This window comes from Myotis nattereri, assembly GCF_964212035.1.
Source record: "Myotis nattereri genome assembly, chromosome: 4".
NCBI lineage: Eukaryota > Metazoa > Chordata > Mammalia > Chiroptera > Vespertilionidae > Myotis > Myotis nattereri.
The window spans coordinates 3,299,875-3,575,800 of record NC_138079.1 but is presented as its reverse complement, the minus strand read 5'-3'; the positions used below and the strand labels follow the sequence as shown (position 1 = coordinate 3,575,800).

The window sequence follows — 275,926 nt, the reverse complement described above, 5'->3', positions numbered from 1 at the left end:
TTGGCTCAGTGGATAGAGCATCAGCCTGTGGACTAAAGGGTCCCAGGTTCAATTCCGGTCAAGGGCATGTACCTTGGTTGCGGGCACATCCCCAGTAGGGAGTGTGCAGGAGGCAGTTGATCGATGTTTCTCTCTCATCGATGTTTCTAACTCTCTATCCCTCTCCCTTCCTCTCTGTAAAAAATCAATAAAATATATTAAAAAAAATAAAATAAAATTCTCCTCTCTAATACTGTAGATGTTTGCACTTTATGGCAATTAAATAATTTTGACACAAATTTTCAAATTGTGCTTTTCCAAACTTAAAAAGGCACATTCCCTAAGTTCCCACCACACCGGTGCTCAGACAATTCTTCTGAGCATTTCAGCCAGTCCCTTCTGCCCTTTTCCTTACCTCTGCCCCGTAGAAAATCAACGTTTTAAAATGTTTGTTTCACAATAAGAAATGTGGGTTTCCTTTCAGTTACTACTAGAAATCACAGATGTTAATGGTGTCTAACAAAGATACACATAGGTGATTGCACATCTTTCATCGCCGATTTAACTCAACTTCCCTGATTTTATTCTGATCACCAAACCAATAGAACCTCCACAAATATTAAATAACAAAACATTATAAAGGCTACACAATATCCCCCCTCTTATCTATGGGATAGACATTCCAGGACCCCCCAACCCCCCCCCCCCCCCGTGGATGCCTGAAACCACAGATTACTGACCCTTGTATGTATATACTATGTTTTTCCTATACGTACATAACCATGATCACTTTTATTTACAGATCAGGCACAGTAAGAAATTAACAGCAACGCTAATAATAAAATAGAACAATTATAGCAATGTGCTGAAATAGAAGTGATGTGAATGTGATCTCTCAAATACCTCATTGTGCCAGCCTCACCTTTCTTCTTGTGCTGATGGAGATGATCCGAGGCCTACGTGACGAGAGGACGGGAGGTGAGTGACGTAGGCGCGCGACATAGCGTTCGGCTACTTGGCCACAAGCACTGAGACACTTGCCGGGCCATCGGGTAGCCCACTGCTCGGCGACGAGCAGGCGGGCAGCATACACAGTGGGCTGCACTGGACAGAGGGGTGCTCTCAGCACACAGCTCAGAACCCCGTGCCACTTAACACCTGCCCGTTGTTTATTTCTGGAATTTTCCATTTCATGGTTTTGGCCTGCAGGTAACTGAAGCTCTGGAAAGTGAAGCCACAGATAAGGGGGATTACCGTAAACTCCAAGTTGTTATTGTTTTCCTCTGCTCCTTTTCCATTTTCTTTTCTGTTCCCGAGTGCACATTTCGGGATCATTTGTCTACCAAACCTACACGTAATTATGCTTTCAAAGCGGTGAGATCCTACAGAGCCTGCATCTCTCAGGGTAATTCCAGCTTTTCCCTTTACATGTAACGAGATTCTTTGTCAATATAATGGGCCCACTCTTTGTCACCCCAATCTGAGTGTAGGCGCATTGGAGGTTGTTTTGCTTGGTCTCTCTACCCTTCTCTGGGCACGCGCTTTGCCCCTTCCCTGGGAGTGGGGAGCTGGCTGTATGTGATAGTTACCGTATGGGGCCCCTCCCATGCGACACTGCATTGTTCCGGGTCCAACGCCAGCGGCCCCAAACGGGTGCTCCCCGACAAATCCATCCTCTTCCTCACTAGCAGAGTCACCGCTGATATTTCTCTACATGTATTTATTCCTCAATCCATCCTCTCCCCGTGGGAGGGGGAGGGAGAAGATGAAGTGGGAATGTAGCTTGGTCAGGAGAGAGGGGGAGATGGAGGCTGGGAGAGGGGAGAGCAGGACAAAGCTGGGAATTCTCGGCCTCTTCTGGGCCTGCTCCCCACTGGGCGCGCCCCCTTTTCACAGGTTCTTAAGACTAAGGAAAGGGAAGACGGCAGCGGTTGTGTTTAGAAAAAGGTGCCTGAAGTATCGGTGCTGGTGTGATGAGGGGCTGCGCAGAGGGGATGAAGGGGGGCGGGGGGGGGGGCATGCTATTGGGGTCCTTCACCTTCTCCAGGGCTCCCCCTCCTCCACTCGACCCGTGGCCCAGCTCCCACTCCGGAACAGCCTGGCTGCGTTGCATGTCTCATTGGTGTTAGAATTTGTGTCCAGTCTTTTCATTTTCTCTCTTCCTTAGATGGAAACTCAAAACCAAAACTCCAAGAGTCTTATGCTGCATTTTCCTAGCTGTTAGCCCATGTCTTCGAGGCACAATTTGGAGTCACAGCCACCTAAACTCACAAGGCTTTTCTGTTAGATTGTTCAGTAAAGTCAGTTATCAACGGATACAGCTATTTCCAGAAGCTGTCACAGAAAGGGGGTGACACTGGCTCTGCAGATGGAAAGTCTGTCGGGAACCAAGTCCTGGAAATCAGCTTGGATCGTAAAGGAAGAGGCCGCCCTGCCGGGCAGCAGGCGGGGAGGACAGACCGGAGGAAGCCTCGTGCGGAGGTAACAGGAGGTTTTGTTCTTTCAAGGTCATGAGCAACTATAAAATGTCCTCGGGACCCCCTCTGCTTGGGTGACCGCCGCTCTGTTAGCAATGGCACCTCCAGACCTAGTTGCTGTCCCCACCCGCCTACCTCTGGGGCAGCAGTGGCGAACCTGCCCTCGCTCACGGGAGTCCCGCCCTCCTCTTCGTCCTGCTGCGGAACAGGCCCCAGCCCACAGCACAGACCCTCAGAGCTTCCAGCACCTTCCCCAGGAACCCCGACCCCACCAAAGACCGCACGGCCGCCCCCCCCCCCCCTCCTTGGAGAGGCCCATCCTGGCTCCTGTGGAGGGAGCCCCTGGATGGCAAGTCGATCAATATGTAGCCGAACCGCAGGCTGGAGTCTGGTTGACTTTGCTGGGTTGAACGTTAAAGGTAGAAGTTGGCGAGTTTGAATGGTTTTCTTAGACACTGGGAGTTTTTAAATGAGATTTCCCAAATGCTTGAAGTTTGTTTGGTTGTTTTGGGTGATCTATACATGATAAGAAAACAAGTCTTTAAAATAGCACAGTCCCTCGACACATAATGAAAGAAGTATCTGAGCCTTCATAGCTTCATCCAAAGCTGACAATTTTCAGTAATAAAAATTTCTTTCCATCCTGTTGCTTCCCATAACTTTTTAAAAGACAGGATTGTCTGGCTAAGAGTAAATACATGTCCCTTTGGTGTTTCATTTTGGGGCGAGTCGAATGAACTCTGGGGTTCCTCTTCTCTACCGGTCTCCTTGGCTAGTCCGCGATGGGATCCTGCGTTTGTCTTCCCTGCGAGCAGGCCCCACCCTGTGTGTGTTCAGGGTTCTTTTATTCTGATGGATGCTCCAGGCATGGTCTAGCCCCGCGGTCAGCAAACTGCGGCTCTCAAGCCACATGCGGCTCTTTGGCCCCTTGAGTGTGGCTCTTCCTAAGCCTTAGGAGCACCCTAATTAAGTTAATAACAGTGTACCTACCTATATAGTTTAAGTTTAAAAAACTTGGGTCTCAAAAGAAATTTCAATCGTTGTACTGTAGATATTTGGCTCTGTTGACTGATGAGTTTGCCGACCACTGGCCTAGCCTGACATATCTGGACTGCGTCGTAGTTTGTTTCTAGACACTTCTACTCCAGCTTTACGCATTGCAGCTTCAAAATACACCTTATATCTGACAGGAAGAGCCCCCTCTCACCTCCCCCTCCCCCCCTGCCGTTGTCCTCCTCTTTTTTCAAAATGGTCTAAATTGTTTAGACTGTTTACCTTACCAAGGGCATTTTGTTAAAACTTGGTTCACTTCCAAAATAAAGTTACATTAAAAATGGTCCTCATTGAAACTTTATAAAAAAGGACATTAAACTTCTAAATTAATTCTGAAATAATTGAATTTACTCTCTCAGAACTTAGTATGCTCCCCCCCCCCCAATATTGTTTTGTTTCTCTGTACAGTTTCTTTTAAAAAGACATGGACCTAATATTCTCACTGTTTTAAATACAACTTGAATTATTTTTCTTTAATAAAAATAATACTCATAATAGAAAAATTTGGAAAGTGCCAAAAATATGTATACCATCACACTCCTAATAGGTCATAGTATTGAAAATTTCCTATTTTTTAATTCACATATATTTTCACATTTATTTATTTATTATTTTAAAAATCTTTATTGTTGAGATTATTACAGATGTCCCTCTTTTTTCCCTCCATGGTCCGTCCCCCTCCACCTGGTTCCGCTCTGCCTCAGGCCTTCACCTGTGGGCCTTACCCTATTGTCTGTGTCCCTAGATGATGCACACATGCATGTAAGATCTTTGTTTAATCTCTTCCCGCCCCCTCTACCTCCCTTCCCTCTGAGAATTGTCAGTCCATTCCATTTCCATGCTTCTGACTCTATTTTATTCACTAGTTTATTCTGTTCATTAGGTTTCTTATTAGTTTATTTTGATTTTTAGATTCAATTGTTGATAGATATGTGTGTATTGCCATTTTGTTGTTCATATTTTTGATTTTTTTCTTCCTCTTCATAAAGAATACCCTTCAACATTTCATGTAATACTGTTTTGGTGGTGATGAACTTGTTTAGCTTTTTCTTGTCTGTGAAGCTCTTTATCTGACCTTCAATTCTAAATGATAGCTTTGCTGGGTAGTGTAATCTTGGTTGTAGATCCTTGCTATTCAACACTTTGAATATTTCTTGCCACTCCCTTCTGGCCTACATAGTTTCTGTTGAGAAATCAGCTGACAGTCATATGGACATGCCCTTGTAGGTAACAAACTGCTTTTCTCTTGCTGCTTTAAGATTCTCTCTTTGTCTTTAGCCCTTGGAATTTTAATTATGATGTGTCTTGGTGTGGTCCTCTTTGGGTTCCTATTATTTGGGGTTCTCTGTGCTTCCTGGACTTGTAAGTCTATTTCTTTCACCAGGTAGGGGAAGTTTTCTGTCATTATTTCTTCAAATAGGTTTTCAATATCTTGCTCTCTCTCTTCTTCTGGCACCCTCATAATGTGAATGTTGGTATGTTTAAAGTTGCCCCAGAGGCTCCTTATACTAGCTTTATATTTTTGGATTCTTATTTCTTTTTGCTCTTTTGGTTGGGGGTTTTTTGCTTTCTTGTATTTCAAATCATTGATTTAATTCTTGGAATCCTCTACTCTACTGTTGAATCTCTGTGTATTAGTCTTTTTTTCAGTCAGTGTATGCTCAAAAATGGTCCTTTTCATTTTTTTGGCATTCTCACTAAGATCATTGAAAGTCTCACCAAGTCCCTTGGAGGTTTCTAGAAGATTCTTGAATAACCTTACAACCGTGGTTTTGGAGTCTATATCCAGTAGTTTGCTTTCTTCCATTTCTTTCATTTGTGACATGTTTCTTTATCTCCACATTTTGGCTGCTCCCTTGTGTTTGTTTCTATGTATTGGGTGGAGCTGCTATGTCTTCTTGAGTTGGTAGAGTGGCCTTGTGTAGTAGGTGTCCTATAGGACCCAGTGACTCAACCTCCCAGTCACTTGAGCTGGGACTCTAGGTGCATCCCTTTGTAGGCTGTGAGCACAGTCTTGTTGTAGTTGAGACTTGATTTCTGTTTGTATCCCTGGGAGGAATTGACCTCCAGGCCAATTGGCTGTGAGGACCAGCTTGGAATACAGTGGGAGAGCTGCTATTCAGTTGACACCCTTATGGAGCAGGACTTACTTCAGCAGGGCTTTGGTGCTCACTGAGTCTTCCCCTTGAGTGTGTCACTTATGTGTAGAGTTGTAATCTGGTATGGCCTGACACTGACCACTGGGTACACCAGCTCTTGGGTCTCCAGGGAGGAGTAAAGGCAGCCACTGCCTGGGGCCACCCAGTAGGAGTTAGAGAGAGAGCTGCAGATTCCTCCTCTTTGTATCGGGTTTGGAAGTGCCCAAATGAGGTCCAGCTGTGAAGCAAGGCAGGCTGGTGCTGGTGCTGTGTCTTGGGCCTTTTGTTGATAGGTTTGGGCTCCCTGACCCACCTGCAGCTTGTTTGAGAGGTTTTAGCCTGAGCAAGGACAGGCCATTCATATGGAAAAGCTTCTGCATGCAGCTTGGGTGGGGTTATAAATTGGATGAGGCAGGGTCTCAGGGAATCACTGGGGTGGAGCAAACAGAAATGGCTGTCAGTCAGCCCTGCAACCGGGGAGGTCCCAGCATAGGAACAATGATCCCTGCGAGAACCTTCGTCTGGGAGAAAGCTACTGCCAAGTTCCTGCCCCAATGCCAGACAATCCAGTTCCTCCTCATATGTGTCTGCATTCCCCAGAGCCTTGCCCTGGTGCTGAAGCTCAGAGGAAATGGGACCTTGTAAGTTCAGTTCATGGTGCTGCCCTTTAAGAGGAACAGCTGGGTCTCCGGCAGCCTCTGTGTCACTGAGGCCCAATCCTCACTGGTTTTTACAGCCTATAGTTCTTATTGCCTGGAGAGACTTCTTTTGTCACTCTGGGAGCCTGGGATGGGGGTCTGGTGTGGGGCTGGGACCCCTTGCTCCTCTGTGCAGCCTCTGCAGGGATGATCTCCCTCTCGATTAGAAAAGCAGCCCACTTGGGTGCCTGACCAGCCCATTCCTGGCCCTGCACCTCCTACCGGTCTCAGTGTGCTTTCTTCTTTACTCCTCTAATTGTAGGACTTCCACTCAGCCAGCTTTCCCGCAGTTCTGGATGATGGTTGTTCTGTATTTTAGCTGTAATTTTGATGTGGTTGTGGGAGGCGGTGAGTACAGGCATTTACCTACGCCACCATCTTCTATTTTCACATTTTTATTGTTAACTTTGACAACTTGACTCAATTATTCATTTCATTACTATTTTCAAGTTTCCTTATATTTTCTAAGTGATCGCCTTATTATTTAAAAATATTAACAATTATATTTCTGCTTCTTAAAAAGTTTTACCTTATATTCCATGTTGTGATGGGCAGAATAATGATCCCCAAAGATGAACAAGTCCTACCGTCTTTTTTTTTTTTTTAATTAAATCTTTATTGTTCAGATTATTACATTTGTTCCTCTTTTTTTCCCCCCCATAACTCCCCTCCTCCCAGTTCCCGCCCCACCATCCGCCCTCACTCCCCACCCACTGTCCTCATCCATAGGTGCACGATTTTTGTCCAGTCTCTTCCCGCATCTCCCACACCCCTTTCCCCCCCAAGAATAGTCAGTCCATTCCCTTTCTATGTCCCTGATTCTATTATAATCAACAGTTCATTCTGTTCATCAGATTATTTATTCACTTGATTCTTAGATTCACTTGTTGATAGATGCATATTTGTTGTTCATAATTTGTATCTTTACCTTTTTCTTCCTCTTCCTCTTCTTAAAGGATACCTTTCAGCATTTCATATAATCCTGGTTTGGTGGTGATGAACTCCTTTAGCTTTTCCTTATCTGTGAAGCTCTTTATCTGACCTTCAATTCTGAATGATAGCTTTGCTGGATAAAGTAATCTTGGTTGTAGGTTCTTGGTGTTCATCACTTTGAATATTTCTTGCCACTCCCTTCTGGCCTGCAAAGTTTCTGTTGAGAAATCAGCTGACAGTCGTATGGGTATTCCCTTGTAGGTAACTGAGTTTCTTTCTCTTGCTGCTTTTAAGATTCTCTCTTTGTCTTTTGCTCTTGGCATTTTAATTATGATGTGTCTTGGTGTGGTCCTCTTTGGATTCCTTTTGTTTGGGGTTCTCCGCGCTTCTTGGACCTGTAAGTCCATTTCTTTCACCAGGTGGGGGAAGTTTTCTGTCATTATTTCTTCAAATAGGTTTTCAATATCTTGCTCTCTCTCATCTTCTGGCACCCCCATAATTCTGATGTTGGTACGCTTGAAGCTGTCCCAGAGGCTCCTTACACTATCCTCGCATTTTTGGATTCTTTTTTCATTTTGCTTTTCCAGTTGGGTGTTTTTTGCTTCCTCGCATTTCAAATCATTGACTTGATTCTTGCGCTCCTCTGGTCTGCTGTCGGGAGTCTGTATATTATCCTTTATTTCAGTCCGTGTATGCTTAATTTCTAGTTGGTTCCCCAATATAAGATCGAGGGTCTCATTAGTTTTCTTGTAGATCTCATTAAGTTTATCGGCGGCTTCTAAACAGTTCTTGAGAGACCTTAAAAGTGTGGTTCTGAACTCTATATCTTCCATTGACAATTTTGTCCTGTTTCTTTGTCTCCGCATTTTGTTATGCTTTCTTGGTGCACCCCCTAGTGGTCTTTGTTTGTGGTTTTATAGTTAAATCTTGATTGTTGTAGCTAATTCCAGGGAGGGTTTGACCTCCAGGCCAAGTGGCTATGAGAATCAGCTGTGTCAGCAGTGAGAGAACTTCTGTCCTCTAGGGAGGTGCTAATCTGGCGTTTGCCTGAGGCTATCCGGCAAATGCCTGTGTGCAGGGCTTGGGCGGAGCGGGTCACACAGGATCAACAGGGTGGGCCGGAGAGAGCAGTTATGGCGGCTCTCAGTCCTGTCCCCAGGGGCTCTGCCTCTCTGAGTCCCAGCACCCGCTGCAAATCTCAGAGAGAAAGCTGCACTCGCTCTGACGGAAGCCAGGCAGTCCCACTTCTCCCGTTTGCGTCTGGGTCCCTAAAGACTCGCCCGGATCTGGAGCTCAGAGTCTGCGACTCCCTCCCGATTGAAAACGCCAACCGCGCCCTCTGCCGCCAGCCCGCTCCGCGCACTCCGCACCTCAGAATTTGACTTCAGCACTGCGCCTCCTCTGAGTGTCCGTATGCGTTTCTCTTTCCTCCTAGTTGTAGGACTTCCACTCAGCCAGCGTTCCTGTGGTTCTGGGTGATGTCCCTTCCGTTTTTTGGTTTCACTTTTGAAGTAGTTGTTCAAAGCAGCAAACTCCGGCGTTAACCTATGCCGCCATCTTGGTTCTCCCTACCGTCTTTAAATGATCAATATGTTATGTTACGTGACGAAAGGAAACTTAGGTTACAAATGGAATTCAGGTTGCTAATCAGCTGATTTTAAAATAAGAAAACTATCCTGACTGCCCCAAGCTAATCTCGAGTCCTTAAACGCCTAGAAGCTTTCTGAGCCTCAGTCTGAGAAAGGTGTGTGATCACAGAAGGTCAGAGAGGTGAGATGTTAGAAGGATGGGACTAGGCATCGCTGGCCTTGAAAATGGAGGGGCCGGGGGAGCCAGGAGCCGAGGAGTGTGAGTGACCTCCAGGGCCAGGAGAGCCCCCAGGGGGGATGCCGCCTGCCAATGCCTCGGCTTTAGTCCAGTAGGATCCCCGTCAGACTTCTGATCTGCAGAATGATAGCACACAGGTGTGTTCTGTGCCGTTAAGTTTGTGGTCATTTGTTACTGCTGTGATCGAAAGCTAACACACATGTGGCCGTTGCCGGTTTGGCTCAGTAGATAGAGCATCAGCCTGCGAACCGAAGGGTCCCGGTTTAGATTCTGGTCAAGGGCATGTACTTCAGTTGCAGGCTCCTCCCTGGTCCAGCTCTTGTAGGAGGTAACCAATCAACCTGCTCCTCACATTGATATCTCTCTCTCTCTGTCTTTTCTTCTCTTTTCCACTCACTCTAAAAATTAATGGAAAAATATTCTCGGGTGAGGATTAAAAATAACAGAAAACTAACACACGTGTTCTTACCTTTACTTAGAAACATTGAATAATATTGTCGCATTTCGGATGGACAATAGGTTGACAAACCCAGGGAGGCTCTGCCATTTCTCAGCCACAAATGATAGGGATTCTTCTTTGCTTCATTAAATTTAATTAAATGCCTAGTTTTATTGATCTGATTTCTAGTGATACATTTTAATGGCTTCCTACTGCATTTTTCTAGTTGCTTCATTTATTTTTATTTAATTTCTGGAGGTACCGTTTGTAAGGTTCTTATCTGACGTATTGGTCCCTGCTGGTACGTTTGCTCTCATGTCTACGCTTGCTGTGACAAGCCTCAGGTCTGATGTACACACTCCTATTTTCATCCTCTAACTCTTCTCACATTTAAGCTACATTTCAAAGGACAGAGCCTATAAGCAGTAAACATAGCTAATGGCTTTGCCCCGGCTCCTCAATTTCTCCGCAGTCATGGGTGTGTGTGTGTGTATGTGTATGTGTGTGCGTGTGCATGTGTGTGCATATGCGTGTGTGCGTGCGCGCGCGTGTGTGTGAATGTCTTTCCAGGAGCTCTTCTTGTTCTCCTTGTTGTAACAGCACACGGCTCTTAGACTAAGTCACGGCAGCCTGGCCCTTCCTAACCGGCAGGCGGTAAACTAAGATGCTTTCTCTCCTGGGAACTGCATCTCGAACGGAATGCTCTGGTGCTCTTGAAGTTGAATTTTTAGCTGGCAGTACCTTCCTTTTAAAGATCGCTGTTTACCTAACTGAACCAGAGCCAGTTTCTAATGTTTCCAACCAACAGCCTTGGACCGATACACAGGAGACAGTGGTTAAGGTGATATGTAATACCATCTCCCATTTCTGTGGGTTATCACAACAGGGTTTCCTTGTATACTAGTTCAGTTCATGACTTTTTTGTTTTTAGTGTAAGACTGGGTATAACAGGAAAGAAAAACGTGTCCAATAATTATGAAGAGGCATTAGACTAAGAACAAATTCTAGCAGGATCTCCCCAGTGACTCCAGTGTTGCCCGATGTCCCTCCCAATTAATTCCTGCTTTCTCCTGGAGTAAGAGGCTGGACAATGGAGGTGAGGTGAATGAAGTGGGGAAACTTCTGGTACTAGTTTTGCCGGAAGGATGTCAGCAAACCTCCTTCCCAAGTCAATCCTATGTGACTCCCAAACCAAGTAAAAGGTCCAGCAGCCACACGTCCCTGGGGACTCACTCTTCTGCCCAATGGTGACTTATAAATGAGAGTGACTCCCATGTGACGTGGCTTAGTTGCCTATGTGGCAAACAAGGGCAAGACGTCCAATGCGAGTCAGTGAGTGACAACGAGGACAGTCCTTGGGGAAAAGCCAGCACGACATATTGGCACCAGATAGGCGAAATGATAGACACTAGGAAATAGGTAAGAGTTGGCAGTGGATCTGTTCATTTGAGCTCTTTTGGACAGAACCTTTCTCTGAGCCTTAGCGCACCCGCTAGCATGACCTGCTTCCAGAATAAACGTTTACAAATCGGAGCTGACCTATACTTTTACTGAAATGAATCTGTAGGAAAAAAGTTTCGGAGCCAAGACACCAATGTGTATACAACTCTATAGAACCCACAGGGAGAAGGAGAGGGTTTTCTGAGAAGTTACTGAGGCATCTCTGAGTAGCTAAAGAGAAGTCAGAATGCCTGGCCACAGGAATGTCTGAAACCAGGGTGGCTCACAGACACCGAGCAACTGTACTTTCTCCTGCACTTCTACCAGGAATTTGCTTAATTCACAAAACCAGGGAGTGAATGAAGTGAGAAATGGATGCGAAAGGTTTTGGACAACAATCACTAGTAAAATGTTGGGTGGCTAGAAGAAATGCTACCTCAGGTGTAACACTTTCTAGTTTCCATGGGGTGCTTCTTTACTTCCTTAATTCCTCCTCCCTCCTCGCCCCCCCCCCCCATGTGACATTTGAGAGAGAACCAGGGAAATTATATTAAGGAATAATTATTAATGTTTATGTGTGCTGATGGCATCGTGGTTGTATTTTTGAAAGTCTATCTGTGAGAGATGCACACGGAAGTATTCCCCGGTAAAATGTAATGAAGAGTGGAGTTGGATTGAAAATATTCCAACACCACTTGTCAAAACCTGTGTGTGTGGGGAGGGGTGGGGCAACAGCGGACAAGATTGACGGAATGTTGACAATTGCTGGACACGGGGTGATGGGCCCAAGGGGATTGATTAGGCTCTCCCTCTACCTGTGTGAATGTTTGAAAATTTCCATAGTAAATGTGGTGAGTTTATAGGTGATTTATCTTATCTTTTCTATTTATTTATTTATTTACTTATTTTGTTGTTAATCCTCACCCAAGGATATTTTTCCATTGATCTTTTAGAGAGAGTGGATGACAGACAGAAATATTGATGTGAGAGAAGCACATTGATTGGTTGCCTCCTGCACACAGCCCGACCCGGGCCCCGGCCAGGGAGGAGCCTGCAACCGAGGTACGTGCCCTTGACCAGAATCAAACCCAGGACCCTTTGGTCCACAGGCCAACACTCTATTCACTGAGCCAAACCGGGTAGGGCTATCTTTGCTTTTCAACATTTTATAAACTTTTACTATGATGAATAAGCACTAGTTTTTCAACATTTTGAAGATATATACTGTATTTCAAACACATTCCCATTTCTAATGGCATTCGTTCAACCTTACGTGCCTCTGCCCGCCTCCCAGGTTTTGACACATGAATGTTGATGTTGTCAGGAAAGGTGCCGCCTTCCATCACAAGGCAGTTTTGAAGTTCGGTTGAGATCACATTTCTGAAAGTAGCCATCACAGTATCATCCAAAGGCACTGCTGTGTGTTATTGACTTGCTTCTGGATTTTCTTTCCTTTCTGTCTTTTTGTTGTTCTAATCCAGATGTTAGTACATATATACAAATAAATGCCATATTTACCCTGCCATATTGATCACTGGGATTGGGCTTTTCCCTGAGATGCAACTAAAAATCTCCTTTGAATAACTGCTGCAGGCAGAGAAATGATCCCCAAATAACTCTCTTTCTCTTAAGAGTATGCCCATTAGAAAACCTCCTATGCTCCTCATTCTAATAGATAAATGTAAAATACCTCCGTGCATGGAAAATACTGAGGTGGTGATAATAATAATAATAATTATAATTATAATAAATTTCCTTTTCCCTGGACTCCCTTCAATTTCTCTCTTCCTGCTCCTTCCGTTTGTCTCGGGTCCTACTCTTCCTGCCCTGCTTCTAATCCGCTAGCTTTCCAGGCCTTGTGGCCCATCCGTGGGCTGCTGACCTCTCCCTGTGACCTGTTCCTCCTCTTCCTGCCTTCCCGCTGGGGGTTAGCTGAGCGTCTCTCCTAAGGAGGAGCTCGCTTCGGGCTGCTCCTTTGTCCGTGTTGTCTCACGTGCAGCCGCACTCTCCGGCTTCCTTCTCACACCTTGCTCCCAGGAGGCCGTGATGTGCTTCTGTTTTCTGTCTCCTTTCTGGAGCCTCTGCTCACGGCACTGCAGTCTCATGTGGCGCTTTGGTAACCGTCACCGGGCAGAGCCGCCCACTGATTTCAGTAATTCCCCCTTTATGAATTGGTTTGGAAGTGGCCCGATCGTGTCCCTCTCCATTTCGTTCAGCTACTGAAACCCCTGGGTCCCGCCTGATCCCTGGAGAGTGAAAATCCAGTTCCTCCTGTTAGTGGTGAGAAAGCAGAGCCGTGTCGCCTCTGTCTGGCCCAGGCCTGGGACCCCCTCATGGCGCCTCATTCATCCACTGTCATCGCCGTATTTTACTTCTGGACAAGGCTGCGCCTCCTGTGGGCTCTCCCTTCTTCCTTCTCATCCGCACGGAGTGTGGAAGCCGCTCCGGCCACTGACTGCTGGTCGGAGGCACTGCAGCCTCGGGCAGCCCGGCCCTGGGCCGCTCCCCCTGTTCGGGGCCTCGGGTGACAGCGCAGGACCCTGCCCCGTGTCCCCCAGTCCCTCCCGCGCTCGGGAACAGGCCTATGACTCCATGGTCACGGCAGTGTGCCCTGCAGTCCTGGTTGGAAGCAGTGACGTGTGCGTAACACACATCCTCCTAAATGCCATCTGAACGAACACCTCTGGGGTTTGCGGGGCCCAGGTGATAAAGGAAATGTACATTCTTCCCGAACAAAGCCACAGAGCTCGTCCTGAGAACTGCGACAGCAGCTGATGCGGGAGGCTCACCTCGAAAACGGAAGCAAACGAACCCAGATCCTCGTCCGCGGACGCCCACGTCACCCTGGGCAGCACGTCGGTGTCTCCAGGCCTTTCCCACACTCACCTCTTCCCCCTCTCGGGGCCCCATTCTGCCTGAACATCATTTCCCCACAGATTGGTTATGTCTTTTCTTCCAAACATGGAGCAATTTTTTTTGTGTGTGTGTTTATTTGTTGTTGTTTGAGGGTTTTTCTTTTTCTTTTTTCTTTTTCTGACAACATAAGTCAAACCGGCCTCTTCCATCGTCTCCTGCCTGCCCAATCAGCACCGGCCCTGCTCCTTCTCCCCAAACTCCCCCCCCCCCCTGTGGTCTCCACCCCCTGGCACAGCCCCTGCCTCGCTGCTGTGCAGGGCGTTGGTCAGAAAGAAAAGAAAGCCTGGGGGTCCCGCGACAGGCCCACGGGCCACCCTCCTGCTGCAGCCCAGTCCTCTAGGATGCTGCTCCCCCGGAAGTAACTGACCAGCTGCTGTGGACACAGTTGCCTTCATCTCGCCCAGCAGGGAGAGCCCCAAGGACAGCGGGGGACGTCACGGAGAAGTGGTTGGGCATCAAGCCAGTTGTTCAAAACACACCAGGGCTTGGTGACAAGTGCTGAACTAGACAGCCTGAGCCTGTGGCCGAGGGGCAGGGTTCCTGGCTCTCACACCAGGCGCCCCTGACAGCAGGCCAGCAGGGGACAGCACTTTCCCTGGCACGCTGTGGCCGTGGGGCGCACTGTGGGTGACGGGGCGCACTGTGGCCGTGGGGCGCACTGTGGGTGACGGGGCGCACTGTGGGTGACGGGGCGCACTGTGGCCGTCGGGGCGCACTGTGGGTGACGGGGCACACTGTGGGTGACGGGGCGCACTGTGGCCGTCGTCGGGGTGCACTGTGGGTGACGGGGCGCACTGTGGGTGACGGGGCGCACTGTGGGTGACGGGGCGCACTGTGGCCGTCGGGGTGCACTGTGGGTGACGGGGCGCACTGTGGCCGTCGGGGTGCACTGTGGGTGACGGGGCGCACTGTGGCCGTCGGGGTGCACTGTGGGTGACGGGGCGCACTGTGGCCGTCGGGGTGCACTGTGGGTGACGGGGCGCACTGTGGCCGTCGGGGTGCACTGTGGGTGACGGGGCGCACTGTGGGTGACGGGGCGCACTGTGGCCGTGGGGCGCACTGTGGGTGACGGGGCGCACTGTGGGTGACGGGGCGCACTGTGGGTGACGGGGCGCACTGTGGCCGTCGGGGTGCACTGTGGGTGACGGGGCGCACTGTGGCCGTCGGGGTGCACTGTGGGTGACGGGGCGCACTGTGGCCGTCGTCGGGCGCACTGTGGCCGTCGGGGTGCACTGTGGGTGACGGGGCGCACTGTGGCCGTCGTCGGGCGCACTGTGGCCGTCGGGGCGCACTGTGGGTGACGGGGCACACTGTGGCCGTGGGGCGCACTGTGGCCGTCGGGGTGCACTGTGGGTGACGGGGCCCTCTGTGGCCATCATCGGGGTGCACTGTGGGTGACGGGGCGCACTGTGGGTGACGGGGCACACTGTGGCCGTGGGGCGCACTGTGGGTGACGGGGTGCACTGTGGGTGACGGGGTGCACTGTGGGTGACGGGGCACACTGTGGCCGTCGTCGGGGTGCACTGTGGCTGTCGGGGTGCATTGTGGCCGTCGGGGCGCACTGTGGCTGTCGGGGTGCATTGTGGCCGTCGGGGCGCACTGTGGCCGTGGGGCACACTGTGGCCGTGGGGCGCACTGTGGCCGTGGGGCGCACCGTGGGCGACGGGTGCAGTTCCCGTGTCCGGCCCGCCTGGGCTTGTTTGTGTGCTCACTGTGCTTGGGCAGCAGACGGGGCACAGTTTCAAGCGGCTGCATGAATGAAGTCGTTCCCCTTGGCGCCCGCTTCTCCCTCCCTCTGTCGGCGGAGGCCTGATCATGGCTTACTCGCGCCTGTATCTTGACAGTGGGTGTTTTAGCCATTATCCAAATGAAGTATTGATTCTCACTTATGAGCCTCTAACCCTTCCCCAGCGGAATTCCGCGTACTTGATGCAATAGCTAAACCCGGAGGATTAAAAATGCTTTTCCAAGGCGTTTAAAAGTTGCTTACAAAACGACGGTTCATTTGCGGAAAACAAGCTGAGTCTGGAAGCGATGGCCATCGGCTTTCTCTACTGTGGACCCAGCTCCTTCCCCCTGGGACACACATCGGAAACCTTCTCTTAAAGTCCCTCACCATCCGGTGGGAAATACACCCAAATCACCGACCTCGTGCTGGACTCATGAGTCCTAGTGTCCGACTATGTGTATATTCTTTTGCAATTTAGTCCGTTGGCCTTCAGGCGTCCATGATATTGTATTTAACTAACCCCCAGCTAAGGACATGACGTGATTTCTGTTATTTATTATTCCCGGATTTTTTTCTTTTATTTGATGAAAACTCAGCTTCTTTTACACAGAATGCTCCTCGCCATCTACAAATGCCATTTCCCGTAGCAGGAGCATCAGGGAATCGCCCCCAGGCATGGGCAGGGGGAGGGCCGCTGGCTGGAGGGCCGGGCAGGCTGCAGCGGGCACTGTGCCAGGAGCTTGCTGGGAGGCGAGATCCAGGCTAGTTTGTCTTTGCCTGGGAGATACTGGCTTGTTGTCTCTGCTTGCGGCCCTTGTCGTTCCCGGTGGCCGGATTTACTGTTCTACTCGGTTGTACTCAGAGCGTTGACTGCACAACAAGCAGATCACTGCCTCTGGCCGAAGCCGCCGGCAGATGACAGGACTCATGCCCGGATTGCTCTGTCGCCCTCTCTCGCTTCTCCTGCCATCAGTCCATCTTGTTGGTGCTCTCTGGAGGTCATCAGAGGTCAATATAATATCAGTAAAGTGTTGTTTTCCTTTAATTTTTATTGACTGATTTTAGAGAGAAGGGAAAGAAAAAGAGAGAGAGAAGCATCGATTTGTTGTTCCACTTATTAATGCATTCATTGGCTGATTCTCATATGTGCCCTGACCAGGGATCGAACCCCCAACCTTGGGAACTAATGGCATATTAGGGGGACACTCTAACCGACTTGTGTATATCAGTCAGGTGTTAACTGAAGGATGGCCCCAGGTTCAGTGGCCTTCGGGCATGTTTATAACCGAGAAGCCACCCCTCCCCTTGAATGTACAAGAGTCACCTGGTCTGTCCCCCCCGCCCCCCAACAGTGCTCCTGTTTTGATACATCAGCCTTTGATTCCCGTAAGCCCACCTCCCGCACCCGGCGAGTCAAACACTGGATTATTTACGGGCTTTGTGAACGCCATCTCCTTGCCCGTCTTCCTGTTTCTGCTCACTGTCTCCCCGGGATGCCCATGGTGTCCACTTCGTTTCCCACCACATCCCTCCATCCTCCGTGCGCTCTGCAGACGCTCATCAGAGCTGATCTCGGCGGCCTGTCCATCAAGGAGCTTTCCCTGCACCCGGGCTGAAGTGAGGCTTTTCCCGGCTGCATTGCCAGTTGTCAGACAGTAGTGCCGGCTCCTCCAGCCGCTATGGAGGGGCCGACGGGGAGATGGAACTTCAAAAAGTCTGCTCTTTGGAGGCAGGTCCTGGGGGAACGGGCCTGGCTGGCGGTGATGTGCGGTCTAGAGTAGACAGTGTCTTCAGAATTTGAAAACGGCAAGAAGCAAACGCCAGTGTGAGCCCAGGCGGGCTGTCAGCGCAGAGCCTAGAATTAGGCACTTCAACACGGGACGAATCCACGTGCGGAATTGTGCTGGCAGATAGGAGGGGAGACAGACAGGCTGCGTGCAGTGCCGAGCTGCGGGTTGAGGGAAAGTGGCCGAGGGTAGCCGGGCTAACACGTGGCCTGGTTCCGAGTCCCCAGATCACTGCTCGGGCCCAACATAAACCGGAACATGGATTGGGTCAGGCGCGAAGCCAGCGCGAAAGGACAGTAAATCCTGAAACAATGAGCTGGAAGAAGAAACCCTTCTCTGAGGGGCATTTGTTGGTTCAGGGTGAATTCCAGGTCTTTTGTTAGCAAGGCTGGAGCGAAAATATTCTTTTCCACTGAACGTGGCCAGTGAAGCACAAAACCCCCAAACCAGCTGCAGGTTCTACTACCTGCTGGCGCGCGTGGGCACGGAGGGGGCTGAGACACAAAAGCAGGGAGGACAGTGGAAGCAGAGAAAGGGGAGGAAGTCAGACTTCAGAGAAGTGGCTTCAATGAAAAAGCTGTTTTGTTTTTGTTTTTGTAACAAACAGTGTTACGAAGACTGTCAGCTCTACATTCGCCCGTTTCTGAGGGGAAAGGCCGTGTTCTCGCTGTCACCAGATCCACAAAACCCAGGACATATCTCCGGACAGTCGCTTGGCAAACGTCCGCAATGAAGTCCTTTTTGCTCAGGAGTTAGCGACGCGCAGGGAAGACTCGAGGCTTCATGTGGAGGGCGAGCTGCCCAGAGCCGCCCTTCTCTGTTCACTCGCGCGGAGTGGACGGCGCGGTGGCTTCCCTGTTGCCCTCAGCGCTGGGACGTGACGTCGGGGCGGATGGAGGCAACGCCAGGTGTCACTTCTGCTCTTGCACTTCGTCTTGTGGTCACACTTCCACCCCCGTCATACGCATGCGTCTGCCTGTGTTTGCTTAACAATGTGCTCGGAGAGCCGTCTGGCTTTTGTGTTTTACTTTGACTCATCTTATTTGCATAGATGGAACAAGCAATGTTTAATATAAAATTAGCTCCTTGTACTTTTTTTAATGGAACAACGTGATACTAAGACTCAATAGTGTACGGCTGTCTATAGGTTGGTAAAACCTTAATAGTTTTAATTTATTCTTTTTTTAAAATTTTTTTATTGATTAAGTTATTACATATGTGTCCTTATCCCCACAATACCCCCCCCCCCCACTCATGCCCTTACCCCCCTGGTGTCTGTGTCCATTGGTTAGGCCTATATGCTAGCATACAAGCCCTTTGGTTGATCTCTCCCCCTCACCCCCACCCTCCCCTGCCTTCCCTCTGAGGTTTGACGGTCTGATCGATGCTTCTCTGTCTCTGGATCTGTTTTTGTTTATCAGTTTATGTTGTTCATTATATTCCACAAGTGAGTGAGATCATGTGGTATTTATCTTTCTCTGACTGGCTTATTTCACTTAGCATAACGCTCTCCAGTTCCATCCATGCTGTTGCAAATGGTAAGAACTCCTTCTTTTTTTTACCGCAGCATAGTATTCCATCGTGTAGATGTACCACTGTTTTTTAATCCACTCATCTGCTGATGGGCACTTAGGCTGTTTCCAAATCTTAGCTGTGGTGAATTGTGCTGCTATGAACAATAGGGGTGCATATGTCCTCTCTGGTGTTTCTAGTTTCTTGGGAGTTTTAATTTATTCTTATGTGTTTCCTAGTAGAGAGCAGAGTCAGTCATCCAATTCACCCCTACCTGATCTCGCCCCGGCACTTATACCTCCAAGGGCGTCCTTTTTCCAAAAGACACCCACATTTCTCAGGGTCCCTGCCCTGCCAAGAAGTGACATTTTCCCCCAGCTCCAGGGCCAAGATTATAAGGACCCGATGAGGCGCCTGAAGGATGCTGCAGGCATCATTTCTGCAGTCAAAGCATAAGACTTGTTTCTATGACTGGATGTGTGTTGTCTAATTAAATGAAATTTGTAGCATGGGCATGTTAAGATTTGGATTTTTTCAATCCTATTCAGGTAGGAAAGAGGACAGATTCTTGTTGAGCCAAAACAAATAACTACATTGTCGTGAAAAGTAAAGGTCTTTATTAAAAGTAATTTTGTATAACATTTAACCATTATAACATAATTTAACCATTATAATTTGGTGAGTCTTTTAATAGACAAAGCCAAATATTACATGTCACAATTTTTTACAAGATCATTATTTGTGTGATTTTCTTGCCCACTTAATAGTTTTGATTCTACACTAAGAATTTTTGTAAGGAATCTTTTTTCCTCAATGCTGAGGACTCAGGCTCGGAGTGCTCCATTTAGTTTTTATACATTTAATCTCTTAAATTGAGGGTTTAAGGCAGATTCAGGAGAAAGAAAAGGGGTTTCTCTCGTTCACTAAAGAGAAAATTAAATTAATCCCAATGAAGTGACTTTATGAAGTCTCTTTCGCCCTCTGCAAGGACTTCTTGTTTTGCTGGTGTTGTGCGGTCTACCTTCATGAAATCACCTGCTTCTACATCACAAGAGTCTTGGAAATCCTGACTCATTGGCTTGGTAGAGCTAGAATATTGTCTGTGGGGACAAGGCCAGCTCATTCGTGGGGGCCGACATCCGTGCGTCAATTTCCTGTGGTATCAAGAGTATCAGTGTCTGATGCATCTCTTTTTGAAGTTCTTTTGATATTTCTTTCAGATGACTCAACCTCTGATCGGCACTTTGTAGAAAGGACTTCAGGTATATCTAAAGGGAAAGGAGTGTTGCAGATAACAAGACTGGAAAGTCTGGTTTATTTTTTGTCATAGCAAACAACATCACAAGGGAGGTATAATGCACATTCATTCAATAAAGCTTTTATGAGTGAATAAAAGAAAGCTCTGCCCGGCTGGTGTTGCTCAGTGGTTGAGCATCGACCTATGATTCAGGAGGTCACGCTTCGATTCCTGGTCAGGGCCCATTCCTGGGTTGCCGGCTTGATCCCCAGTAGGGGGCGTGCAGGAGGCAGCTGATCAATGATTCTCTCTCATCACTGATGTTTCTATCTCTCTCTCCCTCTCACTTCCTCTCTGAAATCAATAAAAACTATTTTTTAAAAAAGAGCATATGAAAGACAAAAAGCATTCTGAGGGACCTCTGGGGTCTTTAATTTATCTAAAAAGTGTGTATTATTATTGCCGTCAATGGATGAGGCTATTTTTTTAAAAAAATCAATGGCTGGTAGTTATCATACCAATCTTCATGCATGAATATAAACATGTCTCAGTCCAACCTGAACAGCACACATGTTGCGGCATAGCCATACACAATTATTGCATTTAATTCATCTAGGACATTTTCACTTGTTAGTTTTTCTCCTCTTTGCAGATATAAAATGTAGTGAGTAAAGCTTAATTCCCTCAGCTATTCTACAATTCTTACACACCCAGAAATTTGTATTCTGAAGTTTAATTTTACAGTCTGGCACAGCCATAACCATTTTATTTTTAGAAAAAGTTACTTCCTTTTTGCCCCGATACTCAAACACACATTAGTTATCTGACGTGCACTTTCCCCACATTCACACCGACTTCGATAGACGCGCGCCCTGAAGGTGCTGAGGGGACGTGTTCATTCTGCTCATTCCCTGACAGCCACTGTCATGTACGAAAAGAAGGGACACGGATGTGCCAAAGGTTTTGCTTGAATATCCAAAGATTATTTATTAATTATTTCAACGCCATATGAGCCCATGATCTTAAAGGTAACTCGTAGATTAAATTCAGCTTAGGTTGCTGTGTTATAGAGAAACAAAGATTTATTTAAAATTCTGTCAGATATGGAATTTAAAAAGTTTTCCCCAAGCAGAGTAAGGGGGATTTTACCTAGGCAGTGTAATGATTGGCAGCCCCATCACAAGCTCCAGGAACCAAACTTTTAAAGAGTTATTAGTTATTGTAATTCAGTTTAGTTGAACCATAAAAGCAGCGTTGAACATTTAGAGAGTGCTGATTAATTGGGGTGTTTTATCAATTGGAAAAATATGCTAACACTAATTCTAACTTTGTGATATAATCAGGAGGAAAACACATAACTTATTTAAACCAATCTATCAAACCATATGCATTTGGCCAAGAATTTCCCACACGTAGAAATATTAGTGCGCTCCATTTTAATTAACGTTAATTAAATTTGAAGGAAAACCCTTCAAATTGTGCTTTAAAGTACCAAGGCCTTTAGCATTACGTGATTCCTCATACTCACCTGTCTTCCTCTCCCTCTTGTCCTACGTAGAACTAAGCCCATTAATTCAACTTAAACGTAAACCTCTCTATTTTTTTCTCTGAGCTACAGTTTAGCAAGTCACCTGTATTTAGACCGATAAGCCCAGGAAGCCAGGAGCTTCCTGAAATTTAAGAGGTTGTTTAACCTAATCCATGAATTTTCTCCTGCGATAGTAAGATATATAAGAAGTTGATCAGAAGATACTGACATCGTACAGCAGGGGGTCATTATCAGCTCCTGGGCCAGCCCTGCCTCTCTCCCTGGGTTCTGACGGGCTTTTCTGTGCTGGTTATTTACAGTCCTCAGCCAGTCGGCTTGCAGGCCAAGCTAAGGGCATAATTGTTGAAGTTCAGTAATAGCTCATTGTTGGCATACAGAACATTCCTCACATCTTATTTTTAATCCTTTTTATATTTCTGTGAGATTTTTTTGGTCTTCTTTTGAGAGAATGGAGAAACTTACGCATTTGAAACCCTTTGCAGTGGTTCTCAACCTTCCTAATGCCGCGACCCTTTAATACAGTTCCTCATGTTGGGGTGACCCCCAACCATAACATTATTTTCGTTGCTACTTCATAACTGGAATTTTGCTGCTGTTGTGAATCATCATGTAAATATCTGATCTGCAGGATGTAATTTCATTGTTACAAATTGAACATAATGAAAGCATAGTGATGAATCACAAAAACAATATGTAATTATATATGTGTTTTCCGATGGTCTTAGGCGGGTGACCCCTGTGAAAGGGTCGTTCGACCCCCAAAGGATTCTTGACCCACAGGTTGAGAACCGCTGTTCTAGAATGTTCACAAAAGGACCAGTTATTGCCAATTTCCTGAGAGAGAGGACAAATGAAGAGCAGTAGCACTTAAGAACAGACCGCTGTAAAGGTGAATTACCCTGAGTGGATCAGACTCAGGAGAATGTTTTATTGCATTTCACACCCTCCCGGCACTTTAGAATTTCATTTGCATGTGAGAAGGGAGCAGAGAACAGGAAATGTGACTGACCCAGATCTCAAAGGGAGGCTCTCCATCCCATCGAGCACAAACACTTTGAGCTTATCTGGTTGTGCAAAAAAAAAAAAAAATCAGCACAGAAGATGCCAGAAGGCATCAAAATCTTCAGTACAAATAGACACACAAAAAAGTATAAAAGACTATCTGCTCGATTCCCCAGCACGTCCACCCAAGAGAGAAGGGCTCCCTGACATAACAAAATCAGAGCTGTGGCCGCCAGCAAACTTCCAACAAGTGGACACAGGCTCAGCAGCAGCGCACCTGGGTCTGCAGGCTTCCCCGGGGGTGACCTGCCGCCCAGGCCGCGTGCTCCGGACCACCCAGCGTCTCCCATGTTTTATTTTGTTTTCTCTGTATTATTCAAAAATTCTTAAAACCTGGACTTTCCTTTATTTCTCCTAAGAAGATATAAACACATTAGTACAGTAAAATTTTAATTCCCTCTTCCTTGATATTTTATGAAGAATTCCAGAGTAAAAGAATTCATGCTCTTCCCAACCTTTTTTGTCCCCAGTGGAGACAGAGAAAAAGATGTTCATGAGTTCTTCATTGCCTCAACTCAGGCTGCGCGACGCGGTCACCATGCTTTGTTAATAATTTTTGAGGAATGTACATTTAAATTTTTACCCTTTATAAAAATCTGCAATAAACTTTATAAACATAACTTGACTTTGCCACTTCAACTCAAATTGATTTTCCTACTTATACAATATAAGCATCTCCACAGGTTCATAAGCAAAAGTGAAAACTGTCCCCTTACACAACCGCATAATTTTTGCATATAGATATAAATAACACGTAGGATGTCCCAAAAATATATACACACATTTTAAATAATTATAAAGGCATTGTTTAAGAAAACATATTTCATTTTCAAAATTGAGCTATCAGCTGTTAATGTGTGTCTGCATTGTTGGGGGACCCCCTGTATATATGTGTGCAAATATATACACACATATATGTACATGTAACTAAATTCTACAAGTTATCTAACCGTTCTCCTGTTGATGGAGGTCATCACGGCCCCATATATTTTGCTACTAAAAACAGAGCAGTAATAAACATTCTAACGTTCTGGAATATGTATTCCTTCACACTAGTGCTTTCATTTCCATCGGCTCTTGTCCCAGAAGTGGAATGCAGGCCAAAAGGTATTTTGTCTTAAAAACAACAACCCAAAGAACTATTGACATTACAAAAAGGTTCCAGTTCACATTTCCACCAACCATGTGTCATGTTGATGTCCCTGAATCCTCACTGTACTGGCGATGACTTCCCGTATTATTCCTGGTCATTGGTGGTTTTTTTCTATCTTTTCATCTCCCTTGTGCATTACTATATTGGATTTTTGGGGGCCTTTTTTGCTTTAAAGATTAGCAAAGATTAGGATGATTGGCTATAGAGAAGATGGAGATAAAGAAACTCATGTACTATGCAGTACAATATGTTGAAGGACAATTAGACACACTATTTTGAAATTTAAATTGATGTGTATCTTTGATCCAGAAATTCTCTCTGATAATTTTCCCACATAAATAAATATCTTTATAAAATTTATAATGTTTTTAATACATTGTTTGTAATCGGAAATTACGAGCAACCTAAATGCCCATGCAGTAAAAATTTTATGCAAAATTGTGTTATGTATGTTGTACGTTGCTGTTTAAAAGAATGGATTCATTTATACTGTCAAGTGAAGACATTTATTGCATAGACTAGTACATACAATTAGAAAAGCACAGGTTATTAACCACTAACATGCTCGGTATGTTCTTTTTTGTGAAAACGAATATTACCCATAGGAAACATGTTTGGATAGTTAATGTCAACATGTTAACAGTCATCGTCTCTGGGATGTAGGACTGCAGGTAATTTCCCCTCCCCCTTTTTCATTTAGACATTTTTGTACCTTTTTCAATGAAAAGCATATATTGCTTTTATAATTAGAAATAGTGAAGTCAATTCTGTTCTGCAAAATTAATTCCAATCATGTGTCATTGCATCTGATCCCACAGTGCCTTCTTATTCGCGGTGCTGGTGAAACCGGTGTGCGGGTGCTGCCCTGTGGTGAGGGGGGCGGAGAGGGCCCTGATGCCCACATCAGGGCTGGGAATCTGTATTTGGTGCATAAGAAGCATCCGTCCGCTTTAAGGGGAATTTTCCGGCCTCCTCGGCCCGTGTTCTCTACTTTTTATCACATTGTTTATTAGCACCAGGACGCTGGCTATGTGTGCCTGGAAGAATGAGAAGGAGAAAGATCAAGGAAAGTGCGAAGTAATGAAATGAGGCTCCGTTAATACTCTGCTTGTCCACAGCCTACATGAAAGATTTATCTAGTAAAGAAGTTGAACCCATTAGCTTAAACAGGGATTAACTCGCTGGCTGGAACAGAGCGTGGGTAATTAAGAGTTTATTGGGGATTAATTGACAATAATGCAGTGTTGTGAGAGGGGAGGAAGATGGTTTAAAGGAGAGTATGCTAGATGCTTTGGAATGGCCGAGGATAAACAAATGCAAACTACCATTTGATAATGGAAGGTTATTGTAAACTAGAGGCCTGGTGCATGAATTTGTGCATGGGTAGGGTCCCTAAGCCTGGCCGGCGATCAGGGCCGGCTGGGGCCTTCCTTCATTTTGTGGTGCCCCCTGGTGGTCAGCACACGTCATAGCGAGCAGTTGAACTCCCGGTTGGTCAAACTCCTGGTCAGTTGGACTCCCGAAGGGACAATGTGCATATTGGCCTTTTATTATATAGGATGATAAAATGCCGCAAAGTATAAGAATAGAAGGTTGGGGAAAATGAATTTACAGAGACAAGTAGCAAAGATATAAAAAGACTGGAAAGAGGAATAGTGAGCGAGTGGGTGGGTGAGCGGATGATCTGGATTCACGGCGGACACCTACTCATCAACGCAGACATTTCAGTCCTCACAGCCTGACCGTCTCACCTGCAGGAAAGTCAGGAACCTACTGTTAAGTTCATGTTCTCGTTTTGTTTGTGGTGTTTTTGCTTCATGTGGTTTGGTTTGGGTTTGGGTGCTGATGCTCTCACGTTATAATATTGTTTGCTTATCTAGCGTAAAGAGGGGGCCACTGCCCAGTGAAGGCGGTGGGCAGTTAGGTGTCTTTTGTTTTGCCAGCAAAATACGTTAAGAGATTTCAAATGTGAATCATTGAGGTCTTCAGGTTGAATCATCCTGCTCCTGTTCTGCAGCCCATCTCACTCAAGAGCCTAGAGAGAAAGGAAGTGAAGCACAACAGGAGGCGACATGCACCTAGCAACGCTAGTGATGCTGCGGCTCTCTGTGCCAGGCATCGTGTTCGCCGCTCCAGCAGACGCTGCTCCCTAACACGATCACAGCACCCCAAGAAGGAGCACAGTGGTTCCGCCCGGCTTAGATGTTGCAGAAACTGAAACGTAGACAGGCAAAGCCTCTTGCCCACATTGGCGAAGCTCGTGGCTGGAGGCGCTGGGGTTTCTGTGGGGCTTTCCAGCGGCACCGCCAGGCCTGTGTCCTCGGAGGAGTCTGCTGTTCCATCTCCCGGGATTCGTGGCTGCTAGACACCTGATATTTATTATAGTCGGCGTCAGTATTTGCATGCTGAAGGGATAATGTTGATGCCTGATCTGATTAATGATCAGAGAATGTCAGATTCAAGGAGCAGAAACTGTGGTGTTTTTTTTTTTTTTTAATTTCATCAGATTATGTTTTAAAATTCAGTGCCGAGTGAAGCTTTAAATAATGCAATCATGTTTACTATTCATGAGGGAGTCAGACTTGAACATGTCCATATGGTGTTGGTAGGAGTACACACTGGGGCCATGTTTGGGGAGCATATTTGGTCACAGCAACAAACACTGTGAAATTCGCGTACTCTGCAGCAATTTCATGATAGGAATTTATCACACCAATAATCTTGCAAAAGCATATAAACCAAGATATGTTATTAATGCTATTGGTAGCAGATTGTTTCGATAAAGTATGACATAGTCATACAATGCAGTGTTAAAAGTAAGAATATCTTGAAGATAAAACACTAAACAAAAACACAAAGTCTAAGCAATCATTTCACTATATATGTCTATCAGGTCATGACATCACACACCCTAAAGTCACATGATGTTATTTGCTAATTATGTCTCAATAAAGATGGGAGGGGGGACACACAACTCATAGGTTCTGAATATCCTTTCATTAATTCTAAAAGATAAAGTTATGTTTCCTGTAACTTGTTTAAGAGCTATATTTTCTACAGGAGGTTCTATATTAAATCACTAGAGGCCTGGTGAACGACATTTGTGCATTGGGTGTGTGTGTGTCCCTCAGCCCAGCCTGTGCCCTCTTGCAGTCCAGGACCCCTCGGGGGATGCCCACCTGCCGGCTTAGGCCCCTGCAGGGAGCAGGCCTAAGCCCACAGGTGGATATCCCCTGAGGGGTCCTTAGTGCTGCCGTGGAGGCAGGGGAGGCTCCCGCCACCACTGCTGCGCTCACCAGGCGTGAGTCCAACTTCTGGCTGGGCGGTGCTCCCCCTGTGGGAGCGCACTGACCACTATGGGGTAGCTCCTGCATTGTCTTCCCCCGGTGGTCAGTGCGCATCATAGCGACCAGTTTCTTCCACTGTTCAGTCGATTTGCATATTAGGGTTTTATTATATAGGATTGTTAGAAAGATAACCAAGAAACTGTTAACAGTGATTGCCTTCAGGGGAAATTCTAGATGTCTGGTGGTGGAAGACTGGAGGAGGAGAATTTTATATTTTATTTTTACTTCTATTTAATTCCTGGATTTTCATAACATGTGCATGGAATCTATTTTTGTCAGCATGAATAATCAGGTAAATGGAATTATAAGACACTTCTGTTTTCTCCCATGTATTTTTGTGTATAAATAAAGAAAAATAAGGCTTGTCTTGCTAAAATTTTATAATTCTGAGTCCGTGGTTTTTAGGAAAATCCTCTGCTGTCTACCTATTTCCTTTCACAAAGACTGTTTATGTTGTAAAATAATGATTCTCTCAAGACAAATGTCTTATCAGGTGGACACCAAAAATGGCATCCATCTTTCAGGTCAAACTAATTCCATGTTATGAACAAAACTGTGCAAGGTGATTTTTGAGACCTTTCTCTGATCTATCAATCTACCCAGTTAAGTAGCCAAAATCACTTCCAAAGCAAATCCTTCTGCAGACAGCAAAACGAAGCAATTACATGAATAAGTTTTTCCACTCGGCCTGGTTTTCTGCCCCTGGTTATTAATCAGCCTCACCGGCTACGTTTGCCATTTTCCATCCACTTTCAGGCACTATTCCAGGTGGCCAAACATGTCCCATTACGTAAATAAAATAAAACAAACCCTGGGCTGTTGAGCAAATGGCCGTGCTGCATATGTAACTCCTCCAGCTCCTCTCCAATCACTCAGAAAACACAGTGGTTTCCATACACGGACGCTCACCGTGTTCCTTCTGTCTGGCCAACTGAAATTTACTGATGTAAAATTGTACTCCCGCTAAGCCTCACATAATAACTGACTTACTTGGAGTCGACACCCTGTTACCTACCAGCTCTTTGAGGCTTTGGCTTGATTGTTGTTGTCTTTGCCTTGTCTGTTCTGAATTCAAAGTCTGGAGAGTGTTCCCTCTGAGCCATCTGTTTCCACATAACAATTCTTTCGTGCGCCGGTTCTTAGCCCGGACTGCACTCAGCAGCCACTGTTTCTTTAAACTTGTATCTGGACACAGTCAAATAGAGATTGGGGGTAACCGGGATAAAGTGGGGCCAGAGCATTTTTTTTTTTTTTAAGTTTCAAGCGTGATTCCATTGTGGCCATAGATCCTCGCCTTTGGGCAGGACCACACATTACTCTATGTTAATGATGCTTCTTTTAAATTTAATCCAAGTCCTGATAATCAATGCATTTCTATAGACTGGTCTGTTGTGAGTGAGAATGTGGCTGTAACAGATCTATGCACAACATCTGTGTTCTTTTTAGAACTTGCAGTATTGTAAGGTGCATGGTTCTTAGGTCTGAGAGCTTTAGAAATAAATCCTGATGCTTGCCCTCCTCCCAAAGGCAGCAGTGCGACATGGCATTGGGATGTCCTATTTTATTTTATTTTATTTTAACATGTTTTTAATTACAGTTGGCATACAACATGATATTAGTGATTGATATTTATAGAGCTTATGAAGTGGTCACCCCAATAAGTCTAGTACTCATCTGACAGCACTCACAGTTATTACAATATTATTGACTATATTCCCTGTGCTGTTCTTTACATCAGCATTGAAATAGTTTAACATGTTTCCAAGTGACACGAGTGAGTGGCCAAGGTTGAGAACCACCCTCTAGGGCCAAGATACTTAAGAAAATCCAGGTCCTGCCCTATCAAATACAATGTCCTCTTTCCCCAACGGGTCCCAGGGCACCTGAGCACGGGAGAATGACAGGCAGAGGAGGTAGGCACAGCCACTGTAAGTGCGCATGTTCTTCTGCGTGTGTGTTTTTAACGTTGGTTTGAAAAGATCCATGTTAGAGCTCATTTCTAGAACTCTGTCTCTAGAAGAGAGGTTTTCACTCTGCAACACAGGGCAAGTCCTGGGGAAAACGAGGTTAGGAAATGTTTTCCGTGGCCTCCTCTCACCTTCTTTTATCAACTTCCCTGTCTGCTCTACCCTGGAAACGGTCTATGCCACAGCCTCGGAAGGCTCACTCTCCGCCACGTAGCTAGACGCTAGCTTTCGGAAGTGCAAGGCATTTTCTCACAGGATGTGGGTGGTCTCTGTAGTCACTCGGGCAGGTATGGAAATTCAGTCCTCTTTCCAGGGATACTTCACCTCCTCCCCTGCTCTGTTCATCAGAGTAGTCAGGTCTCTAGACCGAGACAGAAATTCACAGTTAAAGACAAAGTCACTACGTGACTTTTCTCCAGTCTTGGTGTGTCTAGTGCTGTCTTAATTTTAGCAACAAAAGCTCCACACCCAGACAACTCCTCACCCTGGGCAAACAGGGAGACTGGGCACCCTCTTTCTACCTGAGTCTCACTCTACCATGATTGGCTGCTATGGACTGAATGTTTGTATCCCAGGCACCCCCCCACCCCGCCCAAATTCATATGTTTAAATCCAGACCCCCAAGGTGATGGTATAGAAAGGTGGGCACTGGGCCCTAGCCGGTTTGGCTTAGTGGATAGAGTGTTGGCCTGTGGACCGAAGGTCTGATTCTGGTCAAGGGCTCATGGCTGGGTTGCGGGCTCGGTCCAACGTGCAGGAGGCAGCCAATCAGTGATTCCCCCCCATCATTGATGTTTCTATCTCTCTTTTCCTCTCCCTTCTTCTCTGAAATAAATAATATATATAAAGGTGGGGCATTGGGAGGTGATTAGGTCATAAGAGTGGATCCCTCAGAAATGGGATCAGAGCCCTTAGGAAAGAAACCCCAGAGAGTATCCAGCAAAAAGACAGCAATGATGAAACGAGGAAGTGAGCTCTCACCAGACACCCCATCTACAGGCACCTTGATCTCGGGCTTCCCAGCCTCCAGACTGTGGGAAATGAACTTCTGTTTCTTATGAGCCACCCAGTCTGTGGCAATTTGCCTGAACAGTGTGAGACAATGGAGAAGGTCGCAGTTTTTAATTTTCAGTGTAAAAGAAGAATCCTTTAGAAATTATCCAACAATTGTTGTCTGGTCATTTAAAATCCAACTGCTACCAACTAAAAAATCAGAGATTCACTCCAGTGCACCAGCTGTCCTTCTAGACAGAATTGGACCAACAGAGAGCTCAATTCCATCTCAGCTTTCGTCTTACCGACTCCATGCAGATTAACCTGCTTCTGTTAAGACATCATTTCTTCAGAGAGAATAAATGTGGTTATTAACATATACTAGTAAGCTTTTTGCATTAAACTACAATCGGCTGTGCTTCCCAAAGTTGGTAGCAGCTGGATTGTAAGTGATCAGAGAACAGTTGTTGGCTAATTTCTAAAGGACTTTTCTTTTACAATTCGCTTCATCCTTTGTATACTCAATCCTTGTAATGTAACTATAAATTGATGGATAATAGTGAAGAATATTCACATTCTGTCTCGCCCAAAGTTCATGTGTATTTCCATATTTATGCATTTGAACACTGTATGTAAAAGTATATAAAACAATTATGGGGTTGTACTGTACATACAAATTTGTACACTGCTATTTTGAAAAGCACTTAAGTACTGAATATATATGAAATAATATTCATAAAAATATCTGAGATATGCACATTAGTAATAGTACAATAATATTTTCAATCCCAACTTTAAAACTAGGGTGTTTAAATACCTGTGGAGCCCACCTGCTCTGACCAACCAAGCCCTCTCTTCCCTGCTGTACTCATTTATTGGCTCCTAAACTGCTTTGTTCTCAGATCCCTTCCTGTCTCCGCTCTTATCCTATTGGCTGTTTCAGGAAGGTACATTCCCAAGCATCTCTGGCCTTCAATTTCCCTCAAGGCTAGCCATGGGAGGCACTGGGAGAAGCTAGGATACTTCGCCCTTTCTCCTCTGGTGTCTCCAGCAATCCTGTTTCTTTTCTGAGGGCCCAGCTCCTGAGAGATGGCCCTCCTTCCTTGAAGCCACTAGACAATGTTGACCTTGGTTCTAGCACCTGCCTGCTCTCTGGCCTCTGGACTCGAATAACAACACCTCCTACCACTGACCTTCTAGCCCTGGGGCATCACTGGTTTCCGCTCTGATGCAGCGGACTCACCATTCCTGGTTGGGTTTCCATCACCGGTGTCATCCGTCACCTCTATTAAATCTCCTCCGCTTGAAGACCAAGAGTGTCTGATTTATCAATGGACACTAAAAGCTCTTCTATCTCTAGTTTGGTAAAAAGATTTATCGAGCTTAATTATTTAATTTTATTGAATGCTTTTCCTCCTTGAACTTGTTAGTGTGATGAATCACATTTATAGATTTTTTTCTATTGTTAAAAATTCTTGTGTTCAAGGATGAAACCTAGTTTGCATACTCTGTCTTTTTATTTCAATAATTGCTAGACTTCATTTGCTAATTTCTAATTTAGAATTTTTGCTTTAGGTTCATGAGGGAGATTGGTTATAATTTTCCTTTATTATACATTTCTTTTTTATGGTACATAGAAGTTTAACTTCTGAAATGTTATTTTTCAATTCCAGTTTGAATTCAATATTATTTTATTTTATTTTTTTATTATTATTATTTAAAAAAATGTTTTATTGATTTTTTACAGAGAGGAAGGGAGAGGGATAGAGAGTTAGAAACATCAATGAGAGAGAAACATCAATCAGCTGCCTCCTGCACATCCCCTACTGGGGATGTGCCCACAACCAAGGTATATGCCCTTGACTGAAATCGAACCTGGGACCCTTCAGTCTGCAGGCCGACGCTCTATCCACTGAGCCAAACCGGTTAGGGCAATATTATTTTGTATTGGTTTCAGGTGTAAGCAGAGTAGTTAGACACACATGCACTTTACAAAGTGATCCTCCTGATGTCTCCAGTACCCACCGGACACCACACATAGTCATTACACTATTACTGACTGTATTCCCTGTGCTGTGCTTTACATCCCCATGACTATTCTGTAACTGCCAATCTGTGCTTCTCGATCCCTTCATCTTTTACACCCAGCCCCCCAAACCCCTCCCCTCTGGCAGACATCAGTTTCTTCTTTGCATTTATGAGTCAGTTTCTGTTTTGCTTGTTCATGTAGTTTGTTCTTTAGATTTCACATGTAAGTGAAAGCCTATGGTATTTGTCTTCCTCTGTCTGACACATTTCACTAAGCATAACACCCTCCAGGTCCATTTATGCTGTTGCAAATGTTAAGATTTCGTTCTTGTCTGTGGCCGAGTAATATTCCTTTGTCTGTATGTGCTGTTGGCACCAGAAAAGATGTTACCGGACGGCCCCCAGAGTTGGAGGAAGAGGGCTGTCCCCTCCTCAGTTTTTGTCAGTCTCGTAAGAAAAATTTCAAACAAGTGACAGATAGCAAGCAGCATTGTGGCAAAGCAGGCAAATTTATTAAGGAAGCAAGACAAGCAAATTTATTAAAAATACATTTGGCAGATAGCACAAGTGGGCCACCCAGGTATTCTGAGCACCCCTTCCTGTGGAGTTCAAGGGGTTTTATACCCTTCTCACTATAGCTTTCAAAGCTTCCCTGCCGGATGTCTTGGGCACAAACTAGATTTCAAGGTCCCTCTGTCACTTTGTTGTGGCTTTTCCCAGAATTTATGAGAATGTCTGGTGATTTTATGTTGGCAAGTCCTAATAAGACTGCTGATTTATTTGTTCAGAGGTGAGATAAAAAAACAAACACCCAAACCCTTTTCCCTTCCCCCTTCCCCTCTTCCTGCCTTAGCATCCCTCAAGTGACATTTATCCTTGGGTGTAACTCGGGTCTTTGTTTTTTATACTTTCCCAGGCCGGATGATGTAAGTTTGTATTCTCTGGTTGGAGAGGCAAGGTATTAAGTATTTGCTCTCAAGTGTCCTTGATTGGGGAAGATAAGGTCTAGATACAAACTGGCTGCAAGCTGTCCAAACTGTTTGGCCTTATTTAATTTCCTTGCTGCAGTTTCTCTATTTGCCCAGGAATTTCCCTCGCTTCTTGCTATCCTGCCACATATGCACCACAGCTATCTTTATCCACTTGTTAATTGATGGGCACTTGGGTTGCTTCATATCTTGGCTATTGTAAATAATGCTGTCGTGAAGATAGAGTTACATATATCTTTTCAAAGTAGTGTATTGAGTGTCTTCAGATATGTCGCCAGAAGTGGAATTGCTCGGCCATAAGGCAGTTCCATCTTTAATTTTGGGGACCTCCATACTGTTTTCCATGGCGCTGCACCGTCTGCATTCCCACCGACAGCCTGTGAGAGCGGGCTTTCTCCACGTCCTCGCCAGCACTTGTTTGTCTGTTGATGGTAGCCATTCTGACAGGTGTGAGGTGGCAGCTTGCTGTGGTTTTAATTTGCATTTCTCTGGTGATTAGTGATATTGAACATCTTTTCATATGTCTATAGGCCTTCCGTATGTCCTCTTTAAAGAAGGGTTCATTCAGCTCCTCAGCCCATTTTTTAATTGGATTGTTTGTTTCATAGAGATATTAATTCATTATATATGAGTTATGAACAGTTGTTCATACATAATGTCATCATGAGGAGATATTTCTTATACATCTAAATTTCATAAAAATTTCTTTAAATAGCTTTATTTGTTTATTTATTATTGGTTTTAAGAATTGCAGGTAAACCTCTTTCTTTCATTTCCTACTGTTTCTGGTCTGTTGCTCTCCCTCTCTCTCTCTCTCTCTTTTTTTTTTTTTCAGGAGATAAATGACAATTTTAGTCCTGGATTCTTGGATATATTACATCTTACTCCCAGCTTCCCACAACGTTTTAAAGATCAGAATTGACCTTTTCTGCCATTCTTATCTCACGTTACCCGGGAAATCTCATCAAGGGTTTAACAGTCCATACCCTGCTGCATATTCTTTATTTCCATTTGATCTTCCTTATTCTCATTCAATTCCATTTTTTTAGTAATGTAGCTTCTTCAATCTTTTTATTCTCTAATGCATTTCTCGACATAGCGGCTGTAACCTGTATCTGCCTTCAGTCAGCAAAATAAATAAATAAAAAAATAAAAAAATAAAAAAATAAATAAATAAAACCAAAACAAAACACTCTAAGCTTCTTGGAAGCAAATTCTTATACCATTTGAGAACGAGGAAACGGATGTACTGATAAATACATGAGGACCTTAAGGTCACGTCTGTCTCAAGGGGAGCTTAGCTGTGGATTCCTGGAACCGTCCTGAGTTTGATCTGAACAGGCTAAACACCTCCCTTTTTAAAAATGCAGCTTTCCTCGTTTCTCTAACATCGGTCGACATTGTCCATGTCCACACGTGTTTAATCTGTAATCCTCTAGCCTCGCTGCTCATCGCGGGTCTCGGGACCAGGGACGCCTGCTCCACTCGGGCTGTTAGGAAGGCAGGATTCAGGCCCCTCCCAGAGCCAGGAGCCCGGCTCTGCGGCTCATCAGGACCCCGGGGCCCGCAGGCAGCTCCGTTCGCAAGCACGGCCCTGGGAGAATGGGACTCCTCTACCGCCGCTATAAGTTGCAGGTGACATCATTAGTTAATCAAGTCGAATGATCACAGTTCTTAATTAGAAGGAGCAGACGCCGGCTATATTTTCAGTGGCAGGCAGGTTATGGAATCCCAATGAAAAGCAGAGACGGCAGCGGCCGAGAGCAAGAATTTTCATGTAAGACGCGCCTGTGGTGCGATCGCATCTGCTGGATGAGGCCGCTGAGACAACTGGAGGCAGGGCTGGTTTTTTTGTTTGTTTGTTTGTTTTTTTTCTTGGCTTTGAGGCAAAGGGAAGACACAGTGGGCTCGCAGAGGTCCAGGAGCTGGAAACCAGGGAGAGAACCATGCTGTCCCCTCCCTCCGTGTCCGTGTCGCTTTCTTGAAAACACTGTGCGCAGCCAGCTAGCATTCAACGAGCCAACTGTCCTCCTGCGGAAGCTGCAGACGCTGCAGTCCCGGTTCAGCCTTGTCCTATTGGCAGTGCTTTTCTGCTGCTTCCTGAGACTCTGGTCAGCGGTACCCCAAGACTTCCACTTCATCATCAGCCAGGAGCCTCTCTTCTGACCGGCGTGATCGTTTTTTTCCTATTGACTTTAGAAAATGATCTTCTGGAAAATATGTTTGAACTTTGTGATCCTGAGATTTTATATTTTCAAACGGGAGATACTAACCTCCCGCACCACAAAAAGTGCCTAAGATGGTTTAGATGACATTTACATGTTCGTGGCTGGAGCTCGCTTAGTGAATGGAGCCAGTTACTATACAAACCGGGTGTTGTTTCGTCCCAAATTAAATAAAGTGGAAGAAGATGACGATTCCATCCAGTGTGCCTGTTTCAGTATGGCTCAAATTCGGAACACACATGTTCTATTATATTCACAAGTTCCAGAGCTTCCCTTTCTGCTTAGAAGTAAAATAATTGATAAGTAAATAAATGGTGTGTGTGTGTGTGTGTGTGTGTGTGTGTGCGCGCGCAATGACACAAGGATAGAGCCAGAAACACAAATTGCCTGAGTAGCTAGCTGAGTGCTTTAAGCAATAAGCATTTTTATCTCAACAGTTTTGTGTTGAACGTCAGCGATACAGAAGCAGAGGAGGCAGAGCATGGTGAGTGCCTGAGGAGCCAGCCTGCCACTGCGCAGAAGCAGTACGCTGTGTCTTAGAGGTAAAAGTGACGCTTCTGGGACCGCGGGGTATATGGGAGGTGCTGGAGCAGCTGGAGAGAGCACAGCGGGAGAGTTAGTCTGTCCCCTGCCCGGACCCCCTCTACCCTGAGAGGGTTCCCTTCGCTTTGAGCCACTTCCACTTGCGTTTGGATGGGCCCCGTCCTCCTGGGCTTGGCGGGCTCTCCCTTTCTGTCCGGCCCACGTCGCTGAATACAAATCTATCCATGGGTTTGATATTTGCTAATCCCACCCTTTCCTATTTCTTCAACTCTTAATTTTACTTATTATTTCTTGTTTGTTTTTTCTATTTTGCAGTAAACACACGTAACGCATATGCCAGTAAGCAGAGTAAAAGGTGGAAAAAATGCCAAAGCGCTGTGTTTAACTTTGTTCTTTTCACAAACCAAACAACATAACACAGAAATTTTTTTTTTTAGGAATGTGTGCATGTTGAGTGGCCTTCAGTGCAATTACAAAGGTTATCCAAAGTTTGCAGGAATTAATATCTTTTGAAGATTCACCAGGTCTAAGATGGTTAATTTCATGCATCAACTTGACTGAACCGAGTGCCCAAAGACGTGGTCACACACTGCTCCGCTCTTTCCGTGAGGGTGACGTACATCAGTAGACTAAGTGAAGCCGATTGCTCTCCCTCATGCGAGTGGGCCACACCTCACAGTTGAAGGCCCGAACTTAAGCTGAAGCTCCCCCGAGTCAGGGAGGGTGCTTTGTGCCTGCCTGCTTTGGAACAGGGCTGTTGGTTTTTCTCTGACCTCAGACTTGATCTGAAACATTAGTTCTTCCTGGTTCTCGAGCCTGCAGGCCTTCAAACTACAGCTTAATCTTGAGGCTCACCCTGCGGCTCTTGGGACTTGCCGGCTTCCATCCTCCATCATCACGGAAGCCGATTCCCTCCTGGTTTCATTTCTCTGAAGAACCTTGGCCAAAGTCCTCCCATCACTTCAGGATAGTGACTGGGAAGTATATTTCTTCTGTGTTCCCTAACCTCCTCTTTCCTCTACCTGTGTGTGGCTATTGTCATAGGATCGGAGGTGAGTGGAGATGTTTGTCATGACCTTTTAACTTTTTCTTACATACTTGATTTCTGGACTGTGTATGGTATCCTTTGGCCAGTCTCTGTGATATTTGGGGACAAGTAACATATTAGCTCCTGGCGGCTATAGTATGGATGAGTTTATCTTCAACCAGTCCAATTTTTAGAAAAGACACTAGTGAAATTATTTCAGGTGATAGCATAGAATCATGAAATGGTTATAGAGCCAGAGAACAGAGGAGACCCTCTCCCGTTCTCAGATGGTTATAAACAATTTCGTATCCACAAAAAATATAATGGAGGCAGAATCTCTTGCTGTTTATCCAACAGCTATTTCCCGTTCTTCCTTCATAACAGATCTCTTATCGTTTTAAGACCTTGGCCTCCACTGATGAATCATGACGAAGTCCGAGTCAATAATGTAGCATCATGCCCCTCTGCGTGTGACTGGTTCTGAGGCAGGTGCGATCTCTTCTGACCTCTGAGATAAGAAGGAATGTGTGGGGGACTTCCGGGAAAGATCTCACCCCGAGTGAGAAAGGAAAAGTCCCTTTGCCCTGTTCATCAGCTGCCTACTTTGGAAACTTCTAAAAAGTCTGAGTTGTCTGGAGAGGAAGCAGCTATTTATAACGGGGGCGTGATGAGCCAGATGATAAAATTCAAACCCTAAAGAAGACAGAGTGAAAGGGTGGAAAGAAACTAGATTTTTAAGATGACATTGAGCCACCAAACCAATCCTGGAACCAACTGCCTTACGACTTCTTGTTAAGTAAAAGTCAAATATTGCTATGTGGATAAGGTTTTGTATTGCTTATAAGTGAGCACAACCAACTGTGATAATCGGAGATAAATAATTACCAATTGTAATGTATAAATTTGCCTTTATTTTTCCGTAGTTCATTCTTGTTACGTTAGCTTCATTCTGAGTAGCCTGTCTTTTCTTCCTTTATCATTGCACTATGTTAATTTTTATTATGAGTTTTTCTGTTGACACCCCCATGATTTAATGTCCTATAGTGGCCTTTGCTTACATCGTGTACGCTTCTAACATACTTTATTATAAATATAAATAACGTATTTTCTTTACACTAATGGTCTAGGGCAGTGGTCGGCAAACTCATTAGTCCACAGAGCCAAATATCAACAGTACAACGATTGAAATTTCTTTTGAGAGCCAAATTTTTTAAACTTAAACTATATAGGTAGGTACATGGTTATGAACTTAATTAGGGCACTCCTAAGGCTTAGGAAGAGCCACACTCAAGGGGCCAAAGAGCCGCCTGTGGCCCGTGAGCCGCAGTTTGCCGACCATGGGTCTTGGGTACCCCTCCAAAGTTCACATAATTTAGAGCAAATGCTTCTTTTTTGGTAAGGTGGCTTTTTTTTTTTTTTTTTGATTCTGGGCCATTGTAGAGAATGAAGTCCCATCAATGGCACAAACATGACAACATGAACTGCTTATGATGAAGTAAGTGCCACTCAGGTAACTAGTCTACTCCATCCGCAGGTAGAAATGATAGACCTATGGACTTGAGTCAAAACGGATCCTGAAGACCCAGGAAGCGGCAGGGGCTCACTCTGCACTGCTGCGCCTCCCCAGGCCGCACCCATGTCCTCACGGTAAGCTCCCTCCCGCCAGATGATCAAAGACAGGCACTGAGCCTGATTTATAGAAGTCGCTGCACAGCCTATCAGCACCATCCAAAAGGAGGTTGCCTGGGCATTGCAGCCACTCGGCAGTCTGAAAGAATTTTAGGCTACATTCTTGGCTGTGCACTCTTCCTGCAAGGAGAACTATCATTGATTTATGTGAGGTGATTCATGATTTGGCTAAATGATTAGGGGCTTGGAAGGCACAAGATTGGAGGACTGAGAACAGTGAATTTGGGGGAAGAAATATGTGGATGAAGCCCTGAGAATGGGCCAGAGGATGAGAACGCTTGTGTTAAATATGAGTGCTCAGCAAACTCCTGTCGAGAAGCTCATCAATCACGTGGGCAGGTGGGAGACAACCTAGAGGACAAGCAGCCGTGGTGGTGGCAGTAGAGCGCACCCATAGGCTCAACCGCATGCCGCCTCCCTCTCCAAAGCCAGCTCGTCTGCAGGACTATTCGCTGCCCAACACGCAGGCAGCGGGGCCCAAGGCTGAGCACCTGTCGCATATTTCGGGTGAAGAAGTGCTCACCTGTGGGCAGGCTGGTTGGTCACACTGGAGCCTCTCTCCGTGGCATCGGGGGGTTAATAATGGGAATAGATGTTATTCAGGGATTGCACTGTCTCTCTCGGCACCATGCTTCTCTGAGCACTGCCCTCCGGGGGCGTAGTGAACGCCTTCTATGTGGCTATAGTATCAGATTCTACATTGTTTGTATGCAAGGAATTCACTTCATAACAAAAGAGTCAATATCACTGGACTTGCCTGTCTTATCATTTACTCGATCACCCCAACATAACTTACTGCAGAATGGCAACTATTCTATTAGAGCAGTGGTTCTCAACCCTCTGGCCCTTTAAATACAGCTCCTCATGTTGTGACCCAACCATAAAATTATTTTCGTTGCTATTTCATAACTGTCATGTTGCTACTGTTATGAATCGTCATGTAAATATCTGATAGGCAGGATAGTCTTAGGCGACCCCTGTGAAAGGGTCATTCGACCGCCAAAGGGGTCGCGACCCACAGGTTGAGAACCGCTGTATTAGCATCTCGGCTCAGTGCCAGCTTAGAGCCAATGGCCTGCAGGTTGGGCTGATGCTGGAGGGGGTGGTGTGCGTTCTGAACGAGTGACCAAGGCTGCGCCTGTATGTGTCCCCCACGGAGCACACACGGGGATCCCTGACTGGGGTTATGGATGCCAGAGGGACACCTTTCACCGTGACCACTACTGGTCCTTTTCAAAGGTTTGTCTCCTGCCTCTGAGCCCCAGGCCCTGCTGACTGCGCACCCAAGGGGAGAGCCACAGCAATATTCCACGGGATGCGGCCTTTTCAGGCTTCTCGTGCCCTGAGAAACAATAAAATATTAAGAGTGGGCCCTTGGGTGGCTCAGTTACTAAACCTTGACTCTAAGTGGGGACTTGCAATTTCTGAGAAAAGTGGGAAGAACCCAGGGGATTTCCTTGCGTGGCTACTAATTCTGCCAAGTCCTATGGTAAAAATTAATGACGGCTAATTAACAAAACTTGGAAGCAACCAGGATACCTTCCGGTAGGTGGATGGGTAAACAAACAGTGATACATCCGCACAATGGGATGTTATTCAGTGATTTAAAAAAAGAGAGCTATGAAGCCACAAAAGACTTGGAGGCGGTTTACTACCTGACAGAAGCCAGCCTGGAGACGCTGTGTCCTGTAATATTTCACCGACATGACGTTCTGGGAACTACGGAGACAGCGCCACATCAGTGGCTGCCAGGACCTCAGGGGGAGAGAAAGGAGTAGGCCAGGGGCAGGGGGATTTCAGGCCAGCGAAGCTGTTCTTCCTCATGACTCCGCAACGGTGGAGTCAGGGCAGTGCATGTGGCCAAGTCCCTAGATCTGTCGTCACCAGGAGCGAACCCCGATGTAAACAACAGACTTCAGTTCATAACGAGGCAGTTTTAGGTCCTCAGTTTTAACAGGTGTCCCGCACCGATGCAAGATGCTTAAAACAGGGGAGCCTGAGCGGGGGGCGGAGGGGGGACAAAAAGGGGATGTGTGGGAACTCTGTATTTTCTACACAGTTTCTCTGTGAGCCTAAAGCTGCTCTACAGAATGAAGTCTACTGATTTTCTAATAAAATACGTTCAGGACGACCACAGGAAGCGTGTGTGCGCAGATCAGGAAGGACATTTCCGTCAGGAGTGAGGGTCTGACCTCTTTCACTGTGGAGCTGGGACTGGCAGCGTGCTCGCTGGGGGCACCGGGGCCCAAACAAGGGCCTTCCCTTCCCGCGTCTTCTTTCTTGCATCGTCTCGTATGTCCTTACATATCTTAACTGCCTTTCCCTCTTCTCTCCTCTCATTCCTCCTCTTTTCCATGTAGGATGTACTGGGGGAGTTAACTTCATGTTGAAGCCCTGCCTGGCAAAATACCAAGATAACAGGGCGAGGGGCTCAGGAAGGGGTGGCCATCCCTGGAGCTCTGGCCCTGCGAGGAGAGGATGCGTGCGGGTGATGGAGGAGATGCTGGGAGGCCCCTGGGGAAGAGAGAGCGGGTGAGTGTCCACCTGGAGAAGCAGCCGCATTCTGCTGGCGGGGAGTGCAGCCTTCTGTGTTTCCCGGAAAAGTGAACGTGTGCACCGATCCTGAGGCAGCCCGGGGGAGGACATGTGTCATCACGTCAAGTTTGTTCCCGTGTTTGAGGAAGGCCCCCGCCCGTCAGTGTCAGGGGAGCAAGGCACCCCTGTTGCTGGAGAAGCTGAAGGCCGATGGCCGGCTTTCTCAGCCTCCTTTGCAGCTAGGGCCTGAGCCTATGCTTTCCGTCCTGCTGATCTGGTGGCCTGGCGGGATTTGGACTGAGACGTTCACAGAGCAGGAAACAGCTTCTCTGCTCCTGGTGGAGGCAGGGCAGCGGCTGCTGGTGTCTGCGGTGCGGGCGGGGGCTGTGCAGCTGGCCGGGGCGGAGCAGCAGGTAGAGCTGCGGCTGCAGGGCGGGGAGCTGGGGGGCAGGTGGTTTCCTCTGCAGACTCCGCCGCTTTGTTTGGGGCGTGTTCCTGGCACTTAACTTTGAGTCTGAGGGACCTGCCCATCTTGTCAACAATTCCTCCAGCTCCCCGGTATTTCTGTGATACGTTTCTTCACCGTGAGAGTCAGACATGTGAGGTTTCTGTGGCTTTTATTTAAAAAAAATTCAGACAGACGAAGGGAACTGGCTCAGCAAACATTGTCTTTTTAAGTGAAGATATAATCAATGTCACACCAGGTAGAATGAACAAAATCCAACGCGTGGAATTGAGACAAAGACCACATGTATCTTAAGCCTGGTTGTTCTTAAAAATATAACTAGATAGACCCTATGTTTTTGATTCAACAGAAAACACTTTTAGATTTTTTTAAAAAAGTAATAAACTAACATTCTAGAGACTGGGGCGTTGGGTCCCAATGTCCTGACTGAAAATGCTGATTCTGATCTCGTGGGAAAGTGGAACATAAAACTATACCGAAAATCTGGAACAGTATTGCTGAATTCCAGGAAGTAGCTTTTTTACAGGTTTTCAATAGATATTGCATGAAAAAAGGGACATAGAGTTTATGAATATGAAAACTGTGGGTATAAAAGTTTTTACTTCTTGAAGTGTTTAATATTTTCTGTGCTTTGCAAATCTCTAAAAGTATAGAACATTAACCTCAGTATTTTCCAAACGCATTTAAACAGGGGCTGTTTCACTTAGCAAGAAGTTAGGACACAGGAATTCCCCTGAACACTTTGGCAAAGGCCAGTACAGATTACTTATGATACAACAGTTTACACTAATATATTCCCGTAATGTGGGCTGCAAGCAACACAAAAGCATAACTCAGCCTGGCTCCTGTCTGAGGGGAATTTAGACGGCAGTAAAGACCCCAGGGTGTTTCATGCAGGGGCCTCGCGACGACACAATTCAAATGCTCTGTCCCTCTCAGAATGTCTGCTCTGCCCCAGCTGGAATCCGTTTTGTTCCGTGGCAGTTTTGCTCTCAGTCATGGAATGAAACAGCTGTGCTTTCTTCTTCTTTGATTAGCACAGTGGTTCTCGACCTGTGGGTCGCGACCCTTTGGGGGTCGAACGACCCTTTCACAGGGGTCGCCTAAGACCATCGGAAAACACATCTATAATTACATATTGTTTTTGTGATTCATCACTATGCTTTAATTATGTTCAATTTTTAACAATGAAAACACATCCTGCATATCAGATATTTACATGACGATTCATAATGGTAGCAAAATGACAGTGATGAAGTAGCCACAAAAATAATGTTATGGTTGGGGGTCCCCACAACATGAGGAACCGTGGTAGGAGCTGCGTTAGGAAGGTTGAGAACCACTGGGTTAGCGGGTTTGATGAGCTCCCTCCCGCACCAATGACCATAACCAAGCCCTGGCTCGAGGGCCTCCCACTCAAACCTGTCGTGGCCGAGCCCATTGCCCTGTGAGGAGCATGTGTGAATGGGAGCTGCTCCATGCGCTTCCAATGTCCCCACATGCATTTCTGCTCCGGTTTCCTCTGCCACTGAGTTTCCTCTAGAACAAAAACCAGGGGGGCAGAGCCTGGAGGCCCCAAGTTCTACTGGCCTGACACAATGAGGTTGCCTTTGCATCGCACATGTGCCTGTATGTCCCAGTCCGAATTTATTCTGAACCATTTTCAGACCCATATGTTTAGGAAGTTTCATTTGTGCATACATGCATGTATTGCATATTTTATATGATATATATTATATATAAATAACATATGAGATACACATACAAACATACACATATGCACTCACAGATACACACATATGTGGGCACACACATATACATACATGCATATACATACATACAGCTATATACATATACACAAATACACACACATAAACACCCACATACACACATGTATACAAACATATATGCACACACATGCATGCCTACACGAGTACATGCACATGTACACAAACACATGTATACACACATATACATACACACATATACACAAATGCACACATACATACACACCACCACATATTGTTTGGAGACCTTCGCGCTAAACTATTTCCCTTAGAGACTAAAGGAAAAATGGATGCAGGAGTGAAAAGAAAACCTCTCACTTTATTTACATCTGTAGTATGTGCATCTAACTATTTTACATTATGGAGCTATTATATTTTCATAATTTAAACTCTACTTTAAAACGAGAGGATGGTTTCCCTTTAATCCTTTTGGCTCTCAGCTAGGAGATATCAGAGTATATTCCAGATGATTCTCAGCTCCCATGTAGACATGTCAGAGGCCTCCATTCCAGGATGGCCTGGCATGCAGGCCCTGGTCTCCAGCACCAGCCAGGTAGGATGGGTGCTGCAGAGACGTCTCTCCCGTGGGCACCAGCTCCCACGGATTTGCTCTGTGCAGGACCGTCTCATGTGACCGTACCGTCAGTTAGCTGCCGAGCTAATGTTCTTAGACCTACAGGGTCTTGTGTGAACCTGTCAATAATGAAAGATGCATTAGCTCCCCGGAGGGCCAGCGTGATGCCCCCCTCCCCCCGCCTGAGCAAGCCGCGATCCCAGGGACCTCATCCTGCAATTCCCCTGAGAAGCCTCACCCGGGGGCGAAGTCACATCACTCGGCGATGAGTGGGGTTCCTCACAGCAGTGTGTCCGGGGCTGTGTAGCACCAAGTTACAGAATGAAAGGCAGAGCAATGCTCAAGAACAATTGCTGGGGAGGAAACTAAGATGGCGGCATAGATAAACACCGGGAAATTGCCGCCTCCCACAACAATTGAAAAATACTGCAAAGGACAGAGCAGACATCATCCAGAACAACGGGAAGCCTGGCTGAGTGTAAATTCTACATCTAGAAGGAAAGAAAAGCTCGCTGAGAGCCAGAGGAGCTGCGGAGGTGAAGTGCAGAAATACGGCGGCGCGCGTGGAAAGGGGGTGGCACCTGAGGACGCGGCTGTTTTTTTTTGAATCACAAGCTCCCGACTGCTCTGAACTCTGGTTCCGGCAAGTCTCTGGGGACCCAGGACTCATACGGGGAGAAGCTGGTCTGTCGGACAGCGGGCGAACTTGAGTGCGGCTTTTCCTCAGAGGTGCTTGCAGCAATTATCGGGTCACTGAGACACGCGACTCCTTAGGGCTGGGCGGAGAATCAGCCATAGCTGCTTTCTCCACCCTTTGACTCCCTGAGACCCCGCCCCACCCAGGCTGCGGCAGAGGCTTTTGCATGTGAATGTACCTAACTGCAGCCGAGCCAGGCAGACCCGGAACTTCCAAGAGAAGGCCCAAGGCCCCGCAGCGGCTTGCATTGCTTCACAGCTGAGCCTCTTCGTGGCTCCTGCTGTGTGGCCTCAGGCAGGGGCTGAATTAGCACCTCCTTAGATCCAGGAGCCACTGTACCCAGTGGTCAGAGGGGGACCATCCAGATTGCAACTCCTCAGATCCATAAGGGACACACTCAGGGGGCAGACTCAGTGAGCACCAAAGCCCCACTGAAGCAAGTCTTGCCCCAGAAGGGTGTCTTCAGCACAGAAGTTCTCCCACTTCAGACACAGCTGCTTCCCACAGCCAATTGGCCTGGAGGTCAATTCCTCCCAGTGATCCTACAACAACCAAGGCACCAAGAGTGCACCAAGAGTGTCCACCCCAGGTAACTGGGGAGGCTGAGCCACTGGGCCCTACAGGACACCTGGCGCGCAGGGCCACTCTATCAACACAGGGAAGCAACCAAAATGCGGAGACAAAGAAACAGGTCACAAATGGCAGAAATGGAGGAAAGCAAACAACTGGATATAGAGTTCAAGGCCACGTTTATAAGGTTTTTCAAGAATTTTATGGAAACCGCTGATAAATTTAATGAATCCCTCAATAAGTATAGTGAGACCATGGAGGACATGAAAAAGGACCAACTAGAAATTAAGCATACACTGACTGAAATAAAGAATAATTTACAGAGATCCAACAGCAGACAAGAGGATCCCAAGAATCAAGTCAAAGATTTGAAATACAAAGAAACAAAAAATACCCAACCGAAAAAGAAAAAAGAAAAGAGATTCCAAAAATATGAAGATAGTGTAAGGAACCTCTGGGACAACTTCAAGCGTACCAACATCAGAATTATAGGGGTACCAGAAGGAGAGAGAGGGCAAGATATTGAAAACCTTTTTGAAGAAATAATGACAGAAAACTTCCCCTACCTGGTGAAAGAAATGGACTTACAAGTCCAGGAAGCGCAGAGAACCCCAAACAAAAGGAATCCAAAGAGGACCACACCAAGACACATCATAATTAAAATGCCAAGAGCAAAAGATAAAGAGAGAATCTTAAAAGCAGCAAGAGAAAGACAGTCAGTTACCTACAAGGGAGTACCCATACGACTGTCAGCTGATTTCTCAACAGAAACCATGCAGGCCAGAAGAGAGTGGCAAGAAATATTCAAAGTGATGAATAGCAAGAACCTGCAACCAAGATTACTTTATCCAGCAAAGCTATCATTCAGAATAGAAGGTCAGATAAAGAGCTTCACGGATAAGAAAAAGCTAAAGGAGTTCATCACCACCAAACCAGGATTATATGAAATGCTGAAAGGTATTCTTTAAGAAGAGGAAGAAGAAAAAGGAACTCTTACCATTTGCCACAGCATGGATGGAACTGGAGAGCGGATAAATACCACAGGATCTCACTCATTTGTGGAATATAATGAACAACATAAACTGATGAACAAGGACTGATCCAGAGACAGAGAGGCATTGATTGGACTGTCGGGCCTTGGAAGGAAGGTAGGGGAGGGTAGGGGTAAGGGGGAAAGATCAACCAAAGGACTTATATGCAAGCATATAGGCCTAACCAATGGACACGGACAATGGGGGGGGGGGTGAGGGCATGAGCGGGGGGGGGTGTGGTGGTGGTGGTAGAGGGTAACGTGGGAACAAGGACACATATGTAATATCTTAATCAATAAAAAATATAAAAAATATTTAAAAAAAAGAACAATTGCTGGGCTTGAGGAATGAATGGCCACACCAACTGTGGGAGTGTCTTAGCGTGACAGCCTCTATGATGGGGTTTTTGCAGGGTTTATATTTTTAATGCATCTCCTATTCACCTTTATGGAGTTTCTCTCTAGGACAAAACAAACCAGAGATTCATGTTTGATTATGAGCCAAAAAGCAAACAGCCAAAGAGCTGAGACGGACTTTGAAGAAAGCAGCCTATCAGGACCAGCCATTCTTTTTTTTTTTAATATATTTTATTGATTTTTTACAGAGAGAAAGGGAGAGAGATAGAGAGTTAGAAACATCGATGAGAGAGAAACATCGATCAGCTGCCTCCTGCACATCTCCCACTGGGGATGTGCCCGCAACCCAGGTACATGCCCTTGACCGGAATCGAACCTGGGACCTTTCAGTCCGCAGGCCGACACTCTATCCACTGAGCCAAACCGGCCTTGGCAGGACCAGCCATTCTAAGAGGAAAAGGTCTAATCAGGCGGGAAGAACCAGACGGGGTGCAAAAACCCTCCGAAATGCACTGGGAAAAAAAAGAGCAATTATTTTTAAGAGGAAGCGTTTAACCTTACAGAAAGAAGATAAGCAATCTGAGGCCTGAAACTGCTAATCCCTGCAGGAAAAGAACCAAATAAAATACCAAAGGGTTACTGAGAGTCTAGACTAGGCAGCTGTAAATGTTCTCAGAAAGAGCCGGTGCTGATGGTACAGGTTGGCTAACAGCTGTGGCAGATGAGGGTCCTGTAGTCCAATCTCAACACGATAACTGCTCACCCTTTAAGGTGTACTGTATTGATGTTTAATGTATATCCCAAGTACTTAAAATGTGTGCCAGTGTTTATTTAATTATTACTTTTATTATAAAAACAATGCACTCCATGGCATTCAATTTGAATAACTCATTGGGCTTAAAATGAAAAAATAAGTATCTTCTTTTCCCCTACCTATAGTCTTATTTCCCAGAGAACGGCGCTGTTAACAATTTCATGTTCACCTTTTGATGTGTCACACTAGAGGCCCGATGCACAAAATTCGTGCAAGAGTAGGCCTTCCTTCCCCGGCTGCTGGCGCCGGCTTTCCTCTGGCACCCTTGACGTGGGCAGCCCTGGCCGCTGGCAGGCACCTTGGACCTGGGCAGCCCTGGCTTTGTCAGGAAGGTCATCCGGAAGGATGTCCGCTCTAATTAGCATATTACACTTTTATTATTATAGACTCCCTTTTTTAAAAAGCAGGGTAGGTATAGGGTGAAAAGGGCATAGAGGGGATAAATGATGATGGGAAAATCTTAAATTGAAAAGAAACATAGCAGTGTGCCATGCTAGTGTATGGACTATTGTTATTTTCACGACCCTCAATTTTATCACTTACTAATGTGTCTTAAAACTCTTTTCATAACAGCAATGTCTCTATCCCATGCTTTCAGTTCCTGCCCAGCGCATCGCACAAATGTACCATTGTTTACCCGCCCAGTCCCCTGTTCCTGGGCATCTACCTTCTTTCCAGCTCGGCCTGGCAGACAGTAAGCAACACTGCAGTGAACATCCCTACACATTATTTTTTACAAACATCTCATGGGGTTTTCCCTGTCAAAGAGAATAGACACTGCTAGTTTTCATAGTGGCCGCTAAACTGTGCACCAAAAGATTTAATTCCTGTACACGTTCCTTAAGAGCGCTCGAGCAAAACCCTGTTCTCAAGCTGCCAACAATGCTAGGTTTTACAAATGTCAGTTTTGCCGTTCTATCAGTTGGAAAATGGTAGTCCAACGCTATTTGGCTTCGAACGCCTTGAACCATCAGTGAGATGGAGCGCCTTTTCACATATTCACTGTTAATGCGTTTCTCTTTCTCTGTGTTTCTCTTTTCTAAGGAGTGCTGTCTGTATCATCTACCCGTTTTCTATTGGGCTCGTCACTGTTTTCTTGATAATTTGTAAGTTTAAGAATCACCTCTCACACTAGGGGGTAGGGGCTGGGGGAATGTCAAGGGGTGGGGGCGCGGGGAAGGAGACCTATGTAATACTCTTTGTAATACTTCAAGAAATAACAATTATTAAAAAAAAAAAGAATCACCTCTCTATCTGCTGCATATGAATCTAATAATTTTTTCTCAATTTGTTTATCTGTTGACAATGATTGTAGAACTTCTTGCTATTTAGAAAGAGTTTTTAAAAATTGTACGTAAAAAAAGAGAAAAGTTTGCTCTTCGCCTTTCATACCTTTAGGCTCGGCATTTCCCAGGCCTCCTTGTAGACCACCGATGGGAAATTTTCTTCAGAGATAAACTGCTGTCTCCCCATTTGATTTTTGAGCAAAGACTAACATTGGCAATGCAAAGCACCGGGGAAATTTAATCAATGCCTAATCCCTTTTAATCGCATACCAGTCCTATGAGATAAGGACTATTTATCATTTCTGTTTTAAGGATGAGGAAACTGGGGTTTGAAGAGCTGAAGTAATTTTCCCAGAGTCCCGAAAGAAGCCAGTGGCGAGGCCAGAACTGAATCTCGGTGACTTGAGCCCGAGCCTGAGAACATTGCCTCTACAAATAGCTCTTTCCTGGGAGATTTATATCACAGTGTCTGCAACCTTTACAGCACATAGATTTTCACGTCTCCCTCCAAGCAGCCTGCTGTAGGGCAGGGAACGTATTACTCTCTGCGTTCCCTAGAGCACAGCATAGGCTGGAAATGAGAAAGTGATGGAAAATATTTTCTGAAAGATTTATGTTTCTGGGATAGTTATAAGCATCCACCTAATTGTGCATGGATACCAAAATTATAAAGGGTCAAAAGAAGTAGGACTTACAGACCTTTCCTCTGGGAACCTGGAGTTTACTTGGGAAGTTAGACTAGAGGCATACTTAGGAAAGACCGAGGGATATTGAGAAAAGAATTGTCCACTTAACCCCCAAGAGGCTGTCTTCGTATGAAAGCAAATCATGTTTGTTCATACACAACCGATGGGCAGAATGAATGAATGGGTTTCACTTTGCCTTGCCAGTTAATTTTTTCAACATTTATACCCGTGTCTTGCCCATTTTTTTTTAAAATATATTTTATTGATTCTTTACAGAGAGGAAGAGAGAGAGACAGAGAGTTAAAAACATCGATGAGAGAGAAACATCGACCAGCCGCCTCCCGCACATCCCCCACCGGGGATGTGCCCGCAACCCAGGTACATGCCCCTGACTGGAATCGAACCCGGGACCCTTCAGTCCGCAAGCCGACGCTCTATCCACTGAGACAAACCGGTTTCGGCTTGCCCGTTTTTTAAATGTTTCAAATTGACTTTCTAACCAAACATGATTAAAGATATTACCTGCTGAATATGGAGAGATTTAACTCACAGATGTCCCTGCAAATGTGATTGTTGGGATGTGGTAGATGGGCACTGTACAAGCTTTCTGGGAATTAGTTCCAAGCTCTTCAAAGCTCAGGCCACGCGGCCTCACTGAGCACATGGATCTTTGCACTTGATGTTGGAAGGGCCTTTGCTGCAAAGAAATTGCTGCAGCGTCACCACCCCAAGGGCGGGAACCTCTCCTCTGGTGCTAATCTTGCTCCTCCTGTGTCAGCATCTACATATGTGCACGATACAGGTGCTTCTCTCTCAGTCATTTCATTCCAGAAACTGTCTCTTTCAGAGTCCATGATATCCACACCAGCCATACAGAGCTGGGCTAAGGCACCCTGGTTAACTGTTATTTGGTTAACATTTCTTTTTTTAATATATATATTTTTTATTGATTTCAGAGAGGAAGGGAGAGGAGAGGGAGAGGGAGAGGGAGAGGGAGGGGGAGAGGGAGAGAGAGAGAGAATCATTGATCGGCTGCCTCCTGCACGCCCCACCCTGGGGATGGAGCCCACAACCTGGGCATGTGTCCTGACCAGGAGTTGAACCATGACCTCCTGGTTCTTAGGAATGGCTGGGCTAGCACATTTCTTTATAAAATATTTTATGCTTCAATGGAGAACTCGATAAGTTCAGCTCAGAAAACATTTTCCTTGGCAGTTTCTTGACACTTAGAGACTTTCCTGTTAACTTCTTCTTCATCAAAAAAACAAGCCCAAATAAAAGTATGCATAAATAGGATTATTTTGATCATTCTTTCAGATGGTACATGAGGTAGCCCATGACAAGCAAATAATATTCAGGAAAAACCCCACACTGTTATTTCTTAAAAAGTGGTGCTGAGAAAGAGATGTGTGGAGTGGAAAGAGGTATGCTAGGTAAGCGTGAGCCTACACTAATATCCTACGTTAAAATCCACACGAAGACTCCCAGTTGAATGATGGGAGGACATTGGAAGATACTCTTCCTCAAAGTGCTTGACTCCATTGCAATACATCACTAAGTCACAGCAGAAGTTGCCTGATGTAAAAAGACAGAACACGCCTGGCCAGTTTGCTCAGTGGTTGAGCGTCGACCTGGGAACCAGGAGGTCACAGTTTCATTCTGGTCAGGGGGCCTCAGATCCCCAGTGGGGGGCGTGCAGGAGGCAGTGGGTGGATGATTCTCTCTCATCAGTGATGTTTCCGTCTCTTTCTCCCTCTCCCTTCCTCTCTGAAATCAATAATAATAATAATAGTAATAATAATAATAATAATAATAACAAAAAGAACAAGTCAAAGCAACTGGCCGTGGAGATGGAGGCTGAGCCGTGTGACTCTGAGAGCGATAGGGAAGGGAGAGGCTTGGGGCTGGGAGTCCCTTGTGGGGTCTCCTCAGGACATTGCATGTCGGGTAGACAGGGCAGAAGGGCTCTCAGAGAGACACAGGAAGCAGAGGGGCTCCTTCATCAGAGGAGGGCCCAAGAGGCCACGGGAGAGTGGGTGGCGGGGCGGGGAGGTGCTCTGTGGGGTGTACGGAGTGTGTTGCCTCCCTGTCCCCACCATAGCCCATTCCAGCTGCATCCTGGCCCTCAGCTGAGGAAGCAGCAGCCTGGGGCGGGGAAGGTAGGCCTTTTGGCAAGAAGGAAGCGAAATGCTGCCTGTTAAAACCTAGCACAGAACTTACCCCTCCCCTTCTCCCTACCACTCATTTATTTCCTTTTCTGACTCTTCCCACCCAACCCTTTCAGGAGCTGTTTAGACCACTGGGGGCCTGATGCAGCTGCTCGGGGATGTCAACATGCAAAGTAGGGAGCAATGTGTTTCTGGCTTTGGCTGCCAAGGTCCTGGGCCTCAGGGAGACAGCCAGGGTGCCCTCTAGACCCAACAAGGCAGCTTGAGGCGGAGCAGAACCCCTGGCCCCACTTTCTTATTAAAATCAAAATCAAAACCCAATCCCAAATACTTGCGTTCAGATGAAAAGAGAGAAGGGAAGATAAGAAAAATGGAAGGAAGTATAAGACAGAGAGAGAGGGAGAGAGGGAGAGGAAGAGAGAGAGAGGGAGAGCCTGCTAAAGAGTCACCCCAGCAGGAATGAGGGGTGCTGTTGGGGCCTAGAATGCTGACCCAAAGGAGCTGATGCAGCCGTCACTTGTGTAAGCAGACTCTTGCCTAACCACTAACCATTAACCACGGGGCGATGCTCGCTGAACTTCCCCCCTGTGGCCCATGCACACTCCGCCTCCCTGCATTGTGCTGGAGATCACGTGACCCCTGTCAATGCCCAGAGGGGAGGTAATGCCATCCCTGAAGCACCAGCAGGTGAAAGGGCCTGGGATGGGGGTGGGGGGTTGACAGGGAAGAGGAAGTCCTGGGAAGACAGAGCCTGATACAGAGCCTCCCGCAGACACCCTGGGAACAATACGAAATGCCCCCCTAGAAACAGGGTCTTACAGAAGCTCATTTAAAAGTCTGATAGAGTTGAGAAAGACAGCAAAAGTAAAATAAATGCCGTACTTATCGAAGGGCAGCAATGTTAGCTTTTCCCTCTTTATTGCTCTTCTGAAATTCCCACAGGAAACAGATGACCACTTCAGAATCTGTCATTTGAAAAAATCAGGCTAAATTTGTTCTTCTAAAAATAAACTGAACTGTTTTTTAAATTATGCCAATAATCCATGTTATTATTGAAAATTTAAAATAAGGAGAAAGAAATGAAAATGTCCATAAGACCACCCCGGCTCAGAGATAAACACTCTCAACACTTTGGTGTGGATTCCAGGCACACTACCTCACATAACCGTTCAGGGGTAAATAATTCAACTTTAGAACACATTTAATTTCAGGATGTGCGTCCAGCTTAGAAGCGGGGGGCTGAGCCTGACAAACTGGGAGCCACCATGAAGGCGTGAAGGTGTCTTTGTAGGAATAAAGCCGGTGGTGGCTGTATAAGTTTTCTTGTCAAGAAGCTCATAGTTCTCTAGTTTGTACCAGCAATGGCCCGGTGAGCCGTGTGCATTGTTTTTATTGATTTCTATTGCCTTTACTGTTTGTATCAGTCACCAATGACCACGGTAGTGCTGAGTAACAAATTGGCTCCAGACTCCATGGCTTACACCAACACTCTTTTATTCTGACTCAGGTGTCCGCGCCTGATCTAGGCTGGGCTACACTGGGCTTGGCTCTAGCTGCAAGTTGAATCGGGGTCTGCCCTACGTGTCTCTCATCCTCTGAGCCAGCAGATTACCTAGGTTGTTTCTTCTCACGGTGATGGTACAAGTGCGTGAGACCAAGTCCAACCACACTGGCGCATTTCACGCTTCTGCTCGATCATACCTGCGAGCAACTGATTGGCCAAAACAAGTCATGGGCAAGTCCAAAGGCAGGGGCCACAGTGTGTACTCCACTTGGCAAGAGGCCAAAGTCACACATCCAAGGGGAATAAGGAGCGGACTCTGCCCATGCAGGCTGGCAGGCAGGAGGATTTTTCAAGGCAAACCCTGAGCATTATGAGTTTGCTCTGTTAATTCTTGAAGTCATTGCCTACTGTTCATGTCACTGGTACTTACATTTTGATTTATCAGACTTTGCCCTCTGACAACCTTTTCATGGATGATTCACTTTCAGAAGATGGGAGACGAAGAAGACGATTGTATTGAGTTTACCTGCACTGAGTTGTTCTGTAACCCCTTGTCCATGGCAGTAACACATGACAGCAATATTAATTCCATTTCCTGGCTCTGTTGTACGTTTTATTCTCAACTATACTAAGCTGAAACAGGTAGAGTGATCGTTTCCAACACAAAGTGTCCCCTGCACTGGGCGGTGGGAAGGCCAGGCCCCCCCGAGAGAAGAGAGACTCAGGCTCCGGGAACTCAGTCTGGGGCTGCTTCTAGGGGTCAGAACTAAGGAAAGGAAGATGGTCTTTGCTTGCTGTGCTGTCCAGAAGCCGGCGAGAGCCTGGCCACTGAGCACCTTCATGCTTCACAGAAGCAAAACCCTGAGTGGAAAACAGCAAAGTGGCTTTGGAAGCAGCACTTGATGCAGCTCATCCTTTCAGCCGAAGCTGTCATCCCAACAATGCTGGAAGGAACACTCCTTTCTTCCTTTCTTCCTCCCCTTTTTCCTCCCTTCCTCCTTCTTCCTCCTCTCCCATCTCTCCCTCTCTCTCTCTCTTAAATCAACTTCTCTCTCTCTCTCTCTCTCTCTCTCTCTCTCTCTCTCTCTCTCCTATCTAATAAAAGAGCAATATGCAAATTGACCATCACTCCAACACACAAGATGGCCACCCCTATGTGGACACAAGATGGCTGTAGGGGAGGGCGGTTGTGGGTGATCAGGCCAGCAGGGGAGGGTTGTTAGGGTGACTAGGCCTGCAGGAGAGGGCAGTTGGGGCAATTGGGCTTGCAGGGGAGTGATTAGGGGGTGATCAGGTTGGCAGACAGAAGTGGTTAGAGGCAATCAGGGAGGCAGGCAGATGAGCAGTTGGGAGCCAGCAGTCCTGGATTGTGAGAGGGATGTCCGACTGCCCTGATGGGATCGGGCCTAAACGGGCAGTCGGACATCCCTCGAGGGTCCCAGATTGGAGAGGGTGCAGGCTGGGCTGAGGGACAGCCCCCCGCCCCCATGCACAAATTTCGTGCACCGGGCCTCTAGTATATATATATATATATGTATATATATATTCATAAGAAAAGTGAAAACCCACTTAGTTCCTACCTCTGCTATTAGACAGGACCACACCTCAAATAACCTAGATGGAAGAGAGAAGATATGGCTGGAGTGGGCAAACTTATTGGAAGCCTGCTAACGTCACCATGTCTGTGGGCTGGCAGGCCGGGTGGCGGGAGGAGGTGGGCTTGTATTACAGGGGTAGATGAACGGTGGCATGGATTCAGGGTGGTGCTGCCAGGTGGCCACTCCTGGTCCTGACGGAACGGAGCTCAGGTTGGGCCTGGCCAAGTTCTGGGCCAAGCTGTGGCTGAGGCCGATTTGCTAGGACAGGCAGTAACTTCTAGAACGGCAAGCACTTAGTGGAGGGTGACTGTTGTCACCTTCTGCCAAGCTCGTCATGCAGAGCGACTGTTGAGCACCCGCAGGTAATGAGCCAGCCGCGTCCTGGGCTTTCTCTTTCCGAATCTCCCAGTGACTAAGCCGGTCACTCAGGCTCTCAGCCCTGCAGCTCAGCCTCTGAGGAAAGACAGACAGACAGACAGACAGTGTGTGTGTGTGTGTGTGTGTGTGTGTGTGTGTGTGTGTGTGCGTGACGTGCTGTTGCTGGGCTGAGCCCAGAGGAGGGGCTTGGACAGCAAGCCAGCCTGTCACTGTAGCTATTCCACCATGAAATGGAAACGAGAAGGAATGCAAACTGTGAGGAGTAAAACAATCTTTCTTGATATCATTCGCCCCCTCAAAAGATGCATGAGTCTCCCAGGTGCATTGTAGAGAAACGCAGTGAGCTGGGGTTGTACATGGCTTCTCAACCGGACCCGTAGGAGACCAGCTAGAGACTTTCCTTCCTCCTTCCCACCAGCTGCCCCGAACATGGAGTGGGAACTCGAACTGGGCCGAGCAGGTCACAGCACTTCACCTACTCAGCAGCCCGCCAGGTAGAGCCTGGCCCCAAGGAGGGCTGCTGGTCATGGTGTCTTTAGCCTGGGATTAGCACCGAGTTGCTGGGAAAAGTAGCTACCCTCAGGTCAGATCCGCACGGCTTCCTGCGGGGCACCCAACCAGGGAGCTTGCAAATACAACAGGAAGTCCCTGTGCAGAGCCTTACAACTTACTTGTAACATACGAATCCAGATGGCCAGATAGAAGACTACTGATTAATTAGGGAAATAAAGGTAGAATCCGTCAATTGTATCTATATATACAATGGGTGAGGAAAATTGTCTTTCAGTGGCTCCTCAATAATTTTTACTAAGCAAGTCTTATATTTCTCTTTGCATGTTCATCTCAGTTAACCCTTTTCTTCAGCCACTAAAGGGATGGGGGCCATTGTTCTCCCCACTCTTCAGCTGAGAAAACAGATCTCATGTATTAACAATGTACCTTGCTCAAGTTTAGGTTTCTACTATGTTGGAGAGTCAGAATTTGATCCTATCTTACTTGAAAGCCCAGTCATCACAGGCCCTTCTTGGGATGAGTATTAAAATTGTTTCATAATTGATACTAAAAAGAAGAAGAAAAATAATATCTCTTGGAAGTTTTTACCCAAATTAAAAAATACATATAATTGAAATTACACAGAACACAATTCACTGGCAAAAAAATAAAAAATCAGTCAATAAACAAAACCCTCAAATGTTCAGTCATATGGAACTTTCTGGAAATGCCACATGTCCTTCTTAGGCATAGTACAAGTTCAAATTAATGAGAGAGAAACCTATTTAACTTGATTTAATCTACTTCTCCCCAAATTGACTTAAATCTGGAAACTTTTGGGGGAACTCTTATCATTTAATTTTATCCCATGGAACACTTTCGGGGACATACTTCTCTTTTGTGAATAAAATGTATGAGGTCATCGCAAAATGAAATCCATTGATCAATGTGTCTTTACTGAGTACCCCCAGGATACTCATCACTGTGTCAACAGCTGTTTAAGGCCAGTGGACACAAAGAGTAAGTAGCAGGCAACCTAAATGTCAGGGGATTTAAAACAATAGCAGTAGAGGCCCTAAGACTTTACGTCAACCCCATAACTATCCACTTAGCGTCTGTGCGTTCTAGTAAAATAGTGTCTACTGTAAGCTCCGTGATGGTTACCAAGATGAGTAATACCAGTTCCTGCCTTCAAGGAACTTACAGTCTAGAAATGAGAAGTTCATGGTAGAGGGGATATTAGTAAGAAAGAAAACCTGGAAGGGTTGTTTGAAGAGGGCAGTATTTGGTCTCAAGGAGTTAACGTTTTTTGTTTTCATTATTTTTAATAACTAAAAATCTTAAACTTCTATGTAACTAAAAAGTATCTATAATGGAAAATGGACTTCTCTCCAGAATATATAAAGATCTTTTCTGAATATGTCATAGAAAGCCAGAAAAACCCAATAGGAAAATAGAGAGAGGATATGGCAGGCCATTATATTCATACTTGAATACTCAAAAGACTATACAAGTTGCCAATAAACACTTGAAAAAAATGCTCAACTTCAGTAATAATCAGGGAAAGAAATAAGATGAATTTTTTTTTGTATCCAACTTATTACCCAAATATTTAAAGGCTGGTGGTCGCTGTTGTTAGGAATGTTGCAGAGAACTGGGTTCTCTAAAAACACACTTGGAAGAGTAGAAAATGATCAGGTCACTTTGAGAGCAGTTTGCTTATACCCATCACATTTTTGAATTGCCAGCCCCTGGAGACCCGGTTACTCCACCCCTTAACCATCTACCCCAAAGAAACTGCTGAAACTGTGCAGAAAGATGTGTGTTTGCTGCAAATTGCTTGAATCACAAAGCATTTGAAAAACCCATTATGACTATAGAGATATGCTTAAAATATGTGATGGTTTATCTCTTCAATCAAATTCTCTGCAGTGGCTAAAAGGTCTGAGCTGGATGTCTTTGCATGGCCATAGAAAGTTCTCCAAGACAATGAAAAAATCAAGTTGCAAAACAACACGTATTATGTGGTTCCTTTTGAACTGTGTGTATAAATCTATGAACATATAGGGTGTCTCAAAAAATGTATACACTCATTGGCAGCTGATAGCTCAATTTAAAAAATGAAATATATTTTAAAAAAAAACACTGCCTTTATAATTATTCGAACTGTGTGCATACATTTTTGGGACACCCAATAAGTACATTTGTGTGAATATATGAATGCAAGAATGAGAGAATTCTCTCCTAACTATAAGTGCTAGTTACCTTTGGGGTGAGGAGCGGATTAGGGGTTAGGCTAGCTGGACATGTTACTGTCTGTACTCATGTATGTTTTAAACAGTTTCCCCAGAGAATATATTCTTGCAGTATTTATGCACTTTTAAAAATAAGGGAAAGCAAGTAGAATTACCGGGAGAACAAACTGAGAGGGATGTGTGTTTGCATGGGAAGGTAGGCGTCTACCGTAACTGGGGCTGATGAGGAATGGGATTAACCTGTAAGGAGAGACCCTGGGACTGAATGAAAGAGGGCCTGGCCAGCAGACAGAGCCGTTCAGGTTTCACGCTTTGGCTTTCGTATTGGTGAAGCTCAGTGAGGCTAGGAGAGGCCATAAAATCTCACAACGGCCACTGGGCTGGCCCGTTTGATCTCAGGTTAGGACCTGTGCCGTGTCAGCACAGCCAAGGGTTCGGTGAGCCTGAGGAGGGGCGGTGAAGGATTAAGGAAAAGACAGACAAAGAGAATATAGCTGGGGCTCGGTGTGTCTCCTGTGCCTGGATGAGGCCACAGAGAAGGATCCAGCCAGCAAGCTGAGCCTTCATTTTATAGTCAGAGGAAAACAAGGTAGTGGTCACCATAGTTACAATGTTCTTGTGCGTTTCACTTGTTTTGGCAGCACTTGCTGCACCTCCCACAGCCCATTTGCTACCCAGGAAGGATCTAGGGGGCGGCCATATGGTCAAGATTAATTATGCTAAGAGGGCTCTGCCCTCTAAGCTGGGACTTCTTTGTGGCTCTGCCACAGGTCAATCTGAGGCTTACCTCTAGAGCCGCTCCCTACAAGGACCAAATTGGAACACATTTCACATCGAACCACCTAAAATTCTCCTCCATTTTGCCGAGGTTATTCGGGTTGACTCTGGGTTGCTCACACATCAGTTGCTGGACCCACCCGAGGAGCTCAGGACACCCTGCAGGATTCGTTTCTCCGGAAGCAGAAGTACCAGCAGCTCAACAACGAGAGGGTTGCTCAAGTTCACGTTGTTTACAGAAGCCGCTGGGCTTGGCAGGCGTTCTGAGTTGTGTGGATGCCTTTCTGTTAGAGAACCATCGCAAGAAGAAGTTCTATTCACCTGATGATTGAGAAGAACTCTGCGGTCCCCTCCTCCACAATGGCTTCCCGTCTCTCTCACTAAAATCCCACTTCCTCACCCTGGGCGATCTCTTCCCATGCCAGCCGCCCTCTCCCTTTTCACTCTGAAGCTGTCAGAAAGGCCAGCTGTCATGTGATGTCTCCACAGCCCACGGAGGCTGCTGGGCCCTCCCATGGGCCTTTGCTACTGATCACCCCCCGAGCGTCTGGGAAAGGGGGCTGTCCCCTTTGCTAGCCCTGCTTCCTGCTTCCCATCCCTTTTCTTCATCCCCGGGGACTTGTTTGGGAAAGCAGTTCAGCCCAGGAAAGGGCAGTCGTGCCGGCCGCTAGGAGAGGCCAGGAGAGGGCATGGGTGGGCCCCTGGGGACCCTTTCTCCTTCTTCCTGCCTTCGCTCGGGGCCACTCTCCTCCCCGCTGAGACTTTGGAACATTTACTTTCCTTCCTGTTTCATTCAACTGCTGAAAGGTTTGGAGAGAGGAAAAGCCTGAGATGAGTTCATGAATCCCTCTGTGCCTCAGTTCCCTCATTTGTACAACGTGAAGAATCAGAGCAGCTGGCATATAGGGCGACCGAACATGTGAAATGAGTGGCTATCGGTAGAGCATTGGGGGCAGGAGCAGCCCACTCTCCTGGGTGCTGGAGAAGGGTGGGTCAATCCCCACCCCACCTTCAGGCCACATTTCCAATACCTTTCCTTCTGCAGAGGGTCTGCCAGCGCAGGTGAGGAATTCACAGTTTTCCTCTAACACAGTGGTTCTCAACCTTGGCCACACATTAGAATCACCTGGGAATCTTTTTAAAATCCTGACTTCTGGGCCTCATCCTCCGGAAATTCTGTTTCTTTGTGATGGGGTGGGGCCACAATATTAGTCACAAAGAAACAGAATTTCCAGAGGATGAGGCCCAGAAGTCAGGATTTTAAAAAGATTCCCAGGTGGTTCTAGTGTGCAGCCACGGTTGTGAACCACTGGGCTAACAGGTTCTACCAGCTGGCTTGGGACCACGTTCTCTACACTGGTGGGTCTTTTGACTGGGCTCAGCTGTCCTGCATACAGATGGTCTCCAGGGTACTCGGCATCCGACAGAGGTCTCTCGTGAGTGATGGGCTTTATTCCTTCAACAAACTTATCCAGGGCCTAACACCTGCTGCCTGTGTCCGTGTGTGTCTGCGTGTGTGTCCGTGTCCATGTGTGTGTGTGTGTGTGTGTGTGTGGTGTGCACATGCACAAACATGCGCATGAACACCCATGACTACTGAGGCAAGGATGTAGCCTCCTCATCTCAAAGGTGCCTATAGTTTTTTTTTTAAATATATTTTATTGATTTTTTACAGAGAGGAAGGGAGAGAGATAGAGAGTTAGAAACATTGATGAGAGAGAAACATCGATCAGCCGCCTCCTGCACATCTCCCACTGGTGTGCCCGCAACCCAGGTACATGCCCCTGACCGGAATCGAACCTGGGACCTTTCAGTCCGCAGGCCGACGCTCTATTCACTGAGCCAAACCGGTTTCGGCAAGGTGCCTATAGTTTTTAACAAGAGCACAAATAACCTAAATGTCTAACCAAGAACCTGAGAAGAGACGAGTCAGTGGGACCCTGGGTCTGGGCCAAATTTGAGAGAATCAAGCCGTAAGGACCCAGCGTGGAGCACTAGTACCTGTGTAGTTTTTATTGGAGAAACTTAGCTTGCAGAAATGTGTACTAGAGGGAAAGCTTGGTTTTCATTTTTAAAAAAATCTTATCCCTTAACATTTAAAAGTACTTAAATATATCACACCTTAAGGGCGCAAACAGAGGGAGGCTGGCTTTGTTGAACAAAAACAGGACGGTCTGCGAAGCTGGGGGAAAAATCAAAGGCAGCACCAATCACAAGGAGGCCTACTTTATGGAGGCGACCGGACAACAGCAGGCAACCTGGTCGCTTTAAAACGAGCCCAGATGTATTGGTAGGAAGGTTCTGCTTTGAGGACGCAGGCTTTGTGGAGAGGCAGCGGGAAGATAAACCCTCGTGACGGGATAGGTTTAGAGCTTTTTGGAGAAGTTAGAGCGGCAGGATGGAAGGAGGAAGTCAGTCCACGTGTGGAAGGGGAGAAAGTAGCCCAGCAGCACCCCAGGGGGGCCTTGACCCTGCCCTGCCCCGGGCCGGAAGCTCTGCAGGAGAGGCTGAGAGAGCTACTGCTGTCCCTGTGGCTGTGGCAGGTCAGAGCCCGCAGGCCCAGGAGCTGCCGCGGGGCCTCCTGCAGTGCAATCCCCACTCAGGGCGCTGCATTCGGGGCTGTGCGGCTGATAATGCCATGTTTTCCTTCCTGCGAGATGGAGGAACTGGAGCACGCCATCTCGCACGGCTTGTGTCTCTCTGGAATCTTACCAATCTGTCAGGGATGACAGTTGTTCCTAATTCCCCTACACATCGTGTTGCCACAGTCAGCACCTGAGCCGGACCCAGGAAGGGCCTGAACCTGCTTGACAGCTCAGGTGCTCATGCCCACAAGGAAGCTGATGGATACTGGGGCGCCTATAAAGATGAGAGGCTGCAAGGCACAGACATTCATGCAACCAGCCAGCATGCAGGTTCCCTCCCGTGTTCCAGACACTGCCCCAGGCCCTGGGAATGCAGAACAGGAGGAGACAGGGGCTGCCCAGAGGAGCCAGCCGGTCCAAGGGGAGGTGCCCTTGGGCCTGTGCTGGGCCTCCGGCCACACGTGTGGAGGCAGGGCCCGCACCAGCCCCGGAGGCTCAGAGCTGCGTCTCCTTTCTGAGCCGGACAAGGCGTGGAGGAGCCGTCCCTTGATGGACTGGCACAGGGCGGCCTTTAAAACAAGCCAAGCAGAGGCCCCCCTTTTAGGGAGCCCCTGGCCCATGCGGTTGAGCCAGCCACGTCCTTCTGAACAGAAATGCTCAGGAGGGAGGAAACGGTGAGGCTCCGGACGTGGAGGGAGTCCCCCAGAGGGGCCTTCGTCTCGGAGGGGCACCCCAATATTTCCATTTGGGAGAAAAAGACTCAGGCAGTAAGGGCCTAGGCGGTGCGCGTCTGGAGTGATCTCAGGCTTTTTCCATCACGCCTGACGGGGCACAAGGAGAGATTTGTTCCTTTTATTTATTTCCCATTTTAAAGGATTTTCCTTTCTCCCTCCCACCCCCTCTCCCGGCCACTCCGATTTGGGTTTTCCATCTGACTCATAATTCCTTCTGGAAGTGGAGTGGAATTCATAAAAGTGGGGGTGGGGGGGCGGGGAGCCCCACGGCGCCTTCACTACCCACCTCCCCGCTGAGCCCGGCCCGCGCCCGGGACGGCGGCGGCAATCGCAGCCCGGCGACCGGGTGACCGGGTGACTGGGCGGCGAGGGCGGCAGGGTCTGCGGCGGGCGGCGCTGCAGCGGCCTCGGCACCCCGGCCGCCCGCGGGCGCGAGTGTGCGCGGCGGTGCGGGCCGCGGGGGGCGTGTGCGCGGGAGGCGGAGCGGGGTGCGCCCCTCGCCGGCGCCCCGCCGCCGCTCGCCCTCCGCCCGCCGCCAGCGCCCGGCCCCCGCGGCCCCCGCTCCGGGCGCGGGAGGGAGAAAGCCAGGCCGGTGTCCGCGGCGCCCGGCGGCGGCAGCTGGGCGGCACATCTGGCGGCAGCGCCGGCCCCCGCCCCGCCCCGCCCCCCGCCCGCGCCGGGAGCGCCGCCGAGGCCGCTGCGCCTCCAGCCCCGCCGCGGCCAGAGGTTCCATTTCGAGCGGAGCGTTTCCGAGGCCGGAGCGAGCGGGGCGGGGCGGGCGCTCGCGGCTTCTCTCCCGGGGGCGGCTCCATGGGGATGTGTTCACGGCAGGAGCGGATCCAGAAGGACATCGACGTGGTGCTCCAGCGGTCCCGGGCCGACACGGACTGCCTGTTCGCAGGTGAGCGCCGCCCGACCCCGGCCCCGGCCCCGGCCCCGGTCCAGTCCCCCGGTCCCCGGCCCCCGGCCCCCGGCTCCCCGCCCGAGTGCGGACCGCGGCGCGCGGGCCGGGGCGCGCGTCCCCGATTCGGGGTTCGTTTGGCAACAGCTGCTGCGGCGGGAGCGGGCGCGGGAGCCCGCGGGGGAGGGGGCGAGGCCGGTCCCCCGCCCCCAGGTCAGGGGCAGCCCGCAGCTTTCGGGCAGGACCCGGGGGCTCGGCGTGGGGGGGGGGGGGCTTCGCTGTATTGTTGCCCCCGCCCCGTGCGCGCCCCGATTGTCCGAGCTCCTCGGGGTTTCGGCGGCAGCCGCGACCGACCGAGCGGGCGGCGGGACCGGCGGGTTTGCGCCGCGGGCTGAGCAGCCGGGAACCGAGGCCGCGGGGGCAGCGCCGGGCGACCTCGGGCTCCGCAGCTCCGCCCGGCGGTGCGCGGTCCGGGGAGAGGGGGGCCTGCGGAGAGGGGCCCGGGGGCCCGGCGTCCTCCCCGGCGGCCGCCCCGCGCCCACCTCGCTCCCGGGGGAGGGCTCGCTTTTGGCTTTCGCAGCCGGGAGATTGGCGAGGGCGCTTCCGGCTGCCCGACCCGGCGATTCCCAATTCGCGCTGTTGCCATGGCACCGGCACTTGTTGCGGGGGGTGGGGTGGGGGCTCCCACGGCGCCGGCCCCGGGCATCCCTCCCGCGTCCAGGGGGTCCCGGTGGCTGCCCAGCCTCGCCTCCCGGGGGGAAGGGGTGGGGGTCGGGCCTCTGGCTCCACCGCCTGGAACCCCACCCCCGACCCGGGTACACCCCGCCCCCCTCCCCGGGGCAGCTCCTAACAGGACTTTCTCGGTCAGATTTCAGGTACTCGGACTCCACCTTTACCTTCACGTACGTTGGCGGCCCCAAAAGGTATGTAAGCGTCTCCAGTTGCTTCATTTCCTGTTCACATGCCTGCGTTTCCTTTGTTCTCACTGTTCCGTGTCTGGGATTTTTTTTCTTTCTTTTTTTGCTCTTGTTGTCCTCTAACCACATCCCAAGTCTGAGGTCCTGGCTCTAAATGGCAAAGGGGAAGTGGACGTGTGATGCCCGCGCTGGAAGCGCAGGCCGCAGCGGAGCAGAACCCGCCGCCCGTCACGTTCCAGCGGCTCTGGCAGCGGCTGGCTCCCGGGGTGTCTGGGGGTTGATGCAGCCAACCGGGTGCAGCGCTGCGATCCGGGGTGGGAAGTGAAGGGGGGCCGAGACACGGGGTGGCACGCAGTAGTGGGGTCCCAGGCTGTGGTTTTCCTGGCGAGCTGCTTGCTGCTCCAGGTTCCCGTGTTGACTGCCGTGTACATCAGCACGCAGCCTGCCAGTTCTCCATACTCTCCTCTGTGTGTGTGTGTGTGTCTCTGTGTGTGTGTGTGTGTGTCTGTGTGTGTGTGTGTGTGTGTGTGTGTCTCTGTGTCTCTGTGTGTCTGTGTCTGTGCGTCTGGGCTTTGAGGAGTGGTGCTCTGGTTTCCACACTTGGCTGGAGGAAAGCGTTTGGCAGGCACATGGAGCTGGAGCGTATCATCACTTCTTCCTTGAGGGGGAGGATGGCACATGCATGTATGAACCCTGAATTGTTCACAGTGCGAAAGCCGGCAAAATCCAACTGTGTATTTCCGAGGTGGAGTTAGCATGAGAGGTCGCCGTGGGGACGGGCCTGGCGGTCCTCACTTGTTAAGTTGGGGTCTTCTCCCCGTAGCCCTGGGGGGACACGGTGGCTTCACAGAGCAGCGGCCGCCTAGGGAAGCTGTCAGAGATGCTGCCTGGCTCTGAGGCCTTGACATTCAGTAGCACCTGATCACGTTCCAAAATGTCTCTTAGCTGATGGCAACATATGAACGCATTCACTGCAGAAGAGGCTTTCTTCTGTACATGGAGCTTTTCAAAGCTGGGAATTAATGTGAATCTTGAAGGTGCTTGGGATCGGGGCTGCAGTCTACATCTCCAGAAAGCTGCAGTGAAACAGTGGTCAGGTCTCCCACAGCTTCAGGATTGTGTTTTGTCTTTTCATTTTATTTTTTTGGTCTCCCCCCCATTTTTAAATTGAATTCATTGAGGTGACGCTGGTTAATGAAATCACACAGATTCCAGGTGTACAGCTCTGTAATACAACATCTGCATATTGTATTGTGTTCAGCATCCCAAGTGTTGATTTGATTTACTAGGTGAAAATATAACATGTAGCATCGGGAGAGAATGAAATCATAGTGCTTCTTCATTTACCATCATCTTTGTAATTGTGAATAAAAAGAATAAATTAGAGAAGATTCAACTAAATTAACGCTGCTCCTACACTTACTAGCCAGAGATACGTTGGTGTATGACTAATATCTTCCTGGATATTTTTAAAGATATACTTTTATTGATTTCAGAGAGGAAGGGAGAAGGAGAGAGAAACATCAATGATGAGAGAATCATTGATCAGCTGCCTCCTGCACGCCCCCCACTGGGGATCTAGCCCAAAACCCGGACTTGTGCCCTTGACTGGAATCGAACCCGGGACCCCTCAGTCCGCAGGCCGACGCTCTCTCCACTGAGCCAAACCGGCTAGGGCTTCCTGGATTGTTTTAACAGTTAAAATACAGGCATACCTCTGAGATATTGTGGGTTTGGCCCCAAATCACCAAAAATAAAGCGAATATCGCAATAAAGCGAATAACAGGAATATTTTGGTTTTCCAGTGCCTATAAAAGTTACGATTACACTCTACTGTAGTGTGTTAAGTGTGCAATAGCATTATGTCTAAAAACACCATGTATCTACCTTAATTAAAAAGCTACTCTCTTCATAAAAAATGTTAACCGACTGACATCTGAGCTGTCAGCAAGCCCTGAGGGTCTTCCCTTCAGTGTCTGCGAAGTGCAGTGGCCTGAGGATGCCTGTGTGCCCTGCATTGAAACCCCCCCCCCCGCCCCGCCCCCCGCCCCCCCCTCCCCCCCCCACCACCGCGAGCAGTCAGCACCTGCTCCCGCGGTCTGTTGGGTAAAGCCCCGGGTAAGCTTTTCAACGCACTAGCTTTATTATTATTATTATTGTTAATATTTTTTATTGTGGACAGTATTAGCTGAATTATTTTCAATTAGATGCCTCAGTTTACTCATCTGTACAATGAGAGGAGATGTACTGTCCACTTCGTCTCTCTAAGACCTGGGAGTAGGTGCCGCAGAAAGCGTCTTTATCAGCAAACTACAGAAGGTGTTCAGGAAACGGGGAGGCGGCCGGCTGGGTGAATCATTAACTATTGGAGATACCATGCGTTCTCACTTGTAGGAGCCGGGCCGTCCTGGCTGTGGAAGGAAGAGGTGGTTCCTTTCGGTGTAGTCCCACTGAGGGACAGTGTTTGCTTGTGCCCCTGAGCGTGTTTCTTAAACTCCCCGAGCCTCGGTTTGCACATCCCGAGGTGAGAACAGGAATACCATGAGCCTTCCGATTAGAGAAAAGGCCGTGACCGCGGTCTTCCAGCTGACCTGCAGTCGGAGAAACACGCTTGTGGGCCAAGGCGCAAAGCCTGGTGACCTGATTGCTTGGCCTGCTCATAGCTCGTTCTGCACAGCAGTCCTGTGTCCCAGGTGGTTCTAGTGGAGTCGCAGGAGCCCCTTTCATGCCAGTCCCTCTAGGGGTTTGTGGCTAGGAGCAGAGAAGACCTTTTTTTTCCGCCCCGAAAATAAAAGTATAAAAAAAATGTTGTTTTAACTACATTAGAACCTGATACTTATCATGTATTTCTCATTGCGACGTGTCAGTGGAGCAATTAAAATTAAAATGACCTTGCTCTCTTTTGGTTTAATGTGCTTATCAACCAAAAATATTCAATTAATAGAGTCATTTTGGGTAAATTAGACTTACTTCACCATTAAAGGAATTTTATGGAGAGATAGGACATGATTATCTTTAATTATATGTAACCATCATTTCATCTAAAACATTGTGGACGTATTTCAAGAATAATTTCCAATTCAAGTTACGTGTAGATAAAACTTAAAGTACCATTTCCTTTCTGTCACCTTCCCAGCATGAGTTCCACTTTGTTCTAAAGAAGAGGGTTGATCTTCCATGTTCCCACTCAAAAAAAGTAACATTGAGCATTTTTTTTACCATGTGCGTTTTTCTGCGTGTTTCGGTGGGTTAAGAGAAAATGCCAGGAGGCGACAGTGTCAGGCCTGGCTGGTGGCCGGGCGCATTGGCCTTGCGTTTGGAGGGCAGCAGAGGGACACAGGGCCTGCTAATGTTTGTTACTCTGACTGTCGGTGAGGATGTGGGCGGGGGCAGACGGTCAGCTGGAAGACGGAGTTCATGGCCTTTTCTCTAGTCGGAAGGCTCATGGTATTCCTGTTCTCACCTTGGGATGTGCAAACCGAGGCTCGGGGAGTTTAAGAAACACGCTCAGATGGACTCCGTTACCTGACAGAGTGCCTCGTACCCCTGCTCTGTCCCGCCTGAGACCCGGGCTCCTTTCTGTACACGCGTGTTCTCAGGCTCTGAGCATGGAGCCCTGCAACATCCAAAAATTAGGCCGAGGCGTACTTGAGAAAGAAGTGGTGTTAGTGTCTTTGATGGAGAAGCAATGAGAAGGAAGTGTTTAATGTGATGAACTTGGTTGTTAATGCCGTCTACATATGCCCGAGAACTTGTATATGCTCGGCAAGACAAATCCATTTTAGCGATGGCCCGTGTAGCCCCTCTGATTCCTGGTCTCTCCTTGGGGTAACTCCACGGCCGCCCGGGGTCAGGGCCTGCCACAGGCTCCCCCCGGGGCGGCCTCCTGATTTCAGGGTTGTGCCAAGACCACAAACCAGGGGCCTCAGTGGCACATGATTTGTGAGCTTATTGCAAAAGTTGCTCCTTCCCTGGACTCAGTCCTGCTGGGATCTCTGACTCGTTCTTGGTCCCTTGTCATTGGCATGAAGACCACAATGTTAGGGCTTCTGGCCCTTCTTGCCACTGGCGGTCAGACGTGCAGTAAGCGATGGAAGAAATCAAAGGGATCCAGTGGGCAGTGACAGCTGCTGAGGGGATGGGACATCTGGACTTCTGGCTGGGTCTCGGGGCCAGTGCCTCACACAGACAGGAGAGCAAGGGAACCCCGGGGCCTGGCCCCGCCCCTGCGGAGGGCCTGATCAGTGCGGAGGTTTTGTAAACACACAAACAGTAGTTGTTATTGTAAAAAGATTTAGAAAAACAGAGAAACCAAGAAGATGTTTTCTCCATCTCCTGTTAATACATTAGGGTTTATTCTTTCAGAATTTTTATCTGTCTGTGTGCATAGGACAGTGGTTGGCAAACTGCGGCTCGCGAGCCACATGCAGCTCTTTGGCCCCTTGAATGTGGCTCTTCCACAAAATACCACGTGCGGCCGCGCACGTACAGTGCGAAGTTGACTTAAAACTTTAAGTAAAGTTTATTAAGTTAATTTTAGGGAATGTTGTTGAGTGAAAGAAGATGCAGTGTCGAGGATTGAGAAAGGTTTGTGGAGATGGTTTGGACAGATAGAGAGGATGAGCGAAAGGAGATAGACGAAACAAGTACACAAGACTAGTGTGGATGGGAGAGTGGGAAGGGGTCGACCTCAGCGAACGGACCTCCATCAGATTGAGGACGTTTTTAGCAAAGGCCAGCTTAGGAGTACCCTAATTAAGTTAGTAACAATGTACCTACCTATATAGTTTAAGTTTAAAAAACGTGGCTCTCAAAAGAAATTCCAATCGTTGTACTGTTAATATTTGGCTCTGTTGACGAATGAGTTTGCCGACCGCTGGGCTAGGAGGTGGATGTGTCCAAAGACTGTGTCATATTCCTTTGAGACCTCACTGCATTTCATCCAAGACTATACCCAGGTCTCTTTTTTAGAAAGTATTTACTTCAGGTTTAAATTGGGAGTTTTTCCAGTCCAGGGGTGGGACTCTGCCCAGGAAACCTCACGCTTATATTAGAAATGATCGATACTTTAGACATGGGCATCGCTGCAGAGGTGCCCTCTTGGCTGTGTGAAAAGACAGTCCCGCCGGTGGTCGGGGGGAGCATGGCATCTCGGAGGCGTGCCCCTAGTTTCAGGAGCTTCTGTCCACCAGATGTTTTGGAGCAGCGCCCGGGACACAGCAAGTGTACTGCTCTCCGTCCAGTCCTCACATTGTGGATGTGCAAACCGAGGCTGGCCACGTCCCCCTCTCCGGGGCCTTTGCCCGTGCTGCCTGGGACAGCCATCCACACCCTGCCTCCCTCCCCTCCCTGTCTCAGGCCTCGGCAGCCTGCGCCGCCCAGATCTTCCCGGAGCTGCATTCCCCTGGAGCAGCCTCTCCCGCCTCCCGGCAGGGCTTTCTGAGATGCTGTCACCAGGCCCTGTCAGCGCCTGCTCACTGATAGCGGTGGGGGAGCCCCTTGGCGGCGGGCTGTCCCTTGCGGTGCAGCGCCCCAGCCCCTCCCTGCCGAGCACAGTGTCCCCTCTCAGTGACCAGATGCTGACCGCGTCCCCGGGGGCTGCCAGGAGGGCTTCTGGCAGGTGAGAGGCAGCTGCCTAAACACCGTGACCAGGTGTAGAGACGCCGAGTCCCTCCCAACGCCCCCTGGGGGGAGGGGGAGGGGGAGGGCTGGTGACGGGACTCAGAGTGACAGATTGCCCAGCGCGTCACCAGCCCTGTTGTCTGGGCCACAGGCGCTTGTGTAGGGTGACAGGGACAGTGGAGAGTGTGGACTCTGTAAAGTATTTACTTCAGGGTTAAAAAATCAGCGCTCTGGTGATCAAGCAGAGTTTTGGGGGGAGGGCTAACCCACCCGGCTCCCCAGCGTGTCATTTCTTGCCCCTGGGATGCCGTGGAGGGAACTTAGTTGGTTGCCAAGTGCATTTGTGCCCTTTTGACTTTCTTAGGAGAAATCCCGGTGCTGGAGGAGGGATTTCCACTGTGAAAGGGACGCATGCTCATTCTGGAAATCTGGAAAGAGGCAGTTACCTGGAGCCTTCAGTACCCTTGCGGTTTCGGAATGAAAAGAACGATCATTTAGGAATTAAAAAGTAGCCTGTTCCTCTTGACAGTGGGGACCTGCTCATTGTAATTTTGTCATATCAGTTATTATCCAAAATAACGACTTTACAACAAAGTGCGTTCGTTGGAGGCCTGGGGACCTGCCTGGGCAGCTGGGTGGCCGTGGGCAGCTGGCGGCAGCTGGACGAGTGAGTCCGGCTTCGCACCCCTTTCTCAAGCACAGCTGCTCTGCCTCTTTCCTGTTCTGTATGAAACTTTTTTTTTTTTTTTTTTGGAAAAAGGTTTCACTGTTAAATGAGTTTTAAAACCACTGGCCAAAAATAACCACCACATTTAGCACAAGTATAGCTTTATGGAGGCTTCTGTGTTCGTTAAAATATGTTTTTATTAATTCCAGAGAGGAAGGGAGAGGGAGAGAGAGAAACAGCAGTGATGAGAGGGGATCATTGATGGGCTGCCTCCTGCATGGCCCTGGAGCAGTGGTTCTCCACCTTCTGGCCCTTTAAATACAGTTCCTCATGTTGTGGTGACCCCCAACCATAAAATTATTTTCATTGCTACTTCATAACTGTCATGTTGCTACTGTTATGAATCGTCATGTAAATATCTGATATGCAGGATGGTCTTAGGCGACCCCTGTGAAAGGGTCGTTCGGCCGACAAAGGGGTCGCGACCCACAGGTTGAGAACCGCTGTCCTGGAGGCTTCTATATTAACAGCACATTTAAACTCCATTTATTTCACTGATTAAGAGACGACTACCAGCCGTGTTTATTGGGCATACTCTGCTGTCCTTTTTGCCTACTTGACATCCTGTGTTTGCAAGAAGATCCAGTAGGTATTTTGTCAGCCGTTGTGCATTTCATAGCGACAGGTACGAGGCTGGGTAATTGAAATAACTCGCCGTTACTAGGAGGAGTAGTTGCAGTGTAAGTTTAAGGGGCATAGGCTAAACTGGAGTAGCTGGGAATGTTGGGGATGGGAGGGACTGACGGATGCCAGGGCAGGACTGGAAACCTGCCGGTTGTCAGGCAAGTGCCTGAGCCCAGGGCTGGCATCAATAGTCAGAAAACGATGTACATCGGCTGTGCAACCTTGTGCAAATATTGGGCCCATCTGTTTAAGTTCCCCGTCACTTCTCTCTGCAGCGTTAAGAAAGAAACACACAGAGGCATGTCCTCAGTCCTACACGTATTTTGTAATTCTCTGCACAGCTTTGCTTTGGGATATAGACTGTGGCGGAGATAAATCTTGCTTTACGGGCTCTGCCACGGACTTCCGATGACATTTCAGTCAAGTTGTTGCCATCTCATCTCTCTCTTATTTATTCTCTCTGTTTCTGAAATCCCATCTTCCACGCACCCCAGGAAAGACTTAAGAAGCAAGGCTTTTGTTGATAATGCTTGTCATTCTGCTTTATTGTGACATAATTTAGGATTTCTGTTCGGTCGTCTCACTGCAATGCCAGACAGCTGGGGCTGCCGCATTACAACAACCCATCGTCTTCTCGTTAAAAGCAGCTTCTCCCCCTGCCTTTCCCTGGTTAGCGTCAGGTCACCTGGGCCAGGTACGGGGCTCCCAGTCTGGGGTTTCGCGGCCCAGCTCTTCCACCTCTTTCAGAGCCCCGCCGGCTGTTGTTGAAATCGTCCTTGGCATCTTCGTCCCTCCCCATGTCGCCACTTGACGGAGGTCAATCACTTTATAACTCGGCGTCTTTCAGTTCTTGATGAACAGCTTCTCTCCCATCAGTGTATTTGTGCCCGAACTCTTTAAGCACGGATTTAATCACAGCATTTATCGGCTCAGAAACCTTCAAGAGCAGCCATGGTTTCCTCCATATCACACTCAAACCCTATCCTTGGCTTTCGGGAGCCGCCTTCCCACCCCGCGTTGATGTATATTTTTCAAGCTTCCAAACACCAGCTTACGACTCTTTGCTCATTGACCTCCTCTCTGCGCTCAACAATGGTTTGTGTAATTTAGTGCCTTAAGCATACACAGCTGTTCAAGGCTCATTGATTGGTAACATCTATGTCGGCTAATACACTTGGTTTTGAATATCAAGATCGCGGGTTTATTATCACAAAGACCAGTTCACTTAAACTTGCCTTTGATCGAGAGTGGCATCTCTGGAAAATATATGACGGGTTTATGCTCCAGGAGTGGGTAGAGTGAGAGGATGAATAGACCAAGGTGAGGATGCGAAGGCAGTGACATCTGAGGAGGGGGGCGGGGGGGAGGGTAGGATGAGCGTATAAATAGGTTATACCCAGTCTGTTATAGAGCAACAGTAAATCTGGAGGATGGTTTATTTGCATATCAGTGACATCCTAGTTTGTGGCCGACACCCCGGTGTATTTAATGGAGGGTGACGAATCAGTCAGTGTTAAATTTAAGAGGGGACTCGCTTCAACCTTTGTGCGGTCAGATCAATTTCCCCTGGACAGAAATTAGTGGCAGAAAGGAGTTAGCTCGCTGCTGACCGACTGCCCCGAGGGCGGGTTCTGTCTGCCATTGGGAAATGCCAGGCGCCGCTCCGCGTGGCCTGCCAGAGGCGGAGGGTCTCAGCCGCCTCGGAAGCGCTATAGTTACCTGGATTCAAAACCAAGTGTAGATTGTCATCCAAGAATCACTTGGAGCAGGTTTTAGTATCTGAAGTATAGAACCGAGCCAGAGACCAATACAGCTACCACCCATTTGTCAGGCGTCCACAGCCAAGAAGAAGAAAATTTCAGACACAACTGGAAAACAAGAGACAAAAATATGATTACCGACAGAGCTGTGTGAAAGAGAGAATAAGGCCCGGCTGCGTGGCTCAGTGGTTGAGCGTGGACATACGGACCAGGAGGTCACAGTTTGATTCCCGGGCAGGGCACAGGCCCGGGTTGCAGGCCTGATCCCCAGTGTGGGGTGTGCAGGGGCCAGCAGATCGATGATTCTCTTTCATCAGTGATGTTTCTCTCTCTCCCTCTTTCTTCCTCTCTGATGTCAATAAAAATATTAAAAAAAATAAAGGAGAGGATGCCTAAAGTACAGTGAATGTTTCTTAGTATTTCTTAAAGGGCAGGAATATTTTTCCTGCATTATGTGATAGCATTTCCCAAACGGTTTAATTAGATGGTAGGTACGTGACCCACTATGTCCAGGGAAGCCTTTTTTAAACAGTGATCAGGGCTGGCTTTCCGAGCCTTTTCTGTGTCAGCGTGGATTACGAATATCTGAGAGGTGAGAGGAGGACTCGGGGTTTTCACTTACTTGATTACAGGTCTGGAACATCTCGAGAGAGTTGTTTTGTGGAAAACGCTTTGGCAAACTCCAAGTCTTACTCATTGAAAATAGTTTCTGAGTCAACAGTCCACTATAATAGAAATGGAAATTGCCGACTCACATTGAGGCCTGAAGAATTTATTTTCAGTAATTTGTATAGAACTTGCTTTGTAGCAAGAAAAGCTTCAGTCAAAGGCATTTGGCGTCTCATGCCATTGACTTCTTCCCATGAGCGTGCATTTCCCTGGGCCTGCCTCTCTCTTTCTCTCTCTCTCTCTCTCTCTCTCTCTCTCTCTCTCTCTCTCTCTCTCTCCCTCCTGTCGTGTTGTGTCCAGTTATGATAAGGGCTCTCAGCCATGCTTACTCATCAAAGCCCCGAAGTTAGCAGGTTCCCCGGCACACAATTCACAGTCAGCCTCACAGAGGAGTGTGAGCGACAGATCATGATTCTGTGTGATCATTGTGTCCTCAAAAAGTCTGTCCCTTGGACCCAGGGGAGCTGTGATGGGAGATGCTCTTGGAAAAGTTCATGGTGAGGGAAATCTGGGCTTTCTCCAAATGTTTTGTTTCTTTGATAAAGTACATTTAGAAAATCAATGAGGGTATCCATTTTGTAAAATCGTTCTCCTCCCAGTAACCAAATGAGAAATTTACTGAAGGAGTTTTTTTAATTTATTTTTAAAATCCTTACCTGGGGATATTTTTCCTATGGATCTTTAGAGAAAGTGGAAGTGAGGGAGGGAGTGAAGGAGAGCGAGAGAAACATCAAGGTGAGAGAGACACATGGATTGATTGCCTCCCACATGTGCCTCGGCCGGGCCAGGGATCAAACCTGCAACTGAGGTACCTTGGTAACCTATATTATGGTTTTAAAATATAGCTAATTACATAGAAGAAAATTGCAATCTTAAGTAAGAAATCTATTAGTTTTATTCAAATATAGATTATAAAACTATACTAAAAAGTAGCTATTTTATATTTCAAGAAATACTAAGAACTATTATGCAAAGTCTATGCCTATTACAGAAACATAAAGTTTAATGTCATTGCACTTTTCAAATAAAACCAATAGGAGTTGGTACCCTCAGATATTTCTATGGCTGAATACTGAGCTTAAACATAAACATATTGGAGAAATTTCTCTTGCTCACATCTTTACATGCATAAACCTGCAAAATTGAAATGATGATAAATTTTAAGTCCCCCCTGAAACATACAAAGATTACATTTTAAACGATACATGCAGACATTAAGAAACTAACATTTTATTTCTTTCTCTCTAATATACACATACACACATGCCCATACCTACCGTCCTCAAAGATGGGAAGCATTGAGAATTGAGTTACCCTGGAAAAAAATTTTTAAGGTGGAGAGGAGTCCATAGGCAAGGAGGGACAGTCTATAGTTTTAAAAACTTCTGATACCACAGTACAGCTTTTAGAACCACCACAGATATACATAAGATTCTTAATGCACAGAGGTTGGGCTGTCTTTACAGATTAGTTATAGTCTAAATATTTTCCAGGGCTTATGAAATTGCATTTTATATTTTCCAAAGGACATATTGCAAATGTGTATTAAGTAATAAGATCATTTTTAAAAATTCCTCACCACCTATAACATTGCTGCATGGTACAGCAGAGTGGAGGGAGCCAGTCACATGGGTCAAATAGTTTAACCTCCCCGGGTCTTGATTTTATCATCTGTGAAATGGCAGCAAGGCTACCGCAGGGTTTGCGGGACTGAATTAGATCATCTGCTTGGAAGGGGTCCTGGAGACCACTCGAGGCTCGATGGTTCTCTAGAAGGAACTTAGTCTCCGTGATGTTTTATGACGACAGAAGAACATGATGAAAATCAGCAAAAGGCCAGGACTCATCGGGCGAAGCCCAGGAGAAGCGGGCCCACGCTTCCGCGTGTCCTGTCAGTAGCATCGTGTGGATGCGCGTACTTGCCCAGCAGGGACGTGTGACAACACGCACAGTCGCCAACCAGGGGAGCTCCCGTGAGCCTTGCTGTCCAGGGCCCTGTTAGGGGACAGCCACAGGCATGTGCTGTCCCTTTGAGAGGGAACGTGGCTGCCCAGGCTCTGGCCTTGCAGAACCAAAACAGCTGTTCACCGTAAATCGCACTTGCTGGCATTAACTCTCTTGGCCAACCGGTGCCGCCCGGCCCAGGACCGCGGGCACACAAATCTCTCCCGTCCGGCGGCACAGGCTCAGGGCTCGGAGCTCATTTCCCAGGAACTGGCCCAGGGCCCAGCCTGAAGACGGGCCTTTCTGGGGAATGTGCAGGGTTGGAGCAGCCGAGGCCGAGCTGACCCTCTCCTGCGCCCGCTGGCCATGCCCGGGGCTCGGTGTCAGTGGTCACGGCCCGGCCTGAGCCTGACTCCTGGGGTCTGGGCCCCGTGAGCGAGCAGAAGGAGAGAAAAACAGCCTCTTTCATTTGCATAGGACTACTGCTCTGATGGACTTGGAAACGCAGATTTTTCTCAGTTTGAAAAGATGCACTATCATTGAGTACCAGCTTCTCCAAAAACTGTATGAAATGCGCTCAAAAGTGGAAATAAGGAGAGCGACGGCATTCACACGGCGCGCGCTGTCCTGTTTCCAGTGTCACGGAGTCCAGGGGAAAACCTTGTCTGTGTACAGCCCAGAGCTTCTCCGGGCTCACGCCGGGCCTCCCCAGGTCCTGGGTCCCCTCTTCTCCTGTGACTGTGCATGCAGTTAGGGTTCTTTTTTCTTTTTAAATTTGAAAAATGATAGGTTTCGGGCTGTATTTCTTATTTGCTTACCCTTGTATTTTTTCTCGTCTTAAAAATTTTTCCCCCCCTGATTGATTTGAGAGAGAGGAAAGGAGAAGGAGAGAGAAAAATCGATGTGAGAGAGAAACATTACCCGAAACACCCCTGGGAATCGAACCGGTGACCTTTTGGTGCCCGGGATGATGCTCAACCCACTGGGCCACACTGGCCAGGGCTCTTTCTTTTTCCCTGAAATTGAATTGTGTGGTGGTGAAGACGCGGTATCTCTGGATTCAGCTCCAACGTGTTTCGGGGCCACTATGAGGGCCCATCGCCCGGCAGGCCCCTCCCATCATCAGCTCCCCAGCCGGAGAGGCCTTCATGCCTGCGGGTGCCTCTGGCAGCTCCCCAGCTGTTCTCACATCGTCTGACACAGCACCCCTCTCCGTCGGAGGAAAAATCTTTTATTTCCAGGCTGCGTCCTAGCTTTACCCAGCAGGCAGGGGGCGGCTCCACTGCGCGTGGCAGGGGGGACACTCAGGTGCGTGACCTGTTCTTTGGAGGCTCCATCCTCACTTCTGCCGACACCGGCCGGTGACTGCCACCGCGCCCTCCTGCGAGTGGTCCGGAGGTTTACCCAGATAGACAGTAGTCAGGGGACACCTCCCAAGACCCCAGTGGCTGGCCGCGCCGGACACGCTGCCGTGTTCCTGTGCCTGCATTCTCAAGGGGCAACAGCAAGCCGGCACCGACTTCCTTCTCCTCCACAATGTCACGGGTAGAAGACTTGTTCTCACCGTAGACCTTAGCAGCCTCGGCATCCAATTTCCTCTCTTTCCTTATTAAGTCGAGAACTTAATCACCTTTTCACGTAAGGCAGCACTTTATGGGTCCTCGGTGGCGGATCTGAATTGCCAAGAGCACTCCCGGGGAGCTCTGCTGCCGTTGTTAAGTAAAATGAGAGTCATGAGCGCAGACACCCGAGGTGCCAGGACAGCTGATCTGATAACGGACTTGGCTCCTGGTGACCGATGGGTGGGGAGTGAGTGCAGGGGGAGGCGGCCTGCGAAGGTGGCTCGGGGTCCCTGGCTGCTCTGAGCAGCGCACAGTGGAGAGTTGATGGACTGTTTATTTCTAGGATTTTCTGTTTAATATTTCGATTGACCATAACTAAAACTATGGATAAAAGGGGACTACTGTATATTTTAGGGACATGAGTAAAAACACTTGAGTTTTATTATTAAGAAAATTCAAGAACTGAACCAAGTTTCCTGAAACTCCGTGGGCGAGGAGCTGACAGGAGCAACGCCCCTGGGACAGACAGATCACCTCGAAGTGCTGCTGTCGGGGTGCCCGCACAGTGAGCCCGGGCCTTGTGTGTGCTGGCCGGGCTCTCCGTTACTCTCATCATGTCCGGGCCATGGCGAAGCCTTTGCGGGGAGAAGTGTCTGGGACAGTGTACGCACACTGAGAGCCTGGGTCGCCGCAGCACTCACATTTTTAATTAAAGTGTCTGCTTGATGATTTAAATAAATTTTAAGTGTCATATAAAGGGAATGCTTTTCAGATTCTGTGGGAAAGGACACTTGTCATTAGGCTTGCCTCTTCGGTGGCCTTCCTTTCTTGGGCCTGGGTCGGCGCCCCGTGTCAGCGTTTTCCCAGCTTCCTCCGCCTTCCACCTCTGACCCTCCTCCTCCTCCTCAATTCCCCTGTGGAGTGGGACCCGGCAGAGCTGGGCGGGTGTGTGTGTGTGTGTGTGTGTGTGTGTGTGTGTGATCCGTAAACTGTGTTCCCCCTGCTCCTCCACTCCCTGTGTGTGCCGGCCTCTGAGTGTGTCTGTCTGTCTACAGTGTATATCTCATGTGCACAGGTCTGCACGTTTGATAGGCAGCTGTGACCACAGTTGACTTGGGAGAAATGGATGATGTAGAGGAGATACCAGTCACACTCAGCAAAGGAAAACATCGCTGGCTCAGGAAGGGCTCTTCCTGCTCCCTGCCTTTCATACGCTGGTCACTCCGGCTTCCCCTTCTAAGGATTAGTCTCCAAGCCATGCTGGGCGCCTGTGGTCAGAGGACAGAATTACCCAAACAGATTTAACCAAAAAGTAAAATTGGGATGTATCCGGCACAGGCCTCGGGCATGCCTGGCTTTCATAGCAGCCAGGAGTTGCCATCCGAACAAGCCAGCGAGCATTATTTTTGGTGCATTCGAAATTTTGCAAATAGTTAAAATTTTATAAAATGCTGAATTTCATCAGTTTTCATGAGTTCAAGAGATAGGCCTTATTTTACTTACTTAATTTACATAGATAACTTCCCTAATAATAAGGCAGAAGGGAATTGGAGTTGCAACTAAAAAGAATGTGTTACTATAGATATAAGAATCATCAATACATTTGATCCCATTAGGAAATAATTACTTTAAAAAATTTTAAATAATAATTTGCGTATCTTGCTTTATTTTTAAAAAATTGTGCCAGTAAAACATTGTTGAGCAACTGGGATTTGTTTCTCCAATATCTGTAGGGGGTTCTGGTCTGAAAATGGAGTTTGGCTTTGAATCCAGGCCCTTCTGTCTTGGGGTGTGTGGGGTCCCTGGGTCTTCCTTGGTGTGGGAAGTCACTGTGAGTGCCTTCTAGGTCCCGTCTCCATGTGGTGAGAGCGATGCGCTCTGGGGAGCTGGGAGGGGAGGTGCGGGCACTCCCCGAGGCCCAGGGCGGCAGATCTTGGGCTCTTTATTCGTCCGGCCCCACGTGGTGTGTGAGAGCGCCCCGCGCAGTTCAGTTGCAGTTTCCAGGAACTGAGCAGTTGATCCACAATCGAGTCCTTGCTCGGAGGTGGCAGAGGAGAGTCAGGAACGGGAGCAGAGCTTCGTTCAATCTGGCGTCCTTTGAGCGGCTGCGTGGACGGAGGGGAGAGCCGCCGGCTCAGTGTGATCCCTCCGGGGGACTAGTCCAGTGCTAGCTGGGACCGTGGCCCACCCTTCTAACCCCGGGCCCCGCTTTCCGTCTGTCTCCCCACACCCGTTCTTCTTTTCCAGTTGGATGTCATCGGAGGCTAAATAACCACGCGTGCTGGGATCCCGTTTAACGCGGCACAGACTTTGTTTTGGGTCCCGAGGGACCCTGAGGACGTGGCCTGGTGGCATTTTTGATTTTTTTTTTTTTAATCCTCACCTGAGGATATTTTTTCCATTGACTTTTAGAGAGAGTGGAAGGGAGGGGGAGAGAAACATCAACGTGAGAGAGACACAGTCATTGGTTGTCTCCTGCACGCACCCCAACCGCGGCCAGGGACCGAGCCTGCAGCCGAGGTGCGTGCCCTTGACCGGAATCGAACCCGAGACCTTTCAGTCCAAGGGCTGACGCTCTAACCACTGGGGAAAACTGGCCAGGGCGATGTTTTCTATGGTTTAAACCTATTTTGTGTGCTTTGTTTCCTTCTGTGCTTGATTTTATGGTTGTTATTCTGTACCCTCTGACTCGGAGCTTTGGCGGCAGCAATACGAGTGTGGCATGTGGCGCCCATTAGTCACGCTGGCAGATGGCAGCGTGTGGAAGGTTGGCCTTTGCTGTTTGATCAAGGTGGTGCCATCAGAAACTTGTTTTCCCCGCGATCGGTACATTTTCCTGTCCAAGATCTGAGCTGAGCATAACTCAGGGCATCAATGGAGGGAGGAAGGTGGCTGCCATCTGAAGCCACCGCTTTGCGTGTGCATCGTTCACTGGATTTGAATATGAACAGAAAGGCGTTCTACCGAGAACATGAAAGGAACATTTTGCTTTGCTAAATTTTAATGAAGTCATCTGGTTTATTTATAGACACTTAACACGTTCAGTTCTTGTGTTAATATTCATTCTTCCTCCTGGAGAGGAAGTCTGGAATGCTATTTACTGTGGTCCCTACCTTGTTACTGTTGGGCATTTTAAATATCAGCGCACAGAGACAACCTGTGCTCGCTTGTGTCTCTCATCTTTCCCGTATAAAGTGAAGCCTGGAGGCCTTCTACTATTTTAAATTTTCAGAATCAGGTCACACAAATGTTGTGTCAGACTTCCAATTCATAAAGAGTGTCCTCCTGAGGTGTGGGGCCGCATAATTGCTTAGCTGTGCGTCCGCAGAGCTGAATATGGGGCTGTGATGCTATTTTCAAGTGTTAAGTGTTAGCCACCTGCTTTCCCGTGATCTCTCAGACACCCGTGTGATCACTTCCTTCCTCCTTCCGGGAGCCGGTGGTCCCGTGTGTGTGTGTGTGTGTGTGTGTGTGTGTGTGTGTGTGTGTGTGTGTGTTGGGGGCAGACAAGGTAGAGGGCTTCATCTGGACAAGACGTGGTGGGTTAGGAGGGAGAGGGACTGGAAAGGAATTTAAAGATCAGTCGGATTGTCCAGAGCACAGCTTAACGGCCAAACTCAATCCCAGGCAGACCCTGGCGAGGTGGAGGAGGGGTCCCGGGTGAAGGCGTGGGGGCCTCACAGGGGACGCCATCTGAATGCCTTGGTCCTTGCTGCAGTGTTTGCGCCCCATTTACTTGCGGAAAATGTTTGGTCCCTCCCACTGAGTCCATCAATTTTCAGATGTGATGCAAACATATTTCCCCTTTGGCTATCTTACAAGGGCGTTGAGGATTAATTAAATTGAAAAGCAAGCAGGACACTGAATTTCCAGGAGATGGAGGATCTGTTTTATCATTTTTTTTTTGGTCATTCATTTCTTATTCATTTCATAAATATTTGTTGGACAACAATTAGAATGAAGACACTATACCCACTGACCTTATGGGGAATACAAAGAGGAACCATGAGGGCGACTCGTGGCCTCATTAAGTTATTTGCTCAAATCTTATTTTTAAATTTTCCGTTATAATATGAGTTACTGTGCAGGCAGGTAACATTGCTAATCTCAGCGGGAGTTGATCTTTGGCTAACATCACTGATATGCATTTTTACTTTGTAAATTCGTCTTTCCTTTCTAAATTTAAAAGGACTCTCTACCTTCAACTGTAAGAGGGACGCAACATAACTTTGTTTCCCTATATTATAGTCACTGCTATATGCACTGTTATTCCTACTAGCAAACCCCACAAATTGTCATAGCAACCGAGGTAAACTCCGTACACATTACTTTTTCCATTAAAATGCTGTATCTTAGATGGCACATTGAGAGTCATTTTAACCTTACACTGCTGTCTGTGACATACTACCAAAGAGATATTTTAAAAAAGGAGGCCTCTAATAGTTATATTCCTTAATTAGCATTAAGAAAGCATACAGTACTCCACAGTTTGAATTAGGATATATTAATTATCAAAGACATAAACTTAGATATTTCCAATCAAGGCTATTTAAAGGTTATTTCCATTTAAAGGCTATTTTAGCAGAAACATGCGCACCGCTTTCCGAAGAGGCTGGTGGAAGTTTCCTGGCTTCGATGACTGTGGGCTGGTCGGTTCTCGAAGTTCACTGGGTAACGCGTGCACGGCCTTGACCGGCAGCCTGACAGCGCTCATCTTCCCTTTCAGTCTGAGCAGGAAAAGCAGATGAATTCACAGCGCGTGCCTGAGTCTGTCCTTTGGGTTGGGAAAGAAATAACGTCTTGACTCCCTAAATTAGTACAGAAAGGAGAGTTCCTCTCCTGGCTTATTTCTCAATGTGGGTTTGTGTGTTTTTGTTTTTTTTGGAAAAGGCAAATAATCTGAATCAGCAGCCTTCGTCACTGCCAAATACGAAAGAGAGATGTGGATGTCTTGGGCGGGTGTAGGAAATTAAGAGTTACCATAGGCAGGTAGTCTTGGTTAAAAATCCAGAAAGACATACGTGTGTTGAACTAACATGGGCAGTGTGGGCTGAGAGAATGCCGGATTGAGAATAACAAGAAGGGAAAACTAAAGTCTTATATGTATTTATATATTCCAGTTCTTTCCAACTTCCGTAATAGCATCAAAATAAGAGGCCTGAGTGTGGGCTTGAGAGAGCAGCAGCTTCGGCCGCTGCTGGGGCCTGGGGGCCCCGGAAAGCCTTGGGCAGCACTCGAGGCGACCTGATGGTCTGTGAGCAGTGTCGGGAGTGACTGCTGGGGCCCCCTGGACTGTCGCGTTTAGAGCAGGGACTTTTAAAGGTGCTTTCGCCAGTGGGGCTCCTTTGGAAGCCGGAGCCTGGTGTCCCCGTGGCGTGTATTTCTCTTCCTGCCTCCTGTTCCCGCCCCAGAAGCCGGGGTGGGAGGAGGTCTTGGCAGGTGGTGTGCCTGCCAGGCAACAAGGGGGCCCGCGTTCCCGCTGCATTTCCAGCTGGTGAAGGTCGAGTTGTGTAACATCTCTGTGGCGTCCGTGGTCCCACTTCTGACAGTTGCTTGGGACTAGTCGGTTCCTTTTCCAGAGAAGCAGGTTTCCTGATGCTCCTGGTCATCGCCCCAGCACTTGGTTTCATGTTGTTACTTGTAGTTGGTCAGAGCGCGGGGGTAAGCCAGCCAGGGTTTCTGGAATGTTCAGCTCGCCGTCCCTGGGCTGCAGAACCGACCACACAAGGGCTGTGACGTCGGTAGCCAGGATGCCTTCCTTTGCTAATGACGGGACAGCCAGCTCAGGTGGGCTTCACTCAGGGCGGGTTTTCTAGTTCATCTAGCTCGGCATTCAGTCTAGACTGGCCACGTCTTCGAGGACTTGGTCTCTTTCCAGGGCAGCCAGCACGGCTTCCTCCTGGGAGTGCGCGGCAGCTGCACACACACACACACACGCACACACACACACGCACACACACACGCACACACACACGCACACACACACACGCACACACACACGCACACACACACACACACGCACACACACACACACGCACACGCAGTGCTGCCCTCTCCCATGGCCAGGCAGGAGAGCTGATCCCAGGAGCTGACCCTTCCAGGCCTGAATTCTCCGTCCCATCGCTAGAGTCGGGGCACAATGAGCGCTCCCCGCTTCCGCTCCCGAGGAGGACCCCAGAGAATTGTGTTTCTAGGAAAGAGGGGACACAGGTTGGTGCAGCTGCGAAGTCCACCAGAGAGTTTTTCCGTTTCCCTTTCCTGTTTGTTTTCCTGTTTGGCCTTGGGAAATGCAGGGAGCAGCTGGACTTACCTTCAGCGTGCACATCGGCGTGCTGTGTGAGGAGGCCTCGCCTGGCCCGCGTCTGGAACTCTCTGCGGGCTTTGCCACGAACCTCCAGGTCCCTGGCGAGCAGGCATCGCACGGGGCAGAGTCATTAGGAAATAGATGGGAACATGTCACGTGGAGCACCCACGCCAGGGCAGATGGTGGGTGCAGTGTGGGCATTTGCTGTGCCTTTGGAGAACACGCTACCGCTCATCCGAACTTCGGTGATTGACGTGGGCTTCACACCCCCCATGGGACATAGAGCATGTATTAATGCTTTAAACCAACAGTGATAGGAATTAAAAATCAAGTAATTCTCATTCATGTCTATCCAAAATCCAATTATGGAACTTTTCCATGTTTACATAATGCCGAGAAGCTAATTCTAGGTCAACTCTTCAAGTGTTCAAGTAGCATGTAAATTCTTTACTGAGAGAAGGGCGTCTATATGTGATGAGTGGTTGCATATCTTGTATTCCTTTTATTATATAGCCGTGTCAGTTGAGAAAATTAAGCTCATCAGGCTGTATTATCGGTTGAGCTGTGGCCCAGGGCACTCAGGCAAGAAAATGATCAGTTTGGTGCACTTGATCTTGGACACTCGACCATTCAGAGCTGCTTCCAGTTTGCACCAGAGGAACGGGTGGGGTTGGGGGAGCGGTGCAGATCTGAGTAAGTTTTCCTGCCGAGTCCTTTGTGGGGGGGAATGCTCCATTGTCGCTGCGGGGTCCTTCGCTGCTGTTTGACCCTCCAGCCTTCTGGGGGAGAACGTCTTCAGGCCACAGCTACCCGAGGGGCGGTTTTGCAGAACGCTGGGCGGGCTGAAACGTGAACCTGGCTTCTCGGTCCTTTCTTGTCAGCCATCACACGCTTTGATTTTCTTGGCCAGCCTGAAGTTGGCCACCCTCAGTGAGTATTGCCTAATGACACTGCAGAAACCAAGCAGCTCTGAAGGCCGAGCCCCTAACTTTCCTAAGGCTGTTTCTCTCTCTGTGTCCATCGCTATTGGCGGGGGCTCCATGTGGAGTCAGATTGAGGAGCCTCCTTGATTTCAGAGAGGAAGGGAGAGAGAGAGAGAGAGAGATAGAAACAGCAATGATGAGAGAGAATCATTGATTGGCTGCCTCCTGCATGCCCCTCACTGGGGATCGAGCCCGTAACCCAGACATGTGCCGTTGACCGGAATCGAACCCAGGACCCTTCAGTCCGCAGGCCGATGCTCTATCCACTGAGCCAAACCAGCCAGGGCGAGGAGCCTCCTCCTTGCATTACCTGGACATGAACCTGCTCGTCTCCACTTCAGGGAGGGAGAGAACCGGAGAGTCCTACATGGGCTTTGCATACCTGAGCCCAGAAATGACCACAGCACTTCCTCCCGCGTGCCGTGGGCTCACACGAGTGACACAGGCCTGCGCGGTGGTGACGGTGGCAGCGAAGGGCAGCGAAGGGAGTCCTGCCCGGCGCTGCTACACCTGCTGCATTTCCCTCTGACCCGGAAACTGTCCCCATTTCCGAACACGTGGCGAGGCTCTGGGGGATGGATTCATCCCTCGCCAGCACCTCCCTTGCACAAGGGTCTCTTGAAATCCAGAGACCTAGGTCTTCCGCGGTGTGTGCCCCTCACGCTCACCTTCTTCTCACTCGCTCCTTTCTGTTTTAAAAAGCGAGCGCTCCTACAAATGCTAATCCCTGTCTCCCCCCCTCTCGTGCCCGCATCCCTCCCTCCCAGGGCCAGGCTCCCTGGCACACGAGTTGCCTTCTTCCCTTCTACCCTCAGCCTTCCTCCCCAGCTGCTCAGCGACCCGGCGAGGCCTCCAGGGCTGCGGCGATGCTGCTCTCACTGTCCTGGCCCTGAGCGCAGCCTGTGACAGGTGCTCACGCCTGCCTGGGCCTGTGTGACCGGCTGCTGGCTTTGGCCCAGGCCTCCCCAATCCCCGCGCCCTTGTGTGTTGCAGCCCAGATCCGTGTTCTGCATACCCACCTGCCTACTAGGCATCACCACTTGGACATGTTAAGAATCTTCAGACTAAAAATGTCAAAAAGGAAACTTCTCTCCTCCCCCACCCCAAGTTCCGTGCCCTTGGGTGACTCCCCTGCTCACCGGAGTTCCCATGTGAAACACGTGGGTGGCATCCCAGATGCCGTTGTCTCCCACACGCCCTACCGAGATTGAATCACCAAGTTCTTGGTGACCTTTAACTCCTTAATATCAGCCAGCGGGCTGCTTTCCATGCCAACTCCCTCTTAGCTCCGATCACCAGCAGCCTTTCTTCCTGGGTTATTCTAAGGCCCTGGCCCAGGTGTTCTCTCCTCTTCCAGTCTGGCTTCCTTTCACTGTCCCCACCGCAGATCACCCCTGTGAAGTGTAAGTCTGATCGTACCCCCGCCTCCTCCGGCAGCCCTTCTGGTCCCCCCGACGCAGAGCAGACCTGAACCCGTCCTGCGGCCAGCACGCCTCTGTGCGAGGCCTCTCTACTTCAGCCAAAACCCGCGGTCCCCCCCTTCGTGTGTTTTTGAGACTTATTTTTGTTTTGCATAGTTTAACTCCACTTTGCTTTGATTTCGGTGTAGATGTCATTGCCTCAAGAAGTTTCCCCAGAAACCTTCAAGATCAGGTTGTAAGTCTCTCCCAGGTGCTACCATAGCCCCTAGTACGTAGCGTATGTAGAGTCGTTCTAATTCCCTGTTTAGGACTCTGTCTCCTAGACGCCTGCACAGCAGGAACAGGGGTGTGTGTGTGTGTGTGTGTGTGTGTGTGTGTGTGTTCCACTTAGCACAGTGCCTGAGTTAAAGTAGATAATCAGAATATTTGAATGAAGGAGTAACTGTTACTAGAACCTAATTAGACAGGCCTGTGGATGGGAAATCTCTGTGTCCCCAACATGGCTCTTTCTTACTTCCATCTGGTGGCAAAAATTAATACCCTTCATCTCTCTACCCATTTGACTACATTTTATTACCTTTTCAGCTTCGGTAGTCACACCGGGGCCGCCCTCACCTGGTTTTAGAGATACTTGTTCTGTGTTCCCCTGGCATCTGTGCTCATAACACGTAGAACAGTGGCTGATAATCATTGGTTTTTCTGCCTGTGTTCACGCCTGGACTTTAAATCCTTTGAAGCAGGACTGTATATTGTTCTTATCTGTGTCTCTAAATGGCCGGCCCAGGGAAAGAGAACTCTTAAAATTTTTATGCTAAGGGTGTTGGGGACAGTCCTTGGGAACCCTTCACGTAAGTTAAACAGAGGTTTTCGAGATGATCCTAAAACCAAAGCGCCCCTGGTAGCTCTTCAGCCAAATTCCCAGGTGATAGTAAGTGAAGGGTGCGGTGGAGGGGGTCAGTGGGGGGAAGAAAGGGCACATCTTCTGTAACGCTTGCAGCAGCAACGATACATTTTTTAAATAAAAGGAGTGTTTTAAATGCCTTTCCCCCTTGCCCTTAGTGACCTGTTACAATCGATCCTAGGTTCCCCCACTGATTTCTGTCACAAGTGAAACTCGAGTGGGATGGGAAGTGGCTGGTGTTTTCTCAGCCTCACTTTAGTCGTGTAGCGCAGCGGCTGGGAGCAGCCGAAGGCAGGCAGGACTGCGGTGTGCCGGCAGTTGGCATCTTAGAGGCTGCTAGCAAATTGCCTGCCTGGTGCCGCTAATGGTGCTGGTTTTCTTAGGAGGCCAGGACCTACCTGAGGATAGACAGAAACTACATTTACACCAGGACGTGCAGAGTCGAGGGTAGCATTACAGAATTCCACACTTTTATTTATTTACAGAATACTGCATTCGTTTCTGTAATCAGGCCCATGTAGATACTAGATGAGGCCTTACATGTTTAAATACAGCGAGTTGCCCTGTACAAATGGGAAACATTATGTTTAAACGTGTCTGGACCAATATGGCTTTGAATTCTAGACATCTGTGGCTTGTTATGTCCCCATCACATGACCCCTGAGTTCAGTTATGCATGCTTATCCCCAAAACCTTGACATGCAGAAGGGCATGAAGAAGAAAGTAAAATTGCTTTTAATTTCATCACCTAGAGACAGTGTGTGAACAGTGAACACTTGCTCTCCCTCTCTCATATGTGTGTGATGTCTAAAGGACTATCGTAACTTCCTAAATGGTGTGTCGCCAGAAGCCCTTTCACTTAACAGCAGCAATAAATGTCTTACGGCCCCTTTATGCACCCGCTTTATGTCCGAAGCGACTGTTTGGGAACCCTTTGTGTCGCGTTCAGCATGCGGCAGTGAGCAAGGCTCCTCGTAATTGCGTTTTCCTGCACTTGCCTGTTGACTCATAATACATCCCTCGAGGGAGAATTCGGAGTCTTTGTGTTGTGGAATCGCCCTGCGATAGTGACACCAGTTTTCACCTGTGCAGCCTCTCCTGCCTGGGCTCGGGCAGGATGGTAGAATTTGACGTTCGCCAGTCCCACACCCACCGAGTTGAACCTGTCATGGCTTTAACGTGCTCGTATCCTATATAATAAAAGCCTAATGTGCAAATCAACCTAACGGCAGAACGACCGGTGGGATGACCGGTGGCTATGACGTACACTGATGACCAGGGGGCAGACGCTCAATGCAGGTGCTGCCCCCAGGCTGCAGGCCCCAGGCCAGCCAAAGTGGGTGCTAACAGGCATCCCCCCCCACCCCCCAATCACCCTGCTGGTTGCCCTGCAGAGGGAGGCAGCTGGTGGCTGCGGCGGGGCTGGCTGGTGAGCTGGCGGCGCCAGGCCGACCAAGGTGGGTGCCAGCGGGGGCCCCCTGATTGCCCCGCTGGTTGCCAGCCCGACCTAGGGACCCTACCCATGTACGAATTTTGTGCACCGGGCCTCTAGTTCAATTAATAATGAGCTTGAATATGTTTCGTGTTCAGTTCACGCTCCTGGATTTGATCAAATCGCTCTCAGAGGCTCTTGGGACCCCCTTTCCCACGGAGGGCTCCCGTCCTGTGTGTATCAACGTGCTGTCCTTGAGGCATTTCCTAGGGGGCCTTCAGGAACCTTGGTTTTTAACTGTGAGTCTGAAACCGGGACCACGTGTCCTCGGTTGTGTCTGGTCTGTGGATGGACATGCCCCCATGTATATGAATGGAGGTAGAACGGTGCCAAGTGCTCTGACACTGAGGCTGAATGTCAGGTAGGCCTGGGCGTTGGGTGTGACCAGGACCTCCCGCAGGCCGTGGCGCTTAGCGTATGAATCAGAGACCACCTCATGCAGGTCCCTGCTCGCCAGCTTTAATGGTGGTCACAGGCTGACCCGGGCAGCGGACTGGCTATGGACTCGCTCACCTCCTAAAGGCGAACGGTGGTTCTGTAACCTGCACTGACACAGTGCACTAGCCCTGTGCACTCCTTGGTTAGTGATTACCTTTGTCAAGAAAAGAGCAAATCGCTTGCTAAGCCCTTTTCACGGTGCTTTTATTTTTATTTATTTATTTTTTAAAATTTAATATATTTTATTGATTTCAGAGAGGAATTAAGAGGGAAAGAGAGATAGAAACATCAATGATGAGAGAGAATCATTGACTGGCTGCCTCCTGCACGCCCCCTACTGGGGATCAAGCCCGCAACCCAGGTATGTGCCCTTGACCGGAATCGAACCTGGGACCCTTCAGTCCACAGGCCGACACTCTATCCACCAAGCCAAACTGGCCAGGGCTCACGGTGCTTTTAAAACATACACGTGGTCCCTTTCTCATTTGGTTCGGGTTCTGTGTCCTTCTGTCTAGTTGCTGGATCCCTGCTTCGCTGGGCAGTTTAGTGATGGGTCATTTTGGAACCTTTTTGTTAGTAACGGATTCTTCTGATTGAAAGCTGACCCGGCAGCTGGGGAACGGTCATTCCCAGAAGCAGGCGGGCGCTGGACGGTGGAACAGGCGGAATCCACGCGTGGTGTGCTGAGCGGTGTTTCTCTGATTTAGCGTTGCCGGGGGGATTGTAAATTTCAAGAATGTCCACTTGGGGGAATTGAGATTCGTTCCCCACCATGGCATTGTTCTGATGTATTTTAATTTGAATGTACTGTTTGTTTTTGAACAAGGACATGATTTAGATGAAAGAAACACATGCTCTTCAGTGTCCGGAATTATGTAAACCTTATAAATTAAACCTGTGCCCTGGCGCTCGGAGGGCGTGATGTGATGCTTCGGCCGCAGAGACGGGAGACTTCGTTATAAACGAGGAGAAGAAAAGCCGTTGCCCCGAGTTGATGTCAAATAGATAAGGCGGCAAGGGGTTGAGGAGTCAGACAGCAGCTCAGCTCCTTCTGTGGGCTGGTCTGCCTTTCATGGGTTTACAGTCACCCTAGATCAGTGGTGCTCAACCTGTGGGTCGCGACCCCTTTGGGGGTCGAACGACCCTTTCACAGGGGTCGCCTAAGACCATCGGAAAACACATATATAATTACATATTGTTTTTGTGATTCATCACTATGCTTTCATTATGTTCAATTTGTAACAATGAAAATACATCCTGCATATCAGATATTTACATGATGATTCATAACAGTAGCAAAATTCCAGTTATGAAGTAGCCACAAAAATAATTTTATGGTTGGGGGTCACCACCACATGAGGAACTGTATTAAAGGGCCGCGGCATCAGGAAGGTAGAACCACTGCCTCACTCAAAGTCATCACCTTTGACTTTGTGTCTTTTCCCGCTTGGCTCCTCCCATCGCTCCTTGTTTAGTTTTGTTTTTCCCTGAATCGCTCTTCAGGCTTCCACACGTCTGCCTGCTACGTCTCTCTCTGCGTGGCCCCAACCGCCTGCCCCTTTTCTAATCGGCTGCCGCTCTGGAATTCTCGGGCTGCTGCACATCTAGTGCTGGCCCCCAGGAGCCAGCCCTCCGGTCTCCATGCTGGGGCTGCTTCTCTTGCCACGGGTGCTCTTCTCGTTCCGGACGTGAGAGCCAGCTTGCCAGGCGGCCGCCCCTCAGGAATTTCAGAGCAGGTCTGAACACGTGATGTTTGCATCCTTCAACATCAGAAGTCTAGGTTTTTTGGAAAGGGATGGAAGAGGATGCCAGAATTTTACCTGGAAATCCTCTCTCTCTCTTTTTAAAAAATATATTTTATTGATATTTTACAGAGAGGAAGGGAGAGGGATAGAGAGTTGGAAACATCGATAAGAGAGAAACACCGATCAGCTGCCTCCTGCACACCTCCCACTGAGTATGTGCCCGCAACCAAGGTACATGCCCTTGATCAGAATCGAACCTGGGACCCTTGAGTCCGCAGGCCGGCACTCTATCCACTGACCAAACTGGTTAGGGCTCTCTCTTTTATTTGAGATCCTGGCCAATAGCATTTGAAAGCAGAAAACCAGTCCTTAAATCAAGATTCTAGTAAGTTTAAAAGCCTTATGGATTCCAGAGAAAAGAAAAAGCCAAAGTTATGTGTGCCATTTTCTTGGCGGTGATAGAAAGAGGTTGGGGGATACTCAGAGCTAAATACTCTGAAGTAAGAGTGGACGAAAAAGGGGTGCTGTCATCACACATTTCCTACGGGGCAGGTCATGGTGGGTAGTCCCGCCCTGGGCCTATAACTTCTTTGATGAACGTGCTTTAAGCCAGCCCTACCAATGGTTCTTGTGCATCGAGGCTGACGCACACCTTTGAGATGCCAGAAGCAACACCCCTCGAAGGCATAACCACCCTCCATCTCCCCTGTGATCCAGTCCCCGCCTGGCTCCTTCCCGCCTCCAGGCCGTCCCCCTTACCTGCCCTCCTTGACTCCAGAGGCAGAAGGGAACTGCAGACCTGGCCGCCAGGGCGTCCGGGAGCTCATGCCTCTGCATGTGTCAGCTTGGGCTCAGATGAATATTCTGTCGGTTTGGACATGCCTGGCGTCGGCATGAGTGACGCTCTCATTTGTCATCCATCATGCGTTTTAGCAAATGGCCTGTAAACTCCGCTTTCCTGTGGCCAGTTTTCCTAATACGAGAAGCATCGCGGGCGGGACCAGTGGCGCTGCTTCCCCTTCCTCTCCGTTGTGTCCCTGGGGTCACCTTGGCGTCTCGGCAACGCCTTCCCGTCCTCTCACTCGGGGACGCCCTCCTGCTGGAGGCTCCGTGCAGTCCTGCTGCTGCCGCTTTTCCCAGGTCCATGTGGGGCGAGGACGAGAGTTCAGTGTCTCCGTGGACCACGACGGTCCCCGGGGCTTTGATGTCGTGCCAGCGGGTCACATGGTCCAGGGCCCAGCACGGTGCCTGGCGCCCATGGGTGCTCAGTGTCTGTTTCTCAGTTGAATCCATGATAGTGAAGGAAGAGCTGGTGCTTTGTGGTTAGATTGGAGATTTGGGTAAGGAAACCTCCCAGTGCAAAATGTGTGAAATCCACCCTCGAGCACGTGGACACAGGCGGCAGGAAGCCGGTGGCTAACAGGACCCTTGCGCTTCCGGTGTCCATAGTAACCAGAAGCTTCCCCTGTTGCTTTCGGGGTTCCTAGGATCCCAGCTCATCTGCATTCGAAGTGAAATCCTTACCTTTGTCTTCTGTGCGGCAGAATCTCAGTGGACATGGAGTTCTTGCCCCCACGGCGCCATGGGCAGCAGGACAGAGAGCAGAGGCCTTCTCCCAAGCTAAGAGTACTCAGTGCCAGAGCCTGGAGGCGTCTGCCTCCCCCTCTCTGATTGGAGGGGAAGTTACTGGAGGGAATGAAAGGGCAGAGGAAACCTGGGAGAAGCCCTGGGCAGGAGTTCCTTGAAAACCCCGGGAAGGAAAAGGGTTAGGAGCCGCCTGTGATGTCAGACCTGCTGGCCCAGGCGATCTTTAGCTTCTGAAGAGTGAGTTCATTCGAGACATGCCACCCCCAACCCCCACTGGGAAAACGAATCAGGACTCCCCTTAGTTCCACAGGAAAAAAAGTTCTTAAAAAAAGGTTACCCGCCCTTTCCGGAACCTCAGGGCACAGGTGTTCCCCACACCTTTCTGATCAGGAAGTGAGGACACGGGTGTCACTGGGCCCATGTGCCTCATTGGAAGAGGGTGACATCTGTCCTAGACAGGACCGTGTGCGGCAGCTGGTGTCTGTCTTACCCGGCGCGGACGTGTGCTCGTCCGTGACACGCAGGACGGCGGGTGGGGTACGTGTTGGGAGCGACTGGCCGGTGGCTGGGGGACGGGAGGGCCCAGTCACTGGAACAGGGAAGGCAGCGTGGGCTGTGGACCCCGTGGCTCCTGCCTGGCGGAGTCCATTGTCTGAGGAGCACGGGCCTGGGCGGAATTGGAGTCCTCCAGACTCTCCCTGTCCACGGCGCTCATGCCTCTCGCCTCATTCCCATGGCCGCCTCGCTTTCCCTGTTGGCCTGAGAGCAGGTCGGTAGGAAGAGGCGGTCGGGTCAGAGGAGGAGGCCTGACCCCGCTGTCTTCATGACGACATCACTGCCCGAGGGTTCCCCGCAGAGGGGTCCTGGAGAGGCCTGTGGGCCCCCCATTGTTGGTGGTGCCACGCCCATCACCAAGGTGAGGAGGATCAGTGTGCTGGGCATTACATCTCAGACTGTGTCATTGGGTCCCGGCAGCACCTGTCCAGTGTCGATCCAGACTCGGGGGCTCGGCCCGGGGCCAATAAGTGAGCTGGGCCGTGGGCCGATTCTGCGCAGGAGCACGCTGCTGGGACATGGCCGGTGTTGGACGCAACCCAGACCCGGCATTGTCTTTCTCTGGCTGATACACTCTGGATAGGATAACGCCACCCACTGGTCTCATCAACACGCAGAAGGTGCCGCATGACCCTGGCACCTGTCTGCATGGGAAATTAGTGAATGAAACCGGACCAAATACGCATCCATCTCTAAACCCCGACCGTGGGCATTGGGTGAGAAAAACGAAGCTTTCAGATACTGCTGCTGGCTTACAGTCAGGAAAAGCGGCTGAAACCACGACTTTCCTCCTCCCACTGTGCCCAGGGCCGGCCGTGCCGGAGGCAGCCTCAGGAGGAGGAAGAGCTGGGGTTTTTCCTCTGCTGCCTCGATGCTGCAGAAAAGAGCTTGTCCTGCTCCGGTTTTCTCGTTAACATTCTGAGAGGATAGAGCCGCTGCTCAGAAAGCCGCGTCCCAGCTGACTCGTGATTGTTCTGTAGATAACTTCCCTCCCCGCCGGGAGGCCAGGAAATACGCCTGCACATAAACCCTTCTTTCCTTGAAGCCTGCGGTTCCCACGCATGAATTTTTATTTTACTTCTTCTGTAACGCCGTGAACTTGGAGACTTAATTCGATCAGTTTCAAGGAAATAAACATAATGTGGCCTCAATTTACTAAACTGTGGTTTCTGGCAAGTACTTAAGTGGTTAAGGGTGGGGATATGTGTTTGGTTTTTCTCTCCTCCTAACTGTGTGTGTAGTCTCCTGACGTGCTTGTGCTGAATGGCGTTTCTGTGTCAGCGCTTGATTTCCTGACGCGCTGTTTCCCCCTCCGAACGCGGGATGAAGTTAATGTGGTGATGCTAATTCAGCGGCTGTTCCATGGACTTCCATGTCTTTTTTTTTTTTTTTTAATCTGGCAGAAACCTTTCTCCCTGGATGATCATTGCCCTTAGTAATCCTCCCGCTCATCCCTGAAGCAGTTACTAGACAATCCTCCGTCTGAGACTCGCTGAAATACTGTTGATGACGCATGAGCTCCCGATCTGTGAGACCATGGAAGTCTCCCAGCGTGCGCCATGGGGAATTGTTTATAGTTGAGTCTACGTTTTAAGTTTTTCACTGTTTGAATGCCCTCGTTCTGCTTTTGAACGTGATTGATTGTTAATGACTGACGGAAGTTGAAGTTTCATAATCTTTGGAGTTCAGTTAACCCAACCCACAGGGAAGACTTGGCAGCCCCCTGTTGTCTCCTTCTCACCCGCGTTTTTCTTAGTAGAATGATAACATGGAAAGCGTTTTATAGAATTATCTTCAATACCAGGACACTCTTAAGGAGATGGGCACGAGAAGAGGAACTGAGGAGATATTTAATGGCAGAATTAGCAGTATTTGGCGTTGATTGGATGTGTGGGGTGGGGATTGAACTTTAATGGAAGTTCAAAGCATAGTGAATTTGGTTACCTGGGGATAGAGCCTTTCGTTCTAACAAAAAGAATATGCTTTTTTATTGGAATTCTTTTTTTAAATATTAATTCACTTTCCTCGCCATAGTTTTTATAAGTGGCATTTAATGTCTAAGTCCTTCTAATTATGTAATTACGTTTACAGAGCGAGTAATCATTTTTTGAAGTGACTGGTTAATAAGACTGGCTCTTTCAAAATCTGGAAAATTTCTGAGGTTGCTAAAGAGATACGTTTGCTGTAAAAAAGGGTCAGGAAAGGGAGAGAGAGATAGGAGCATCAATGATGAGAGGGAATCATTCATCGGCTGCCTCCTGCATGCCCCACACTGGGAATCAAGCCCGCAACCCCGGCATGTGCCCTTGACCGGAATTGAACCCGGGACCCTTCAGTCCTCAGGCCAATGCTCTATCTACCGAGCCAAACTGGCTAGGGCTGAATAATTTCATATTCAAAATGAAGACCCTGTATTATTCAGCTTAAACACAAATTTTGAGTATAGCGTACTAGAAATATACCTTTCTCATAAAGCATGGTATATATCTACTTTAAATCATTGGATTACCTTATATCAGTTTTGTTGTGAAATTAACACATTTCGTTATTATGGTTATTTCAAGTTGGTATAGGTACTAATTTTATTGGGCATCTTTGTAGGTCTCTTTGTACTTGAACTCGATTATCTGGGGTATATTTTAAAAATGGAATTGTTGGACTAAGATAAGCTCATGCTCAATAATGCTTTGTAAATTAGTTGTGTCATTATATTCTAGGCAGAAATGTTGAAAATTACCATCTCCAACATTCTTGAAAATTACCATCTCCAACATTCTTGCCAGTAATTATGGTATTAAATCATATCCCATTGTTATTTTAATTTGTATCTACTGTGTGTTAGTGAGTTGGGGGATTTTTAAACTATTGAAAGTTTGGAACTTTATTTCTGTGGTCTTATTCTTTTGCTTATATCATATTGGGTTTTAAATATTTAAAAATGATTTAAAAAAATCTTTATGGGATGCAAAACTTCTCATGCCTGGCATCCATTAAAAATCATTTAATCCTCTTCCTGTCCCACTTGACTAAACCTGGGGCCTCCTGATTGTAAACTCGTGATGGTTAATGTCAGAAACAAGCCTGCATAGCAATAATTTTAGTGGTTAAGATCAGGGTTTTGAGTCTAAACGCTTCAGTTTGGCTCTTCATGATCTTGTAGTCACTTAATCCCTCCAATTTGTACATAGGAATAATAACTTGCTACAATATACACACACAAGCATTAACTCATAGCTTGCAACTGTACCCACAGTAAGTGGAAGCAATAACAGCATTATTACTACTACCAATAAAACAAAGAACCAACAATTTTCATTATGCCAAGTACCTTATGCTTTCAGGGCGCCTTTACTTAAATAAAACTTGCTTGATCTGAGCATTTCCTCATTCATATTTTACTCGCCCATTGTGATGCCAGTAGCACAGAATGATTGACTTCTGCAGTTGTCACATGCCCACACATACATCCTGCTGATGAAACCACTTTTCAGGGGTTTCATAATTTACACAGCAATCTGTATTGCTACTTTTGTATTGGGTCGTCTTGTCTAAGGGTTAGATGTGCTTATATTTATGTGGGTCACTAAATCAGTATGTTCTTTGTAAACCGATATAAACTATTTTCACACACATTTGTAAGAGAGTTTATTGATTTAGTAAATCAGACACTCGTCAACCACGCCACAGTGTAAACTGTTGTTTATATGTTATGTAAGCGTAGTTCTTTAGAGAGAGAACTATGCTTACACTACATACTAATGAACATAAGTGTATAATCAGCCAGGGTTTACCTCCCGTGTCCCAAATCCGGGGAAAGAGATTTTCCCTGCTAGGAGTTGCAGTTGCTGCCAGTTATTGAGAGGAGATGGAATGAGCACCTCCACCCGCTCATTCCTTCCCTGCACGATTCTGCCCCTGTCACCGAAGGTGCCCCGTTTGTGCGCCTGGTCCAACTGCCGTAGAAACGGAGGGGGTGCCGTAGTGCCGTGGGCCTTGGCTTGATTCGGTCACTTTTGCTCTTCGTCTCCGTTGGGAGATGGTTTATGAGGCAGTGGTTGCTGTTGCCGTGGCACTTCATCAGCAGTAATAATAGGGGAGCACTCGCAGCTTCTTATTTATATTCTTTCCAAGGGAAATCTTTCTGTAGGAGAACCGGGGATGAGAATGAGTTCAACTCCCAGTGGTACCGGAACCTCACAGAGGTTTGCTAATTCTCACCCCTGCTTTACGCCTTTGTTCTGCTGGGAACGTCATAGAGGAAGATGAGACGTAGCGTGTGTGTGTGTGTGTGTGTGTGTGTGTGTGTGTGTGTACACACTCCTCCCCGGTGTGGATTTTCTTGGATTTCATTCTGCTTTTCCAGAGCAGCAGTATTCACGTGTGACAGATGTAGCAATGCAGCTCTGTGCTGGGCTTTCTAAAAAGAACACAGTGTGTTTCCATGTCTGCATCTTGTATAAAATTATTGTATCTAAGCGGGTGCAGTTTGAATGACATAACAGACATGTCTCTATATTATATATTTGTATACATACACATATGTGTGCGGAGGGAGGGGCACACGCATATGTTCATTTGAAGCCTGTCCTAGCCTCAGCGTTTAGCCACCTTTTAAAGTGGATCGTGTGCTGTTACTGGTCATCTGTACCATGGCATTAAAAAAACAGTTTATATTGATTTTTAGAGAGAGAGGAAGGGAGAGGGGTAGAGATAGAAACATTGATTGGAGAAGGATGCCATCCATCGGCTGCCCCCTGCACGCCCTCTACTGGATGGAGCCTGCACCCTGGCCGGTGCCCTGATAGGGATGTGGTGGACAGAGCGCGGGTCCCCAGGTGTCCGCACCCCAGTCCCAGACCCTGTGAATGAGCTCCCTGACGTGACAGAGGGCATTGGGGCTGTGGAGAAGCTGGGACACAGGCGGGGTACCCTGGGTTAGCACGGGGAGCCCTGAGCGATTACAGGGACCCTGAGGAGGGGGGAGGGTCGGAGACGTGATAGAGGCAGCGAGGGTCCGCTCGGAGATTGGAAGATGCTGAGCTGTGAGGACAGAGGGAGGCGCCCTGAGCCAAGGGGTGTGGGCAGCCCGGAAGCTGGGAATGCAGGAGGCAGTTTCTTCTGAGCCTCTGGGGGTTGGGGGGGGGGGCGGGGAGGACTTGCTGTCAGCCGGATGTTGGCCTGGCCGGGTCCGTTTTTGGAGTATGACCTCCAGGGCTGTAAGATCACACACCGGAGCCATGTGAAGCCGTGGAGTCTATGGTGATGCGTTACAGCAGGGTCGGAAGCCGGAGCAGGTGGGTATTGGCCTGTTTGACAGCTGCAGCTGTGAGCTCCGCGGCCCTGTGACTGGCTGGGGTAGTGGGATCTCTGGGTGTGAGCAGGGCCGTCCCAGGAGGGACCCGGGCCGGCGCTTCTGTGCCCGCAGCGGGCCCTGGTGTGGCCCCCGCCCTTCCTGGGCCTGCAGGTCCGGAGCCGCCTGCCGCGCACACAGGTGGCACGTTGGCTCTCTCCTGAGACGCATTCCACTCTGTCAGGTCACCGCACTCCTTCCAGCCCCTTCCCTTCCTCCAGGAGTGTCCGGACCTCCTTCCCACAGGTGGGTCCCCATTCCTCCTGTCCTTGCCAATGTATTGCCCCTTTTTTAAATTCCTTTACCCGTATTAGCCAGGGAAACAGGACTCGGTGGTCAGCCAGCCACACTGAGCCCGGGCGCGTGGATTCCCACCTGTGGCCGTGGCCGTGCTCACGGGAGGCTGCAGACATAGCATCGGCCCAGCGGGGGGACCACGATAAAGACCCCGTGGCCTGTGAGAGCGCCCCGCACGGAGATGCAGGGACAGGGACGGATTGCCCTTCTTGCCTGCCAAGACCTTCATCTTCTTAAAGAGGAATTTCTCTGAATTCACTGATTTCTTGTGAATTATCCGAGGTCCTCCTCCTGCTGGCGGCTGGGAGAGGGCGGGAAAGGGCCGAGCCTTCCTGGGGGTACGTCGCTGTCCTGATCTCCCCACAGACCTTCTGTGGAAGTGAAACCCTGCGAGGAAGGAGGAGCAAGGCTGGCTATTCAATAAGGAAAAGACCAGACGACTAATCAGAATTTTAAAATGCTCATTTTTACACAATTATTCAGATCGCATCACAGGCAATATTAGCGAGGAGAGCACGTAAATATTAATTAGGGGAGTATTTTGGAAACCTGGGTGTTTAAATGATAATCCATAGTCTATTGACCTTTTAACTTGTAGCAGCAAATCCTCCAGCCTGTGTGGACTTGGAAATGGTCTCTATTCGGTCCTTACAGGCAGATGCGTTCAGAGCTGCCCCTGGGTCTCCCGTAAGGCACAGTGATTCCGACTTTCCTCATCTGTTCTTTAAAGGCCAATGCTCTCTTAGAGCTTCAGGTTTCCTGTTCCCAGCTCTCTAACTCTGAGTCCATTGCCTCTTCCACTTCCGCTTGGGGAGTAGATCTGAGTGAGGGAGCTGGCCTTGGCAGCACGAAGCTGGGATTCAGGACGCGTTGTCCGCCCAGTAATTCTTTCCGGAACTTGGCCGCGCTTCGGAAGGCCCTGGAGCACTCCAGGGAGCCTGTGAGGCTGAGAGCGACCTGGCCCCCGAGGGAGCCATCTCCAGGGGACGAGACGCAGCTCTCCCGCTCGGACAGACGCGTCTCGGCTCCAGTGTAAAGGGGAGCGTCGCTGTGAGGAACAGATTTGGGAGACGTTTATGGCCAAATATATTTCAGTTTCAAGACCAGCAAAAAGCATTCATTTTCTGGCCTTACCTTACATTCCCAACAGCTGACATGGTGATAATTCTTAAAGATGCTAAGGCATACTTACGAAAATTAGGACGAATTGTCTCTGAAGCGAAGAGCTGAAGGTTACTCAGTCTCCGTAAGGACCCACTCTGTCTAGTCCTTAACTAAGGGGCAGGATTTTAAAATTAAATGGGAGGGACATCATTTCGGCTTTATGTTCTGTGTCAACAGTGTCGTGTTAATTCTAACATGATTATCAGCTTGGATACATTAGTACCAGCGGTTGTGAAGGACATATTTCTAAAAGGATCTGGGCCTACCGTAAATAAATAGCTCCTTTTCTGAGTTTTCAAAATCAGTAAAAAGGAATGGATAAAATAAATTAAAAAAGAATTTACTAGTAGGTACCTGTAATCTGATTGGCTCATCATAATGACCCAACCCGAATACAAACCACGAGATGTTTCCAGGTAGCTGGAAGGAACATTACCTGGCTCGGAGTTTTATTTTTTTACAACTGTTTCATTCTGTTTTGAATTACCTCTGTATTCAGGTACATTTTATGAGGGATGAGCCATACTGTAGTTTAGCACTGAGTAGTATGCACACTTATTGCAATTTTTATTATAACTCTCATAAGGTTACTTTTCTGATCATTTTATTGACATTGAAGTAAGATCGGAAACCCAGAGGATCCCAGGTTGGATACTCCATATGGAGTAACTATATGAATAAAGTCTGTGGAGTCTTACTCCAACCCAAGAAATTCAGCTACATCACGAATTGAATAGGATTTTTAGGTTATACCCATTTGCACTATTGTTTATGGCAAATAGGAGCTAGGAGCAGTCAACTCAGGTTAGCACTCTGGGTTAGTGCTGCTGGAATTCTTAAGCAGGAAGTGATGTCTAGAGGGAGTGGCTTCATGTATGACTTGCACGCCAAGTGGTGCTAAACGAGATTTCTCCTCCTCCTCCTCCTGCCGTGGGGAGAGCAGACTTCAGTTTCCCTGCTCTGAAGCTTTTAAAAAATGAGACGCGTGCCAGGCAAGATCAGCTGCCTTCCCTGGCCGAGAAGGTGCTGGAAGTGTCCGTGAATAGTCCCCGTGTCACATGCAAAATAAGGGCCAGCAAGTCATGGTCTCCGAGGAGACCTCGTCCCCCTTCTGTTAACCTCGTACTGAGAAGCAGAGGTACAGTCCGATAGCCCGTAAAGCGGCGCAGATGCAAACTACTGCATCTTATCTACAAAGCTGGGATTCAGAATTCTACCTCTAAACATAAGGAAAAAAACAAACAAACAAAAAAATAAGTTAAAAAAAAAGTAACACAAAAGAAAAGAGAAGAATTCTCCCTCTTCCGAAGGGCCAGTTGCTGTTCTGTACTCCGGTTCCTTACCTAACAGTGAATTTGTTACATCTTCTGCATATGATTTGTGCCGCTCATATCAGACCTATGACTCAGTAACTTCTTACCATACGGCTATGGCCTCATTTGGAAAAGAAAGAGTTTAGGAATATTGAGGACAATTTTATCTTTATAGACACAAAGTGAAAAGAGAGATTATTTAAGAAGCATGTCACGTGTATTAGCAAAAAAAAAAAAAAAAAAAAGGAAAATTTGTAAGCAAAGGACTACATTCTTGACTATTTCTAAAGGTGTATGATTTGCTTCATGGTTTTTTAATGTCAGTATTCAATTTCAAAAATAAAATTATACTAGAATTGAGTAAGCTATTTATCAATTAACAGCTTTTTACCTTTGTTTTTTTTAAATTAAACCTTAAAAATACTGCAATATCTGAGGCCTAGTGTTTCGCTCTTATTTGCATCATTAATGAGATGCTGTTCTTTTGTGTGAATGAATAAGCATAGAGGGTAAATTAGTGGTTGAAATACATTACAAATTCAAATGTAATTTTGTAGCATGTTTATCCTCCTTAAGCATTATTGTCTTAAAATCAACAGCGACGGAGCGGATACTACAGTTGTATGCCTCCCCAAATGAAATTTTGAAAGAAACTAATTCAGCACTTAATGGTTTTTCATCTGAGGTGTAACAGTGTGCAGTGTTGCTCAGATTGCGTTATGGTTATGAGCAGCCATGCTACATGAGAAACAAATACTGTACTAAGTACATATAATAAAAATAAAAATTAAGAAATCTAACTTATCTACCAATCATTGTAAAAAAAAAATTGAGAGTATAATCATCAAGAAATGACACAGTTGTGACCAATTGAAATTCGTATTAAAAGCTAGGAATTTGACCATATAGGAACGTTGATATCTCTGCATCCCAAAATTTGAAAGTGATACACAGGTACATTGATTTTGATAACTCCTTTCTCTCAGAGAAGGAATCTTGCACAATGTCTTTTTATAAAAATCATAAACTTATTGTGGAATGAATAGGCAGTGCTTCTAAAACCATGGAGAAAGCCTGTATACACGTTGGCTGGACCTGTGCCAACAGGGATTTCGGCTGAGAATATTGTCAGTATTTCAGTCCTCTATTGTGGGTTTTAAGAAGAATCGTATTAAAATATGTGTCCTTCATCCATCTCAGAGGTTACATAGTTTAAAAGATCAAAAGGGAAATTATGAGAGAATTTCCCAGCGTCCTCGGAGAAAGACGGTCCCTTGGGAGCAAAGCTTGCCTTCCCTCTTCAGAGCGATTTCGTCAGGGGAGTCAGAGCAGCCTGGATGGGTCTCACGCAGGGATCGGACTCTGAGGAGGCCTAACCCATAGTGTCCTGTCTGTAACTGTTAAAAATCATGAAATCTTCAGGCAACATTACTTGAAAATACTTGACGTGCTTCTATTCCGGTTATGAACCCCATCACCTAGAATGTAACCATTAATGGAGAACCTTCCAGAAGCTCTGTGCTTAGGGAGTCTCCCTCTGTGGCTCCAAGGGTGTGCTCGGGGTGGCTCCCATGATCAGGGGCGTCTCCTGTGTCACTGTCAGGAGGCAGCAGTGGGCACGCCGTGGGGGCCGGGACCACGGGCCTTCTCCCCTCGGGTGTGTGCTCAGCTCTTCCGTCTCCAAGGTCTTCGCCTGGCAGATGGGCTGCGGGTCACCGGGAGCCCGTGATAGCCTCGGCGTAAAGGCTGTGTTGGTTGGTTGGTTACTCGCGACGCCTTTCGGGGCCCACCTGGTTGCTGGGCTCAGGGACCCAGGCCCTTGCAGCCCATCCCTTCCTACGGGCCAGGGCGCTGTCCCTGTCCCAGCCTCCAGAGGGGGCGGGGGAGGGAGGATGCGCCGAGGGACCCGTGCCCACCTCCTCTCAGGGGTCGATCCCCAGGTGCTGCAGATGTGTTTGTGCCGCATTGACCAGATGTGAGCAGATCCTAGCTCCTGGGTGCAGGGGAGGCCAGGAAAGAGTGGATTTAGGGCAACCGTGTTCCAAGCTAAACATCCGGCTTCTATAGAAAAAGGTGCCAATAAATATGGGGGCCAAGGAGCAGCATTGGCCACGCCATCCACCCACTGACACCCCGCGGCCGGCCTTTCCCCGATGGACCCGGCTCTTGGGATGGATCGTCTCTCGTCCTCCCTCCTCCTCCTCAGGGACTGGGGGACTGACCGGGTGACCAGGCTGCGCTGGGTGCCTGGCTCCCTGAGCAGAGCCCAGCTGTGCCCCAGCTCCCGGCCCTCAGCCCCAGCCCTGCCAGTGCGCCTCCCACAGCCGATCCGCAGCCCTGCTTCCTGCTCCCCTCCCCCCTCCCCCCTCCCCCCTCTCCCCTCCCCCCTCCCCTGCCCCTCCCCTGTCTCCTCTCCCCTGTCTCCTCTCCCTTCTCCCGCTCTGGAGAGAACAGTCTAGTGACCTAATTAAGGCGGGGATGGTTTCTTCCCTCCCACAGGGATTCTGTAGAAACGCTTGCCAGGGGGGATCACACCTCCAGCCCTTCACTCTCCCCCCACGTAAGGGCTTTTCAGCAGCTCTCCCTGCTCCCTGCTCGGAGAGCAATCCTCTCTCAGCAGAGTTGCTGCCAGCAGGTGGCAGCCGCGGGGCCTCTGCTCCAGAAAACATGCTAGGCCCGTGTGGCTCAGTGGGTGAGTGTTGACCCATGAACAGGAGGTCAGTTTGATTCCTGGTCAGGGCACAGGCGAGGGTTGCGGCTCGATCCCAGTAGGGGGCGTGCAGGAGGCAGCCGGTCAGTGATTCTCTCTCATCATTGATGCTTCTATCTCTTTCTCCCTCTCCCTTCCTCTCTGAAATCAATAACAACAACAAAAAGGAATTGATACCAGAAGCACGTGCTTCCCAGATTCCTTGGACCGTGGGCTCAGCTGTGCTGTGTGCGGAGCTGGGAGCTGGGGCTCGCGGGAAGCCGCTGGGTCAGAGGTCACGGCCAGCAGCCTCCATTGTGGGTGTGGGTGTGCTGGAGCAGGTCTGTCTCCTGTCACCCCCGCTCTTCCTGACCCTGCGAAGTGCCGTGAGCGCTGTCCTCAGGGGACTGTGGGGAGTCCGGCACCGCGAAGGCCTTGCAGCTCGCTGGGACTGCGACATCCTGGGCGGAGAGCTGGTCATGGTTCTGTCCCGGGGCCAGCCTGCCGGCGCGAGCTGAATGCGGCTTGGCGCCCGCCAGCAGCTATCAGAAGCCATTGAAAGTCATCGACTGATTAGAGATAGTTGTTAATTCTTGCTCAGTGCTTGCATGGGTCGAATATTAAAGTATATATATATTTTTAAATATATTCCACTGTTCACAGAGAGGAAGGGAGAGGGATAGAGAGCTAGAAACATCGATGAGAGAGAAACATCGATCAGCTGCCCCTTGCACACCCCCCACTGGGGATGTGCCCGCAACCCAGGTACATGCCCTTGACCGGAATTGAACCCAGGACCCTCGAGTCCGTAGGCCGACGCTCTATCCACTGAGCCAAACCGGTCAGGGCTGAAGTGTATTTTTAATATGGTAATAGCTTTTCCTTTACAGGCAAATATTGGCAATAAGCTAAAAATTCCTTTCCCATGAGAATCAACTCTCAGATGCCTTCAATGGCTAATAAGTTTTAAAAATATCACTTGTTTCTCAGATGGTTATTTTAGTAAGTTATATTTACTTTAAAATCTTATTTCAAAGTCCTATCGCCCCTCTTTTAGGAAGCAGTGGGAAGCTCCTAAATTTCTGCTTGTGCCCAAGTATTTAATTCAGTGTTTTCTCCACTAGGAACAGACTGTTCTCACTTTCTGCATCAAATGGCTGCCTTCTCGAGGCGTTGGGGATGATGATGAAGAAGATGACGACTATCATATTAATATATGATGGAGTGTTTGGGTAGCAAAGGCTGGGAGCCTTTCTTTTCTGAAAGAAGTGGTTGTTGGCTGTTGGCAGGTTAATACTGAATTAAATTTAGGTCGCGTGGGTTTGCATGAAGACTAGATTCCTGTGCTAATCCTATCACTTTCTTACTGTATGACGTCAGATAAATCTCTTCCTCTTTCTTTCTGGCTCATTCACATCTACAATATGAAAAGTTGGGGAGCCCTTCAGCGCTCTGTGGTAACGTGATCCATTGAGTTTATGATCCACGTGTGGCAGGTGGTACCTTGACCCTCGTTGATCGTGACCCTATAATCAGTTAAGAATAAGCTTTGAGCCCTATCCGGCGTGGCTCAATGGATAGAACGTCAGCCTGTGGACTGAAGGGTCCGGGGTTCAATTCCAGTCAAGGGCACATGCCCAGGTTGCGGGCTCAGTCTCCAGTAGGGGGTGTGCAGGAGGCAGCCGATCAATTATTCTCTCTCACCATTGATGTTTCAATCTCTCTCTCCCTCTCCCTTCCTCTCTGAAATGAATATATATAGATAGATAGATAGAATAAGCTTTGAAGTAGGAAAATAGCAAAAGAGAACAGTGAATTTAGAAAAATAAAGGAAACATAAGGAAAACCTACATGGGTGAGGAATATTTTTAGATTTCCCCAAATTCGATTCCTTATTAGATGTTTTAAAAATCTTCTTTTAAGACGTGAGGGAGATTCTTAAATAGTCTCCTCTCAAAGTTTTAAGTCCTAGAAACATTGAAATATTTTCTAAAATGTATGAGAAGTTTAGTTTCCCTTTTGAATGTGAAGGGGCGGGTTTGGAATCCTCCAGAAGAAACGGTTCTCTCTGGGCCGGCATCCATCTGTGCGGAGACAGGCCCGCAATCTGCTTCGGGAACAACTGTAGAAATTCTTGAGAAAGCGATTGCCTGTTCGCATTACATGCCTTTCCTTTCTGCTTTGGGGGCGAACAAACAGATACACGGCTCGGTGAGATTACGTTGTACGCGTGAAAATGATTCTTTGCTTTCTCCCACCTTGGTAAGCACGCAAATTGCTAACTTTTCAGTAGATTCATTTGAGACAAATTATAGCTAATCATGTGTGTCACTCTATTTCCTCTTAATTGACACAGCGTGTGTGCCGGCACAGCAAAGGGAAAAATCACTTTGGTTGTCCTTTACTGAAAAAAGCAGCTCACTGATTCAGAAATGAATTTGCAGCTACGTGAATTGAGATTGACAGATGGACGTGTAGATGAATGAGAATCACACTGTGTCTGTCAGACAAAACTGCTCATGATATAAGGTGAAATGTTAGCTAACTCTTCCCTCTTCTCCCCATCTATCTATAATTTATTGTTTTGTGAATGGAAAACACAGTACTTATGTTATTATTTTATAAATTATTGGTAAAAGCAATACATCCTAAAAATTGGGCTGTATGATACTCGTATTTATTATTATTATTATTGTAGTTTTAATGTCTGAACTTTTTTTTTGGCCAGAGAAGTAGTTTAATACCTGTTAAATGAAGCTAGTTGTTTTTCACAAAACCATTTTACCTAATGCTTGTGCATGTGTGTGTTAGCTAGAGGTTAATGCTAGTACCTAAAGTATGAAAAAACGATTAGTGAACTATTTACGTCTTTACACTTTAATAAGATACTTAAGCAGAGGTTCAAATGAAAATCTTAGACTTGATCATCACTCTAGTCTGGGAAAGTTTTGGCTCACTATTACTCCCTACCATGAATACATGTTTAATCAGGGCGTATCTGCCAAATTCAAACCTAATTTCACGTGTTTACTGCTAATAATGGCTGTTATGTAAAGCAGAATCAGTGGGCTAAATAACATAAAACAAAGGGTGATTTACTGCTTGGTTTTTCCCTGGCAGACACTGTCAGCTGTTTGCCCGACACTGCGGCTGAAGCAAGTCTTTACCGCTGAGTTAAGTTGGAACAGGGGGGTGCTGTTAGGTCTCAGCTGGTTCTTCTAAAACATGTTCTTCTAGAACACCAGGGTGTTCTTTTCTGTTGGTGCTTGTATTCAAAATGGCACTGCCGAGGTCGGGCTCGCCGTCTGTGAGCAATGCCGTGTAGGTAGTTTTTCTAATTCTGTGCATCTTTGCAAGATTTCCCCCAAACCTTGACTGAAGGAGCCTCCCTCCAGCGCGAACTGTTGGATTTCCATCCTCTTTTCAGAAACTGACAGTTTAGTTTGCTTTGAATGTGGTTTCCCCATAGCTCTGCTTCAAGGTGCACCCCTTCCCTGCTACGAACTCCTCCCCCTCCTCTCCTGTTCCCTCCACTTCCTCTTCCTCTTCCTCTCCTTTTTTTTAAAAAAGTTCTCTTACGTGGCTGTGTGTCAGACAGATCTGGGTTTGAAGCTTCACTTGGGGGTGTATCTAAACGTGGGTGTCTCTGTTTCCTCAATGGCACAATAATAATTTTTGGTGTTTTATTAATGACATAATTAAGTGTTTGGTATAGAAAAGGTGTTCAGTAGAAATCTATTGAATGAATGAAGGACATGGAAACTGTTTCATTAGTTACCTGCCAAGCTTTATTCCTTTTTCCTAGTTTATAAATAACTAGAGGTCCAGTGCACGAATTCATGCACAGGTGGGGTCCCTTGGCCTGGCTGGCGATCTAGGCCTATCAGGGGGCTGGCCAGCTGCGGGGAGGGGCCGCGGGAGATTGGCTTTGGGAGTACACTGACCACTGGGGGTCAGCTCCTGCATTGGGTGTCTGCCCCCTGGTGGTCAGTGCGCATCATAGCGACCGTTCGCTTAGGCTTTTATATATATTGATGCTTTTCCTAAGGTGAGGGCCTCAGATTGGATTTCCGAATCCGAAAGGGGAGGCTGCATCATTCTCATTGCACTGCATTGGTCAGTATCGCTCACGGCTGTAAAGCACATTGCAGTGATGTCTCCATTTAACCCCCTGGGGACAGAGCTCCACAATGAAGCTGGCTTGGGCGCAGTGGTGGTTGGGAAAGTTCCGTCTGTACCGTGGGGAAGCCATGCGGGAGCTGGTTTGCACATTGTCTCATGTAGACTCGCTAGCTCCCGAGTGTCCCTCCCCGAGGAGGGCAGGGCCACCAAGGCTGGCGGGCTGGTCACACGTGGTGCAGGATCTCATCGCCTGAGTCGCTCTGTCCCAGGCTGCCCGTCTTCCCCCAGGGCAGAGCCAGTGGAGGTGCCTGGGGAGGGAGTTTCCGTCTAGAAGAACAGCCTTGGTTTCCTGTAGTTCGTCTTTTTGTGGAAATACCGGGACAGTGTGTCATGAGAAACCTCTCTGCCATTTAAGGACGCGGCCAGCCTACGCTGTGTGGCAAGGGTGGCATTTATAGCCAAAAATCAGAGCTGTCCAAGGCTTCTCAGGGCCTTTGTGGTAGTGTTTTGTGAGCGACTGCCTGGCCTTCACGAAGATTTGGCCGTCATTGGAGGCTGAGCTCCCTGTCGGCAGGCTGGACGGAGTGTTTTTACCACCACCTCCCGCTTGGCGGTGAATATTGGAGCTGCTGCCTTGTACATGGAGCTGGGGGGACACTTGGACATGCGCGATCGGCGTGGCTCTCCGGCGCCAGGAGTGCGCCCAGCCCGGCCCAGCTCCGCCTCCCACAGCGGGGCTTCCCTGCAGGAGGCACCCCATCCCCCAGCTGACTCCTCCCTGTGTGGGCTCTGCCTCGGCTGCTCCCAGCAAACTCGGGCAACGGTGCGTGTGGACGGTATTTACTTTTTTAATTATATTTTTATTGATCAGAGAGGAAGGGAGAGAAGGCGAGAGATAGAAACATCCATGATGAGAGTGGATCGGCTGCCTCCTGCACGCCCCCCGCTGGGGATGGAGCCTGCAGCCCGGGCCTGTGCCCTTGACTGGAATTGAACCATGACCCCCTGGTTCACAGGTTGATGCTCAGCCCCTGAGCCGCGCCGGCTGGGCTGGGCTGGATGTTTAAAGGAAAATCCTTCAGGCAGTCTGCACGCCTTGCGAGGTTGCTTTCCGTTCTTTTCGGCAAAATGCGTTGAGGGTGATCAGGTGCGCGCTGAGCCATGTGGGCGGGTGGGGGCCGCAGGGGGCCGCAGGAGCCACAGGCACCTGGAGGAGTAGATGAGTCGCTGCCAGGAGGGTGTCTGGGCTCCGCATTCGGGTGGGAGCTTCAGGCTAAGAAATGAGAAGTTTGGAGCGTGAGGCTGGTGCGTTTCAAGTCCTCCTGCTCTTTGCTTTTTTTTTTTTTTTTTAATTGATTTTTTTACAGAGAGGAAGGGAGAGGGATAGAGAGTCAGAAACATCAATGAGAGAGAAACATGGATCAGCTGCCTCCTGCACACTCCCCCCTGAGGACGTGCCCTCAACCAAGGGACATGCCCCTGACTGGAATCGAACCCGGAACCCTTCAGTCTGCAGACCGACGCTCTATCCACTGAGCCAAACCGGCCAGGGCTCCAGCTCTTTGCTCTGACTCAGCTACAGATTCGGCCCCCGCATCGCGTTCCCTGGGGAACTTCCTTCCCGTCCCCGGGCTCACTCTCTCCGGGGTGCGGGGCAGTCCTCCTCCTCCTGTCTCGATGGCAGGCTCATTGTCATTTGTTTTCCCTCCCTGCGCTGGACCCGCCCGAGCTCAGGGCCTGTCTGGTCCATTCAGCCGCCATTTGCTCCACGCGCGGTCGGACGTGGGGTCGGACTGTGAGTAACTGGTGGGAGCTGATCGTGGAGTCCATGTTCTGACTCTTGGCCTCGGAGTGTGAAGGCCACTTCTCTCCCGGGCTGAGGATCTGTCATATTTATAAAGCCGCTCGCTGCTTTGGGAGTATTTTCAGCCAGAACCGGAGGACCCATTGGCTGCTGCCTCGGTCATTTTGCCGTGGGGATGGGTGAGGATGGGGCATATCTGAGAAGAAAGGTCTTGGGAGGGAGCTGGGCAGGCGTGAACATTGTCAGCATTCATTAGTGCCGCGTCGTTTTTCTCGGTGCAAGTAAATGAAGGCTTAATTTCCCTTTCAATCCTCATGGACGTTGCTGAGCCATTGTCTTGTTTCCTCTATTAACTGACAGCATGCAGTTTAAAGGCTGCATGGGCATTGCAAGTCCAGGCGTCAGAGTGGGTGGAGGTGACCGGAGAGCGCGATGAGCGTGACCTAAAGAAGGATCAATTTGGAATTATCTACTCGTATGAATCAACTCATAAATGATTTTTTGATAGTAGTGTTTTGAGTCCTGAGAAACTTGTCATTTTGATATTTGCATGCTGTCTTCAGAGTTGACATTCTCATTCTTTTTCCTGTCTAGTGTTTGGAGTCTAATTTAACTGATGGTTAGCTCGCTTCTCCTCTGCTATTGATCAAACTGTTTTTATGTTGGGCCTTTAAAAAAAAATATGTATGTATATATATATATATATATATATATATATATATATACACACACACACACACACACACACTGAGTGGCCAGATTATTATGACCACCTGACATTTGTAGACAAATTAGCTATAATTTCACGCTGAAGTTGCTAGAGGGCCAGACCATTATAAACGTCTAAATAGCACAACATACCTAAGTATCGTTGCTGATCAAGTTCATCCTATCATGTTGATGGCGTATTGCAATGGAGATGGCTTCTTCCAACAAGACAGTGCGCCATGCCACGGTGCTCGTATTGTGCAGGAGTGGTTTCAAGAACGTGAGGGAGACTTTACCTTGCTTAGGTGGCCCCCACAATCACCAGATCGCAATCCAATTGAGCATTTGTGGGACGAAGTTAAAAGAGCCATCGGGCAGCTGGTTCCACAACCATCAAATCTCACAGAACTGGACAGAGCTAGTCATCAGGCATGGTGTCAGATTCCTCGCATCGCCTTTCAACATCTCGTGGAGTCAATGCCAAGAATAATCGCCGCAGTATTGAAGGCAAAAGGTGGCCCAACAAAGTACTGATGGGATGGTCATAAGCTGGCCACCCTGTGTGTATGTGTGTGTGTGTGTGTTATTGATTTCAGAGAGGAAGTGAGAGGGGGAGAGAGAGAGATAAACATCAATGATGAGAGAGAATCATTGATCAGCTGCCCCCTACTGGGGATCAAGCTGAAACCTGGGCATGTGTAGGACTGACCGGTAATCAAACTGTGACCTCCTGTTTCATAGGTTGATGCTCGACCACTGAGCAGCACCGGCCAAGCAGGCTTTTGCTTTTATAGGAATCTCACTTTCAAAATTAAGGTCCTGCAACTTCCTCAGTTCTTGACTGCACAGACTAGTTCTTCCTTTTTTGGGGGGGGCGGGGGGGAGGGCACCCTGTGAGACTTTCATATAGTCCCCTCCCAGAATTGGCTGCTTTTCCTATTCCGAGGATGGCTGATATGGAAATGCTTCCAAAAGAGAGCGTGAAACCAATAGTTCAATATTTGAGACACTTTAATGTAAAGGCACTTAAATATTTGTGAGTGGATGTCTCCTCCAGCAAAGTTTAATGAAATATTGCATAATTTATAAAGTGTGATTTTGATAGCACTCAAAATAAAATTTTATGTGAAGTACTTTAGAATTTTCCCATATGCTTTCATATTGGAGATACCTGTCTGCTACCTTTGAAAGATATTTAGTAACGGGACGAGACAAGTCAAAGATCTTCGTTGACGTAGAAAAAGGTAAACGGTGGCTCCTTTTCATTCAGACTGCCTGGCTGTCCAACCATTTTTCTCTCTCATAAACGCACGCAGGTATGTGGCAGTTTTGTGGCCCGTCTCGCGGTGCGCACACAAGGTGTAATGGCTGAAAATGGCTCCTCTTCTAGCGCGAAAGCCCCATTCATTTACACAGTGAAATTAGGCAGGTTTGTGCTGGCCTCGCTTTGGCAGCTGGGACCACGTCAGAACAGTTTCAACAGTTACCTGGTCATGATCGGCGCCGTCCTTGGTTACCTGACATTGGTTTGCAAAACTGATGCCAAATAGAATCGGACGTGTCTCTATCCGCATAAATCGCTTTGCTAAGGAAACACTATACAGAGGGAACATGATTTTTTCTTCACATTTGGCTGTTACATACACTTCCTGATTGGTTTATCGATTGATTGCTGATTTGGATCAAGAACTAGTGTTCTGCTGCATATGAAGGCGGGGCACGGGGCTGGCTGCCGCTGCCGGCTCTGTGCCAGGAGCATTTTGAGGAGGAAGGGTTAGGTCTTGTCACAGAGGAATCAGAAGTTCCTGCCACCGCCAGCCCGGGGGCACCCTCACCAGAAGCCAGCTTCGGGGACATGTCAGCCTCGCTCCCCGCTGCTCCACGAGGAACTCACATCCTGTAGATGGGGTTTCCCCATCAGTAAGAGGGGGGCGTGCCTCGGCGGTTACTGACTTCTCTTCTGCTCTGGCACCCCGAAGTCAAGGTCCTGTTGCCTGGGTGAATAACTCCCCCCATTCCCGAAGCCTTGTATTCTTCGGCTGGCCTTCAGAGGGTGCGATCAGGACAAGCCTCTCCGTGTTGAGTTTCTCTCCTCAATGGACTTCTCTTCTGCTCCCCTGCCCAATAGAAGGCGCACGCTCCTGCGTCCGCGGCCCCGGAGCCCGATGGACACGGGCAGCAGGCGACGCGCCGCAGGTGCTGTGCTTGGCGCGGGCCTGGCTCGCGGGCCCGGGGGCGGGCCGTTCCTGGTTGTCAGCTGAGGAAGGCGGCGGGCTTGCTGAACCCGGGTGGAGGCTCTCTAGACGGCTTTCTGTCCTTCCCAGCACGAAGGTCAGTCATCCTCGTCTTACGGTGACGGGAGATGCTCATTCTCCCCTCCAGATGTTGTCATGTCCTTTTGGGAACAGTTACTGGGAAAGCATAGGGACAGGGCTCCAGGCTTAGGTACTCAGGCGTTCCTTTCTTGTTACAATCAGTTCTGTACTTGCTTAATTACAGGACGTGAACTCATGAGCCATACTTCCAGGCAGGAGAAGTTGAAATATATAGATTATATGCAGTTCCTTACCCAGAGTTTGTGAATCTAAAAAGCTCTGAAAATGTAAACAATTTTTTTTTTTTAAATAAATTGGGCCCATATTTAGTGGCAAATGGATAGGAATGGACGGGGGTTATTTGTAGTGGGGACAGTGCTCACGCATCTCTCTGCCACCGTGTCATTGGTCATTAGGGTAAGGCGTGAAATATGCACCCTGGCGCATTCCTAAAATATGAAAAGCTTTGAATTTCAAAGCACATGTACCCACTGGGGATCCAGATAAGCGAGTGTGATCTTTATCATCCATTTTCCTGAAGGGTTAGCCCTATAAGCACAAGAATAATGGTTTTTTATTTCTTATTGTTCTCAGTGGAAATGCAGTGCAATAAGTAGACAGCAATTTGGTGCTTGCTCCGGAGAAAAGTTGGAATTAGATTCTGGAAAAATAAACTACATGCATTATGGGAGAGGATGTTAACAGACAGGAAACAAATGAGAGTACTTATCCCTAGAAATTCGTGCATCGAGCCTCTGAATTTCAAAACCGGCCTTCTGTTAGCTCTGGATGCAAACAGCGTGTTGCACAGACGTGTTAAACATGGTTAAAGGAAATTACAAGCAGAAATCGTTGCTATGCAGAGTGATATTTGCATAAAAGCGAATGAACGGACTGGTTTGGAAACATTTTGCTGAGTAATGTGGCTTTGAAAGCAAAATAGTAAAAAAAAATTATTTTAATGACAAATGCAAATAACCCACAGTTTTGACTCTGCAGAATTGTATCTCTTTTTGGTAACGGCTACAGGAATGAGGCGGAATAATGCTCACGTCACGGTGCTTTTTACTTTTTGTCTGTGGTCCTAGGCGCTGATTCCAGTGGATCAAACACTTGTTTCTGGCGTAACAGATGGTGTGCATGGGGCTCTCGGGTCCACTTGACTTTTTAAATTTTATTTTGACAGAGAGAGAGGGAAGGGAGGAGGGAGGGAGAGAAACACGAACACCGACGTGTTGTTCCACTGACTCATGCCTCATGGGTAGGCTCTTGTGCGTGCCCTGGCCTTGGTGTGTCCGGACAGCGCTCTCACCAACGGAGCGACCCGGCCAGGGCACCTCCAACTGACTTTTATAAAAGCACCGAAAATTCAAATCGCTAGCACCAATAACGATCGAAAAGTATTTTCTCTTGCTTAAAAGAACTTTTTAATTAAAAATTCTTGAGATAGTTTTTAAAAAGCTTTTTATTGATTTCCTGATTGATTGACTTTTACTTAATATTCTTATTTTATCATAAGGCAGCTTTTGAAAGATTGTATTAAGCTGCAATAACAGTGTTTATGTTTCGATTTCAATTAAACTATATCCAGAGACAGAAATAGTGGTTGTTAAATAATTTAGAAAATGGCTCATTAATAATTGATTCTCAGCCACACAGTTTGTTACACCTAAAATTTTAAAGGCATTTTGTCAACGTCTGTGGTAGAATCTGATGTCTTCATTGCCATTTTCAATCTCTTCTTACTGTGTGAGGTTCATGCTAACACTCAGTGTGACTGCCTGTTCTCCTGCCACGTCGGATCCCCTTCCGACCTGGATCTCACATGTGTTCACCTTTTCCTGTAGCCCATAGTGCTCAGCAGCGTCTGGTGGGTCGCAAGTGTTACATACTAAGGCCTTCCTCCGTCGCCTTGTCCCGCGTGGCACCTCTCCTTGCTTTTCTCACACTCTGCACAGTAACTGATAACTTTACTAATGAGGAAGATCAGTGTCAGTGACAGACTTTTTATGAAAAATAATGTGGGGAGGATCAGAAAATCTTGAGGGAGGTATGATAAAATTATCCTATGTAATAAAAGCCTAATATGCTAAGTGTCCGGTCGTCCGTTCAACCAATCAAAGAGTAATATGCTAATGATATGCTAAGGCCATTCAACCACCCGCTATGACATGCAGTGACCACCAGGGAGCAGACAGTCAACCGGTTGACCAGTCGCTATGATGTGCACTGACCACCAGGGGGCAGACACTCCGACTGGTAGGTTAGCTTGCTGCTGGGGTCTGGCTGATTGGGACTGAGCGAGACGGGCTGGACACACCCTGGAGCCCTCCCACAATCCCTCCCAGGCTGGCCAACCTCCTGCGTCTTTCCCCGGCCCCAGTTGTGCACTGGTGGGGTCCTTTGGCCTGGCCTGCAGCTTCTCGCAATCCAGAACCCCTCGGGGGATGTTGGAGAGCTGGTTTCAGCCTGATCCCACAGGCCAGGCCGAGGGACCCCACTAGTGCGTGAATTCGTGCACCGGGCCCCTAGTATTAAATATAAAAACATAGCCCTGGCCAGGTAGGGCAGTTGGTTAGAGCGTCGTTCCAATATACCAAAGTGGCCGGTTTGATCCCCCATCCTGGCACATACAACTAATGAGTGCATAAATAAGTGAAACAACAAATGGATGTTCTCGCTCTTAAAATCAATCAATCAATCAAAATACAAGATAAGAGGGATGCTAGTAAAGGCCTTTCATGTTGAACTCTACCTTCCCTTTCCTGGAGGTTTTATTTAAGATCCCATATGGATATTTATCTTTTTCACTTGGTATGTGTGAAATTCATAGTCACCTATGAAGGGTCTCTTGAGGGTAGAGATGGAGGTTGAAGAATCTCATGAAGGAAATGCCATCATTTTCCTTCTCTGGCTCCTTTAAGAAAGGGAAAGGGGGTAGGGGAAGAAGAAGCCTTTGTGCTGGGGGACAAGTAGAAGGTCCGGGTCTCCATGTGCTTGGGGCTGTCACTGCGCGAGGAGAGTGATGGGAGCCACACACGCTCAGTCCTACACGACAGCAGCACGTCGGCGAGCCGCTTGCTGAAAATTGCATAATCATCTTAAGCAGGTCCATTTGTCAGTAATGTGTTGACTATCAGGTAAAATTGATTTTCTCTCCACCTTCATGTCCTTAGAACTGTATGACTCCCAACCAGAGTGCGAATGTCCCAGGATTGCTAGTACACATTTCCTATATCAAAGGGACTGAGCAGTGACAGCTAACCTGCTCTCCCCGCCCCTCCCCGCCTTTCTCTGCGTGCTGCACCCTGGGAAGTTCCTCCCTGGGCTGAATTCGGAGCTAAGAGGTTTCTCTAGTTTCAGAGACAGGGAAGCGCCTTTCCCTGGATGTGGAGTGAATCCACTGTGCCCAAACCAAGGGTGTTAACGCACAGCTTATTGGTGGACACGCATGGCCTAGGAAGGGCAGCTGAGGCACTGGGGTACGGATGCCCCCCTTAAATCCAAACAATAGCAAGATGATGCCTGCAGAGCCAGTTAGACACACCACAGCCTGAGCCTCGGTGCCAGTGCTGTCACTGAGGCCTGGCTCCATAGAAAGCCACCCTGGGCAAGGTTTGCCGCGAGGGCACATTTCAGAAGGGGTTGTTGTGCGTCTCTCCCTGGTTTGGAAGGGGGTTCCCGCCGCATTTGCTGGGTTCCCGGGACAGAGCGCTCCATGACTTATTGAAACACACTCGCATGGCTGCAAATATGGAAATTTCAGGGACGTCACGTGCCCTTTGCTGTTTGTTCAGCTTTTATCATGAGCGCGGCAGATAGCACGCGTGAGATTTTCACGATGGGGAGCATGTTGAACGACAGATGAACGCACTCGAACCCTCTGCGTGCGATGTGGAAACACAGGCGTGTGACTCCGGTGGTCTCGTTTCACAGCATTCCACTTCAAATTCCCTCACAGTGACCGGCTCATGCAGACACATTATGGGCCCAGTTCGATCCCCTGAAATATTACAGGTGTAAAACGTGTTCCCTGAGTGTTATCGCTTCTAAAATCTGACTTCTAGACAGAGTCATGCTCATTCACTTAGGTCAGTGGTTGGCAAACTCATTAGTCAACAGAGCCAAATATCAACAGTACAATGATTGAAATTTCTTTTGAGAGCCAAATTTTTAAACTTAAACTATATAGGTAGGTACATTGTTATTAACTTAATTAGGGTACTCCTAAGCTGGCCTTTACTAAAAACGTCCTCAATCTGATTGAGGTACGTTCGCTGAGGTTGAGCCCTTCCAACTCTCCCATCCACACTCGTCTTGTATACTTGTTTCGTCATCTCCTTTTGTTCATCCTCTCTATATGTCCAAACCATCTCAACATACCTTTCTCAATCCTCAACACTACATCTCCTTTCACTCCACAACGTTCCCTAAAATTAACTTAATAAACTTTACTTAAAGTTTTAAGTCTTAGTTAAACTATAGGTACGTTGAATAAAACTTGATATCATACTTAATAACGATATTATTTATTGATAAAATTAAATTCCTTACAATTTACCTTATAATATCCATAAAATTAAATCATGACAATGACTGACAAACACTAATGTGAACAATGGCCTTGCATCTCCTTGGAAAGTTTGGGTAAGTCAGGTTTGTATGTTGTTGCCCGCACGTGGTATTTTGTGGAAGAGCCACGCTCAAGGGGCCAAGAGCCGCATGTGGCTCGCGAGCCATGGTTTGCCGACCACTGGCTTAGGTTGACTTCGATGGGACATGAATACTTCTTATTCTCCCACATGCTAGGCACCATCCAGTGTACCTGGCCAGGGAGCTGTGTGTATATTTTGAGCCCCTCTTAGGGGACAGCATGCATGTGTCTTCAGCACCGACGACACCCTGGTGGCCAAGATACACAGAGAAATTAGAGGTAGTGGGAGAAGGAGGCTTGGCTCTGGTATTCACGCAAATGAGGACTGAGCTGTTTTCAGAGGGTTTGTACAGGAGTGGTTTATATAGGAAGGGGCCAGCACCTGGCCTGGGCCCGGCTGGACGGGGAGGCCGGAAGCTGAGAGGGAGGGAGGACTTGAGAAGGTGAAGATGTGAACTGGCTCCTGAAGGATGTGGAGGGCCCAGCCCGGAGCCAGAGGAGTCCCCTGTTTCATGAATGAATAGACTCCTATTTGAATCATTTTAAAGTTAATCCTAATCATTTTTCCATATGCACTTGATTACTATTAATGTAGTTTATTCCAGAAAAAAATAGAAGAGAGTAAATACCATTAGCAATAACAATCATCAATGATCCAAGAAACCTTCCTTCCAAAGAGCATACCCTTCTCCCCTTCTCCCCCCCAAAGGCCCCTATACAACTATAAATCCGTATTTAAATAAATACATATAAATGTAAATTTTAACAAAAGCAGGGTCATAGCATCCTGAGACTACAGGGCATGACATGTATCCTTTAGTGACTGCAGGATGCCTGTCATACATGCACTGTTACTTATTTAACAATCTCTCTTTGTGAACTTTTTAGTTACCTCTAATGTTTCAACAAACCAAAAGGATTTTCAGCAAATTCTACAGTGTTTATAAAGCTGACTTAATCAGTTTAGGGACTAGATTAATCTTAAATAAGGAGGCATTTATTTATCATTTCCAGAGTTGCTTGGCTTATATTTGCATACGACAGAGAGTTCAAATGAGAATTGGAGGTATGGGCATTTAACTTACTGAGATACATATTCTTGACAAGAAGAAAAACTCATTTGTAATGCCATGCGCAGGAATCATTTACATTATGATCAGTTCTTTACAACTTTAGCTTTTATCCCCAAAGAGTAATCACTGAGACAACCAGAAGCCCTTTTATTATTTTATTTTTAATTTTAGTTTTTAAATTGATTTCAGAGAGGAAGGGAGAGGGAGAGAGAGAGAGAGAAACATCAATGCTGAGAGAGGATCATGGATCAGCTGCCTCCTGCACACCCCACACTGGGGATGGAGCCCACAACCTGGGCATGTGCCCTGACCAAGGATTTAACCGTAACCTCCTGGTTCATAGGTTGATGCTCAACCACTGAGCCACACCGCCAGGCAACCAGAAGCCCCTTTAGAATCGCTGGTCACTGCAGGGTCTGCTATTCAAGCCCAGCATTCCAGTGGAAATGGCTAGAATCCCTTTTCCCCATTTTCAAGTTCTTGACAGTGTTTCCTTGTAGTCATCCTCCTGTGATCATAAGTAATTTCATCGGGAAAAAGATGCCATGAGAGTATTCAATGGCCATAGAAGCCTCCTTGAGTTTGCAGATCTCGAACCATGAGCTATCGAGGTGACAGAACTAGCTTCTCTCTAGAAATTTCCATAAGAAATCTTGCACTGGACTTCCAAAAGCCTCTTATTTGCTTCTTTGAGGCTAGAAAAAAACAAGAAACTGTCTCCAGCAGATTGCACTCCCGGGAACCATGCGATGGGGTGGATTTCCGGCTGGTGGAGCTGCCAGCATTTGCAAAGGGACCTTGCTCACCCTTGGGAACTGGGAACCTGTCGGCTGGTACCAGGCCTGTTTTCTCGAGAGAGATTTGTAGGTGCCAGTAACACATGTCAAGTCAGTCCTTGTCCCTCAGTAATTGCTTGTCATTTCTGATGAAACGAAAATCATTTTCAAATAGGCCATTTGGGGCATAACTTAGGTTACACAATTGATGTGCCCAGTAATATCCTGGCCAAAAAAAAAAAAAAAAAAAAAAAATAGGGGGCAGGAGGGTTGTTTCTGATTGAACCGGTGGAAATAATGACCTGGCGTGAAAAGTGAGGACACATCGGAAGTTTCTGAATTCTGGGGGACCAGTGAGATTTAGGTGCTCTTTTGAAACAGTTCATCTTAGTTTATAAAAGCAGTGTCTGCAAAATTGAAAATGTAGCTGAAAAAAAAGGAAAAGAGATGAGTCTTCCCTGTATGTCCATTAGAAAACAATATTAAAACAGCAACATCTGTGCACATTGCTGCACTAAAAAGTGTCGCATCAGTGAATTCAGTCTTAGTAATTCTCGTTTCATTGGCGCTAACGCCAGCAGAGCGCGCCTTGAGGGAGCTGTCTGCACGCACAGGGGAAATGGGCACGTCGGTGTCCAGGGTGGACACAGATTCAGGCCTGGCATCGGGATTGTGACTGTTGTTGTTCACCCGCCACCTTCCCCTGGTGGAGCCGTCTGCATGGCTGCCTTCCTGCAGGTGTGCGGGGCTGTCTCTTAGCTACATGTTCACTGGCTTGAGAATGAATTGCATTTGCTAATTGAATAGGAATCGATGAACTTTGTGATCAAAATATGTCAGATGTAAGCACAGTACCTTTGTTCTCAAATGAAGTTGTAGGCGCCAGTAACACATGTCAAGTCAGTCCTTGTCCCTCAATAGTTGCTTTCAAATAATTACACCTTTCACACGCATCTTCTGAGGATGAATCATTTTTTCAAAGCCTTGCTGAAGAGTGAAAGGCGAACGATTTTTAGCGAGCGCTCAGAAGACTTGTGGCGGCTAAGTGCCCCCCTCTCGGGCTTAGCCGCTCGCCTCCCAGGAGGCTGTGGCCCAGAAAGAAACAGGGAGAGTGGGGGATGATACAGCCTCCCAAGCCCACGTCCATGTCCATACAGTAGAGACAGCACAATGACTCACGCGCCTTTGGAGGGCTACAACACCATTGAACCACAAGGAAGAAAAAGTGTTGCCCCTTAAACAAATGAACTTCTCTTTGGCAAACAGAAAAATCATCAGACTGGGGACACTGCGACTTTTGCTGGCAGTATCTAGTTTATTGCCGTTGTTTTTAGGTCACACGCTTCATAAAATTCATGAATATTACTGACAAACCTAAATAAATCACTAGTATATTCTCTATAAGATAACTAGGCAAAAATTACGAGATTAAATCAAGGCTAGATAGCTGTTAGTTTTTAAATTTAAATGGCTCATAGATGTTTACATTCAAGTACCTCAAGCAGCTAAATAGGTCTGTGTACAAATAAGGGTGATTTCGGTTGTAAGAAGCAAGGACACTTCATGCTGTCTTCACGAGTAGGAGGAAAGGTATTTGTTCCCGCGAGGAAAGCTTCGCAGATGAGATTTGGGTTTGGTTTGGTCTGCCTCTGTCTGAAATTTTCTAAGCTCTGCCTTTCTCTGTTTACCTGGGGGTGGGGGGTGGAGGCGATGAGGGGGTTAGGAGGAGGGAGTGTCCCTTCCCCAAACCATTAAGTAGAAGTCCCAAGCTTTCCTCTGAACAGACCACCCTCCACCAGCCACGGCGGCCCACAGGCCCACAGGTAGGTGGAAACAGACTGCTGTTCTGGTGGGCTTGTCGGGTTGCCCATCCCCCTAGCCCCTGCCTGGGAGAGGGGTCTCCTGCAGACCCAGGGCTCCCCCCCCCCCCCCCACAGCAGGGAGGGAAGCGCCGAGGGACAGGCCAGAGGCCTGTGGAGGTCCCTGGCAGAATTGTTTTGCTTCTTCCCACACTTGAATTTTGGGGGGAGGGGAGGGAGTTGAGAAATTTTCATTGATCATCTCCCATCATTACACAGCTCTTTCTCCCACACATCACCTTCCCTTTAATCCTGTTGACAATGCCAGGAAGTAGCAGCCGTCTCATTAAACAAATAAGCAGGAGTTAGCCAATTCCACTTTCTCTGGTTCACACGCTTGTAAAGGCCTCATATTCCAATGTCCATGCTCTTCATTTTTCAGGTTGTGAACCACATCATCTTTGCTAAGGAACTTTGTGAGAGAGATTATTCTGAGTTGGAAGATAACAGGATTTACACTATTTATTTATATTTTTTAAAACATGTTTTTTATTATTTTCAGAGAGGGAGAGATACAAACATCAATGATGATAGAGAATTATTGATTGGTTGCTTCCTGCATGCCTTCCACTGGGGATCCAGCCTACAACCCGGGCATGTGCCCTTGACTGGAATCGAACCCAGGACCCTTAAGTCCACAGGCCAACACTCTATCCACCGAGTCAAAGGGCGGATTTATACATTTTAAATAAACATTCATTCTACAAATAATTCCAGTCTTCCTACTATGTGTAGTTTTATGGTAGCTGCTGGGATACTGTGGTGAAGATGGCAGAGGTGCCTTCTAATCTTATAATAGACTAGAGGCCCTGTGCATGGAAATTCATGCACTCAGGGAGGGGGGAGTCCCTCAGCCTGGCCTGTGCCCTCTCGCAGTCTGGGACCCCTCAGGGGATGTCCGCCTGCCGGCTTAGGCCTGCTCCCCCGGGGGATTGGGCCTAAGCTGGCAGTCAGACATCCATCTGGCAGCCCAGGAGCCCTTGGGGGTGGGAGAGGGCTCCCACTACCGCCACTATGCTTGCAGCTGTCAGCCCGGCTTCTGGCTGAGTAGCGTTCCCCCTGCGGAAGTGCACTGACCACCAGGGGGCAGCTCCTGCATTGAGCGTCATAGTGACTGGTCGTTCCACTCTTAGGATCAATTTGCATATTACCCTTTTATTACTTAGGATTAGTAGGGAAGCAAATAATAATAAGAGATTCGTGCAATAGGCCTTCCTTCCCCTGGCTGCTGGCACGGGTTTTCCTCCAGCACTTGGGACCCAGGCCTTTGCTCCGGCCACAGCAGAGAAGCCAAGCCTCTTCAGTCATCTTCAGTCTTCACTTGGGCGGAGCCTTCAGTCTTTGCTCCCATATGCAAATTAACCGCCGTCTTTGTTGGGTTAATTTGCATACTCATCCCGATTGGCTGGTGGGTGTAGCGGAGTGACACCAATTTGCATGTTTCTCTTTTATTAGTGTAGATTAGTAGGGAAGCAAATATTACTGTGTATAATTACCAACAGTGTCACTGCTCTCTAGTCAGGTGTCTCCAACTCTGGGAAGGGCGATCAGAAAGCTTTTTCCTGGGCGGTGATATGTGCTTTGAGTTAACAGGACAGAAAGGAGTGGGAGCGAGGGAGAGAGAATTCTAGGCCAGGCACATGGCGTGCTCAGGAGCGGGAGGGGGCCTTTTTGTTTTGTTGCCTCCGAGAGAGAGCGCAGGACAGTGCGGAAGACACCAGACAAGCAGACCAGTTGGATCCTAGGGTCTTTGGCGGCATTAAGAATTACGCTGGATGTACACCTAAAATTTACATAATGTTATTAACCAATGTTACCACAATAAATTTAACTTAAATACACACACACACACACACACACTTGTGCTTGACATTTCACAAGAGATTATTTTGGGAGGGACTGCTTTTATGTACCTTAAATATTTGAGAAAGTTGCTGAGGTAATAGCTTAGTACCTATTGCAGTTATCTGTGAATATTTATAGTGTTTTCTTAAAAGGTGTTTTCTTGCCCCAACAGAACCTCGCCGCGGTTATGCATCATTTCATCACATTTAGCTTTTCAGCCGTGGTGTGCCGCGTGAATCTTCTGCAGCAGCTGTAAACACTTTTCTCTCCATTTATAACTTGAGCTTCAATGTAAAACAGGAGGCAAGGGCATCTGCATTTAGTGAATATTTGTCAAAACAATGCTGGGTTAGTTATAGTTGCAAACTGTGCAGAGAAGTCCCAACATTAAGCTCCTGAGGAAGAAATATAGGAATAATATTTGTAAGTGATGAATGTAGTGTGGGTGCTTGGCCCGCTCTATCCCTACTCGCAGCTCCTTGGGATTGCATGTGACCTCCTTTTCTCTTTGGTTATGACTAAAGGATGAGAAAGAAGCGGAACTTTACTCATTTAAATATACTGTTGGCGCTTGCTTCCGACCAAGGCAGGATAATTGGAAGACTGTGCTCAGACCATATGGTGTATTAATACCATAAATAGAGCATGCATCTAGGTTTCTGATCACGGTTGGCGTAGGCCTTCCAAGTTCATCTCTGTTGAGAAGAGAGTTTGCTGAAAAAGCCGGGCATGTGACCTGCAGTGTAATATTTAAGCACTGAAGTTGCTGACTGGCCACTTCCCGAAAAATCAAACAAACGAATCCCATTGCTTTCGATCCTGTCACTTCACTTGCTGAAAGTGTAACTTTAAGGGTGAGCCAAACACGCTTTGAAAATAGGAACTTTATGTATCACTGAGAAGCGTAGAGTGTAATGGGCTGGTGCCTTCACCCTGTACCTTCGTAAAGGGGAGTGTAAGGATCTTGTTGGCGGGACGATGCGCGTCTCCTGTGGAGGGTCCTGTCTTTGCGATGAGTAAGGAAGGGGGTGCGTGTGCACAGTGGACGTAGAGACCGTGGAAAAAACATGTGTGTTCCTTGCATGGAATAGGTGACGTTGCCTCAGGTTTCTGATCAAACATGTTCCATACCACTGCCCTCTTCTGTCTAGAGAACTGACCTTCCTTTCTGCTTTCAAGGTAGGAGAAGGTTAATGACGACCTTCATATGTAGAGTTCCCCTGCCAAGTCAGCTGGTAAACTGCTCATTAGTTTGAAATGCTAACATTTCTATTCTTTTGCATTGAAAATGGTGCTTCAATTTTTTTTAAAAAATATATTTTTTATTGATTTCAGAGAGGAAGGGAGAGGGAGAGATAGAAACATCAGTGATGAGAGAGAATCAGGGATCGGCTGCCTTCTGCACACCCCACACTGGGGATTGCACCCACAACCTGGGCATGTGCCCTGCCAGGGAATCAAACCATGACACTCAACCACTGAGCCATGCCAGCTGGGCTATTTATTTTACCTTATTTTTTGGAGCATCTCCATGTTCTTCCCCTATATCGTGTGATTGAATTTCATCTCATTCTGTGAGGATTGGTGATAATGCAAGTATCACCCTCACTGTGCAGAATAGAAAATAGAAATCCAGAGAATACCCATGGATGGGGCGTTCAGAGCCCGTCCTTTCTGTCCTCCCCAGAAGGCCGCGAGGAGAAGGCGGGCGGTGCTCCTACCGGGTGAGCTCTTGGGTACCAGCATTTGCTGATTTTTATCACCTTTTAAAACACTTGTCCGGGTAGTAGGTGCTCTGTCAGGGACCGCCATGGTATGCCGTGGGTAATTTCGGAAAAAGTTACGATTTGTTCAGAAATGATTCCCTGAGTGGTAAGTGACTGACTGTGTTGGCCCCCTGGGCATTTGAGGATGGTGTTTGGTCTGCACCTTCAGTCAGGAGGACAGTGAATGTCCAGGTGAGTGGGTGGGGGTGGGGGCGGGGGAAACAGCCATGTCTGCTGGGTTGTCGGAGAAGGTTCAGAGGGCATGACCCCTGAGCTGGCGTCCTGAGGGCAGAGGGCATGTAGGAAAGCCAGCCTGTGTGCAGGAGCAATAAGAATGATAGGAAAGTTATTCATGAAGCAGCTGGTGTTTATTGATACTTGGATGTGTTTTTTCTTCTAAGCGCTTTACGCGTATTGACGTGCCTATTCCTCACGACAGCCCCGAGGGGTGGGAGCTGCAGGTGAGGGGCCCCAGGCAGAGCGTGGCTGTTCCCTAGCCGTCACACCGGTGCCGATGCAGAACCCGATCTCAGACCCGAACCGTCGGCTCCTCTTCCTCGTGTGGAAAGAATGGGCTGTGGCGGGAATGGCAGCACTTGAGACGGCGGGACGCCGGGTCTGCGGTGACTGTCGGGGCCGGGGCTGGCCGGGCAGTTGGGGGTCAGATCACGAAGGACCTTGGAGGACACGCCAAGGACTTGGAATTTCATTCTGCGACTCAGCAGCTGTGTTTTTGCGAATCCAGGCCCAGGGCTTGCTTTCGTCAGAATCACTTGAGGTGCTTCTTAGGAATGCTCGCCCCCAGGTCCCTTCACGGCTGTGAGAGCCGTGTCCCTGCCCGGAGGGGGCCGAGGGCTTGCACCCTGGGGTGAGTGAGTGGTCAGGGGTCAGCAGGCCTATCATGCCTGCCCACCGCTGCTGCTGTCACCGACCCTGAACCTCTTGGCGTTTAATCTGCTGAGTTGAGCCTGAATGTAAAGAAGGCAGTGAGCTCCGTTTTCTGTGTGTTGAGTTTAATTTGCTTGTAGAACGTCCTGTGGACGATGTGAAGAAACAGAAGCAGCTGCCTGCGTGGATTGGAGATACGGGATTTTTGAGGCTCTCGGTCGGTAGGGACTCGCGGATGGAGTTGCATTACTCGTGTGGAGCGGGCCGCGCGGCTGGACAGCATTGAGATGTGGAGACATGACAGGTGTCAGGTCAAAGTCCAGAGAGGAGGAAGAGCACCCCCAGAAGCGGGAGGGGCCCGGGGAGGGAGGTCAGGGATTGAGGAGGAGGGCTGCACGAAGTCTTCATTTTTGTTAAATGCATCCAGAACCCGTGTAAGAAAGGACTAGAAAAGACCGGCAGGGTGACTGAAGAAGCAGAATCTAGTGGAGGGCGGGGGGAAGCCAGACTGGCAGGGGCACGCTCCGGCAGGGGCACGTTCCGGCAGGGGCAGTGGCGACGGATAGAATATTCCGTCAAAACCCGACTTTCAGAGGAAGGGAAGTCAGGGGATCATGCGAAAAGGCTGCAGGTGAAGGGAGGCTGTATTACCGGCTTTTTGTCCTTTTACACAACGCACACTTCTTACACAGATTGAAACAGTACAGTCTCGCAAAGAGTAAAGATACCCTTTATCCGGTAATCAAGGGATCACCAGTGTTAAAATTATTTCTTCAGTCATGTTTCTGCCAGTATGGAGCGGTAGATGTGTGTGTACACACTTTCAGTGAAAACACGTTGCGGCTGTCGCGTTTTTGTGCGTACCTCAGTGTGTCAGACACCTGTTCCTCCCTTCCATAGTACCTCACACCATCCCTTTCTCCCGCTTACCTTGTGTCACACTGTGCGTGTCTGACGGTTTCTGTAACTGTATTATTGGCACTCTTGCTGCTCGGACAGTTTTTCATTTGAAATTGTGCTGCCATTAATATCAGTGTGGGTCTGTCTTTTTGGGTTTCCATGCTTACCGATTTCTGATGAGTTTCAAGTTTGGAACCGTTAGATTAAATTAATAGAGCGAGGTCCCCCATGCAGTGTGGGTTTCTGGGACCCATAAGCCTTGTAGATGGGTTAGTTTTACATGAAGGGACAGACATTTCCTTCTCTCTTGTGCCCGGAGAGAAGTGTGAGCCTGTAGGTTGGGGGGGTGGGAAGGTGGGGGTGAGGGTGGGAGCCAGACTTGGGGGATGCCTGGGGGAGGAACCGTGTGATCATCTACTTTACCCAAATGCAGACAGCGAAAGGGCATGGTATGTGGTGTTGGAAAGGTGTGAGGGTTTGAGAAAACAATTAAGAAGCAAAAGCAAAGAAATCCATGAGGGGTGGGTGCTGGGGCCAGTGAGCCGAGCTGTGAGTAGCTGGCTTTGAGACCTCCTGTCCCCCGTGGGCCCTGGCAATCCCCCCCTCTGCGTGAGAGACAAGGCGCTTGGTGGCTAATAGCAGTGAAGGAGGAGGGCACTGTAGTTCGCTGACCTGGCTGCTGAGGAGACATGTGGAAGGTACAAGTGATCATGAGGGATGACGCGTGTCTGGGAAGCGCATGGCAGTGAAACAGCAAATGTGAGGTCCAGCCGCCCCACACCCTCCCGCAGGAGCGTCTCTTTCCTGCCGTGGGACCAGGAGGGCCAGGGGACGCTGCGTGCTGAGGGGTTCTGTTCCAGGAGGCCCAGTGGTCTGGGCGCGGCCTGGGTCCCTCATCCTCCGGTCTGAGCTGTCGTCTTGCAAGTGGACGCAGAGCTGAGACGCGCCCCCACAGCATCGTGCCCGGGGGAGGCCTGCGCGCCTTCAGCCGCCACCAACAGGCATTCCGCGCGCGTCTGCCCCACCGAGCAGGTCCTCCGGCCTCATCACCACGTCTGCCCCGCGCATCGCTCCGCTCCCCGAGAGCCGGCTCCCCTGCGGTGCGGGCTGCGGGGGTCCTTCCTGGGGCTTCCGCCTCTGCGCTGTGCGTGGGAAATGCGTGCGGCCCCCCCTCGGATGGCACAGCCGGGAATGAGGTCATCAGGGTGGCTTCGGCCCGTGAGACATGTGACCTGGACATTGTGATCCTGAGACCATTGGGCTCCCCGGGCGCCCTCGTTCACGCGGAACTTCTGTCCTGCACGTTCTCACGCGGGTCCTGGGAGCTGCCGAGGACGAGGCACCTGCGCCCGCGTGCCCGGCGTCTGCGCCCGTGTGTCTGGCACCTGCACCCGTGTGCCCGGCGTCTGCACCCGTGTGCCCGGCGTCTGCGCCCGTGTGTCTGGCACCTGCGCCCGTGTGTCTGGCACCTGCACCCATGTGCCTGGCGTCTGCGCCCATGTGCCTGGCGTCTGCGCCCGCGTGCCCGGCGTCTGCACTGTGTGTCTGGCTCCTGCACCCGTGTGCCTGGCGTCTGCGCCCGTGTGTCTGGCACCTGCACCCGCGTGCCTGGCGTCTGCGCCCGTGTGTCTGGCACCTGCACCCGCGTGCCCGGCGTCTGCGCCCGTGTGTCTGGCTCCTGCACCCGTGTGCCCGGCGTCTGCACCGTGTGTCTGGCACCGGCGCCCGCGTGCCCGGCGTCTGCACCGTGTGTCTGGCACCGGCGCCCGCGTGCCCGGCGTCTGCACCGTGTGTCTGGCACCGGCGCCCGCGTGTCTAGTGTCGTCCTGCGGCCCGACACCTGTTAGCCGATCAGTCCTCCCGGCAGGCCTGGGAGGCGGGTCTGGATCCTGCAGTTTTACTGCAGGAGGCTGAGAGAGATCACTTCCCCAGGCCCCCGGGCTAGTGAGGCCGGAGCTGGCACCCGGCCCCTGCGGCCGTGGCTCCCACCGCAGCGGCTCCCCCAGTGAGGCTGCCACCGGATGGAGACGGGCCTGGGGAAACAGGAAGCGGCCGCTGGCGGGTGGGAGGCTGGGCTGCCGGCACTGGCTCACTGGTGCCGTGTGGCCTGGCAGGGGCCCCGCTGCCGTCACCCGGGATGCTGAGGGCCGCCTTCGCCATGACTTCGTTCTGCGCAGCCCAGGCCCCTGCGTGAGGACGGAATCATGGGAAAACGACTCCCCTGGGGCAGCCTGTCTGAGGCTGCAGTGACGTGGTTGTGTTCTGGGTTCTTGGTGTGGGATTCGGGCCAGGACGCCCTGCGCTGGGCCCTGGGCGGAGGGGGGGTGGTTAGGCTGGTGGGGTGGGGGGCTTAGGGGGAGAAGGGAGGTGGGGAGGGGGGTTATAGGGGAGAGGGGAGGGGGGTGGGCAATGTCTGCCTTTTGGTGTTGCCTCCTCCTCCCCCTCACAAACCTCCCCACGGACAGGGCTCATGTTTTACTGCACCGGCCTCCTCCTCCGATCCTTCTCCAGTGTATTCTAAATAGTGCCAGGCTCAGTCATTTTTCCAAAAATCCCAAATCTTAAAATATTGTCATGCTTCGTACTCCGGGTTCCATTTATAGAATCTCCTTGGAATCGCAAAGTTACAGAGATGGAGCGTCGGCTGGAGGATGTGGGTGCAGGGACTGAGGTGAGCGGACGAGGGAAATGTGGGTCGGATAGTCTGCATCTTGATTGGCGGTGGGGGTGCTAAGAGGACGTGGAGCTGTCACCTGCTCCTGCCTTTGCTGCTGTCCTGTGGGTCCGCGGATGCGATCAGTGCGGGGATTGGGTGGAAAGAGCGTGCGCCCTCCCTGTGCTACCTACAACTTCGTGTGAACCTATTTTAAAATAAAAATTTTTTTTAAAAGGTACTGTCTTTCCTTTGTCTACCATCGTCATCCTGTTTCATCATCTTTGTTTCCTCCGAAGCAATCATTCAAAGGCATTTTCCTGATTTTTTTTCCACTTAAGTCCTGTTTGGCCTTAACTCGTGTCTGACTCATAGCAAGTTACCAAGAAGTGCTTCTTGATGAATTGAGCGATTTAATGTGGGGATTTCTGGTCTGTTTTGCATGTTATCGTATAGACTTGTATCTATGTAAATGAATGGGTGTGTGGGTTTGGTTTTTATTTTGTAACTAGAGGCCCAGTACACAAAATTTGTGCACTTGGCGGCGGCGGGGATGGGGGTGGCCCTCAGCCTGGATTGTGAGAGGGCACAGGCCAGGCCAAGGGACCCCACGGGTGCACGATTGGGGCGGGGGAGGGCCAGCCGGGTAGGGACTGCGGGAGGGCCCCAGGGCGTGTCCGGCCCGTCTTGCTCAGTCCTTATCGGCCAGACCCCAGCAGCAAGCTAACCTACCAGTTGGAGCGTCTGCCCCCTGGTGGTCAGTGCACATCATAGCACCTGGTCGACCAGTCGACTGTCTGCCCTTGGTGATCAGTACACGTCATAGCAAGTGGTTGAGAGGCCTTAGCATATCATTAGCATATTACACTTTGATTGGTTGAACGGACACCCAGATGACCAGACACTCAGCATATTAGGCTTTTATTATATAGGAAAGCATTTCTTCCATAGCAGTAACTTGACCTTGTTTCTCTTTTCTTGTTTTAACAGTGTGTCCTATTCAGTACATGTGTCTGAAGACTACCCAGGTATGGTTTTCTCCTTTTAATTCTCGTCACAAATGCTTATGTCATGATTCTCTGTGTATTTCTTTCTCCTGGAGACGTAAACTGTATATCACTGTACTTAGGGGGGAGCGTTGGCAGGGGCGACGTACAGACAGAAGAAGCCTGCCGATGCCTGTGAGGTGCACATCCTATCCTGGGATGCAGTTTGGAGTCCAGATAGTTTCCCCATGAGAAGGAGGGTGCTGGGCCCTGTGATAGCGTCAGCCTCAATGTTTACCTCCTTGCAATTAAACGTTTTAAGACCTGGTTTAGTTGTTGGTTTTGGAACATCATTTGACTTTTCATAATGTAAAAATAATGGACAAAAATGTAACAGCTAAAATAGTAGTAGTAGCTAAAAATAATAAACCTTTCTTCATCTCTCTACTGAGTAGATACATAAACAGTTCTCCCAGCGCTGCTACGTGACTGTTCCCATCATTTCCCCCTTTTGCAGATGAACGATGACCATGTAGTGAAGGAAGAACTGGGGTTTGAACCCAATAATCCAGAGCCGGCGATGCCCTGCAGTAGGCATTGTCCATAGGCATAGCTGCCCTCACTGTCCTGAAACACGTGACCGGGCCCCCACATGCTCGTCCCCGGAGACAGGTTGTAAGAGCCCTGCAGACCCACATTTCAATAAAGCAAACGAGCATCTTCCTTGTAGGGCAGCCGATTCTCCAGGCTCCCTGTAAGCTCAGCAGAGCCCGAGGTGCAAGTGCTGACATTCACATCACAATAACTGGGAGATGTCAACAAGATGCTTCTCACGAATGGTACCCAGACTGTTATCTTGAACAGGAGCAGAAGCAAGCACTGTTGACTTGGTGTAGATCACATGACTGGATTCGTTTACCCCAGTGAAAAGGGTGTAATGCAAGAATCTAATGCAAAGAATAGCCCATTTTAACTGCCTGTGTTTCACGTATACAGCGTGGAGCAAAAGTAGGTGTACAGTTTGTATGGAAAATGATGCAATACTTAATAAATAAGAATACAAGCATAAACTCCATGTTTTGCATACTCAGAACTGTCCACCTGCTTTTCCCCCACCCTGTGTATATCTCACTTCCGTATTCTTACTGAGTTCAATCAAATGCTTAACAAAGTCACTGTGGTGATCTGTCAGGGTCATAAATTGGAAACAAAATTCCAATTCCTTCTCACACCTAGCCATTTTATTCACAGACTCTGTGTGATTGGGATCACATTTTTCAGTATAAAATGACCAGATTGATATAAGTGACTTTGATTATGTGTACTTTGAGTGTTTTAAAAAAATAATTCGTTTATAATGTGTATGAGGATGTTGTAAAACTCATTTCCTTGGTATTTAAGCTATGTGTTTGCTGTGGCGGTTTGCAGTATGCATTTTGACTTTTAATCTTGTAAGATCAAAGTCACCTTTTAAAATGTTGTAAATCATAAACTCCTTTCTGAGAGCAGGAGATACTTTATTTATTACCTTTTGTTTGGTATGATCTCCATGTTTTGAGCATAGTATTTTATCTGTTGTACAATTTTTACAAGGGGGGGGGATTACTTATTATTAAAGATATGCCCGTTTTTTAATAGTCGTATAAAAAGTATTCTGGGAAGATTTTAGTGGAAGAACCAAGAGAAGATATATTTATAAAGAAAAAATATTTTTTTTGTAGATGATTTTGTAATCAGCCCTTATTTACACAGATATAGAATGTTTTTGATGCTCAATGTTCGCTAAGCATGTTAGGAAAATAAAAGCCCCACTGTTGGTTGTAAATATTGTAATTATTGTGCTTCTCATCTGAGGCAGCCATGAGCAGTGCAGGACCTTATTTCAAGGGATAGAAATGATGCCACAAATCAAGTCGCAAGTTGGAGACAGGGAAGTCTTCTGTCGCGTAGGAAATGTGAAAGAGGCCTTCCGTAAATCAAGGGACCCAAATGTTTAGCTCCCTCTTGTGGCCAAGAGGTATTTCTCTTTTTCTCGCCAAATGGAACCCCACTATAGAGTATTGGAAACACAATATTGGAAATACAATATAGAAAAATTGAAATTAAAAAAATAAAGCATTGATTTTCATGTGTGCTTTTTAAAAATTGAATTTGTTTTCCTTGGGGCAGTTTGTAGTGAATTTCATTTCATTTATAAAAAGAAAAACTGTATAAAGCCCACGAATGGGAGGGATCAGTGTGTTCTGGGTGGAAATTTGAATTGGGTCACGCAGCCAGTACACCGAATGTCAAATATTTTCATACACGTAATTGAATTGACTCGAAATGTCAGTCTTTGTAGAGACAGAACTATCAGGACATTTTATACTTGAAGAAATGTGCTGGGTGAAGTTCAGTAGTGTTTCCCAAGGACGTGCTGTTTGGTGGTAAAACCAAGTCTATAATTAAGCTCTGAGTCCCATCAGTACTGGAGAATTAGTCGTGATATTTCCACGGAGCTTTCTTTAAAATGCATATCAGTATGGTCATATTTTCCCAATCATTAAATTTTAATCTACATTGATTTTCATTATGAGTACAGTTAATGTGCTTGATTTCTCAGATAGATAACATTATTTAAAATTTATATGTTTGCCTTTCCTTTCCACTACCCATATTTGTATTTTTTTCTCCTTCTGCTCTGGCTAGAACATCCAGAATTATTTTTAATAATAGATGTGAATGTTGGCAGCTTTACCCTTCTTCTTAAAATTAGGGAGCATGCTTGCAATTGCTTTCTTTCAGAAAAGGAAGTGTTCCTTTCCTCATTTACCAAGCTTTTTTTTTTTTTTTTTTTTTTTTAGTATTAAATTTTTATCAACTTCTGGTTTGTCATTTATTGAGAGATCCTATATGCTTTCTGCTTTGAATAACAAGATGACAAGTTATATTAGCAGATATCTTAATATGGATCTATAAGAATTATGTGCATTTTGTCACGTAGTTTGTTATTAAAGACTTTGAATTGATAAAGGAAATAAACCTTTTTTGGCATTTGCTAGGACTTGCAAGCAAATCTTTCTGAGGCTGGTACCCTTTGAAGGATGGTGCTAGGGCAGTTGTCTTATTTGTCTGCCATGACCGATCACTGATCTGTTCTGTTTTTCTCTTTCTTGGTCATTTTTTAACACATGTTCTCGAAAGCCTACTGTATTGGTGAAATGTCCAGATTTTTTAGCAAGAAGATTGTTAGCATGCAGCCTATCCATCTAAAGCCTTCCTCTTCTCTCCATTTATTTCTCCTTTCTCTTGTTTTATGTTTGTTCTCGTCTTTTCCCCCCCTTTGACCAATTCTTCTCCTAATTTCCCTCCGGCTTTCCCCACCTTTTCCTGGGTTATCTGGTTCAATGATTAGCTCGTCATCGAAGTGTAAAAATAGGGAATTTTCTTTGCCCCGTGGAAATGTGTCCACAGAATCCTTCCCATTCAGGGTTATGCAACCCTGTGTGTTCTTTAGGAACAGACTTGTCATTTTATGATATTAATATATTAAGTAACCTGTGCTATGTTTGAAACTCCTTTCATAGTTTAGAGAAAGTGAACCTTGAGGAGGGTCTTGGCTGAGGCTTAGGTGTACATAATCGCATGTAAATGAGTGGAACACTAAATGCTATGCTGGTTCTTCACAATACAGGGAAGGACTGGAGCAGCCTTCTGGCTCGCTGTCCTCCTCCGTGGAGTCTGCATTGTCGCTTGTGTTTTAAAGGTTAATGTCAGTCCTGGGTGGTGGGTTTGCTGTAGCAGAACACCAGACTCTTTCTCATCACCCCCGCCCCCCTCCAGGCTGATGGATTCTTTTGTCCCTTTTACATGTTCCTCAGGGTATTGCAATCGCTGAGGGACAATATTTGCTACTAAAAGATAAAGCATTGATTTTTGGATTCAGTCAGTTTCACCACTACTAACTGTAGTATTACTATTTTAATTACTTACATAATTTGAGCAAGTTAATTTCTCTGAGCCTTGGTTTCCTCATCTTTAAAAGAGGGACAATACATTGTCCAGCATCATCTTGTTTGCATCAAAATACACTGGCCTCGCACATACACATGCAGATTTTGTTACAGCAGTTACACCTGTTTAAGAAACTTGGGTTTTGATCAAGCTAAAAAACATGAATAAATAGGAGGGATAATCATTGTTTGGCTTGGGGGTTGACCTGAATGTTACATCTTATATTCAGGGGAAATATCCATATTATAACAACAGTGTAATTTCATTTAGAATTATTTCTCTTAAATCACATAGGGATGAATAATGGAATGACTTGGCCTAATGATGCTGCAGTTGGAATAAAATGAAAGCAACCGTTTAAGTGATCCTTTTCCATAGCTTCCACTCATCTGCGTACATCCCGGTCATGCTCGCGTGGTCTGGGGGGAAGGGAAGAGAAAATGGTCCTACTCCCAACAGCCTTTCACAAGGATCTATAGGACCTGAGCACATACACATCACAGAACCTCATGGACCTGAGCACGTACATATCACAGTACCTCATGGACCTGAGCACGCACACATCACAGAACCTCATGGACCTGAGCACGTACACATCACAGAACCTCACGGACCTCAGCACGTACACATCACAGAACCTCACGGACCTCAGCACGTACACATCACAGAACCCCACGGACCTCAGCACGTACACATCACAGAACCCCACGGACCTCAGCACGTACACATCACAGAACCTCACGGTCCTCAGCACGCACACATCACAGAACCTCACGGTCCTCAGCACGCACACATCACAGAACCTCACGGTCCTCAGCACGCACACATCACAGAACCTCACGGACCTCAGCACGTACACATCACAGAACCTCACGGACCTCAGCACGTACACATCACAGAACCTCACGGACCTCAGCACGTACACATCACAGAACCCCACGGACCTCAGCACGTACACATCACAGAACCCCACGGACCTCAGCACGTACACATCACAGAACCTCATGGACCTGAGCACGTACACATCACAGAACCTCACGGTCCTCAGCACGTACACATCACAGAACCTCACGGTCCTCAGCACGTACACATCACAGAACCTCATGGACCTGAGCACGTACACATCACAGAACCTCACGGACCTCAGCACGTACACATCACAGAACCTCACGGACCTCAGCACGTACACATCACAGAACCTCACGGTCCTCAGCATGTTCACATCACAGAACCTCACGGTTCTCAACAACAGTTTTAAGATAAAACAGCTGGCAGGTCTCAAGTCATGTGGGAGAATTCCCGGGAAGGGGTTTGAGTTGGGAATCGTTCTCCTCTGCCACTGACCCATTCTGTTGCCTTGAGCGCTCCCTCACCCTTTTACATCCCACGTTTCCACGTCTGAACAAGATGAAGACAGTGTGACAGATGTCACACGGTGTGAGGAGGATTAGAGGTCACATCTAAACAGCCACAAGAGGACACGGGCTCCGTGCCCCGGAGCCTGTCCTCTGTGCCACCTGGCCGCCGTGGCACAGGCAGACGGAAGCCAGGCCTGGGCTTGAGGGGCTTTGTCTGCTTCTGACTTGGGCGTGCGTTTGTGAGCTGGCCTATTGTATTGCAAAGGCGATTTAATATCTATTGTCGTGGAACCTGAACACGTGGTTGGTTTGCGTAAGTGAAGCCAAAACCAGAATTCAAAAGTGTTTTAGTGCCTACATACTACCCCACATACAAACCGGTGACAGTCTCTTAGGAAACGATATGTTTAATACGTCATCCTGTCCTTCAGCATGATGCAGTGTGTGTTCATTAAACTGCATTCTATTTTCTTTTAAAAAAAATATGTCTTTATTGATTTTAGCAAGAAAAGAAGGGAGAGGGAGAGGAAGGGATAAGGGAGGGAAGGAGAGACAGAGAGAGAGAGCGGGAAACATGGATGTGAGAGAATCATCAATTGGTTGTTTCCCACACACCCATTCTGGGTACCGAACCCACAACCTGGGCATGTGCCCTGACTGGGAATCAACCAGTGACCTTTCAGTGCCCGGGACTGGCTCAACCAACTGAGCCACACCGGCCAGGACCAAACTGTATTTTCTTGGGTCAAATCTGACTGCCTTCCAGTGACAACACTTTGCATAAGCCGTTCCATCCTTATGTCCCCGTTTTATGAAACAAAGTTGTGATTTACTTGCCTTTTGATGCTTTAGGCCAGTGGTCGGCAAACTGCAGCTCGCAAGCCACATGTGGCTCTTCGGCCCCTTGAGTGTGGCTCTTCCACAAAATACCGACTTCTGTGCATGGGCCACGAAGTTCCAATCGCACTGTACATGTGCACCCGCACGTGGTATTTTGTGGAAGAGCCACACTCAAGGGGCCAAAGAGCTGCATGTGGCTCACAAGCCACAGTTTGCCGACCACTGCTTTAGGCACACCTCCTCTCTGCAACTTTGAGATATTGCCGGTGGCTGTGCCCGCCTCTCGGATGGCTCTGTGTCTCCCCTGGTCGCTGCTCAGTGGTTCCTTCCGTTGCCTTAATGCGTCCTTTCCGTTCTCCTTTTCTCCACGAGTTTGCTGCAAGGAGTCCGCTGTGCACAGGGAAGAACTAGTTAAGTCTATTCAGAGGCAGCTAGCTTTGAGTCAGTAGGACTCTTCACGAGGGTTAAAGAAATTTAAACACTGGCTTGAATGGAGGACTCTTTGCATCCTTTCCTGAAAGCCCAAGATTCTGGGCAGAAGAGACTCCAGATAAGCGGTCTCAACTAATGAGGAGAAAAAACAGATTTGTGTCGAATCTGTTCCTTAGTCTGTGGTTCCACTTGTGAAACAGGAAACTCACATGATGCTGCGTGAAAATGAAATAAGGCAGCATTTGTCTTGAAAACAAATCGAAGTAGCGAGGCAAACCGTTTTGGTTTCACATCTAATCCGCCCGCACGCAGGTTGCCTCTCTCCTTTCTGAATAACCGTCTCAGCCTCATGTCTGCTGAGTCTTGGGTGGCTGGGCTGTGAGTACGTGGGACTATCCTATCTTTCCTCGCTGCTCAGGGTCTAAAAACAGTCCAGATGTTTCTTTGGAGAGAAAGCGATGACTTAGATATCTGTCAACTAAAAATCACGTTCTCGCGGCACTGACACAATATTATGAAAACTTGGCTGGAGATCTTTGATTGTGTTTCTAGACAGCCGTCATATTGCCAGTCCCCTCGCAGAAATTCATACAGGCTTCTATTGATTGTGTAAGGGGTATTCCACACCTCTATTTTTATACTTATTACTCACATATTTTATACGTCATTCAGCGTAGTATGGGGCCATTATTACTGAATTGATAACGTGTCTGTTAAATAGCTGTCTCGCGTATGTCCTGTGATCGTCAGTGAGCAAAGTAGGATAAACAGCTCTGTGCTCGGTTGTATTAGCATGTACTTGAAAATCAGGATTTATCAGGGAAAAGTCCTAAATTTATAAAAAATATTTTCCCAGAGGAAACAAAAAATGCATAAGAAGCAGAGACCCGTGGAGTAGTGAAGTGTCCTGTGCATTTAACTTGTGTTGTACTATTCAGATGAAGTTAATTTGTGGAGGAAGAATTGGGAGATTTCGTCCCAATTCAAGGACGTACCTTATTTTCGTAAAGCATGTGATTGCCTAACCACTATGCTGTACAGCTGAAGCCAGTACAAAGCAATACGAAAATAAACCGTCGTTGAAAAATAAAAACTAAGGAAAAGAAACAATACACATGTTAGAGTGACACGAGGGATCTGGTTTACAACAGAAGCTTTGTCTCAGACTCGTAGTGACGTAATGTGGAGTCTTTTGGGGGCACCTGGGGTCCTGGTGAACTTCCTCCCTCCGCTCTGCTTCCTGCGCAGAGAGTGGCACCGGGAAGGCCCCTGCTCAGTGAGTTGGGGCAACCTGTTGCATCCTAATGCTTCGTTGCCACAGATGGGCCATTTTAGATGTGTATGTGGGCAGTGTCTGTCCCAAAGTCTGTATTTCCCCAGGAGGTGCCATTCACAATGAGTTTACACATTCATTGGCAATTTACTTATTTTCTGACTTATTAGAACAATAGTGTGTGCCGCATGAGTGTTAGAGGTGACATGGGTATAACTTTATACTTTTATAAAGGATGTACTTTTTCAAGTTACTATGCCTTTAATTGTCTATACTTCTTTGCAGACAACACCTACGTGTCAAGTTCAGAAAATGATGAAGATGTGTTAGTTACTACAGAGCCAATTCCAGTAATTTTTCACCGAATAGCAACAGGTAATAGGAATGCACTATTTTTTTTATCTTAGGTTAATATTTATTTGGTTATTAGGTAGCTTTGTGTTTTGGTTTCCTTGAGCCCATGTAACAGATAGTAAATCTTTAGCATTTAGAAATCTGGTTCTCCATCCAAATTTTCTATCTCAAGCGCTTTAGTTTGTTTTTTGACAGTTGTTTAAGTGCATACATTTATAGTACTTTAAAAAAGTCTTGCTTAACGGTGTCATGTTGATATTTGTTCTTTTGAAAATGTTTTCATGCATAATGACACTGCTAGACAAACTGAATATTTATTTAACAAGCATACTTGAGGCATTGTAGATCACATGATATATATATGTGTGTATATATATATATATATATATATATATAGAGAGAGAGAGAGAGAGAGAGAGAGAACTGAAAGCATCTGTATAGTGGCATTTTACTTTGACCATATTTTTATGAGCAATGAAAAATCAGAATAGCTTGTTATTATGTAACGCCCCAACATAATGTAATTTCAGAATCTTCTTGCAAAGGAATCACCTAAGAGGTATTTTTATGCTGAAATTTATGAATGTGTGTTAATAGTATACTAAAAACTAAAATGATTTTTTTAATTTATAACTTTCAGAATTAAGGAAAACAAATGACATTAACTGTTGCTTATCCATAAAATCCAAATTACAGAAGGAAAATGGGGAGGTATGTAAATTATATTTTGTATTTATTTTAAAACATAAAATTTATTTTAAATTTGCTGTGTATTTGTAGTCAGCATCATCATTGTTATTTAGGTTAAGGTTGCAAATAGTGAATGAAGCTCAAGCCCCGGGTCTTCGGGACTTACTGTGTGGGAAGGGGAATGGCCTAAATGAACTTAGTTTACGGCTGGACAGAGGGGAATGGGACTTAGGAACCTCAGGGATTTAATTCCATGCAAATAGAAACCACTCCTCCTGTATGAGTCTCAAAAAACTCTTTTTCTGGGGATATGGCACGATTTCCACTCCCACCAGCGACGAACTTGACGAGGACTCTCCCCTCCTTCAAGGACTGCACATGGTCCACGGGTGAAAGTGACTCTTGAGCTGAAGTAGCAGAGAGTGTGGGTACGGGCTTCCTGTTACTCTCGCCAGTGTTAACAGCAGCGAACAACAAACTCACCCTTCGAGAATGTTACCTGAGGCTGTGAATACTGGGGCGTTAAACAGACAATCTGAGTGCAGTGGAGCCATCGGTTCTTGGCTTTTAAACTATGCACTCAGCACAACGCTTTTGAAGTTGTCGGGTTCATCCTGTCCGTCCCTCTCCACCCTGCGCACCACTGCGTTAGCCATACGGTGGCTAACACCACAAGCCGGAGCATTTCGTCAAACCCAGGTGCTCGTTCCCAGGTTTTTTGTTTTCCTAAAGAGTTTGAAATTTGGCCTGGAGATTCAGGGGTGATTCTAAGACATTGGGTTAATAGACTCTTATGTCTGAAGGAAGCCACCTTCCTTCTTATTATTTTAACGGAGCTGGGAATAGGGATAATAACTATTGGTAACCGTGAGTTCATTCAGATGAATTTCCATTGTTTGTACTTTGGACACGTTACAGTTGTGGGTTAGTTAATTAGAAACTCAACCTTTAAGTTCAAGCAAATTTAATTAAATATCCTTTTGCATCTGAAATTGAAAGCAGTTTCTGTATTCTGAAAGGTCTTTTTTATAATGTGATTCGTATTTATTTTCATAATTTGATTTTTTAATTATTGGATTCAAAGCGTCTTCTCTTTCACACCATTGTGTAGAGTTGGCAGTGGGAGTGAGGACCGCCTGCGATAATAATGCTGAGAACCTTTTTAATAAAAATATTGAATCAGTGCAAATGAAAGCAATACAAAATAATACCGAATGCAAACTGTAATTGAAAAATAAAACTTAAAAAATTGAATCAGCATGAGCTCGTCAGCTGCTTTATCAGAACAAATTCAGAGTTGTAATTGCTTATATATAGTTTCTTGTATAGACGCAACACATTAAGTTGTACACATCAGGATAAGCAAAGTAGAGCTTTAGAAGAACATGTGCATAGAGCTTCGTGTACTCCCATCTCCTCCTGTCTGTTGTGTTCTTGGCTCATACGCACTAAGAATGTTCTCATGTAAAATCCGGGGGACGTGCAGAGACCCACCTGCTATGGCCACTTGCTACTTTCTTTTCAGGAGGCAAACTCGTCTGACCACTGAAATAAATTGTCTTCTTGCTCTATTCTTTTAAGGAGTCGAGACAGAATAGTGCAGTGGAAGAAGACTCGGAAGGGGATAACGACTCTGAGGAGTTCTATTATGGAGGACAGGTAGGCGCCCGGGGTCCCCGGCACCCGCTCTCCACGTAGCGATTCCGCCCGTGCCCTGTGGACGTCTGTGCCTGCGCTCCGCGAGGCCCGCGTGGCCTTCAGGGTCTGCGGCTGACGAGGGCATCCGTACGGCTCGTCGCGTTCTCCTGTCCGACACTTTTCAGAAGCTAAGGTGGCTCTGGCCGTTCTTCGACGGTCTTCGTTCATTGACCTTGACACTGTCTTACTTCTCGATTGTGACTTTACACACAGCACTTCCTTATGCTTTTGACTTACGGTTCTTAAGCACACGGTGCTCGGTCTGTATTTTGAGACGATGACAGCTCTAACAAAGCATGGGCTGGCAGTTTTAGGTAGAAGAGGATTAGCCTTTGTAGAAATCGATGGCCCTAAGGGTTGAGCACCCCAGCATTTGCATCCCTTGTCTTCCTTTTTCTCTAACACGGAAGTCCAGTGCTTGTTGAAAACTTAGGAAGAAAGCTCATAACGTACGGACATGGAAATGGCACGGCCACCTAGGCGCATAGATAAAAGCCTCGTTCTGTTGTTCCAGGAGAATGTCAGAATTTTCACGGGGCGGTCAGGGTTAGGACACGGCTGTATAAGGTGGCTCGTTCTGTTTCTGTCAACTTCTCCATCAGTCGGCTTCAGAACTTGGATAGAATAGTGAGACGGTAACGTGTTAAAAAGGCGCTTTAAAGCCAGTGTTGTTACTACACGAAGGAATGCAGGTCAGCTCGTCATGCAGGAGGAACAATCAGCAGTTTGTCCACGAGGCCCCTGCCAGGCAGCGGAGATGGGACGCAGGTGAGGTAGCGTCTGCTCACAGGCTTGCCTTCCCAGCAGAGCTGCTCTCTGACCCTGTCGCACTGACGCTGGGCAAGACCATTCCTCCCGGCCCACATCTGCCACACGGCTCCGTGCCGGGGAAGGGCACGCCTTCTTCAGTCTAGAAGTCCCGTCTAGGCGCTTTTCAGATCACCTGCCAGACACTCGCTTCAGCCCTTTGAACATTTGCACTTTCTTCAGGTCAGAGTAGGCTAATTTGACCTTTGAGCACAGTAAATTACCCTAGACCCGTGGTCGGCAAACTGCGGCTCGCGAGCCACATGCGGCTCTTTGGCCCCTTGAGTGTGGCTCTTCCTAAGCCTTAGGAGTACCCTAATTAAGTTAATAACCATGTACCTACCTATATAGTTTAAGTTTAAAAAATTTGGCTCTCAAAAGAAATTTCAGTCATTGTACTGTTGATATTTGGCTCTGTTGACTAATATTGAGTTTGCCGAGCACTGCCCTAGACGTATGTGAGCCTAAGAGCTTCAGAGGATGTGCGGCCGAATTACCTGTATGTGTAAGCGACGGTGACAGAGGAAGGGCCACCCCCAGAGCTGCCCAAGGGGTGGACGGCTCGGGTGGGTTTTGTTGACACGCGTCCTCACCTGGCCCCTCTGACCCCCTCCCCGCAGGTGAACTACGACGGGGAGCTGCACAAGCACCCGCAGCTCGAGGCCGACCTGTCGGCGGTCCGGGAGATCTACGGGCCGCACGCGGTTTCTCTCAGGTAAACCGACGCCGCGGGGAGTGAGAGCGACACCCGTTCGGTCAGGCGGGGGGCCTCTGTGGGAGTTATCTCAGCGGACGTGTTCTTGGGCTCAATGATATTGGAACATATTGGGGAGATTCTAGCGTGTTCCTGCGTGTACAGGATGGCATCTTCGTGCCTATATGAGTTGTGCGTTTTTTGTACGTAGTTTAAGATTACATCGACTGCATTCAAATTCTTTAGGAGAGCTAGTTTTGATAAAACCTCAGTCTTAAGTCATGTCAGTCAGTTCCGACGATAGATTGGGCCAGCTGGGCCCGTGCCGTTACCATAACACTTCCGTGCGAACGATACAAGGGAATAACGCATGCCCACTGGTAACCACATCGCACCGGACTCTGCTACCTGGCCCCTCACAACCAGGAAGGGAAAACCCTCCTAAACATGCACAGTGTTTATCTGAAGGGTAGGCATTTTATTCTGCGGTCACTAATATATTCTTTGGTGATACATTTGTGGACCGCGTTTATTCGTTTTCATCATTCACAAGAGCCCACCCTCCTTCTTGGCCTCTCTTTTCTCTCCTTGATGTGAGAAGACCCCCCTGTACACCCTGGGGGTGCCTCCCACGAGCCAGCTCGACGGCTGCAGGTTCCGGGTCTTTGCCCAAAGGCTCGTCTCCCAGGCCCGTGGGCTCCAGGCCTCCCCGGCCTTTCCCCCCTGAACCTGAATCGGTCCAGCCACACTTCTTCCACTTGACTCCGGCCATTTGCACAGCCGTTTTCCCTCTCAGCCCCGCTATAGTGTTCACTCGGGCCCCTGCCAGCACGCAGCTCTGCCTGGAGCCTCCTGGGCGCTCCCATCGCACTGGGCTCGGCCCTCACTCCCTGTCCTTCTCATGCCTGCAAGGTTTGGCTTTACCTCCTCCCCTCGAGACTGAATTCTGTGGGTGCTGGAGCGATGCCTGCTTTTGGTGTTTGCTGTGTTCTGGTTGGATTTCAGTCCTGCTTGCATCCTGGCATTTGGTGTAGCGTGGGCCTGTCTGGAACTCGGGCTGTGGGTGCTGGGCGGTTCTCAGTGGCCGCCTCTGTGCCCTGGTTCCATTCTCTTCCCCGGACACAGCAGGTTTTGAGATCGAACGAGCGCTTTCCATGGGGAGGTGCAGCAGCTGCAGCTGCTCCCGAATTCCAAATGCTTCGCCTGAACTGCAGAGGCGGAAGCCCAGGCCCCCTGCAGCCGCGGAGCTGGGGCCGTACCCCCAGACCCTCCCTCCCGCCTCCTGAGGCCCCGGAAGCCGAAATGGAGCGAGAGTGACTATATGGGAAAAGCAGATCTTTACAACTGTCCAAGTTTTAGCAAATGAGCTGCGATCGTTTCCCTGCTGCTCCCTCCCGTGGCTCCGGGGAGGGCTGTTCTGTGAGTTTCAGGGTGAGTAAGCGAAGGAGGCAGTAGGAACTATCAGGTCGTCCAAAACAATGGCTAATCTCTTAACGTCAGTTGAACTTTGCTTGAAAGCTTAAAACTCTAATTGCAGGAACATAACCCCCTCCCCCACTGAAAGGAAAAAGCCGGGGATTAACCAAACGAGACGGCAGGGACTTCAGCGTGCTCCTTTGAAGCATGCGGTCTTGTTGGAGGATGACCTTGGCCTGTGTTGACTGCTTTCGTAGGTCAGAACCTCTGAGAACACCTGATTTCCACGCTGCCTAGACCTCGGTTATACTGTCACACACAGATGGTGTTGTTTGTGTCTTCTTTCCGCAGCATTTATGAAACACCTAGGGTAGTCTCTATCAGTATTTCCCGTTATTGATGAGATTATGGATACTGTATCAGCTGTTGAAATTAGATAAGTATTTGGAACTTTATTTAAATGAAGTCATAAATGGTTGTGCTTAATCCCCCCTCCCCCCTTGCTTATGTCTCTTATCCATTTTGATCCCATTCACATCTCCATGAATGCAGGCCCTGTTCTCACCTGCTCCAGATTTCCTCTAGATTCTCTCCAGCTCAGAGGGTGTTTCCAGAATAAACAGCCTCCCAGAGGCCTGATGACGTGCAGGGGACTCCGCAGGACGAGTGTGATTTGCTCAGATGAGAAGGGATGTACCGTCTGGTCCCAGACACTGAGGGCTGGACCCGTGGGAAGGGGAGGGTCAGGCCTCAGGTCTGGGCCCATCTTCCTTGCGAGGTTCGGAGTCTATTGAACACAGGCTGTTCTAATGAGCTGTTCTTTCACTTAATTGAGGTTTATAAGAACTTAATGGAGTTTGAAGAGCTAAAGTACCTCAATACGCATAATAGGCTATTTGGTGTCTTTTGTTTTAATGCGACATCTAATGAGGAGCAGCTGAGCACTTCTGAGTTCCCTGTAAGCGCCAGCCGCCTCCATGGAGGCGGACCCGTCGGGACAGGGTGAAGGGGGGACAGGAAAAGCGCCGGAGGATGCATCTCTGAGAGTCGGCTCTCTCTGCCCCACCCAGCCGTGTCCCTAGCAGCGCTGGTTGTGCGGAGTCACCCTCGTGAGCGGGTGACAGCCCTGACTCGGCTCCTGTGGGACCAAGGTCCGTGTGAACGTGATTAACCCGAGACCAGCCCGCACAGGCCTCCCCGGGAGCCCTGCTACAGACAGAATGAGGACGTTTCGTGTTTTTCAGTGAATTTACCGCATACGCATGTACTTATATAAAAAACCTCGCTTCGTGCCGACTGAGAGCAACGTGATCAATACCCTTAGGAAGGAAGGACTTACAAGCCTCGGCATTCCCATGGGCCGGGAGGAAAGGGATCCTGATCATTTGCCCGCGAGGTTTCAGGCTCGCACCCCATATACAGTGCGCTGTGCTCTGTGACTTGGCACCTCCCCTCAGTTCCAGGAAAAGGAGAATGAGTGGGCAAGAATTCTACCACAAAGTGCCCTCAAAAACACACGTTCATAGAAAAATACGTTCCACATGCACGGTGGGCAAAGGAGGCTTACAGTGTGAGCATGTGACACACGCTTTATTCCTGCGTTGCTATTTAGTCCTTATTGTCGTATTTTCCATCCAAACAACCATCAGCCTACTCTCTCACCCTGTTCTTGGATCAATAGGCCACTGAACGCCCGGCGTCAGGGGGCAGCCTGGACGTGGCGCTGGGTCACAGACCCGCGGGCAGGTCCTCTTGGCCCCGAGTTCCAGATGACAGGGCGCAGCGGGTCCTCCTGTGTCCCCCTCGTCTGCACACGTGTTCTGCCCTCCTGCCGTCACCCTCCCCGGGGATAAAGGCGGGCGCGCACCAGGTGCTGTGGGCCCCCGTGAGCCCACGCCGGCCTTCAGACAGTCAGGCCCCTGGTGTCACAGGTCAGCTGTGTGCGAGGCTCCGGAAGCGACTTGGATGCAGAGCGGCTGGTGACCGGCGGCCTCGGGACCGACGGCACCCCCTCTGCGCTCCCGCAGGGGACGGGGATCGCTGGCCTCGGAGAGCAGGGCAGCGCGGCGCCCCCCTGGTGATGCTCTGAAGTGAGGCCTGGAAACCAGGGGAGGCCTGGGGCCGGCACCTGCAGCGTCCAGTTAATGGCGAACCCCTAACGCCCGCCTTAACACCCCGCCTGCTCTGCTGCGCGGATGGAGGGCCTGGGAACCTTTAGTTCTTCTTCTTCTTCTTCTTTTTTTTTTTTTTTTTTTTGTAAGAAATTGGTAGTGTTAGGAATTGGGGGGATACTGACTTTTAAGAAATAAAAGGAATGCTTTAATGTTTGCATGGGAAAGGTTGTGAAAAGGCCGTATGCGCCTTCCGATTCATTTCTTCAGGATAAACGTCTGTGGCAGCGTCTGGACATCTCTCTACGACGAGAAGGACTGTGGGTCGGGTCCTTCCAGGTCTTTCTTTCTGGTTTACCCCTGTCTGCCTCTCAGCATCCCAGGCCTGCCATCAGCAATAAGTCCACGCAGAATTTATTCTTCCCTGCGCACCTGGCAAAGATGGGCCAGGAGAGAAAATGCCTTTCGATGATGGGGCTGTGGGGAAGGGTCCGTGTGAAAACCTGGCTGATTTCATTATAAAGTGTGGTAACCCCTTGAAACAGCAATTAAACACTGTATGTAGCGCAAGACTCCCAAGTATAGTCAGACCATTTGTTTTGCTCAATAGTCCTGGAAATCATTCTGGGAGAAGACAGATGCGTGCAGATTTTTATCCAGGGAGCTATTTGTCAATATTTTTAGTGTAAAAAAAGAATGGAAAGCAACCTAATGATGTATTATTCAATTTTATTTATACAAATAGAGCCATTTAAATGTAAATTCAGAGCGGTTTAGGAAAATACTCCACAATATAGAAACGACACTCATAGAAGAAGTGAAAGAGCAGGACAAAAATCTTTCCATGTTATATTACCCTTAATATTTGTATATATATGTTGTATGATATAGCATGTTACCCTCAGTATATTTTATGTTATATGATATAGTATGTTACCCTTATATGTTGTATGACATAGTATGTTGCCCTTAATATATTGTATGTTATATGATATAGTATGTTGCCCTTAATATATTGTGCGTGTTATATGATATAGTATGTTACCCTTAATATAGTCTCTGAGTTATATGACATAGTGTGTTACTCTTAATATAGTCTATGTGTTATATGACATAGTGTGTTACCCTTAATGTAGTCTGCGTGTTATATGACATAGAGCATGTGGGAGAGAAGGGAGTGAGACAGAAGCAGAAGGGCGATCTCTGAATGGTGGTGTTACAAGTTCCTTTTTCTTTGTTTTTCTATTTCTCATCTAATATAATGAGCCTCTGACCTTTGTAATCAGAAAAAGTACACGTTTTTAGAAAATACATAACACATTTTTAAAGTAAATTTTACCCATGACTTACAATTGATATATACGTACTCTTCTTACTTTATTGGTTTTCCTATTTGTGTTTTGTTATTAAAAGCTATTTTAGTTCCCATGCTTTTTGGCGCTCCACTTGCTCCGTAAGTAGTATATTTGAACATTTCCCGCAGGATAGGAAATACTTTCATATCCACTTTGTTAGTAACGGGCAGTTGTAAAAAACTGCGTCAGTGTGTGCTATTTGTTAAGTGTTTTCTTATTCTTCAGTATTCATCTCCCCCTGATTTCTGCTGTCACGTACGTTTTCCAGGTGGGAGTGGGCGCCGCTGTGATTGGGGGATGGCTGTGGTCCCGGCTCCCTCCCCCGCAGGAGAGCCTTGGAAAGGCCTCGGCAGTCTGTGCCCCTCATCACATCTCTGGGCGCCCTCTCACGCCTCACTGTGCATATTCACTTCCTGTGTTTACGAAGAACGTGCCGGAGGTCAGGGTCAGAACATCATGGCCACTGGCTGCGGGCCCTGCCTGACAGCCCCTGAGCTACAAATGGTGGGCGCTTTTTTAAAGGGGTGTGGGGCGGACCCACACGGCCAGCAAGAGGAATGCGTGGCAGCGAGTCTGTGTGGCCTGGACGCCTGGAAGAGTTACCATCTGGCTTTTCCAGGAAAGTTTGCTGAACCCAGAACAAGAGGCACAAAGAATGGTTCATGCACATGCACCTTAGCCTTGTCTTCGTTTCTGTCTAATTTCATAGCTAAATTGGCATATTTTTATATCTGAATTTGCATATGGTTATAAAGGCTCTTGCTCTGAAAAACACAGATGTTGTGACCCATGCTATTTTTAAAAATCGCTGCGTGAATAATTGTTAGCCTTTCTTTTAACCTTTAAAGGGATTACTAGGAAAGAATGAAAAGTTCAGTTTTTTAAATAATGAAAACGTGCGCAGTGTTTGCATATATTTTTAAGGGGAGCCTGCAGGAAGCGGAGAGGCTAAGTTATTATACGTAAAATGCTGCAGTGTGTCCTACGCCTCAAAAGTGAAAAGACTGCCTGGACTCTGTCATTCATTGAATTCCATGAACCATTAGTCATTAAAAACGCTTTCTCCGAATCCTGTGACAGCGCCGCAGTGCTGTGCTCTATCAGCGTTACCCGGATGTACGTGTGATACACGGCATTTTCATCGCGTACTTAACTATGTACCGGGTACTGTGCTCAGCAGTGCTGAGATTGGGCACGAGCTCAGTACCTGGCTTTCCCACTGACATTTAAAAAAGTTTATTGTTGAAAGTATTAGAGGTGTCCCCCTTTCCCCCACTGACCCCTCCACCTCGCTCCCACCCCTCCCAGGCCTTCACCACACCATTGTCTGTGCCCATGGGTTCGGCAGAGGTGCATCTAAGGCCTCCGCTGACTTCTTACCTGCCCTTTGGCAGTTTGTCCCTCCCTCAGGCTCAGTGTTCTCATCTGCAAATGAGGACGGTCGTGGGATGCTTGTGGGAAGGCGATGGTGAGGCCCTAATAGGATCCTCCCCTACTGACCCACCTGGTTTCCAACACAAAAGGTAGTTGATTGAATATTGAGCTGATGAAGCACCTGCATACATGAGTAGGACACACGTATTCAAGTCCCAGCTCCGTGCGGAGTGAGGGGGGCTGGCCGGCCCCATCACTTGGGCCGCGGTTCGTGCCTCTGTGAGTGAGTGCATGTGATCGCGTGCGTGTGAGGTCCTGAGAGCAGTTCTGGCCCAAAGCGCTCACGAGGACCTGACCATTAACTTCTGTCATTTCTGCTCTCTTTATAGCTGGCTCCCTTACTGGGTGCAGCATGTGTAACCAGAATTTTATAAAAATATAAAACGTAGAGAATAGTATATACGGGGAATAGAAAAACCATTGTTTCTATACTCTTTTGTTAACTTAAAAAATACGCTGGCTTGTGTCTCTCCCTGGGCTGGAAAAAAGTTGGTCTTCATAACATCTTAGTGTGTGGCACATCCCTGTTGTTACTTGTTTTAATGTTGATGTGTCAGACTTTCAGAGCTGCCCGTGAGAACAGTGACAGTGACATGGCAGACACCTCGACCGGTTTCAGAGCCACTGGTGTCTAACACGGAAGGAAAGTTCCTAGACACGTTACTACTGGGGCAGTAAACTCCCCCCCCACCCCCACCCCCACCTGTCCGAAACTCCTTTCTGTCCCTAGGAGCAGATCTGCGCTCTTAGGGGGCACAGTGAGAGAGAGAGCCAGGTGGGAAGGCTTTAACTTGCTCCAGAGAACAGGGCCATTCGAACCTGTGAACCAAACAGCTCTTGGATTGACACACGCACGTTCCGGTGGCCAAAGGTGGAAAGTTGTCTAGATGGATCCAGTAGGTCTAGGAGAGGTGGTCCAACCACATGGAGTCAGTTAATTCAGGTCCACAGGCATGTCCGAGCTCTCTGGACCTCAGGGACAAGAGCTCATGATTAATTTTTTAATATAAAATAACCTAGGACACCCCGTCTTTTAAGGAAATTGAAAATATTGACGTTAATCTCTGCTTCCAGGGAGTATGGAGCCATTGACGACGTAGATATTGATCTGCATGTCGATGTCAGCTTTCTTGATGTAAGTATCAATTCATGCAATGTGACCGCTACCTTTAAAAAATGCTTATTTTTATGGGAGGAAATCTAATTTTTGCTATAATGCTATTAGTAATGAATTGGCTTTTTCAGAGCGATTTATGAAAAAATGCTATGACTGGTTGAAGAAACAGATTTTATATATATGTATGTGTGTGTGTGTGTGTGTGTGTGTATATATATATATATATATATATATATATATATATATTTGTGTTGGTTTTTAAATATCCTCTGAAATTTGCAGTCTCTTAGTACAGTACTTCAGTATTTCTTAAGTTTTCATTTTTATTTTCATGTGAAAAGGCAAAGATTAAAAGTACGTTGGTTTTCTTTTCACAAACCGTAGGTTTTACGATTATTTGTAGGCCTTAATGATTTATGCATTTCTTCAAAATAACTTAAAAATATTTTTTAATTGGGAAAATACATCTAGGCTCTACAAGACGACTAATTCATCTTTAAAATATATTTATTTGCACAGGAGGAGATTGCTGTGGCTTGGGAAGTGATTCGAACAGAACCTATAATTGTCCGACTACACTGCTCACTTACACAGTATTTAAATGGCCCAGGTTGACTTTATTTCTCTATTATTTTGAGTATTTAGTTGTGCGTTGTGCATTGAACAAGATGACGGTGCATTTGGTAATTCTGAGAGTAATTGCAGCTATCTTGATAATGACATTTAAGTACACTTGCATCCTGACAAAGATGGTTTACTGCCAATGTGACTACTAGAAAGAGAAGCATGTACCATTTAGTTCTATAGATTTCAGAAGTTGACAAGCGTCTGTGAAATAAGCACATTAGTACCGAAAAGAGAACTTTGCGTATAGGAGAAGCTCAAATTCTGTCTCTGATCCTGAGATTTAATGTTAATGTACGTTTCTCTCACCTCTGAATCCTGATGAACTCAGCCTCAGTGTAACATATTTCTGGTTTCGAAAATGGAGATCATCATAATAGTTTTTGTACTGTGGTCCCTTAACCGATGACTTTGCTGTTTCTCAGCTGACAGCTGTGTACGACAAAGGGCCCTGCTATAAATCTTTGGGAGACTTACTGGATTAAATTCCTTTTTCCCCGCCTACTAACTTAGGCGCACCTGCACACACACACACACACACACACACACACACACACACACACCAGTTCTCTGCTGCTGCCTAACAAACCACTGCAAACGTAGTGGCTTAAAACAGCTCCTCTCACCATTCTTCAGGGTTCAGCGGGGCAGCCCCTGCTTGGAGTCCCCCAGGGTTTGCAGTCAGATAGATGGTGGGTGAGGCCCCTGTCATTCAAGGCTCCACTAGGCTGGATGCTCAGGATGCCGGCCTTTCAGATACGTAGCAATTGTCGCAGGTGTCCCCGCGGAGCTCAGCTGGGGCTTCTGACTGGAGAGTCTACCTTGTGGGTGATTCTTCATGGGGGTGGGGCTTCCGGTAGCCCAGCGGTTCTCAACCTGTGGGTCGCGACCCCTTTGGCGGTCGAACGACCCTTTCACAGGGGTCGCCTAAGACCATCCTGCATATCAGATATTTACATGACGATTCATAACAGTAGCAACATGACAGTTATGAAGTAGCAATGGAAATAATTTTATGGTTGGGTCACATGAGCAACTGTATTGAAAGGGCCAGAAGGTTGAGAACCACTGCTCTAGCCTGATAACGGGTCCAGCACAAGTGATCCAAGGGACACCTGGCCAGAAGCCCGGTGGATCTTCCTCTGTTCTCTGTTCCTCAGAGGAAGAGCCTCCCAGAGCCCAGGGCCAGGGTGGAGATGGCCGCTGGCCAGGCTGCCGCCATCCCTCACCTGCCACAGGCTCCGCTGTGGCCTCTGCACCATGTCCCTCAGGCACGCCAGGACCTCACACCTCCTGTTCCTTTCCACGTAAGAAAGGAAGCCGTCCTTTCCAGCTGACGCAGTACACAGGAGCAGCTCTCATTCTGAAAATGCTTCCATAGCCACCTCTTTCCTTTAAAAAAAATGTTTTTGTTGATTTCAGAGAGGAAGGGAGAAGGAGAGAGAGAGAAACATCAGTGACGAGAGAGAATCATTGATCGGCTGCGCCGGCACGCCCCCCCCCCCCCCACTTGAGAATCGAGTCTGCAACCTGGGAATGTGCCCTGACCTGGAATCGAACCGTGACCTCCTGGTTCATAGGCCTCCATTCAATCACCGAGCCACACCGACCGGACTGGTCACCTCTTTTCCATATTTGTATGACGTATTCTACTTAAGCAATCCTCAATACAAGTCACAGAGTAAGTTATGTGACTTAATGCTAGGCAAAGACAAATAGATGTTTTTTCATTTTGTTTCTTTCAAATATATATAAAGGTAATAAAGAAGAAAAATGATTACTCATAATCCCGCTACGCCAAGAAAACGGTAAATAGTTTGTTTTCCGTACCTGCCTGGTTGGCTTGCATAAATCGGCATTGCATCGATAAGGAGTTATGCATCGCCATGTCCTGAGCCTCTTCTCCAGTCATTAAACCTTCTAAAACGGGGTGATTTGTGGTATCTGTGCAGTGTTCCAGCCTGTCGCTGTGTTCTGCTTTCTTTTTTTAAAAAATATTTTATTGATTTTTTACAGAGAGGAAGGGAGAGCGATAGAGAGTTAGAAACATCGATGAGAGAGAAACATCGATCAGCTGCCTCCTGCACACCCCCTACTGGGGATGTGCCCGCAACTAAGGTACATGCCCTTGACCGGAATCGAACCTGGGACCCTTGAGTCTGCAGGCCGACGCTCTATCCACTGAGCCAAACCGGTCAGGGCGTGTTCTGCTTTCTTTAGTGATTGAAATGCGCCACTTAGTTGTACTCCAATGGTGGTGAAAGGAAGAGAAGCCCTTGTCGGAGGTGTTTGTTTCTGAGTTACCAGGTTAGGAACGAAACTGGGTCAGTTCACCTGTTCCCCCAACTCCACGCTGAGAGGAGAACGGGCATGCCTTTATGTAGTCTTACCGCCGCTGCTCATTTTTAAATATAATCTTCGATTCTAGGCAGGGATTTCCCTTCCCATTATCTCTTTAAAGACTTGTCATGATTGCCTGGTTTTATAAATATTGTAATGATTATATGTCAGTTCATGTTTAAGTGGTTTTACCATTCAGTGTCACTTACTTAGCGTCAGAACGCCTCCATCATTTAATTTTTTTCATCTCTGTTAGTTGATTCACATATTTAATCGTTTGTAAACCAAAGGAACATGAGGGTTATGCTTTGTCTTTTCATACCTGAGAACGACCCCTTGTCTTGTGAACAAGAGCAGCTTGACCAAGTACAACCTTCGGGTCCTAACACTTCCCCCCAAAAGCAAAAATGCCCCAGAAAAAATGACGCCAGTTTCTATCTGAAAGTGTGTGAATTTTGTTTCTTTATAAGAAAACTCTTTTGGCTTTGTTTGTGTTTGTTATATGTATTTACTGGGCTATATTTTCTCTTCATATGGTTTTCAAATTGATAGACTTAAATCACCTGAACAACTTTGATGACGTTCTTGGCTGTTTCTCCGCTATCTGCTCGCCCTGATGAGCGTAGACGGGTCTGACGCCTCTCTCTTCCATCTTTCATCATCTGTCTTAGTCCTTCATCCTTCACCCCGAGAATTTATAACTTTATTTCACTCAGCGAATGTTTTCATGATTCAGCCTTTGATTGAATGTCCCCCCTGTTTTCAATTTGACTCCCACCCTTACCGATCCTGTTCCCTCTTTCCCATTAATCGCACCTGTTTTCTTTATGCAACGTTACTCTGAATGTTGTTGGGAGCATAAATCACGAGTCTTCCGAGATTGATTATTTTATTCCCAGAGATGGGGCTTTGCTTTGCTCAGTGTTGAAGCAGGTGTTGAAATGCACTTCTTTCAGAAATTAGTGTGATCTGGGCCTAATTTCTTCCATTAAGAAGACGGAAGAGAGAATCCACACTCCCTGTCCTGTGGGTACACCAGCTCTGAGAGTGGAGGGGGCTGTGACTCTCTCTGTTGATGCCGCATCCCCCCCTCCCCCCGCACCTGCCCTCCCTGGGTCTTCAGGCTTCACTGCTGACCGCTCACCTGGGCTTCCCCATCAGACACAGAACCGCTGTCTCCCCCTAGATCCCACCTGTGCCCGCCCTTTGGTGTGGTGGATGTGCGGTGCCTGGGCCCAGGGTCCTTGCCTCAGGCTGGAGAACTGCGTGGTGTGGTTTATGCTCCAGCGTTACCCTCAGGCCAGGCCCAAGCTGAGACTTGGCCCTCTGCCTGCCTTCCTCCCCCTCCTCCCACCCCCTATTGGTTTCTCTCCTGGGAGCAATGCCATAGGGAACTCCTTACCCCAAGTGTCCGCTCAGGGTCTAGATGGGGGTCACGGGAAGGAAGAGGTCAGCCTCTGCTTTGGGAGGAGCCTGCCAGCCCAGCCCTTCGGGGCACTGCCCTGGGCACATGGCTCCGCCCTCCACCAGCCCCTTTTTCCGAGATGTGTTCGCGGTGGCAGCCTTAGCTTCCTCCTCTTTCAGAGAATGAGGCGTTTGGGGTCAGGGCCCCTCAACATGGGTCCATTCGTTCTATTTGTAGGAAAATTCTGGAAGCACCTCACACGGGGTGGCGTTACTCCAGGCTTCTGCTCCTGTGCCGTTCGCTAATGGTTAGGGCGAGGCGGGTGCAGGCGGTGGGCTTTCATTGCCCTGGGACCAGCACATTTCCCCAGAGGCATTCTCCCCGAGGGGCAACATGATTTAAAACGGGCGTTAATGTGAAATACAGGACACCAGCAAGAGGCAATGATACTAAAAAGGAACATAGAGCTTATCATTCCAGAAAAACAATTAGGTTTCATTTCACTTTATGGCTTGGATTATTGCAGAAAAATAAAAAAGCGAGGAAGTATCGCTTGGCTGTTTTGTATTGTGTCTTTGAGGGTTTCAGCATTTAGAGTAAAATTAGCTGGCAGGAAAGGTAGGGCTGATCCGAGGTGTAGGCTGACCTAGTTCAGAGTCCCTTTTGAAAAGCGTGTATCCCCAGGCCCTGGGAAGGTATGAATAATACCCATGTGAGCTCCTCTGATGTTGTATCTGGGAGTGAACAGGAATGAGAAGAACTGAAGAGGTGCACTTCCTTGAAATCAAAAATAAGGATTATTTTCATTGTGCACAGGGAAATGCACTTTAAAAAGACACTAGTGTTATGATTTCTATAATGCTGTATGTTCCTTCCAGAATTGCTGGAATATAAGTCTAGTTTCTGACCTTAAGGACAGGGAAGCTTTTACTTTAAAGAGGTAAACAATTAACTTGAAAATGTTTTTCTGTGCAAATCATTCTTTTTTTTTGGTTCCTCTTGTGTTTGCATGATCAAGGTATTAGAATAATTTCCACGTCTCTTAAGCAGCCCTTCCCAACCAAAATTATAAGAGACAAGGAGAAATTGAATGACTTCCACTTTTTTAAAAATATGAAAACACTTTACGGGTATTATCTGTGAAATACTCCTTAAAACCATTGAATGATGGGTGGTGGGTGACTTTTCTGAGAGGTTATTAATTTCATACACACAGTTATTAACGCACAGAATTGCGTGTATCTGGTAAAAATATGAAGCCCATGGCAGGGCCGGCAGTGAACAGAAGTCGCCTGTGCCTTACTCTCATGCTCTGTTATTTTATTCCAGAAAAAGGTGTACGTATAGCCCTGGCAGGGGGCTCAGTTGGTTGGAGCACCATCCATATACCAAAAAGGGTGGCCGGTTCAGTTCCTGGTCAGGGCACACATCTCGGGTGTGGGTTCAACCCCTGGTAGGGGTGCCTACAGGAGGAAACCGACTGATGTTTCTCTTTCACATTGATCTCTCTCTCTGTTTATCTCTATCTCCTTTCCTCTCTAAAAATTAATAAAAACATATTTTTGGGTGAGGATATAATAAAAAGGTGTATGTACCTCTCTCTTCCACTGAAAGAATAGTGTTCACTGTTCCTACACATTGCTATTTACAATTAATACGTTTTTTTGAAGATCATTTTTCATTATTATACGCATTATACATTTGTATATACGCATATGATACCTTAGTATATAGCGTAATGATCCAGAATGACCTTCAAGGCATCTGTATAGAAAGCGTCAAGAGATGGATAGCACCGTGTGCCCGATTTTTAAATGTGTCTGTTACATGTTATGCAATGTATACACATGTATGTGTCTAGCACTTCTCACATGCGCGTGCACGGAGTTACATCTATAACTTCCCAGTTCCCTGCTGGTTGGCTGCCACCTTCACGTTGTGACTGATGCTTCTCTTTTCAGTGCCCACGGTCGATGTCTTTCAGACCTCCACCAAAGAGCGATTCGGATTGGGGCACCAGCTGAAAAAGTGAGTTTTCCGCGGAGTGGGAGCTCCATGTCTGTTCAGGGAGCGGGTGCTCACCGCCATCGCTGCCCCCGTGTGTTCAGTAAGCGCTCTTCCCCGGGCGCCTGGGGAGGAGCTCCCGCGATGCTGGAGCTGAGTGGGCACTAGGTTGGCAGAGCGCGATGCTGGAACCCCGGCTCCTCCCGCTGCTCCCCAGGTGGCTCTCATAATGCTATTGCATTGACTTACTTTTTAATATATATATATGTGTATATATATATATATATATATATATATATATATATTTATTTATTTATTTATTTTTGATAGTATTACAGATGTCCCCCATCCCTCCTCCGCCCAGCCCCGACCCTCCCTCACCCAGGCCTTCACCACACTATTTTCTGTGTCCATGGGCAATGCATATAAGTATGTAAGTTCTTTGGTTTAAATCTTATTGCAATCTTGGATTAAAAAAACCTTCAAAAATTAAGTGTAAAATGAAAATCTTCCCTTGTCCTGAGCTCAGAGGTGAATTTACTACAAATTGGAATTATGCACCGTTGGCCACGGGTTTACACCTTCTTTTCTCGCCACCTCTACAGCTGAAAAGACCCCAAATACTTCCTCCTGTCCGCGGCAGCCTGAGCTGACCTCAGCTAACTGGCAGGCCAGGGCGGGGCCGTGGGTCTGCTGTACGTTCTGGTCAGCTGAGTTAGTTGGGTAAGATCTGAAGGGCAGTGAGAAATTCGTATTGGCTTAGTGCCAAGAGCCACACCTGTCTTTTTGAACATCACACGCTCACAGATGTCAGTTCGTGTTTGAAAATGCAGGTATGGTCCCTCTGCCGTTTCATTACCCAGGCTCACGAGCGGATGTTTCCTCACTTTATTTGTGACCATGTGCAATAGTAGCTCCTTTCTGCGGGTGTCCTGCGAATTAAAGAGAAAATACCTGCATTTGAGGTTCATATTTTACTTCCTGGAATATTGTCAGTTATAAGCAAGTAATGGCACCATTTCCTGTTGCCAAGCAGCCTGTGCTACAGATCACCTCAAAGCATGTGAACAACCAGCAATGCCGAATTGACCCGAAGGGCAAAGTGTTTCGGTTGTTGCTCACATAACGTTTCACTGTCAAGGTTCCTTCTACGTGAATATCCGCCCTGAAGGGCCCCCTGCCCCCGGGGGTGGGCGCCGAGAGGGTGCTGTGGGCCCTTCCCCGGAACAGGCCGCCCACGCCCACCGGTGCAGTCCTTCCCGCGGGCGGGGCGGGGGATCCTGCTCAAACGCGCTGAGATCGGTGACCAAATTCTCGCCTCATGATGGCCACTCGGGTTTTTTCCAAAAGCCACCGTGTTTACCGGTGAAGTGAGCGGTGCTGACGGTGACGGGCTGACTTCAGGTTCCTCCGGGAGTCCGTTCACCGGCTTGGTTTGTTACTTGGGACCCGACAGTTTTGTTTTTTACTGCCCATAAAGCAGCGGTTCTCAACCTGTGGGTCTCGAACAATGAAAATACATCCTGCATATCAGATATTTACATGACGATTCATCACAGTAGCAAAATTACAGTTATGAAGTAGCAATGAGAATAATTTTATGGTTGGGTCACAACATGAGGAGCTGTATTAAAGGGTCGCGGCGTTAGGAAGGTTGAGAACCACTGCAAGAAAACCACATGAGCAATTCCAGTAAAAAGAAATTGATGTTTCTCGTACCTTAATAAATAGAATTGTAACTATTAACAAAAGATTTTTCAAACTGCTTCCTGGCAACAACAAAATAACTCAGATTCCCTCAGCCTGGCCTGCGCCCTCTCGCAATCCGGGACCCCTCGGGGGCTGTAGCCGTGTGCCAAGTGGCAGGCGGCCTGGGAGGAGCCTGAGCGGCGGTGGGCGCGCGCTGCTGATACTCATGCTGGCCCGCTGCGCCTGCCACCACCTCTTGGCAGCGCTGCCACGAAGTCCAGAGAGGCCCCTGCCACAGCTGCACTCACCAGCTGTGAGCCCAGCTTCTGGCTGAGCGGTGCTCCCCCCCCCCCCCACCCCTGTGGGAGCGCACTGACTACCAGGGGGCAGCTCCTGTGTCGAGTGTTTGCCCCCTGGTGGTCAGTGCACGTCATAGCGACTGGTCATTCGAGTCATTCCAAATGACCAGAACAACCAGAAAGACAGGTTGACTGGTTGCTATGACGCATACTGACCACCTGGGGGCAGATGCTCAATGCCGGAGCTGTCCCCTGGTGGTCAGTGTGCTCCCGCAGCCAACCTCCCATGGCTGGCCAACCTCCCGTGGCCCCTCTCTCTGATTGGCCAACCTCCCGCAGCCCAGATTGGCCCCGATCGCTGGCCAGGCTGAGGGACCTCACCTGTGCACTAATTCGTGCACCGTGCCTCTAGTAGTCTTTATAAATCTCTATGTACCCTCCTTCTTTTATCAGTTCTTCTGTCATTTATATTTTTAAATTTTATCACAGTAATTTATTAATAATAATTCATAAAATCATAAAAATTTCTGTAGGATGCTTTTTACATACAAAAACATTTTGTGTGATTCTAACATGGCATCTCCCCAGTCATTACTGCGTGTCTGTTTCCCTTTGGTAAACACATTCGCTACGTAATTAACACCCGGATCTTGTCGTCAGTGGCCTCAGCACATGGTAACAGACTCTTTGGTTGACAGGATCATGCAGACCTTCGTCACCCAGCAGTGGAAGCAGAGCAAAGACAAGCCCAGCTGCCTGCACGGCAAGAAGCTGTCGGAGAGGAAGGTGAAGTCCCCCCTGCACTTGTTTTCTACCCTGCGCAGGTGGGTACCGCGCCCTGCCCGGGGCGAAGGGCTGGGCTGGCCGCTCTGGCACTCAGCTCCCAGCGTCCTTTCTGTTCTCTCTCGTGACACTTCCAAGAACGGGCCAGGCACACAGATATCCATCAGAGTTTTGTTTCTTTTTCTTTTTTTAAAAATATATTTCTTTATTGATTTCAGAGAGGAAGGGAGAAGGAGAGAGAGAGAAACATCAGTGATGAGAGAGAATCATTGATCGGCTGCCTCCTGCACACCCCCCACTGGGGATCAAGGCTGCAACCCAGGCATGTGCCCTTGGCAGGAATCGAACCTGGGACCCATCGGTCCGCAGGCCGACGCTCTATCCACTGAGCCAACCCGGCTAGGGCCAGAGTTTTGTTTCTTAAATGGACTCAGTTTGAATCCGTGGCTTTGTAATCGCAGTTTCCTCCACCTACAGTAGCTCCGTGTAGGGCTCTGGGGTAAGTAGGAGAGGGAAGGCCTGGTAACCTGTTTTGCTTTTCAGGGAAAACACATTCCAGTTCCTGTGGTCTTTCCACAGCTGTGGCTGGGCGAGCTGTGTGGCGGGGGGCTGTGTGTGGGGGGCTGTGTGGTGGGGGCTGTGTGGTGGGGGGCTGTGCGGTGGGGGCTGTGTGGTGGGGGCTGTGTGGTGGGGGGCTGTGGGTTGGGGGGCTGTGTGGTGGGGGCTGTGTGGTGGGGGGCTGTGTGGTGGGGGCTGTGTGTGGGGGGCTGTGTGGTGGGGGCTGTGTGGTGGGGGGCTGTGCGGTGGGGGCTGTGTGGTGGGGGGCTGTGGGTTGGGGGGCTGTGTGGTGGGGGGCTGTGTGGTGGGGGCTGTGTGGCGGGGGCTGTGGGTTGGGGGGCTGTGTGGTGGGGGCTGTGTGGTGGGGGGCTGTGCGGTGGGGGCTGTGTGGGGGGGGCTGTGTGGGGGGGGCTGTGTGGTGGGGGGCTGTGTGGTGGGGGCTGTGTGTGGGGGGCTGTGTGGTGGGGGGCTGTGTGTGGGGGGCTGTGTGGTGGGGGCTGTGTGTGGGGGGCTGTGTGGTGGGGGCTGTGTGGGGGGGGCTGTGTGGTGGGGGCTGTGTGTGGGGGGCTGTGGGGTTGGGGCTGTGTGGTGGGGGGCTGTGTGGTGGGGGCTGTGTGGTGGGGGCTGTGTGGTGTGGGGCTGTGTGGTGGGGGCTGTGTGGGGGGGGCTGTGTGGTGGGGGCTGTGTGTGGGGGCCTGTGTGGTGGGGGCTGTGTGTGGGGGGCTGTGGGGTGGGGGCTGTGTGTGGGGGGCTGTGGGGTGGGGGCTGTGTGTGGGGGGCTGTGGGGTGTGCACACAAGGTGGGGTGTGCCACGCAGCTGGGCTGACGGGGCCTGGCCAGGGCCCTCCGTGGTCAGGTCTCCCCGGGCCCTGCACTCACTGCGGTTCCATTCTGAAGGTCGCCCAGCTACCCGCCCCCCGGCTGTGGGAAGAGCAAGTCCAAACTGAAGGCCGAGCAGGACGGGATCTCCAAGACGCACAAGCTGCTGCGGAGGACTTGCTCCAGCGCCGTCAAGGCCGAGGACTGCGCCCCCAAGGCGCCCCGGCCCTTTGGCCGCTCCCTGTCCAGCGACCCCAGGGCCGAGCAGGCCGTGAGCACCCTCAAGTCGCACAAACTCCTGGCCCGGCCCTGCCCCGTCGCCCCCAGGCCGGAGGACTGCGCCCCCCTCAAGCCCCACAAGCTCTTGACTCGCTCCTGCTCGGGGGACCCGCGCTGCGAGCCCGGCGGGAAGCCCCAGCGGCTGCTGGGCAGGTCCTACCCCAGTGGCCTCCGCGTGGAGGAACTGTACGGCCTCAAGGCCCACCGGCTGCTTGGCAAGGCCCCCGCTGGCGCCCCCAAGGCGTCCCGGACTGAGTCCGGCCCGGAGCCCAGCGAGGGCAGGCGGCTCTCCCTCACCTCAGGGCTCATGGGCATCCTCACGCCCTCCTCCTCCCAGCCCGCTGTGCGTAACTCTCATCTTTAGTTCAAGGTTAATCGGGGTGGCAGGGAGGGTTCTGGGCATTGGTAGGGAGCTGATAGAGGAAAGCAGCGTGATCCTGTTGTTTTTTAAAAATCCGTGGGTTTTGTAAGTATTGTTATGCATAGCGGGCATTTGCAACTGGTGCTGGGATGCCCATCTACACTAATAAAAGAAAGATGCAATTGACCGTACCTTCGCAACACCCACCAGCCAATCAGGAGTGAGTATGCAAATTAACCCAACAAAGATGGCGGGTTAATCTGTATACACAGGCGCTGAGCAGCCAGGGGCAGGGCAGCCACTTATATGCGCACCGGCACCAAGCGGCCTGGGTTCCGGGGATGGGCGTCTTCAGGACCAGGCCACTCTGAGCCTGTAAGCCTGCACGTAGGCCTGGAGTGGCCAGGGTCCCGGAGTGAGCCCTGGCCACTCTGGGCCTGCACACGCAGGCGCTGAGCAGCTGGGGGCGGGGCGGGGCAGGAATATCCCTGGGATTCAGGCGCTCTGAGCCAGCATGTGCGCAAGCAAGCCAGGGTGGGAACGTCCCCCACAGCGAGCGAGCAGACAATAGGGCCCTGGTTGCCCCTGGCTGTGGCAGCAAGGGGCAAGCAGTTCCCCACAGGGCCCGCACAGAGAGCAGACACCAGGGCCTGCAGTGGCATTAAGCAGGCAGGTCACAGAGAACAGAGAACCGCGGGGGGCAGGCCTAAGCCGTCAATAGGACATCCCCTGAGGGCTCCCAGATTGGAGAGGGTGCGCGTCGGGCTGAGGGACCCACCCCCAGTGCACGAATTTCGTGCACTGGGCCCCTAGTGTTGATTATATTTGTCTTAAGAAAATGTATTTGAACATATTGGTACTTTGAGGTAGACGTCCCTTCAAGCCCATTCTTACCAAAACTTCGTAGGGCCTGTAGGGTATCATGTCAGGGGGGTTCACAGAGCATCTCCTTACGCAGGCTGAAAGTTTGATGTTTTGTGAAGTGGGCGGAGCTGATCTCTAGTTTTCTCACCTAAGTGGTGGAGGACAAGGCTTGTCTAATAATGAACTTCAGGTGATGTCCTTCCTGTCATGTCTAAGGAAAGCTGGGCCACTAGCACCATTGCTTGTAGCGAGGAGCAGCATTCGTGGCGGTAGCTCTGCCTCACCCGAAGCTGCTCTTGGTGTCTGTAAACCCAAGTCACTTAATCCTGAAGCTGCTTTATTGGGGGGGTGCGGCGGGGGGGGGGGGGGGGAGAGGGGGTGGCGAGGAAGGGGGGGAGATGAATGTATTAAAAGTTAACTTTGGGTGGTGTTCACTGGGAGTCAGTCTTACACAAAATTTACCTCTGGAGGAATCTGCCTTAGAGTCCGTTTCAGGTAAAGAAACAGACCTATCTTATGTATTTAATTTACTTAAAATACTGGACACATGTTTTGTTTGCTTTTGGCGAGTGTGTGTCTGTGTTGGGGCCACTGTATTTAGCTCTTGACTGTGCACATGGAAACACCTAGCAATAGATGAAATGGCAGAAAGAAAAGATTTGTTTTTAGAAAGTTGTGTTTCTTGTATAGATTTATTTCTACAATTAAATTGTACATTTTACCATCCTAATATATAAAAAGCCAGGGGCTGTCACGACCGAAACAACCAGACGGACGACCAAACAGTAGGCTGCATGGGGCAACAAGGTGGGCAGGGGGGTTAGTGAGGGACGACCAAACGACTGAACAGCAGGCTGCGTGGGGCAACCAGGCTGGTGGGTGGGAGGGGGAAGGCAGTTGGGGGCAACCCGGCCGGCAGGGGGAACAGTGAGGAGCAACCAGGTCGGTGGGGGGGCAGTTGGGGGCCACCAGGATGGCTGGGGGACCATTGGGGGTGACCAGGGCAGCAAGGGGGGCTGTAAGGGGTGACCATGCCAGCAGGGGGGGCAGTGAGGGGCGACCAGGCCAGCAAGGGGGGCAGTTGGGGGTGACCAGGACAGCATGGGGAGGCAGTTGGGGGCAACCAGGCTGGCAGGGAGGGAAGTTAGAGGCGATCAGGTCAACAGGAAGAGGTGGTTAGGGGTAATCAGGCTGGCAGTGGGGGCAGTTAGGGGCGATCAGGCAGGCAGGCAGGCAGGCGAGCAGTTAGGAGATTGGGCGTAAACCAGCTGTCGGACATTCCCCGAGGGGTCCCGGATTGAAGAGGGTACAGGTTGGGCTGAGGGGACCCCCGCCACCCAGTGCATGAACTTCATGCACTGGGCCTCTACTAAGATTATACTAGTGTTAAGGAAATGTATTGGGACATATTGGTAATTTTATGTAGATGCCCCTTAAAGCCCATTTCTTACCAAAACTTATTAGGGCATTTGGGACTTAATGCCAAAGAGTTACTTAGAAGAAAGTTTCGCATGTTAGTTATAGCCAGGAAAGACAGTCGCAGACATTCCACACAAGAGGATGTCTGCATGGCCTCTGCCTGGTGATGCTGAAGCACCATGTAAGAGGTCAGTGTTGTCTGCTTCTCAGTGCCGTCTTCACTGTCTTTGGAGGAAGAATTTTAGTCTGATTGTAAAATAAGATGGAGCTGCACTAGGAGGAGGTGGGAGCGTTTGACACCAAGTAATAGAGGAAATAAGTGTGAGTGATTATGGGAAGATGCCAGTCATTTTACTAGAAGATCAGGAAGGGGCATGTTCACTCAGTTCAGACGAAGGGTCATGGCAGACAGTGTCCTGTCGCACAGGGACTCCGCCACCTCCGTGTCGGATCAGCAACTCAGCTCCCGCTACAGGTGATCTTAGAAAGAGCACGCCTGCTTCCGTTCACGGCTGCGCAAAGCAAAAGGCCGTAATCTGCTCCTTTCCCCATGTTAAAGAATTGTTCTTCTGCTTTGCTTTTATAGCCAAATGGTGCCAAATGCATTCCCATCCGAGACCGCGGCTTCCTAGTGCAGGTAAGAGCCCAGCACCCACCCGCTGGAGAGCAGCTTTGGCTGCGGGGGGTGGGGTGTCACGCCCCTTGTCAGCCCAGCTCATTCCCTCCCTGTGGCCCCCGCAGACCATCGAGTTCGCGGAGCAGCGGATCCCCGTGCTGAATGAGCACTGCGTGGTGTGCGACGAGAGGCACGTGTTCCTGAACGGCCCCATGCTCAGGGTCAGTGTCCGGGGGGCGGTCGGGTGGGGAGTGGGGATGTCAGGAAAGGGGGAAGGCAGAAAACAGAATCGTGAAAAGCTGCACTGACAGTCAATACTCTTTGTTGAGTAGATTATCTCATAGGTAAAGGGGTATAATTTGGACCAAGGAGTCACCGTGTCTGAAGGAATCCATGTCAGAGCGAGTCCTATCATGTCAGGAACATATTTCGTTCATGTGCCTGTATCTCCTGCATGTGCCTGTCGCCTCTCTTGTTTATCTGTGTGTGTCTCATAGGTCACTGCCAGGCACATGTGGGTGAACAGGGAGACAGAATTGTAAACAGCATTTCTTCAAAGCCACACAATTTAAGATGCTCACTGTAGAGAGGAGACGGTGGCCTGTATTGCAGTTAGAAGAGGTGTATAGGAGCTTGCAGAATATCAGTAAAATTTCAAAAGATGCAACTCACGGACACATTCAGGGGGTGGTTGAGGGGGTATAGAAATAAGAATCCATGTGCATTTTGGGGAGAATTACCCAATTTCAAGCTTTGTTTATAATTCTTTTATTGAGGTTAAATTCGGTAAGAAATGCATAACATGTAATTCACTATGTTAATGTGTACAGTTCAGTTGTGCTTAGTATATTTACACTGTTGTACAACCATTACCGCTCTGCCATTCCAGAACATTCCCACCACCCATAAAAGAACCCTGTAGCTTAGTGGTCACTCCCCATTTCCCCTCCCCTCACCCCCTGCCGACCACTTGTCTATTTTCTATCTCTGAGAATTGGCCTGTTCTGGGCTTTTCATGTCAATGGAACCTTGTGTTCCATGGCCTTTGTTTGGGGTTCTCTAACTCAGTGTAATGTTTTCAAGGTCCACCCACATGGCACGTATCTGTACTTTATTCCTTCTGTGGTGGGACTAGAGGCCAAGTGCATGAATTCGTGCACAGGTAGGGTCCCTCAGCCTGGCCAGTGATCAGGGCCCATCAGGGCTGGGCTGGCCAGGGGGAGGGGCCACAGGAGGGGGATGGCCAGCTGGGGGGGCGGGGCCGCAGGAGGCCTGCCTGGGGGAGGGGCTGCGGGAGGTTGGCTGTGGGACCGCACTGACCACCAGGGGGAAGCTCCTGCATCGAGTGTCTGCCCCCTGGTGGTCAGTGCACATCATAGCGACTGGTCGACCCGTTGTTCCGGTCATTTGGTCTTACCAGTCACTTAGGCTTTTATATATAGAGGGATAATGTAGTATATGGATGTTCAACATTTGTTTTTCTATCATTGGTTACTGGAATTATTGGGACATATGTTAACTCAGTTTAACTTTTTGAGGAACTACCAAACGTCTTTGACCATTTCATATTCCTACTGACAGAGTATGATGGTCCCAGTTTCTCCACATCTTCACCAGCATAGCTAGCTATCACTTGGTTTTATGTGGCTGGTATCTAAGGAAATCAGATAGACTGGTATCTAAGGAAATCAGAAAAATTACATTGTTTCTTAAATAGTAAGGTAAGTGACCTATGAAATCAGATCACGAAATGAAAATTTAAAAAAATTAAAAAAAATTAAAAAAAATCTCATTTTCATGCCTGGCTGGTGTGGCTCAGTGGTTGAGCATCGACCTAGGAACCAGGAGGTCGTGGTTTGATTCCTGGTCAGGACACATGCCTGGGTTTCAGGCTCGATCCCTAGTGTGGGGCGTACAGGCGGCAGCCGATCAGTGATTCTCTTTCATCATTGATGTTTCTATCTCTCTCTCCCTTTCCCTGCCTCTCTGAAATGAATAAAAATATATTTAAAAAAAACAAAAACAAAACCCCCCCGAACATTTCATTTTCAAAAGAAGAGAACGAGAGAGGAAGAACTCTGCCCTTTGATTCTGTTAGAGATTTCTCCTAACTCAGGGTCACTCATTTTCTCTCTTTCTTACATCGATTGCAGTAGTTTCACTAGAATTTTAATAGAAATGTGTGAAAATTATTAGAAATATAATTTCTTATGGAGTGTTAATAAACTGACTCATTGACCACACATCCAATCCATGCGACATGTTACAGACTAATAAGTCCCAGAGATACAAGAACAAGTTATAACCCAGTCGGAGATTCAACAAATTAGATAAAATTCTTGGGTTTTCATAGATCTAATCTCACCTGTGTTAGCTATTTCTATTTCACCATTTACCCTGTTGCTTACATATTTTCTCTTTTCTCCAAACCTGTTTTTATTATGACAAAAGTCTCTCAAAAATTCCTAGAGTGTAATCTGCATGTGCTGTTCTGCCCCTCTGCTCCAGCCTGGGCCAGCAGGTCACAGTTCCTGCTTCACGGGGAGCTAGACTTCCTCCTCAGAAAGACCAGAACGCCAGTTTTCTCTTTGTTTACGAAGTTCATAAACGCCACTCCCGGGCTTGCACTCTGCCAGGTAGCACTTCTGCTCTGCACCCACATCAACACCAGGAAGACTGTCCAGAGATGCCCGACTGCCCAGTTTGGCATCGAAGTTTGGATCCTGATCAGAAAACCAAACCCAAACCAGATCATTGGTTCTGGACGTTTTGGGACCAACTGGAGTGTTAACACGGCGGCTGCCTTAAAGATGCTTTCAAATGTCGAACGACACGGCTCGTGTTTTTGCAAAGCAGGAAAGCTTCCCCGACCGAGTCGGCCACCGTGTTATCCTCTGAACTCCCCGTGCCCTTCTCTCTGTCGCACGCGCCAGCCCGGGGTCAGTGCGGTGGCTCTTCTTGGCTCCCTGCACGCGAGCTGCTGAGCTCCTGGAGGAAAGCGCGTGGCTGTGTGGGTCGTGGTCCTGCAAAGGGGGAAGCCTGCCGTGGACACGTGCATCCCGTGTGTCCCTGGTTCGGGGTCCTTTCCGTTCTCCAGAGCAGCTCCTGATGGGAGCACTGACCTTGCTCAGGCTCCGGCCACGTGCCCGGGGCAACCCCCTGCCCTGGGCGGACCGATCCGCACTGGGAGTCCGTTCTCTGTGTGAGAAGCAGGCCCGGTCCTGCCAAGGCCGAGTCAGCTGAGGAACCTGAGACGCTATCGTCTTGTGTATCCGACCTTAGTGTGGGCCTTAGACCGAGTTCGTCCCTGAAGCTCTTATCTTCAGGGTGAAATTAACCCGGTGTCGATGTGGTCCTATGTTAAGGCGTCCCATGAAAACTCTTAAGAAACAGAGCCCGTGCATAGACCTGGGTGTGGCCCCTTTCTCCTCCCGAGAGGAGAATAACCAGGTCTCCTGTGTGAGGTCTGACTTTAATATTCGAAGAATGGATGGAGAAGCACATTCTATACCTTCTCTGTTTCCCCACATGCGAAAGTTAAGACTTCAAGGTCTGAGATACAGGCTAACCTAAGTAAAAATCATACCAAGAATAGTTCAAAAATGTGATTTTTTTTTTTTACATCCAAACTGAGTGGAAATTCAGCTCTGCTCAGTAGCTAGCTGTCGGAGACAGCAGGGTGCCGGGTGCCGAGGGTCCCGTCCTGGTCCTGTCTCAGTGGGAGGGGTCCTTGTCCCTGTGGCATTCCTGTCTCTCTCAGGGTCCAGTAAACCTCTCCCGCCCCAATGTGTCTGTCCTCCAGGACGGGAGAAGAGCCCGAAGCATGGATGCTCCAGCCAGAAAGACAGAACCAAAGGCCTGTGGGTTCCGCGTTTCTAGTTTGTTTCTTAGCGAGAAAGATTTTAGCGATGGATTAAGAACTAAGTTGCAAATGTGATGACAGTGGTGAGGGCCCTGGCCCCAGGTTTGCAGTTTAGAGCATAGGACCTCACCGCTTGGAGGCGCTATCAGGACAGACTACGGCAGGTCATAGCAAGCCCTGGCTGGGTGTCTCACTGGTTAGAGCTTCGCCCTGCTACGCCAGGGTTTGTGGGTTTGATCCCAGGTCAGGGCACATACAAGAATCAGCCAGGGAATGTATAAATAAGTGGAACAACAAGTCTCTCTCTCTCTCTCTCTCTCTCTCTCTCTCTCTCTCTCTTTCTGTCTCTCTCTTTCTCTCCCCTTATCTCTCTCCCCCACCCCCTCCCATACTTTTTCTCTCTAAACTGGGCCACGAAGTTTCAATCGCACAGTACATGTGCGCCCGCACTTGGTATTTTGTGGAAGAGCCACACTGAAGGGGCCAAAGAGCCGCATGTGGCTTGCGAGCCGCGGTTTGCCGACCACTGACTTAGGAGAAGGTGGCCTCCTTTCTTATTCCTTTTACGCGGATTCGGGGTTTCACTGTACTTGTCAGTGCAGCTTAGGGCTGTGCTTTTTATACATCTCATGTGCGAGTGCATATGAAGCAGGAGAGATGGGCTTTTCAATTGAAGGATATATATATATATGTATGTATGTGCGTATATATATGTATGCAATATATTTTTATTGATTTTCAGAGAGTGAGGGCGAGAGAGAACAACATCAGTGATGAGAGAGAACCACTGATCGGCTGCCTCCTGCACGCCCCACCCAGGGGATTGAGCCCGCAACCCAGGGCCTGTGCCCTTGACCAGAATCGAACCAGGGACCCTTCAATCTGCAGGCTGATGCTCTATCCACTGAGCCAAACCGGCCAGGGCAGTTGAAGGATGTTTTTGTCTACCGCTCAAGCATTCCCGGTGCAGGTGCCCACGCCTCGCCGACACGGATTTCCTAGCCCGTCTGTGACTGGATTCGCCAACGGTTACTTACCGGTTGTGACTCCGGTAGAGACATCTCCGTGAAGTACCGTGCTGTGAGGCCTTTCTCTTTGGCCGTCTAAGACTCCCTTTCCCACGTGCCACCCGGGACACCGTCCCTTTGGAACCGGGAGCTGGGCCGGCAGGCGGTAACGCGCCCCTTCCCTTGCAGCCCACCGTGTGCGAGCGCGAGCTGTGCGTGTTCGCCTTCCAGACGCTGGGCGTGATGAACGAGGCGGCCGACGAGATCGCCACCGGGGCCCAGGTACCGCCGGGGACCGGTCCCTCCTGACCTGGATGCGCAGGCCTGGTTCCGGTCCGCTCGCTGTCTGCACCTGCTGTTCGGGCGCGTGGCTGATGGCTGCGGGTGAAGCAGACTGGCTGCTGGCCCCGGGGGGCACGGCCCGTCCTGTCCGTCCGAGCCTGACGGTCGTGTCGCAGGTGCCCGGGGAGGCCTGGCCCGCGCCTGTGGCGTGGGAAGCGTTGCGATGCTTTCCCACGGGGTGACGCCGGCCCGGGAGCCGCCACAGGCGTTACGGGAGACTTACCTGTGGGCTGTGGCGCCATAAGGGCGCTATTGGTTTTTAGAACCAGACCAGAAGAAAATGGGCAGAGCCTGTCAGAAAGAGCCCTCGGTTTGACAGTCCCAGGGTTTATGGCAGAGGAAGAAAAGTCGAAAAGCAGATAAAAAGGCCGTGCGGAGGCAGAGAAGCCGTCCCTGTTTCTGGAAGGAAAATGAATTAGGAAGATGCCTAAGTGTATGACTTTCCGCAGTTCCTTCAGAATTTCAATTGGCTTTGTGTTTTTATTCATTTATGGAGCGTAACTAAATTACTAATGAATCCAGAAGGAAAAGTCATAGAAAGAGAAAAAAAGCTAAGTAAGGGAGGCTAGGCCATCCCTGTACAAAAACATACTCTGCAGTCCTATAATATTTTAACAACGTAGAGTGGTGGCAAGGAGTAGCGTGGCAGATGGTCCACAACTTAAAGTTACATACGTATACTTAACACTGTTGAAGGGGTATGAGGACTGAGTAATTGGAAACAACAGGTTTTATTCCTTTAAATCAGTGGCTCTCAACCTTCTGGCCCTTTAAATACAGTTCCTCATGTTGTGACCCAACCATAAAATTATTTTCGTTGCTACTTCATCACTGTCATGTTGCTACTGTTATGAATCGTCATGTAAATATCTGATATGCAGGATGGTCTTAGGCGACCCCTGTGAAAGGGTCGTTCGACCGCCAAAGGGGTCGCGACCCACCGGTTGAGAACTGCTGCTTTAAGTTAATGGTCAGCTGTGGTTGAATCTGGTCTAGTCTCACAGGCAGATTTGAGGGGCCGATAGCAATCCTGAATCTCCCCTGACCGACCACCGTGAGAGGGAGCCACAGGCCAGGCGCCTGGCAAAGCCGGGAGGTTGGTAACCATCCCCTGTGTGTGTTTGAAGGTGGTGGACCTGCTGGTGTCCATGTGCAGGTCTGCGTTGGAATCTCCCAGGAAAGTGGTCATTTTCGAGCCATACCCTTCCGTGGTCGACCCCAACGACCCTCAGATGCTGGCCTTCAACCCCAGGGTGAGTAGCCCCGACGCTCACGGCTCCCTTCCGCGGCTGAGAATGCCGGCTCCTCCGTGTCCTCTCCCGTCTAAATCGCTGCCTCCCCCGGCAGGCCCGTGACCGCAGGGACTCTATCCGTTCCGGAACTCTGGCTCCTTTTCTGCTGACGGGATTTTCTCCGTCTTTCCCATGTCCCGCTCCTTCCCTATCCATCCACCCTTCACATGTCCCGTTCTCTATCCATCCACCCTTCACATGTCCCGTTCTCTATCCTTCCACCCTTCACATGTCCTGTTCTCTATCCATCCACCCTTCACATGTCCCGTTCTCTATCCATCCACCCTTCACATGTCCCGTTCTCTATCCTTCCACCCTTCACATGTCCTGTTCTCTCTCCATCCACCCTTCACTGTCCTGTTACTTCCCTATCCATCCACCCTTCACATGTCCTGTTCTCTATCCTTCCACCCTTCCCATGTCCTGTTACTTCCCTATCCATCCACCCTTCACATGTCCTGTTCTCTATCCTTCCACCCTTCCCATGTCCTGTTCTCTATCCTTCCACCCTTCACATGTCCTGTTCTCTATCCTTCCACCCTTCCCATGTCCTGTTACTTCCCTATCCATCCACCCTTCCCATGTCCTGTTCTCTATCCTTCCACCCTTCCCATGTCCTGTTCTCTATCCTTCCACCCTTCCCATGTCCTGTTCTCTATCCTTCCACCCTTCCCATGTCCTGTTCTCTATCCTTCCACCCTTCCCATGTCCTGTTCTCTATCCATCCACCCTTCACATGTCCTGTTCTCTATCCTTCCACCCTTCCCATGTCCTGTTCTCTATCCTTCCACCCTTCACATGTCCTGTTCTCTATCCTTCCACCCTTCCCATGTCCTGTTACTTCCCTATCCATCCACCCTTCCCATGTCCTGTTCTCTATCCATCCACCCTTCACATGTCCTGTTCTCTATCCATCCACCCTTCACATGTCCTGTTCTCTATCCATCCACCCTTCCCATGTCCTGTTACTTCCCTATCCATCCACCCTTCCCATGTCCTGTTCTCTATCCATCCACCCTTCACATGTCCTGTTCTCTATCCATCCACCCTTCACATGTCCTGTTCTCTATCCATCCACCCTTCCCATGTCCTGTTCTCTATCCTTCCACCCTTCCCATGTCCTGTTACTTCCCTATCCTTCCACCCTTCCCATGTCCTGTTCTCTATCCATCCACCCTTCCCATGTCCTGTTCTCTATCCTTCCACCCTTCCCATGTCCTGTTACTTCCCTATCCTTCCACCCTTCCCATGTCCTGTTCTCTATCCATCCACCCTTCCCATGTCCTGTTACTTCCCTATCCATCCACCCTTCACATGTCCCGTTCTCTATCCATCCACCCTTCCCATGTCCTGTTCCCTATCACATCACTTCCAGAGCTTCATCTTCATGAAAGTAAGCCCATTGAATTCTCTCACATTTTGACCTTTATATTCCCAAATGGGCATGGCAGGTCGGTGAACAGCTGTAGTAAATATTGCTCAGACATTGGTTGATAGTGATAATGGTCAATAGGATTGTTTTAATTCCATTACATAGTTTTTGAGATTCTAACTTACATAACTCCTTATGAGAATCATGTATGAAAAGGACAAACGTCCCCTTTTCTGTTATATTTTTGGTGTAGTCCCTTGCCCTCCCCACCCCTCGGTTATCTGGAGGTTAGTGATAATGCATTTCATAGTGTTGTTTGCTGGCATTTCTTGAGAAAACTCTTTTATAAATATTAATGGCTATGAGGCAGAACCCTCCTGAAATAAAAATTTCAAATTGCGCGACAGCTAAAATTGCCTTAATTTCTCTTACTATTCATATGGAAAGCATTTTCTACAAACAGGGACCATATAAAATTTCCTGGGGAAAATTTTCTGTCCTCATAAGCAGCGTACATTACACACTTGCATTATGCTCACAAATGAATGATCAGTGGCGTGTATGGTGGTGTTTACACACCTGTCAGCCATCCCTTTTGGGTAACAATCTTCCGATCAAACGGAAATAAAAGCAAAATGAAATTGTGAAACTCCAAGTGGGTTTTGTATTTTAGAAGGATTCTATGCTTAATTTATTCATCGGGCCGTCATTTTTTGGAGTTGAAAGGCAGAATCAGGAACGCAGCGTCTTTGTTGTGTTTACAATTTCTCCCCTGTGGGCTGGGCATGGTTTCATGTGCTTTACGGGGCCTGGCGTTGCTTTCTCCTTTTCTTCCCTCTCGACTCATGATAAGTCCTGCATCCTTGGGCCATCTTCTTAGCCTTCCCTTTACGTGCACAGCACGGTCATTATGGAGAATCCGTGCACAGAAATCGTATGTTTCTCCAGTAATGTGCAGACTTGCAAAAATACTATTTTTTTCCCCATTCCCACAGAAGAAGAATTACGATCGAGTAATGAAAGCCCTGGACAGCATCACTTCTATTAGAGAAATGACGCAGGTAAGAATATCGTCCGTGGGCTTGGGCAGTTCTGCTTTGCTGGAGTAAAATCTTATTTGAAAAATGTCCGAGAGGGGAAAAGAGACTGAGTGCCACGCAGACTCTCCTGTTACCTGGGGACATAATTAAAGTCGTAGAAACATTCAAGCGGTGCTGTGCCGAGGCGTTTTAATTAAACCGCACTGGTGCGTGGCGTGCTGCCTCTGTTGGTGTACGTGGAGGCGTGGCCGGATATCAGAGGTTAAGTCTGGCACCCTCTCCCTAGACCCGTAGTTGGCAAACCGCGGCTCGCGAGCCACATGCGGCTCTTTGGCCCCTTGAGTGTGGCTCTTCCACAAAATACCACGTGCGGGCCCGCACGTACAGTGCGATTAAAACTTCGTGGCCCATGCGCAGAAGTCGGTATTTTGTGGAAGAGCCCCACTCAAGGGGCCAAAGAGCCGCATGTGGCTCGCGAGCCGCAGTTTGCCAACCACTGCCCTAGAGGGTCAGTTTTAATCAGTGCGAATAATTTCAAAACGTCATTTCAATGGTCAAAACAAATATTTTACCAAATTTAAATTGTACGTAAATATTTTAGACGTGATACGGAACCTCCAAACAGCTCTGGAAGACAGCAGACCCCTGAGGGTCTGAGCTCTGCTTCTGGCCTTTAGGAGAGAGGCTTTGGTGGGAAAGTTGGTGAGCGAGGACCGGGGTTCGTGGGGAGAGGCTGACATGTCGCTGGGCTGTGTGCGGTCCGGCACTTGGAAAAGTGCATGCCCGTGAATGACGGGGCCCGGTCCCCTGACCAAGATTAGGGGAGAGGTTTCAAACTCATCATTCTAAATAGAAGTGAGTCATCTCAGATGGACAGCCACACACGTGATGGGCTCAGGTTCAAGGCGGGCACATCCAGAGACGCCCGTGGGCTGATGAGCGTTGTTACCTGGGTCACTTCCTCTCTCCAGGAGGGAGTCCCGGGTGGGGAGGGGACGGGCTTTGCTCCACTCTCCGCCCCCCCCCCCCCCCCCCCCCGTCATCTGTAGTCTACGAGCACGTGCTTCGAAAGTGCGCCTTTGCGTTTCCAACTTTGATTATGGGTGCTCCGGATAGCTAGTTACTCATGCAGGCAGACATGCCTCCATTCATTCACAAGTGGTCCGTGCCAGGCCTGGGCAGACAAGAGCCTTGAACTCCCACGGCGCATTCCTTGCTCATTCGGCATCCTTGGCAGTTGCTTCTCCATGCCCCCACCTTTCTGTATTATGTGGGTTCGGTTCTAACAAGTGTATTTGCATAAGGAAAATAAAACGAAATGCATTTCCACCTATTGCAGCATTTCACTCAAAGGGCAGCTCTGGTCACCAGAGACTCTGTGCGGGATATTTACACTCCACCCCGGACCCAGGTCACTCTTGGATATAAAAATTACTGCCCCCTGGCTCCGGGTTGGCTCCGGGTCGGTTCCGGGTCGGCTCCGGCGGGAGCGGCGTCCTTTATTCTGGCAGTGGAGGCAGCGGAGACGGCTGAGTCAGCCCAGGAGGCCCAGTCCGAGGCCCGCTCTGCAGAACTTGCTCATCAGTGATGTGGCCCGTGACCTCGGGCAGTCGCTCTGTCGCTGATGCCTCCACTCCTGTCAAGATAGTGAACATAACTGCACCCTCTCTCGTGGGCACCTCGTGGGGTGCTGTCAGGTTTCGTGGGCACCTTCTTCAAACCTCTCCGCATAACCATCACACCACACGCCTGTTTTCTAGCATGGACGTCCTCCACATAGACCTACCGTGTCCCAGACGGATCGCCCTTGGTTCTGTGACCGGTAAATGCCCTTAAATGCTCGTAAGAGAAGGGCTCTTCTTAGGTAGATTTTGCCTTTTTTTTTTTATGCAAAGATCTACACCTAAGTCGCTACCTCACATCTGAGCTTGAGTCGTAGCGATTGCAAGTTCTGCTTCCATGTTAGCTGAGAACTGTCACTGTCCCAGAGAACCGGCCGGGGGGACCCTTGAAGGCGCAGGGCAGATGTCACCGGAGGCCTGCGAGGAGCCAGCTCACCTCCGGGGACGGGGACGGAGGGCTGACGCTTTAACAGAGGACAGCCAGGGGCCAGGGTTGTGGGGAGTGGAGAGGACTGCGGGGCCAGGGGGTTCAGGGGGGTCCGTGGGGAATTACTGAACAGTTAGGCCGCGTGGGTTTGTGGTGTGGCAGCCTCGGTGTCCTTGAGCGGAGGCCCCGCGGGGCCTGGGGCCCCCTGTAGGGACCTGGCCGAGTGCAGGGAAGCCAGGCTCAGGTCTCAGCGGGACGTGTGGTGAGCGCGGGGCGGGGAGCGGCTTGGGTGATGGTGGCTGTCCCCATGCCACCCGCAGTCTTTCAGGCGTCGCTAGATGGAAGCATACCTGCCCGCTCAGCCTGAGTTTTCTTTTGCGAAAAGGGAAGGAGGGAGTTTTAAGGACGATCAAGACGTGCAATGACTTTTTCAGGCCCCGTATCTGGAGATCAAGAAGCAGATGGACAAGCAGGACCCGCTGGCGCACCCCCTGCTGCAATGGTATCGTATTTTCATTCTCTTCCTGAAAACCGCCCTTTCTCCACCTGCTCAGGGGGAGGCCTGTGTCACAGAACCTGCAGGGCTCCCTGTGCGGGCCTCTGGGGCTGCGATTTCACCGCGAGTCTCCCGGCTCGCTGTCCTTAGACCTTGCCCCCCACTGAGGGAGGAGCGGGCGGTCGGGGCCGAGTGGACGCACAGCCAGTTTGACAGCGGTTTGCCTGTCGTGTAAAAAACGCCATGAACTGGGTGACGTGGGGAAGCAGTTTTCGGTTTATTTAACTTTCTAGCTGAGGACTAAGTGGTACATCTCGCTCACTGTGGACCGCTTGTCTGAAATGTGTGTGGGTGGAATCTGCTCCCTTACAAGGACCGTGCACCTGGGATGAGCTCCTCGGTTGAGGACAGCAGGGGAGGAGGCTGGTCAGGGACCCTGGAAGGAGGCCAGGCTACCAGGGGAGGCGGTGGGCAACCCACCTTGCACAGCGCCATTCAAATCATTTGCCCGCTGGTTTCTCATTTTTAAAAATATATATTTTATTGATTTTTTTACAGAGAGGAAGGGAGAAGGATAGAGAGTTAGAAACATCAATGACAGAGAAACATCGATCAGCTGCCTCCTGCACACCCCCTACTGGGGATGTGCCCACAACTAAGGTACATGCCCTTGACCGGAATCGAACCTGGGACCCTTCAGTCCCCAGGCTGATGCTCTATCCACTGAGCCAAACCGGTTAGGGCTGGTTTCTCATTTTTACAATGAAAACAGTAGTATCTGCTCACCATCCGTGGAAGGGTTTACGTACGTGTCTCTTCGAGGTTTCTGAACACTCAGACTGCGGGGTTCCCCACAGTCACCATGCAGTAATGCAAGCGTAAACTCCGAGAGGTAGGTGCGAGTAGTATTCACTCCATCTCCAGCCAGAAAGTCTTTACAGAATATGGAAAGATGGGAGAAGGCAACAGACTCTGGGTACCCCAGGATTCTGATGGCTTCACTTTCACTTAGTCAGAATTTTACAGGACACATCGAGTTTAGTCTAATAAGAGACTGGGACAAAAATTAGGTTTAGAAATCTCCCTTCTTTGAATGTTTTATGATCTGTTATTAAAATCCTGAGTTCAGTAAAACAACCTATAGTTTTCATTTTAATTTTTAAAATTCTCGCATTAGTCATATCACATACAGATCTCAGCTGCCTCATCTCTTTTCCCCCTGAAGTCAGCCTGATTAATAACCTTTCATTAGTTGTCAACCGTCTTTCAAGGTTAAAAAATATTACCAAAATGTTTTGCCATTTTCCCTGCTTATTATTTTGTGTAATGAACCAGTTCTTTCGGATACCTGAATTTAACCTTTTCCGCTTCAGTGTCTAATGCTGAGTCACACTCTGTATGTAAATCATTGTATATGTCAGCCTGAAGAGATTCTCAGGTACTCAAGGAAAAAGGTCTTCATTAAAACGCATTTTTAATTAGGTAATGTTGGGAGGGACAAAGGAAGCAGATGATGGCTCAGCCTCTGATCTTTGTAATATTCAGATTATCATTATTTGAAAGTATATTCAGAGGTGTTCATTTTGTTAATTTTTGAGATTGTGATTATTAAAAATTATTTCTTAAGCTTTATAGAAGAAATGACTAACGTATTCCCAGATTAAAATATCATTTTGTTATGTAAGCTCTTTAAATTGCTTCAGGAAGCAAAGCAAAATGATGTAATTAAATAAAATGATTACCCAGTTTACTTTATGTCACAGTAAAAATACGTTTCAATCACTCGCCAACTCAGGAATAAAACTTTAAATATATTCGGCAAATGTTCTTGACTGATGGATTGTTTTAATTGATTTCAGGGTTATTTCAAGTAATAGGTCACATATTGTGAAACTGCCAGTCAACAGGGTAAGTTGCTTTTTCGCATGTCCCCACGCACGGGAGGCCGCGCTGGCGGGAGGCTGGCCCTGTGGGAGTCTGCAGCCGCCCCGGGAAATTAAACCAGACGCGGGTGAAGGCCAGCGCTGCAGGGTGAAGCTGCCGTATCCGCACCATCCTCAAGCTTTTCCCAGATCCACGTCCAGTGCCGGCTGACGCGCTGGCCTTTTAAGTAAATCAGAGTCGGTTTGAGGCAGTTATTCCAAAGGTGGTAGGAAGACTGTCCCCTGGGGACGGGCCAGAAGGAGGCCGTTGCCTTTTCTCGTGATTGGCCTCCTGCAGGTGCAGCCCTGCTTTTCTGTGTCGGAGAAGATAATGCCTCCGATATCTTTCTGACCTGCCCAGTCGCTTACAAAACATCGAGCAAGCTAATAGACTGCGTTCAGCTCTGACTGTCCCCCGAGAGCAGTGGTTCCTGGAATTTAGCTCCCCGTCTGTGACTCTCGAACCTGCAGAGCCCTCTCTTGCATCCCTTTTTTTTTTCTTTAAATATATTTTATTGATTTTTTACAGAGAGGAAGGGAGAGAGAGATAGAGAGCTAGAAACATTGATCAGCTGCCTCCTGCACACCTCCCACTGGGGATGTGCCCGCAACCCAGGTACATGCCCTTGACCGGAATCGAACCTGGGACCTTTCAGTCCGCAGGCCGACGCTCCATCCACTGAGCCAAACCGGTTATGGCTTGCATCCCTATATGAGAATATTCCCCGGTGCAAGGCGACCAACTTATCCCAAAAGGTTCCGTTTTGCATTTTCTCTGAACAAAGCAGGAGACAATATTTGAATGTAGGCCATTTCAAATTTCATAAATATATGCAAACGCAGCATGATGATGGTCGTTTTTGCTATCTAAACCGCTTGACCTAACTTCTTTTTTGCCTAGCAAACTCTCGGACGGTTTCCCCAGTTGAGTAGCTAGTGTGCACGTAGGGAATTCAATACTAAAATTCTTAAGAAGGAATGTAATTAGGAAGGCAGATCTAAACATAAAGACGTGTTGGCCTCCGGTCCTTTTTCTGTTAGCCTAAAGCAGTGGTTCTCAACCTTCCTAACGCCTCAACCCTTTAATACAGTTCCTCATGTGGTGGTGACCCCCAATTTCATTGTTACAAACTGAACATAGTTAAAGCATAGCGATTAATCACAAAAGCAATATGTAATTATATATGTGTTTTCCGATGGTCTTAGGCGACCCCTGTGAAAGGGTCGTTAGACCCCCAAAGGGGTCGCGACCCACAGGTTGAGAACCGCTGGCCTAAAGAATTGTCCTTCGTATGGGCAATTCCATGACTTGTCATGTATACAGGGTTGGGTTTTTGTTAATGAATGGTTCTGTTAATGTGATTAACCTACATTCTTGATGGTGTGAAGCTAGCTAGTTCTGAAACCGGTAAACTTTGAAATTGTCAGCAGCCGATTGCACATTGCGTTGAGCATTGTCCCGTTTGTCCTCCTCCCTGGCAGCAACTGAAGTTCATGCACACGCCCCATCAGTTCCTGCTTCTCAGCAGCCCACCAGCCAAAGAATCCAACTTCAGAGCCGCTAAGAAGCTCTTCGGCAGCACCTTCGCGTTTCAGTGAGTGCTCGGTGCTCAGTGCTCAGTGGGGTGCGGGTGGGGGGCGGGGTTCCTGCCGCCCTGGGTGGGGAGGAACCTCTGTGCAGAGCCGGCTACACTGACGCTGAACTCTGAGCAGCCAGCGACACATAACTCAACCTGGAAACGCACGACGTTCAGAAGGCGCCATGACTTGTGTTTTTTATGGTTGTTTTTAAAAGATCATTGATTTCTGGTTATGTCCCCCCCCTCCGTCCCCCCCCCCCCCCCCCCCCCCGTTCCAGCGGCTCCCACATTGAGAACTGGCACTCGATCCTGAGGAACGGCCTGGTCGTGGCGTCTAACACGAGGCTGCAGGTGAGTCTCTGAGCCTCCCCAAGTGCGCCCTCATCATTCCTCAGGGTTGCAGCTTGGTGAGCAACCCGGGGCTAAGGTTTTACTTGGAAAGGGAGAAAATATATGGATATTTTTAAAGTCCGTGGGATTTGTAGGAGGCGTAAGTAGTCTTCATAAAGGAGGAAGCAGAAAGGTTGGCCTGCCCATGAGAAGATCGCTTGGAGCTTAGGTAGGAACAGCTCTCCTGCACCAGTAAGAGCCTCCGTGCATCCTCTGTCTGTGCAACACACGTGTTTGGAGCGCTGCTTCGGGGTGAGCGAGGGAAGGAAAGGGGGGGCTAGCGTGGACGCCACGGGCCCTCGGCCTGCTGTCCAGCCTCAGGCAGCTCTGGCGCGGGCAGCACTCGGGGTACAGGCCTCGTCACTCACCCCTCCAGCCCGCATCCCCCCTGTCCCAGGCCGTTTCACCCGAGCATGTGGGGGCCAGGAAACGAGGGGCTCGCCCCAGCACCGGGTCCCACACGCCGGACCCCACGCGCTGATCAGCTGAGATGACTCGATTGCAGTCACGCTCACAGGTTCAGTTCGCACCGAAGAGGGTGCCGAGGCCGGAGAACTTACCGGCACTGAGAAAGAGCGTTCCTCGTGCGGAGGCGTTTCTCCGACCAGCTGAGTTTCCGCGCATGGAACTCGGCGACGTGAAGACGCGCAGGCTAAAGTGGGAGACCCTGTGCACAGTGCGCGTCGGAGCAGGCCCTTTGGGTTTACGAGCAAGTGGGTTCGTGTCCAGATCCTCGCACATGTGTCAGCCTGGATCGTTTCCAGAATTTTAGACTCAGTAGCACCAAAGCCCACGACCATGGTCTACAGGAAGCGGCCTCTGTCCCCGCCGATGGGAAGGGCTGTTCCTCTGGCCGGCATTTCCCAGGCGTCACGTACCCTGAACGTGAAGGACAAGGCTCTCAGTGTTGCTCTTTCACATCAGACCCGGCCATAAGCGCTACATCAGACCCGGCCGTAAGCGCTACATCAGACCCGGCCGTAAGCGCTACATCAGACCCGGCCGTAAGGGCTACATCAGACCCGGCCGTAAGCGCTACATCAGACCCGGCCGTAAGCGCTACATCAGACCCGGCCATAAGCGCTACATCAGGCCCGGCCATAAGCGCTACATCAGGCCCGGCCGTAAGCGCTACATCAGACCCGGCCGTAAGCGCTACATCAGACCCGGCCGTAAGCGCTACATCAGACCCGGCCGTAAGCGCTACATCAGACCCGGCCGTAAGCGCTACATCAGACCCGGCCGTAAGGGCTACATCAGACCCGGCCGTAAGCGCTACATCAGACCCGGCCGTAAGCGCTACATCAGACCCGGCCATAAGCGCTACATCAGGCCCGGCCGTAAGCGCTACATCAGACCCGGCCGTAAGCGCTACATCAGACCCGGCCGTAAGCGCTACATCAGACCCGGCCATAAGCGCTACATCAGACCCGGCCGTAAGCGCTACATCAGGCCCGGCCGTAAGCGCTACATCAGACCCGGCCGTAAGCGCTACATCAGACCCGGCCGTAAGCGCTACATCAGACCCGGCCGTAAGCGCTACATTAGACCCGGCCGTAAGCGCTACATCAGACCCGGCCGTAAGCGCTACATCAGACCCGGCCGTAAGCGCTACATTAGACCCGGCCGTAAGCGCTACATTAGACCCGGCCGTAAGCGCTACATTAGACCCGGCCGTAAGCGCTACATTAGACCCGGCCGTAAGCGCTACATCAGGCCCGGCCGTAAGCGCTACATCAGACCCGGCCATAAGCGCTACATCAGACCCGGCCATAAGCGCTACATCAGACCCGGCCGTAAGCGCTACATCAGGCCCGGCCGTAAGGGCTACATCAGACCCGGCCGTAAGGGCTACATCAGACCCGGCCGTAAGGGCTACATTAGACCCGGCCGTAAGCGCTACATTAGACCCGGCCGTAAGCGCTATATTAGACCCGGCCGTAAGCGCTATATTAGACCCGGCCGTAAGCGCTACATCAGACCCGGCCGTAAGCGCTACATCAGACCCGGCCGTAAGCGCTACATCAGACCCGGCCGTAAGCGCTACATCAGGCCCGGCCGTAAGCGCTACATTAGACCCGGCCGTAAGGGCTACATTAGACCCGGCCGTAAGCGCTACATCAGACCCTTGTCATTTCCTAACGGCCAGTGCTCCCCCCTGAGATCGATGGCCCCTTTCGTAAGATAGTAACATCGGAAAACATCGCTTTCTCTCCCGTCTCCCCCCTGCAGCTCCACGGTGCCATGTACGGCAGCGGAATCTACCTAAGTCCGATGTCAAGCATATCATTTGGTTACTCAGGTGAGCTTGTATTTCACACCTAACCTCACCATGGGCTAGGTTTTCGTTTCCTTGTTGTTGTATATGCCAGGCACGATTTCCTAACAAGTGGCTGAAGCTTACTTGACGTATTTGGATTACTTTTTTTAAATCAATGTCAGAAGCAAAAGAAAGTGCGCATTTCAAGATGAATGAATAATAATCCCCTTAAGGTCCAAGTAGCTATATGTATTCTGTCAATTTCAAGATCAATTTTAATTTTGGATCAGTAGTTTCTATATGTATTCTGTCCACAATTAAAGACATATCACTTCACGATCCCTGAGTATAAGTCCATAACATGCCAACTTCTTTTCTTTGCATTATTATATATCCCATAGAGAAGTTTTAAACAGTATGGAAACTGTAGGCTTAGAAAAAATGCCCTTAAAATCATCCTACTCGTTGGCAACTTGTTGGTAATATTTTGATGAAATTCGGGGGAAAAACTGTCTTAGAAGCAATCGAAAGCACAAGCTGAGAGGAGTGCGGTCCGTTCAGAATCCAGAAGGAAGGGTCACCAAGTTGTTAGCAATGACTCCCCTCACGTGGTGGAATTCGGGGTAATTTCTTCTTTTTCTTTTAATTTGTTTTGGAATATGTTTAAATGATCAGTGTCATTTTCAAAAACAATATTTTGTTCTGTTTAAATATAAAGTCATTAGTAACAAATGAAATTTTCTCCTCCTGGTCTACAACCTGTGTTTGATATGTTTCCTGTCTTACATTCATATACCTGCACATATAGTTGGTTTTGCCTCTGTTCGTGTGTGTGTGTGTTCGTGTGTGTGTGTGTGTGTTCGTGTGTGTGTGTGTGAGTGTGTGTACGTGATTACATTAACCCGCCCCAGGAGTGCATTCTGTGTGTGTGTGTGTGTGTGTGTGTGTGTGTGTTTACGTGATTACGTTAACCCGCCCCAGGAGTGCATTCTGTGTGTGTGTGTGTGTGTGTGTGTGTGTACGTGATTACATTAACCCGCCCCAGGAGTGCATTCTGTGTGTGTGTGTGTGTGTGTGTGTACGTGATTACATTAACCCGCCCCAGGAGTGCATTCTGTGTGTGTGTGTCTGTGTGTGTGTCTGTGTGTGTGTGTGTGTGTGTACGTGATTATGTTAACCCGCCCCAGGAGTGCATTCTGTGTGTGTGTGTGTGTGTGTGTGTGTGTATGTAATTACATTAACCCGCCCCAGGAGTGCATTCTGTGTGTGTGTCTGTGTGTGTGTGTGTGTGTGTACGTGATTATGTTAACCCGCCCAGGAGTGCATTCTCTCTGTGTGTGTGTGTGTGTGTGTGTGTGTGTACGTGATTATGTTAACCCGCCCCAGGAGTGCATTCTCTGTGTGTGTGTGTGTGTGTGTGTGTGTACGTGATTACGTTAACCCGCCCCAGGAGTGCATTCTGGGTGTGTGTGTGTGTGTGTGTGTGTGTTTATGTGATTACATTAACCCACCCAGGAGTGCATTCTGGGTGCCTGGGTGGTAAGACCCCCTGGTAGGAAAGGGTATTTGGAGGGTCTGGTAACCAGGTAAGCATAGGCCAGGCCTCCGGTCTCATTCCTTTGCCCTGGTTCGGGCATTTTCAGTGACAGCAGGTTGTGCTCAGTGACTTGCCCTTACCTGGGGCAGAGCACGTCTCCTAGGAGCACCAGGTAGACCCCGTCCGCCTTTCCTGGCGCAGCCTTGGCCGCTGGGTGACGTCACTTCCTGCCTGCACTGTTGGTCAGAGCATCACAAGCCCTCTGTGGTCCAGGTTGGGGATTAGCCTCCATCTCCTGAGGAAAGGGAGGCAGACCACATGGCAGGAAAGCACAGGGCTGAGAAATACTGTTGCACCAATTTGGAAAGTACAATGCGCCAAAATAACACCAGGAAAATCAGTAATATTAGGAAGAATAAGATAGCATGGGCAATGCAGTGACCTAGTTCAACGGAGGAAATAATTAAAACCAGCAGAAACCCGACTCTACATCGTATTGAAGCAGGACACAATAAAACTAATGTGAGACCACTTTACATAAGACAGCCTCATTATAGATAAGAAAAACACAGCAAATCATCAAAGACTCTGATTTTCTGCTTCTTAAGCTGGTGTGTAGGCCCCTTCGATGGGCTCAGGGACAGGACTGTGGGGGTACAAATGGATGTAAAATCCAGGAGAATGTTCATTGTCTGTGTAGAGGGTCCAGAGCTGTCAGCAAATTCCTGGTGTCTTTGATCAGGAAAAATGTCAGGAACATGGCAGTGAGATGAAGGGGCTTCCTCGCTGGTCTGAGGGCCAGGTGTCTGGGGGCAGAGAGAGACAGGCTTCTGGAGAGGTTGCAGCCACCCCGATGGGAGTTGGTCCATGGCTTTCCCTCCTCCTGAAGCTTCTTAAACAGCAGCCACCAACCGCGACCACACATCCTCTCCCAGAGCAGCGGATGAGCATTTTCAGAGGCGCTCTAGCTGCTGTCGACCGTGTCGCACACAGACGGGCTCCCACTGCGGTTATGTCTCAAGTGTTTCACAGTGAACAGTCAAAGCTAAGGCTTTGAGCGTCGTAGACAGAAGGACTTCCATAGTTCTTTATTAGGAGAAGTAGTACATTCTTCATGGGATGGGACATATATAGTATTTATGTATATGTATGTATGTATATGTATATATATATTTATAGTATAAATATACGTATTTTTTCCTTGGGTTGCATTTTCCTTTTTAAATATATTTTTATTGATGTCAGAGAGGAAGGGAGAGGGAGAGAGAGATAGAAACATCAGTGATGGGCGAGAATCATTGATCAGCTGCCTCCTGCACGCCCCACACTGGGGATCGAGCCCGCCAGCCGGCATGTGACCTGACCGGAATCAAACCCGGGACCCTTTGGTCCACAGCCCGATGCTCTATCCACTGAGCCAAACCAGCCAGGGCTATAACTATTTTTCATATCGTTCGTGTTTCCAACCCCTTACCGTCTCCTTCTGCGAACCAGATGGTAAGAATGAAAAAACGGGTCTAAAAGCCCTTTAAACCACATTTTAAGAATTTTCTTACTGTCTCCAATGTATGCGAGAGAATTTCCCGTTCCTGGTCCAATGCAAAGAAAAACGCACGCCTGTCTGCCTCCTACCTCCACCAGGGCCTCTGACCCCCGACCCTCCACCCCGGGTACCGAGGACACAGCCACTGTCCCTGCCAGTGGCCTCACGCGACCCAACCTTTGCTGCAGTGGAACTTTGCCGTGTGGACAGAGTGCGTTTTGAGCTGTGTCGTGCAGCTTTGCTCCTAAATGATTGTCTTGCTGATGTTTTCAGGGATGAACAAGAAGCAGAAGGTGTCAGCCAAGGATGAGCCGGCATCCAGCAGTAAAAGCAGCAATGCATCACAGGTGTCTAGCAACCTGCGTGGCCGCGCCCAATAAGTGCCCCCCCCCGCCCCCCCCCCCCCCCCCCCCGTTAGCCGGCAGGGTTCCCGGAAATGCTTGGGCTCTCTAAGTCTGCAGAATTATTTTAAGTGGTCATTACTCACAAGGGAACGAAACTCACCCTGAAATGTAATAACCCAAATGCCTTTATTCAATAAATACTCAGCAAGTCTGTATCGAGCTCCTCCGGCGATGCTGGAGGCTCTCCAAGGCATTAGGCTACCGTGAGGATTAAAAATAGACACATCCTCTCTGAGCCTCCGTTCTGCTGAGCCGGGAGAAGTAACCGCTATACATTGAGGTGGAGAGCCTGCGGATGGCAAATCCTGCAGGGAGAAGCTGGGAAGGGGCGGGTGAATGTGGTGGTGTGGGAGATGGAGCAAGGATGAGTGGCAGGCGGTGGTCAGGGGGTTTGACTAAAGGTCCGAGGGCTGGGGAGGGAGGTGCATGCTTTCGGTTGTGGGAGGAAACCTCCAGGCAGAGAGCAGAGCAAGTACAGAGTTCTTGTTTCATTTATTTAAAATATAATTTTACTAGAAGCCTGGCGCATGGATTTGTGCACCAGTGGGGTCCCTCAGCCTGGCCTGTGCCCTCTTGCAATCCAGGACCCCTCAGGGGATGTTGAAAAGCCAGTTTCGGCCTGATCCCTGCAGGCCAGGCCGAGGGACCTCACCAGTGCACGAATCTGTGTGCCAGGCCTCTAATATGCAAATAAGATCTTTGGTTAATCTCTTCCCGCCCTCCCCGTTCCCCCCTCCCCTCTGAGATTCATCAGTCTGTTCCATGTTTCCATGCCTGTGTGTTGAGTGTCTGCCCCCTGGTGGTCATTGAGCATCATAGCAACTGGCCAGTCATTTAGGCTTTTATATATATAGATTGATTTCAGAGAGGAAGGGAGAGGGAGAGAGATAGAAACATCGATGACAAGAAAGAATCATTGACTGGCTGCCTCCTGTACGCCCCCACTGGGGATCAAGCCCTCAATCTGAGCATGTACCCTGGCTGGGAATTGAACCCATGACCTTCTGGTTCATAGGTTGACACTCAACCACTGAGCCATGCCGCTTGGGCCAAATCCCTTGTTTTTCAAAGAAAACAAGCATTCCGGACAAATTGAAATCCATCGGATGAATAATGTGACCTTAATTTTTTTTTTTTTAAAAGTATAGCTAATGTAATATCTAAAAACAAAACCCCCGATCTTCCACATGAGGCAAATCGGACATCCCTGTGGCGGAGTGAGGTTATAAGCATGGGTTTTGCATAGTTAGGTGACTGGGAAAAACTGAGTTTAATGTTTGAGAGGCTCCTGCTACTTTAATTTTATGCCCCAGGGAGTAGAGATTCCAGGCTTCCAGTGGAAACAAGTTTGAATGCTCTGCTGTGAGGCTGTTGAAGTGTAATTTAGCATTTCTTGTTCCCTTGGAGAGTGCTTTAATAGTGACCGTGTACAACATTTAATGATATAGCGAATATAGCAGCCGTTCGGAAGAGCGCAAGGACATTGCTGCTAGTCTAGAGAGGCCTTTTGGGAGCTTTCTTAGTGACTGTTGTTTTTTAATTAATCACCGAGTTTAGTGACTGCCCCATTTTCGCTCTAATTTTTAAATTCTCTTGGAATTTAGTCACAGAAAAAAGGACAGCAATCCCAGTTCCTGCAAAGCCGTAACCTAAAATGCATAGCCTTATGTGAAGGTAAGTTGTGGTTCTTGCAAGCCGTGTAGCACCCTGTCGTATCTGCATCTAGGCATGAGAATGTATTAACCCTTTTCGGTCCAACCTCGAGGCTGACTCAGCAGACCAGGTGCGAGGAGCAGGACCGATGTCGAGCAATAAGAACATTAAAAAGTTCAACATTCAATCCCGTCCATTAATTTGGACCAGACTGTTTGAATTCCAAAAATAACATTGGACCGCAAAGGGTTAAGGGAATGCTCGTCGCTGAGTAGGGAAAGCATTATTCCCCGGGGCGTCTCTAAGGGCACAGAGGGAACGCGGCTGCCACAGAGGTCGGAAGCGTCAGAGCAAAGGAGCAGGGTTGGCAGAATTCGGACAGCGCTGCGTTATTCCCGGCGGGCACCTCCGCATGGCAGCTACAGCTGCCTGACCCGGATCGCGTACCTCTGTGTGAAGGTGCCGCCTTCTCCGTTAGTTGGCCGTGAATGTGTGACATGGTGAACAATTGTGCAGACAGACCGAGCACCGAGGAGATAGTCCGTTAGGCCGTTCTGTCCCTGTCCTGAACTTGTCTTTCTGCTCTGAACTTGGGACAGGAAAGTACTGCAGGCAGTCTGCATGACCATCTGCTTTTCTCTGCTCTTGATGGAAAGTCTGACTGGGGGCGAGAGCTCACTCTTGTGTTGGGGTTTTGGCCGCCGGGAGCTGTTTGGTAGGTTCGGGCCACTGGCTGGTTCTCTGGGACCCTGGCCGCTGCCTGCACAGTCCAGGCAGCCAGGCCCTGCGTCCTGCAGATGGCGCACCAGCCAGGGCCCACCCGCTGTCACCCAACGCCTGGTAGTGCGGAGTGGCCTCTGAGAGTTCTTGTTTACATTTCTCCATCACTAACGATGTTAACCGTCTTTCATGGGTTAATGTTGCACGTACTTTTGCGTTGAGGTTCCTAAGGGGAGGGATGTCGTAACTTCGAATAAAAAAAAAAAATCCTTCTTTAACGTGACTTTTCGCCAACAGTGATCACCTCGCCGGACCTGCACAGACACGGGGAGATATGGGTCGTCCCAAACACCGAGCACGTCTGCACCCGGTTCTTCTTCGTGTAAGTGTCACGGCGCCCACCTGTGTCACCGTCCTCCGTCGGGGAGGTCGCGGTGACTGCTTCCGCCGTCAGTGTGTAACACGCGTCATCTCTATCAACTTCGTATTTCCATTTTATTTTAACATCCTGTAAGAAAACAGTGATATTTAAATGCTGTTAACCTGGGAGAATTGAAGAAAAGTATCTTTTTAGCCACCTATCTGTGTTTATGTATGTGTACATGTGTATACATGTGTGTATGTGTATGTGGCTATATATACATATACACAGATGCCATGTGTAGATATATACAGGCACATACACAGACATGTGCATTCTTTATCTCTGTGTACTTACAAATAGGAGAACGTGGAATGAAAACTATGAAAAGCTGGCTTACCTCCCCCAGAAGACAGGTGGCCGCCGGGGCACAGTGTGGTGGCTTTTCCTAAGAGCTGAGCTGGCATACAGCAGCGCTCCTTTTCACCCCCGAGTAAACGTGAGCGAGCTGGAGCTGCTGATTGGCCCCCTGACACACACACACCTTCTGCTCGTCCCTGTCCGTCCGGGGAGGGCTCGGGGAGGGAGGGCACCCCTGGTGGACGTGTCTGTGGTCGTTGAGAAAGAAGCTGGGAGAGGCACTGGCTTGTTCCTCCGGAGCCGGGTCCGAGTGGCTGCACCGAGACGGCATCAGGAGAGCGCAGCCCGGTGCCCGGCCTGCCGTCCGCGGCCCGTCGGCGGGCTGGCACCGGTGGCACGGCGGCCGCGCTCCTGCGGGCGGCGTGAGCGCCGAGTCCCGTACGATGCAGGGTCACGTGCTCTGGAGCTGTGTGGCCTGTGTGCCGCCTGCTGACTCCTCAGTCACACATCCCGAGACACACACGTCTGCAGGTGTCCCTGTTAGTGGCGAGGCGGCGTGAGCCGAGAGAAGAGCGCGCTGGCCAGACGGCGTGTCCAGGCCGCGGGCAGCAGCGGTGCCGGTGGCCACAGGGCCCCTCGAGCTCCGGCGGCAGGCGCAGCGGGCGCCTCAGTGACCCAGCGGGACACACTGTCGGCGGCTTCCCGCAGGAGCCGGGTCCGTGAGAGCGAGAGCGTTTCTGTCCCTGTAAGTGGGCTCCTTACCGGTGCTGGTGCCGGGCGCCCGCGCGTCCCGTGGAGTCACCAGACGGTGCACCCCGCGCCAGGGACAAGGCCGGGGAGCAGGCAGCAGGCCCAGGCGTGAGGCCTCAGCGGCTTCGTCAGGAGCCATGGCCTCCAGTTGAGGGACGGAGGCAGCCAGGGTGCCCTAGGGGTGGAACTGAGGGACCTTGACCTCACCCTCCTGCCCATGTCTCTGCCGTGGTCGCACCCCAGGAACTAGAGGGCAGGGGAGCATTGGTCAGAGTCACAGGGAGACTCCGGGGCAGGATGCAAGGGAGAGGCGGTGTCGTGTGGCCTGCAGGCTCCGTGGTGTGTGTGTGTGTGTGTGTGTGTGTGTGTGTGTGCAGCCTCCGTGTGTGTGTGTGTGTGTGTGTGCAGCCTCCGTGGGTGTGCAGCCTCCGTGTGTGTGTGTGTGCAGCCTCCATGGATCTGCAGCCTCCGTGTGTGTGAAGCCCCCGTGTGTGTGAAGCCCCCGTGTGTGTGTGTGTGTGCAGCCTTGAGATTACTGTGAGGACAGAGTGAGCCCAGACAGGTCTCTGCGGAAAGGCTCTCATTACACATCATTTCTTTCTTCTCTCTGGACCATCCTGACTGTTATCACTGTCAGAGACCCGCCCTCCACGGAGGGCACCCACCTGCCAGGGCTGATCCCCGCTCCTCGCTGAGATCCTAGTGCCTGTTGTTCCTCCTTCCAGAAGCTTCCCTGGCTCCCTGGTGCTGCGGCTTCCGGTCACTGTGGAATGCCCTGGGCACGGCTCTCTGTGGGCCTTTCTTACCCGTGTGGTCTTCTTCGTGACTCTGTACCTCCTGAGGTCGGGTTGGGGTTTGTGTGCCTAACACAGTGCTTGGCAGATAGAGGAACGAGTGAAACGCCCCATTGTAACTGCTTGCTGAGTGTTCCCCCTCAGAAAGTCTGCGAACGCCTTAAAGTCAGCGTGTGCAGAGGGGAGCCCGTGACTGCTAAGTGCCCTGATGACGTCCCTGCTCCCCAGTCTGTGCAGCGATTCCACACATCAGACACCTGGAGCCCGAGCTGCGGCTTCCGTGTCTGTGACCTTGCTCACGGTGCTCATCGCTCCCGAGTTCATCTTTTCTGTTCTCCCGTCAGTACCTTTGTTTCCAGGGACAGGTCACTGTCTCCCCCTGGGCACACCAACAGACACCAGTTATTCTCTGCTCTCTGATCTCCTCACTGCTCCCAATCCGTTACGCACATTGCCATTATCACACCCGGGATACCTGTTTCATCTACAGAAACCAAACCAGCGGTGAGCAGAAGAGGAGAAAAATCACCCGTAACGTCCCCACTCTCAGTTATTCTTTGGTGTGTAGCCTGCATTTCTGTGCAGATACAATTTTAAGATCATGCTGTTCATATCACACTAGAGGCCCGATGCACGAAATTCATGCCCGGGCTCCGCCCTCGCAGCCCCCAGCTTCGTCCAGAAGGTTGTCCGGAAGGTTGTTCAACGGTCTGGTCGAATCAGCATATTACGCTTTTATTATCATAGATGACTTCTCCGAAAGCACTTTGGATGATTCCTTGCTCAGTCGGGCTGCCAGTTATTTTACAAACGTGGCCTTCTGCAACGTAGAGCCCGTTGACTCACTTCACTTACCCTACAGGCCACCGATGGAGTAGAATGATTATCCAGCAGCTTGGAGTTCTCTTCCCACGACTGTCTCCACTCTCCGTCTGTCCAGGTGACTGGCCTTCTCACCAGCCCGGCCTGCAGCCAGGCTCCCAAGTCTTGACCACATGGTGGTCCCCCTGGGCCTCTCCAGACGCTCCCCTCAGACGAGATCTCCGTCTTCACCCCCAATTCTGCACGCCCTGTCTTTGCACCTCCCCGGCCCCTTGTCCTAAAGTCGTGTGCATGACTATTATCTCCCCTAGTAAAATGCAAATTATGTTCCTACTTGGGACCCTCCCATGGTCTTGTGCAGAAACACTGAATGCTAGTGAGTGGGTGCAGTGAGCACAGACCCATGTTGTGACTTAATGGAGAGGGTGGACACATCGGGTTCCTCGCGGGGACTTGGCGAGAGTGGGCCATCTGTCCGTCCACAGCGAGTGTCCTCCTGTTGCTGGTGGAAAACGGTGCTATCGCTTCTGGGTTCCAGACTTAGGGAGACAGACGAGTGACCTGCGCCACCTGAGGCTGTGACAGCTGCACACCGGGTCGACAGTAAAGGTTGTCGGAACATTCAAAAGTCTCTGTCCGCGAGATTTCCTCTCATTCCCCAGGGAGTTCCCGACAGCTACGTTCCATCTGGCGCCTTATTTTCTCTCTCCTGGCTTTTGAAGCAAATTGGTTGATTTTCCAATTAAAATGTTTGTAATCTTTTTATACGCCTGGGAACACTCGCCGTTTCTGTTTCCTTTTAGATGCTTTCATTTTCCTTCTTCATAAAACCCCAGTCATTGTCTCACTTCCCTGTGGAGATCTTGCTCTGTTTCTTTTTAAAACGGTGTTGCTTTCTGGACTTGAACTTCCCATGAGCAACCCAGTATTTGTCTGCAGTGATAAGGAATAGCCACCCAGGGCTGTGTCTGCCTTGAGGCCGGTGCCCTGGTGCCACCGTAACCGCGTGTCTGGCTCTGCCAGTCCACCCAGGCGGGGGTCATCGTTTGCCCTTTAGTGTTGGGTCTACTTTGGAGTTTAAGGCACTGACTGCTTTGGGCCAGTTTCACTCTCGAGCTGTTGGGCTTCCTTCATGCTTCATTGACAGTGGGAAAGTGGGCATTTTTCTTAATACTTTCCATCTGAACCTCGCTCTTCTCTCCGCTCTCCCTCCCCGTGCTCTGTGGCGGTGGAAAGTGCAGCACAGGGAATACCGTCAGTCTATCGGAATCACAGTGTATGGGGCCAGGCAGGTACTGGAAATAACCGGGGCGGGCGGGGGGACTTTGTAAAGTACATGACTGTCTAGCCCAGGGGTGGGCAAACTTTTTGACTCGAGGGCCACAATAGGTTCTTAAACTGGACCGGAGGCCGGATCAAAAACATGGATGGAGTGTTTGTGTGAACTACTATAAATTCAAAGTAAACATCATTACATAAAAGGGTACGGTCTTTTTTTTTTTTTTTTTAGTTTTATTCATTTCAAATGGACCGGATCTGGCCCACGGGCCGTAGTTTGCCCACGGCTGGTCTAACCCTATGCTGCACTCCTGAAACCAATAGAAAATAATATTGAATGTCAACTGAAAAATAAAATTAAAAATACAAACAAAACGAGCAATATCACCTCCTGCAGACTGGAGCCTATAGCAGATAAAATCTCCTGAATTCATCCCCGAGGCGGCCATGGGCAGCCGGTGTGAGGTGTCAGTGCCTGTCAGTAGAGGTGAGGGTTAGATAAGCGACTGCAGTGGATGGTGGGAAAAGGGAACAGGTTTATATGACAGACAAGTCTTAACCAAAGGCCAGCTTTCATCTAGAGCAGTGGTTCTCAACCTTCCTAATGCCGCAACCCTTTAATACAGTTCCTCATGTTGTGCTGACCCCCAACCATAGAATTGCTACTGTTATGAATCGTCATGTAAATATCTGATATGCAGGATGTATTTTCATTGTTACAAATTGAACATAATTAAAGCATAGTGATTAATCACAAAAACAGTATGTGATTATATATGTGTTTTCCGATGGTCTTAGGCGAACCCTGTGAAAGGGTCGTTCGACCCCCAAAGGGGTCTCGACCCACAGGTTGAGATCCGCTGATCTAGAGGGAGCGCAGATGGTCGTCTGGATACTCGGTACCTTTTTCAATATGGCGTCCAAAGCAGGGAGGACACAGTAGGTGTGCTGACTGTACCCACAGCACCATGGAACTAGGACAGATGTGTGCATATTAAGGAATTCACAGTAGAGATGCAAGTAGGCTGGTATTTGACATCGGGAAGCCATCAAGGACCAAAGCATCCTAGTTGGCATGGCTCAGGGGTTGCACATGGGCCTATGAACCAGGAGGTCACGATTTGATTCCCAATCAGGGCACATACCCAAGTTGCAGGCTCGATCCCTAGTAGGGGGCGGGCACGAGGCAGCCAGTCAGTGTTGGCACTTCTCTCCCATGGATGTTTCTGTCTCTCTCCCTTGAAGTCAGTGCCTTAGTGCCACCAGTCATCACATGTCTGAGCGTTCCTTTCCTTTCCTCTTTCTCTCTAAAAACCAGTAAAAACATATTAAAAAGAAAGAAGAAGAAGAACCAAAACAGTTCTCTGACCTTCCCCTGTTCCCACTTCTCTCACAGACCGTGTCTTCTTGGCGTCTGGTTTGTTCCCTTTCCGTCATTCTCCGCTGTTTTCCATAGTCTGAGTCCTGGTGGCTCTGGCCAGGCTGGCTTGGTCAAACCGCATTGTCTCCAGTGGGCAGGTTGCCTCCCCGGCCTGGGCTCAGATTTCTGGGTGCTTAGCTGACCTGCAGCCCAGTGGGGAGCCAGGATTTATTCAGAAACCAGGATGACAGACTTTCTGCCCAGTTGAATATGCATCTTTACCTATTCTTCCACAGAGCACCTGACGAGTTTTCCACACCTCTAAAGCATCTCCCTTTACACATTCTTCCCAGGGAACGTACTGCTTGATCTGAGGAAGTATTTATAACTGGCTGTATACCACCTATGCCATTCTTTTCCTTGCAGTCGTATTTCAGCATGGAGGGCCCTGTATTTACATATATATATATTCCTACAGATATGTGTGCACACACTTGTGTGGTCACAATTAGCAGTGTTGGCGGGCACCCTTGAGTCAGTGCTTGGGAGTTTGAACCGGACACCGATGGCTGCCCTGGGTGCTGGAGCAGTGGGTTAGGGGGGCCCCGAGTTCCCATTGCTGGGTCATCTGCTTCATTTCCCTGTGTTGTGCTGTTTCGGGGGGATTTGGGTGTGGTGAGGGAAAGACATGAATCTCTGAGCCCGGGCCTACCTGGTTATCTGTTTGGAAGCACTTAGCGCTTCTCTACAGCTTCCGTCTTGAAGTCATTCCCATGAAGTAAAATTAATGCAGTGCCTATGCTGCTCTGAATATTATCGTGGAAGTTTAAAAAGTCATTCTTGGGAAATTGTTATTGCCCCAGTAAGTTTATGTGAGGAGATGAATGATCATCTAGGATGTCATTATGTCTTTCTAAAGGCCTCGGTAATTGCTGTCTTTCAGCCGGCATTGTCACTGCGGTTGCTTGGCTAAGCTTAGCGCGTGCGTGCGTTCTTACGGGAAGGAGCGCATAAATGAGAATCTGTTATCTCAGACCCAGGCACCCGCCGGTGATAAGACGAAGTGCTTCACCGGTCACCGCGGAAGAGTAATTAGAGGTGGGCTTGGCGCACACGGCCGCAATGAGGCGGTTTCTTAGGGCCACTGGTGAGGAAGTGAGCGAAGCGGAGAAGCCAAGGTCTGAGGAGCATGAACTTGACCTGGGCTGCATGAACCGCTGTGGGGATGTCTGCACAGAGAGCTCCCTGCAGCTCAGGCGGGCTTTGTGGGGGATTGAAGTTAAAACGTCACAGGAAGGAAGGGGCGAGGGCGAGGCATCATCGGGTGTTGAGTGGCGCAAGCTCCTCTGTGGTTCCCGTTCCACAGGCATCATTAGAATACAGCCGAGAACTCGCTGTCTTTCGCTGTTGCTAACCCTGGGCTGTCTTCTCGGCAGCACACAGCCTTTCTCAGCTGTTGGAAATGCTTTCTGAATTTCCTGGAACATTTCCCCTTTGTTCACGTTTCATGTTTCTGCTTTGTGCCTTAGCTATGAAGATGGCCAAGTGGGAGATGCAAATATTAACACGCAAGAAGGAGGCATCCACAAGGAGATCCTTCGCGTAATCGGTAACCAGACCGCAACCGGTTGAAGGACCACCATCTCGTTAACGGGGGTCCTGAAAGCCTTCCTCGGGTTCAAAGCTGGATTTTGAACTGAAGAAGATGATGAAATAATTTATTGTTATTATAAACAAAATTAATCCTTTGAATACTGATTTTTTTCTTAGTATTTCTAAGTATCTCATTAAATACCTAAAACGGTATGAAATTTATCAATTGTAGGGTTATGGAATCTAGGAATAAACTTACAACAGCACTTAAACTGAAGTTTGGGTTGCTCACACAATAAACAGATTGAAAAAGCAGTTTTGTGCTGATATTTTTATATTAAACTCTTTAATTGGAAGTTTGGTATTATATACCAACACTTTAGGTTACCAAAATCGCATTGAGAACGTTTTATAATGATGTCTAAATCTCTAAGATACTTTGCAATAAGTAAAATGTTCGCACATTCTGACGTGCTATATATATATCTATATATATACTTAGTGGTATGAACATTCAACTATTTTGAGGAGGGACGTTTCCTATTCTGTTATTTTTCCTTATACGAAAGCAATTAGTCTTAGATGCAATGCTTTGCCCAAAAGTTTGTAATATACATATCTATAGATCATGCACCAGAATGTGTGACTGTGCACATGTGTGTGTATAATGCACATGTGTATTGTGACAACAGGTGGTAGCTCCACAATTCTCCCATTCAGTGACAATAAATAATATTCCATAAGCAGTAAATCCGGACAGAAACCAAGATATGAGCCAAATTTACCATTGTTCATTCACTGACAGTATTTGCTAACAATTTCTCTATTTGTTTAAAGAATGTTTTCTTTGGTTAAAATTCAACTCATTAATAATATTATGTAAAAGTCTTAATTTGGAAACATAGACACCCCTGGTGGACTAAATCTATATTGAAATGATCACGTGTATTCAACCAAAGGTCTCAGAATTATAACAGACGGTACCTATTTTTTATTTCCTACAATGGAACATTTTTAAAATTTATTTAGACCACACCAGCATTTTTGTATTTTTTCATCTAATACCTCTGCATATTTTTTTTCATATTGAGAAAGAAGATAAACTTTGAAGTTTCTTTTATATTAAAAGAACACAAAATAAGTTTATAGGGAACAATAACACCAGCGCCCATCCTCCTGCCACTGGTCACGTGACCACCGACAGCATGTCTGGTTTCTTTGGGTCCTAACGTTTTTCTCAGTCATTACAGGTTGTCGTGGCCAGTGTTTCATTTTCCCGTGCGATGTCTTGGGAATAGGCCATTCATGAGAGCAGTTTAATTATTGTGTCTGCCACTCTGTTCAAACCCTGAATCAAGGCTCATATCTGATTCTAATTTACTTAGAAAAAAATAAGCACGTATAGTCATTTGCAGGTATAATGTTACAACTTCTGTGTTTGTTTCCTCTGGCATAGAAGGTGAGAAAGAAGAGGCCCTCCATATTGTTAAGGGGTGCTGCTGAGGAAGTCTGTACGGATCTTTTGTTTTCTTATATTGTAACTAACTGATTTCTACAAAAAGAGACTTGAAGTGGCTGGGCTGTTAATCCTTGTGACACCATCCACTTAAGACCTTGATCTGTGTTGAACCCAAAGGGAGCCTGTTGGCATTCAAGGGCCAGGGGCGGCATCTTGTTTAGTCCTGTGAGCAGATGCTGGAGGGCTTAGCCAGGGCTAGAGGGATCCGTGCTTAAGTCTCCCAAGTCCCTTGGACTGTGTTTTAAAAAACATTTTTAAGCAACAAGATTATTTTTTTTCCAAATTATTTTTATGGGACATTTTCTATCTGACATAAATATGAAAGTGTAATAGCAGGATCTGGAAATTGAGGTCCTGGAGCCCCACTGTTTGGCCACTGGGACCACTGAGGCACCTCCCAAAACTCTACAGCGCCTCCACGCATGGCTGAAGCCACTGCCCTACCCAGTATGGGCTTACTGAACCCCTGAGTGACCTGGAAGGTGTGTTGTGTTAGGATCTGACCTGCAAGTGTAGCTTCAAGGACTTCGGGAGGAGAGGAAAAGCTAGCAGCATATACACTTCTGCCAACTTAAGAATGAAAGTAGGTTCACCTCTCAGAGCAAGGAAAATGTTTGATCCTTTTAATGCCTAACATTATCATAGACAAAAGGCATCTCTTATGATGATAAAGTATGCTGCAGGATCCTGATGCTTACCTTGATTTCTAAAGAATCTAATTTTAAGAAATACCATGAGTAAATGAATACCATGCTTCCAGAATCCAAGCAGGCCACTAAAATGTAGAAGTTTAAACATTATTGTTACCTTGCCTTGATTCAGTCGCCCCATTAAGATACTATCTATTGACTTATTTGATGATTCCAAACATGATATTGTATTGTATTTTTATGATTATTGGAAGTCTGTTCACTGCTGCTTTGTAATAGTTTATTAATTGTGTAGCCATTACTACTTAATATGAACCCACTGGGCAAAGGTAGTCATTTATTTTCATTCTTGCAGTAGGGGAAGAGGAACCTCATTTATTAGTTCTACTTTTTTTCTGCCATTACTGATTTTGTAAACATTTCAGTATGAACAATTTGTCCTCTTTTATCACTCAGTGTATTAAAAAAGAAAGTAATTGAACATTGGGGAAGAGAAAAAGCAATAATATATTATTACTATAGGACACACTATGGTAAGGTACTGTAGTGGGGCCTTAGACTGCGTTACGTTGAAATGGTTTGTATGTTTGTTGCTCAGCAAATCTCAGATGTTGGCCTCGAAGGTGGTTTTTAAATTTAAAATTTTGAATATGAGTACAAAATTTCAATACAAGATAGCAAGCTTAAGGGCTTGCCATCAAATGCTATGTGATGTAAGAAACCAACCCAAACTGTTGTCGATGCTCTGAATATTTCTCATGGGAGAGTTTAGAGAAGGAATCCTCCGCTGTGCTCCCCTTTGCTTAAAAGATAGGAAACCTTTCCTACGCAAGTCTATTGTCACTGAAAGAAGTTTCGCAGTACTTGATGCCACGATACCACCACTTAATCAGGGCGTGGGGTTTCGGAAAGGTTTAAGGCAAAAAGCTGTCATCCTTGTTAAGTCGGGGTGACTTCATCCGCAGTGATTTGATGTCTGACAGGTCACTCAACTGAGGACTGTCTACCGTCCAGATGGATGGATTTCATGGTGGCACCTGAAGCACATTTTAAAAATATTACGATGTTACTCTATTGTCTCGCTGAATTCTTCATCATAACACTACCTCAAGACAAATGACAGACTGTTTGTCAAGGTAAATTGGGTTTCCAGGGTCAGAAAGAAAAGGAGTCTTACAAATAGAAGTCATCAAACTATTCAATAGTCAAGAGACTATACTGGCCATAGATATTGTCGATGGCCCCTTGACAACACAGTAATACAGATGTTTCAAGCACTGGGAATGAATGACGTAGTTAACACCCAATGGGTTATGAGAAGGGATTTAAAGCTGCAACAATTGAAAATAATTAGTTCTCTTTAAGATTGGTTTTCTACATGGACCACTTTTATGTCCATTCACCCAAAGCCACAGATTTGCCCACCCTAAATAGTGAAAGGGTTAAAACACCCAATTCCTATGCCAGAATGGCAGACAGAATATTCGAGTATTTTTGGCATTGAATGCCTGCTAAATTTTTGTCCATTATATATCAATTTGATGTACGTTGTTACCCAGTTCATTTTTCTTGGGGATTTTGTAAACACCATGGTATATTAGGATACATTTTTGCAGGTCAAAAGAATTTCAAGTAGTTTTTAGACAGGACATATCCATGAGTGTGAAGAAGCTGTGTTGAAGAATAGATTCCATTACACATTTACCAGCGGGTCAGTAAAAAAAATAGTGCTTATTTACATAGTCCACATAATTTAATGTTCTAAAAATAATTTCTCCAATCTGCCCAATACTTAATGTATCACTTGAGATTTTAAAATATGCAGCCACTCCTTTCTGTAAACACGAAGATATGCCTGTGTTTCTTTAACTATATAGCCTTTCTTTACAATAAATTTCTTGACTTTTGTGCACAAAATAGTATTGCAACCTGCTCTGTAGCCTTTGGTGCCTTAGAGTTATTATAAATATTTATCGATATGTACATACTGTAAATACTGCCAAGAGATCCTAAGGCCAAATATTTTCTCTATTCACTTTTTATTGCACTTGCTTTCTATTGCTACGTAAGCCTCTTTTATCCAGCTTTGTAATAGTCCTAACATTGTAGCCAATGTAAATGTTTACTTTCAATAAATCTGAATTTGTTCAACACGCACGGTATATGTGGGCAGTACTTTGAAAACCCTCTCAGGCTCAGCTAGCTCCTCCTCAGGATGAATCTTGCTTCTGGGGACCAGATACATGACGTTCTGGACAAACTCTAACAATGAGGTTGCCCTGTTTGCTTATAAAAATACCTTTAAAATAAGAGGGAATAAAAGAAAAATACCTTTTTGCCAGTTTTCTCCAAATAGTTGCCATAGATTTATTGATCGCGTGAGTACCATTTTAATTTCAGATTATGCCAAGAAACACAGGATTGAAAAGAAAGATTTTTGTATTGTGTCAGCGCGCTCTCACAGACGCCTTGGCAGAATATCAAAAGGAGCTTTTCAAAGGGCCCTCCTGAATTTTCTAAGCGTTTCTGACCTGGTTAGTAATTGGGGAATGATTTTTAATGCAGCTCACTAACTGAATAAGACATTGGTCCATAACTAAATATAGCTCTCTGAACACATACGTAGTGAATGCTGATGGGGAGCTAAGTTTATTGTCATAAATAATTTTTTACTTCCGTTACATTTCCAGCGAGGAAACCAGAGGTTGCAAATGCCTGTTTGTGAGACTTGATTTCAGTTATTCCAGAAATGCTTGTTAAAGGTCTAGTTAGTCTAGGGCAGCGGTTCTCAACCTGTGGGTCGAGACCCCTGTGGGGGTCGAACAACCCTTTCACAGGAGTGGCCTAAGACCATTGGAAAACACATATATAATCACATACTGTTTTTGTGATTAATCACTATGCTTTCATTATGTTCAATTTGTAACAATGAAAATACATCCTGCATATCAGATATTTGCATTACGATTCATAACAGCAGCAAAATGACAGTTATGAAGTAGCCACGAAAATAATTTTATGGTTGGGGTCACCACAACATGAGGAACTGTATTAAAGGGTCGCGGCATTAGGAAGGTTGAGAACCACTGGTCTAGGGACTCTATTCCTTACATAGAGATGATTCATCTTTTGCCTTGGCCTTAAGGAGCTTTCCATCTACTTGGGAAAAGAAAACAAATGCACGTCTATTGACACCGCTTTGCGTAATCCTTCGGCAACAAAGTTCCAACAATTCACTTGTCCATCTGCCTTCGCCCTATACGTAATGCGCTTAGTTTTTTGAAGTTTTAGTTTTTGATTTCTCGACCAAATTTTTTATGACAGCTTTTTGACTTCGTGGCTCAACCTCACTGACGTCGACACCTGTCACTCCTGGGACACGGCTCTGTTCCTCCTCAAAGGAACGTGCTGGCAGGAGCGTGGGCCCAGGCCCCAGGTTAACCCAAAGCTGCAGAGGCTGGTTTTGTGGGATGCCCACACCCAGGACCCCCGAGAATTTGTTGAATATTCATTTGGCCTCTGTGTCTGCTCTCCAATTCCAGGTCCCTCTGTTTAATTATCTCAAATAGTAGTGACCTGCAACTTCATGCAAGAAGAATGGAAATTTCAAAGGTGCCAAATACGCAGTTTAATGATGTCTTCTTGAATTTCAGGTAAGATAAAATTTTGATTAGATAGGATTTGCTTTATGTAGCACTTCATAATTTAGAAAGTACTTTCTGTAGATTGTCTCATTTTCCCGACAAAATGACTGTGAAATGTGTTAGCAGATATCTTTGTCTCTTACAGGTGAGAAGTTAAGTGGCTTGCAGGGAGGTCAATGTCACTAGGGTCAGGGTCTCTGAGTCTCATCTCCGTCCTGTCGGATAAACCATGTTTATTATCGCTAACATCCCAGCGTGGCAGCACACACACAGCAAACACAAGAGTGACAGCAGGCTGGGTGGGCGAGCCAATGGAGAGACAGGTCTGATGGCGCGGAAGGCTCCGCTGGGGGATTGGGTAGCTGCCACTGCAAGGCTGGCGTGGGTTTCCTTTAGAGCCTGCAAGGAGCTGAGTCTGCCTTACTGTGCCTGGCGATGGGGGTTGTCAGCCTTCGGGGAGGGATGTGGCAGTGAGGCTGGGAGCGTGCTGGCAGCTGTGTTCAGGAGGATTTCCAAGACTGGCAGGAGCGAGAGATGGTAGAGACTGGTGTTTGTCATCCTGAGGAGGATACGCAGGACTGGATGGGGACCCGAGGAAAAGGAGTGGGTGGAAGAGACAAGGTTTAGGACGAAGCGGTGAATGAGGAAAGCAGACCCAGTGTGTATGAGAGGAGTAACGTGGCACATTGAGAGTAACTTCCCTCTGGGCTTTTTCTTGGAGATCAATCAAGATTCTTCTATTCCTTTTAGTATGCGGGGACGAGAGGACTGACAGAAGGCAGTGGCCGGCAACACTGTCTCTACCGCAAGATGCAGACATAGAAAAGGCTGGTTGACTTGCCTGCTTTCCCTCATCACCCCTCCTCCAAGCCACCAGACACAGGTGACTTCCGGTACCTGATAAATGTTTGGTGCTTGGTAGACACACAACTAAATAAGCCATAAATGTCTATCTGATGAAGGTGGTCTTGAAATAAAGTGACAATCAATCTAAACAAGTGTCCAGCAGGGGGTATATAACAAGCCAAAGCCATCATCATCATCATCATCATCACCGTGGGCTCCAGCTCCAGCTCCAGCTCCATCACCTGCAGAAAATACAGGAACCCTTAGATCTTGGTATCATCTACCCTGTCACCCTTGAGGTTTATATTTTCCTCTTCCCATTATTCATCTTGACTTTGGATCAAGCAATACCTGGATTGAAAGGTCATTTTGAGGGCCCAGAATGAAACATAAAACTGGATACTTAACAGTTTACAATTTAATTCAGTAATTTGCGTAACCGAAGGATCATTGCTTTGCTAAATAATTACCTTAAATAATGAGCCCCCTCAGCATATTTAAGAGTTCATTTGCATTAACTACTTGACATACATGGCAGATGATACTTTAAGCTAAAGTACTAATATTCATTACCAATAAAAATAAATCAGTGATGGAACTAAGTACACCTACAATTACAAGTCAATGGGGAAATAAATTGCCTCCGGAGAGCCTGCATCCTCCTCGCATGGCATAAATCGCAACAGACCTGAATTTCACTGCACGTACGTACTAGCCTGTGACGTTAACTTACTCTTTGCGGCTGTGTAGTTGGGAGCATTTCTATTCTTTATGTATTTCCTGGTTAACTTCTGGGATCCGTATTTCTTCACAGTAGTAGGCTTACAGCATAGACAACTTTGTGGTTCTGATGTATAGCAGCGGAGGAGCAGTATAGCTTTCTTCAATTTATTACTCAGAATCTTTTTCCTTGAGTGCTTGCCTATCGCAGATCTATCCATAATTCAAGGCTAAGCTCATGTACCCTCAAGTACATGAATATGTTCTGGAGCACCCGGCCATAAACGGTGTTTTTCTACTCCAAATTCCTGCAGTACTTTGTCCTTCTCTTGCAGCACTGACTTAGTTACCACTTTTTTCTTTGTGCTCTTTTCCGTAAAAACTGACCTTCCAATCCAGGAATTGCTTGATCCAAAGTCAAGATGAATAATGGGAAGATGAAAACATAAACTTCAAGGGTGACAGGGTAGATGATACCAAGATCTAAGGGTTCCCACATTTTCTGCAGGTGATGGAGCTGGAGCTAGAGCCCATGGTGATGATGATGATGATGATGATGATGATGAATGCATTTAATGCATTCCTGAACATTACACTCTACCTACCACACCAGTAATCTCTCTTTGCTAATGTTATGCTTAATTTCATGACTTTAATGTGTTAATATCATTAAAATAGGATTTTAAATTTCTATTAGTATGATTGGAGAAGATGACAGAGTCAAACTATTTGGTCTGAAAGTGACTGAGGTCTCTCTTCAACTCTTCCATACCTTGTCTACCTCTGTTACCAAACCAGGATGACCTGGAGGACATAACAGGGCAGTGTTACCATTTAGCTACACAGCAGTTTAATGAATAATAGATTCATCACTTTCCATCCTCATTATGGGAGTTTCCGTAATTTGTTGAGGGTGAAAGAGACTGGTCATTCATTGGACATGAGGTGAGGAAGATACGAAGCTGCATGTAGACACTGAAAAATCATTTGAAAAATGCATGATTCACTTTTCAATATAAAGAAGTTTTTAAAATGTGTAAAACATTAAATTTCATAAATACAAGGAGAGGCAAAAGTAGGTCTACAGTTGTGGGTACAAGAAACAAAGTTTATTCTTGTACTGTTATTTATTAACTAGTGGCCCGGTGCACAAAATTCGTGCACACTAAAAGGGAATTAATTAGAGGAAATATTTTGGTATTGCTATGTGCCCTTTCTCTATAATAGAAGTGTCAGAGATGAAAGAAAATTAGGAAAATGTATATGAAAATAATGAATAAATTTATTAATAAATAAACAATAACAGCGTCACGTCCCTGGCTGGCGCTGAGCGGGCGATACATCCTCACGTCCCCCCACCTCATCACGCATGCAGCCCTGCCCACCTGCGCTTGCTGTGAGCGGCAGGAGCACAGTGTAGGAATGCAGGTCACCATGATGTCCCCGGGACCACGCACAGCCCTCAAGGGCCGGGATCAAAGCAAGCCTGTGGAGGGCGGTGACGGGCTGACATGGAATCCGGTGCCACGGCGAGAAGTTCAATATCAAGTCCAGGCTGCAAGAGGGCTTCTCTTCACAACAGAACTGGCTGGTGCATTCAGTTGCCAAAGAAAACCTGCCATTCTCTCATGTGCCTTTGTTTCCTTCGAAAGCGCAGAACGGGGCTGGCACAGAGCAGGGCTGACGCCGATTCCTCAGGCTCCTTCGTCCTGGGATTCATCAGCCCACCCTCATCTCCACCTCTCCCCTCCCAGCACCCTGAGTCCCGCCCTCCTCCTCTTCTCCCGCTCCTTCAACTTCCCTGAGAGCCCGTTCACTCCTGTGAGGTCCCAACCGCCTCCCTGCCCAGCAGGTCCCTTCTTCCGTCTCCCCGGCAGGGCTCTCCATCCGCCTCTCAGGGCCGGGCTGGGCTCCGGGACCTCCTGCCAGGCGGCACCTGTTAGAAGTGCCCCCTGAGGATTGTTTCATCTCCCTAACGTTTTGTAAAGACTGTGGGTCGGGAAGGGATTATTTATAGGTTGGATTTCTGCATAGTTCAGCCTATAGCAAGTACTCAATAAGCAACAACTGAATCAACAAACTGAATTGACCAGCTCTTTGAGTGCTAAGAGGATGAGGAAGTTAGTTTGAAAAAAGGTGGCTGTGTAACCGAGAAAAATGCTATGGAATATCGTTGAGTCACTCCTACCTCCTTACTCACAGCACCCAGCTACACGCCTGTGGTCTCACTGACTCACCTCACTATAGGCTGCTGTTGATGTCTCTGTCTGAGGCTGGGGCCCTGGAGTTATCACCCTGTCTCATGAGCCTGGGCCCCGTTGGTATCCCATATACCTCAGTGGGTGAGCTGGTTACCCGCGCAGAAGTGCATGAATGAGTGCGGACTCGCGTTCACATCGGGCCTCTAAGGAATCCCTCCTCCGGGCCAGCAGGGGACGTGGTCCTGCGTTGAAGATCCCCCTGTAGGCCCAGTCAGAACACATCCCTGGGTCAACAAGAATGGCGAGGGTGATGGGGGCCTGGGTGGAGCCAGGGGGCCACACGAAGGCCCACACGAGGTGGACATGCCAAGGTCAGCACCGTAGGCACCTAAAGCCTGACCAGGTTGCTGTGACCGCTCCTGTGGGCAGGTCACCTGTGCCCCTGGGCCCTGACACGTGCTGTTTCCCTGTTAGACATGATGCTGCTCAGACACAGACCTCGGCCATCCCCTCGCTGTCCACACACGTCGGGGCAGGCCCTGCCTGGCACACAAACCTGCTCCATGACACTGGCACGTTCCCGAGTCCTTACAGCCGCCCTGTCCTGGGGTTTGCTCACCGGCTCTTCCTCAGCTGCCCACTCCCAGCAGCTCACACTCAACAGGAATCTACAGGGTAAGATCTTCACCTGGTTGGTGACGTCCGGTCACTTCCAACTTACCACGGGGTCTCCTTCGCCCCAACAGGAAAGGAAACGTCTTCAAGAGGAAAGCCAGCATAAGGGATGCACAGCAGTGACCTTGTCACTGAGGAGATGCTGTGGTTTAAACATCTCCAGGTCCCCGGCCCTTGAGAATCCACAGGACACGCTGGACAGGCCTCTCCCCGCTGACAGGTGGCGCCAACGGCCAGGTCCCCTCAGCTTCCGCAGACACCTGGGCAGGTGGGTCTCCGCTCACATGGATGGAGGTGGGCGTGTGGCTCCCATCGGCCTCCTCGGCTGCCCCGGGCTGCTCCGGTAGGGATTCCTTAGAGGCCCGGATGGAACTGGAGGAATGGGAACGGGGGGATGTGGATGGGAGGGATGTGGATGGGAGGGAGGAGCTCCCTGCGTGATGTCTCTAGAACCCCCCCACTCTCCGCGGTGCCCTCTGACTCCACCAGCAGGGACCCCGGGGATGGAAGTCTACTCTGCTGCGGGCAGGGCTGCACCAGTGGCTGTTGCTTGGCTTCCTGTGCTGCTGGGGTGAAACGGAGGGGGCGCCGTCGGAAACGGCTCACTGTGCTCACGGCGATAGAGGACACACACGTGATGGCAGCAGTGGCTCTCCGGTGTTTTCTCGCTCTTCTTCCCACACCTGAAGCCGCGTGGCACCTTGGTGAGGTGTCCTCAGTTTGTTTCTGTTGTCTTATTCATGAAGAAAGGGCGCTGTGCCCGAGTGGGGTACCGGTGTGCTGGTTGGCTCCAGGAGTTGCAGGCAGAGTCGTTGCCGATCACGGCGGACGTAGGCTGGGCCCCAGGCAGCCACATGCCGCTTTATGGAGAGTTGCCTGGATTTTTATGGCTACACAACCCAGCGGTGCCTTAAAAATAACTCAAACGCTACAGCACTTTGTACCTTTCAGCGTTATTGTATCCGCAGGCCCAGGTGGGGGGGAGGGCGAGAGGGAAGACGGCGCTGGTCCCTCGGGCTGTGAGGGGTGCTCACACCCACGAAGCCAGAAAGCACCAGCACCGCAGGCCGGTGTCCTGGCGCGCTTTCCACAGAGGCTGCCGCCAGGAAGCCAGGCAGGATTGCCTTCGGGCCAACGAGAGCTCCAGTTGCCTGAACCGCTGGGGCAGAAGAGCCGAGAGCACTCCGTGCCCAGAGGGCGATGCTGGTGGGAGGGAGGCGCTCAGGACGCTGACTTTCATGTTTACAAGAGGGATGGGTAGCAAAGCCCGAGAGCCATTTGCACGCTGGGAGCAGAAATGTAGGTAAAGAGCTCCATGACAGCCCTGACCTGTTTGGCTCAGTGGATAGAGCGTCGGCCTGCGGACTGAAGGGTCCTGGGTTCGATTCCGGTCAAGGGCATGTACCTGGGTTGTGGGCACATCCCCAGTAAGGGGTGTGCAGGAGGCAGCTGATCGACGTTTCTCTCTCATCGATGTTTCTGACTCTCCATCCCTCTCCTTTCCTCTCTGTAAAAAATCAATAAGATATATTAAAAAAAAGAGTTACATGACAAAATGGAAACTTCATACGCGATACTGGGAAAATGAAAAAGAGTACAGGTGCTGGCCCAAGCCCTCGCACACAGACCTCGAGGGCAGAGTGGTGTTAAGAAGAATTTAGCAAAGACAGGAGCCCTTGGGAGCAAGAGAGGGTCAGGCAACGTACAAACAGAAAGCAGATCGGGAAGCAGAGCGCCTGCCCACAGGAGGCCTCAGTCGTGCCGCGTGTGTGGTCAGAGAACACCGGCCAGTTCTCCGGGCAGCAGAGCTGACGTGGGGGCGCCAGCATCTGCGCATCAAGCAGATCCCTTCGGGGGCCGTGTCTGGCGAAGACCCTAACGAAGTTCTGTGGGAATTTGGGGATGTGTATGTGCAAACCACCGAGTCACTCAACCGACGACCAGAGGATGCCAGAGGACGAGGCCTCTCAGGGAAGACTCGCACCCGGGGCCTCATCTCAGTGCGCCTGCGGCAGCATCGCAGCTCCCAGAGGCGACGAGGTGGCTCCCAGGCTCGCTCAAGGCCGCCTGGGCTAGGACCACGGAGCTGGGAATCCGAGGACACGTTCTCAGGTCAGGGCCTCTCTGATGGCCTTGCTGCAGGCTCCCGGGAGAGGGGCGGCCCTGGCAGGGCTCAGGGAGCACAGTGACAGAGCGGCGAGTTCGCACCTCTGTGCTGTGGCAGCTCCCGCTGAGGTCACCTCAGCTCCACGGCTGGTCCCTTCTTCTTGGGTCCCCGGTGGGTCGTTTCCCCGGCAGACCAGTGCCCCCTATTAAAACAGGCGCACGAATGTTCCCAGTAAAACCACACGAGGCATGCTCAGTTTAGAGAAATGAAAGGGGTAATGTAAATGTTCCAGGCTAGGATTTCTCTGGGACGCGTTTACCCAGCCTAATTTTTTCCCCGGCTTGCCTCACTGTTTTTCCACATTACGCTAATCCCGAAATGCCAGCGGTATTCTGGTGTGTGTCACCGCTCACCTGGCCCTGTCCTCGCATGGGGACCTTCTATTCTGCAGGCACTTGCCTTGTTCCACTGTTGGTGTTTCTATCAGCTGCTGCAGACGCCGATGTTGGACCTGCCACAGTAACATTCAAATCGTGAGCCAGACACTGACGGTGTGAGGCCTCAGAAGTTAGCATGAAGATGTATCTCATAAACTTCCCCCTGGAGAAGGACTCACTTTTTTATTGGCTGGTGCGGGTCTGACCAAGACAGAGGGTAGAAGTGAAGGAAATGCTTGCGTTTGAAGAAGTTTTTATCTCAGCAATTTCCCCCTCTCCCACTCTTCTTTCTTGGTTTCTTTCTTTTATTCTTTCCTCTGTCTTTTATTTCCCATAACAAGATATTCTTTGTCGTATATTTACAATTTATTATTTGCAGTGCATTTAAAATGAGAGGTTGAAAAATGTGTATGGATGTATACAGTTCATTTTTTTCTTACCTAGAGATGTATAAATTGCATTTCTAATACTGTGGGATATATATATATATATATATATATATATATATATATATATATATATATCCCACCATATATATATATGATTTAAAATGCATTATGGTTGTACTTCTGAACCAAGGGCACTTTTGGAAAGCATCCTTCACACAAAACAAAAGCTTCCTGGGGCTAAGTCTGGTGTGTGTGTGTGTGTGTGTGTGTGTGTGTGTGTGTGTGAATGAGTCTGGCATTCCTGGCCTGAGTTGTTCATGATCCGTCGCCCTGCAGACACCTCCCCAGGCTGTCGTGTGGGCACGTGTGTGTGCACAGCGTTGACAGTTTGGATGTGGGGAGCAGGCAAAGGGGCCATTAAGAGAATGGTGACAAGTGGCCCAGGATGCACCCATTTTTGAAAAGAGAGCGCATGGTAGGAGGGTTGGCATTCAGAGTCCACAGCGCCTCTCTGACAGCCTCCTGCGTCCCCCTAGGGCTGATGATTGAATGCCACACGCCTGGCGGGGAGCCCATAAACATGATCACACGCTGCGGCCAATCACAGCGCCCTGTGCGAGTCCGGTTTCTCCCTGGGTGAAGCAGATCGCTCGCAGCAATTGCCTGTTGGGATTGTAGAAAGCTTGCCCGTCCTAGGACACTGGGAAGGGCAAGGAACATGAAAATAGGAAAGAAGTGGACTCTCCTTGCCTGTAAAATGAGAGAGGAGACCGTTCTCTTCAGCTCCTTCCAGAGCTTCATGGTGTGACCTGTGACGAGGGTCCCCGATGGGAAATGGGAGACTGAGTGGTAGACGCCTCCTTCCCTCTTCAGCCAGGACAGAGCCACAGACAGACCGTCTGTCCATCAGAGAGGGTCCGGGGGAAGACGTCACTCGATGAAAAAGAGACTTTGTGCTCAAAATGTTTGGAATCCACGGGACTAGTGGTTTCTCGGGCCCTTCGCCCTGGACTTGACGGGGGAGCAGTGCCTCCCTCATTGGACAACGTGTCCACCTCGATTGAGATGACGTGGCTCTGGCTTTGTTCTCTACTTGATGAGCTGAGATGATCTGGATTCTAGAAGGAAGCTGTGCACAGGCCCTAATGGATGAGGCTGCAGTGGGAATTTTCCTCTGTCTCCTGGGGTCCGTGCTGTTTGACATGGGAACACAGCTCTCCAACCAGCTCTCACTCCAGACCTTGGGGACACTCTCTGTAATGGGCCAGGGCTTCAGAGAAGCAATTTTACCTTCATCTGATAGAACATGAGAAAATCCAGGAACCTCTCAGAAAAGTTTCTTGTCTCCATTGGAGTTGTTGTTGTTGTTGTTAATTCTCATTAGAGGATTTTTTTTTTTCCCATTGATTTTTAGAGAAAGTGGAAGGGAGGGAGGGAGGGAGGGAGGGAGAGAGAGAGAGAGAGAGAGAGAGAGAGAGAGAGAGAGAGAGGAGAGAAACATGGATCAGTTGCCTTCCAGTATGAGCCCTGACCTGGGATCGAACCCGCAACCTTCCGGTGTTCTGGACGGTGCTCCAACCAACTGAGCCACCGCCTAGGGCCCTCAGATTTCCTTTCCTCAACTCAGTAAATCCGGAGCCAGGGCATTTTCTCCACTGACAACGTGCTTAAAGCGGCACAGCGAGGACGGCGAGCAGGTGGGAGTTCACTCACAAGGGACAGAGCTACGGTGCAGGATTTTGACTCATCGCCTGAGTGCTTTGTTTTACAATCTGGAGAATGGGTTTCTTCTGTATTATAACCATACCAATACCAGGAAATGGCCGAGAAATACGTATTCACAATATGAAATATGTCGTGAAGAAACGATTCTCACAGGCAGAGAGAGCACCGCTGTTTTCTGCTCTGGCTTGTCTTCCACCCCAAGAAGCCCCGCCCCCAATTTCCTTGTCCGTAAACATCATATACGTGCTACATAAAATCGTTTCAAATAAGCTAAAGCTGCCCTTTGCAGGCAAAGAAGGTTTTGCTTTCTCATTTCCATTATATAGTTTTAATTATACTTTGAAAAACTTTAGTATTCGCAAATGTTTATAATTTAAAACATCAAGAAATGCAGGATCCTTCTACTCTCTTAGGCTCTCCATGGAATAAGGCAAAAATAAGACATTTTATGCTGAGGTCAATTTCAGGTAAAATAGTGTTTGAATCCAACTTCTCTGGAATTTGGGAAGTTGCTGTTTAAACACCTCCTCTCTGAGACCTTTTAAAAAGCAGCAGCACTTTTGTTAAAAACAAAATCATGAGGTGTAAACATCTTTAATGAAGAGCTGCTTGCAATGCATTTGAGATTTTTCTCATCCATCATAGCCGTGTCACTTTCAAGGTGCGTTTTCCAATGCAGTTCTCTATAAATTGATGACATTTCCGAGTTTATGGTCCTCTCCCACGGTGAGTGCTCAATTTTTCACTTGGAGCATAAAAAACCCTTGAAAGATACACTACACCATGCAGTTCAGGTTCTACACTGTTTGCTGTTTCATAGAAGCTGTGAACTGGTGACTCATCTCCTGCCATTATTAATGACTTAATGGCATCCCTCAGCAAAAGCCATGCTATCCTAGTCCCGTGGTCGGCAATCAGTGGCTCGTGAGCCACATGCGGCTCTTTGGCCCCTTGAGTGTGGCTCTTCCACAAAATACCACATGCGGGCGCGCACATACAGTGCGATTGAAACTTCGTGGCCCATGCGCAGAAGTCGGTATTTTGTGGAAGAGCCACACTGAAGGGGCCAAAGAGCCACATGTGGCTCGCGAGCTGCAGTTTGCCGAGCTGCAGTTTGCCGATCACTGTCCTAGTCTGTTAGTTTTGGGGTCTTCTGGGAATTTCTTGGTTTCCCTGGGCCAGAGCTTTTGTGAAATAGCAGTTCTCTAAGGTACAGTCAACCCATTTTTGTGAGCTTCTCTGGTCACCATCCATTCTTCAGTTAGTTTGGAGTCAACATATGTACTAATCTCAATCATCAAACATAGGCCCCACTGAGAGGCACGTTCCGTTCGTTTCAGTTCTCAAATGCACAGCCCACTTTGCAAGGCCCTTTGCTGGAAACAACGGGGAGGAATTCATCAGCTGTCACTAGGGAATCTGACATGTCCCGGTGCCTCTAACTTCTCTGCCTGAAGTACATTTCAGCATAAACCCCTACACGATGAAATGAAACGCGCCCGACCATTTGCTTGCATGGTTGGAAGATCTGTAAGTGAGCCGATGGTTGTATTTTAGAAGAAGGAAATATGGCCTCAACTGCTGGTTTGACACAAAATGAAATTACTGCCAGTCTTTCCCGTGCTAATAAGCATTTGGACTTAAAATGGACACGAGTTATTGCCTGCCTGTCCCAGCTTTATCTTCCCGCCTTACTTCTGGGTTCTCCTTCCATCCCTCCTCCTCTTCTGCACTGTCCGCTCCTCCCCCAGCCCGTCTGCTGCTCTGGCATGTACGGCCTTCCTGTGCGTGACCTCCAAACTCTTTGTAACGTCACCCCCTTATTTCTGCATCGCTCCTCTTCCTCGCTGGTCTAAGGAATCAGTCTGAAGAATGAAAAGCCAAAGCTCATCTGACCGAGTGTGCCACCGTCTGCTATTTACCTGACTGTTTCAGATTTAGTAGAAAGCTGGAGGCTTAGTCTTTTATGAAGATCATTCGAAATCTGCAATAGACTCTCTGCCAAATAAAGAGCAGCGCAAAGCCTGGTGCCCATGCCCTCCAGTGTGCGGTGGGAGGATCCAATTTAGTCTAGAAGATGCAACCGAAACATCAGGGCCTGCTCCCAGTTTAAGTCAGTAGCCAGTAGATGTTACTACGTATAAGGCAACGTAAAAATTGCTGCAGAAGATTAAAAAAGTCTAATGCACGGTCTGTGCCATCACCGGGCAGAGGACGCAATCACAGAAAATATAAAATACAGGGTGTTCCCCCCAAAAGGTACACACACTGTCACAGCTGACAGCTCAAGTTTAAAAATGAAATGTATTTTCATGAACACTGCCTTTATAATTATGTAAAGTGTGTGTATACATTTTGGGGGATGCCCTATATATAAGGCAATAGGTAAGCACCCCATAACTCGGCATTTAAAGACTGAGATTTAAAGACTGACAGCCTCATTTTCATGGCAGATCACATAATTGCATTTTCATGGTTTATAGCAAGTGGGATGGATTTCTCTCCCAAGCCTTCCTCTCTTGAAGAGGTGACCGGCCTGCCCAGCCCACGCTGGAAGCCAGAGCCCAGCACTCCGTGCCAGCCTTCTGGGTGGGTGGACAGAGAAAGGTCTGCCTCAAATGAAAGGGTAGAACATGCAGCCATTATGGTACCCGAATTCTGAGAGAAAAGACCTCCCCTCTGGGCGCCCATGGGCGGTCACGGTCGCCCAGTAAATAGAGGATAAGCTGTAGGCACTGACTCACAGGTTTTCACCTGCACGTGCCCGGGAAGTGTTTGGCGATGTCAGTGACCGCAGGACTCTGCTCATTTGTAAGACGAGGCGCCTGAGCACAGCAATCTGTGTGCTGCTCCTGGGTCGGCCACTGTATTTCTCTGACGCATGAATATCTGCTATTTGTTCCTCAAAGGTGTTGGCAAAAAATATTTTGTGGCAGCTGATTCACTTATTTTGTTTTTCCCTGAGCTTAGAATTGATTGTCTTTCTGTATCTCATTATAAATCAACGTTTGTTCTCATCTTTCTTCCAGGCTGAAGTGCAAGTGGGGAATTTTCTTAAGGCAGAATTTCAAAGCAGGCTTCAGTCTGGAATAAATAAGAAGGCCGTGTGCTGACATAGCCTCCTCTCTCCGTGGGCCCGAGAGCTGCTATAAACTCGCCTCTGGGAGATGTCAGCGGGGAGCACTGGGAAGAGGAATTCGGCGGCTGTGCAAACCCGGTGTGTTTGCTGAAGACTTCCAGGGCCCTGAGTGGAGACCTTCCCGGCTCTGCCCCTGCCCGTGGTGGGAGAGCCCCCACAGAGGGGGGATGGAGGAGTGGGGGCGCCGTGAAAAAGGAAGGAGGAGGAATTCAGCTATGTCTCCAATAGGCTCTGTCTGCAAGGTTATGGGATCATAAATTCGAGCTTGGCAGCGGAGTCAGAAGGAAAAAAAAAAGTCGAGACACAAGGATGCAGAACAAAACATTTCTAGGGGAGAAACGAAGTGAATCGGACACAGTGTAAAGGCTGTCCTTCAGGGAATGAGGGGGCTAGTTTAGCACCAGCCCTGGGAAAACCTGGAAGAGGCCAAGTGTGCTTGGGAGTAGCTCCACTGTGCCCTAAGACTGGAGGACTCCTTTTCCCCGGGATGCCAGGGTTCTTATTCTGGCATCTAGAAGGGTTCAGGAATCTGGAGAAGGCTGTGCCTAGATGTTAAATAAGAGTCCAGGGATTAATAAAGAGTCCGGGTCAGAGGAGCTTAGCTAAAGGAGCTAAGATCCAAGATCTTAAGTCTAAGGTCTTAGGTTCTCCCCGTCCCCAGGACCCCATGCTTTTTATTAACACAACTTGTCCTGAGGCGAGCAGAGATATACACTTCAAAGGGTCTACACAAGCATTGTCAGAATGGGGGAATTAGCCTGCGACTGTTCAGGTATTTAGCCAGTAGGAGGCAATAACATGTAGATCAGCGTTTCTCAACCTGTGGGTCGCGACCCCTTTGGGGTTCCATCGACCCTTTCACAGGGGTCGCCTAAATACATCCTGCATATCAGATATTTACATTATGATTCATAACAGTAGCAAAATTACAGTTATGAAGTAGCCACGAAAATAATTTTATGGTTGGGGGTCACCACAACATGAGGAACTGTATTAAAGGGTCGAGGCATTAGGAAGGTTGAGAACCACTGATGTAGATTAAGATGCCTTTTAGCTGTCTGGCAGCCAAGAATCAATTTAATGTATCCTATGCAGGTTTGGGGAAATGCCTTTAGCCATTCCCGGTGCAGCCCTGCTGTACATGCTGGAATTGGTCTCCGGCACCGGTGTGACTGTGTGTGAGTGTTAACAGAGCATCCTGGGCGAAGGGATGTGGCTCAGGGAGGAATCGGGCACTCGCACCCCGTGCTGGAGAATGAGAGCGCTCCAATGTTTCTGAGTTACTCTCTTGGCTGGAGCCGCCATGCTCATGTATTTTATAGGAATACATACATGTGATGACAGTTTAAGAACTCGGTGCATTAAGGCAGAAGATGGAGGAAGGGAGGGCGACAGAGAAAGAAGAAGGAGAAGGAAGAAAAATGTAGAATGCCAGCAAGGTGCCCGGCACTCTCCTGGAAATGCTCATAAATGTGATTCAATTTTTACCATTGCGACTACATTGAAGGCTGAGTATCATGGGAAATAAACATTCTTCCTTTGAGAGAAGAATGGAGATTTTTAAACAGCATATTGAGGGAGAAGGAGACAGGATTACCTAGTGCAGCGGTTCTTCAACCTGTGGGTCACGACCCCTTTGGCAGTCGAACGACCCTTTCACAGGGGTCGCCTAAGACCATCCTGCATATCAGATATTTACATGACGATTCATAACAGTAGCAACATTACAGTTATGAAGTAGCAACGAAGATAATTTTATGGTTGGGTCACCACATGAGGAACTGTATTTAAAGGGCCAAAAGGTGGAGAACCACTGACCCAGTGGGTAGGGTATGGATGTTGGAGTCTAGAAGACGGGGGTGAATCTGAGAGGTTGTACCTGGTGTTTGTTCTGAGCGTCAATGCCCTCATCTCCACCATGACGCCCCCTCGGAGGATCCCAGTGACCATCAGTGATCATGAGCTTCGGTGGGCTTGGTCCCAGAGCACGCCTTCTTTACCCATCATCTCATTGCTCTGCCCCTGCGACACGGAGGCACCTGATTTAACCTTGCCTGAGGTCACAGCAGGCCAGTGGCGGCAGGCCCAGGTTTATGACGCCGAGTCTAGAGCACTTGGACTTCCCTGCGGTTTTGACCAAGAGAAGCCAGAGCCAAAGCTGGCTGGATGAAGACAGCACGCACCGCTGTGCCTCCCCTCTCCACATCCCTCCTAGGAGCACCGATCCTCAAGGACCTACACGTACGGCATCAGGACTGTCCCTTAGGGGGTGGCCCTTAAGTGACCCTTCCTCTCCCAGCTCCATTGAAATTGCCCGCGAGCCTGTCCCTGAAGGAGTGCTGTCTCCATGGCAGACCTCAGGGGGACTGAGGTCACACTGACCTATGGCAATGGCCGCAGGGCTGCCGTCCCCACTGCATCTCGGGCTATCACAGTGATTCGAAAGAAATCGGAAAGTTCTTGAAAATTCCCAAGCTTTGCATCCTCGGAATACAGCTAGAACGAGCTCCCGCTTTCTGGTTGAAATCAGAGTTGGTTGACCCGACCTACCAGCGTGATGACACACACACACACGCGCGCGCGCACATACACACGCACACATGCACATGCAAACGTACATGCACACACGCACGCACACACAATCTACCAAAAATGTGGGTGCTTTCACATCTGGAGTTCTTTCCAAAAGAAGAACAAAACAATACAGAAAGCACCAGCTCAACAGATCCGTGAAATGATTGCAAACCGCCCCTGTACCCATTTCTCGCACGGGGTCCGCACGCTGGGAGGAGGCATGGCTGTGCAGCTGGGGTCTGGCCTCGGTCCCCCCCACTCCTCTCAGGACAGGGCGTGGCTCAGGCAGCCATTGGACACAGGGTGCAGGGAGCTGGGTGCTGAGGTGGGAAAGGATGTTTGGATATTGACACGATGTCTGTCCCCGTGGGGCCTGGTAGGGAATGTCGGGATTTGGTGGCACCCTAACGTCAACAACTACTTTTGAGCACTGATTATGTGATTGTATGCTGGGCACGCTGCTGAGTTTTGGGGTGCAGTAGTGACCAAGAAGATACTACCCCTGCTCTCATGAAGCCTAGCACGGAGTGAGAGAGGCAGTAAGCCAACGACTATATATCGAACGGCCATATCACCCCGTTTCCCGAAGTGCCGCGGAGAGTGTGCCCGCGGACACGTTAGCAGAATCTCATCTGAACTTGTAAGTGAAAGACACCCTCCCTGGGAAGGGGCGTAGACCCGGGTCCGGAGGTAAGACTTGGCCACGTGGCAGCGGGTGGGGCGCTGTCCTGTGCGGTGGGAAGGCGCACAGAGCCCAGAATAAGCGCGAGGAACCATCTGGCCAGAGCCCAGTGACCAAACCCGGGAGCAAAGGGGCCACCCAGATGATCAGGCCTCTTCGGCCATGAGAATAAATTTGAACTTTAATTCCAGACACGAGGTGATAGCATGACACGCTTTAAGAAGTGAAAACATATTGCTGTTTTTCAAAAGAGAAATCCCAGGAAGAAAGGTTTTGGGGTTGATGTGAGAAGTGAACTGCGTCCCTCCTTTAACAAAGGGGGCTTGACGGGGGAGGAAGTGGGCGATGCTGACCGGTGACCGCGCTCATGGACCGCGTCTGCCCAGAACTGGCCGCCACCGCAGCTCGCTCCTGGCTCTTTCCAGCGTAAACTCCATGTGACTCTGGGCCTGATGGTTCTGTAGGAGCATTTTCTTTCTCCGCATCACACTGACCGGGGACCTGCTGTGGTGAGAGGCGCCTGCCTTCCAGAGGAGGAAAAACGCCCCCTGCAGGCCAGGCCCATGAATAGCCGAGGGCCTGCGCCCTGGGGTGGGAGTCCTTGGTCTGAACGTTTCCACCATTGTTGCCATTGTAATTCCAGGAGAAAAACTTCAGTTCGGCTACAGCGAAGTGTATTTTAAGAAAAGCGCGCGTTTACACCTGCATGAAGACTTTCCGCTGAACATCTCCAAAGGTACAAAACCCAAGAAAAAAAACTTCCTATAATTGTTCACCATTTTTGTCCTACTTGAATATGCCTAACCTCCAATGGGTTTCTTTGTTATAAAACCAGCATAGGTCTCTAATTATTATCAATTTAATTTTCCATTTCATCACATATGCATTATTGAACAATGGCCACGTGTCTGAAACCAGGCCAGCCATCAGTCTTCTTACACCGGGTAGCATTTTAAGAAGTAGCTTTGCGCAGCCCAACCTACTTTCCTAATGCGGTTGTTTCAGAGCCGCTTCTCTGCGGGGCGCAGGGAACCTAGGTGGGGGCTCTGTCTGCATGTGGAACGGTTTTCTCTTCCAACGTGGCGGAGTGGTCTCTCTTCCGGCGGCCTTGACATAAGCCTTTATCAATATGCTGTTATCATCAGTGTATCATTCTGTTGTCTCTCTCAGGAATATTCGGACAATCTATTAATGCTCTATTTCTCATGAGGACATTGATGAATCTTAATATTACTCTTTCTTTTAAAGGTCCCTTACAGCCCTAGCCGGTTTGGCTCAGTGGACAGAGCGTCGGCCTGCGGACTGACGGGTCCCTGGTTCGATTCCGGTCAAAGGCACATGCCCGGATTTCAGGCTCGATTCCCAGTGTGCGGCATGCAGGAGGCAGCTGATCAATGATTTTCTCTCATCATTGATGTTTCTCTCTCTCTGCCTCTCCTGTCCTCTTTGAAATCAATAAAAATATATTTAAATAAATAAATAAAGGGATCTTATAGGAACAGAATGATGCCTAACACATCACCTTAGATTCTGGGGTTCCTGCACGCTCCCCAATGTTCTCTCCTCTCTCATCGCCATTTCATTTGGGACTTTTTGGTCTCACTATTGCTCTTACCACCCTCGCCTGGAAAAGGCACTTCCTGGGGCTCCTGCCTCCTATCCAATCACATCAGCTTGCCACAACTCAGAGCTGTCACTGGCTCCCTCCAGCCTCCATGTCTGGTGTGCTGCTGTCTAGGCTGTTGCACACTCAGCTCCATGTCTGGTGTGCTGCTGTCCAGGCTGTTGCACACTCAGCTCCATGTCTGGTGTGCTGCTATCTAGGCTGTTGCACACTCAGCTCCATGTCTGGTGTGCTGCTGTCCAGGCTGTTGCACACTCAGCTCCATGTCTGGTGTGCTGCTATCTAGGCTGTTGCACACTCAGCTCCATGTCTGGTGTGCTGCTATCTAGGCTGTTGCACACTCAGCTCCATGTCTGGTGTGCTGCTATCTAGGCTATTGCACACTCAGCTCCATGTCTGGTGTGCTGCTGTCCAGGCTGTTGCACACTCAGCTCCATGTCTGGTGTGCTGCTATCTAGGCTGTTGCACACTCAGCTCCATGTCTGGTGTGCTGCTATCTAGGCTGTTACACTAGGAACAACTGCAGGTAAACGTGACACGTGGCTAACCCTCAACGCAACACAAAACAAATAGGTTGGTGAAGCTCTGCCCCTTCGAGCTCTTGTTTTTTAAATGCAGGTTGTTCCTCTTAATTCAACGAGAAGTTCTTATTTGTTGTTTCCCTGAACCCATTGCCCATGTGCCCATCCACAGCTGTAAGCCCAGAGTTAGAGCTGCGACAGGTCCCGTGAGCCTTCGGCACCTGCACTGTCCCTCCTCGGAGGCCCTTTCTCCGACTTTCCTGCCCGTGTCACTCATGTCACTGACTGCCCTGCTGAGCTGCCTCTGCAACACTAACATGGGAAAGTGTCTGAAGGTCACCGATTGGCCAACCACGTCTCTGACGAGAACCAGGCTCTTCCCGCCTCCCTCCTTCTCCCAAAGAAGACCAAGTGGCATCACCACTTACATTTTCATCGTTTGAGGAGTTCTTACAGCTACTGTCCTCAAAACCCTTGGGGACACAGAGATGTGAGTTTCTAGAAATCTTGTCAATAGAAATCATATCAGTTCCTTTTCTAATCTCTTGATCGGTGAAGAAACAAACAAATAATGCAAGGCATTGTGGGTTTGGCTTCTCCAAGAGGAGGTGATGTGGCCAGACCCAATTACCTTAAAAATCATTCTTGTCTCTTTATCTTTTAGTGAGTTTGTCATGTCAATCAATTAGATAAATTTAGCCAAGGGCTGCAGCATCAACTTAATTTTATTTTGCTATACTGTCATTATAGGAGTGTCTTTACTTTTTAAACAAATCAAGGTTAGAATGGTTTAATTTTAAATTTCAATTGTATAGAATAATTTATATCTTTTTATGTGCCCACAAGGTAGCTATTTATAAACGTTGGCTGTATGAAGACGTTTTAAGTGCTATCAGGAATTACTGTTCTAATTGATTTCCAATTGTTGAGTTGAAGGAAACCTCCCTCAGCAGAAAAGTAAGCAGGAACATTGGGAAGTTCAGCGCTGTGGAGCTCAATAGAACGCTAACACGGATTATTTTGAAGGGTTACTGCCCTTCAATGACTGTTGTGTTGGAAACCAAAAGGTGGCTGTGAACGAAATATAAAACATTAAGAAAACCAGTTAACCCTTCTGGATATCAATGTTCTCACCAGTAAAATAAAATTTGTTGGACAAAATCATCTCTAAAACTAATTTCTGGCAATATGTGATTTTTGCATTGCTATGCTTGTGATAAAAATTACCAGTCAGAGAGGGGAGTATAGGCGAAGAAGTTTTACTTGAAGAGTGAACAGAACCGGCTGGCTTCACATTGGCTGTCAAGGTAAAAATGATGTGTGTGCTGACTGAGCAAACGATTGCAATTTGAAAAGAAATGTGAAGTGAGAAGGATCTAGATCTTATTTCCTTTTGCATATCATCACAAGTTTTGAGTCAAGTAGTTTTTGATTAATATAATATTAGGTTCAGACTGAAATAGTGATTTAGTTTCCCAACTCTCATCCCTTATTTAATAGGAGGAGCTTATAAGGAGTCAGGTGTTTATTATGAGAATTTTGTGCGCATGTATAACTTAATTCTCACCGTATGCATATGAGGTTCGTATTATTATCACAGACGTATTGAGCAGTAAACTGTGGTATAGTGAGGTGGATAATTGTTCAAGGGCATACAATTAGCAAATGCCAGATGTTTAAACTTGGATCCATCAGACTCCACAGCCATCCTCTGAACCACTGTGCTACCCTATTTATAATTCTCCACAAATGTTTTAACAAATAAATGTGACAACTTTCTCAAGTTCTAGTCACTCTGTAAAATGTTGGAAAACACTTTTTTTTTTTTTTTTTTTTGCAGATCAAGATTCTCACCATTACAAAAAAAATAAGCGCTCATTTACATACAAGCACAAGTATTAACAGCAGAAGAAAGATGCTTTTAGCCATTTTGTCAATCCAAGCTCTGGTGAAACAAGCAGGCAATTAAAACACCAGACTCTCTGGCCATTGTCTGAAGATTCGTCTTCATGGACCACATGGAGCTACTTTCTTGAGTGCCGACACCAAGTCAGTGCCAAGTTAAAGACGAGCAAGTTTCTGTGGCACAGCCTCCCTACCCAATCCACCCACTCAGCGCAATATCTAGTTCCAAAAGGAAAGACGCTACTTCCTAGCTCTTTGACTATTTCATTTGTACCTTTCAGCTGAAAAAAGTGAAAACAGAATCTTCCTTTTTATGCAATCCGTGTGCTATGGGTCGAACCATGTCCCCCACAGAATGAGAGGTTGGAACCCCCCTGCACCCTCCCCACCGAACCTCACACTTCAACCTCATTTGGAGACAAGGTCTTTGCAGAGACGATCGCGTTTAAATGAGGTCCTTAGGGAGGGCCCTAACCAATGACTGCCGTCCTTACATGAAAAGGGGAAGCTTGGTCACAGAGACAGACACAGACACAGGTGGAGAAGATGATGTGAAGAGACAGGGAGACGGCTGTCTACAAGCCAGAGAGCGTGGCCAGAGCAGGTCTTCCCTCCTTGTCTCCGCTCAGAGGTCCAGCCCCGGAACTGAGAGAGGAGGTTTCTGTGACGGGAGTCACTCCGTGCATGCTACACAGTCCTAGCCGACCTGGCAGCGGACTCCCAGGCCAGTCCGGAAGCGTGTTAGGAACTTTAAGATGCACCAGCCGTGGTTTTCCGGCTCCCCCTCCCCCCGCTCCAGACCCCTCAATCCCCGTGCCAGTGCATGTCCATCCACGTGCTCCGAAGCCTCCCGCTCCTTCCTCTTCGCTTTCTGTGCCTGTGGATCTGACGTGCTCCCCTTGAGGCCCCAGATTTGTGAGCTCTGCTCCTGGCTGCCCTCAGTTCACTGGTGGGGACTGAAATGAGGACTGACAATGGAGGGCAGAGGCCGGGCCACTGAGGGCAGAGAGATGCCGAGTTGGGCCTGGCCCAGGCGCTGGATGAGGAGCAGCGGGGTTGGATCCGAACAACCTCGTCCTCGGGCACATTTTCCTGTGATCGCAGAGGTCGTGGAGGCTGCCCTTAGACTCCGAGGCCCCAATCCTGGCCATACTACTTGCAATGGCTGTTATGAAGTCAATCAATACATGGTAGTATGTATTTTTAAAAATCTCAATTAATATGCAGACTTTGAAAAGGTGAAAGCACTTATTTATATATTTACTCAGCAAATATTTATTGACAGTCTCCTGTGTGCCAAACTTTTAAATCATTTGTAGAAACTCATGACTGTAACGGTTTTCTGCTACGTAGTTTTTTATAAAACGTTTTTATTGACTTCAGAGAGAGGAAGGGAGAGAGAAGGAGAGAGAAACATCTATTGGCTGCCTCCTGCACGTCCCCTACTGGGGATCAAGCCCGCAACCCAGGCCTGTGCCCTGACGGGAAGTTGAACCGTGACCTTCTGGTTCAAGGGTCGACCCTCAGCCACTGAGCCACACCGGCCGGGCAGCTACGTGCCTTTCAGCAAGGCACGGCCTCCCCTGAGCCTTTGCTTGTCCTGTTTGCATGAGAGGAAGTTGTACCGTGGCACCTGTAAAGGTCTTCCCAGCCCTTAACGTCTACGATTCTTCGATTCCATTCGTTTCATATTTTAATGTGTCTTTGTTTCCACCGTCGGGCATCTTTGACTCGTGCAGAATCCATTATCCTGATTAAAAAGGCCAGAGCGGGCGGCTCCCGCCTCAGGGCGCTCAGGGCTCCGAGAGCGGTGTTTCTAGGTCACAGGCTGAACTGGGAAGGTGGCGAGCGTCCAGGCAGCGGCCGCTTTAGGATTTAGTACCAGGCTTTCTATTGTCCCAAAATAGCCCTCGTCACACCCCCTGCCGCATCGGGATGTGCCACACGTCCTCTTCCCTTTGCTCTCTCCACAACCAACAGCCACGGGGGACGGGACCGCGGGGGAGTGTGTTTTGCGTGCCTTTTCCTTAGAACGCCTTCTTTCCCTCGCCCGCTGTCGTCCTTTCCCGCATCCCTCGGCACCTCCCGCCCCCTGTGTCCCCGGCCCTGCCCGGCTCCCCTCCAGCTGGAAGCCACGTCCTTAGCCCACACGGTCCAGCGGCCTTTCCCCGAGCACGGGGTGCCCATCACCGGGGGCGATGCTTTCGGGGGGAACGTGGGCCTGGCACGAAGCACGTCCTTTCCCTCCCGCTTTCCTCATTTCCGATAATGACCGAGCTGCTTTGTTAGCTACTGGAGCCCACGCTGTGGCATTCGAGTGCTTTCGTTCGTGGTAGGAACGCGCCTCAGGTTTCGGAGTGAAGGTGCACATTCCTATCGGTGATGCCTGGCGGCCCCGGCTGGCTCTCACTGGGACCTAGTCGGTTGTGGTTATTAGGGAATTCTTCCACGCACCTCAGGGAATTATAGGAACGCGCCTCTCCCAAGATAGCATCCGATGGGAGCTCCACGAGATGTTCCCAGAGTGTGGGTGCGGTTTTACCTGTAACTTGGGGAGCAAGGTTAGGGGCAGGGACTTGAACCAACGAAACTTAGGTTCGAGTTCAGTGCTGCAGTGACATTTTAACGCGTCTATTTCTGCTCTTCTTAGGGGTTTCGGAACATGTATAACTTTGACTCCAGTTAGGATTAATTTACTGGGCATGCACTTGGAAAAGCCTCAGCTCAGGTGAAATGGGTTTATTGGTCCCTCTGTAAGAAATCTGAAACGTTGAACTTGATCTCACTGGGAGGTTCCTGGAACACTTCATGTTTGTCTCCAGGTGTCCTTTGGTTTGAGGGCTGCACAAAAGGCTCCCTGTGGTAGAGACGGAAGTGTGAGGACGGGTTTAAAACATTTGCATCGATTCTCCTCCCTGTCTCCAGGCTCCATACCTGTCGGTGCCCTGATTGGGATTTCAGACAAACGCTGGTCATCTGGCGCCTGGGGTCTCCAACACCATGTCTCAGGGCCTGAGACCCAGCAAGCATTCAGAAGTCCAGGGGCCCCGATCACGGTCAGGTGAGAGAAAGCCAGTAAATGAGGCCAGTGAGAGACACCTGCAGCCATGGCTGGTTCTCCCCCCCCCCCCCCCCGCCCACCCCCGCCTCCCGCCCTGCTCTCCCTCTGCCCTTTAGTGAGGTGTAATCAACAGACAATAAACCGCACGAATATGGAGCTTCTAAGTTGGTTCAAACCCATCCGTTACTCCCAAGTTTCCGTGTGCCTTTCTGTAACTCCCCGCCCAGGCCACCTGCCGCACCCCAGCACCCACCGCCTGCTTCTGCCGCGAGAGGATGCGTCTTCTGGTTGTTCACGTACATGTGTACACATGGAACCATGCAGTGTGCATTCTTTTTTTTGGTCTGGCTGTTTTTCACGCAGAACAACTAGTTCGAGTTGCCCGCGCTGTGGGTCCTAATCGTTCGCTGCCTTTATTGCTGAGCCGTATGCAGCTGTACGGATGTGCCGTGATTTGCCTATCCGTTCTTTTATTGATGACGGCCAGCAAAAAAAGAAAACGAGCACCTCAGCCCCACCACCACTAGGAAGGGAATCCTGCCAGCACCGGAATGAGCTGGGGCTGGGGTGGTGCGCCCACGTGCATCGGCACAAGCATCACCTGGACTTCAGCCCTGAGAGGGACTCAGCTGGCCTGCACTCGGACCCTGACCCTGAACTCTGAGGCGATGAGTTGGTGGTGTTCCAGCCCCTGTGTTGATGGTCACGTGCACACAGCAGAGGCCAAGAAATGCTCCCCGGGGTCAGAGGTCACCAGAGGATGCCGGGAAGGACGCTGCTGATGAAGGGATGTCCTGCGCAGAGGCCGGGGTGGCGGGAGTGGAGCCCCGGGACGGGGAGCGCTGTGGGCTGGCCGCAGCTCCCGGGACGGGACGGAGAGGCGCCTGGACAGGTAAGGAGGCCGGGGATGCGAATCTCTGAGTGGAGCAGGGAGGCCTCAGGCGGGTGTGTAACGTGTGCGGGACGAGAAGAGGGCGGATGGCGGCTGATCAGCTTTGCTTTCTGGAACGATGACCCCGGCTGCGCGCTGGAGGCTGGGCGTGGAGAGGGCGGCAGGGAGTCTGGCAACCCGTTGGGGATGCAGCCTGGTCGCTTGGAGGAAGACGGCCTCCTCCGGAGTTGAGCAGTGGCCCTGGGTGAGCAGATTTGAGAACTAGGAAAGGAAAGCCCTAGAGACCAGCAGGGGAGATCCGGGCGGAGAGCTGCAGGCGCTGAGCTGCAGCTGCAGGGGTGCGCCCCGGAGAACCTGAGCCGGAGGGTGACTCAGGCCTGGGCCCTGGGAAACAGCTGAGCTGTCAGCTCCTCGGCTGAGCTTCTGCGGGCTAGTGCTTCCCAGAGGCTTTTAGTCACCAGGCCGCGGGCGTGGGAAATCTCAGCCAGGCCACCAACGGGCCAGGGAAGCCCGGAAAGGCCATTTTGAAAAGAGAACTCTGAAAGGAGGCAGTGCCCTCAATGGAAGGAGAGGCCAGGAGTCCGATCACCTGAGTCTGCAGAAGCCCTTGTATTCTGGAGCCCTGACCGAGCTGGGGGGCTCTGACAGAACTGGGGGGGCTCTGGCAGAACTGGGGGGGCTCTGACAGAACTGGGTGGCTCTGACAGAGCTGGGGGGCTCTGACAGAACTGGGGGAGCTCTGGCAGAGAACTGGGGGGCTCTGACAGAACTGGGGGGGCTCTGACAGAACTGGGGGGCTCTGACAGAACTGGGGGAGCTCTGGCAGAGAACTGGGGGGCTCTGACAGAACTGGGGGGCTCTGACAGAACTGGGGGGGCTCTGACAGAACTGGGGGAGCTCTGGCAGAGAACTGGGAAGCCATGAGGGTGGGGACGGAGCGGGAGTGCGATCCAGGCAGCATTTTGGGAAGTTTGTCAATGAGCCTTTTTGTGTTTTTGTTGTTGTTGTTCATTTAAAAATAGGAAAGAGTTCAATTCCAAGGGAAAGATCCACTAAGGGGCGAACCCATAAGACATTCGCCATTGCTGTGTGCTTCTTACTCAGCGTGCCTATTAGTTCTGTGGAAAATCAGAAAGTTTGTACCTAACAGCTCAGTCTCCTAAGACGTACAGCCATTATTTTCTTTTTCCTTTTCCGCGCCCGGCTTTAATTTGAATTACAAATGGCTGCAGGATGTGGTTTGCAGTAAGTAAGGCCGTACAGGAGCGCACTCAGGAGCGTAATGTTTGTTGTGATAGTTGTTCTTTGACGTGGGTTAATCAATTAATAAGGCAGTCCCTTTAATAGCAGCCACTTTCTGCACAACATGTAAGCATCTGTGATAATTATTCAGGCTCTACAAGATGGGATTGCTACTCACCAGGAGCTCAACGTCTAATGGATGAGCAGATGAATAAAAGCGCTGGGAAGTTCGTGGAATACTAATGGGGAGAGCAAGTGGAGGGGAATTTCAGGTTCCTAGAGCGTCATTAAATCCCACTTTTAAAATTGAAAAGTTGTCCTAAGGAGTCTATACAGTGTTCCAAATAAATGCATCATCTAAAAATAATTTAAAAGAATGTAATTCAGATACACATCTACAAATAGTTTGTTGAGAAATTTTGGACAGAGAATCTGATACTAACGTATGGGGAAAATAGCCCAGGGACAGAATGGCCTTTGGAAACAGAAAGATGTGGTCTTGAGTCTCAGCTTTTCTGCTTAATTGTTGTGTTGAGTTCAGCAAGTGAGTCAACTTCCGGAAGACTCAGTTTCACCCTTTCTAAAGTGGCTTTAAAGCAGTATTTATCTTTTAGGACGGTTGTTACAGTTACATCAAAGAGCCTGGTTCATAGCAAAAGCTCAAGGAAGGGAAGTGATTGGATCTTGGAAATGCAAGCCCCAATCAGGTGCTCAAGGCATTGTCAAGGAAGCTCAGATTTCTTTGCACGTAATCTCGGATGTTGGAACACAGTTAGTGAGAGAAGGTTCTATCTGTCACCTTGAAGCAGGAAATTGCCACCCCACCAGCTGTGCCATTTTTTAAATTAAAAGACAATCCTGTACGCGGGACAGATACACAGATTTGGAGGAGAGAGAGAAATGCCGTTGCTGAGTAAAATCACAGTTGGGGATGGCCCTTCCCTGTATCCTCTTGTTTATTAAGTCCATGATCAATCTGCACAACCAATCTGATTGGAAAATCAGTACCGATGACCTGAAATGCCTTCTCTTTATTATATCATATTCGATCTAATACACATATTTCACTTGGCCGGTGACGACAGCAAGTCTTTTTTGACTCATCATGTCCCCAGCTGTCAGGGGTCAGAAGGGGGGTGGCCGCACCACGCCCTCTGTGGTTGTTCTAGTCATGAGTACGTACTATGGATTCTTGTGACATTAACTTGCTCAATGCAATTCTTCAGCATGGAGATACTGATGAATTTTGTTTATGTAGGAAAAAGAGTAATGTTCTTTTTGACCATTTAATGCTGGCAGGTAATGTTGCTCATATGTGACTGCGGCCTTCTTTTGAAAAGTGATGGGTAGACTATGGAAGCTGCTGAGTTATTTGGCTGACTTGGTTTCTGAGTTCCGCCAAAACATTTTCTTTTGGGGCTCAAGAATTGTTTGGGAATAGCTTTCATATAAGATAGCATAAAATCGCCTAAAAGAAAGATTTGAAATATATACGTAGAAAAAGTTCTAGAAGGATATAGGACCAAGGATACAATTGTCAGGTTGGAGAAGGAAGTTGAGTGGGAGAGGTGGGGATGGGGATGGCGGGGGCGGTGGGGAGCGGGTTGAGAAGGAGAATTTTAATTTTTTCTGTGCATGATTCTCTATTGTTCTTTTGGGTCTTTAAACAATGACCTGGGGCTAACTGTGCGATCGAAACAATGTCTGTGCCTTGGGAAAGTCACGTGGCTCCTTCTGCTCATTCTTCATTTGCATTTTAGAATGCAGTCTCCCTCTTTCTAGGTCATTGCTGTTCGTAGTGTTGCATGTAAAACACACAAAAGACCCCTCTCTGACTACACCATAGGATGCTTGTGTTTCTTGGCTCTTTTCCCCACAGAAAAGCTTTTAAATGAGACCCTGAGAACACTGGGATTAACCCAAATTCCGTGATGGCACCAAGTTCTCAATAGACATTCAGTAGCATCTGTGAATCACAGGTCATGAATATTTTTTCTAGATATCATCTCCAAATAAATTCCTTTCAGTAGAGTGAATGGATTGGTTTGGTAAATGTTTAGAGCAATATGTTCCCTGGAAAGGCATTTAAGCAATAGGATAGACTGTACCTTCTTGTTTTGTACAGGGAGTAACAAATCCAGCCAATGTTTATTTCATTTCTATGATTCCTTTAATAAGAAATACAAGGAAGTAGAACGTGAATGTCCTGAGGCACTTACTACTCAGGATAAGTAGGATTTTTAATGAAGGAAGACAACCTATGTTACTTATTTTATTAATTTAATCTCTTTTTTTCTCATTGAATATCTTTAAAACAGCTGCTGTAAATTCATGTCCGAATTACCATCGTAGCCAATAAAAGGCTAGAAAGGGTGACGTTAATGTGACTGAATAAACAGCTGTTATTTCTGGAACATTCTTTAGGGAGAAAGCCCATTTATCTTATTTTAGAATCTCCAGTTTTTTTTCCAACTGAAGCAGCTTTTTTATTCTTTCAATATCACATGATAATATTGCTATCTCCAAGTGATTTTAATGCAACAATTTTTAGCTATAATTTCATTAATAAATTCTGAAGGTGTTGGTTGATTAAGAAAAAGAAATACCATCCATCTAATTTTGGAGACAAATCAAAATAATAGAGAGAATAACAACCTAGAATACTTTTTGTTAAATTCCGTGCAATTTTTAAGGAAAATAATCATTTAATTAACTAAAATAAAAAGTTATTTTTGAAAACTTTTAAAATACGTAATAATTCAAATATTTATCAAGTTGTTACTAAGTACAAGGCAATGCAATAGGTATTTTAAGATATTCACTCATTCAAAAATACATACTGGGCACTTACTATGTGTCAGCCTTTGTTCTACATTCTGGGGCTATGTTGGAGAATTAGAAAGACCATTCAAAACCATTTTTAAACATCATTCTGTTCCAGACATTATTTTTGGCAGTTGGGTGCAGTAATAAAGTAAATAGAAAGATTCGTTGTCCTCTCATATTCTAGCTGATAAAAATATCTTTTATATTTCTGTCGCTATCTTGGTTGGAAAGTACCACTTCTGGGGCCGCTATAAAAACACTTCCAGTATTATCTGTGTGACCGTATGCAAATTACATAGCCACCTTGTGCCTCAGTTTCCTTATTTGTAAAAAGGGGATAATTACATTATCTGATTCAGAGAGGTGCTATGAGGACAAAAGAAAAAAATATGGCAAAAGCATTCTAACAGTGTTTGATACATAGTAAGTGGTCAGTTAAGTGCAACCTGCCATTATTATTATTACTATAGTTCTTGTTATTATCATCAATATGAATATAGCCAATAGCATTATTTATTCATATGATAATAGGCAAGTGACATTCTAGCTTTGTTCATTCATAAGGGGTGGACATTAAATGTGGCTTTTTGTATAGGTGGAGTCGTCTGAAGAATCTCAGGGCTGCTTAAAAAAAAACTCCCTCTCCCTGCACCTCAGTCCATGCACATCTCCTTCACAGAGAGCTCCCGGTGGTGAAATTCCCACCACTCGGCTCTGAGGGTAGGAGTCCCCTCTCCAAAGGATCTCCCTTAAAACGGAGTGGAGTTTACAATGTGCACATATCTTTCCTCGGGGAGTAACAATGCCCAAAGTACATTATCATATGGGTCAGCTTATAGGTCAGTTCCTTTCTTGGTGGCAAGAACGTGGTAATATTCAAGAGCAGTGGCATTCCCGGGGCATAGAGTAAGGTCTGTGGGCAGAATAAAATCAGAGCAGGAGGCCAAGAAGGAGCGTGGGGGTTGCCAGAGATGGGTGCTGCTACTTGAAGGTCAGGGTGAGGTTTATTCAAATGCCTGAGAACAGAGAAGCAGCTGTTCCTGTCCTGTTCTTCCCTTGATGTGAGCATTAGGCAGGGGGTCAGGGGCAGAATTTGATTGACGGGAAATTTCCTCAGAACACTGCAGGATGCAATATCAGGGGGAGTGTCTGAGGCAGAAAGAGTGAAACCAGGGGTGCATCGTTTGAATCTCCCATAATGAGAAGGAGGCTGCTGAGGAGACATGGCTGCCAGATTCGTCTTTTGAGCAATCAAAATGCAATAGGAAATATACATGGAAAGAAAGAATTTGAAAAGTTTAGGCTTATAAAGAAAATGTTCTCAGCAAAAATGTCACTCAATTATAAAATCACTAGAGGCCCGATGCATGAAATTCATGCACTGGGGTGGGGGGCAGGCTTGTAGGGGTCCCTCAGCCCAGCCTGAACCCTCTTGCAGTCTGGGAGCCCTCGAGGGATGTCGGAATGACTTGGGAGTGGTCCTAAATTGGCAGTTGGACATCTTTAGCGCTGCCATGGAGGTGGGAGAGGCTCCCGCCACCACCACCACCACCGTGCTCGCCAGCCGTGAGCCCGTCTTCTGGCTGAGCATTGCTCCCCCTGTGGGAGTGTACTGACCACCAGGGGGCAGCTCCTGTGTTGAGCGTCTGCTCCCTGGTGGTCAGTGCGTGTCATAGTGACTGGTCAGTCGTTCCGCCGTTCGGTCGAATTGTATATTAGCCTTTCATTACATAGGATTTGTGAACTAAAATGAAAGATGGAATTGGAAATTTAGCAAAGGGGATAATAAATACTGAAATATTCCAGTTTGCATTGAATTGTGGATTTCAGTGACTTTTACCAGCATGAACTCTATGTAGGGTTATGAGCAATGTAGTGAAATCAAGACAATAAATGTGAGCATCACACAGATGTTTTGAAGTTGATGAACCTTGGAAATTCCTTTTTTGGCACAGGTACAAAATTACCCAGGTTGACTTTTTATGTATTTGCATTCACCACATAATAAGCAATCAGGAGATAATGAAGAGTCCTCGAATTCACTTTAAGCTCTATAAACTCAGTCAAAGCAACAGCTATTTTACTTTGCAGGGCTGTGGCCTTTAGAAAAGTGATGGCAAATGATGTAACGTATAATCACACTGGTGTCATTCTGATCAAATCAAGAATAAGTCCCTTGTGTGGTGAGTGTACAGGCAGAAGTAGGAGTGATTCCATATTACAACATCAGGACCAGGCTGTGGCAAAGCCAAATAATGGGCTCCCCCTTCCCCAAAGAGGGTTTTTAGGACCATCACAGAGCTCACTGTCCCACATTTTCTATCCATCAACTTACACGGGGTCTGAAATTTCTATCTTTAAATTCCCATTTTTGAGTTGACATCATGTCTAGAAGACATAATTCTTTTATCTAGAGCAGTGGTTCTCAACCTTCCTAATGCCGCAACCCTTTAATACAGTTCCTCATGTTGTGGTGACCCCAACCATGAGATTATTTTCATTGCTACTTCATAACTGTAATTATGCTACTGTGATGAATCAGAATGTAAATATCTGATATGCAGGATGTATATTCATTGTTACAAATTGAACATAATTAAAGCATAGTGCTGGATCACAAAAACAATATGTAATTATATATGTGTTTTCCGATGGTCTTAGGCGACCCCTGTGAAAGGGTCGTTCGACCCCCAAAGGGGTCGTGACCCACAGGTTGGCGACCCACAGGTTGAGAACCGCTCATCTAGAGGTTACTTAGCTAAGTGAGTTAATGAACACGAATATATTTGCTTCTATTAGTTATCAGCTAAGTTTGCTGTCACCGGCCTGGAGAGACAGGGACACGCTGTATGAAATACCTGGAATAGGAGCTACCTGGAGAACTGATCTGCATGGCTGACCCGCTGACCACATAGGGCAAGAGCACCCAGGCACTTGTTTGATAGGAAGGCTCTAAAAGGTTAGGCATCTACACTAATAAAAGAGAAAGATGCAAATTGATCATCCCTCTGTGACGCCCACCAGCCAATCAGGAGTGAGTATGCAAATTAACCCGACAAAGATGGCGGGTTGATTTGCATATGCAGGCGCTGAGTGGCTGGGGGCGAGATGGCTGCTTGTGCACACGCTGGCACCAAGTGGTCAGGGTTCCGGGGACAGGCGTCCTCGGGACCCAGGCTGCTCTGATCCTGTAGGCCTGCATGTAGGCCCAGAGCGGCAGGGGGCCCGGAATGCCCCTGGCCACTCCGGGCCTACACTTGCAGGCGCTGAGCGGCTGGAGGTGGGGCGGGAACATCCCCGGGACCCAGGCGCTCCGAGCCAACATGTGCACAAGCAGCCGGAGGCGAGGCGGGAACGTCCCCCACAGTGAGTGAGCAGACAGCAGGGCCATGCTTGCCCCTGGCCCCAGTGGCAAAGGGAAAGCAGGCCCCCACAGACAGCAGACACCAGAGCCTGTGGTGGCATCAAGCAGGCAGGTCTGCAGAGAGCAGAGAACCATGGGGAGCAGGCCTAAGCTGTCAGTAGGACATCCCCTGAGGGTTCCCAGATTAAAGAGGTTGGGCTGAGGGACACCCCCCCCCCCCGTGCATGAATTTCATGCACCGGGCCCCTAGTAGAATATAAAATACTGGGGCAGGGACTTGATGCAAATTCCAGGGAAACCATCACTGATGTCAATTTTGCTTAAATTTGGTTCTTTAACATTTTCAAGAAGGGATTTTCCTAATACAATTAAACTTGGTTAAAAAACTGTTGAAATCTTTTAACATTGCCTTCAAATACTCTGAGGACAATGTAATATGTCTTCATGTATCTAGTATCAAAGCACAAATAGTGAGACCCAAGCTGGTAAACCCAGAATGAAGTCATTACCATCCTTACTTGTGTGGGTAACAAATACCTTGATTATTATCTCACTCCATACTCAAAAGTTAATTCAAGATGGACCACAGACTTAAATGTAAAACCCAGTAGCATAATGCATTTAGAAGAAGACTTCTTTGTAGATAGAGATTTCACTCATTGATTCTATGTCAATGAAAAATAATTCTCTAGTGAATTCTTATATTTTTGCATTCCTACTATTTACCAGGCACTGAGCTAGTGGCTTCATAAGGAGTACCTATAAATAAATCTATTAATCCTTTGGGATAGGCTATTTTTTCCTTCTTATTTTAACACATGAGGCAATTGACACTCTTTGGATTAACTCCATGAAACTTATATGGCTAGTGATGACAGAAATTATATTTAAGCCAAGGTCTGGTGCCAAACCTACCCAGTCTTCCCAAACTGTCACATTTTCATAATCAAGGCTTCTCACAGTCCCTGAGGACAAAATAAACAGTCCTGGGAATTTGTAGATGCGGACGACATAGATTGAGCTGTGGGAAAAACAACTCAAAAACTATGACTGGAAATCTGAAATGTTGTTTGTAAGAACTTATTCTATATAATAAAAGCCTATTATGCTTAGTGTCTGGTTATCCAGTCGTCTCTTCAACCAATCAAAGCATAATATGCTAATGATATGCTAAGGCCACTCAACTGCTCACTATGACATGCACTGACCACCAGGGGGCAGACACTCTTGACTGGTAGGTTAGCTTGCTGCTGGGGTCCGGCCAATCGGGACTGAGCGAGACAGGCCAGATACACCCTGGAGCCCTCCTGCAGTCCTCCCTGGCTGGCCAACCTCTTGCATCCCTCCCCTGCCCTGATTGTGCGCCGGTGGGGTCCCTTGGCTTGGCCTGCGCCCTCTCGCAATCCGAGACCCCTTGGGGGATGTTGGAGAGCCAGTTTCGGCTAACCCCACAGGCCAGGCCGTAGGACCCCACTGGTGCATGAATTCATGCACCGGGCCTCTAGTATGTTACAGAAAGAAGCACAAAAGGATTCTGAGCATATTACTGAACTCACACAATGCCTATTATCTGAATGATTTCAATGTGGACTATTTTAAGAAGCTAAGTTATTTGGAGCATGCACCTGTTAGAATAAATCACTTTATAATCCTTTCTTTTGATAGAATTACAACTGTCAAAAATGTTTAGACAAGAAAAAAAAAGGTATTCTTTCTTCTTCTATTGGTCTCTGCTAAAATAGCTCTCTGATGACTAGGAGAAAGCAACTATAGAAACTTGGAGAACAAATATGACTTTTAAACGACAGCCTAGACAATACCGGAGTCACTGGTGTTGCTGGAGAAGGTCTCAGAAGTTATCTGTCCATAAATGAGTTTCTCTTCTCTTTGTCATAGCAATGAAGTTTTTACTATTAGAGATTACATTTTAGGGTTTGATGCTATTTTGCTTCTTAGGAATATCTGATTGAAATTAGAATATCTCTTGAGAGAGGTGAATCGTTAAGCTTATGAATAAAAACATAAGTTCATGGATAAGGATGTCAAACAGAGAAGGCAAATAGGCCTTCCACTATGTCACTGTACAAAAATAATGTCATATGCACCTTAAATTTATACAATGTTACATGTTGAATTTGTCCAACAACAAAAAATTAAAATAGAAGGCAAATATGTTAGGCAGGATAGAATATTCTATGCCATGGTAACATATAAATCTTAAAAACTCAATGGTTTTACATAAGGTTTGTTTCTCACACACAAGGTTGCCAAGTAGGTTGTGACTCTGGAGTCACCTTTTGTCCATGTGTTAGCAAAGGAAGCCAGCTTGCTTCCCTCTTATTGCTTTGTCTTCTCAAATGGTGCCCGGCCATGGTCTCTGCCAAAGGACATGGCATGGGTCACCTCCACTCATGTCCCATTGATCAGAGCTTGGTCTCACTGTCCACCTCATACAGAAAAGACTGGGAAATACCTCCCTGTAAGCCCAGGCACAGGAAACAATATAATGAACGCAACACTGTCTGTTCCACAGCAAAGTTATCATTTGTGGTGAGAGGGGCATTAAAAGAGAGGTTAGCAAGTTAAAAATGTGAATTTAGCCAGTTTCAGGAAACATCTAAAATGGCTAATCTATATATATAAAAGTCTAAGCGATCGTCCATCTGTTTGACCATCTGACCGGTAGCTATGATGGGCAATGACCACCAGGGGGCAGACGGTCCAGGCCAGTAGCTATGACACACACTGACCACCAGGGAGCAGGCGCTCAACGCAGGAGCTGCTGAGCTGCGGTGACTTGGCAGCTGCGGTTCTCAGGTGACACACCGGGACCAGAGAGGAGGGAGCCTGATTCCGGGGTGTGTCACCTGAGAACCGCCCTCTCACAATCTGGACCCCTCGGGGGATGTCAGAGAGCTGGTTTTGGCCCGATCCCTGCAGGCCAGGCCGAGGGACCCCACTGGTGCACGAATCCGTGCACCAGGCCTCTAGTCTTATATAAAGACATGAAATTTAGAAACAACAGCTACCTGATTCCACATACATATCCGCCTGTAAACATTTGTCAGCCCCACAGGTACTGACTGTCCTTTTCATAGCCCCATCTTGTTAACTCTCCAATCTTATTCTGAGGAAAGATCCAAGATGTTCTTTACTACCAAGGCATGTCACTATCAGGAACGTGACCAAACATTATTCTCTACCTTCCTTATGTCCCGAAGAAGTTCACATATGAGAGAATGAGCCATCTATCCATCCCCTCAAGTCACATGGATTCAAGAGACTGCCATTTTTTTTTTCACTCTGTGAAATAAAGGAAAAGAAGAAGAGATTTTCAGATTCAGTATAAATCTCATCCTCATAGCTGCTCCTTTGGAACATGGAGCTGGAATTCCAGGAGAAAGAGATGTAAAGGAAAGGCCAAGTGGGTTGGCTGTGAATACTAGTAAATTAGTTTTAACTGACGTTCATTTTATTTAACTCTTCTTTGTAGGAAAATGACTTTCCAAGTCTTTTCATTATGATTTGCAATTATGATTAAATACACCACTGAGAAGTTGTGATGAAAAATTAAATTTTATTTTTGTTTGAAAACCACCTTTGTAGGTATCATTTTATCATCAGGGAGAAAGATATAGCAAATACTTCTACTAGGCTTGAAAATTTCCTTTCATTAAGATTAGGAGATTACAAATATAAAGTCTTTATAGAAACCTATTTCAAAAGACATTACCATTCTTTTACAGAAAATACTATTTCACATTACCTTATGTAATACATATTGATTGTCATCAGCTCAATTCAGTAAGATGTTTGAAAGTATTATTCATGACACTATCACACACATCAAAGTGTTCAACAAATATTTTGTAAATAAAATGAAGATGATTAAAATGAGCAATGTCGTATTATATTTCTTTGCAATTTGATAAGTGTAACCAAATACCAGGTGATTCCAGTTACTGTGTAAATCAATTGGCAGGAAATTGATAAATAATTCCTGCAAAATTATTGAGTCAACATCAGCCTCAGAGTAAAAACCATGTTGAGCCCAGCTGGCGTGGCTCAGTGTTTGAGCGTCGACCTATGAACCAGGAGGTCACGGTTCGATTCCTGGTCAGGGCACATGCCCATGTTACAGGCTTGACCCCCAGTGTGGGGTGTGCAGGAGACAGCCGATCAATGATTCTCTCTGATCATTGATGTTTCTATCTCTCTCTCCCTCTCCCTTCCTCTCTGAAATCAATAAAAATATATTTAAAAACAAAACCATGTTGAACATATGAGTAGAGCAACAATAATTGTTTCTGAAGTCACTGCTTTCTGAGAATGAGGTTTAAACAAATAATGGGTTTATGGAGGATTAGAGAACTGGCCTTAACATAAAAAGGCAAGGTTACTATACATTATGAATGGAGACCAAAGCAACCAGAAAGAACCACCATCACAACAACAGCAACATTCAACTTCTGATTTCCTATGACCATAAGCATTTGATTGTCACGTATTGGATGCAAATAGTCTTTAATACCAAGTCAATGAGATGAAAAGTCCTGGTCACATGAGTGTTTCTTTCAGGACACATGATTTTGTGGACTTCGATCCTTTTCTCTTGCTTTTTGTCTTGGTGGCCATGATGCTGGAATCTGTGAGAACCGGGAGATGATGAGGCTGGACAGAGCAGCTGTGTGATTGACCACTGCATGGTCCCCAGGCAGAGGACTGAGTCTGCTCACTGGGGTAGGGCTAGCCCAGCCGTGGGCAAACTACAGCCCGCGGGCCGGATCTGGCCTGTTTGAAATGAATAAAACTATTGAAAAAAAAAGACCGTACCCTTTTATGTAATGATATTTACTTTGAATTTATATTAGTTCACACAAACACTCCATCCATGCTTTTGTTCCGGCCCTCCGGTCCAGTTTAAGAACCCAGTGTGGCCCTCGAGTCAAAAAGTTTGCCCACCCCTGGGCAAGCCCATGGTGCCTGATTGATGAGCCCGCCTCTTCTCAGCTCTGACACCACATGACATGTCCACCAGCCAAGGCAGCTGGAGTATGAGATTGTGGAATGAACTTGACTCAAGTGGGGGTCTTCCCTGAAGGAAAGAGAGTATCAGAAGAAGAAAAAAGTCTTGATTATAAGCACTATGATTGGGACCATGGTTATCACAGTTCAAGCTGTTGATGTGTAAATACTGGATTAGGAACTATATATCTGTAAACAAAGACTTCGATTTTCCATGGCACATTAGATAAAAACTAAGATTTTTATAAAAACAAATCTGTTTAGTTCAGTCGGTGAGGGCTGTAAAGGAACCGATGTGGCGCTCACGTGACTCACGCCAGTAGAGCTTGGGAAATACTTAGGTCAAAGCAGCGAAGGCCTGAAAGCAATGGTTGAAGTGCACCCACAGCGCAGTTGCCTTTATGCAAGCAAAGCAAAACAGGAACACGTGTGCCCAGCAAGCTGGTCTGGCTGGCTGGCTGGCTGGCGGGCAGCCACGGCTCAGCCTGCCCAGGGAGAAAATGGAAAGAAAATAAGCCAGCAGCTGCTCAGAGCAAGGTCTGTCGGTGGATGTGGAGGCTCTTCTGGGCGAGCCAGGGAAAAGAAGGTCAAGGTTTTGCTTGTGTGGCACCTACAGAGAGATCCCCTGCGGGGGTGTCCTGCTTTCTCGGAAGGCCGGGTCCTCCTCGTGGGGAAGGACATGCGTGTACAAGCCGTGTCAGTGTGGGGACTGGAGCGGGCTGCTGGGAAACAGGTATTCTCCTGCAGACACTGCTCATTTCTAGCCACTGTCCGCTGTCGGATGTCCTGAGGTCAAGGTCTGCACTGACCTCTGCGCTGGGGCCAATGACTCCCATATTCACACACAGGGGAAGTGCTGCATTCCCAGAAGGAGGTTCAGGGAGAAAGGGAGGTGATAGCAGAAAGGTTTCCTGGGTAAGAGTGCAAAGACAGACTCAGCCTTCTGGCCAACAGGCTCCCGCCCCCAAGTCTGAGTCAAATACCTCAGGGCAGCATTGTTGGTCGAAGGGCTCCTGGCCGAAGAATATAGAAGTCTATTTTCCTCGAAGACTCTCCTCACCTCACCTCACCGACTCCGGATGACAATTGTCAGCTGTCTCTCTGACAATTCCGCGTCACAGTGCAGTCATTGGGTGGCTCCTGAGCTTCAGCTGTGGGCCACGCGCCTCTGCGGTATTTCTTGGCTCTGAGCATATGTGATATAGTCACCTGTCCCTTTTCTGACTGTGTCCCGTCCAGGGTCATCATATTGCAGAACTCGGGGGGCACTATTCGCGTGGCGTTCTCTGTGGAGGGCCTCTCCTGGTGGTGTGCTCTGCAGGCTTTATTGCTTCAACCCAGAGCACCGTCCGTCCTTGGCCAGCAGAACCAATGTGTGTTGCTTCTTGAAATTCACGCTAGGGTTTCACAAAAGGCGCTGCACACAACAGTTGCTCAGTTAATGGAATCGGATTATTATGGCAATGATGCTGCTGCTGAATGTATCTCCTCTGAAGGAAGGATTAAGTATATGCATAGGTTCTTCAACTTCTTTGGCCCTGAACTTTCAGCTGTGAGCACTCTTTCCTGATCACGTTCTTCTTACTCTGCATATTGAGAATGTGAACAGTTATTATATTTTGAAGAGATTTCATTGTTATATTTATCGAGGAAAAGAGCTGAGTTTAAATCAAACGCAGGTAAAAATGATGTAGCTCTAGATCCCCGTGGTTTATTTTAGCCAGAGACAAGAAACATCTCTGCTTTGCCCAGCTATTCCCATGGTTCTTACGGGAAATAAGAAAGAGGTATTAGCTGGTCCTCACGCACACCATTGTGGTTCTTCAGCCGTTTACACCATCGAGATCCTAAACCTCACAGGGTCTCTCAACAAACCTGGGCCTGTTGTTCACTGAGATCACTTGGAAATGAGTTAGCTTCTTTGGCCCAGTTTCTAAGTTGATTTTCTATTCCATGATGATATTTTCAGTTTTCTCATATATATGATATAGTTTCACAGCTCATATATAGAAACTACATTTATTTTTCACACATTAAATTTTATTATTTATTTCATTTCCAGAGATAGTTTTGAACCAGTTTGATAAAAAAAAAACAAAAAACAACAACACAAAACTACAAATATAAGCAAATGTAAGCAAAAAGTCAATCAGAGACCAAATTTGCTCAACAAAGTGTTAGACCTTGGACTGGGACACAGAAGATATAAAACCATGGTTCTTGTGCTCAAAGAACATACAATCTGCAGACCGATGGAAGCAAGTACAAATGATTGAAAACAATATACTGATATAAAGCTATCTTTTGCACTTTTTAAACAATTCTTTTAAAAAATATATATGTTTTTGTTGATTTTTAGAGAGGAAGAGAGAGGGAGAGTGAGAGGTAGAAACTTCAATGGTGAGAGAGAATCATTGATTGGCTGCTTCCCGCATGCCCCCCATTGGATATGGAGCCCGCAAACAGGACATGTGCCCTTGACCGGAATCAAACCCGGGACCCTTCAGTCCACAGGCCGACGCTCTATCCACTGAGCCAAACCAGCTAGGGCTATCTTTTGCATTGAGAATTGTTGTAAACAAGGCAGAAAGATCAATGTCGAATGGGTTGGCGCTTGAAGTGGGCCTTTAAACATGGGTTGGAGTAGAACACTCCAGGTACCTCACTAGGGACCACCCTCACTCTCCATCATTATTGGAATAAACAAATATTCAATACGCATCAACCTCTGGGTGACCCATAGCCCATACCCCTGCGTTTCCCTCGACTTGAAACGTTTTTCCTTGGCCTCAAATTAAATGCCACTCCCTCCGCCTCAGCCTCCTTTCGCGCCCGAGTAGGCTCATTCTCCTTTATGCCCTGTGTGCTCCCTCTGTTGCCCTCACCAAACCTGTAAGCACATGCTCACTTGTGTAATTCCATTTCAGTGCTGGCCCTGGGTCCACATGGGGGCTCCAGAGGCTGAGGGCCCGGGATACCGGTACTTTACTCATTACCTAACATGGCGTCCAAGCACCTGGGGCCTGACACGCAGGGAGAAATGAGGCAAGCGCAGCAGATGCAGGGGGAACAGAGGTGCATACAGCTTGGTGCCAACCTGAAGAGCGCGCGTGTCACCAAGAACGGCAGGTGCTCAGGAAGCAGCTACGGTTTCTAGGGCCAGTGTGGTGAGAATTCCGGTGTTCCTGGCGTGGGGAGGTCCCTGTCCCACGGTACATATTTCAAGTTACCTGGTAGAAGCGCGGATGGGTACAGAGATGGATGCGCAGATTTTAAGGAATGATGAGACAGGCGGCTGTGGTGGAGTAAACGCATCCGAGGCGCAGTGCCCTTAAATGAATGACAACCCGAAATGGCAGCCTGGGGAGAGGGGAGAGATGCGAAGTGCTCTTTGTTCCTTGATAAATTTTTTCTCATTGATGTGTAATTATTCTTCTCTTTTGTCTTTGAAATTATTGTTTTAGGCTTCCCAGTTCAGCTTGTTTATTCTGTGACAAGATTAATGACTGTCGCACAAAATTACCAGTAATTATGTGCGTTTAGTGTTTTGCGTAGCCCCGGAGATGGCAATTAGCAGGTTGCGGGACCCTGGCGACTTTACCTTTAGGCGTATTTTCCTAATATTAATCACCATGTGCAAGCCATCGCCCTCCTCGGCTGTCGTGGCTGTCCTTGTGCGGGATGAAAGGATGATCATTCGGAAGGACACGTGTGTGTGTGTGTGCAAGCACACGCGCCAAACATAAAAATCGCCCGTCGTGAGGGCGTCGGAGGAATACTACCAACACAGACAGGGCCAAGCATGCCCGGACGCAGGAATTCGGGAAACCGGTGTTTTGCTTTGTCTAAAGGGGAAATCAGAAAGCTGCTGCTCTGGAGTCAGAGTGTGAAGAGGGTGAGGTGGCACCAAAGGAGACGCCCGTCTCTGGAGGGAGGGCGTGTGGGCCCTGCCCCTGCGGCTCAGGCAGCAGCGCAGCGTCCCTGTGCGAGTTCGGTCCCTGAGAACCACGCCAGGCGTGAGATCGCACCCCGGCTCCCAGGGCCTCCCGCCACGTCTGTGCAGGGTCAGGGCAGGAATGATGCATCCTGGCCTGACCCTGACCCCGGCCTCCGGGCGGCTTCTGTAGCTCTCCCTCCACGTCCTTTTCTCACCTCAGGGAACGGGCATTAACATGCATCCCAAACAGACACAGCGAGGGTGCCAGGCCCTCTTCCCTGGGTGCCCTGGGCCCCCCCAACTCCCCTACCCTCCTGTCCCTGACCAGGGACAGTCTGCGGGTCCCTCCAGGCCAACTGTCTCTGCCACGCCCTCCCGGGGAGAACTGGGGGGGGGGGGGGGGGCTCCGGAGCTCCTGCCACAGCTCCCGGCTTCCAGCCGCACAAATGATGCCCCGCATCCTCCACGAGCCCCGGAAAGGCAGCAGTGACCAGAATCGTGCGGGCTCTGCTCTGGTGGTTGGTACCCTCTGGTGGAGCCAAGGAGGCGATGGCCAAGCAAGCTGACAAGAGGAAAAGTGATTTCACACAGTGATCCGGGCACAGGGAACCAAGAACATGCTCAGGAGAGCCCTGGGCAGAGGGGTGCATGCCAGCCGAGCACCGGGCATCTGAGTGGGAATCAGTGCTCAGCGCGGGCCCTCGTGTGAGCACTGATGTGTCTCAGCTCCCCTCCTTCTCACAACGCCTCCCCGAAGGAGAGACTCTTCCCGGTCCCTCCTTACAGACGGGGACACCGAGGCACCGAGGGGGAGTCACCGCACCCAGGGACAGGGCTGGCGAGCGGCGGAGCTCCATTCAGACCCAGACCCCTGCCTCCCAAAGCCCACGTTCTGTCACGTTGTTCGGTCTCTCAAGAAGCATCGGATATTGCATTGATACTTACCTCTTACTTGCACGTTTTTCCTACTGGAACATGAATAAATTGATGGTTTGAGCTCAGCCCCAAGAATAACGCTCAGGCCCTGGCCGGTGTGGCTCAGTGGATAGAGCGTGGGCCTGTAGACTGAAGGCTCCCGGGTTCGATTCCAGTTAAGGGCATGTACCCCAGTTGCAGGCTCCTCCCCGGCCCAGGCTCTGGTCGGGGCTCATGCAGGAGGCAACCAATCGATGTGTTTCTCTCACATAAATGTTTCTCTCTGTCTTTCCCTCTCTCTTCTGCTCTCTCTAAAACTCCATGGAAAAAATATCCTTGAGTGAGGATTAACAAAAAAAAAGAAGAAAAAAGAAAAATGCCCAGGTCTTAGTCTATTCTTAATCAAAGTTTACCGAATGAGCGCATGCTTGCACTGAGCCCATCTTGATGAAATGAAGGGTCAGTGCTCAGCATCAGATAAGCGATTAAAACGTTCGCTCTCCCTCCCTCCCCAGCTCCCTGACTTAGACTCCTAAACCTGTTGTTGAACTTTGAGTCTCAGGGAGATTTATAGGGAAGGAGGGCTCGCCTTCACCATATAACGTATCAAAAGGAAATCAAGGAAACCAGCTCTTTTAATTTGTTAGCAAAAGATGAAAAGGAGTGACTTGGGTGAGCTCTGAAGAAAAACACATGGAAGCAAGGGACCTGGGTAGCCGTAAATTTCCTGCCTCCCACATAAAACCATGGTCCTGCGCTGCGGAGAACAATTTGGAAAACTTCCATGCTTACGCTTTTTGGAGAAAATGCAGGAGGAAGACAAAGTTGGTTTAATGTCTTTAATGGGCACTTCAAAGTCCCGGGCCACTCGATCATTTTCACAGCTTTCTGATCGTTATCACCCCCAGGCGTTGCCAAAACCACCCCTTGAAAGGCTGCAGTAAATTCGAAAGGCAAATCGGACCCGGAGTTTTTTGCATGAGAGAGAACTATGCCTCTTTGGAGGGCTGCTCTCCGCTGGGTGTCTGCCCTGCAGGGTGCTGGAGGCCTGGCCACAGGAACAGTGAAGGATACGGGTGGTTCTGAAATGCTTCGGTAAGTTGGGTGACTTTCGTGAGCCTGAATATGGCATTTGAGAAAAACACATGATTCCTCCATGAGAAAGTGAGCATTTATACAAGAAGGCGTCGGCCGCCGCGTTCTCAGAAGGGACTGCTGTGTTCCTGCCGCTGCTGAGTTTGATGGAAAAGGATGGTGCTTTAGACTGAAATCCTCACCCCCGCGGGCATGAGAGCGTTAGAGGTGGGCCTTGGGGGTGATTAGGTCACGAGGGTGGAGTCCTTGGGAGTGGGATTAGTGCCCTTTATTGAGAGATTTCAGAGAGCTCCACTGACCCTTCTGCTTGGTGAGGTTACAACAAAAAGACAGCCGGCCGTCTATGAACCAGGAAGCGGGTCCTCACCAAGAAGGGTCCCCGAATCTGGGACACCTTGATCTTGGACTTCAGCCTCCAGAACCGTGAGAAACAAATGCCTGCTGTTGATAAGCCAGCCAGGGGTGGACTCTGTATGGCAGCCTGACGACAGGTGGCGAGCAAAGAAGAACGCAAGAGACCATTCTCTACATTGTGAGCCCAGCGCCTCGGTGCCTTCGCTTTTAGTTAGAAGTGTGAAGTGTCAGAAGCAGGGGTCACCCTGCCGGTGCGACGTCTGTCTCCAGTGCTTTATTCGTCTCTGGAAGGCGCACTGGAAATGTGAGCAGGTGCTCCCACGACGTTGGGCAGAGACCGCTCTGCTAAATGAATTCCCTGGGGCTGGGCAGAGTGACAAGGGAAAGGAGCATTTCATACAGTTAGCCAGCTAGCACCAACACAACGGAGCTGGGGACTGCGAGTATTCAGTCTCTATTATCAACCCGTTTTGTAACGCCGCAGTTAGAGAACCGAGCCCAGTAAGGATTAAAGCAGCACAAAGGGAGCAAGGGGCAGCAGGGAATGGACAGTTGCTGCGTCCCAACGTCTCCGGTCAAAGTGATGAGAGCCCGGTATACAGGGCAGCTCGGTGTCCAGGGGACAAAAGGAATGCTACCAATTGCCCCGGCCAGTTTGGCTCAGTGGATAGAGAGTTGGACTGGGGGCTGACGGGTCCCAGGTTGGATTCTGGTCAAGGGCACATGCCTGGGTTGCAGGCTCGATCCCCAATAGTGGGCATGCAGGAGGCAGGCAATCAATGATTCTCTCTCATTATTGATGTTTCTCCCTCTCCTTTCCTTTCTGAAATCAAATATACATATTTAAACAAATGCTACTAATTAATGATTGCTACAATTACAAATGGTGGGCCCAGATTCTAATTCTGGCCTTGCACATAGGAGATACTCAGGAAATTTTAAAGACCATTTCCTGACCAGGCTGATGTGCTTGAAAGAAAAAAAGAAATAGGGGTTCTGTTGTTATTATCCCGTCAGTTTGGAAGAGAAGGCGTGACACAGAAAGCCCAACTGACGTGGATGTTAAGTGGTTCAAAGAGCATCCCCAAGTGTGGCCATGTGAAAGGTGGAGCATGAGTCAGCTTTTCTCTTTGCACCCACCCCTTAGGTTAGCAAAAGCAGGCAGCGGGCACAGCTGTCATAACCGCAGGTCGAACAGCAGGTGGCAGCAAAGGCTCCTGTAAGAGAAGCTGCCTTGGAGGCGTGGGGACCTTGTTAGGGTGGCTGCAGAGAGAGAAGGCAGGCAGGGCGATTTCTTTCTTGTAAGCAAAGCACACGATTCGAGAAAGAAATCTATTGGGAAGGGCGATCCCGGTAACCAGGTTTAAATGCTTTTCTGTCATTTCAATCGCCTTCCGACGAAATGAAAGGATTAAAAAAAGCTTACTGAAAACACAAGTATCCCCCAGCAGAGCCCAACTAATCCTCTTACAAAATGGACATTTATGCTGCAGAGAGATGTTTGTCGTAAGACATGGCATGCAATATTTATTATAAAAGTGATCATCCAGACCTGCGTGGAAATATGCCAGTTGGGAGGCGATTTGCGTGTCGGCTCAGAAGAAATATTAAATGGAAGGACATTTATATCCTTCAAAGAAAGGATATGAGCAAAGAAAACATTACAGCAGCACTCGGTGCAGGTGGGCTCCTCGAGAATGTGATAATGGCCCGAGAACAAAATTGAAAGCGCAGAACTCCTGGGTCTTCTTGAAGGATCCGAACTTAGGGAGGATGAAAATACTACCAAGACCAGGATGCATCTGTGTGGTGGAGAGGGAGGGGGGTGTGACCTGTGGATCTCATAACACAGGGGATCTTCTGACAAGCAGATGTCAGAGCTGTGCCAGCATCAGGACCAGCTTCGAGGTTCCCAGGAAAATCAGTGAGGATCCTAGAGGATGGGTTTTGGCAGAAGGCCACACCTGACCTATCCGCGGCTCCGCTGGGATGTTATCTGTTTTAGCTGGTGTCCAATCAGACTGGGGACTAAGGGATGGAGGCGAGTGTTTCCCAAGATATTTAAAGGAACCGAGAAAGAAGGCACCCAGTAGAGGGATTTTAGGCTCTGTCACCGCACCCACTGGGTTCCAAATGCCATCGCAACCCTATGTGATGTTGTCCAAGTTATGAAATCTCCAGAGTCACAGTTTCTTGAATGGAAAGTGGATGCGCCAGGCAGTGTGAGGATTCAATAAGACCCTGTATCAAGATGCTTCCCTCGTAGAAATTAAGTCAAGTCATAGCTGGACTTCTCTCTTCAGGAACATGCCCAAAGGTGTGGAGGTATTTTGAAGGATGTCTCCAAAACGTCTCTCTCATGAACAGCCTCCATGTCGAACATGCCTCATGGTTCTGCCTTCAGATGGAGCAAAATCTCCTGGGGACTTGCATGGTGTGGCCAAGGCGGATGCTGACAGCAGGGCTGAGCAGATGACGGACGTGAAGCTGGCCGCAGCCCTGTGTCCCAGCCACAGAGACCACCACCTCAATCTGATTTCCTATTCCCGAGTGCGAGACTTTGATTTCCCGCTGAATTCTTGGAAAGGAGAGCCAGCCCTTCCCCGTCAGTTGTGGGGAGGTGGAGGGAGACGGGGGTAACTGACTGGGTTCCGCCATGAAACAAGCTGCCTTGTGCCACGTCTGTAGCTCGAGGCAGCGTTCTCAGAGGGAGTGGACTGTCACGCTGACCTGTGAGTGCTACTAACGCTAAGGCTGCACGCACTCACACACGCCCATTCATTCACAGAGTTTTCTTCCTGTCTCTCAGATGATCATATCGCCACCGTGAAATGAAAACAAAGTCTTCATGGGCACTTCTTATTTTGCTTAAACGTTACAGATGAGGTTTTTGGTTTTTTTTAAATGCTTTTATTGATTTCAGAAAAGGAAGGGAGAGTGAGTGAGGGATAGAAACATCAATGATGAGAGAGAATCATTGATCACATGCCTCCTGCACGCTTCCTACTGGGGATCGAGCACCCAGGCATGTGCCCTGACCAGGATTGGAACCGTGACCTCCTGGGTCATAGGTGAGGCTCAGCCACTGAGCCACACCAGCCGGGCACGGATGAGATTTTTTTTTTTTTAAGTAACCATGAAAAATAACATTTTTTAAAACACCAAGCTGCCAAGGATATTGTGAAAATCTTAAATAGCAGCAAGACTTCAAAGCAAGGCCCTCGATCAAGCTGGTACTTATTTACTCGGGAAATTTCACAAGCCCGGGAAGCAGTTCTGACGTTGCTGTCATTCTCTCGGATGACGTATGGGGTGTGAGCGGTTTCCATGGCGTGTCTTTGAAATGTTTGTTCTTAGGGTGACCTTGAGAAATATCTCTTACGGTGAAAAATATCTGCATTTGATATGGTTGATACTTAAAAGATCCTCGCAATATGCATATTAATGCAACTACAGATCGTCTAAATGCAGCATTGTGCTGGGATGAAGCGAAAACCTCACGTTCTGGGGCTGTTTACAATTTCGGGGGGGGGCGGGGGATTCGAGATACTTTATCTCTAATTGCTTCCTCCCAGCACATCCTTCTGCCGTGACTAATCAGCGGCGCCTCCCCTGCCGGAGCTTCTCCCTCAGTGACACTGACCTGCCTTTTGAGAACTGAAACCCAGAAAAAGTTGCAAAGATTTTCTCTAGCGGGATTGCCAAGGGCGCCCACAGCTCTCTGCTCACCACCCAGAAATTCAGCTCTTTGTTCCCGCCTTTATAGCCACTTATTTGTGGGGATCATTGCAAAACTTTCATTTTTCAAAGGCACTATCCCTGAATTGTAGCATTGGGGTTTAGATCGGGTGAATGGGGTAGTAAGTTGTGTGCCACTTATTTTAGTGTGTTGCTAGGGAACTATTTTTCATATTTCATATATATATGTGATTTTTGGGGTCCCATGCAAACATTTCTAGTGATGTGGTGATTACAGAAAAGATCACATTTCAGAATCTGGCTCCACAGTAATAATTGTCCTTAGGGGAAGGAATAGGACCAGCAGTCACTTTTCACCCGGTGTGTTTCTCTAGCTGCGCTCAGCTTTATAAATCCACTAAGTCTAGAAAGTGCTTTAAAGTTATCCGAGGGGATGACTCCAATCGCAGAAGAGGACATCGGGACCTATCTCGATGCACAGATTGTCCCAGAGCGAGACAGCAACCTACTGCAGAGTGGAAGCGAGGGTGTCCTCTCCAGCCCTTCTCACCACGATGTTTTCCTATTACCTTTACTCTCACCATTCCGGAATTCTCATCGCATATGTTTACTCTGACAAGTGAAGGAGGAAAACAGGCATCTAGTCTTCACAATGCTTCATTTATTTAAGATACAACCTGGTATTAAGTTTCGGAGCAACATTCCCCAATAATCTGGAAAATATCTTTGAAATAACATCTCCCAAGCAGCTCGGGATAACCATGGGCGCCCGATTTCTACGTAGAATTAGTAAATATTAAATAGTTAATGTAAACTATATAAAAATTACGTGTTCAGCCAATGAGCTTGCTCACTATCAGAATCCCCTGCACGTAGATCTGGGCGCGCGCACGTGTGTACATGCGTGTGTGTGTACGTGCGCGTGTGTGTGTGTTTCAGGTTGGACTACATTCAGCTCCCCAGGTGATCACAACATGAGCCGCAGGTGAGAGCATTTTCCTGGCGCCTCCGGTTGCTAAGGGACAGCAGGGGACCCAGAAACCCGCCAGGCGCGCGTCCCGCGTCTCCTCCCCTCTGGAGGCGCTAGGGGGCGCTCCGGCACCGAGTTTGTCCCCGGAGCACCCAGTGCCCTGAACCCAGAGGCAGCACCCAGGGGAGGCCCTCGGTGGGAGGCCGATGGCGAGGGCAGAGGCAGGGAATCCCACGCCATGTGCTCGTGTGCTCCGCAGCCCCCGCGGTTGACTTTTCTGCGCTCTGACCCCACGCACCCCCGCCCCCTTGTGCCGGAGACAGTTCCCCGCCCGTGGGCACAAAGTCGGGCGCAGGCGGCGGGGTGCGAGGGTTTACGGCTCTGGATGCGAGCGGTTCACTGTTCCCATAAATCTCGGTGAGCAATGGGGAGCGATCTCCCCATTAATCTCGCGTAATTAGCGTTCTGACCCCCGCGCCCCAGAAGCAGGGAGGACAAAGCTGCTGCAGACGTCCCATCCCGGCGCCCCTCGCCGCCGACCCCCTCCCCCCTGCATCGCGGGCTCCGCGCAGCCCTCCAGCCCTGTCCGCTGAAAGCACACCGGGCACCTGGACATTATCTACAAAGCGATTGACTTAAAAAATAAAAGTGAAAGAGCAGCCGCCGCAGACGGAGGGGTGGGCGCAGGCTGAGGCTTGGAAGGATTCTGCCTCCGGGGATGGGCACCTGCCCTGCCCGTGGCAGCCGGTGTTTCCAGGTGAGGGAGACCCCAAAGTGGGGGGACATTTAGGGGCTTGGAGACGGCCTTTCCTTCCACCAGCCGCTCTTGGGGTGCACACCCCGGGCTGGGAGCTCTCCCGGCAGGTGGGGGCGGCGACCCGAGCACACCCCAAGGACCCTACTCGGCGCTCCAACGCGCATTTCCCAGGCACGAATCCTGATCGGAACCTTTCCCGAGAGCTGCTGCGAAAAGGGGAGGCGGCCCCCAACAAGGAGGGGGTGCGGGGACCTGACAGCACCAGCCTGACCCGCCGCTGGGGGAGGGGGTGGCGGTGGCGGCACCCCGGAGGCCGGAGGCGCACACACCGCGCGCAGACGCCAAGCCTGCAGAGCCCCTGCCCCGCTCGGGATTAGCTGCTGCGGGTTTACGGGTTCCGAGGGTTTTTCGTGAAACGAATAAATTTTTACTTGCTCCCGGGACGGCGTGTTGTTTATGGCGTGGACTTACTTAAAGCCTCTGTTGTGGGCGTTGAAATGATCCCAAGTCCTGTGCAGGGCTCTGAGCATCACTGCGCAGCAAAATGCAACGCAGAGACCAGCCTGATGCTACACACACACACACACACACTCACACACACTCACACTCACACTCACTCACACTCACTCACACACACTCACACACACTCACACACACACACACATACACACACTCACACACACTCACACACATACACACACTCACACACACACTCACACACACTCACACACACACACTCACACACACTCACACACGCTCACACACACACACTCACACACACACACTCACTCACACACACACTCACACACACTCACACACACTCACACATGCGGCCTGAATGCTCTCTTTTCTTTTTCACAAACCAGACCCCAATGTTTCTAATGTCTCACCCAGAGGGCTAGGGGAAATGCAGTCTAGAAAATTATGCCTGAAATACTACAAGCATTGAAGACTTCCTCCACACACTGCATTCTGATAAAAAAACAAACCTGAAAACAAATCTATTTATACTCCATCCATCTGTATCTGCTTAGGGGTTATTTCTCTTTTTCTGGCTCCCCCCGCCCCCCACAAGGTAAGTATAATTCGAGGCAAAAGTGGAGATTTGGCTCTTTTAACCCATAATAGCTGTTGTCTCTACACTTTGTTTATGAAATGGACTAAGAATGGGAGGGAGACTGACTCTCACGGAGCCACCGGGCTGTATAAATACAATATTCATTTTTTAAAAGCAGAGTGGAGTTGGTTTACTCTGAAGAACAGTAATTCAAACAGCACCTATCTGCTCCAGATAGAGTAGCCTGCAGTCTATGCGGGCAAGTTTGAGGTTTAGAACAAGGTTTGATTTATTCCCTTTCTATCAGTGATTAATGCCCCTTAATTAGCTAATCTCAAAGACATTATTTACAACCGGGGCAGGCGGAGGGAAACTGATGACCCAACACTTCTGTCAGCTTGAAATTTTGAAACAACCAAAAAAAAAAAAAAAAAGCTTTATTCAGAGTGGAGTCCGGGGTCTTTCAGATGCACTTCAAAATAACAAAGAAACCCAGAGAAAAATATTTGAAACCAAAATAAAATAAAATAAAAAGCAAGAGCAAGTAAAACTCCCTCCAACCATGTCCCTCCCCTTTTCCCAGAAATTGCTGCCTGGGGCAATTCTAGGATGTAGATATTATAGATAGATAGATAGATAGATAGATAGATGATAGATATTATAGATAGATAGATGATAGATAGATGATAGATATTATAGATAGATAGATATTATAGATAGATAGATGATAGATAGATATTATAGATAAATGATAGATAAATGATAGATGATAGATGATAGATATTATAGATGATAGATAGATAGATATTATAGATAGATAGATGATAGATATTATAGATAGATGATAGATAAATGATAGATGATAGATAGATGATAGATATTATAGATAGATGATAGATAGATATTATAGATAGATAGATAGATAGATTATCTCCCCTTTATCTTTCTTCCGTTTAAAAACCTATAAAAGCCTTAATTTTGGGAGGGTTTACGGTTGAGCCTTCCTGAGTTGCTTACAGGAACAATGTGGAATTTGACAGCGATTTTCTCTGTACTTTTCCGAGGAGGGCCATCAGGGTTTGGGGACCAGGTTTGCTTCTCACAACCGGTGCCTGGGAACTCCGAGCCATCTGGGCCGCCTGCGAGCGTGGGGCAAGGGCAGGCCAAGGGGTTCCTGTCCGAGGATTTCTCTTCTAACTGCGCCCCCAGCACCCCCCTCCCAGCAGCTCAGTTCCAAGGGCCTCAGACAGCTCTGCAGGGAGCCCCAACCCCTCCGTCTTTCTTGGTAGGAAACCCGGCACACCGTGAACTCTGGGGCTGAAGGGGTCGCCTTGGGGCCTGAAAATGTGGACCCAGGTCGGGGAAAGTCCACCCAGGGCCTTGGGGGAGGACCAGCAGGCGGCCAAGCCTCCCTGGGCTGGGGCGCTCCAGGGGGGGCCCTGCCTGCCCTGCCTGCCTTCACAGCCGGCACTGGGTCATCTGGGCCTGGGATCCCCCTCTGTCCCCGTTCAGAACCTACAGCGAGGAGAGCACCCCACATTCACGCTCATCTCCTTGACTTTTCTCCAAGGAAACCCGCCCTTTCATTGCATCTGGGTCCTTTGTGAACATCTAGGAAGGGCAGGGCCCGGCCAGTTTCCAAGCCGCTGTGGGCACCCTGAGGGCTGAGGGGACAGAGGAGGCCCTGGGAGGTGCCCCTCCCAGAGGCTGGGAGAGAGGCCTGAGGGTGGCCCTGAGCGGGAGCAGAGGAGACCGGAAATCCGAGCGAGCCCGCCAGGCAGCCAGATCATGGACTGAATCCCGCCTGGACAGTAGGCGGCCAAGGAGCACGCGCGCGGGCTGGGGATGGGGAGGGAGGCTCTGGGGCCAGGTGGGTGGGTGCGTGTGGCCGGGAGGAGGAGGAAGGTTCAGGGAAGCTGGGGCTCCAGACCCAGGAAAAGCCAGAGGGCCGGCTCCGCGCCCTAAGTCCTAATCGCAGGAGCGAGGTCAGCATTAGCTCTGCCCAGGAGAGGCGCTCGGAGAGGAATGAACTGAGAGCGCGCTCTCCCCACCCCCCTTCCTGGCTGACTTCACTTTTCTCGAAATCTCTGGGCCTCGGGGTTCCCTTCCCCTCAGGTGTCCCTTCTCCCTCCTCTGCCCCCTTCCACGCACACCGCCCTGAGGCTGAGCAGGGAGAGAGGGAGGGAGGCAGGGGGACAAAAACGACCGGTTTTCAGGGTGAAAGACAAGCCGAGCAGCCGGATGACCGGCCTGCGTTTCCATTTGCGGGGGTTCACTTGGGCACAGTTGTTGGGGTGACCATTTCGCCTGAGAGATTCACCGTTAACGTCTCAAAGTTTCCAATGATTGTGGAATCCTGCTTGTAAAAATACCGATTCTTTTATTTTTTATTTTACTGTTTGTTTTTTTCCTCCTTTGCCCAAATGAAACCGGGAGAATGCGCTTTGGTCTCCTTTGGTCTCGGGAAGACAGGAGGGCGTGGTGGGAGGACAGCTGTTGAATCCAAACAAAGACCCTTCAGCTCCCAAGCCCTTTGGGGTTCCACCTGGGGGGCTTCTCCCTCCCCCTCCCCACTCCCATGGGAAGGAAGGCTCGTCAGCTCTGATGCGTGCGCGCCAGGCTGACGGAACAGGGAAGAAGGAACGCCAGGCAACCAGGGTTGGTTGAGATGTGGTTTCTGGGTGTGCAAATTAGGAAACAAACAGAACAGCCAGGGAAGCTGTAATGACCCCAACACTCGGGGCCTTGGCGATGCTGAGTCAGAAATGAATCATCTCTTTGCTCCTCTAGTTTCCTCTCCATCCAAAACTGTGGGCCCATCTACCAGGCGCCAGGGAAGCCCAAACTGCAAGCCGTGTTGAGACACAGGCTTGAAATCTGCCTGGAACTAACAAAGCCCAGCCGGCTCCCTGCACCTCCCTCCCTCCTGCCCTCCGCCCCTCTCCTCCCGCGCCTCCCCAATTAGTGCCAGCAGCCAGCGGGGCCTTACACCTGCTGCTGGGATCTTGGTAGCTCCGGGCAGAGGTTTTGGTGTTCTGCGGAGTTGGGGGGAGGGGGTCCTGCCATGGCACCAAGCCCACGACCCGGGTAGGATCCTGTCCGGGAAGATCTGGAGCGGGGAGCTGGGCAGGCTCTCCTCAGCCCGGGTCTGGTCTGTGGTGGCTTTCAGTTTGTCTTACCAACCAGCGCCTGCCACCAGCCCCTGGCCCCTGGCCCCTCTCTGCACACTCTGCAGAGCTCCCCTGTGGACTTAGGGTGCGAGGGTTAGAATGGGTGCAAGGTGGGACCCACCGGGTTCCTCCTTTTACATGTTTAATCTTATTGACACATCTTGGGAAGGGGTGTGTGGGTATAAGGCGAAGCTGCCAATTCCACCCACAAACAGATGGACTCACACTGTGTATATCAGATGTTGGGAATAAAAATGGTTTATTGATTGAAATAATAGAGGCATTATTTTGATTTGTCTTGACACGAATGCTGAGTTATAGACCGCTTCCCCCACGGGCTTCTCCTTGTCGTCCAGACACATGGAAATGATAAAAATCTCACCGGAGCTCACCTGCGTGCGGAGCGCGGCTGCCGGGCGCACGCTGTAAATCTGATAGCGTATTTATTACTTATCTTCGCTGCGGGCTCAGTCCCCGGCCCAGGACTGTCCCCTTTCAAAAACGTTTTTTTTCTCGATGCATCTGTTTTCACTTTGCACTTTCCTGGGGCTGGGGCAGACAATCGTGTGAAAAACATCTGAAAATCGGAGGCGACAGAGCTGCATGTGCGTTTCATTTCTGCAGTGTTCCCGGAGAAAATAACAGAAGAAGCCCCACTCCCCGCTGGCCGCTGGCCGCTGGCGGGCCGCACAAAAGGCGCGCTGGCCCAGCGCTAACCGACAAGACGCATGAAAGAAGCGGGGCCATGGGGGCGGGGAGGGCAGGGCGTCTGGGGAAAAGATCAAGGACAAACCTCAGGACGCTAATTGCCGGTAGGGGAGGAGCAGAGGGAGGAGGGCGAGGTGTCAGGACTGGAACTCCTGTCCGGAGGGTGAGGAGAAATAGCAAGTTTCCTTAACACATGGAGGTTCCCTTCACTGCGTGCGGGGCACAAGAGAAACAATCCCTAAACAAACACCAATCCCCCAACAAAAGCAGCCGGCACCCCGAACCCCAGCCCAACCCAGAACCAGAGCCTGGTGTGCAGGTCTGAGGTTGCCGTCACAAAAGGCCCGCACTGGCCGGAGTGGGCTCAGGGCAGGGATGGGGGCGGGGGGAGCCGGGGCCATGGGGTTGGGGGGGGAGGGCACATACACATGTGAGGTTTAGGAGGCAGGAGTGTCCCCGGGGGAGGGAGTCAGGTGATATGATTATCAGCGATACTGGGTCCTCCTCGTGGTCCCCCAAAGATGCTGCCTGAAAAGAAAAGCCAGTTGGTTGGGGGGGGGGGGGGTGGGGGGGGGAGGAGGGGAGAAGATGTAACATCAGTAAGAGCGTCAGGAGGCATGGGATTGAGCGTCCGCAGCTGCAGGAGGCACCCACGTCCCGCATGTCCCGGCCCGCAGTCAGGGCCCCGGGCGGCCGGGACCTGAAGGGACCCCCCAGGGCGGGCGCAGGCCGAGGGTGTCAGGACTCCGGCCGAGGAGGTCCTGGGGCGACAGGGATGGTGCTCGAGCAGCGAAAGGGAAGCTCTGGGTTCTGTTCTCTGTCCGGAGGCTCTGCCTCAGTTTCCCCACAGTCCCCAGGACGCATGCGCTTTGGGAGAGAGTCTGGGGGAGCCGGGGAGGGTGGCGGGTGGCATCCCTGGGACGCTGGGTGACCCCCTCCCCCCCAACCCCTGCGTTACAGAGCAGCGGCGGGGCTGCCCGCTCTGTGGCTCCATCCACCGCTCAGCCTGTTGCAGCCGCAGTCCCGGGGGGGGGGTCCCCCAGGTTCCCCGCAGGGTGCCCGACCCTGGCCCGCGGCGCGCGGGTTCTCTTGGAAGCCGGGCTCTGGCTCCGGTGGCGGGTCCCCTGGGGGGGGGGGGCGGCTCACCTTGGCGTCCGGGAGGTCCCAGCGCGGTGCGGCGGCCCCCTCGCGGGGAGCGGGGAGCGGGGAGCGGGGAGCGGGGACGGGCCGCCTTCTGGTCCGGAGGCCGCCGGCCTGGGCGGGCCGCTGCGCGTGGAGCGTGTGCGTTCAGGGCGCGGAGGGTCGGGGAGCGCGCTCTCCCGTGTGCATTGTCTGCCGGCCCCTTCGCGCTGGGCCCCCGTCCCCCCTCCCCACCCCACACGTGCGCGCACACGCACTTTTATTTTCAATAAATGATGTTTAGAAATCAACACAAACCTCAGCACCCGTCCGCCCATTTCATGCTCCAGCTCCGCCTGGACCCGCGCTGCCAATCGCGGGAAGGAGAGTGCAGGGCCGGTTGCTGTTTCCTTTGTCACTGGCCACTCCAGGTGCACAGATTTTACAGACCATTTGTTTAGCAAATCAGTTCCTCTGTTCCTAGCCCAGGATTCAGCATCCGCTTACCTGGGTGAATCCACAGCCCAACATGCAAAGGACAGACATTTAGAGGAACCACGGCAGGCAGGAGGGTCCGCCCTCATTAGGGCACAACACGGGCCTCTGCAGGCTCTGGACTGACTCCAAGAGCCCTTGGCCTTCCTAGGATTTAGAGCAGCGGCTCTCAGCCTCGGCTGCACGTTAGAACCACCTGGGAATCTTTTTAAAATCCTGATTTCTGGGCCTCCTCCTCCGGAAATTCTGTTTCTTTGTTATGGGGTCAGGCCACAACATTAGTAACAAAGAAACAGAGTTTCCGGAGGAGGAGGCCCAGAAATCAGGATTTTAACAAGATTCCCAGGTGGTTCTAATGTGCAGCCAAGGTTGAGAACCACTGATTTAGAGGAAAAAAATGCCAGAGTTTGCAGAGGGGGTGTGGTGCCGAGAGTCTCCCAGCCTCTACCTCCAGGCATTGCAAGATGCTTCCTGCCCAGCCCAGGCACACTATGCCCCCCCCACCCCCCACCCCCTACCCCAGGGATTGCAGGCAACAGGGAGTTACTTCGGTTCCCCTGGCCCCATGATGCCCACCTGAGTTCTGGTCTTGAATAGTCTCTGCCTTCTTAGTGGGCCTTGCTGGTCTATTGATTGGTTTCTTCGCCGGATTAAGTCATGATTCAGTGTGGCCGAGCGGCACAGGGCGTGTAGATGATACTGTCATTGCACCAATTAAAATGCGCACAGTGAGGCTTCATCTTTCAAAATGAAGTTAGGTGCTGGTGGTGGCTCCCTCCACACGAGGCCTTTCCTTTACATAATTTCCCCACACAAGATGAACTTTAGATTCTAAGACTCTTAAAATGTCGATGCAAGTGTTCGTTTGGGTGTCAATTTCAGGTTTCCATGGCAACACTCCCTGGGCCATCGGATGGCACACTGGACCCCATGACCATTTGTCTGCCTCTGAAGAAAATCCCATCAGAAACTTCACCACACTTCACCCGCCAGTCAGACAATGGGCATCTCCACACGCATTAAGAACTCTGTCCCTTTCAGCAATATCAGATTCTACGCCATTTAAAATTCATGAAAGGAAATAACTAGTTATGAGATATATGGTGGAGTCACGTGTAATTTTTGCTTAGACCATTTGCTTTGTCATGTGTAAAGGGGTCTATTCTTGGGTGTAGCATCTCTTTACACCAAGCTCAGGGCTGTAACTAGGGACCCTGAGGTGGGGACAGGATGCTCTGTGAGCTGCAAGGGCAGCCTGCTCCTGAGGAAGCAAGATGGAGCCTGGAGGCAGCACCCTGACTTCAGAGCACAGCTGCTCCACTGGCCCAAGCTGGCTTCCTGGACTCTTGTCTTTGTCACTGAGCACAAGTTGCCCTGATATCTAGAATGATAATACACACCCAGCAGCAACGCTGCAGCTGGCCCGGGATGTAGTCTCTTTCTTAGGAATGATAAGAAGCCCTCTTGGTCTCAAAGGATAGTGTCTTTCTCATGTGAGCAGAAGCGAGTTAATAAATAGAACTTGGAATAAGCAACAGTGATTGCCCTCCGAATAATGAGCTACAAACCCAGATGGAATGGACCCGAGAAAAGGACAAGAGGCAGAAAGTCTTCTGAGCTGACAAAGGTGAGACTGCAACATCCTTGAAGAACTGACAAGAGCAGGAGACACAAATGATGACTTGTCCTCATCCAATCACCAGTCAGGCCGAGGAAAGTCCGGCCCAACTCCCGTCATGATGATTCCATGTTTACTGAGCAGCGTTCTGAGTGTAACTGATGGCTGTCATAGCTACTGAGTTATGACAACGTGAGCATTTATGTTTCATATTACGTGGGCGAGTGTGTGTGAGAACGGGCACCGCGGTTTTAACGTTGGTCATAATGACTTTGGCCAAGTGATGCTACTCCGACAGTCACTGTGACTTGCTAAGGAGTCTGATTTCTCATAAGCGAGACTGAGGATCAGCACTGGGCTATGGGGAGCAAGGACCAGTTACACCCTCCTGGGGACAATGGTATCTCTCTGACCATCCGCCCAACTGTCAACAGACTGCAAATGTGCCACTATCTCCCAGAGCCCAGAACTTGGGAGGGTCTAAGAATTATTTTCAAAATGGGCAAATCAAAAAATCACAAAAGTCCCCGCCTTTTATCAAAAATTAATTCATCCAAATTATTTTTGAAATTGATGATAGCTTTGGCCGCTCCCAAATATTGAAATTGTGAAGTTTGATACCTACCACTGTCATGTATGCTTGTCCTTTTATGTTTTAATTGAATTGAATTGAATATTCTTTGGATGCTCCACTCTGCTGTTCTGTGAGCACATAGATTTTATTTTATAATCTTAGTTCCTCATTTTAGCAATCCTTATCTTTCTTCAGTGAAAGGAGCTGCCAAATTCATTTAGGTGTCCCCAAAGAAAGCATTTCTGTCTTTTGATTCTAAAAGTGGTCTGTTGTTTAACATTTTATGTTAGAATTTTCTACATTACTTTCACTAGCTCAGAGAGGCATGCACCTACATTTTGTGAAAGTATAATTCCCATTTCTAAGAGGGTTTCTGTGAGAGGGTTAAATCAGATGAAGCATGTCAAAAATTTAGCACAATGCCTGGCACTTACTGATTGAAAAATATATTCGTCGCTACCATTTTTAGCATAGATGTCCCGTGGCTGAAACTTGTAAGGGATGGGGTACACTGACACCTGTTTCTTCTTTTTCTCTTGTAGCTAAGAGCTTAGAATTCTTCCTCTTATAAATATATTTGAAGTTATTTCCCCCTAAACACAATTCCTTAAAGTTGTTTATGCTCAGGGTTCTAATATAAACGCAGAGATCGGCGCTTTCACCGTGCAACTCTTTTTACAAATTATTTAAACGAAGTTCAAGAAGGTACAATCCATCATCGATCTCTTGGTGATCTAATTTTTCATGTCGCTGCTCACGGTTTTACTTTTCCCATTTCTCCAAATCCTGGAGCTGGGAGGAAACGTGAAGATCAAAGACTTGTGGGATTGTTGAGTTTTCAACTAGGAATGAATTCAGATCGATCTGGTTTCTAGAATCTAAGCCAATGCTCTGTTCGCCCTTGGTAACTAAGCTGTGTTCTTTAAATGCTCGTACGGAAGTTCCTTTAAGCATCGGCCTAAATTATATCTCCTAATGCCCCCTCTTCCCAGCCCTCCTAGAGATACATCCTTATTAGGGAGTCATGATTTCTCCTGATACATTCCACGCTTCCTTTCCTAATAGTTGATACTTGTTCTTTTCCTTAACTTTTTTTTTTGTTGTTGTTGCATTTTACCACATTTTCTCTAATTACTGAGAATTGAAGCAAAACTCTCTGGTTATCTCTACATTCATTTTATAGATGGCATCTTGTGCTGGCAACCCATCAGACCTGCAACTCAGTGAGGATTTGCATGGGAAATTATATATTGTGATAAAAAACTTTTCAGTTTCACATCGAAGGTTTCTTAAAGAAATACTGACATGGCTACCCTCCCACCTGGGCGATTTGTTCATGTTAATTACGTCCGGACTGTTGTGACAACTGGTGCTCCCCAATGTTTTCAAATCGAAGAAGCCCTTCGGCTTTATTGTTATTTTTCTTCCATCTGGAGTGCAATGTTTGCAGCTGCTTTAATGTGTGTAAAATGATGGAAACTGCCACAGGCAGTAATCTGAAGATCTGGGCCAGGCGCTGTCACTAGGATTTGCTGTGTGACTGCGATGAACCCGATAAGTTGTTCTTTCTCTATTTCTTCATAAGTTACAGGGGGGAAATAATGATTTCTCCTTTCATTTGAAGGTCTGTGGTGTGTGTGTGTGTGTGTGAGAGAGAGAGAGAGAGAGAAAAAGAGAGAGAGAGAGAGAGAGAGAAGGGGAGAGAGAAACATCTCAAGTTAGACCACGTAATTTAAAGATCTAGGGAAGGGAAGCAGCCTGGCCTTTCGGGCTGCCCCCTCCGAGGCACGCCCTGTGTCAGACATGCTGCACACATGAGCACTCAGTCGTGTTCTCACTCATGTTTGTGGAGTCTATTTTTGGGAAAACTATTCAGCTCAAATTTCCTGCTCGCTGCTTCCCTCTCTCTGTGGCTCCACGTTGCCGATCAGGTTCCAAGCTCTCGATCGGGTTCTTTTCCGTAACAGCGGCCGCTTGTTCTGGCGATGCGGTGGCCTCTCTTACCTCCAGTGGAAGCGGATTACGTACACATTTTGAGGGCTATTTGTTCTAGAAATCTTGGTGCCATAGATGGTGGCAGCCGAGGATGCCTGAGGGAGAAGCAGGGCCACATCCTGGGGGCAGGTGCCCCCCATGTTCTCAGCTACCTATTTTTTTTTATTACACCTGTTCTGTCACATTTTGTAGTATTTCTTCTTTCTTTACATAGACATACTTGCTTCTTACCAAAGCTATCTTTTTGAGTAGAATAGGTTATAGGAGGGCAGAATTACATCATTAGGTTCCCTTGAAATTTTAACTTTTTTACAAATGTTTTCTGAATTATTTTCATAATTGGCATTTTCTCCTAGGTCCTTTGCTAAAATTAAGCCACTGCGTACAGAATTATTTGGCCTTTTGTCCCCATGTTGGATGCTGAAGTCACTCCTGTGATCGCTACCACATTTGAGAAGAAAATGGAGTGCGTTCTTTTCTGATATGTTCCTAGTAGGCAGCTGCGTTTGCAAACATGGGCCCATGAATAATGTCCGCTCGGGACGTTTGGAGTTCCGATTGAAGTCAGCGGTCTTTTCAGAATTGAACTTTCTACTGAGATATGTCTTCATAAAAATGAAGAGACCGGGGAGCACTGAAGATTTCCCTGGTCACTGAGGGAGGAGAGGTAACCCCTGTGTCAGTCACTCCCACCTGCCGTCACAGACTCCATAGCCTGGGTGATGGGAACGAGAAACACTGATTCCTCATCGTTCCAGGGCTGGGCAGTCCCAGGCCAAGGAGGCCACAGACCTGGCGTCTGGGAGAGTCTTCTTCCTGGTTCCCAGGAAACTCTCAGGTCTCTTAGCAGCCCTCGCATCCATTAATGGGGCTCCACCCTGGGGCCTGAGGGCCTCCCAGAGGGCCCGCCTCCAGATACCATCACACTCGGGGATGGAGGGTCTCAACCTATGGGCTTGGGGAGGACACAGACCTTTAGCCCTAACATGGGCGTCACCTTTCTGCATTTCCGCAATTAGCTAGCACTGCCCATAGAAAAAGCAAGAGAATCCTTCAGCGATGCCAATCTGCTTCTTCAGACTGAGCAGGGAGGGGAAGGTGGCGTGAGGTTGTATTTACATGATGTAAAGTAACTGATTAAAAACTCCAATCCAACCAGCTCTTGGTCAACACGCACACGCGTACACACACACACACACACACACACACACTGTGCACAGTCAATCAGGCGTGTGTACACATTTAAACACAACACCCCCCCCCCACCCCACCCCCAGAGGGCAAGGAATCAGAGCTGTGGATCAAAGTTGCCATGATGTGCGTCATCTGACCATTTTCAGTGGATGGTACGAACCTCGGGACACATACCTGTCCTGCCCTTGACCGTCGCCTCATTTCTCGCCAGGATGCTGTGGTGCCTGCAGTCACTCCGCTCTCTTCCACGCATTGTCCAGCAGAGCCATGGATGCGCCTCCTTGCAGGGATCCCTTCGCTTCTTTTACTGGATGAGCTTTTACAGAGAAATCCCCCCCCCCCCCGCCCCGCCGTGCAATGGGGCCCCGAGGAGGCCGCTGTATGGGTGGCGGATGGCAGAGGAGTGTCTCGGTTATTTCGGGTCGGGAGGGTAGTGCGGGTGTCGTGGTCTGTGGAACCTGGAGGCCCTAGCAGTGATGGCGAACCTCTGACACGCGAACTCATTTTTTTGGTTGATTTTTCTTTGTTAAATGGCATTTAAATATATAAAATAAATATCAAAAATATGTCTTTGTTTTCCTATGGTTGCAAAGATCAAAAAATTTCTATATGTGACACGGCACCAAAGTTAGGGTTTTTCAAAATGCTGACACGCTGAGCTCCAAAGGTTCGCCATCCCTGCAGAGTGTGAGGTTAGCACCGGGCCATTCTGGAAGCAGGTTTATGGAAATGGAAGCAGAGCCACACCTTAGCTATGCTGAGTTGGCCCAGTGTCAGCCCCGTGTCCCTCTGGTGTGGCCCTGTGCCCGCCATTCCTTAGATGACAGCCAGCTGACGAGGTGGCTGGACTCTGTCCTTCCCCAGAGCCCTGGCCCCCAAGTGCGAGGAGATGAAGGACCTCCTTAGCACCTCTTAGAAGGTTGAGCAGAATCACTTCAAATTCTTTACATTGACAACCTAATCAATTTCCAGGAGTTGTTCAAAGAAAATAATGTATGGTAAAACCCCATTATTGAAATTGGATCCACTAACTTGGATTGTGTATTCATTCAAATAGGTGCTCCTCTGGCTGGCTCATTATTAGCAGACTATATAAATTCAAACGTAAGCCTGGCCAGTGTGGCTCAGTGGTTGAGTGTCTACCTCTGAACCAGGAGGTCACAGTTCGATTCCTGGTCAGGGCACATGCGAGCGTTGTGGGTTTGATCCCCAGTGTGGGGCGTGCAGGAGGCAGCCGATCAATGATTCTCTCTCTCATCATTGATGTTTCTCTCTCCCTTTCTCTTCCTCTCTGAACTCAAAAAACATATGTTAAAAAAATAAATTTGAACATAAGATTTCAAAGAGGAAAAGATGGAAAGCATAAAATACAAGTTGCTTGGGGACACCCTCGAATTCGTCTGTCTTTTTCGTCTAAGTGTACAGGCTAGGTAAAAACACGTTTCAAATTGAGACTGTGATTAAAACTTCACTCTCTCAGCTCCTCCCAGGAGTTAGGAAGCCGCTCTATTGCTCCAAAATTTGTGGGGCATCTTGACTGGGAAGAATTCTGTATTTTAGTATAGTTTTGTCCATGGCTGCTTTAGTGATGGCAAACTTGAACATATTTATTTAAGGGACACTTACACTTAAGTTTCCTTGTTTGGTTTGCATGATTGGCCATGCACTTGTAAACCAAAAATACACATCGGTGAGTAAGCTCAGAATTTTCCAGGTACTGCTCGCTGCGGTGTTCCCACAACCAGCCCGCTTGGCAGGCGGGGCTCCGCGTGTCCCATTTCTTGTTTAAATATTTGAGTTCTTAGCGGATTGCTTAGAACAAGGCCACCATAACTCAGGGAAGAGAAAACACTCACTCCAAATGTAACTACTAGAAAAATGACAGGCTCTTCTGCAAAGACGTTCTAGTTTCGATAGGCGTCCCGGCTGCCAGCAGGCCGAGGGATGCTGGGGTGAGGTCACTGCCGTGTTTCGGCCTGTGGCTCACTGCTCAGCAAGCAGGAGCCGCATCTGCACCATCGCAGCCGCAGGAAAAGGGCTGCTCGCGCTGGAGAAGCCCGGCTTTTCATCCCAGGCGACTGGCTTTTCCGGAAATATGGATCTGAGTCATAAAAGCCCCGAGTCCATGCCAGATCAAGGATGCCTGAAGTTCTGCCTCCTTTTTTATTTTTATTTTTTTAACACAGGCCATTTGGGTCCATGGTTCTGGTCCTTCAGCACAGCGATCTTCTTAGCCACGTGCATGCCCTCTGGTCTCCACAAACGGCAACTCATCCCCCCTCCCAGCAGTGCTTTGGCTTGGCTAATGCACACGAGCCAGTTCCATGGGCAAACTGCTTCAGAGCGGGGAGCCTCCGAGAAGGCGAGCAAGCTACTGGCAGCCGCACCGGGTTGGTTGGTTGGAAACACAACAGGCACAAGACCCAGAGCCGACTTCTGGCTCCTCATCCAATTCTCCCTGCTCCCGGCAAGCCCAGGCCTCCTGGGCTGATTTCAAAACGCCCGGCTGGTGCTTAAGTTTCACTTTTCGCTTTTGATAGGAGCTGACCCTGGCAGGGCGAGTTTGAGTGAGCTGATGCATGAGCAAACAGTGCAGAGAAAGTGACAAATGTATTTCCGAGAGAAATATGTTTAATTAGAGAACAACTCTGAATACCCATAATAGGAGCCTCACTTACTCCTTCTTAGGGAAGGTGGAGCGTGAGTGTAATTTTTCATGCTCTATTGTTTAGGAAATGAATTATGTACAAGTTGTTGCTGAAATGGCGGGGTCATTTATTAACTCCTCCCAGTGACTGTTGCGGGAGGTGGGGGGGATGGGGTGTGGGGGGTGGGGGGGGATGGGGGGTGTGTGTGTGCCAAGACAAAAGGCCACGGCTGTGCTCAGCCTCGGAATCTACCATTTCCCTGGGGACTGAGTTTTTGGAGGGCCACCTTATCAGGCCAGTTTGGGATGACAGTGATACAGATAAACTATCTTCTTTATCTATTGTTTTGTTCTCTAGGAACAAACAAAAGTAAAAAGATAAAACACGATTTAATGGGCTCCATACAGATGTGCTTCGAACTTTCCTCTTTGTTTTCAGTGTCTTCCCTCCCCAACCTCCTCTCTCTGTCACGCCCTCTTTTTAGTAAATGTGAAACATGACATAACGTGAAATTTTTATGAGGTTTCCATTTGTGTCAGCTCACTCCCATCCATTTATTATTTATTTGGCAATTAAGAGAGTCTGTACTGTTAATCAGTTTATTGTGTCAACAAGCGTTTGCTGCAAAGCTACTAATTTTCCTGGTTCAGAAGAAATGCAAGTCCTGGAATAATCTGAGAGCCACAATGTTTAAAAATACAAAATACTTAGTAAATAGTGGTCTAAGGTATTTAAATTGCTGTGTGTGTGTGTGTGTGTGTGTGTGTGTGTGTGTGTAGGGTACAGTTTTACCAGAAATGTGAGTTTAAAATGAGGGAATGATGCCTATAATATATGATCACTATACAACAAATTTAACATTGAAAATTTGACTCAATATCACTGCTTTAGAATATTCAGTGGGTATTTTCTAAGCCCGTCTCAAACCTTCATTGAGGTGTTACAATGAGGAATCCGATTTTTCGCACTACTATTTATAAAAAAATATTTTCAGGTATGAGTTCCTCTATAAAAGCTCAAAATATACGATCTGGTTTACTTTTCAAAACTGTAAAATTTCATATGCATTATTGATGTGCTAAACCCTCTGATACCTTTAAAGTTCTAATAATCGAAGCCTTGCGTCCCTCATCCCTGAGATAACTCAGTGTCTTACACTCTGAATGACAAGGCTACAGAACATTTGATAAAATAAGTTTTATGTGTTATTTATAAGAAAGACACTTAAGAATTTAAATAAGCCTTTAAAATATTTACCCTTTTACTTCTGACTTTTTGTTTTACACTTTTTTTAAAATGGGTTTTTCTCTTATATTTGATGTAGATTTCCAGCTTGAGATTTATTGTTCAACACCTCGCAACAAATTTTGTAAATATTCGGTGGGGGCTTCGTCTTAAAACATAAACACTTCTTGCTATTGAAACGCTGAAAAAGAGCAGGCCCCTCATCTGTTCCGAGGCAACCAGAAGACCAAGGAAGGCGGGAGCTTTTTCTCTTTTTTTTCTGGAACATCTTCTTCAACAAGAAAAATGAAATGTCATCAAGCTGAGGTGAATCATAATAAATATTATGTCTCGTCTGACACTGAAAATAAATCCCAGTAAGTTTGGAGAAATATTGGTGGCTTTTCCCCCCATAGAGGTTTAGATCAGCTTTATAAATTAAACAGCATGCGCTGACAGCTCCGGGCAGTAAGTAAACTATTCAGTAGATAATCTCCATAGAAACCAAAAAAAGTTGAACCATCTCAATCTAAAATTGCACTCTGGGCTTAGCTGTTGCTATAATAATGGTGAATTCTTCTTTTCTCCAAATTAATGATTAGCAAGGAAACCGTCGTTTAAGAAAATGTTTGTCATAAAAGAACTTAGCAACACACAGGTATTAATCATCGTGATGGTGACCTCAATATGAATGTTTCCCCCTGAAGTTTCCTAATCATCTTTTGTTGTTGTTGTTAATCCTCACCCGAGGATATTTTCCCATTGATTTTTAGAGAGTGGAAGAGAGAGGGAAAGACAGAGAGAAACATCGATGTGAAAGAAACACAGTGATTGGTGGCCTCCTGCAGGACCCCCGACCAGGGCCAGGGCCAGGGAGGAGCCTGCAACCAAGGTACGTGCCCTTGACAGGAATCAAACCCAGGATCCTTTGGTCCATAGGCTGACGCTCTATCCACTGACCTAAACCGGCTAGGGCTTTAATAAGCTTGATTAACTTTTAGAGAGTGCTGCTTGCTTGCAGACATTTTTCTAAGCACTTCATACTTACCAACTCATTAGATCCTATACCAATGTTAGGAGATTCTGATATTACCCTCACGTGACAGAGGAGGAAATCGAGGCCCAGAGAGACAGTTGCCCAATGGAAGTGGCGGAGCTTGGGCTTGCCCTGGTCTCCGTGGGCTGCCATGTTCCCCAGGTAAGCCATGTAGCTGTTCTACAGCACAAATCTCCATGAACATTTGTATTCATTTATTTGGAGAAATATTATTTTGAATTTAAAAATCTTAAATCAGGTTTAGTTATTCATCAGTCTCTGCCGCTATAATTTGACAGAGAATAAAAGGCCATTTCTCTAAGGTTTGCCTGCCCTGGAGTCTACATCCACCTTGAATGTGCATCATTCCCCCTTTCTGGTGATGCAGGCAGTATAGGCCACCACAGGGAAGCTTGTAAACGGCGAGGGCCAACCAATAAGCATAGGCTGGTTTTTATGTTGGTTTATCTACTCTTCCTGGTTGAATAGTGTCCCTCCCCAAAATTTATGTCCCCCTACAACGTGTGAGTGACTTTATTTGGAAATCGGGCCTTCGCAGATGCAGTTAAGATGAGGTCATGCTGGCTTAGGGTGGGCCCTACATCCAATGACTTGTGTGTTATCAGAAGCGGGAGACTTGGACCCAGAGGCACGGAGACAGAGGTGGGATTGGGGCCATGCAGCTACAGTAGAGCCTCATTATTGGTGGGGGTTCCTTCCCAGGCCCCCAGTGGATGCCTCAAACTGAGGGTAGTGCCAAACTCCATATACACTATAGGTGTCCTTTATATAATATGGGGCAAAAGTTGATCTATAGTTGTTCATATGGAAAATAATACAACAATAAATAAATAATAATATAAGAATAAACTGTTTTCAAAGCTCACAGCTGCGTACCTACGTTTGCCCCACCCTGTATACACACCTACGGTAATTTTCAATTTACAAATTAGGCACAGTAAAAGATTAACATCAATCCTATCTCATAAAAGGGTAATATGCAAATTGACCCTAACGGCAGAACAACCGCTTGACCAGTCACTATGAAACGCCATGACCACCTCTCGGTCCCTTGCCCAATGGTGAACGGGGAACCGGGGGTGGGTGGCAGGGGACGTGGATGGCACCAGGCCAAGGCCCCCGCCCCGCCGGTCACCCCACACACAGAAGGTGACCCGCAGCAGGGGCGGGGCCAGCAAGTTGGCGGGAACAGCTGACCTCTTGGCCCTTCCCCCAGCCGGCAGGCTATGATCTCCCAGTGGCGAATGGGGACCTGGGGGTGGGTGGGTGGGGGGGCAGGGCTGGCTGTGGATAGCCGGGGATGATGGCCCTGATCACAGGCCAAGCCTAGGGACTGTACCCGTGCACGAATTTCATGCGCCGGGCCTCTAGTAACTAATAATAAAGTAGGACAATTGGAACAATCTACTGTAATAAAAGCAACAGGGATGTGGCCTCTCTCTGAAACCATCTTACTGGGCTGGACTGGCCCGTCTTCTTGCGATGCTGTGAGATGACGCAGTGCCTCCATGATGGATGAAGGGAGGTGAACGAGACACTATTAAGTAGATAAGGTGACCTGGACACCAGCATTGTGACACCACGTGGAGCTGATAACCGGTTTGGCTCCTCAGGGACTGGTGGGTGCATAGCACATCAGGGCGGTGGAGCTGCTGGAAGAGGGGTGCTTCACGCCCCAGGTGGGACAGAGCAGACAGCGGGATTTCAGCAGGCTGCTCTGAATGGCACACGGTTTACAGTTATCCTTTTTTCTCTGGAATTTTCCATTTGATATTTTTGGACCACCACTGACCGAAGGTAACTGAAACGGCAAAGTGAAACCTCGGATAAGGGGCAGGGTCACTGGACAAGACAAGGAACAGCAAGGATGGCCAGCAGCCCCTGGAAGCGAGAAGAGGCAAAGGGTTCTTCCCTGGCACCTGTGGAGGGAGTGTGGCCCTACTGTGCGACCGAATTTGCGGAGCTTTCCCTGAGGTTCCATCTGTTCTCTGGGGTGGGGGGGGGGGGGGGGGGGCGGGGCGGACGGCGCTGCTGGTGATCCTGCAACACTTTCTCCCATTTTCTTTCCTTCTCCCTTCGCCTGCCATGGTTACCACCCTTTGTCCAGCACTGCCCCTCAGGATCCAACATTTATTTATTAACTAATTAATTCGCATTTACATTGAGGCCTTGACTTACGAGTGTCCCGACTAACGAGTTTTTCAAGATATGAACCATCTCTTGGCCGATTTTTTGCTTTGAGTTGCGAGCTAAAATTCGGGTTACGAGCCAGCTTCAGATACCCCACCGCTAGTTGACACAGCGAATGTCACAGTGAACGCCACAACATCAGCCCAGCATCACGTGTCTCACTCGTTCACTTTTGATTTGACATACGAGTAATTTGAGTTACGAGCTCCGTCACGGAATGAATTAAACTCGTAAGTCAAGGCCTCACTGTATGATGGTGAATTTTATGCGTCAACTGGACTATCCTAAAGGACACCCAGGTGGCTGGTAAAACATGATTTCTGGGTGTGTCTGGGAGGGTATTTTTAGAAGAGATGAACATTTTGAATGGCTAGAGAGAGTGTGTAAGATCACTGTCACCAATGCAGGTGGGCATCCTTCAGCCTGTTGGGGCCTCAATAGAACAAACAGGTGGGGGAAGGGCGCCTCTGCTGTCTGCTGAGTGGGGACATCGGTGCTCTCGGCTCTCAGGCCTTGGGACGTGGGCCAGGATGTACACTGTCGGCTCCCCTGGCTCAGCAGTGAACCAGACGGTCTGTGCTTTCAAAGCCTCCTCTGCAAGCTCCGCAGGGCCATTGCCATTGAACGGGGCAGAGCTTGGAGGAGGTGGGGACCAGGACGGGGCAAAGTCCTGCTGCAGGAGCTGTTTTAAGGACAAGTGAGCCCTCTCAGGCTGCCCTTTGCACCCGACTTTTCCCGTGTGCTCAACAGTCCATTCCCAGCTGCATCGATGAATGGTGTTCTGAAGAGCAAGGGTTAACTCTAGCTGTCCACGGGGAGGGCCGGGGGCAGTCCCCGCTGGCTTACGGACCACCTGGCATCATCTCTGTCTCTCCCAGTACCTCATGAAGCAGGGCTCATTGCTCTCCATTGCCTGAGTCAGGAAAAATGTAGTTTAATGTGTCAGATCAGTTAAGAAGCAAGGAAGGACAGATTTAGATGAAAAATAATGTTAAAGACTAGGAGATCTTTTCTATCTTATCTCCTTGTATATAATATATGTAAGCGTGTATATGTGTATAAATATATAATCTCTTAATTATTAACATTTCAAAAGATTATCTGGCACTTGATATGCAGGAGTCCTTGCAGGCACCTGGCACAAGAATGCAGATGGAGATAACAGATGATTTCACAAGCATTTTTGAGGCAAAAAGTATCCAGTTCTGGCTCATGAACCTCAATCAAGTGCTTCCCCCACAGCCAAGCCATTTATTGGATATGGATTTGAAGGAGAAGAAAAAGGAGCAAAATAGGAGCATAGAAATTTCCTACAACTAAACCATTGTGTTTTTAAAAAACATATATTTTTATGGATTTCAGAGAGGGAGAGAGAGATAGAAACATCAATGATGAGAGAGAATCACTGATTGGCCCCCTCCTGCACACCCCACACTGGGGACGAGCCCACAACACTCGCATGTGCCCTGACCGGGAATCAAACCACGACCTCCTGGTTCACAGGCCGACGCTCAGCCACTGAGCCATGCGGCCGGGCCAACTAAACTGTTTTAATTTTCAATTTTCAAGACATTAAGGTGTTTCAGTGTTATATTTGGGAAGAAAATATTTGGCCTTAAGTATACAGACAGTTCTCTGGTTACATTGGACTCAACGTAGGTCGTTTCGTGGTTACATCGCCATCTCCCATTTATTTATAAAAAAAGTTCCATCATTTCGACGTATGTACATATGTGCTTTATGTTTCTTATTATTTACTTATCACACAACTAAAGGTCAGGAATTATCTTTCTTTTAATTTTTTTACTGTTTCTCTTCATTACTGCTGTGTGTGTGCTCCATGTGAGTGACATAGGTGCTTATGGAAGTGGGTTCTGACTTACAGCAAAAATCACCTTACGTCGCCATAGGAACGGGTCTCCGACGTCACCCGAGGACCTACTGTACTTAAACAATCTCAGAGGCCGGCGAGCTCTGATAGGCAGGAGGGGCCTTAGTGTCATGACGTGGCGGGAATGCTTACCAACCAAAGAGCATGTGAAGGTGGGTTCCTTTCTGTGTAACTGAGGGGCTAACAAGCTATGGTTCTCAGAGAAGCTCGATCACACTCAGTATGTGTTTGCAAAGCGCTGCCTTGTGTGCGGGGACATAACTCGGGACATGAGGAGTTCCACTTGCATTTGTCAGTGTTTTGCTGATGCAGCCACTTTGCTGGAAGTTCAACTGCAAGGGGCCAGTGGGTTAAATTTCCCATGACGTCCAAAGCACGGACGGTGAGACCTCGCTCTCTGTTTCCATAGACGCACACACATGCATGAATGCACACACTCATTCTGTCCCTCAGACAAATAGTACAGAGATGACATTGTCACAATCACCAATTAGGAAGAAATCTTTGATGCTTTTTAGGAAAAAAGTAAAAACATTAACACATACGTAAATAGCAATTCATACATTTATTATTATCAACTATGTTTTAGGTTTTTAAAGATATCTATCATGATCTACTCAAGGTTTGTGTCTAATTTTTTTAACTAACGAAAGATAAAAATATACCCTCAAAGTTGAAATATTCCTGCAGCATAAAAGAAAATATAATCAAAGACTGAGGGCTTTTACTCTAATTATCCAAACCGAGAAGTTGTTTACTTTACTTTGGGAACAGATGTGATCCATCACGGTAGCCCATAAATAAAGTGTCAAACTGTTCAACTGATCAATGAATATAAATTATTGAAAAATAATGTAATTCCAAGGTCACCGAAGAATTGAGCTTGGTGTTATTTTAAAAGGAAGACTTTCCATTCTTAAAAATGTATGTGCATATTTAAGAATGAGTGGTTCTTTTCTAAATGGAGTCTCTGACCCTCCAGACAGGTTTGTGTTTGCTCATGGAAATAAATGACAGTTCTTAGCCTCTCTTGATCTGAGTTTCAGCGTTGTCTTCATTAAGGACAATGCTTTTGGAATTCTTACATATTCTGTGTGGTAGTTAAAAATGTGTCCATCAATCATTTCTTCAAAATGTGGAGACTATTTCCCCTCCCCTTGGATGTGGGCTGTTTGTTACAGTCAGTGGTTCACTTTTAACGAATAGAATATGGTGGAGGGAACTGTATATAACCCCCAAGGTTAGTCCTAAGAGACATTTCACATCTGCCTTGCTCGCTCTCGGATCATCTTATCTAGCAGCCAGCTGCCATGCCATGAGGGCACTCAACAGCCTGTGGGGAAAACAAGATCTACGTGCAGGGAACTGAGGTCTCCCAACAACCAGCACAACTCCCCAGACGTGTGCGGAGCCACCTTGCAGGAGAGTTAGTTCTCCAGACCCAATCACCCTTCAGGTGACCTTGACCTTGGCTGATGTGTTTGTTGATTGTCACCTCAGAGAAACTGAAGCCAGAACCAGCCAGTGAAGCTGTTCCTAAAACTCTGACCCATAAAAACTGGAGAATAAATGTTTACAATTGTTTAAATCTCTAAAATTTGGAGTAATTTGTTAATGCAGTGTTGGTAACAGATATTTATTTATTATCTATTTATGCCCTTGGAGGCTGGTAGAGTGGAGAAATATTTTCATCTTCACCAATAGCACCAGGAAATATGACCACCAGGAAATATGTTTTAGGGTTAAAGGGCCTTTAAATTACAGCATATAACCTGCTGACAAATTCTTTGTGTATGGCTGGGCTTCCTGTTTTGTCCATTGTTACAGTGGTTCCAGGGATGAGAGAGCTATCAGGCTCAGCCTAGGCCAGTGGTTCCCAACGTGGGGCACAATTTGATGTTTAAGGGGGCAATTCGAGAATGAGTTATTCACAGTGAATTTTTTGCATTTCTTATGGTTCTAGGGGCCTCATGTACAGTATATATATATATATATATATATATATATATATAGTGACATATTCATGCATTTAAGTTCTTTATTGTATGTTTTGAAACTTTATTTGCTATTTTTTTCATATTATTATTATTATTTAACAATTTCTTAGTGATTTCTTCCTCAGGGCTTCCACTGTCCTTTTGTTCTTTTATTTTTTATTTCGTGGATGCCATGTTCTTCGGAAGCTTGTTTAGACCAAGTTCATGGCCTTTTAGGCTTCCTCCATGTGAATAGGAGTCACTTTTTGAGTAATAAGAATCATATGTCAGGGTGGGGGTGGGGGGGCATCAGGACGTTAGAGATGCTCAGGGGGCGTGGCCGAAAGAGGTGGGGAACCCCTGGCCTAGGCTCTTCCCAAAGCCTATGGAGGGTTTAAAGGTTTTTAAAACAAAAAATAAGTAAAAGACTCCAAAGTCATAAACAAAAGAGTCAAATAAAGAATTGGACACTGTACCGAACTTACAGAAAGGAAATGACAGAATATAAACTTGTTAGTATCATGTTTATAGAATGTTGTTAGTCAGCTGTGACTGGGTGACACTTACATGGGAGGCGGTGCAGTCAGAGCCCCTGCGCCTCTGAAGGGCCTTCATGCTTCACACTCACTCCGCCTGTGACTGCCCCTGCAATAAAAGAGGAACTGCATTTTCTTTGTAAAAATTAAGGCCATTTACTCTTTTTAAAAATTTTGAGTCGCTGCCAACAGGACTATCCTTTCAGGAAATGAAACTCAGGGTTTTATGAATGGCAAATATTTAAATGATTCATCTAAGTAACTATAAGGAAAGTGCTGAAGGGGAAAATGGAATTTTAATGTTTAGTAGTTTCTCCTTTCTTCTATTTTTTTCCTTCCCCTTTTCTCCCTTCCCTCCCCCTCCCCCCTTTTTTCTTTTTTCTTTGTTAAAAGATTAGAGAAAACATTACCTCAAACATTTCCGAAGATGTTGGAAAGATACATAGAGAAATCTCAGTAGAAGAGTTTAAGAGAGTGCAGAGTGAGTAGTTTGACTGTCATACACTAATCTGTTTTATTTGTTTTATAGCCTGAGTTGAATATTTTGCTTCTTACAATTTTTTTTTAATCTACATAGTGAACAATAACAACCCAGATTTTGATAGAGTATTGTGAATAAATTTTGTAAGTTTCTTTGGAAATTAAAACATGTCACATAAACACAGTATCTTGATAGGAAAACCCTTGAAGGAATGAGTACCTCTGAGCCACTAAGACACTTCAGGGTCTCCTGCGAAGACTTTGAATGTCATCTAAGTGTCAGCTTGGCTCACACATGACAACAGAGTCCTGTCGTGCTTAGCTCTCTCTATAGTCTGATCCTAGAGAAGTGTCCATTATAGTTTTATTTCTTCTTGCTCTTCCACAACTTGAAGTGGTGAAAGATTTGATGAGTGGAAACAACAGTGTCTGGGCGTGGCTTTTGAGGAATACAAAGAAATATATCCGATGCTCCAAGTAGACTTTGGGAACACCGAAAATATTTGAGAAGAAATTATATCCTCTCTCCAAATGCTTCTGAGGTGCCCCAGGGTTGTGTATGCGTAACCCTGTCACTGAGTGGCTGGTATGGTTGCTTCCTCTCTCAGGGTCTCAGGGCACTTTCCTGGAATCCACATTCTCTCATTCCATTGTTCTGTGTGTTGCTGATCTTGGACCATGGGCACCAGTTGTTAATTTCTTTTGGAGCCTCTGACTTCCATGTAGCCTCTGGGGCACTGCACAGCCTGCTGTTGATTCAGTACTTTGCTCAGACCACCTGGGCAGGGACCTCTGCCGCGGGCATCTATGAGCTCTCACTTCCAAAGGCTCTTAGGATGCACCTCCGGGTTTCTGCACCTTGTCCTTCCTCTCTCTGGTGTCTGGGGAACTGTCAGCTCTTCTGTACAAATGCTTTTGTTTTTGTTTATGATGGGAGGGGCAGGAGACAGAGGGTGATAAAGAGAGAGCCTGTAGACCTCCAGGGATGGATGCTGGCCGTTTCTAGCAGAGGCTGACCTTCTCTGTGGGACAGGCTCTCCCTGATGGTGGAGAGGGAAGAATTGGGGTGGTCAAGGATGGTCAAGAGGAGCCGCCCACCATTCCTACAGCTAACCAGGCTCAGCTGCCCAGTCGAGCTCTTGTTTGCTCATGGGGATTTCTCTCTCCTGTCTTGTTTTCTTTTCTGAAATACATTCAGACATGTTTGTGTAGCTTTAGATTTCAATTATAGACACTTATTAGTCCTTGCCCATGACCTCCTTGCTACGGTCAAACCAAATAGGTGATTGAGCACTTATTGAAGGATTACCAAATACCTCCTGATAGGACCCTGGCCACTAAAAGCATCGAGAAGGGAGGTGTGAGAGCGGTTTGAGGGTGGGTACTTTATGCCTAGCTATCCCAGCAGCCAGCCTGGCTGGATCTCAGGGGCAGTTCATCTAGAACATTCACAACTCTTATTTAAAAGCATCTCTGCTCTTTAGCTATACAAAAGTAGCTAGAACACATAGCATCAGTCTTGTTCCCCGGTGAGATGGGAATGACTTTGGAAATTCAAATATATTTGTGAATTGCAAATATGCACGTATTTGCTAATGATTTCTCCCAGATTGAAGTTCCTAGCTTCTAAATTTAGACTTTTACACAATCAATCAAGGAACGGTCAGTATTTTGGTAAATGTTCCTTTCTGTCATGACCATTAGCCAGAAATCAACCATTTTCATTTTCTAGGAAAAGGCGTTTAGGAATAGGATTTGCATTCTGTGGACCTAGTTGACCCACTGGGCATCTGCTTCCCTCTGAACGCAAGTAATCTCCAAGGATTTACACCTGGGGCTACACTTTTACTGCAGATGAGTTACCTATTAAACAGGGAGAAAAGAACCTTCACAACGAAGGAGCAAGTTCACCATGGAGTACTTCCTAAGGGCTTTTGTGGGAAAAATAAATATCTTGGAAAAAAGCAATGAATTATGGGAGAAAATAAATACAAAAACCACAAGCGACTCTTCGGCTGTCAAAATGTCTCTGGTTTAAGAAACACAGAACTATCTGTTTAGTGTGTCCACTGTCTTAGAAGCTTTTTAAAAAAAGAACACCCTGTTATTTGGGCCAGTTGGACCTATATTTGTACACAGTACCATTCAAAGCAACGACTTAGGACTAGCTGCATAACTGTTTATCTTTTCCATGGAAGATTATTTTGTGCAGGGACAGGCTTTTATAGCTTATAACCACATCATTCTCTCACACATGCAGAAACCGCTTAAGCAAATATTAATTCCCAGACACAGCGAAGGTAGAATCACCACCTGTCATTTACATTATTTATCAGGTTAGAAAGCTAACAAACAATCAAACCCTGAGTATGAAATACCTAATGACATTTTTATTTTTTCCATTGTTATTATTGGAAACAACCTCGTGAAGAATTTTTCTTGGCTCCTTTTGAGTTTCTCTTCCCCCTCAAAATGTCTGCTGTAATTTACACACACGCGCGCGCATGTATGTATGTTATCGGTGCGAACTGATTTCATGCTCTGCAACCCAGCAGATTGTGCTGGTCTCATCATATCTCACACACACCACTTTATCTCACTTATTACTCAACATCCTGGCTCAAGAAACTGGAGTAGCGTACACACACACACACACACACACGCAGCAGGACTGACGAAGGGCTGCCTAGGAGCCAAGAGAAATGGTGATGAAGCTTCGAGTTGTCATTTAAACCTCTGCACCCACCATTACCCCAGACGGCCCTAACGCTCTGGGAAAACAAGAGCACCGTGCTAGATTTCTGCTTCAGGGCTGTGCAGTCAGATCGAAATAAATCACCTAATCTTGCAGTTCCGCGGAAAGTCTGAGGGAGAAAAAATGAGCTTTTCTCCCCCCTATCACTCACAAGTCCTAGGATATTAGTGAGTTCAGCTCTGAGAAAAACCTTTTCTCTCAGAAGTTCCAGAGCCTGGTCAATGTAAACATAATTCTGTAAGCCATGTAATGATTGTATTAAGCAATTACAACCCCTGCAGGGTTTTTAGAAAACACTTATTCCTGATTTCTAAATCACTGAGCCACAGCGGAGGATTTATTCTGTGTGGTTTCCGGGTGCCCGTGGCCTTTTTCTTGTGTTACACAGTGTTGTCATGGCCTTCCTGAATTGGACCGGAAATGCAAGATCTATGACTGTAATCAGTGTCTCGCCATTAATCACGTCCCTTGTCCCTCTGCCCCCCCATCACTCCTTGCTGGCAATACCTCAGGGGCTGTTTCAATTGTCCACACACACAGGAGGATCTCACAACCAAAGATCTTAGTGCCGGATGAGTGAGGGTCCGGCCAAAGAAGAGGAGCCCGCCTGAGTATTTAAAACAAGGGAATTTAAGGGGGAGTTTGATGACCAAGAACTGAACACTCACCTGAAGTTGCACGTGAACTCAGAGACAGAGAAACAGGAAGCTACTGGGCCCCTAGGCTGGGGAGATGGAAGGCTGGCGGCTGTTGCGAAAACAAAAGAAAGCCTGGGAAGAGATCGGGGACCAACTAGAACGTGGAAAAGCACAGAATCACTAAAATCTTTACGAATGGCGCCTGGACCTCCCAGCACCCCGTCTTCCCGTGGCCAGTCTCCTCTGATTCTCCAGAATGGCTCTGCAAGATCCTGGGGGTGCCTAAGGCTTGTTAAACTCCTCACTCAACACAAACTCACCTGCAACTTCGGTCACCTGGGTGTGGTGTCTTTCTCCTCCCAGGGCACTTCCCTCCCTGGGCTTTGCTGTCTACTTCCATTCCTCTCAGGAGGGAATTCAAATTATCCATTTTAAATGCTCTTCTGTGCCTTGAACCCGTCCTGCTGGTCATTGCCACAAAGAGTGCTAGTCTCCCCTCTTCAAGCGACCCCCATGAAAAGAGGGAGAACAGGCCACCCGCCTCCTCCCATTCACAGTCAAGGTTCTGAAAGCCTTGTTTATGCTCACTGTCTTGACCCCTCCTCGCTGCCTGTTCCTTTGTCAACTCCCTGGACTCTGCCCTTTGCTCCTCCTTTCTGCTGAAATGGCCCCGTTCGTCCTGCCACAAGTGACCCTTTGCCTTGCTGTAAGGGAGAGGATATTTTTGGACTTTTGCAAAAAAAAAAAAAAAATGTTTTGTCCCTGTAGTCCCTAATTTCTAGCTCTTTCTTAGCTCTCATATCAAGAGCTGTACTGGAGGCTTCAGAAAGTGGTTTCCTTCACTGTTTAGAGAGGATATTGTTTCCAAATTTCAGACCCAGCTGCCTTCAGGCTTAATGCAGCCCCTCCCTTTGCAACCAGTAACCCGTAGAACCGTGGGGCCCAGCCACCTCAGCATCAGCTGGGAACTGGTTAAAAGCTCAGAATCCACCCCACAACTAGTAAGTCCAAAGTTCTACGGGTGAGGTCTAGAAACTGGATTCTAATAAGCGTTCCCGGTTATTCTGATACGTGCGGAAATGAAGTACTGAGGAAGGGCGGGAGAGAAAAATAGGAAAGAGGTAGAAGGAGGAGGAGATATTTAGTGCCAATGGGGTGGGAGGGAGGGTGTAGAGCAAAAATCCCAGAGGACATTGCAGGAGAGGTGAGGGGATGAGATGGCGCTTCTCCAAGCACAACCTGAGATTTATGCATCATGACACACAGCGGTTCTGCAGAGGCGGTGGCCTCAGGTGCCTGCGGGGAGGGTAGGCCACAGCCGACCTTCCTGAGATGAGAGCACA

General features: G+C 48.4%; 1 protein-coding gene and 1 long non-coding RNA gene across 2 annotated transcripts; one reads left to right on the top strand and one right to left on the bottom strand.

Annotated features, from left to right (window-relative positions):
* Nucleotides 1-62,840: 62,840 nt before the first annotated feature.
* PARP8 (poly(ADP-ribose) polymerase family member 8) lies at nucleotides 62,841-194,070 on the top strand (the record flags this gene model as incomplete). Its single annotated transcript, XM_081088878.1, has 26 exons — nucleotides 62,841-62,931; nucleotides 63,800-63,854; nucleotides 129,349-129,386; nucleotides 137,526-137,615; nucleotides 138,235-138,305; nucleotides 139,866-139,943; nucleotides 141,410-141,504; nucleotides 148,874-148,934; nucleotides 149,436-149,526; nucleotides 155,247-155,313; nucleotides 157,976-158,101; nucleotides 159,516-160,059; nucleotides 162,947-162,997; nucleotides 163,102-163,197; nucleotides 168,035-168,127; nucleotides 169,315-169,440; nucleotides 171,847-171,912; nucleotides 174,375-174,442; nucleotides 176,296-176,344; nucleotides 177,841-177,953; nucleotides 178,217-178,289; nucleotides 180,561-180,630; nucleotides 183,942-184,015; nucleotides 185,677-185,746; nucleotides 186,743-186,827; nucleotides 193,700-194,070. The coding sequence occupies 26 exons, from the start codon at nucleotides 62,841-62,843 to the stop codon at nucleotides 193,800-193,802; spliced, it is 2,544 nt and encodes an 847-aa protein (XP_080945004.1). The 3' UTR covers nucleotides 193,803-194,070.
* A 57,927-nt stretch (nucleotides 194,071-251,997) lies between these two features.
* Nucleotides 251,998-252,666, bottom strand: LOC308518042. The gene is made up of 3 exons (XR_013995920.1): nucleotides 252,620-252,666; nucleotides 252,279-252,345; nucleotides 251,998-252,034 (listed from the first exon to the last, which is right to left on the bottom strand). It is a non-coding gene; the product is annotated as an uncharacterized lncRNA (long non-coding RNA).
* Between the last annotated feature and the right edge of the window lie 23,260 nt (nucleotides 252,667-275,926).